The 255070-nt window shown below is 37.9% G+C and overlaps 2 protein-coding genes and 1 long non-coding RNA gene across 9 annotated transcripts; 1 reads left to right on the top strand and 2 right to left on the bottom strand.

The window, feature by feature from the left end:
* Window positions 1-20369: 20369 nt before the first annotated feature.
* On the bottom strand, window positions 20370-34745 carry RUMY1 (regulator of UNG2 and MKLN1 interacting yippee protein 1). The gene is made up of 4 exons (XM_034414393.3): window positions 33529-34745; window positions 28840-28917; window positions 27181-27305; window positions 20370-24764 (listed from the first exon to the last, which is right to left on the bottom strand). The coding sequence occupies exons 1-4, from the start codon at window positions 33714-33716 to the stop codon at window positions 24670-24672; spliced, it is 486 nt and encodes a 161-aa protein (XP_034270284.2). The 5' UTR covers window positions 33717-34745; the 3' UTR covers window positions 20370-24669.
* Window positions 34746-34891: 146 nt separating this feature from the next.
* SRGAP2 (SLIT-ROBO Rho GTPase activating protein 2) lies at window positions 34892-237865 on the top strand. 7 transcript variants are annotated; one of them, XM_087889395.1, is made up of 24 exons: window positions 34892-35175; window positions 37060-37640; window positions 109630-109822; window positions 128894-129056; window positions 158364-158426; window positions 171310-171525; window positions 174079-174207; window positions 178391-178612; window positions 179242-179343; window positions 179863-180060; window positions 195536-195620; window positions 197865-197892; window positions 202978-203005; window positions 206358-206418; window positions 209789-209866; window positions 211973-212107; window positions 218091-218196; window positions 221466-221690; window positions 227262-227341; window positions 228609-228789; window positions 229124-229270; window positions 232899-233232; window positions 233441-233507; window positions 237443-237865. In XM_087889395.1, exons 2-23 carry the CDS (start codon window positions 37574-37576, stop codon window positions 233504-233506), a joined length of 2907 nt encoding a protein of 968 aa, XP_087745521.1. In that variant the 5' UTR covers window positions 34892-35175; window positions 37060-37573; the 3' UTR covers window position 233507; window positions 237443-237865. The 7 variants fall into 7 exon arrangements, with proteins under 7 accessions (XP_087745521.1, XP_034270282.2, XP_034270280.2 ...); XM_034414391.3 differs by having other exon boundaries at window positions 178388-178612; window positions 237443-237577; XM_034414389.3 differs by lacking the exon at window positions 233441-233507 and having other exon boundaries at window positions 202981-203005.
* On the bottom strand, window positions 178277-178846 carry LOC148114568 (uncharacterized). The gene is made up of 2 exons (XR_015733039.1): window positions 178781-178846; window positions 178277-178684 (listed from the first exon to the last, which is right to left on the bottom strand). It is a non-coding gene; the product is annotated as an uncharacterized LOC148114568 (long non-coding RNA).
* Window positions 237866-255070: the final 17205 nt, after the last annotated feature.

Genomic DNA, 255070 nt, shown 5'->3' with positions numbered 1-255070 from the left:
TCTTCTCGAGTACCAATATTCCATAGCTTCAATATCCTTTTTATCCTGCTTCTTCGAAAGTGTTCTTTCACAGTGAACACTAAGTGAATCATTATGCTGATTGGTACTCTGCCCGGCTCTCTGCCCTTCTTCACCCAACAGCAGTACGGATCTGGTTCTATGATACACTACACCATTAAGAAGCTTTTTACTGTGCTGATACAATCATATCTACTTGCATGGTAAACAATTTGTTTTCCTTTTTTTCTTTACGTTAGCTACCAGCAAGTACGTATGTGTTTGTTTGTACTACTTACAAAGCAGTGGGTGATGCACCTGAGACAAAAATAAATTTAATGAAATCAACAGGACTGCTGAAAATGCATTCAGGCTGATCTATTTATTTGTCAGTCAGCTGCACAGTATCTGTTATAGCTCCAGGAAGGTCCCTAAATTGAATGATATCCAATCACTTATAATGCTTGCCTCTTAATTCACATTGGTCTGTTTTTAGTTAGAGGCCTAATTAAATCAGGACCTAAATTAGATGAAAGGGCTTGTATATCCTGGTTTGCTTTTAATAGTGGTATGTACATTCTTGAGTAAACTTTCTTCTTAGTTCGGATAGATATATCAGTGATCAGAGCATGACCATCAGATCTTGGCTTCAAAAATCCAGCTGGTGACAGCAAGGAAGTACAGTATAGAAAACCATAAATCTTTGCTGAAATTGGGTAGTTAGTGGAGTCCAGATTGTGTAGCTTTAAATCAGAAGACTGTATGAATTTGCATCATAGCAGGGATTTTTTAACCATCCAGGGGCCAAGTCAGGTGTGGTTTGAGAGAGATTAAACTTCCTGTAGTTTTTGATATCCTGATTATCTGTTATTGTGATCTGCTCTGTCCATGCCTATCCTTCTTCGCAAAGATCTTTGTATTGAGGGAAGGTTCTATTGTGATTATATTATAAAGAAGGGCATAATTTCTATATCTGTAGGTTGATTAGGGAAAAAAACATGAACTTTACAATCTGTGCATCACACCTGAATCTGAGCAATAAAATGATATGGGATGGAGGGATTGGATAAAGTGACTCCTAGTGCCTTGCTTTTTACTGATTGTCTGAATTCAGAAACTTTTACTATTGACAAAACCATTTCATCTTTCCATTTCTATTTTGCTACATTAATTGGGAATAACAATTTAGCAGGGCTAGATTTACAGTGTGTTATGGATTCCTACAATCATATGCCTAATGATCAGAGAACAAATCCATCTGTGTCTAATGGGATTTATTTCTGAATAGACATATATTTCAAATTTAAACAAAAAGGCAAATGTCTGATTGCTTTTTTTAGAAATGGTATTTATTTGAAAAATCACCATTCCAAATCCATAGCCACTGTTTTCAGAATCAATTTAGCACAAAGATTTTAAGATCTATAAAATCGGGATTGTGGTGAATGTGTTCTTTTGCTATATGAGAAAAATTCAATTCTCCCCTGCTTTTTTTAATTTCCAAGTTATAAAGTGGTAAGATGTAAGTCCTAAGAAACCCAACACCTTTTAAAAAAAACCCATACAAGTTGCTTTTGTTCAATGCACCATCACTCCTCATCTGGCTTGATCCTTAAATGGGTCCCCAGTTGCCTCTTCAGAATCTCAAACCTCAACCAAAAAATTGCTTGACAATCTCTTCTTTATATTTAAAAGGCTTATCTTGAGTGAACGAAAATTCATCACAGAAAGCAGGATTTATTTCTAGAGATTTCTTGTTTTATGAGATAGAGCTTATACAGCCTGGGAAACCATTCTCATGGACCTGTGTTGGCTATCAAATTCCCTTGATGGAACATCTCATTATCTGATACAGAAGAGGAAAGCAGCACTAGGGAGATTTGCAGTTACCTGCTAGGTGAGGCAAATATACAAACAAGCAACACTTAAGCCCTTCATCACCTTCAAAGCAACAAAGCCAGAAAACAAAGGATTCTGTTTATACCATCTGTGCTCTCGGGTATTCCGAGTTCAGTGGCTCTGTTTATAATTATGTTTGGGTAAGCGAAATATTAATTTCATTCTTCTGGTAAAATGCATTAAACTAATAGATGATATAACTAAATTCATGGATATAGCCAAACAGTGATGTATAGCACTAAACACAAAGAGATTGATTTGGCTTGGGCCAGTGGTGAAATGTAAAATTTGTTACTACCGGTTCTGTGGGAGTGGCTTGTGGGGGGGGGGTTAATGTGACTGGGTGGGCATGGCCAACTTTTTTTTTTTTTTAACTTTTAAAAGCATTTTTTCTACAACCATCAGCCAAAGAGGTTGCAGGAAAAAATGCTTTGAAAAGCCTCTGATGATCAGGCAACTCAGCTAGGATCGTCAAAGGCTTTTCAAAGCATTTTTTTCTACAACCTCTTCGGCCAAAGAGGTTGTAGAAAAAATGCTTTTAAAAGCCTCTGACGATCCCAGCTGAGCCACACGATCATCAGAGGCTTTTTTTTTTTTTACTTTTAAAAACATTTTTTCGGCTGAAGAGGTAGAAAAAATGCTTTGAAAAGTAAAAAAAACAACCTCTGATGATCGTGTGGCTCAGCTGGGCATGGAGGGGAGGGCAGGGATTTTTGCTACTGGTTCTCTGAACCACCCGCTGCCATCGCTACCGGATTGGGCAATCCGGTCCGAACTGGGAGCATTTCACCCCTGGCTTGGGCTCAGTGCATTAAGTGAACAAAACCACAGACCATGGTTAAACAAGCCATATCTTAGAAAAAGTGTGAATTAAGTCAATAGCTGAATCAAATATAATAATATTTTGAATATATATCAGATTTAAATCAGCCTCTACTTTAGTCAATTTTTATTTTTTTTTAAAAAAAATTAAATTTGTTCTAAAACTTTAATCATACAGGAAATAAAATACAGAAAATAATAAAATGGTAATAGAAAATAAATGAAGATGTAAAGCAATCAGTTCAGAAGCGGGTTTCAGCAGGTTCTGACCAGTTCTGGAGAACCCTTAGGGGAAATTTTGAGTAGTTCGGAGAACCAGTAGTAAAAATTCTGACTGGCCCCGTCCCCATCTATTCTCTCCCTCCCAAGTCCCAGCTGATCGAGACGAACTGGGGATTTTGCAGTATCCTTCCCCTGCCACGCCCACTAAGCCACACCCACCAAGCCATGCCCACCAAGCCACACCCAAAGAACCGGTAGTAAAAAAATTTGAAACCCACCACTGCATCAGTTTGTATGGTGACAATAATTCCAATCATTAAAAATACTGTTTTGTACAAGAGTCATACTTTCTCTGGTGTCATCTTACTTTTACTCTAATTTCTCTCATTTTTTTTTTCTTCTTCCATCTGTTTTTTCTAAGATTCAATCAATAATCTGTCTAACATAGAAAACACCTCATTGTCCTTCACTCTCCAGCTTTTATCATAAAAAACTGGGTTTTGTTGCTTGGAGTAGAACAAAAGCAGATCATACTCTACTTCTAAATGTGAAACTGACATTTAGTATGGTCTGTTCATTGATTGCCTCTTATCTGGATGAGAAGGTGCTGCCTCAAACACCTGGAGCTGAGAAGTCATTGTAAGATTATGACTCTCTAACATTTAAAAATCTTAGTCTAAATTTGTTATCTTCACCTCCCAGTTTTCCTTTTGTGTTTTGTCTTTTAGTTTCTAATCCTGCAAGCTAGCATGGTCTTGTTTATATTGATCATCCCTAAGCTCCTTTAGAAGTTGCCCTGTCAGCCGCAGGATAAAAAAAGCTTTGAATAAATAAGCAATAATCTGTTGATAATGAAGAAACATGATTCGATTTTTGCTGTTTATTGCTTGCTTGGCTTTTGAAAGCTTGGCACTGAAAGCAAAATGCCTTTTATTGTTGCAGATTGGATTCTTAGAAGTTGAGCTATTGATTTATTTAAATGAGCTATCCAACTTCAGTGCTTGCCTGAACACAACAGAATCAGTGCTCAAAGCATAGTACAGAATCCGTCTCTAAAATATAATCATTTAGTGGTTGCCTCTTTAGTGACGTTTCTCAGTTATGACTGTGATGAAAAACTAACTTTGCAAGTAGTCCTCATATTTATGACCTTCACAGGTCTGTAAAGCAAAGAAAAGCTGAAGCAAGATTGTAAATAAAGTTGTGGTTTCACTTAGCAACCTTTTCACTTAACAACCAAATTACCGGTCTCAATTGTAGTTACTGAACATGGAATACCTGTACACTACAAGTGCTTCCTTCCTTGACTCATATTTCTGTTGCTTTTCCTGCACTTCAGCCAAATATGGAGGTAGAAAGAGGCATGATTCTTACTGACTTCCAGGAATTTGTTTGTTACAGCAACAGGAGTATTAGAAATTAGTTTTCCATAATATATAAAATAACTTTAACTGAAACAGGAAATAGGGATAATAACACAGGAATAATTTTTGATATCAAACAAATTATACAAGGATTCTTTCTTTTTAATGTTAGGAACTGCCATCTCTTCCCACATTCAGACAAAAAGTTGGAAAGCTAGATATTTGCAGATAGTCTGTTCATGCTATCCATGCTCTTTTGTTGATGGCATGATTCGGTTAGTGAAGGCAATAAAAGAGTAATGCTGGGATGAATATCTGGAATTTGATAAAGCAATCCTTGCATGTGAGTGTCCTCTAAACATATAGGACTTCAACTCCCACAATTCCTAGGCAGCATGCTCATTCCTTTCTCCCCTCCCCCAATCTGCATTTCCAAGTATTAGATAATACTATGGAAAGGGACTGATGATGTTATCTATTTGGATAATGAAATGTCTGCAAACAAACAATCAACTCAGAGAACACCAAAAACTCCATAGTTTAACCCTGAGCTATAGGAATTCTCTTCTAGGAGATGATAATTAGGACTCATAAATGGTACTGCTATGAGATCATTCTGGATTGACCGACATGCAACAATTGTTTCCTTCCAAGATGGCTATAATGGGAGCATTGTTGATGTTTGACACCTGGGGCCTGCCTTACTGTTGGAGAGAGTGGAGCCGTTAAGCCAGGCTGCAGATGCTAGGGAGTTGTAGCAAGTATTACAAGAAAGAGAATGTACCATGTGACCTGTTCTATACCCCCTAAACTAGCTTGCTGCTTTGGGGTGAGTCTACTGTTGATGTTCCATCATGAGAAATCTAGTTGGTTGGTGAACTTCAAATGGAAGACAGCAGCTTGGTTGAAGAGAGGACACAAGAGAATTGCTGCTGCCAATGTAGCTAATCTCTTTGCTTGGATTTTATAATATGATTAATAGTTTGATAGATGTTCTTCAGAGGAGACTGTTTATTTATGATTTATTTATGTATTTATAACCTGTTTTAAAGGAATAAATAAATTGATGAATCTGCCAACTTTATTGTTGTGTAGCATTTGCCTCTGGCACTTGCAATTGTTTGTCTACTCCCCACATTACTACGTGAAAGGATTTCAGACCAAATGTATACTTACAGTATGTTACTGAATACCTGAGACTGAAGCATGAGTTGTTACTTGATATCTTCCAAACATTTGAGTAAAACAACTGATCTGTTAATATCTAAATAAAAATTGACTATCCTCCTCCTGACACCACTGCTTATTTTTGAAATAACAAGAATTGTTGAGATGCATGAGTTTTTTTAAAATTAATATTTAAAATATTCCTTTTTAAAAAAGGTATGGAAGATAAAGAATAAAGGGGTTACTATGGCAATCTTCAATACTGGGTTCTCGCTATATTCTGCAGTTCTGTGTGAAACTGAAATCTGATAATAGTTACTGAGGGACAAGAATAAGAAATTGGGTGGATCCAGCAGTTCTTAAAATTTTAATCTGCTGTAATTCTGAGCTCAAAAAACTTTCTTTTCTTTATAATTGCAAAAATAAGGGAAAGATTTGTATATGTTTTCTATGTTGTTTTTCAAATTCTTCCTCTTCTTCTTTATTGTTGTTTGTTTTTTAAATTGATCTTGGGTATTTTAATTCATTATTCATTCTGTTATATTGTGAATTGTCCAGAGTCATTCTGGAGTTGGGCAGTGCAGTTAGTCCTTGATTTATGATCACAATTGAGCCCAAAATTTCTCTTGCTCAGTGAGACATTTGTTAAATGAATTTTGCCCCATTTTACAACCATTTTGGCCCCAGTTGTTAAGTGAATCACTGCAGTTGTTAAGTTAGTAAAACATTTGTTAAAAGAATTTGGCTTCTGGGACATTGCAACCGTTGCAGGTATGAACCAGTTGACAAGAATCCAATTTTGATGACATGATGATGAGGATATTGCAATGGTCATAAGTGTAAAAAATGATCATAATTCCTTTTTCAGGGCTGTTGTAACTTCAAACAGTCACTAAACGAATGTTGAGGACTAAATCAAAGTAATTAAACTAAACTAAATTATATGTGTGAGGGCTATACTTGGCAAAATCCAGGAGCCAATAGGACAGGGTTCCTAGTGGCTAGGGAATAAGTTAGCATCATAATGAACCCACTCCAACCTAATTACTTGTAGTTTTACAACCATTCAGGCCAGGGGTGGGTTCTACTTACCTTTACTACCGGTTTACATTGTGCCCGCATGTGCAGATCACCTATGATGACGTCCGGGTCAGTGGGCGGAGCCTCCTGCTGGTTTTACTACCGGTTCTTGTGAACCGGTCCGAACCGGGGACAACCCACCACTGATTCAGGCCGATAATATGTTGCCACATAGTTGTAGAAAACTATGTTTTGCCACTGTTTTATATGTAAGGTTTGCATTTATTAATAATGCTTAGAAAATCATTATTTCTTGAAATAATTGACAAAAGACCTGTTCAAATCAAATTTGGCTGCCGATAGATTGTGCTGAATTTAGATCTCCTATAAAGAAAAAATAATAATAATCTTGTTATTAATTTAAAAAATCAACCTTCAAAGTATAACATTGCCCTCTGGTGGAAGAAGCTCATTCTACAGAATTAGCATTTATCTAATAAGCAAATTGCTTTGTATACTATTAAATTACCTTATTCCCACCTGAAACTTTCCAGTTGTTACTAATTCTACCAGAAGATCTGCTTTCTCATTTTTAGCAATAGCCATTTAGCCTAGCTATTCTGACTGATTATAAATAAAATATTCAAAAACCATAGTAGGCTGGTGATTTAAATTTACCCAATTAAAAAAAAAAAAGAAATTGTGCAGATTCTATATAATTTTTATCACAGTTCTCTATAGCCCTTTATCAAAATTTTTACATGAAATGGGAGGAGGAAGTACATATGAGATGCATTCTCAAAACATATTAAACCTTATTTAGTATTAGCCATGAGTAAGAAATTTACTTAAGAGTGCCACATTGTGCTCCCTTAGCAAGATGAATATGTGACTTTTTAAAAATGATTTTTAATTTCTTATTTATAATATTTAATGCAGTGTGAATATTGGAACAGAAATATAGTTAAATATGATTCACTTTCTGGCTAAAACAGCCTTCAATCAATGAACAGATATAGAAAATTCAATCAGCAATATTTACCTTGGGATAGCATTCAATCCCCCCCCCTCCGGATATTACTTTTTCAGCTAAACTGTAGTCTTTATGTATAGCAGCAGATGGTGTTATAATGTTGATTTCCAAATCAGGGTATAAGAAGGGAAGAAGATGAATAAAGTCTGAGACAAACAAATATGAAAGGGCGGATTTAACATTTAATATTCTTTATTTTTGAAATAAGGCTGATTCACTGTCAGGGTAGCCATTCATGCGTCATCATTATTGTCATCCACAACAATATCATACAAGAAAAAGGCAAAATTGGATGTATATTCACATTGAAATGTGCCTGTGTCAATTCACATATATTTTTATGTTGATATTTATGAGAGGTTAGATTATTATTCCTGATCATACAGTCAAACAGATGTTTAGACTGGTTTCTTATTATGATTAGTTGCACAAGCATCTAAACTAGGTGTTTATTAAGGTAATAAATGAGATGTTTAGACTGGATTTGGCATTTTTATCAACCTTTCAAATGATGTATGGAATAGAACCTGGAATAGGAAGATGTTTTTTGATGGTGTTAAAGGTATCATCGCAGGATGTAAAAACCGTTCCAAGTAAAGCTGCCTTTTGCAATTGACTGATTCTGATTTTGTCAATGCTGATAGTGTTCAAATTGTGTTTCAGATATTTTGGAGATTGCCCCCAACGTGCCTATTATATAGGTACTATGTTTGCTACTTTTGCCACAGTTGTTCTATGTCTACTGGTTGTTCTTTCTATTTTGTGATTTCTTTCCCCAGTTCTTTCTCTTCTCTTCTACTGCTTCCAAGTACTGCAACATCCATTATCTGAACATTTTTGTCTTTCTTACCCACAGTCGTTAAGTCTGGGATATTATGTGGTAAGTGCTTGTCTGTTTGAATTCTAAAGACCCAGAGTACTTTAGCTTCTTCATTTTTTAAAAAAAATTTGATTTATATGCTGCCCTTCTCCGGAGACTCAGGGTGGTTTACAATGCGTTAAGCAATAGCCTTCATCCTTTTGTATATTTATACAAAATCAGCTTATTGTCCCCACAAACTGGGTCCTCATTTCACCTACCTTAGAAAGGATGGAAGGCTGAGTCAACCTTGAGCCTTGGAGAGATTCGAACCAGCAGTAATTGCAGGCAGCTGTGTTAATAACAGGGTGCTTAGACCACTGTACTATCAAGGCTTTTTTCTATTACTTTGCCTATTTTGTGATATCACAAGTTCTTGCTTGCAAGAAAGTGATATAAATTGCAAATATTCCAGTGCACTATTGTTACTATTTTGTCATGCTATTGTTTCTGGCCAGTCCTTGCAATCTTCTTGCAGCAATTAACTAGGTGGTCCACTGTTTCTTCAGCTTCTTTGCAGAAATAGCATTTTCTATCTATTGCTGTCTTCTCAATTCTGATTTTATATGCATTTGTTTTTAATGCCTTGTGCAGCCATAATTAACCCCTCTGTCTCTTTCTTCAATTTTCCCACTTTTACCATTGACACGTGTTGTTGTTATTTGCTTTACTTGCTATTTTTTTTTAATGTAGTGGCCCTATAATACTTACTTACTTACTTACTTACTTACTTACTTACTTACTTACTTACTTACTTACTTACTTATTGGTTTGATTTATATGTCGCCCTTCTCTAGAGACTCAGGGTGGCTTACAATGTGTTCAGCAATAGCCTTCATACTTTTGTATATACCTGCTTAGTAGGGCTTTCGGCCCCCCCAAGCGGTGTTCTTTTTTATACAAAGTCAGCTTATTGCCCCCACAATCCGGGTCCTCATTTTATCTACCTCAGAAGGATCGGAGGCTGAGTCAACCTTGAGCCTGGTGAGATTTGCACTCACAGTAATTGCAGGCAGCTGGCAGCTAAGTGCTACTTAACAGCACTTTAGTCCTTTTGCCTTGCCATATCTTTTTTTTTCTTTCAATTTGATCTTTCTTGTAGCCCAGTTTGGTCTCTCCAGTATTCAGTGAGCTTCAGTGTATCTTCTTCACTATCCTTCAGGTATTTTTCCAATGCCCTATTTTTTCTTCTTTAACCGTCTGGTATCCTTGCAACATTTCATGTCCACTCCTTGGTAAATAGAATCTATCACATTGTGGCTGAAGGGCATAATTCATTGTCATTGATCATTATTATTCTGAGTTAATCTACACTTAGATTCACAGTATTAGAGTGGTGGAAACTTAATAATTCAAGTCCCAACCAAGGATGTAAGCATTATTAAGGTAGCATCTAACAATATAGGTAGTTCCAAGCAGGGTGTGCTTTTTTGTTGTTGTAAAACTAGGGTGTTCAGGTCTAACAATTTGAATACCTGTATTATTATTATTATTACTATTATTATTATCTCTTTTATTCATTAAACATGAAATTCAGTCAACTGAACATTTAAAAATGTATCACAAATATCATGGTCATTGACTGGCGCTGATGGTTGATACGGGTTGCTGCCAACATCCTAGGTATCAAGCAAGTATCTTCTTAAAATGTATAGTGTTCCAAGTAGTGCAGTTTTTTTGCATTTCTGCTGGTGTTATTGCAGGAAGCTGCAATTTCTTGATATATTTTGTAAAATTCTTGGACATGGTACCAAGTGCCCTGATGACAATGGTTATCACTGTTACATGTTTCATCCACAATCATGTTGTTGTTGTTGTTGTGATGATGATGATGATGATGATGATGATGATATTGTATTGGCTGCCCAACTCCAATGGACTCTGTGCAGTGAACAAAACTACAAAAATGTAGCTAAAAATAGAGTCCATTAATAGTGGCAGGATTGTGACCAGCAACCTATGTGCACATTCAGTTGGTTGTCAGGATGCTTACTCTTGATGGACAACTTCCAAACCCTACTAGTCATTTATATTTAAGTGAGACCTAACCTGCACCACCCATCAATAGAAGATTGCTTTTGAAACTTTCAGCCAGAGAGCTTCTTCAGCTAAAGAATGGTCCCCAGTAAAGGACATCTGATCATCCTATTCATTAAAAATTATAAAATATAGTATATAGATAAAGTTAAAACAATCATTCATGAAGTCAGGCAGATTAAACTAGGAAATAAACAAGCATGAGTTGAGAATATTAAATGAAGAGACAGCTTAATTTTGCCAGTTTTATGTACCTAGGATCTATTCTAGATCATTGGTTCTTTCATTTCCACCATTAATGACCAGAATTCTCTTGAAAGAATTCTCTTTGACCGGCTGTAACCATCAAGCCAGAAAGGTTGGTGTTTGAAAATGGTTTTACCAGACTTCAGAAACAAAGAAAACATGCAGTGTTGATTTGGTATAAAGAAAATCATGATAATGCAGCAGGAAAAGGAAAAGGAAAACAAAATGTCAAAGAATGTTTTGAACTTTTCCTAAGAAAACAGAATAAAATATCAAATCATGCACCTTGTACAAGTGATTATTGCATTCTTATATTTCTTTTAAGTGCTTTTATTCATGAATAAGCACATAATAAGAACTTGCTGAGTAAATATACAAGGATTGGATTGGAAAAGCTATTCCACATATAATAAACATGACAGGAAATTAGTTTATTAACTATGCACTTAACTGGACAATGCCACTGGTTGGTGCTTTCTAACAAGAGAAGGTGTTATAAGTCATGCAAATATAAATCTACCATTTTCACATTTGACATTTTCAAGTGCCTGAAAAATTGCGATGCATACTTAAAAATGAAATGTTGCTATGATTGATAATATTTAGACAGGTTGGTCACTGGAAAATGTTATTTATTGTTATTGGTTAATTAAGAATGCCTGGGATTTGATATGGTTGCTTGGCCTGCCTATGTGTGTTGTAATCTTGCAGACTCTGGGATTTAAAATCTTGTAGAAGGATCATGAAAGCCAGTGGCAGCAAACCTGCCCTTGGCTTTGGTATCTATTGCTTGATCAGCAGAAAAGACACAACAATATCAACAAAAGTGGGATTATAAAATAATTGCAATAACATAGCAGTAATAATAAGCCTCTCAGGCCTTGATTCGGGTGTGGAAAGGCATAAGCCTCGCACCGACCAGTACGCTCCCACAGAGAGAGGCTCCCCAGGGTGCCGTCGGTCAAACAATGCCGACTGGCAGCCCCCAGGGGGAGAGCCTTCTCTGTGGGGGCACCTACCCTCTGGAATGAGCTGCCCCCGGAGATACGGCAGATCCCAGATCTACGCACCTTTCGCCGTGCCCTAAAGACGTTTTTATTCCAACAAGCTGGGCTGACCTAAACTCTTTTAAATTGTTTTAATTTTTAAACTGTTTAATTATGGGTCTTAATACAGGAGTGCTTTTAATTGTGGGCCAAATTAATTTAATTGGATTTTAATACTGTTTTAAATTTTGTATTTCTTGTGTTTTACCTGGCTGTTGGCTGTTCACCGCCCCGAGTCCTTCGGGAGGAAGGCGGTATATAAATATAAACAATAAATAAATAAATAACAACAAATATACAAATAAAGAAAGACACATGGAAAAAGTATCTGAAATGTGATGAGCTTTAATAGAAAGATGCATGTTTGTTGGTATATTCATGATTGAAATTTTTTGGGGCAAAAATACAGTAGTTGCTGAAAAGAAGCTGACTGTTTTAGTAAGCATTATAGGAGGCAAGGGATAGTTTATTAAGAAGCTTAAGCATTGCACATAATTCCTCGTAATTCAGCTTTGCAAAACTAATAAAAACAATGCAGAAACATTTGAGGTTAAAACCATTATTGATTGCAGAGCAATTGTAAGTTTTATAAGCATAAACAAAAAGCAGAGGTGGGTTTCAGAAGGTTCTGACCAGTTCTGGAGAACTAGTAGCGGAAATTTTGAGTAGTTCAGAGAACCGGTAGTAAAAATTCTGACTGGCCCCACCCCCATCTATACTCTCCCTCCCAAGTCCCAGCTGATCAGGAGGAAATGGGGATTTTGCAGTATCCTTCCCCTGGATTTGGGAGGAAATGGGGATTTTACAGTATCCTTCCCCTGCCACGCCCACCAAACCATGCCACGCCCACCAAGCCACATCCACAGAACCAGTAGTAAAAAATTTTGAAACCCACCACTGACAAAAAGGGTGAGCATATCAATATATTTAAGTTGTCTGAAGATTACAAGTTTTGTGAAGAGTAAAAAGGCAGTGCCTTGAGAAACTAGCTAGTCTGTGAAATCTGAAAGAACACGCTAAAAATATTGTCAGCAAAGGCAGATTAAACATTTAAGAGAGCATTTGAAATTGCTATCTTGATGGGAATTGTGCTAATACTATGATGTTATGGATTCAGTCATGTCTGATTCTTAGCAATTGTATGGGCCAGGTCTTTCTTTCCGATCTTGCACAACTTATTTGAAGTATTTGATGTTGATGTTGGTGGCAACATCATAGTATTAGCACAATTCCCATAAAGATAACAATTTCGAATGCTCTCTTAAATGTTTAATCTGCCTTTGCTGACAATATTTTTAGTGCGTTCTTTCAGATTCCACTGACTATCCTTTATAGTCTTCACAAAACTGGCTGGCTGGTGTCAGCTTTACATTGTCCTGCCACCATGTTCTTTGGCAGCCTGGTTTCCTTTTACCACTAACTCTTTCAAACATAAATGCTTTCTCCAGTGAATTTTCCCGCATGACATGGCCAAAATAAGTGAGATGCAGTTTTGTGATTTTGCCTTCTCATACTAATACTACAGGTACAGGTAGTCCTCGACTTACAACAGTTCATTTAATGACCATTCAAAGTTACAAAACTTAACAAATGTTTTGCTTAGCAACAAAAATTTTGGGCTCAATTTTGACTGTAAGTCGAGGACTACCTGCATTAGAACTATAAGTTAAAATGAACTCTGCTATTGTTGTCACAGAGATTCAGACACTCCAGCTCAAAGGAAACACCTGCAAAAAATGCAATAAAATTAGTAATATTCAGAGAGCCTGTTGTCAGGAAAAAGCAAACTGTTTGCTAAAGATAAACTCTTTCTGTAAAAAGAGCACAATGGGACTTGCGTTAGTTGAATGCGATAATGTGATAATGTATTAAATAATATAACAACTACAGTGATTCACTTAACAACTGTGGCAAGGTCGTAAAATGGGACAAACTCACTTAACAACTGTCTCACTTGTCTTCACATAAAGTTTGGGCTCAGTTGTGGTCGTAAGTCAAAGACCACCTGTATTTCTGCCAAGCTGAGCTATCATGCTCCATCAATTGAACATGAAGGGAAGCTGAGGCACTGAACAAAACTGAATAACAAGTAATTAAATACTATGATGACACATTATAATCCATTCTTATCAGTAGATTTGACTTCTGATCCAATATAGAATTGGCACAATTATGTCACATATCCTGAAAGATAGTGGGATGCCTGATCTTTGCATCATGAATACTCCCAGCTGCAGTGAAAAATTATGCACAATTATCCCAGAAGACGGAGTTTACTTTGGGAAGTTAAATGCTTCCACCAATACTTGCACTGGAAAGTGTTTACTCTCATCAGTGAACATTAGTCATTACTGTCATTTTTCAGTTCACAAAAAGGAGATTCCACTTACAGCAGCTGTTTGAATTCAGCATCAGCTTTCTTCTTTTGAAGGCACAGTTATATTTAATTTTAAGGGACACACAGTCATGTAAATGCAGACAGATGGTCTAGTAGTTTATCTCTACAAGGTAAACAATCTGAAAAATCCACACGAGATGGAGATTTCTTTGATAATTGTTCAAAGAGGAACTAGGGGAATTAACACTGTTTCAAGTCTATAGAAAACTCAGGATGGCTGGAATTTCTTTTGCTGCAAACAGGAAATAAAACTCAGTTTATAGCATCTTATCAATGCCATGATGAGTTTAAACTTGATTTTTGTTGAATTATGTGGGGATGGAGAATTATCATATCATTTAGTTCTTGGCGGTCACTGAGCTTGTTTGCAGACATTTCATTACCCAACTAAGTAACATCAATAGGGGCATTGACACTGGGTAATGAATTATCTATAGAGAGGCAACCAAACTCAGAGACCACTAAGAATTTTATAGTTCAATTCTGAGCTACAGTATTCTTTTATACTGGCATCATCATATCATCCAAGCTGACAATTTGACTATTGTAGGAATTACCTGTGGGACATCTTAGAATAATAAAGATGTTAAGTCATACATTTGCTTAGTGTCTGATAACAGACCAAAACTGAACCAAAACCATTTTTTAATGCTAACCTGTCCAAAATATACCAAAAATAGCATCAATGCATGCATAGTAATAGCCTGTCTTGCTATAGCAAAGAATTGATGCAAACTTTGGAGGACCGCCTGTATTTATCTGTACATAATAGATACATATCCCAAGGGGTTAGAGGTGTTTCTAATGTTTTCAACAGCAGCTGTCCATATCATGAGAAAACTCTTTGCAAGAGATATTACCAAGCAATATGCAAACTACAATGGTCAACAGTTCGTAGCTGAACAGTTTCAGACACACCTGAAAAAGAACACAATTGGATTTATAACATCAGGATCACATTCCCCAAAGTTTCAAGAATGTTAGCAATGTCTGGGAAAAAAATCCCCTTGAATCAAAAACTTGCAAACTTTCTAATTGAACATCACAATGCAATACATACAACAATAAATCAAATGCCAGTGATGCCGTTTTTAGATCACACCTTAATTATTTATTTAAGACATTTGTAGGCCACCCCAATCTGTCACAGTTCTGGGCAGCTTACAAAATAAAACAGTAAGCAACAAATATATACATAGCCTAAAAAAGAAAAATGTAGAAAAACAAACACAAATTAATAGTCAAAATGTCTTGCAAGAAGTCTGTCACCACTCTAGCCCAAGGCTTGAGGGAAGAACCAGGTTTTAAAGGCTTATTTAAATAAGGTCAAGTTGAGAGCCTTCAAATCTCAGGGGGAATGTTGTTCCAGAAAGAAGCATTGCTTCCATTGCTGTTTAATTAAGGGGGCCTGGAGCGTAAAGGACAGGCAGAAACTATTGATAACCAGGCCTTTTGCTATGAATGGCTTTATAGGTGATAACCAGTACCTGGAAGCTTGTTGATAACCAGCACTGTTCAAAGAAGAAGTGTTACATGAGCATTCAGTAGAGTTGTGCGCCCATAATGATCTGTGCCACTGCAATCTCGACCAGCTGCAGCTTTTTCATGGTCTTCAAGAGCAGCCCCATGCACAAATGCATTGCAGTAGTCTAACCACAAGGTGACTAAAGCTTGAATGTCTTAATGGCCTCCCAGTCCAGTTATGGTTGCAATTGGCACAATGAATTTCCACAAAGACCTTTCTTGCTACAAGCTCTGATGCTTGAGTATGAACTGTAAGCCTAAGAACCCCCCAATTGTGCACCACTCCTGAAGGGGGAAGTGCAACCCCATTCAGCACTAAGGATGGAATTATTCTTGACTCAGGAGGATAAAACATCCACAGCCGTTCACTCTTATTAGACTGGGCCTGTTCCTCTCAAACACTCACACAGCCACTTAGACACTAGGTGACTAGGACAATATTTTGACAGCATCATGTGGGTGTTCTGTGGGTAAAGATGTATAGTTGACTATCATCACTGTATTGATGATTCTGCACCCCAAACTGACAGTTGGTCTCTATAGTTTTGCAGACTCTGTAGAGTTAATTCTTCTAGAAGTTTCAAAATGCAAGGAGCAGAAAAATCTACTCTGGACTCTAGGGATTTGTTTGATCAATAGAACAGAAACTATAGAAGGGACTACATATTTAGGGAAAAAATATTTTGGCTACTCTATCACAAATGCAAAAGAAAAGAGGTCTTTCTCCCTTTGTTGTACACGATTCAATAGTAGCTACTTTTACTTTGCCTTTTTATTGTGTCTAAATATGTTTGCATTTTAGGTAACATTACTTTTACATAGGAATCTAAATCTATCTAAATCTAAAACTCACCCCCCCTTGTTTTGGGGAAAACTTCAGCTCACAGTCCATAGATAATATTGTGTGAGACTGTGTGTTTGCTATCCCAAGCACATCTGAAATCTGAAAACATCCAGACTGGGAAATGTTGCTATAAAATATAATCAAAAGCTATTTAAGATTGTTTTTTAGAGTTATTTTTAAAATGCCTGCTGAATCTTCAAATCAACTCCCTTTGAATAGAAGCATCTGGAGTAATCATAAGAAAGGGGTATATTTTGTTCTTTAGACCTACGATAGATGTCAATGGCATTTCAGTCCAAAATATGTGTATATAACATTATTCTGGTGGCCAAGATCTGGCTCATTTTATTTTATTGATAGAGAAAATATTCCTTTTATCATGATTTCTATCCCAAAACTTGGATGTAAATCACAGATCTTCTGAGACTTCATAGTGCATCTAATTCAGATTAACAGATTAATCTGGAATGGACTTTATAGGTCATCTAGTCCAACCCCTGCTCAAGCAAGAGACCCTATACCATTTCTGACAAATGGCCGTCCAATCTTTTCTTGAAAGTCTCAAGTGATGAAGCTCCCACAACTTCTGAAGGCAAGCTGTTCCATTGGTTGATTGTTCTCACTGTCAGAAAGTTCCTCCTCATTTCTAGGTTGAGTCTTTCCTTGGTCAGTTTCCATCCATTATTCCTTCTCTGGCTTTCAGGTGCTTTGGAAAACAGCTTGACCTCCTCCTCTCTGTGGCAGCCCCTCAAATATTGGAACATTGCTATCATGTCTCCACTGGTCCTTCTCTTTACTAGACTAGCCATGCCCAGTTCCTGCAACCGTTCTTCATATGTTTTAGTCTCCAGTCCCCTAATCATCCTGGTTGCTCTCCTCTGCATTTTTTCTAGAGTCTCAACCTCTTTTTTATAGTGTGGTGACCAAAACTGGATGCAGTCTTCTAGGTGTGGTCTTACTAAGGCTTTATAGAGTGGTATTAGTACCTCACTTGATCTTGATCTCAAAAAGATATTGAATTTCAAGTTAGCAGGTCATTTTTATTTGACATGTGGCATTCTGTAACATAATTAACTGAAAATAAAAAAGATTTTTTTTAAAAAAATTTAGATTTGAGAAAATATGGGCGAAAGTTGAGAATGGGAAGTTGCAACTACTGTGATATCAGCCCGCCAGCTGATATTTTTCTTTAATATTTTATATAAAATTTGACCAATATGTAAAATAAACCATACAACTGATACTGTTTTAAGTTATGCTTGTTTATTGCTTTGGAGTGAAGTATTTGCTAGCATCTCCTGAGCTAGCTTTTCAGTTAAAATTGCTAATCTGAAGCCAAGACACTTCTTTGCTATGTGTTATTCCCGCTAACTAATGCGTTAAGAATTTTCTGTTAGAAAGTTGCTACGCTGAGAATTATTTTCCTTGATAAAGAACAAATGTTGCTCAGTTTTGAATAATATATTTTGATCATTTTTTGTTCAAATGACCACTACAAAGATTACTTTATTGGTAATTTATTTATTTGATTTCTATACTGCCCTACTCCCGAAGGTAATCTATTCTTGTAAAAGTCAATTTAGGCCAGAGGTGTCAAACTTGATTTCATTGAGGGCCGTATCAGGGTTGTTTGACCTCGGAGAGCCAAGGTGTGGATGGTCATGGTGGGTGTGGCCATAGTGAGCATGGCACAGGACTCGTGTCAGGGGCACCTGTGGTGGCCAAGTGCTAAAGCAGGACTTCCCTGAGTGACTCCTTCACTCTCATTATAATCTTCCTTCCTTCCTTCCTTCCTTCCTTCCTTCCTTCCTTCCTTCCTTCCTTCCTTCCTTCCTTTTCTTCTTTTTCCTTCCCTCTTTATTCTTTCTTCTTCCTTTCCTTCTTTTCTTTTCTTTCCTTGCTCTCTTTTTCTCTTTCCTTCTTTTTCTTTGTTTTCCTCTTTCCCTTTCTCCTTTCCTGTCCCTTCTTGCATGCTCAAATGCAAAAGGGAAAACATTTCTCCTTTTGTTTTGTTTTTAGCTTGTTTTGATAGTTTGTTTCTGCCAGTGAAAACGGAGCACGTTTTCACTGGCAGAGGCACTGCAGGCTGGTCCTTTGCTATTTCCAGGCCAGCCCCCCCGCCCCCCCGCAGGCCGGGTCTAAACACCCTGCGGACCTGATCCTGCCTGTGGGCCTTGAGTTTGACACCCCTGATCTAGGCCATTGCGAGCAAGTTGGAATAGTTGCTCACTTTAGGATTAGTGTTTGATAATCACAAACATTCATCTATAAGGCTCAATGATGCTACCGGTATGTGTCAGGACATTGTTGTGGAAATAAGGCAAATTATGTTATTACACTATTTCAACAATTTGTGCAATTATATTATGAGACATGTGACATTAATTTCCCCCATTACCACATGGGTGCTCATGTTGTCAACTAAACAAAATTGGGAATTTCTGTATTTAACTCTGGGACTGTAATTTTTCCTCTGATGAAAATACTGGTTTTATTGATATAACCTCACAGGCAAACATGTATTATACTGTAAAAGGACATCCCTCCCTAACCCAGTATAAAGTCACTTTTAGAAGCTGCAGGAATGAGCTCTGTTTTGTTGCAACAAAAGCTGCAATTTTTTTTGTTAGCTGAGATTTCTGATAACACTGACAGTACTGATTTATTATCTACTTCTTGGTTCCCAAGGATACCGTATATGCTCCAATCTACAATATGCTGTTGCTAATCTAAAGGTGAATGGTTCACAATATCAGTGCCCCCCCCCACCCCATTCTCCAGGCTTTTTTCCTTACATAATCTTTTATCAAGGCAGCTTCTTGATAATAAAGCCTACCTTCTTTCTGATATAGGATGTCTTGCTTTTAGAGTTTGACTAGCTTTTGAAATATTTTCTTTTCTACCTCTTTAGCAAATCAATGAGAATTGCCCTTTGCTTCTGATGTTCTCAGAATAAAGTCACAGGGGGGTTTTCTGGATCTCTAATACATTGAGTCAGAGAACCTAAATGTTATGCCTCTTTTTCTTTAAGCCCATCAGATCAATGTTAGGTGTATCTAAATCTCTGACTGCTGTTCTTAACCAGTATGAAACAACGCCAGAATTAACTTTACTAGAAAAATACCTATATACCAAATTTTACAAGCTTGAAATAACATAGCATCTTGGTTCATAGACAGAACCACATATGTGATCAATACTATAGGGTATAGCCGCCCTGAGTCTTCAGAGAGGGGCGGCATACAAATAGAATAAATAAATAATTTTTTTTTTTAAAAAAAAGATCCATGTTAGTATGTGTGGGGAGAGTTAAGTCATAAAATGGAAACTTCTCCTCTTGAATGCTCCTGCTGATGCATTTTGAGTCCTTCTATATGTCTATGTTGTGGCCCGGTGGCGGCCAGCGGAGTTGGCAGCAGAGTCGGACAATGAGGAGGTTGGGGAGGAACATGGGCCAGTTCTGGGGGCTGGGGAAAGCTTGGATGAGGGCTCTGCATCGGAGGCAGAGAGGGAGCTAGACAGCAGTGAGACAGAGGAATAGCTGGAGCCTGTCCCCAGTGTGTGCATGCGCAGAGCTGCCAGAAAACAAGAACAACTAAGAAAGCAGGGTCGATTGGGAGTAAAGCCACACCTTGGAGGTGATTGGCCCCTCCCATAGGAAACAAAAGAGGAGCGAACGGGGAGTGGGCATTTCTGCAGTTATTGTGGCTTTGCAAGCAGGAGCACCTGTTCCTATATAAAGTGATGTACAAAAGGAAATCAGAATTTTTCAGTTATTTCCCATGATATGTTACTCAGATATATGAAAAACTCTAAGTATTTTGAAGAATCAAGGTCATCAGAACACTACAACCCAAACCACATGAAACATGAGTCTGATGAACTCAAGAATTAAATAACTTGCTTTATTTTACATCTGTCCAAAAGGAACCAGGTTTTGGATGTACAGTCAATAGGAAGTTGAAATGCTTTTAGTAAAAATTTACATTTTCACAAAAAGGGTGGAGGTAGGGAAATAGTTGATAAAAGGCAGATAGACATGAAATCAAAGAACTGTGGCTGCTGCTTTTGTCAAACTCGGGAGCAGTTTGCCAAAAGTAGACAAAAAGGAATTTGAGTACACGCTCTATCCTTTTATTCTATCCTGCTTTAAAAACAAAATAAAAGAGTTAACAGAAGCTGTATACGTGAGTGAAATGTTACTCTCAAGAGTGATATTGATGTCCACATATTCATTGTTCCATGAAACCCATTTTGAAAAGTCTGCGCTGCTCAGAAAATACTGATTTGTTTGAAAGGAACAGTCCTCTTTTAAATTTGCACAGACTAATAACAGAAATGTCAGAATTTCTTTCTGTCTCTAATCTACCTTTTTTTGGTGCTTAACGCTTCATTCCGATAAATACAGCATATATCATTATATGGACAAATGCCAACTTAATTTATCCTGCTAAAACTAATTCTAGTTCTGGTTGTTGTAGTTTTTAATTGCATTACACCAAGTTTGCCTAATAGTTGGGAAAGAAAGAATTAATTAGAGGCAGTCTTTTGTTCTGGTGTCTTTGCAATGTGCTATTTGTCAGCGGCACTCTATCACAGCAATGACTGTGTTACAGTGGAGACCGACTCTCTGCATGTGTTTAGCATAGACTGCCTCTTAGATACTATGCAGTGATTTGTTCTAAAATAAGCATATATATTTAATCAGTCACCCACACACTTCCCCATATAGCTCCTTTTGGAAATAAGTGGAAAGAACGTATCATTGTCTTGTTGTGAGTTTTTGCTTCCTTTCTCTTCACTCCTTATTGCCAGCAACAACCAGTCTTAAATAATGCATTATGAAAAGAGAATGTACTGCTACAGTGCATTTTACATTGATATGAGTGACAACAGAGCTAGGGAGACGCTAAGCCACACAGTTTACTGGAGTGGAGATTTAATGTGGTTCTTTCAATGTCTGCCTTTTACAATACCACACGTATATTTCTTATACTTGGATATGTAATACTCATCTCATGTAATACTCATAGTGCACTGATGGTGAACCTTTTCGGCAGTGTGTGAGCACTCGTCTGGGTTGCAACCTGGAAGAGGAGCTGCCCAGGGGGCATGTGCGCGCCCAAAAATGAACTTCTGGTTTCCGGTGTGCGCATGTGTGCCAGCCAGCTAGTCTTCTGGGTTTCTGGTGCGCATGTGTGTGCAACGATCTGCTGGCCGGCCAGAATGATTACCCAGGAAAATGGAAGACCAGCTCTTCCAAATTCCAGCACTGCCGCACGCACGAAGGCCTGCTGATCATCGCGTGCGCATGCGTGCCAGAAACCCCGAAGAGGAATGGGTGACGCCAAGCATGCCAGGCGACATGGCTCTGCGTGCCACTTCGTGCACGTGTGCCATAGGTTCTCCATCACAGACCTAGTGTCTTAGTTCAATCAAAAAGGTTGCAAGGGGTTGCCTTCAACCCATTTTTCACAATAAGCATGTTACCATGTGTCTTGTGACCTCTTTGCTCCACACACACCACACATGCACGAATATGTACACATTTGCATTCAGCTTAAATATTTCATGTTTAAATTATCAAAAAAAAAGATGAAGAATAAATATTAACTTGTTATAAAATACCTTTACCCATTCCTGTTCCTACATTTTTACTCATTTGGTTTCTTCCATGTTCTATTTCATAACTACAGTACAAATTATGTTTCATTTATAGAGAGCTAGTTTAATCAATTATTTGCTGGAAAATGTAAGTAAAATTGTCTTTCAGTAGGAAGGCTTATATTATAGCCTGTTGCTACCCTTACATGAATTTACATTACACTGTACTACGATCATCAAATATTGGGAAACCTTGTACAGATTTTGGTAATTACTAAAAGGTCAAACAAGGCAAGCTGAATACCAAGGATACAACTGATGTAAATGCTTTTGCCTCTGGTTTAAATTGGACTGCATAGTTCTCTTTTTCTCCACAAAACAATTCTGATTGCGCTATCTAATTTCTTTATTGAGAATCAATCCCTAATGAATTTGATGAAGAAAAAAATAATTGTCTGATTTTTATTTCTAGACAATATCTAGCTAGTTCTACAAGGAGGTTACATATCTACAGTTCCAGAAAACCCTGGATAAAGCAGACTATCTGGATTTTTAAAGTTGGATTTTAGGTCTCGATATGGAACTAAACTAAAACTCCTTTGATTGCTTTGTGCATTACTTGTGGTGGAATTGAGATGGAGTGCGTGCAATCTCCTGCTCCTGCTAGATCTTTCATCTGCCTTCGGTACCATTGATGATATTGCCTCATCTTTGAATGATGGGAGTGGGGATTGATTCTCCCTTTTGCTCTAGTTAGTGATAGGGGTATTACAGGGCCAAAACATGACACGCAAAGGCGGCAATGTACTGTGGCGATACCCGCAGCCTGGAACGGGTCTAAAATGGACCATGCGGAGGCCAAAAATGTGACAAACGGAGGCCAAAAATGTCCAAAGAGTGGGAGCTGGTGGGTGGCCGGGGCTTCGGCAACATTTGCTGTATAAGATGCACAGATATTTCTAACAACATCTGTGGGGGGGGGGGGAGTACATCTTATAGTCCGAAAAATACGGTAATTCCATTTATGACTTTGTCTTTGAAATTTCATCTATCTTTTTTCACACTTTATTAGGAATTTTATTAGTTAATTTAAAAAAAAACATAAAATCTAAGGCTCTCCAGTTTCTGATACACATAGCACACAAAATACAGGATATTGCAACTGGTAAGTAGCTGTAGAGTGGCCAAGATTTCTATAGCTATCAAAGGTGAAGTATTTTTCAGGGTTTAGAATGATAGATTTCAAACAATGTATTTCAGTCCATTTTCTTCCTAAGTGCAATCAAACATAAATAACAATAAAAGCAAGCTGATATTCCTCTAGTATAATCTGGCCCCTTTGCGTTTGGATTATCCCATCCAAGTAAATAAAAGTTGATTTAAACTTATGTACTCATTTCCTAGAAATGATACTGGACCTATCTAAAATAATTGGTAACAAGACCACTGAAAGTCCCAAAGCAGCTTGTACATAATTATATAGTATTTTTCGTGCCAAAAGCACATTAGTTCTCTTTTAAAAAAAATCCAGATGATATTTCATTAATTTGGGAAGAATTGGCTGTTCTACTTGTAGCTATTTAGCTGCTGCTGTTTTTGATTTTAGAATACAAGAGAGACTCATGCTAGGTATAGTCTTGTGCCAACAATAAAGAAGCCAGGATAATATTTTACTGAAGCTGACCCTGCATTTATAACTTCCTTTCCAGCATCCTATTCCTGGTTTTCCTTCTTTCAAAGAACTATAAAAAATATCTGAGCTCAGCTAGAAATGAGTACTATTAATTTTAAATCACTTTATTTGATCACACACTTTTTTATATTCCCTATACACAAAAATAGTGGGTTCCAGTTCTTTTATTACTCTTTCCTTGTAACTTCTATTTCCATTAGAAGCAGGAAAATATGCCAGTTCCCAAACTAAATCTTCACATTTGTTGGTCTTGCGTGCACTAGCAATTAAAAATCACTACTAGATTTCCTTGAAAGCTAACCTTCTAGCAATGCTGAACACTCATACAATATATGCAGAAAAAGGTTTATATTTAAGAGCTCTCTCTTAGCCCTCTCTAATACAAACACCTGAAATTGGAAGGCTGCCAATAGGAGAATTTGTAATGCCTGCTCTCTGGGCAACAACATTAAATGTAGCCACTAAAGAGAGGTCTAGCCTAGTTTCTGGGCCAGAAAAATGATAACACTCACTTATCAAGCACTACAGGATTTATTTTCTTATATAGCTATTAGATCTATCGTAATGTAACAATAATTGATAGGGGTGTGGAACTTATTTGATTTTGTTTGTCATAATTTGGAAACAGGTAAAATCAAGTGACTCCAGAAGCCAAATATGCATATACATGGATTTTGTCTTTTTTAGAAAGTGAACAAGAACTGCATTTTCATCTTTACATATTAGTCTCATTATGTAGCAGGATGCTTACTAGATCAGATAGTTTTCTATGACAGGTATCAGCCTTTGAACGTTTTTTTCCTTCCTTTTGTACTGTCTTCCTGGGATCAATGCATTATACTTCTTGTGAATACAAGAAACACACCATGTGGTGCAGTGCAGTGCAGATAATATTTATCTGATATATTCCTCCTCAGAGGTGCTGGATACATCTTCATCAGTGCTTTCATGTAAATCTGGTAAGTTGCCCCAGAGCAAGAAATCTGTACCTAAAAGAAATGTAAATCAGGTATTTTATACATTTTGTGGTCATGATCTGAAGTTAACTTAATAAGGCACAATATTAAAGAAAACATATCCTGAGGATATTAATACATTGATGTACCTCTCAGTTGGTGGGATATGGGTAACAGTGTGTTAATTTGCAGTGTTGACTTGCAAAAGATAGACCTTAGTTGGCAGAGACCAGCATAAGCAAGTTTGACATAAAATTAACCTATGATAAAATATATCCAGACTACATTGTACCCTCATGTTATCAAGAAATGCTGCATAAGCATACAACTAACACTACTAATCTAGTCTATTCTTTTTTTGACTTATAATGACTAACTGCATTATGTAAAAGCCCTGACTGACCAAAGGCATGATGGACAGAACATACCAATATCTGTGAGCCCATATAGAAGATAGAGAATTGGAATATAAAAGGAATGGGATGACAAAGATTTAACAGTGAATTAACAGATTAAATGGAAATGAAGACAAATAATTCTGTTGTCTATTTGTGAAACCAAGGGAGAGGAAGGGTGGGATAGATGTTAGTGAAAGTAGTCTGATCTAATGGAGTTGATAAATGGGATTTATGTAGATTTATTTATGAATGAAAGAGCTAAATATAGGTCAGAAAATATGAACTGGTACATTGACGTTGATCTGTGTCTATGAAAGCAGCAGTCTTAATTTGATTATATAATAGTTGTGTGTTACCTTCCAGAGAATAGTAACAATGCAAGAATCAGGCTTGGAGGTGGGGAAAGTAATAGAATAGAATAGAATTCTTTATTGGCCAGGTGTGATTGGACAGACAAGGAATTTGTCTTGGTACATATGCTCTCAGTGTACATAAAAGAAAAGATACATTTGTCAATAATCATAAGGTACAACACTTAATGGTAGTCATAGGGAACAAATAAGCAATCAAATCATATTAGGAAACAGTCAATATAAATCTTAAGGATACCAGCAACAAGGTTACAGTCATACAGTCATAAGTGGGAGGAGATGGGTGTTAGGAACAATGAGAAGATTAATAGTAATGCAGACTTAGTAACTAGTTTGACAGTGTTGAGGGAATTACTTGTTTAGCAGAGTGATGGCATTTGGGAAAAAACTGTTCTTGTGTCTAGTTGTTCTGGTGTGCAGTGCTCTATAGTGTCGTTTTGAGGATAGGAGTTTAAACAGTTTATGTCCATGATGCAAGGGGTAATGTACAATTGTACATGTAAATGTAATATAATGTACAACATTTTGAATGAATATGATTTAAAGGAAAAGGCATTTTATTAAGTATGATATGAATGGAAGGATGAATGGGAATGACAGGAAAAAATAGAGAAAAAGAAATGCTATTATACTCCTATGCAAGAGGAATGTGAATCACAAACTAGATGGACATTAGACTGTTAAAAGACTCTGGAAAGTTAGCTGGTAGAATTCTGTCCTAAAGGACATGAGGGTGACAATTAGTAAAAGTTGGCAAGTTTTATACTTGGGAGTGTGCAAATCCTTCAGCAAGTCACTGTGAAACAAATAAGTGTGAGAAATTTATTCTCTGTCCATTGTTTTAGAGAAAGCTTATAATAATGTATAGGCTCAATATAGGGAATGTTTTGAATGAATATGAAAGTTGCTGAATGTGGTAAAAAGTGGAATATGATGGAAGTAAAGCATGTGTTATAAAAACATAGCAAGCAGCGGTCAAATGGATAATTGGATTCTAAGTGAAAGAAAGGCACATATGATGGATGGAAACATTATACAGAGTATAGCTCAGTGTGGTATACAGGCAGAATGTATATGCTATTGATTAATCTGGGAAAGAGAGATGATGGTGTTCTGAAGGAAAAAGACTGCAAATGTAACTATTGTACTACCATGCCTGCTTTATAAACTGTTCATCTCTGAGTGTAGTTGCTCATGAAGAGATTTGCTTAATAGCATGTAACCATAGCATATGGTTTTACAATGAGTTCATTGCACTACCATCTGGCATTTGCATTAAGTAACATCCAACACATATCACCTTAAATTTACATTAAATTTGTTGACCAATTAGCCCCAGTCTGATGATTTAAGAGATTGAAGAATTTAGTTTACATGCAGCATTTTCTTGGAAAAAGTATTTGCTAATAATCACACATTACCTAAGCAGAATACATGATTAAGATACTCTATTTCAACATTAAGAATATGTTCACTTCCTTAAGCAGCTGTTTTGGGGTCTGGTTGATGGACTATGGGATTACCAATGAAAAACAAAATAGATCCAATAAATCTGAAATTTGTTCTTCTTTCCTTGTCCATGCTTTATAACAGGCATTACACTATAATAAAAACACTGAGTTACAACACAACAGAAGCATAATAACAATTAATTTCATGTGCAGAGTAGAAGTTTCATACCAGATGAATCAAATCTGTCAATTCCAAAAACGGCTTTACTGTGAAACATCCAGAAGTGTCCATTGTTGCAAGAGAACAAGCAAGGTTTGCATGGAGCAATCACATGGTAGCCTACAACATTACCGCTAGAAGAGCAAATGAAGTATATGATATGCAAATTTTAAATCAAAGACTATGAAGAAAAAAACAAACTATACAAATGATAGATATGCAAATGTATCCTACTTACATATCAAATTAATAAAAATAAAATTCTTTCATCTACCAAAAATAATGTAGCAATGGACTAAATAGTGAGCCAAATGGAGTTTAGAAATAATCTGTACCTTTAACCTCCAAATATACTACTGTGTTAATAAAATACGTTAAATTAATTTCAATTCCAACAGAAAACAAAACATAACTTTAAAATGGAAGATTAATTTTTCTTCCCAAACTGAATAGATCTGGAAATTGTGAACTCTAATGCTTACTGATTCTGTGTCAAATTCACATCCAGTAGACAACACATATACACCTACACACACAGTACATATGCATACATACACATACACACAGACAAAGAAAAATAGTTATCTGCTTTCTGTTTTCTTAAATTAAAAGAAAAAATATGAATATATTATTGCAAAGTTCTATAATTTGTCAACTTTTTTTTATTTGAATTTGGAGTACTTTTTTGTGAAACAGCAAAATAATTAAAATAATGGCAATATAATTCAAACTGGAGCCAAGGAGGACCTGAGCAGTTGATTCACTTCTGGAATCCAAGCCCAGCATAACAGTTTATGCTGTTCAAATTTATTGGTGCTCCCACATATTTTCATAGCAGTTTCAGGCTAGTTTGGTTAAAATTGGACCCCCGTTTTCTAACCAAAGCTTTCTTTCTGCCTTGCAATAGCAGGGTCATCTGATGCAGCAGACCCCATCCCAGCTGGTGACATTTATCAACGCTTTATTCTATTTCACTTTAGCTACCAATTTATTGTGCATCGGACACAAATTTGACAAGCTCTGAGAGAAATAGCTAAAATAAGAGAGTGCTTGAAACAGCTGCAGAGACTTCTAATTTATACACATACAGAATTATTTATTTGTTTGGAAAATTTATATGGCTGCCCATTCTCTCACAGTGATTCTGAGTGGCTTACAAACAGCCAAAACCCAGTATAAAAAATAAAAAAATAACCCGCAGTCCCATTTTTTATGATCAAAACCATGTGAACCTTGATTTTCAGCTATTGAATTCATAACTGCTAACTGGCTGTTCTTTATGTGACAACAATGCAAAATATATAGAAATTCAAAATGTTCAATATTTCCTATATTTCCTATACTAAGAGAAATTTCATCTATCTTACATCTGCTGTTCCTTTTTTTTTTTTTAAAGGCCATTAAAAATGGAGAGCAATTTTGTAAGTGGAAATTCAGCTCATTAATGACCCACTTATATGGCTACAATTTATTTGGAAACCTTGAATGTCTTATTTTGGTATAGAAACCCAAAATAGGCATTAGATTACTGTATTTTTAATTCAATACTTACATGATTACCGGTATTTAGCAGTAATCACATCTCTTTCAACTCTTGTATAGAAATGAGCAATAGACATAGTTGTTAATAATATTTTTACATATTAAAAATACTGTAATATTACTCACCATTTCAAACAAGCAACATTCATCAGTTTACATTTGCACATTTCAGTGTAATAACAGTTTCCAATGAAGTCAACTGTACTGGTAGGGTTAGAAAGGAAAGATATTGGAAATGATTAAAATAAACTTTATCATTGCTTAACTATGAAATATATAATACAATTAAAATTCTAATAGAGTGCTATTCCTTGTTTATTTTTCATTTACGTACGTCTCTTTCCACAATCATAAACCTCTCTACTGTGAAAGAACTACAGTAAAACTACCTTAAATAGTAAATAAATTCAGCTTTCTAAAGTTTTAACAAGAAGTCCTTTTCTTGTATGGACTCTCCAAAAATGAAGAAACTATCCTGGGTTGTCAAAGGAACTTTGATTTATAGGTGCCTTTTTCATGCTAGAATTAAGACAATTCTGGTTTCTATAGTATAGCCTTCCCCAATTTGATGTGTTTCAGATGTACGGGTGTAACACTGCCTGTTATCTCAAATCAGGATGATCAGTGTAATGGCTTAGGAAATAGTATTGTAATTCGTGATATGAAACTGAACATTTCTATTATGATCCTAAGTTTGGAAAGAAAAACATTTTAATGAAAAATTAAGAATCAGCCTTTTTCTTCATACTGAAACCAATGCAGTGATTTTGTTTTGCTTTCTAAAACTACATAGTAACTACATAGATAATATGCAGGATCTCTGCAAATCATAAAGCACAAATAGTCTGATTTGTTTGGACTTGGTTTAATGTGTTGCATAAACCCAGCCACTCTGTTCTTCAAGACTGTAATCCCATTTACTAAATACAGAGTAAGTTCCATAGATAAAAATCCTACTATCATTAGGTGGGGTTATAAGGCTGTAATCCTATTAATCTTGATAGATAACAGCTACCAACAGCTTTAAGAATATTCAATTCCAAATAATATGCCTACAACTAAAACATTCTATTCTGAAATATTCCTAAATCTGAAACTTTTTTTTTTTGTAATGCAGTCTCATGGTGTAAAGATTGTAGCTTTTTTCAAGGGCACTTAGATATGTTTTATTGTAGTCAAAGATCAGCAGCAACATGGGTAGAGATGTTAGTCAGTTTCTTAGTATCTATTTCAGATATATTCATTTTAACTCCTTTTGTCTTGGTTTTGAATTTTCAGTTTAAAAAATGTACAAAATTTGAAAACACATATGTAACTAATTACATAGTTTTAAGGTATTTTGCCTTTCCCAATATATTCTAAAGAACATTTTATAGATACTTTGAGTAGAGAACTGCATTGCAAAGTTTAGATGTATAAAATTCAAAATATTTTGATGTGCCTATTACTCAAAATTGAAAAGCAGGCCCATTGGTGTCAAACTTCTGAAGCAACTTTACCTTCCATAGAGCTGTTAACTTGAACACCATTCTGAATTGTCAAGGGATGTTGTTACTGTTATTACAGTATAACATAACATTCCATTATATTTCTAGCTAGCAATATAGGATTAAAAAAAATTTAGTAGCTGCTTTGCCAACATTCAAGCAATGCAGCTAGGTTAATTTATTCAGAATTTTAACCAAGAGCCTCAAGTTTTCATTAATACAGGTGAGACTATTTGCTGGATTAACTGGCAATGCTGCTACAATAAATTTACAGCAACTCATTTTTAGACCTATCCATTAGGTCTAAATGGTGGGTATGGTAGGTGGGTATGTTTCTTCTGAATCATCCTATCGGGCCCAAACTGAGCAAAATAATTCCACTGATCTATTTTTTAGATTGTACCTCTAAAGATTTGTGATGTGCACTACGAATGGAAGGGAAAAAAATAGAAACTATTTGTTTGATAGTTATTAAGATAAAGTAGTGGCACATTTCCATTACTTATTCAGTTTTGATTGAGAAGAACATAATTAACAAAAGACCTTATTCATGCTTTAAAGAAAACCCTGAAATTATAGGCTGAAAATTAAATAATTTTCTGAAGTTTAGCTTTATGAGTCTTTCAAGAAACTATTTAGGCACACATGATATTAAGTTCCAAACAAACAATGTTTGGAACTTATTTCCATAATTATTGCAGACTAGAATATTGCCATTATTATTTAGAATATTTCTAATATTTTAAATAATAAATATACTTAGAATATTTCTAAGAAAATATATGAGGAGGCTTCATTGCTTACAGTATTTCCAGGCTATGTATTTTGATAGAATATACTGATTGAAGTTGTAACAGGTATTACAGTGCCGTATTGTGTCTGTTTCTATTATATTATATGCCGATATAATTTACAGTTCTTGCAGTGAAGCAGAGGGGATATAGGTGATAGTGCCAATGCAATCATGTGTTTTGCAATTTTCTGGTTTGAGAGCTAAATAAAACTTTTGTGGCATGTCAAAGGCTACACCCATAAAAGCCTGTGGAACCAAGATCCATTGGAATAAGGGTAAATGGGAAGTTTTCAGTTGTGAATTAATTCTTAGTTGAAAATTTAGCACCTGCCCACTTTGGGAGTTCTCTGAATCAGATATAATCCATTGGCAACACTTTCTGCAGCTCTGCTCTAGGCCTAGACAGGAATTGTAGCAAAAGGATATTGTAAAAAGGGGTTGCTTAAATCTCTATTCATTGATTGGATTCATAACATTATTGACTTGGGACTTCAGGGTCCCAAGTAGGGCTAACATAGGTAGAAACACAAAATCTTCATTGTCTTCTTCCATCCTCAGTGGCAATGAATCCTACATTTTTGGGGAAATGCTAGGAAGAAAAAAAAATCCTAACAACATTTCAATCCCCAATGTACATTTTCAATTCATTTTTTAAAATCATTTGGGGCTTTTGACATGATATAAAATAATCAGATGGCAGGTAGCATTTATCAGTTGTGTTTGTCATTTAAAAACTCCCAGTTTTTCCACTTATTAGCTCTATGTTTTACATTTAATAACTTAGCTGCATCAGAACATCAATAGCTGTGATGGTAAGCTATTAATACTGTACAGCAAAAGAAACAAAAAGCAGTAAAATATTTCCTGGAGCATTGTAACAAATTTTCCTTCTAATGTCTCAGCTTGAATATCCAGCTTTTCTAAATTTAATACCACATTCCTGTGGTAACAATAGCCACACTGTTAAATTGTTCAACAACAGTGCCAAAGTCTCATAACATGATTTCAACTAATGTTTACCAGGTACTTATAACTTATGCCATAAATTTAACCAAAGAAACAGTTGTATAATTCCACAAAGACTTGGCCTTTATAAAATGGCTATAATAGGGGTTCCTTTCATGTATGCTGTTCTGGATTATTTTCAGCTGTCTTTGCATCATTTTAGGAAGTTTAAAAGTTATTTTGTGCTGTGTTTGCATATTTGATCTTTTGAAATCCAAAAGCTGCTGAAGTGCTGATTGACTTTTGGGCCATGTATAAGCTAAACAGAAAGTACACAGGAAGGGTGGGGTGGGGGGGGAAGCCTGCTGTTCAATAGTGCAGCCTACAGATTGCATGGAAATGTAGTTTGGTAAGGCTGAGAACTCCCTGTTCCCCTCAACCATGTAGATCTCTTGTCATTAGTTAACATGAAAAGTACTGAATAATAACTACATTAAGTTGGATATGGTTATTAATCTAGAATCCCAATTCTCTCCACAGAATTGGATATTCTAAGCAATCTTGGAAATAATTTCATAGCAATTTTTATCTTTTTTAAAATCAGTGCAGTTGCAATTATACTCATGTATTTTGCAAAATTGTGCAGATATGTGGGGATTACATTAGCAAGTTTTGGTTTTGACCCCATTGGAGCAAATAATGTAATCACATTATAATAATTTAATAATTTAGTCATGTGGAAAACACTTTCTTCAATGAATAAATAAACATTATAGATAAAATATTGTATCTCAGTGAGGGTCTTCATTTCCACATACTTCAGCAGTTGTATTTTGATTCACAACCATTGAAGCTGTCAGAAACAGAGATTATCTCTTCCTGTGGTTTATGCAACCCTCCACTTGGTTCTTTTGGTTGTTACCACAATAGCTAGATCACATACTAAACACAAAGGGAAGTGAAAGTGACCGTTCCACCATACTGCTACAGCAGTGATGGTGCAATTCTAACATTAAAACTTATTTGCTTTCCTCATTTAAACTGTGAAACATTTTGAAAAGGTCTCATCAACTTGCAGTTTGCTAAAGAAAGCAATGGAAGCCGATTGCATTCTGCAGGAAATAGAGAAAGGAAAGATGTTAAAAGTACACAACAAAGTTCAGCGTTGCATGGCTCAAAGATTATATTTAACTGGCTGGATCACAAGTTGAACATGCCCATTACAGAAAATCTTACCTTTCTCCAATGCTGTTGGTTATTTTTTAAATAAATGAAACATTTTCATTTATAATACCTAAAGATTTTATAAAGTACCAGGCTTTATAGAAGACAAGGCTCAGCAGCAGAAATGAGGTTTAAACATATTCATGGCCTGTGTCATCCTCAACCTCACCCTTTAGGGCAGGGGTCTCCAACCTTGGCAACTTTAAAGCTGGCTGGGGAATTCTGGGAGTTGAAGTCCGCCAGGCTTAAAGTTGCCAAGAAGAAGAAGGTCTAATATTCCTCCAATCTCCCAGGTGTAGAAGCCATTCAAAGTAGGCAAGCGGCAGACAAAAGTGTTAACTCCAAATCCTATAAGCCTTAACTTACCTGGTGGGAGGCATGTCTGTGGAATAGAGATCGGTCTCTGTGTCAGCCAGAAGCACAGCTTTCATGCCCCGCGAACTAAGCACCTGTTGGCAGAACTTGCAGAACAGCACAGACACACATCGATCTGCAAAACTCCAACTGCCGGCAGACATGCTAAGGTCAGTCTGTATGGGTGGGGGCTCCAGCATGTCCCTTGGTCCCTTCCAGTAGGTCAAATCACTGGAAGTTTTCAAGAAGAGACTGGACTGCCATTTGTCAAAAATGGTATAGGGTCTACTAGGCAGGGGGTTGGACTAGCCTGACTAGGTGGCTCAGTGGCTGAGCTTATCGATTGTTTGTTGGTTCGAATCCCTACTACAGGTCTCCTGTGTGAGCAGGGGGGTAGGACTAGATGACCTCCAAGGTCCCTTCCAACTCTGTTACTGTTAAATAAGATGCTTGCTTTCTGGGTGGAAGTCAGTCCTTCTCTTCTCTTCTCTTCTCTTCTCTTCTCTTCCCTTTACTTACAGGGCTTTTAGCTGTATTCTGCTTTCTCGGGAAAGCTGCGACCACCGATTCCGTTTAAAGCGGTGTTTAAAGCGGATTCCGTTTAAAGCGGTGTTCACCCTTCCACACACACCCCTATACTGAATGAAGGAGCCAGCAAGAGACAGGTTCAATTCCCGCCATGAAATATATTGATCGCTCCGAATTAGTCCAACTCGCTAAACCTACTCTCCAGGGTTGGGGGTGAGGATAAAGCGGGAGGAGGGTGCAATGCTAGGTTGGCTGGTTTTGAGCTTCTGGACTGGAGGAAAGGCTGGATTGAACTGCAGGCAATGTAATGCCCTCAACAGAAGCCCATCGGGATTCCACGGGGCTTTTCTCTCCGAGCCCTCGATTATTTCTCTTTATTCATGATCCCCCGTTCGACACAATCCCCTATTATTCATCCGCCGTGTGTCTAACCTGCAAGTGCCTCTCGTAACTATTCCCAGCTTTTAGGGCTCTCGAAGTCTTCCTTTATTTCTCGGTTACTCACTGAATGAACCTGGAGATCCGAATCTCCCGGACTCCCGTCAGCACCTCCCAATTGGTGGACGCTTCCCCCGCTCCCCGAGCCGCTTAAAGCCCCAAACGTAGGTAGCCTTCCCTTTGGCTGTCAGTTTGAATCTACAGTTTCGCATCTCATTGGAAAATGCTTGACCCGCCTCCGGAGAGTGACGAGGGAAAAAAAAGAGATCGACCTCAACCATTGGAGGAGCTAGGACATGATCCCGCCTCTCTCCTAACGTACGGTGAATGAAGCTACGCCCCTTACCTTGGATTGGTTGGCTTAGAACTCCTATTTACATATCCCTTCCTCTTATGGATGCGAACCAACTTGGGCGGAGCTTCTGCCTCGCGAGCATCGTGAATGGTCTTCTTCAGCCTTTGGTGGGCGGTGCCGATACGGAAAAGTGGCGGGATCGAGGGTGTGGAGAAGAGAGGATAGGACGTGGCCATTGGCTCGTGTCGTTGGCAGTTTTCAGAGTTTTCGATTCCGATTGGTGTCGCGGAATCGAATGGGCGGAGTCGCAGGAGTGGGACTGCGGAGGGAACGGATCGCGGGAGTATCCCGAAGAACGCGAGGCGTGGAGGGCGGCTCGGTCTGTGCCAGAAGTGCAGGTAATGATCGCGTCTAGGATGTTGGAATTCGAAGCCGTCTTCCGACTTCAGTTTCACCCGATCCCATAATTTCCCTTCGAGGGGGATCCATCCTCCCGTCTTCCTTCCCGAACTTGATTATAATTGATTGTAATTAGTATAATTGTCGCCCTGTGCCAGCTGGAAGTCCACTTTGATATATAACCCTTTTTTTGGAAGAATGTGAGCATTCCCTGCCCGTAATATTCCAGACTCGCCCCCTCCCCTTCCCCGCTTGAGAAATCAACAGATTTTAATAGAATCGAGGTTCCATCCCATAATACTTCTCATTGCGACAAACCGGGAGCTGGATTGCCATATTCCCCTGCGAGAAGATTCCCCTACAAACTGCTCCCCTGTGACATTGCTATCTGTCAGGTTAGAGTCCGGATCTCGTAAAATTATTCCCCTAAAACTGCTTCAAAAAACCCCCTATTTCGAGTTCAACTTCCTGTATTCTAGCTAGTCTTTTGGGATAGTCGGCTAAAATAGCCCGTACGAGTAATGTTTCCAGACCAATAGAATTACAGCATTCTATAAAATCTCTTTTTCTAAAAGATTCCTTCTAACTATTTTCTCATTTATTAAGCAAACGTCTGTGGAATAGTTCTGCTCTACCCAACAGCTCCCTAGTTTTATTTGCCCAACAATATAGCTACTTTTCTCTCCCTCTCCAGTCTGGTATTTTCCTTTCTTATATCCTAATATACATTTAGTAACCAGCGAAAAATATGAGCTTTGTCTCAATATTCTGTTGATCCACTAGGCTAAATGTAGCCCACCAGCTATTTAGGATGGCCTGGTAAAACACAATGTCCCTTACCAGATCAGCTAGAAAAGATGCCTGATGGGATGTGATCAGCTTGGTGGGCTAACAGTTGTGGAAATCTATATGCTTGGGTGGAGATGGAAATGTGGGGAGGGGGGAATCTATATAAATAGACTGTCTTGTTTCATTGTATTTGACTTCTACACTCTCATGAGCAAAGATTTGGGCTTGAATCTGTCTGGAGGAGAGGACTGTAGTGGGAATGGGGTAATATATTTTTTGAGTTATTTCACAGCTGGTTGATGTGACAAAAGTATATAAAACTCTTTTGTACTTAGCCACACTTTCTCTTTGTTTGTTTTCCCTTACTCTGTTTGGCCTTACCATTTCCTGTCTCTGTTGGCCACATTGTTTGTCTTTTTGTAGTGGATCTTTTTTTTTTCTTTGTCTGTAACCCTTTCTTAACATTTATGGCCAACAGTAGCTTGTGATCCTAAAGCAAAAGTTGTGCCCTGACTTCCCCCTGCTGAGAGACTCACATCTGTCTTTGAGCTGCATTTCCTAAGTCCAAATAGGCTTTGATGTCTGCATCAAGTACAGTTTTTCTTTGCTCATATGGTCTGATGGAAGACAAATCTAACAGTAATAAAAATACTTAAATCTGATCTATTGGCTGGACTATGGCAACAGTTTTATTGTACCAAAGTGGATTAGCCATGCTTATACAATGGCTTTGGATGAATTTATGAGCTCTTGTGGCTCAAATAATATGAAGATTTGGCCCTGGCTTCCCTTTTTAGCTTTCCATATTTCTATGTCTATAGTTGTTTTCTCTCTTATTTACTTTAAATAAATTGCTTTCTTGGGTGGCTGATTTTTCTTTGTCTCCCCATTTCTTCATTTTGATGTGTTTCATGTGTCCTGATGATAATATAGCCTTTCAGAATCTGCCCTCGATATACTTATTTTGCATTTTTCTTTAATGTGACATGTTATAATTGCCATTTGATTAGAATTATATTTTCATCTTGAAATCACATTGGTAGCATTGAATGTGTGTAAGCATTTGCCAACGAAATACATATTTGAATTTACAGGCAGTTGAATAGAAGAAAGTGGTTCGGAGCTTTTTCCACTTCTACCATTGGGAATTTAATTTCATCATCTCTGACTCTGTCCTTTAAAAAAGAAAGAAAGAGAAGCAGCAACCGAGAGTCAGACTCACACACAACATGTTGTTGCGCAGAAGGACTTCCACTCCCTGGCTGTGCTATTAATGTTAGCAATCAGGAAAAGCCTTTGGGGGCTGCAGATTCTCTCTAGTCTGATGCTGCTGCCACCACCACCACTGCTGCTCAGGATTTTGGTGCAGGAAATCCAAACTGCTGCCTTCTCTGTCCGCTGAGCTCTTCACATCTGCATGTCTCTGCTGCTCGCAAACGCACCATCTCACGCCCTCTCTCCATGGACTGACTGCTGTGGAGGAAAGACAAGCCTGCCCAACTGATTATTTTGCTCCCCCCACACCCTTTTGGGAGGAACACAAATTATATTTATTTGTGATATTCTGGAGGATCTGTTCGGTGGATAACCTTTTTGTGGGGAGGAAACATGACGTCGCCAGCTAAATTAAAAAAGGATAAGGAGATCATAGCTGAATATGACACTCAAGTCAAAGGTAAGAATTAAAAAATGGATCTGATGTACATCTGTGTGTATATGTGTTTCAGCCTTGATTTGCTAGTGCATGCATTCATACATGTTTGGGTGTGGAAAGGCAAAGCATTTGCAGATCATCAGGAATTTGCAGGGGTTTCTCAGTAGTGTATGTTAGAAAGGCTGACAGTGATTGCTGCTTCGTGGGCTGGGTTCTTAGTGACTACTATATTTTCAAATATCTTTGATTTTATGAAGCCTTTATTTTGTCTTCCCATGTGCACATACAAAAGCACACCAATGCATGACAAAACATTTTTTTAAAAAATAAATAAATGTGGCATCCAATTTTATTTTGATAATAAATGGTACTTGTCCTCTGAGAAATGTCTATAATAGCTTAAGAAGCTTTGTGGTTTGGCAGTATTATGGATTCAGCTTGTAGGAGCTTTTTACAGCTGTATGCACCAAAGGCTTTCACTCTTCATAAATGCCTGCTGTGCATGCACACACCCTTGGCAGCTGGCTGCAATGCCCTTCAATTTAAACTGCATAGGGATAATGATAAACTGTTTCAGTAATTCTGTGCTCTTTTTGGCAAGATGGCTATTAAAGGTTGTGTTGCATTTGCTGCAACAACTTGATGGACAAGCTTCATGCAACAGTATCTAGGTGGCATTAAATAAGTGGGCTTGGCTTCACATCGCCACATGTCTAATGTGACACATTAAAGAGATGCTCCCCTAATCCTTTTGTGTCTGCAAGTTTTCAGCATTACTTCATACATGTGGACTATGAAACCTGCAACCATACAGCCTGACAAAAATGCTGCTTATTAGGAACTTTGAATGAGACTCTTTGTGTGTACGTAAGAGGATGCAATTGAGTGGCTTTGAGTTTCTCGGAAATAAACTTGGCTCTAATTGTAAACTAAATGTGTTTTATGTTTTGGTCTGTTGTCTTTTAAATAAATATTGATATTTGATATATTCAGAATTATATCACTTTCTTTCTCATGTTCTGATTTTTTGCGTTACACAGGAAAGGCAAGGTATTTTCCTTTCCTTTTTTTTGTGTGTGTGAAAAAGAAGTTATGAAGATTAGGTCATACATGGCATTTTAAAAACTGATTTTGGATTCCCAGTTTGGAGACAGTCAAAACATTTTTGTTGTCTCCTTCTCTTTCTTCTAATGTTAATATAATCCTTGGATTGGTGACCTAGCATGACAAGCTGGAATTCCAATGGCCATCAGGAGGCACTAATTCAGTAAAGCATGGTCTCCATCCAGGGAATTGCTGTTTGGGCTAGGCGTTTAGGTGGTCCTAAAATGCAGTTTCAAAATAAATGTATAAGCGACTTGGATTTCCTTTGTTCCAGGATACAGAAGGGAGGGTTCCCTCCTCCAGCTTTTGAAACAATGCAAAAGGCATTTGTTATGTTCCCAGAGACTGCTCAAATGTTATAGCCACCATTCTAAATGGAGGCATGATTGATTCAGCAGAGCCAGAAATGGAACTCTATGCTTTGTTGCAAAAATATCTAACATACTCATAAAGAACAAGCTAAATTTTGTACTTGGAGCCCAATCAATAAAATAGAAATAATATATTTGGATGTTTTAAAAACTTTTGCACTCTTATAGTAATCCCCCAAAAGATACTAGTGTGCATTTTATCCAGCTTGACTATGTCTGCTTCCATATCAGTTGTGTTCTTTGTGGTCATGATGCAAATTTCAGATATGTGCACCAGAGACAAGAGATTTTCCAGGTGTGTGGAAAACAAAGTAGGTGGTTTTGGAGGAACTGTTATTTGTTATTACTCCATGTTATTACTGCATGGAATTCATGATTGCCTATGATCATACAGTATGCAGAACTCAAGATTAGGTACAGTAAAACCTCTGGCGAATGGTAGGATGGTGGAGAATAGAAGTTGAAACCTGATATAATAATAATATGGTTATCTATCCTCTTTCTACAAGCTTATGAGATTCTGTTTGATATTAAAAGGAACATTTGATTAAAGTTTGGGGCAGTTTCCCAATACATTGAAACTATGATTTTCACAATCCTTATGGATAATTGTGAAAGCAGTTTTTTGAATTTATAATTTCAATACAATTGAAAGGTTGCTAGATTAATTTTTTAAAAAAATAATAATAATATAAATGGCTTTGATTAGTTATTGAGTTTTTAAATAAAATAGTGTTGTGACTTTTAATTGACCTCAAGGAGATAATAATTAGAGAATCCTGGAAAGTTTGTTTTCAACTTTGTTTGATTCTGGGAGTGTTGCCAAGTTTCACATTCTTGAATGACAGGTGCAGATATTTTGAATACTTAATTCTCCCCCCTGTCCTGTTCATTGGATATATGAAAGCGAAATGGTAGCACACTCTTAATTAGTTCCTGTAGCATATTTATTATTTATACATTTTTCTTCTCCTATTTCATTACTGTAAAGCTTCTTTGCATCAGAGTAGCAACATCAAAAGAAGCATCCAATGCAGAGCTAGCAGAATTTGCTATTGTGTTTCTACTTGTTTCACTGGTATCTTTTATTCTATTATATTCTTCATTGGTGCTTTTAGATATAGGTGGCATCCACTTGAATAATGTTAGATCACCTTAGTTCTTTCTTTCAACAAAGTGATTTCTACCATAACTATCTGATCTCATAGCCAGATATGGATGTGGGCATTTAACCTGCATATCAAGGTTGCAAAGAAGTTAATAATGCCAAATTGTATTAAGTGCTGATGTGTGGAACTATGTAGGATTGCTCTTCTAGAAACCTTGGCTCTTGAATTAAAAGATTGTTTCACCCACTTTTGGCTCTGACTTCATCTCACTCTTTGCATGGAATGAATTTATTAAGTCAATACTGGTAAAATAAATCAAAGGGTAAAAGAAATTAATTTTTAAAAAGGTGCTTTCCTTGGTATTGTTTCCTGATTGAAGTTGAGCACTGCTAAATATCAGTAATCTTAATTTTCCAATTTCAGTGTCCAAAGGTTACAATCTGCATGTAAAACTTAGAATTAACAGTGAGAACAAATAACCATTGGAACAAACCGCCTTCGGAAGTTGTGGGTGCCCCATCACTGGAGGATTTTAAGAAGAGACTGGAGAGCCATTTATCAGAAATAGTACAAGTCTCCTGCGAGAGCACGGGCCTGGACTAGATGCCGTCCAAGGTCCCTTCCAACTCTGTTACTGTAACTCAGCTAGATATTTTGTGTGGGCATTAGGGAAAAAAGAAAAGATTCTGTTTTTATTGGTCCCTTTATTGGCAGTACCCTGTTTCTGACAAAATGACACATCCCCTGATAATAAGCTCAATTGGGCTTTTGAGCACATGGCAATAAGGCCAAGTGCTTATTTCAGGGTTCAAAAAAAATATAAGACAGGGTCTTATTTTCGGGAAAACATGGTACTTAATTGAGAGTTGCTGTAGCTCAGGGGTGTCAAACTCAATTTCATTGAGGGCCACATCAGGTTGTGTTTGACTTTAGAGGGCCAGAGTGGGCATGGCCAACTTGACGTCACATGTATTGGGGGCGCCTATGATGGCCTGAGCACTCTGCCAGAGAAAATGAACTCCCAAGCTCTGTTTTTGGCTGCGACAGCCTCCTGCAACCCTCTGCCAGTTAAAACAGAGCTCGGGAGGGCCATCTGCAGCCCTCCTAAGCTCTGTTTTAGGTTGCAACAGTTTCCTGCAACTCTCTACCTGCAGCCCTCCCGAGGTCTGTTTTCGGTGGCAGAGGCACCATGGGCCAGATCTAAGCACCCCGCGGGCCAGATCCGGCCCCTGGGCCTTGAGTTTGACACCCCTGCTGTAGCTTAAGCTTTTGGGAAGTGAGTAGTTTCTGCTTGTAGTTACTTAGCTGGGAAGATGAGGCACCCTGCCTCTTTGAAAGCTCAACTACTGTCTTAAATCATTTAATTGTGATAGATCCTTGATTTTTAATTCTTCTGATTGGTGGCATAGACAGAACAGCTTTATCCCCTCCATCCAGTTTCTGTTTTTTCAGGAATAAGAGTATACATATATCCAACTTACAACAGTTAATTTAGTACCTGAAAAAAGTGACTTATGACCGTTTCCACACTTACAACCATTCATCCTCGTGGTCATGTGATAAAAAAAATCAGATGCTTGGTAACAGATTCATATTTATGGCAGTTACAGTGTCCCAAAGTCATGTGATCACCTTTTGTGACCTTCTGACAAGCAAAGTCAATGGAGAAGCCAAATTCACTTAATAACCATGTTATTAACTTAACAGTTGCAGTGATTCACTTTAACAACTGTGTCAAAAAATTTCGTAAAATGGGGCAAAATTCACTTAACAAACATCTTGCTTAGCAACATACATTTTGGGCTCAATTGTGGTTGTAAGTCAGGGACTACCTGTACTCATACAATTAGTTGCTTCAACCTTTCAGACCTAAGCACTTTTTTAAAACAACAACAACACTGAATTAGTAGAGAAAACTACTATTCTCTGTGATGTGTGAATATCTCAGAGAAGTGGTTAGGTGCCATATGTAACAGCTTAGCAATAAAGGTATCTGAAGTGACACTTAACTGTAAACTCCCTGAATGATCTCTCAACTTCTAATGTTTTCTTTTGAAAAAATGCTTCTCTTTACAAAAAATAGAAACAGTGTATGAATTAGAATAAACTAGTCAGTAGCTATGTACACCTTAATAGTTTAACTTACACTAATCAGGTGAAAAAAAAATCCCATAGGTTCTTCCCTGCTGGAAAGCTATAAGCTTCAGAAGTAAGAGTTATGAATATTTCCTCAGAGGATGTATGAGAACATTGAAAGATCCATCCATTTTCTCTGTATATGGTTATAATTATTTTTCTGATATGCAAGCTAGTAGGAACCCATCTATCACTAAAATGGGAAAGTAATTGCTTTGAAATCCTCTCTTCGTATCTGCACTCCTAGAAAGCATGTCTTCAGTTCAGTGATCTTGAATGATAGCAATTAAAATGCATGGCGGATTAAAAGGTGAAATATGTTGAAGAATTGAAATTCTCAAAATCCTCGGAGAGAGTATAAATGGGAGTGATAGTTGCTAATAGTTACTATTGGGCATTGTGGAAAGCCTAAGGAACCTTCATAAGTAGAGATTTCCATATGGAGTTTCCAATAACATAAGCTCTGCACTTTGACTGAAAGGGGTGCTCTGTTTCTTATATACCACTAAACTAATTTATGCCAAGCTGCATTCTTGCTATGAATGACTATGAAAGATGCTGCTTGGATGGGTTTAAACTGGCTCTGTCATTCAAAATTTAAATCTAGATACATTGGATTTAAAGATGACGGACCAACATATTAATCTCGGAGCTTTTCTTTTTTCTGCTTCCCATTTGGGTAAAATGTTATACTTAATTGTTTTTTTAAATAAATGCACCCTCATCACTAACTGAAATTTTATTATGCAGGGATTATTTAGAGTTACCTTTTCATTAGATAATGGTTTCTGATAAAGCTAGGAGAAGAAAGCATTTTCTGTTTGAAATGGTACATCTTGTCATTTGTATGAGACAGGGCAGACCAAATTAATACACAGGAGGTGGGAAGAAAGTGTGCATAATAAACCACCTCATCCATTCCAACTTGCTTACAAATTAAAACTTTGTTGGCGAGACTGGTATGGGTGTAGGCTGGGGCAGAAACAATTTCCTGCTCAACATATATTTTATTAATATCTACTTATATGGGCCATCCTGCCTGGGTATTGTTGAATTTGAAATCAAGCGTACCTGGTGAGCACTTGATTGCCTTTCTTGATGTAGTGATTGAGAATATAGTAACAGCTTTTATTTTTCTTCCCTATTCTATCAGCTGTAATGCTATCGTAGGGTAGTTTGTGAACAACTAAACATCAGAGGGGAATACTAAAGAAAGTTAGATCCAGTCTGCATTTTGCATTTATTTATTGATTATGTTGGGGTTTGAAGAGCCACTTTAGAGACAAAGAACTGAATCCTTTTTATTTTTTTTCCCCTTGGTAAACTGTAAACAGCTGTAAATGAGGGCCAGTTGCTGGGCTCCCAAAATTGAATCATGTGATCATGGGTGGGGGAACCAGCTATTGGAACTCTGAATCTGGGTTATAGGCATCTTTGGGGGAAGTTCAGTCTTAATTTTGAACAGTCGCTAAATGACTGGTCAAGTGAGGATTATCAGTACTATATTTAATATTTGGGTCTTTGACCATAAATAAGTACTTAGCAGTCCTGGTTGTCTTCATATTTTTCATTCCAGCTAAAAGAGATTTCCAAAGTATGGGTTTTTAGGAAACTATAGATAATATTAACAATGATGATGATAATGTGATGAATTTGTACCAGCTCTCTGATGAAACATACCTTACTTATTTTGGGATTTAGAAGAGCAATCAAGGGGAAATGGATGTAATTTGCATATGGGATGCATGCAAACACACATGTGCATGCTACAGTATGTCTGTTTAAAGTATGCTAAAGATGTATTTTGGCCTGTTGGCATCTATGAAGCATTCCTCTTTGCATTACTACAGCAGCTGCAACTGTTATAACGCCCATATGGCTGCTTTGAAACTTTCCATTGATGTCTCCTCATGAATGTGCATGTGTGGCTCCTTAGTTTCATTGGGAAGACAGCAAAGCAAAATTAAGTAGTTGTACATGCATGTGCATTCAGAAAGAGTCGGGGACAGCTTTTGTAGCAACCTTGCAGCTCTTCATTATTTATTTATTTATTTGATTTATATGCCGCCCTTCTCCGGAGACTCAGGGCAGCTCACAATTCTTTTAAGCTCTGTATATTTCATAATACAGCTGCTTTATTAATTTGAAGAGCGATCTTCATTCATACTGATATACTTTCCAAAACATCGCTTTTGGAAAAAGACTTTGAGAAAAAAATTAGAACTTTGTTACTATGTATGTTAACAGCAGCAGGACTATTGTATGCACAAAAATGGAAGGACACTTTGATTCCTACCATGGACAAATGGTTGCAGAAGCTGATGGAGTTAAATGGCAAAATTGACTATTTTGATTAAAGAAAAGAATATAAATGCTTTTGTTTTCACATGGAGACCACTTCTGAATTTTGTGCTTGAAGTGGAAAAGAATAAAACGTTGATTTTGGGTTTACCGATTAGACTGATAGATCTTTATAGAAATGGCTAGTTTATATTTTTATGAAAAAACAAAAAGTTGTGATTTGATGTTAATGCCTTATTTTACTGCAACAAAGAAAGTCAGAAGTCAATGGTTCTTTTTCTTTCTCTTAATCCTTCCTCACCTTTCTTCCCTTCCTCCCCATTGTTTTACTTTTTTTTTTGTATTTTGTATTTTATTTTATCTTTCAACTCAATAAAAATGTTAAACAAGAACAAAACATCTTTTATTGAATGCTTTGAATAGCACAAGTGTGCGTACATACATTGCTACAATAAAGTCCAAAACAGCACAGGTGCAAATGCTGTGTGTTTGCTTACTTATGGGAATAAAAGGCAGTTTATATACTTTTACATATAACAAGAATGAGAACCTTGGGGTATCAGAACTACAGAATTTATCTCTCAACATGCCAAGAACTATATCTTCTTTGAAGATGAGGTTTCCAGGTTTCTTTTTTGCTCAAGTTATAACTGAACAGAGCTGACCTTTTTATCAGATCTAATTTTTGTAATGATTTTTGTAAAAAGTTAGAAATATGGTTTAATTTCTAGCTTTTTATCTTACATTAGGAAAATCCCATTAATTTAAGGGAAACCTGGGGTGGGCTGCTGGGGGTTCGGAGCGGTTCGGGAGAACCTCTAGTTAAGATTCTGTGCAGTTCGGAGAACCCCCAAATTCCACTCCTGGCTGGAGCGCGCGGAGGCTCAGGGAGGACAAAAAACTACCGGAAGTTCAGGAAGATCGGAAACGGGCATCCAGAGGGCTTCCAGAGCCTGGGGAGGATGTTTTCACCCTCCCGGAGGCTCGAAAAAAGCTTCCAGAGCTCGGGGAAGACAAAAATGTCCCCCCAGTGGTGCATGAGGCCGACTAGGCCATGCCCACCATGGCCACGCCCACCCAGCAACCGGGCAGAGAACTCCTTCCTAAAATTTTTGAAGCCCACCACTGGGGAAACCATTTATAAAATCACTTCTGAAAAAGTACACACAAGGATATTACTAAGCACAATAACCATTAATCAAATTTGGAAGCGTTGAAACTTCAGGTAAAAGTAATTTCTTGTATGGATATAAAATACAATGATTGATTTATAAAGTTATGTTAAATATTGACTGTAGGCTTCCAGATGTTCAGTTTTAAAATACCTGAACTGTTATTGTGCTTAGTAATATCCTTGTGTGCACTTTTTCAGAAGAAGTGATTTTAGAAATGGTTTCCCTTAAATTAATGGGATTTTTCTAATATAAGATCATCTGACTCTTCCACAATCTTAAGTCTGTGTCATTCTATAAGATACATTTTGGCAACTTCTGCCTGCAAATGATTTTACATCTGAAAACTTTTAAAATTGAATCTCATTCCAAAAGCCTTGATTAAGTAAAATAACTTGTTCTGTCTCAAGTGCCTTGTGTTATTCTGCATCCCACTCTGCCCTTTTAATCTATCCTTCCATGCTTACTTACGTTAATAGCTGCAAACCATTCACTTCACAGTCACTTAACTCCTAAAACAATCTTAGGTGTAACCTGCAGGAATTAAACACCTACCATATTAGAAGGTGCAGTTGCCTTTAATAGCTTACTGAGGTCTGAAGTTGCAAAGCATCAGAAGGATGTTAGAGCAGCTGAAAAATATCTTTTTACCTAGCCATTCCTTTCATTCCGTTTCCATGTATCTACCATTACATTGTTCCTTATCATTCTAAGCAATTAGTATTTTTCTTTTAATGCAAAGGATCTTCCTTTTGCACTTTTCAGAGGCTCAGTGTAAAATGATATTGTGTTTAAAAGACTTCTGAAAACTCAGATATCATAATGTTCTACCACCTGTATGTTTCCATATGGTATGTCTAGATAAGAATACTTGAGTGGGATCCATTTCATCTTGGTAGAAATGGCTTTCAAAATGTTATTTCTTAAGCAGATGTCTTCCAGAAGAGAAAAATATGTGGATATCTTCAGGGACATATTAGAGGGATTCACCTCTGTGCTTGATAGTAACTTAGGCAATAAGCAACATAAGAAAAGAAAAAAAACTTTATATATATATATATATATAAAATTTATAATTTATAATATCAACTCCTATTTGAAAATATGTGCATATATGGACACAGTGCTTTTTGTGAGAAGGACATGCTTTTGTAAGTCAGTCATAAGGCGCATGAAAATGGCCTTGAGTGCCTCACATTTTGTTGAGGAATGTCTTTACAATGAAGCATCCATCTTGAAGTTAGCCCACTACTAAGACAAGCTTAGCCAAGAGATCTAGTATGAATCCCAGACTTCCATAGACTTTTTTTTATTTGTTTGTTTTTACATTGATTAGTTGATCAATGTAGAAAGCACAGAACCCTGAAATTGAAGATCTTATCTATGGACTTGACTGCTTTTGTACTTCTGTAGCAATGGGAAATATTGCTCAGTCATAAAGAATTGGCAACATACAAAACTTTTAAATGTTAACCAGGATGGATTTGATTTAAATTAACTTGATTTAAATCATAATTTTTAAAGAGCAACTGTCATCTCTGTCCCGCAGCGACTCTTCCTCTGACCCATTGTTGACTCACCAACAACCCCAATATTGCAGAATATACAGCTTCATGCTACATAACTAAGCTCCATTTCATGCTGAATAAACTAAATCATTAATGTATCTTAAATAGAAAACTATCTTCAGATAGATTTTTACTCCAAAAGCATTTTATTAAAATAAATTTAATGCAAATTTAAAAAATCCAATTTAAATAAAAAAAAATCTGATTTAAATTTTTAAAAATCCGATTTTTAATTTTTTTTTAAAAAGCATCGATTTTTATCCACACTGTTAACACTTTTTTTTTTTTTGCATTGGAAATACAAATGTTAGCATATTTTTCTATTAGGTGATTGTTTCTGTGCCTGACCTTCCCTTCCCAATTTATGAACCATTGATATCCTATCATTTCATCAGGATGCTAAGTCAGATTCCTTTAACAATAGTTTGTTGAATAAGTGACAGTGGCCATGTTCTCACATATCACTTGGCGATAAAATACAGCTTTGCTCATAATGCTTTGCCAGAACCAAGTAAACAGCATCTACATACGGGTGAAAAAGTGGTATTGAATTGATGCCCCAGCCCAGATGGCCCTGGGACTATCATACCATGGTCTCAGGGTCATACCAGGGGTGAAATGCTCCCGGTTCGGACCGGATCACCCTATCCGGTAGTGATGGAGGCGGGTGGTTCGGAGAACCGGTAGCAAAAATCCCTGCTGCCCCCCCCATGCCCAGCTGAGCCGCACGATCATCAGAGGCTTTTTTTCTTTTAAATGGCTCTGACGATCCCAGCTGAGTTGCCTGATCGTCAGAGGGTCTGACGATCAGGCAACTCAGCTGGGATCGTCAGAGCCTTTTGAAAGCATTTTTTTACCACCTCTTTGCCGAAGAGGTTGTAGAAAAAATGGTTTTAAAAGAAAAAAAATGGCCACGCCCACCCAGTCACATTACCCCCACCACCACCAAGCCACTCCCACAGAACCGGTAGTAACAAATTTTAGATTTCACCACTGGGTCATACCATGTGAAGACAATGGTCTAAAAAAAGATGCTTTCTCTCCCTCCTCCCTCCCTCTTTCTTTCTCATCTTTGACACTGGGAACCTTACATATAGAGCTTTAGAAACACTTGATGATAACATATGATCAAACTATTCAGCCGCTATCTGTTCCAAACACATAGGTACATGCCTTGTTCCAATTCTGTTCTGCATCCTGCAGTTTACAAGCTTCACTAGCAAATTATTTCTTTGTCTTTTTCTGTTCACCCAGCAGCACTCCCTGCTACAGTGTCTGCTGATTGCCAACATAGGTATCAAAGCATATGCTGATATACAGTAGGTCCCTTTGTGTCAGTAAAATAGCATTTATAAATTGAATATTAAGCTTCTAAAATAATTTTAATGGGTTATTTCAAATGTCCCCTGTGTATCTTGATAAGTAAGATAATTTTACGTTGTGGCAGGACTTTGTCTTAGTGAAAAAAATAGATATTTATAATGGCCTTGGAAATACTCTTACATGATTCTTTGTTGTATGTTCTACCTTCCAAAGAGTATGTCAAGTTCTTACTATTCTTTAGAAGAAGTTTAAGCAACCCAATTATCAATTGTGATTGAAAGAACACCGACTTTCCTGGGAGGAGAAGATATTTTATTTTACTGTAATTTTCACAATCTGAGAGAGTCTGAAAAGGGGAAATACAGATAAATTCCAGCCTCTTGATAGTTCATTCCTTTGGGCTATGTGTGTGAGCAAAGATATCAGTAAAGCATTCCATGCTATATTAGCTGCTGATTGGATTCATTCATCATTATTAAGACAAGTTGTGATTTACATAGCTTTGGCTTAGAACAGGTAGTCCTCGATTTACAACCACAATTGAGCCAAAATTTCTGTTGCTAAGTGAGACATTTGTTAAGCGAGTTTTGTCCCATTTTATGACCTTTCTTGCCATATTTGTTAAGTGAAATACGGCAGTTGTTAAGTTGGTAACGTGGTTGTTAAGTGAATCTGGCTTCCCCGTTGACTTTGCTTCTCAGAAGGTGGCAAAAGGTGATCACATGACTCCAGGACACTGTAACTTTCATAAATATGAATCAATTGCTGAGTATCTGAATATTGATCACATGACCTTGGAGATGCTGCAACGGTTGTAAGTATGGAAAACAGTCACAAGTCATTTTTTTCATTGTAATTTTGAACGCTCACTAAGCAAACTATGGTAAATTGAGGACTATCAGTATATTGTGTGAACCTAATCATTGTGATTTGTAAATTGTAGATTACATTTTAGCGCAGTATGATTGTAACCAGTATATAATAATGGAATTGCTTGGCAAGTGATATTGATTTAGATAAAGGTGTACAGCCTGAGGCTTGTTGGACGTTTCTGAACTCCAGCTCCAAGGAACTCCAGCCAACGTGGTAGTGCTGAGGAATTCTGAGACTGATAATCGAGCAGAATTTGGAGAGCCATCTGTTTCTCACCTCTAATAGAAATCAATTTGCTTTATATTTGGGTATAGCAGTGATGGCTAACCTTTTCCAGACCGAGTGCCCAAAGCACATGTGCGTGCCCGAAACCCCAAAATGCAGTGCACGCGCGGCTCCCACGCATGTGCCCTACTCCTGCGCATGCGTGTATGCCCCACGCAGGTGCTCGGCCCCTGTGCATGTGCATGCGCCCCGCCCTCTGAACATGCGCAGCAGAGACCCGAAGACTAGCTGTCCGGTGGGAGGTGCGCGTGCATGCGTGGCGGAGCTGAACTGGGACAACGGCTCTCATGCTATCAGAGAGGGATCTGTGTGCCACCTGTGGCACACGTGCCATAGGTTCGCCATCACGGGGGTATAGCCTTTACAGATAGTTTCATAATACATTAATAGATTGTTATATGAAATAACATTGTAATCCTATACTCTGATGACCAGAGTAAATTTTTCATTTGCTAGATAAGCTGCTTTATATAATAGAACTTCTTTGCTAATGTTTGTTTATGTTGCTTAGTTGCCTTGTGTTATGTAGTATTTCCTCCTTTTACTGTCCCAAACTGAAGCAGAGGAAGGAGTGAAAACAGCTATGGAGGCTTAGATCAGAGGCAGAGTTGTAGCAGACAAAACTGTTAAATGAAAATCTTTTAACTGCACAACATAAGGCCCCATAAATCTTTGGGTGGTTTTTATGCTGGAAAGTGGTGTTGTCTTTTCAATAGTTTCTGGGAAACCATAGCCACCATCACGTACATTAGTCAGTGTTGTTGCCTACAGGGCAGTTATGTGTAAAAAATGAAAGAGGGAGGGCCTGGAAAATCTAGTGGATTCCCATCTCCTAAAAATAGAGTGATTATTATTGTTCTGGGTGATGGAAATCAATCCTGTATAATTTTCTATGTGAGCCAAGGAAGGCACAGTTAAATTGTTTAAACACTGGTGGTTCCTTGACCGCATTTCCTTCTCATTTCCCCTTCCCATAGCGGCTTGCCTCCAGAAGTTGTGGGTGCTCCATTACTGGAGGTCTTTAAGAAAAGATTGTCCATAATAGTATAGGGTCTCCTGTTTGAGCAGAGGGTTGGATTTAGAAGATCTCCAAGGTCTCTTCCAACTTTGTTATTCTGCCTTCTGTAAATATTGATTAGGGTATGTTAAGACTTTTTGAGATTATGTGTCAGTATTGGTGTATTATGAAGTAGCATATTAAGTTGGTCTGAGCTGCATGTAAAATTGATTATCAAGTTGAAGAATGTTACTATTTTGATACAAGTTTTTATAAATTAATTTTAACTATAAACTAGGCATATGGCAGAGTATGGCAGGCATAATTGAATCGGATTTTTCAACTTGGTTGAAAAATATATCATTGTTTCTTATCACAAGATTTGGGAGAGTAGAAAAGGCTGGGGTTTTTTTGGGAGAAAGATTTTAATTCTACATTCCTGTTTGATGATTCAGTAACAAGTTAAGATAGCTGAATTAGACAACTAGAGGAGATTTCTAACTGTCTTGTTTAGTTATCGTGTAATTTGTTATAATTATTCAAGGTTTATAGTTAAAAATATTAACTATAATGGTTTAATTGACTAGAAATAGGCTGACAACCTTACAGTATTTATTGCAGATTTGGTTCTCTACTGTACATTTACAGTATGTGTTTCTTCCTCTTTCCCCTCCCCCTCCCCTTCAGTTAATGTGTTCAACAGATTTAAAAGTGGTATGTTGCTATGGGTGTTTATTCCTGTAACTTAGACATCTTATGTTTTTAGCAGAATCATTCTTCCCTTTCTTTCCCCTCCCAGGCATTCAGTAAATCCTTGTTCCTTTTGAACTTGAAATGGTTTTGAAATGCAGATACTTCCCTTTCATTTAAAGCAAATTGTTCATTGCCCCGTAATCATTACTTTTAAGCTGATAAAAAGGGGGTGGTTTCCCCAATCAGTCTTCCTGATAATTTGTCTTTTCTTTTTTTCTTATTTTTTGAAGGGAGTAGGCTTTTGTGCAATCAAGCTGCTATTATCTATCTTATGCCTCAGTAAGGCTGGTTTCAGAGGATTGCAAGAAGAAGCTGTAATACGGACAAAAGATTTTTTAAACCGGCATACTGTACATCTGGAGTAGGTGGGGCAGAGCTCTTCGGATGAAGGGAAGGACAATTAATGTGTTATAAAGGCCACAGGATATAGGAATTATGTTTGGATGGAAACTTAACTCTGCTGTGAATAAAAATTTGCACTTGCATTTCCCCATGGATCTGATTTATAAAGGGCACAAGTACTTGTTTTCATACCGTTTTTTCCTGCACTGTGGACTTGCCTTTGTTGAACTTCTTTTTGCTGGATAAAAACAAATCTGAAAATTTAATATTGCTAGAGCTTTTTATCTTTGTCTAAGATAGTATTGTGTATTTTGGATTTATATTGAACAGGAATGGGCTTCTACTGTAGATTTCCCAGTATGTAGAGTCTAACCTGTTGTAAAGAAGGAGGTATGAGTAGTGGTCATTTTGTGAAAGGGAGAGTAGAATTGACAAATAATGATTAATACATTTAATAGCTTTCTTGATTATATCTGCAAAACTGCTGTCTGTTATCCTTGTATGGTCATATGCGAAGAATGTACACAATGCCTCATCAGTCAATAAAGGGAACACATTTTGAAGTTCTCTTTATGCATATGCATCATAATACTTCATGGACACACTAAGACATTTTGTAAGTCATGGACTAAACGGAGTGAATTAGATTTAATCTGCAATTCACAATTATTTATTGGTATGGGAGGAAGGATCTAATCTGAATGATTCTTGCATATGAGAAAGATCTACTGTAACCTTCAACAAAGTACCTTCCAGGGTGCTGAGAATTCAATTTCCAAAATTCCCATGGGTTCAACAAATTTGCAGGCAGTTGATGGGCTGGGTATAGTCTATGAAATTGCTGTTGCCCGATGGTATATTCCTTACTATCTTAGTATATTGACACTTGGGCTGAAAACTGAGTAAGTGTGTTCTCACTAGGAAATTGGCCAGTATCAGCAACTCAAACAAAAGCATAAAAATTCGCTCAAAATATGAAAATCTTTATATACATAACAAGATTCTCCATCACCCAAAGTCAATATCTGGGCACACAAAGAAGTGTTGATTATCACAAGATGAGAAATCTGCATTCCCTCCCTACTGGACTCTGCTCCCTCCCCAAGTGAACCACATCCATGTACTTTCTAAAGCAAAGATCAAACTCTTCTATAAATATTTCTAACCTTTCCTTTCAATCTGTAGCCACCTTTGATTGCTAAACTGGCTGTTTCACTGTGGAATAAATTCCAACTCTGCTTCAAATAGTTGTCCTCTGCTCTTTGACCCAGTCTGGAACAACCAACATTTTCTTCTGATGCTAGCATACAATTGTCTTTTTTCTAGGTAGAAAAAAGAGATGGGCATATTTCCAAAGTATGAATACAGCCAACTATCATTCTTAATTTCTAGAAACACTACAGTAATCTTGGAGTGTAGCTTTGTAGTATGCCATTTCCCTTTTTAATTATTTTTAATTGAAATATTCCAAAGCAATTCCTCAATCAGACGTTGGAAAGAGCCTGCAGGTGGTGAGGGAGGCATCGGAAGGCACATTGATGCCTAGGGTGATGAAATTATAGGCATCACCTTTTTCAGTGTGGTTGTAACTTTGAACAGTCACTAAATGAACTGTTATAACTTAATGATTACATATATTTGAATTTGCTGTTTTTATATATTTTTTGTTTTATTGTTTTGTATCTCCCAGAGTTGCCTTTGATAACATAGGAAGCCAAATAAATTTAATAAATAAAAAATGGTTGTGCAAGCCTTCTTTAGCTATAAGATACAGAAATTCCAGAATTATGACAGCTGCAGCTCAAACCATCTGAAAAGCACTAGGTGATTTTTGACAGGGTAAAACGGATATCTTTAATTGAGAGATGACGAATTTGAAGTTCCCTGAGTAACTACATCCCTTAATAAGATATTTTGCTAGTCCAATATTTTGATTAAATATTTCCTTACTGCAGGGATTCCCAAACTTTGTGGTGCCATGATATATTTCTGTGACTCCTCCTTTTGCACCCTAAATAAAACTAGTTTCACTAGTTTCACTAGTTGTATTAGGCCATAAATGAATATAATATTTTTAATAATTAAAATTTTAATACATGTATCAAATAAAACAGTAACAGAGCATTTAAGCATTATGGATTTGTTTATTTATAAATTAGACCATGAAATCTATTCAGCATCTTGGTGGCTTTCTAAACTTTATAAAAGAAAACATTTTTATTGGTAATAATGATCAAATTTAAAACCATATTTTTAATGGGATGAATGAAGATACTTCATTTTGCATAATTCAGTGTTCTCAAACTGGGTTGCAAATCCTAGAGATTGTCTGCACATCTGGGTGAGAAGGGTTGTAAGTGCAGTGGCGATAGCCAAAATCTACACCCTTGATATGGAGTGCAAAATAAGCTTAGGAGATATTACAGTAAGCAATACTGTTCCTTCCTCCCCCTCTTCTCCCCTCCACATGCCCCTTCCCTCCCTTTCCGTTCCCTTTCCCTATTATCTTTGTTTTTACCACCACCACCAAATACAGGATAAAGTATGGTTTCAAATCCAGAAACAGGGATTCTCTATAACAGCAGTAGTAGATTTTATTTGTCAGAGTTGAGATTTTGGTCTTCAGAAAATGCCAGTATGGGGATTGGTCACAATACCAGTTTCCTGCAGGGTAGTTCATTAAATCGATTGCAACCAAAATTAGTGTCTTCTCCTGTCAGGGTGGTCACGGCAGTCAGGATGGGTACGAGCTGTTAGGACCGAGTCTGCAGAGGAAACGAAGCCCCGCCTCCCTGCTCCAGGCGTCAGTTTTTTCGACTCGGTATAGTAGGACAGGCTTGTCTCGCATTCTTTCCTCTGCAGGCCCGGCTTTAGTACTATCAATTCCAGCGTGAACGGCTTTCGGATTCCGCTGAGGACTGCTAGACAGTAGGGCTGCCGGCTGGCAGACCCTTCTGCGCGCACGAGCCTGCTCTGCCGCGCTACAGAAGTTTCGCTTTAGCTGCGACTCGGGCTTGGCCCTGCAGCTGGGAGGCGCGACGTCCATTCCGCGCCGCTTTCAACGCTCCCAATTATCTACGCTCCTAGCCAGCCGCCCCTTGCTATCAGAGACGCGACGACCATTCTGCTTCGCTTTCAGCGCTCCGATCATCGGTGCTCCTCACCAGCCGCCCCTTGTTCGGATCTCCGAATTTTGCTGCAGGGGACTTCACCGTGCAGCCCAATGAGTCTTAGTCGCTTTCCCTCATTTCAAGTCTTGCCGCGCTTTCTGGGGAGTTTCAAGATGGCGGACGCCAGTTTGAACGCGGTTTCCCGCTCTAAAAAGAGCAGAGGGAAACGAGCCCGTGAGCCCGATCCAGAGGAGGGTTGCTCCGGGAATCAGATAGCCAAGATAGGGCTAAGAGCCAGGATACCCCTAGACCATTAGGGATCCGCTCTTCATCGTCCTCCACGTACACGAGGGACGAAGAGCGACGTCATAAGGCTATGGAGAGAGCCTTTAATAGGGCTTCCTCTTCCTCCACTGTTCGAGGCAAGACTCTTCCCGCAGCGGTTGCTTCAAAAGAGATTCGCCCGGCTGGGCATTCCTCTCTCACTCCTGAGGCTCCCCCTCTCTCTCCTGACCTATCCACTCAAGATGACAATGTCTCACTTTCTGACGCTGCAGCGGTTTTCCAGGGAGACCAAGGGGTTTCTGTGGGGGTCTCAGATCCAAAGCAAGCCCCTCAAATTGTAGACTCCCTACCCCAGGGGCAGGTGGTTTCCCTGGCTCCAGCCATCGTTAACCAGGGACAGACTATTTCTCCTGATTTAGTTAATTTAATAGCTCAATCCATAAGACAAGGCATCGCCCAAGGCCTGCAAGAGAGAGCCTCATCTCGGGTCTCGGAATATCTGGACGACCAGGTTCTCTCCCTACATTCCGATCCCATCGAGGCGACCCATCTTCATCAGGATCGCGCAGTTTCTCCTTCCAGGGTCAGTCAAGGGTCCATTCCTGGTTGACCCATGGACTTATCGGAGGATGAGGATTTACAACCTGACCAGCCCTCTTCGTTGGTCTATTCCGGCCACAGATGTTTCGGTCTCTTTTATTTAAGGCTCAGACTATCACCCACTTGGACATTCCTGGGACAAAGCCTACGGATCGAATTACTTCATCTGATCTGAGTTCGGCCTTGTTTGAGGAGCCTTCGGTTATAACTGAGACTATTCCCGCGCCCAAGTTGTTCTCGGATGTTTTACAGAGACAATGGAAATTTCCGAGCTCGGGTCCTGTGCCCAACTCCTTGGATCGAAGGTTTTACCACTTAGCGACGGAATATTCCGATCTGTTACAGGTCCCTAAGGTGGACTCTCCAATAGTGGCTCTCTCTTCTCCGACCCCTTTGTCGGGTCCCTCAGAGGAATCGCTACGACCTGAGGATCGGAAAGCGGAGAGGTCTCTGATCAAAGCTCATCAGTCGTCGGCATGGTCTGCCCAGGCTTCCTCTGCGGCTTCTTTTTTTAATAGAGCCTCTATCCTCTGGCTGAAGCAGTTACAACAACGCATTCCTAGCTCGGATGTCCGGTCACACCAGGATATAAACAAGATTCTGGCGGCGGTGGAATTTTCGGCCGACGCCACCTTGAATGCTGCACGTTTTTCGGCCAAGGCCATTGGTTCCACAATTACTTCGCGGAGGCTACTCTGGTTGAAGAACTGGCAAGCTGACATCCGCCACAAGTGGCGCCTTGCCTCCTCTCCTTACGCAGGGGTCAATCTGTTCAGGGCCCCCCTGGAACCGCTTCTCATTGAAACCCGTGACCACCGCAAGGTTTTGCCAGCCCTTTCTCGTAGATCGGAATACCGCCAGGCGAGTTCCTTTCGTCCTTTGGCCTTTCGTCCCTCAGACTCAGCACCTTTCCACCAGCGCTACCACTGTTCCTTCCAGATCAGGGGAGCTCCTCTCCAGGATAACCAGGTCAGACAGGGTCTCCATTTTCCCTCCAGGAGAAACCAGTGTGGGAGGCGTAGCAGACCCTTTCGCAGACCTCATTAATTTTCCCCAGTCTTCTGGGATTGGAGGGCGTTTAGCTCTTTTTGCCTCCAAATGGGAGTCTACTGTTTCAGATAAGTGGGTCAAGAATGTTGTTAAATTCGGGCTTCCCCTTGAGTTCAGATCCACGTCCCCTCAGTTATTTTTGCGTTGCCCTGTTTCCCTTGATAGATCAAAGAGGGCCCGGGTGGAGGCTTCCATTAAACATTTTTTAGCCTCCAGGTCTATTCAACTGGTCCCGGCCTTGGAATTTGGGAAGGGATTCTATTCCCGTTTATTTCTCGTCCAAAAGTCCTCTGGGGATTGGCGCCCCATCCTCGACCTTAAATCCTTGAACCGGCACCTAACATATCGCTGGTTCAAGATGCAATCCCTTCAAACTATTTTGCTTTCCCTTCAAGTGGGAGATTTCATGTCATCTATTGACTTGACCGAGGCCTACCTTCATGTCCCTATCCTTCCGGAACACCGTAGATACCTTCGTTTTTGTTATAATGGGAAACATTATCAATACCGTGCCCTTCCCTTTGGTCTTTCCTCAGCGCCCAGGGTTTTCACCAAAATTATGGCAGCCCTCATGGCCTATGTCAGTAATCTCCCCATAAGGGTTCTATTTTATCTTGATGATATTTTGATTTTGTCCCGTTCCTCTGATCAGGCCCAACGAGATCTAGTTTTGACCCTTAGAATCTTGCAGGAACATGGCTTTTCCATTAATTGGAGGAAAAGCCACTTAACCCCTTCCACTAGACTACAACACCTGGGAGCTATTATAGATACTGTCACCTCGGAGGTTTTCCTCTCTCCGGACCGTATCTTGGGTTTAAGATCACTGGCAGCCTGGGTACAACGACAATGCTCAACTTCTCTCCTCACCTTGTCTTGTCTGCTCGGCAGTTTGGGATCGTCCCTTGGTCCAGACTGCACAGCAGGGACCTCCAGTGGTTCCTCCTGCCATTTCAGCAGTCCCGCCGGGGTTCATCGGCCTTAAGAATGATTATTTCTCCGCACGTGCTGCAGTCTCTGATTTGGTGGACCTCCAACAAGATTTCCAAGGACAGCTCCTACCGCGAGCCCCAACGATTAATCTTGACAACAGATGCCAGCTTGTCGGGTTGGGGCGCACATCTAGGGAGCCACCTAGCGCAAGGGCAATGGTCCTCCCAGGAGTCGGAGCTGAGCATCAGCGTCCTGGAGCTTCGGGCCATATTCCTCGCTCTTCAACGGTTCCAGCCCCTGGTACAAGGCAGGGACGTCCTCGTCCTAATGGACAATGTCTCGGCCAAAGCCCATGTCAACAGGCTGGGGGGGACACGGTCTCGGCCTCTCATGTGCGAGGCACACAAACTGGGCGCCTGGGTGGAAGCCAATCTAGCCTCCATCAAAGCGGCGCACATATCGGGGATCGAGAATCGGACAGCGGATGCCCTCAGCTGGTCCACGATCGATCCAGCGGAGTGGAGCCTCCATCCGGATCTCTTCCAAGAACTGGTGGTGCGCTTCGGCCTTCCGGCCATAGATCTATTCGCCTCTGGGTCCAACCACCAGACACCGCGGTTCTTCTCCAGGTTCCCGACTCCAGGAGCGGAGGCAGTAGACGCTCTACGCAGCAGCTGGCCGTCGGATCTTCTCTTATATGCATTTCCTCCGATACCTCTAATTCCTCTAGTCATCAAGAAGCTCCTACAGGAGCAGGCGGAGCTCATCCTGCTAGCTCCCTTTTGGAGCCGCCGCCCTTGGTTCGCGGACCTGCGGGCCCTCTTGGTACAGCCACCCTGGCAGATCCCGGAAGATCGGATTGTGCTCCTGCAGGGATCCCTGGCTCATCCGGACCCCCAATGGCTCCGCTTAACTGCGTGGAGGCTGAGCGGCTCATTTTGACGGACATTCCCCTTTCACCGGGTGTCATCGCCCTCATTCAGGCTTCCAGGAGGGACTCCACAACCAGAATTTATGAGGCGACCTGGTGGTCTTTCTCTACCTGGTGTTGGAAGCTTCACCTGTTGCCAGCCTCCGCTTCGTTGGAACATGTCTTGGAGTTTCTGCACGAGGGATTTGTGTCGGGCCTCTCGCCTAACACTCTGCGGCGCCAGGTGGCAGCTCTCTCTTCCGTCCTCTCCTGTGGTTCGAGGGATCCTATTTCTCGTCATCCCCTTGTTCGCCAGTTCTTACGGAGCGCCACTAATGTCCGCCCTCCTCCGGTTCATCGTTTTCCTACGTGGGACCTCCCTAGAGTCCTTTCGGCTCTTACAAAACCGCCCTTCGAGCCTTTGAGGGAGGTGTCCCTCCGGTTTCTTTCTCTGAAAGTAGCCTTTTTAGTGGCTGTCACTTCCGCTCGAAGGATCTCAGAGATGACCTCGCTGTCGGTTCGCAAAGAACTCTGCACCTTTTACCTGGACAGAGTTGTACTCAGATTGGACCCTTCCTTCGTCCCGAAGGTTAACTCTTTATTTCACAGATCCCAGGAGTTGGTTTTACCAAACTTCTGCCCCCGGCCACGACATCGTTTGGAACAGGACTGGCACACATTGGATGTGCGACGTGCTGTCAAGATCTATCTAGCTCATACGTCTTCGATCAGGCGAATGGATGCCTTCTTTGTGTCCTTCCTTCCTTCATCGTTGGGGGCCAAGAACTCTTCAGCGACCTTGGGCCGATGGCTTCGAGCCTGCATCTCAGCTGCTTACGTCTCTCTGTCTCTGCCGGTTCCTCGGGGCATCACAGCTCACTCCATGAGAAGCGCCTTGACTTCAGCTGCCTGGTCGACTAGAGCCCCTGTGGAGGAGATCTGCCGGGCGGCACGTGGGCCTCTCCTAACGCCTTCATCAGGCACTATCGCCTAGACACTTATGCCTCAGCGGATGCAGCGTTTGGCAGGAGGGTTCTCCAACAAGTCCATCAGGCATCCTAGGTCTGGGGCCGGCCGTGACCCTCCTGACAGGAGAACGAGCGTTGGTATCTACCTGATACGTTCCTTCTCTGGCTGGTGGGCACGGCAGTCAGCCCCTCCCTTTTGGGCCATCCCCAGTCTGACGGGAGCCTCGGGGGTGGGTGGGTGGGATTCACTTACCTCTATTTCTTCAATTTTTTTCCTCTAGACACGCCAGTCTGCCTTGAATTCCTCGTCCCAAAACTGATGCCTGGAGCAGGGAGGCGGGGCTTCGTTTCCTCTGCAGACTTGGTCCTAACAGCTCGCACCCATCCTGACTGTCGTGCCCACCAGCCAGAGAAGGAGCGTATCAGGTAGGTACCAACGCTCGTTTTGAACCTTAGAGACCAATATATGTTTGTGGATTGAAGTCTATTTTGTTAGATTTTTGTGCAATGATTCAAATTTACTCTCCCATGAGTACTTTAGTTGTTTCAGACAGAGGCCGTATTTGTACTCCTGCCTGCTCTATAGAGCTTTTAGGAAATCAAATCTGAAATATTGCATAGCCCTAGAATAGAGCATTATTTTAGAGGGGGGTATACAGGTAGTCTTCAACATATGACTGTAATGGTGCTTACGAGACAATTTTACGAAGACAATCTGTATGTATAGAAAGCTGTGCTAAGTATCTGAAATAAATTAGAATATGCATCGGCAGGAGTACAAATGAAACACTTCAATTGGAATAGCTAAATTACCTGCATTTTTTGCAAGCCTGCATAGCTGTTTCAAAAATTGTTAGTGGCTATCTTCACAGTGTTTTCTTTTGGCTCCATATCCTTGCAGAGATAGGTAGAAACAGTTTTAAAAGCAGGGATGCAAACCTTTCAAAATACTGAATGCTGTAGAAATTCAAAGAGAGATGCTTTGTTTGAGCATCTTTGAATTCCATTGCACAGCTTTAATACACACTTACGGTGGGGGAGGAGAATAATAAAAAGACATGTCAGAGGTCAGGTACAGACAATTATAGTTGCCTTGGGAATCTGTAATACAGATACTGAATGTTCTTAAAAAGGTATTTCTAAATGTTGAATTAATATAAACCCAATGAATCAGAATTAAGTAATGAATTAGATTTAAGAGAACAATGGATTTCATTCACAAATTAAAAACACAGAGAATAGAATGATATAATACAGAAATGTAGAATAATACAATAATAAAAACAAGAAATAAAGGATGGCACAAACTGGGAACAACCAAAGGAAACCTAGGTTAGCCAGGAGGGGTTTCAATCAATCTTACCAAAAGCCTAGACAAAGAGCCAGGGGTTGAAAGACGTCTGAAATATCACCAAGATGGACCCTTTGGATCTCAGGGGAGCCTCATTCCAAAAAGTAGGTGCTACTACAAAAAGGTGCACTTCTGGGTCCATTGTTTAATTGAAAGAACTCCAGAGTGCACCAACTCCTGCCAGATCAAAACAGTTAGGCAGATATTGTGGGAGATAGGCAGATCTCCCAGTAGGACTTTATAAATAATAATTATCTTGAATCATATCCATAAGACAAATGGCAACTAGTATGATTGATGAAGCAAGGATGTTACATGGGCATATCAAGGCATGCCCATCACCGCCCTTGCCACTGCATTCTAGACAGGTCCAAGCCCCCATGATGTAGTCAAGCCTGAATGATTAGGGCACAAGTGATTCCTGATTTAGGAAAGGATGAAACTGGGACACCAGATAGCGGTATCCAAAGGCTTCCTGACAATAGCTGCCACATCCTCATCTAGCAGTCCAGGAAGGTCCCCAGATTATGCATCATTTTAGAATGGGGCAGAACTACTCCATCTCAGGATAGGAATGAAACATCTCCATATTTGAGTGGCCCAAACACTCATAGCCATTCAATCTTGGTAAGACTGAGTCAGAGGCAGTTTCTCCCCAGACACTGGAACAGAACCTTGATAGTCTCATTTGGCTGGTTCATGATGAAAAGATAATGCTATTACCATATGGAGGGATTAGGATAATCTCACTAAATGGTTTCATGTAGATGTTAGCTCAAGTATAGATGCATCACCTCTGTCCTGGTCTTCCACAGTCATCTACAAGGTGACCAAGACTCGGTACTAAATTCTAGTCTGAAAACCAATCTAGGTAATCTGCTTCCTTTAGGTTCTCATCAGTTGCAGGCTAACCACTTTCTCAACAACCTTCCTGAAACTGGATGATAGTTATTGAGAACTGTTGGATCCAAGGATGAACTCTTGAGGAGGCAGCAAACGATTGCCTCTTTAAGAGTAGGGTTTTACCCTTCTGTCATGGAGGCCAATACCATAACATGGAGCTGACCATAACATGCAGATCTCCCTGGTCACTTTTATAACCCAAGACAGGCCCAGATCAAATAAACAGATAGCCAGAGTGATTGCACGGAGTACACAATCCACTTTCTCAGGACACCTCAAATTCATCCCCATCACACTAGCCACGTGCCTAGGCATCTAACCCTTGGCCTAATCTGCCTAATCAGATTCAAGTTGGAGTGGATCTGAGGAATTTTATCTGCCAGATAACCTGAATAATCTTCATTATAGTCCAGTATAGTAAAACAAACAATTCCTAAAATTTCTGGTGAAAATGAAAGATCTTTTAGCATGAATTAGATAGGGAGAAATTGGTGTCAAAGAGTCAAGAGCCAACTGTCAGTAACCCTGTCTTAAGTGATGGACCATGGTGTGCAGCTATGAAAGCTATGCCTTACAGTGCTTTAAAATACGTTTGTGTAGGTTTGTTTTGTTTCTAAAATAAATTGTAATCTACAGGCCCTATATATTCATTGGCTATCTCAAGTATGCATTTTCATTAATCACTTAAAGAACCTTTTGTGTCGTATTGAGGAAGTTCTGCAAAAAAGATTTCCTTTCATTGTACCAAGAATATTATTCTATTGTTTTCTTTTTCCCATTTCACTAAACTCTGAAGAAAGAATAAGCTTTGTTACCAGGTTTATCCGCAAATTGGACTTTCAAAAATTAATATAGTATTAGGTTTGAGTTAGCTGATATGTAAAAGATGAAGACAGTACAATATCGTATTAAACTACAGGGTTTTAATCTTGTTTTCTAATATGGAGAATTAATGGCATTCAAAACCAAAAGTTTTTGTTTGTTAAAAAAGCCCAAACAGCATTTCCACATGGATAAACGAAGGCTTGTCTGAACACAGCATGATCATAGCATGATTCAGTAAAGAAAATACTTTCAGAAGTTTACCAGTAGTCGTGGGATCATGCTCATGACAAGATTTAGTATTGTGGTCTATTTGTTGTCTTTGGATTTGAAATTGACTTCCTTTTATAAAATTGTCTGGTAGTCATCCTCCTCAGACTACATTAGACAGAGCCAAACGCATTTTAAAAATTCTTTTTTGATCTCTTGTACCTAGGTCCACAAAGGTGAGGTTTCATTAATAATAAACCTTTTCATTCTATATGTCAGCTGTATGTAAACATTTTTTAAAAAATAGTTCCTGCATAAGACAGTACTTTCATACCTGTATGAATAAAGTTGTAAAGAAGTTCCTATTAGAGGTTTATTTTAAGAAGGTAAAAGATTAAATGAATTTCAAAGAACACAAAACTTGCAGCATATTAATCTGAGTGAATTTCATTAATTTTATTTAAAAATTTGATTTATATGCCGCCCTTCTTTGGAGACTCAGGGCGGCTTACAATGCGCTAAGCAATAGCCTTCATCCTTTTGTATATTTATACAAAGTCAGCTTATTGCCCCCACAATCTGGGTGCACATTTTACCTACCTTAGAAAGAATGGAAGGCTGAGTCAACCTTGAGCCTGGCGAGATTCGAACCTGCAGTAATTGCAGGCAGCTGGTCTTAATAACAGTGTGCTTTAGACCACTGTACTACCAAGGCTCTTTCAGCATATTAATTTCATCTTCAATAATTTGGATGAGGAGATAGATGGGGAACTCATCAAACTTGCAGACGACACCAAGCTAGCAGGAATAGCCAAAAGTCCAGAAGATAGGCTTAAGATACAGAAGGATCTTGACAGACTTGAACATTGGGCGCTATCTAACAAAATGAAATTCAAAGGTGAAAAAAGTAAGATTCTACATTTAGGCAAGAAAAACAAAATGCATAGGTATAGTGTAGGTCAAGGGTGTCAAGCTGGCGGCCCGTGGGCTGGATGTGCCATGCACAGGCCACGTTCATCCCAGCTCCAGAAATGGGAAAAACATCACGAAACATCACGTGGCAGCAATGTGATGCCGCGAGTTTGACACCCGTGGTGTAGGTGGTACCTCACGCAATAGTGGTAACTGTGAGAAGGATCTTGGAGTCCTAGTGGACAATCACTTAAATATGAGCCAGCAGTGTGCTGCAGCTGTCCAAAAAGCCAAAACAGTTCCAGGCTGCATTAACAGAGGGATAGAATCAAGATAACACGAAGTGTTAATACTACTTTATGATGCCTTGGTAAGGCCACATTTGGAATACTGCATCTAGTTTTGGTCACCACGATGTAAAAAAGATGTTGAGACTCTAGAAAGAGTGCATAGAAGGGCAACAAAGATGATTAGGTGCCTGGAGATTAAAATATATAAAGAATGGTTGCTGGAACTGGGTATGTCTAGTCTGATGAAAAGAAGGACTAGCGGTGACATGATAGTAGTGTTCCAATATCTCAGGGGCTGCCACAAAGAAGAGGGAGTCAAGCTATTCTCCAAAGCACCTGAGGGTAGAACAAGAAGCAAACTAATTAGTGGAAACTAATCAAGGAGAGAAGCAAGTTAGAACTAAGGAGAAATTTCCTGACAGTTAGAACAATTAATCAGTGGAAAAACCTGCTTCCAGAAGTTGTGAATGCTCCAACACTGGAAGTTTATAAGAAGATATTGGATAACCACCTGTCTGAAGTGGTGGAAGGTTTCCTGCCTAAGCAGGGGTTGGACTAAAAGACCTCCAAGGTCCCTTCCAACTCTGTTATTCTATAAGAGTGGGCATTGTTCACTGAATGACTGTTAGATTTCATGAAATACTACAGAATTGGGAGATAGAAAAAGTTCATCCATTTTTGCATATCTTTCCAATGTAAAGTTATTTATTAAATACTTCTGCTTTAATAAATCATTTTTGCACTGTATGCATATTTTTAAAGTTTTAATGAGCTTTAAATTTTGTTTTATTTAAAAAAAGTTTGTTATACGAAGTTTAGTTGTCACTTATAATGCAGTTGAAGGTGAAACATGTAAAAAAATTAGATTTGAGTAGATATAAGGCAGAGACTCCTTTATGTTGAGCTTGACTTCAGGACACAAGTATGCCAGTAAAAGTACTTTTAAGAATGTATTTTTCTTACGGGGGAGTGTCATGAAAACAAATCTTATGGGGGAGTGTCATGAAAACAGTGCAACAAGGAAGAATGCATAGGTCAAGAGATAGATTTTAAGTTGATAGTAAAGTTGGAGGAGCAGAGATCAGGAAAGGGGTGTTATAAACAGCAAAAATAGATGGGGAAAGAGTGAAGTGATATTGTGAGGTAAGGGATTGAAGCTTATTGGTGTATCAGAATATGCAAATTATTTTGAACAGAAGTTTCTGATAGAATAGCAAAAGACTTATATACTGCTTCACAGTGCTTTACAACCCTCTCTAAGCGGTTTACAGAATCACCATATTGCCCTCAACAATTCTCATTTTACCGACCTTGGAAGGATGAGTCAACCTTGAGCTGGTGAGAATTGAACTGTCGACAGTTGGCAGAATTAGCCTGCAGTACTGCATTCTAACTGCTGCACCACCATGGATGAAATAACAAAGATTGAAAAAAAGGGCAGAGAAAGAAAATTATTGTGTTCAAACCAAGTTTTATTTGAGGAATCATTGAACAAACACTTCCATGAACTTACATTGATAAAAAAGGTTAGGGTTGCACCTGCTTCCCCACCCCCCTCCCCAGCTCTATTTCACATGGAAGTCAACAATTGAGTCTTGTATTGTGCTTAGATCTAAGCCCATGATGAATATAAATCCTAAATCTTCTATTCCAAATTCCTGGTTCAGATTTAAAGACAAGAGTCCCAGTGTAGACTTAATACTTACACTTTTGTTCTTAGTAGGCTTTGTTGTTCTGGCTTAAAGAGGTGCCAGGTGGGTAGGTGGGTGGGGACCAGAAACAAATACTTAGAACAAGTACATTAGCATATTTACTCATGAATAGTAATGTTATCCTAGAATTCTGGCTTCGTATTCTATGTGATATACCAAACTAAAAATAGAAACTGCCTTTCATTTTAAAAGCACTAGTAGGCCGCCACATAGTGTGGCATCAGTTGTGGGTGTTATTCAGATGCCTGCCCACCCCCTTGCAAAACCTGGACTAGGATGTTTACCCTGGGCTTCTCACAGAAGTGTGACACTTAATGCATCTTTTCATTCAGGGGGGCCGGGGGGGGGGAAGGTTTTGTGGAATTCTAACAGAACAAGAAATGTCATCAGAATCAAAGCACTCGAGGATTGCTATTGTGTCCTCTTTATTTAAGTGCTCTTCATTTGTTTGAGTGTGCTTGTTAAACGAAGCTTGATGGTTTGCTATAAATGTGGATGTCGACAAAGGTGAGATTGATGCCAGAAAAAAAAAACAGAAGAATGGGTTTCTTTAATAAGACTCAGTTTTAATTTGCTTGTGTTTTTCCTCCCTTCCCTTAGATATGTTTATATTGGGAAGTTGCTGAAAACGGAGGCAATTTGATTTTGTGCCCCTCCTGACAAATACAGATTTTTAAATGTGCAAGCACCAGCTTAACACAGCTAGCCCACGAAAAAGAACTTGTATAGTCTTTTCTCTCGCTAAAGCCACTGTGCATCTACAAAATATTAACTGCAACTCCTAGTTTTGTTCTAAAAGTGGAGAGGTATTGTATGTTGTAATTGTCTTTCCTCTTTCTTCCCCATGGCTTCTCACTCTCATAAGCATCCTGAAGATCATCTCCTGTCCTGCTTTGTTGGGAATATTGCCAAGTCCTATTTCTGGAAAATCCAGAAATCAAAGGCAGGCATTTCATTTTCTTTCACTGTAGGTATTACTCTACTTACCATGGCTTATTTATTAACCTAGGGATTTCTGCAAAAGCCTGTGCATCCTTCACAGTAAGTGATCTGAATTTTGAGATTATTATTTGCTTTAGTGCTCAAACCTGTACTCTAAGTTTGCCTTGGGTTCAGATGGAATGTTTCTATTGTTAATATACATGAAATTGAGCCTTAAATTGCACATGGACTACTGTACCCAAAACCTTCTTGCTATAAGTCATGCTACACACACACACACGCACACACACACACACACAATCTCGCTCCCTCATTCCTGTAATATGGATATGGAAATTCAAATATTTCATTTTGGAGGTTCATAGTTCATCTTCCCCACTCCCTCATGTGTAAACATAAACAGGCAGTGGAAAGTTTGATTAATACATTCCTCTTCAATCAATATGACTACCTCAGCCAACCAAGCTGCTTTGGGAGGACTGTTATTTGCATGGAAAGAATGTTGTAATGGAATATTGTGTCCATGTACTGTCCTGTTAAGTAATCCATTCTTCTTTTATACTACATTTTATGCTAAATACTACCGATAGAAAATCCCAAAGCACACATTCTAGTTCAGAGAAGTTCCCTGAGGATGGTCTCCAGCACAAGTCTGAAAGCTTGGACAACTAATCCTCTGGTCCCAGTAACCGACCCGGATTGGATCCTGCAACATTATCTTGGGACATGTATAATTGCCTCCATTTGTAACAAAATTATATTTGTGAGAAAGGGGGATTTCAAGTAGCATGCAAGTATTCTCTTGTCCCACTTTAGGGGTGAACTCTGACAGTATAGAACGGAAATTTTATTATGATGACAGCAAAATCATTAGACTTTGATTAGGCAGCCATAGGTAAGAATATCCAGCTCTATCTTACAACTAGAGGCGATTCTGCAGGTTGTTTCTTCTTGTGGGGAGGTGCAACATTTCCTTCTGAAGGTCACTTGGACCATATGTGATAAAGGTTCCAAAGACCCCCTAAACTTGGGATGGGATGAACTTTGGAGAAGAGAAAATGGGAAATGCTCTGTGAAGGAATGGATTTAAACCTTCTGCATTTGAATGAAGCATTTTTTAAAAAATTTTTTGATTTATATGCCGCCCTTCTCCGGAGACTCAGGGCGGCTTACAATGCGTTAAGCAATAGCCTTCATACTTTTGTATATTTTATACAAAGTCAGCTTATTGCCCCCACAAACTGGGTCCTCATTTTACCTACCTCATTTCTTCATATCAGTTGGGAACTTAGCCTAGGTATGCAGTTATCTCCTCTGCCTTCTTGTTGCAGGAAGAAATGCAAGACCATTTTTTCCCCAATACTATGCATTTCCATCATGGCCGGCCATTTTGAATTACTGTGTAGTTTTAAGTATTGTTGCTGTTGTGTTATGTTTTTAAGTCCACATGCAGAGATTGTCTCATTGATCTTATGTAAGCCACTCTGAGTGCCTTCTTGCCAGGAAAGGAGAGTAAATGCTTTAAATAAAGAAGAAAAATAAGTTGATTGTGGGCTGAGTAACCTAATCCTTCCTAATTATTTATGCTGTGATAATATAGGACCATTATAACATATACTTCTAAGTGATTTTTTTTTCCATTTGCTTTATTTTTAAATGCCTAACTGTGGGAATTTACTATTTTTTCCATTATGGTGAGGTCAAAAATATATCAAAAAATTAAATATATGTTATATATAGTGGTAGCCAGATATTCTTTTGTTTCATTTTATTTGCATCTTTAATATGTCACTGCAGTTATATCTCGCCTAGTGTAAAACTGATTTAGATGCAAGTTTTGTTGTACTTTGAGCCTGCCATGTTTAGATCTGTGAAACTTAAGTTGATGATGATGATGTTATCTAATCTCATTAATTTCATAAGCTATAATGTAGTTGTCCGTGAATTTGGATGCAGTTTACTGAATAAAACGGGATTTTTTTGGTGCTATGATATCACTTTTTTTAAAAGTGCCTTAGTTGGCAGAGCAGTGAAAGTATCAAGACCAGGAAATTTGGTCTGTTTCTGAATTTTTCAGACATGAGGTGGGAAAGGGGGATTTTTTTTTTTAAAAAAAAAGCTGCTGTAAGTCTCTTTAAAGCAGGGGTATCAAACTCGATTTCATTGAGGGCCGCATCAGGGTTGTGTTTGACCTTGGGAGGCCGGGTTGGGCGTAGCCAGGATGGGCGTGACCAACTTGATGTCACTTGTGTCGGGGGCACCTGTGATCATTCCCGAGTGCTCTGTCAGCGAAAACAGAATTCAAGCTCCATTTTCGGCTGCAACAGCCTCCTGCAACCCTCTGCCAATCAAAACAGAGCTCGCGAGGGCTGCCCGGGCCGCGGGCCAGTCCTTTGCTGTTTCCAGGGTGGCCCACAGGCCAGATCTGGCCCCTAAGCACCCCAAGCACCCCACAGGCCAGATCTGGCCCCTGGGCCTTGAGTTTGACATCCCTGTTTTAAAGGAATATAGTAATCTATTATGTGTTTCCTGCTTCAATATCCCTCTCACCTTTCCTATTACCTTCTCCTATTGGTATTTTATAATTATATCAGCTTGTTGTTGGTATGTAAATTGAGAACTTATGCACCGGAGACAAATTCCTTCTGTGTCCAATCACACTTGGCCAATAAATAATATTCTATATTCCATTCCATTCTATTCCAGCAGGAAATCATGGTGTCGATTTTCAGCGATTGGAGGAGGTTTGGAGACCACTTAAAATTCTGTGACTTTTGATAATTATTCCTGATTTAAGACTATGCATTTGGTAATCTTTATATGTAAGTGAAGCATTGTCTACCAAATCTGGGTGGTCTTCAAAAGGTAGCATTAGTTTTGTTTGTATCTATTGCAAATTTGTGGAATCGTTCTCCAAGTTTAATTTAATTTAATTCATTTAATTAATTAAATTTATATGCCGCCCCTCTCCGAAGACTCAGGGCAACTCACAATACATTTAAAAAATCATTATAAGAAGACATTGAAAAATTAAAAAAACATTAAAAACATTAAAAACTCATTCACACCATTCATGGCCGGATCTCGCCAGATCACAAGAGCGAGATCAACGGCCCCAGGCCAGCCGGAAAAGCCAGGTCTTCACCGCTTTTTGGAAGGCCAATACGGTAGAGATGGTCCGGACCTCAGGAGATAACTGGTTCCAGAGAGCTGGGGCAATTGCCAACTAACCAAAGTTGGCAATTTGGTTAGCTTTCTTTAGTGAAACTGAAGGACAACCTTGCCGGTCATGCAGGTTAAAATAGTCCTCAGATAGCAATATGCATAGTGAGAAAGCACAGTGTTTCAGATAGAGCTTAATTTTGTTGGCTCTGCAGTTCTATTATTAGATCACAATAATGGGAATCAAATGTGCAGCTACTGCATTGCACTCTGAAACCATCAGGGAGAGGATATGTTTTACTCAGGTCTACCTGTTATTTAGAATCTAGTTTATTTTATTATAACCTTGGATTATAAAGAAAGTTGTGAAGAGGCAGAACAACAGAATAATTGTTATTATAAAGTAGCAGTGAACACTTGCCTTTTAAAAATAAAGATATATTCATAGTTATTGTATATATTACAGCAAACTTATCCCTCAATACGGTGAATTGTATTCAGAGTCCACAATTAGGCAGTGCATCTGTTAAGATCTGCTTTCAGGTATTAAGATCCAGATCTCTCTAACAGGCATGATTTCACTAAAACAGTTGATGGGAAGGTTGATTTGATATCTGCTTCATGTTTATCCATAGCTTTGTTTTGTTTTTTTTTTGAAATCTTGGCAGGCAGACTAGATGGGTAGTAGTCCTGGGCAAGTTGAAGATTCCTAGATTTAAAATAGAAATGCAATGTGGAAGTCAAAGGGAAATTTAAATCCTCTTGATCTCTTCTTAGAATGGCCAGACTGATTCATCATCTGTTGGGGTCAAGTGTTTCCTATTGCTAAAATTGTTCTTAGCCTCCTTCAGAGCAGTGGGACTATGAAGGCAAATAACTGAATCAGACTGTTTTAAGTCACATAAACAGAAGTACAACATCTAGCAAGTAAACAAGTTCCACTGAAATTCTGCTATTACACAGATGCAGGATATAAAAAGTGAGAATAACATAATTTATTTTGCTTATTTTTATTTATCAAGTTTATTTGTCATCCAACTCACAGTTCAGGCAACTCTGAGCAGCTGATAATAAGCCTCCTGGAATCATGTTTCTCTCCTTTCTATGCAGTTGTGTCCAGTTCTCAGAGACTGCCTGGACAAGTTCCTGCAGTTTTCTTGGCAAGTTTTTTTTCAGAAGAGGTTTTTTATTGCTTTTTTCATAGGGGTTAGAGAAAGTACTGGCCCAAGATACCCAGGTGGCTTTGTGCCCTAGAGTGAGATTAGAATTCACAGTTTCTTGATTTCTAACCTGAAGTCTTAACCGTTACACCAAATTGGTTCTCAGAATCATGTTGTATTTTTCCTTTCATTTTCTATCGTAGGAATTTCACTAGTTTAATTTAATTTAGTTAATTATCTAGCCAGTGATACCTATTGGTCTGGTGACTTCAGCTTGGTCTAATATACGATTTTTTCTTCCCATCTAGGTTTCAACAGAATGTGAGTCTGGGAAATTTCAGTAACACAACTCAAAATCTCAATCCTGTAATTGTAGACCTAACTGAATTTTCAGATGATGACCAACTTGGCAACTCTTCTAGGTTTAACATGCTCTAGTTGCTTTGCTCATTAATTTTCCCATACAAATTAAGTTGCCATTATATTTAAATGAGCAAACTATGGTTTGTGTAAACAAGAAAATTTGAGTAGAATGAAGGAAAGTATATAAATACCTGAATAGTTGAATTATTTGCATTTGCAAATCATATCCCAGGAGGATTATATAATATATCAAAATGAATATTTGGAATTGAAATTCAAAATTAGCATGTTAAAATTGGAGAATGAGATATAAACTTGCTACATCCATTCTCTTTTCTGACTTCCAACCCTATTGTGCTGAGAATTCAATTCTGAAAGTTTAAAATATCTCTAAATGAGGGCTAAGTATAATGTTATGCTAGAAGTGGTGTTTAACCCCACCAAGGAACTGGGTGATTAAAAAAACTGGAGGCAGTACTGACTTAAAGTAAAAAAAGAGATATTTCTGTGTTTCCTGAATTGTGTTAAAATTACTCCATTCATTTTGTTAAAACTGTAACCATTCATTACCTTCTCCATAAATTGACCATGCTGCTATTATTATTGCCGCTGTCGTTACAAGCCAGTTTTTCTCTACTGGGCTCTTATTTCATGAACATGACTTTATTCCTTTGGTTTTAGAAATTTCCTGCCCATTGAGAATCCACATTATCAGCTTTGCTATTTCCTTTCCTTCTGATGAATACATTTACTGATGAACTTTTTGACCATGACTAATAATTATGTGATTCTAGTTTGAACAATCCAATGATGGAAACAAGTTGATTTTTCATGCTCCATTATGTTGTTTTTGACAGGCAGAATAGCACCATAGTCAATGCTATTTTTTGTTTCCTGAAACATGGCAGCGTGTACAGATAATCCTCAATTTATGACTACTGTTTGAAAGTACAGTGGCCTTGGGAAGAGTATTTTATGGCCTGTAAAGCACTTTCATCTGATGTAAAATGTGTCTCTTTGGTCACATGATTGTGATCTAGGTGTTTGGCAATCTGTTTGCACTTATGACCAATTACCAAGCACCCTACAGTCTTCTGATTGCCATTTGCTATCTTCCTTGTTAACCTCTACAGAAAATCAGTGAGGAAACTGGTAGGAAAGGTTGCAAAAGAGAGCAAAAGGGCTGCCTGTCTCCCAGCATGGAGAGGGAGCATGAAGCTGAGATCCCCCCTTTGAGAGTGAAAAAGCTGCCTGCCGAAGGGATGGAAACTTATTGGAAGGACTGCAAAAATGGAGGTCAGCTCCTAAAGATATGAGCTCTGTTTCTGCAGCCTTTCAAAGTAGTTTCCCTCTGCGTGCAGAAGGGAGCTGGACTCCTCCAGTGAGGTGGAGAAACAGAGCTCAGATCCTGAAGATTACAGCTCCATTCCTGTTTTGCTCCATTCAATTAATGACCCACATGGTCACTTAATGACTACAACTGGGAGATCTGGAATTGTGGTCATTGAGTGAAACAGTCATGGCATCTTGCTTAACAACCGCTTTGCTCAACAACTAAGATTCCAATCCCAATTGTGACTGTAAATCAAGGATACCTGTAGTTCTTCTTGCACTGAATCTTTTGTGTAAGACAAATTTTAAAAATGGCTAGATGTGAGAAAATATAACCGTCTGTACTGTATTTTCTTAGTTATTGATTAGACTAAATATATTAACTTTAGATCAATGAATGCAGACCAAATACTTTATGAACAGGATGTTTGAAGGCCATAAACATATTAATGGAGCAGAAGTCTCAGAAGATTAGTACTTTTTATTATTGTCATCCCAAAATAAAATTTACAAATGCAATCTAAATATTTACTTATCCTTTAGAACAATATCACACCTTTGTGCAGGGTGACTATAACCTCCTTTTAGGGTAGCTTATTTTAACTGTCTTTTTCTCTCTCTTAGAATCTGGGCAGGTTGGGATTTTTTTTCTGAATTCAGAAGAATTTGGTTTTTTGCTTATCATATAGAAATTGAAGCAGTTATGCACTTTTCTAGAATAACTGACGGAGAATGTTTGTCCTGCTAGCTCATTCCTTTGCATCTTTTCTTGGCCGGACAAATCATCATGAAATTTTGGAACAACTGTTTAAAACTTAGTTATAATGAAAGAATAGAAAAATTGTGGGTTAAAGAGCAGCGTGAAAAAATTGTGAAATTCAACATTTGTTTAAAAAATGATGTTGGAAATTCTAGGAAGGAGAGAACTGGGTAATAGAGACAAATCAAATGAGGTCATCACTTATGCAATGGTGATGAGGCGGCTATGAAGCACATTGCCTAATTATTTTAATAACTTTTTTCATTAGTCAACCAGCTGGAATGCTTCAGATAATATAAATGAGTTGGGTACAAATTATGTCTTGCTTTTGAAGATGGAATGATTTCTGATTTTGAGCCTGAAGCAGAAGACACCATTTCTGAACTAGCAATAGTACAGAGTAAATCCCACTGCTAGGATCCCACTGCTAAGATAAGAGTAAAATAAGAATAGAAGAGTTGTAGTAAATATTGGTTGTTTGAAATCCTTATCACTTTCAAATAATTTTTCTATCACATTGGATAAGATAAACTTGATAATACATTATCTGGAATTGCAGTCAAATCAAAACAAAGAAAAATACAACTTACTGTGTATAAGAAGGATTTTACAATACATGAAAAAGTTACTGTTTTTGTAGATTACAGTTTTGGAAGGAGTTTATAATCTACAGACAAAACTCTGGACATTGGGGGTCTAAAATCTCTCTCTCTCTAAAATACAGAAGGGTAATGTCTGTTTTGGAAATGTAAGTCCCTGATCATTTTGTATTTTTATTACAAATAGACTTGAAGCTGCATCCGGCTGAGTACCTTTTTTTCTCCATCTCCTGTCTCTTTTTCTCTCTTTCTGTGGTTACATGCTTCCATATAAATTACATTCCCAATAGCTGTTGGTGTTTATTTTTTGGCTTAATAGGCATTCTGCCTGAGAGATATACCATAGGGCTTTAGGTAACTCCATAGCCATTATTTTCTAAAGACTGCATGTCTGAAAATGCTGAAATTTCTAAAAATTGGTTAACAGTTCATCCTTAGGGATACACAATTCCTATATTTTGTCTGCTTTAAAGATTTTTCTGGCCACCTCACAGAAGCTATGTGGATCACTCCTCTCCACCTCTCTTTTTAATTTGAGACTGTCTAGAAACCAGTCTTTTTAAAGCCTTTAAAATATTTGTAAGCCTCTTGGGCCCCAATGTTTCTTCCAGATGGTAATAATCTGAGTCATGTTGTAATATACCATTTTTAAAATTATTTGTAAGCAGAATCATGCACTATTGTACTAAATGGAGGAGAGAAATAAGAATCATGCTTTCTCTTGTATTAAATGGAGGGAAATGAGTGGTTTCTTTTTGCAATGTTTAGGCTTATTTCTGTTTCATTTTCTTCTTCCTGTTCAATAAGGGCAAACTTGATCTATTTTTTACCCTTCATAGCAAATCCCTTTTACATTTCTGATTCCTTAATTATTCAAAGTGATTGGTTTAAAAATATTACATAGTGAACTATGAGGATACATACTTTACATTGAGGTCCTGGGATGTGATTGTATAGTTAAGATGGGAAAACAAGGACATTATATGTGAAACTCTTAAAAATTGTGGTCAGAGTTTTATTTCAATATTGTCTTGTGAAGAATCTTTTTAAAATCCTCTTGAAAGACGAGAAAAGGAGAAACCAGGAATTGCTATTGAAAAGGTTTTTTTTTTATATAATGAGAATACAGGGAGGGACTTGATTTAACATCTCATGTTGTCTTTTGTGAGAAACAAAGAGCAATTCTTGCTTTTTGGCTAACAGTCAGTTGTGATATATGATCTCATGAAAGTAAAGAACCACCAACTTGTTTTTGCCATTAATTCCTCCCTTGCATCCCACAAAAAAACAAAAAAAACTAAAAAAAAAAACTGGTGTTTTTATCTGGATATTATCTTTTCTCATTTGGGAGCCATATATTTTTATGTGCTTGATAGGCAAGTATTATTTGTGGTAGTTAGATGATTGTGGATACTTTGGTTTCATGTTGTTGCATAAAAGTCAAAGGATATGCCGTCTCCTAGGTGAACAAAGATTTTACAGGGAAAATTCTTGGAGAACTGCAAGCAGGTATCTCCCTTTGGGGACCCCAAAATTCCAGTTTTCACCATTTTGTTTATTTTTATGTTCCCATGGCATCCAAAGCAGCTCATGGTAAATACCAAGTATAGGTAGTACTTGACTTACAACCATTTGTTTAGTGACCGTTCTAAGTTACAATAGCACTGAAAAATGACTTATGACCATTTTTCACACTTACGACCATTACAGCATCTCGGTCACATGATTAGAATTTGGGTGCTTGGCAATTGGCATTTACTTATGACAGTTGCACTATCCTGAGGCCATGTGATCACCATTTGCAACCTTCACAGCTGGCTTCCGACAAGCAAAGCCAATGGCGGAAGCTGGATTTGCTTAATGACTGCATTATTCACTTAACTGCAATGATTCACTTAACAACTTTGGCAAAAAAGGTCATTAAATGGGGTAAAATTCACTTAACAACTGTCTTGCTTAGCAGTGGAAATTTTGGGCTCAGTTGTGGTCATAAGTCAAGGACTGCCTGTATCAGCATATAACTTTATAATGGGATTGTTCATGTTGAAAGTACCACCTGACATCATGCCCCTAATGCTGCTTTAACATGTTTCCATGTACTGGAATATGCTGGTCTTCCCAGCTGGTCACATCGTGTCAGCCCTCCCAGGTAAACCAGACAGGAAACACAACTAGATGAACTAATTCAAATTTATTGGAATTAAATAAATTATGTTCAATAGATGATTATAGACATTAATATAAATACAAAAATGGAAAATACTCCACCGTTATAGTAACTTCTAAGAGTCAGTCATTGGACTGAATCGATGTTTGTTAGTTTTGTATGTTATTTTATGTATTTATGTTGGTTTTGTTTTTTCTTTTTATTATTAATAAAAATTAAAAAAGAAAAAAGGAATTAAATAAATTATGTTTCTATATCTCTGAAGCAACTAAAGCGTCTGGTCTATACTGAGGAGGTTTTTTTGGCAAGGCTTTTTTTTTTTTTGCTGCTTCATATTTCATTCTCTATTACTTTAAAGTCTTATTGTTTTTTCAATGAGTTTCATGTATTAAGGGGAAATACATTATGCGCATTATACCTTTAACAAAGCAGCACCTCTCCATTTTTATTCAGTTTGAGATGCCTTGTAATCCAAAAGGTTATTCCTTTGTACTTCCTTTCTGGTTATGTATTATTTTATTCACCAAAATGTGTTTTTTTGTGTATGTGCCAGCCTGGAAACATCGAAGGACTGGCCCATGGTGCCTCTGTTGGCCAAAATGGGCTGGGGGTGGGGTGGGGCGTGAGGCCTCCATATGGCCCATTTTGGCTGGCAAAGTGCTGCAGGAGGCTGTTCAGACTGAAAACGGGGCAGAGGGGGCTGTGTGTTCCCCCCCCCCCGCACTCCATTTTGGCTAGCAGGGTGCTGCAGGAGGTGTCTGTAACATCTCCCCCCCCCCGTTCCCTCCAGCCCGCAGAGAACTACAATTCTGATCCACCCCTGGAAGAAATCTAGTTTGCCACCACTGCCCTACAGTCTTATGTGAGTCTTGTCCCTTGGTTCAGCCCCTCTCAGCTTGTTTTCTAAATATGTTAACTATAGTTGTCTTCATTGGTTGTACTGGCTAAAGGTGATTCATAATCACTCACTAGGCCAGGTTCCTGGGGGTGGTGATGAAATAAACAGATGAAGCACAATAGAATGCTTTTCTAAATATGATACCTGATCTTTGCTGTAGAAGGAGTTGGCTACCACCAAAAACTATTCTGTCTCCAAGAATTTCAGATTGCTCTTGTTATTCTCATTTTTTAAAAGTTCTCCCCATTCCCAATGCCATATGGCCAGCTTATTTTTATTTAACAAAAATGATTTGTAATGTATGACATAATGAAATTTATTTCATTTTTAAAAATTTTTTGGCAGCTCATAGTCCGTAAATGTGTCTTAAATGATTCCTGATTCATACCTGTGGAGATTACAGTACGAGAGCCTGTGGCATACACTTTATTTCTGTTTCTTAGAATCAGTTCCATCTTTAATTTTCTCAAAACAGTAATAAAATAGAAAGGAATTAAAATACAAAATGGAATTCAAAAGCTTTTAGAAAACCTGAAATGTGTCTGATGAAGATAAAGAGTTTTTGGTTTAGAATTCAAAAGTATTCCTTTAAGCGGATTGATTCATGGTCACTTTTTTGTTTTTGTCTTTTCCATTAAATTCTTGTTAGTGCTTGAATCTTCTACGTGTTAATTCAGTTATGTTTTGATTTGCCTACATTGAAACAAGTGAATGGTGTCTGTGTCTAATTTGTGAAGTGTACATTACTGTAGGAAGAAACAACTGTTCTATGAATTTTTCTGAGAATAATCAATGCAAAATTGGTAATAGGAAGCTGCAGATAACTCTGGCCTTTCGTAGGTATGGTAGAAAATCTGACTTCATTATGGACATCTTATTTTAAAATAATTGTAGATATGAAGTAGCTTTCAGTGCTAGTAAGGTCATATATTAAAGAAAGATGTGGCTCTCCTCTTGGTTAAAACTAATGAGATAATTATATATTTAAAAACAGTTAAACAGAGGAACTTTATTCACTGGAAAAAAATCACTGTGGATTCATTGCCAGGGCTAAGGAAAGGTTTGATGTATATAGTAAACTTGTCAAGGATGAAATATAAGACAAATACTTCATTTGAATTTCTATTAAAATCTATATTTTAATTTACTGGGAAATGAATAAGAGCATGATATACCAATAAAATAAAGTGCATAATCTGCCAATAAAAATAATTAAATATTTCCTAGAAATTTAAATGCAGTGTAATTTTCTATACAATACTATTTTACAATAAGACTTCTCAGTTCTTCAGATTTGCTTCCAAATATATACCGTGACAGTCTTTTGTAGATTCTGCATGACCCCAAGAAAAGAGTTAACTGCTTTAAAGGGTTGCAGGTAGGTGGTGTATTTACAGTTCTGTGCATTCTAAAATACCTTTATAGAATTGAATCTGAAGTATAACACAACCGTGCTCTACAGCTGTACTGCTTCAAAAGAAATCCACATAACTGTTTCCTGGAACGATGCCTGATGACACATTGATCAATGTTCAGAACTTTGGCTGGCTGTTTCAGGAACTTAGCTGAGAAAAAGCAAATCAGCAGAACTACTGTATGACTTTCATGTAAACTAGAAGCTATGGTAAAAAAATTATACAGTGCAATATGCGTACAAAAGTTAACATTAAAAAAAATGAATATATATTTTAAAAAGGACATATTAAAGAAATGCCCTTTGACAGAGGATGACAACAGGGGTAGAAGGGGAAAATAGGGACAACTGATTGTAGGAAAACTGATTGACAACTGAGTAGGAAAAAAAGTTAGCGTTTCCCTCCTTAAAATACACACTGCCAAAATTGGTTAAACAGAAAAGATTACAACTCCCTAGATGGACATGGACATGTAGGGTTTTTTTTCAACAAAAAGTAGTTCATCACAGATTTTTTTCAAGATGTTTTTCAACTTCTTAGTCTAGCTCTTCTTTTGAGAAGTAGGTTTGGTTTTCCAGTCAAATAGTAATTGTGTCTTGTTTTCATGATCAGTCAAGGTTGGCTAGCTGCTACTATTGACTGAGGCTGTCTCAGAATATAACAAATTATCAGATTGTGTATAAGAGACTGTGTAGTTACTAACCTGACTTGAACCATTTTTAAAGGTTCTAGGGCTGTACCCAAAACATTTGGGATTCATGTTGGCTCAATTTGTCCATATCCCTGGCTTAGAACTTGGCTGTTTAAGGGATTTCCTATCTAATTCTGATTCTGTTTTGTTCTTTTGCTCTGCAACAAAGCTCACACCCACGACTGTATATGCACAAATCTGATTTCCTCACAGAAAGGAAAATATTTTCTCATGTACTGTTTCCAAATTGTGTGATGTACTCTATTTAGAATAGCAGAGTTGGAAGGGACTTGGGGGGTCTTCTAACCCAACCCCCTGCTCAGGCAGGAAACCCTATACCATTTCAGACAAATGGTTGTCCAATCTTTTCTTAAAAACTTTCAGTGTTGGAAAATTCACAACTTCTGGTTTTGTACTGCATAACTAAATTTTATACTGTATAACTAAATTTATTTTACTATTTATTTTATATATACATAAATTTATTTTATTAAATAAGATCTTTTTACAAAGAGCTTTTTACTCAAATAAATTAATTTTTTTAATTAAAATGTTAAATGTGATATCAATTTAATAGCTTTTTAGCAGAAATTGGTGTCAAAATGCTACTAATAATAAGGCATGCCTGGATTGTGTTAACTATTAGTGACAGCACTAAGGTCCTCTCCTATTCCTAAAAATAAAGTGTGGTATATAATTATTGCAACAACTTTGATTATCTGGTATTGGTTTTGTCTTAAGCACAACATTGCAGCAGGAAGGCAAATAAATTGCTCCAACATCTAATAACACCTAATAACTGTATAGTTTGAGTAAGTTATAATTATTTCAATGATGGGTTTGTCCATAAGCTATGGACAAGAGGTGTGTCTGCCCACTCTTCCTGTTATGTTCCTGCTAAGCAGGAGTTTCCACATTCTAGAATTCTTTAATAGTTCTAATGAGAAAGTACTGAAAGCAGCAAATTTAGGTTGGCATATTTTATCATGTATTCTGTAAAGATTACCTTTCATTAAAATAAACATGAAGAAAACTATCAAGAGTCTGGAAACTCAATCTTACCCAGTTCCTTAAATGTTTCTTTCTTACATTAGCCTTGAGAAAGGGTAACAGGGATCTGTTAGCACTTTCAAAGTACCTGAAGGAATGTCATATTGAAAAGTCAAGGCCTATTCCAGGATGCAGAAAATGGAATTATGCTCTTAAATTATAGGAAAAAGCATTCCTGTTGAATGGAAGAACAATTTGATAGCGGAACTAGCTGCAACAAAATACAGGTAGTGCTTGACTTACAACAGTTTGTTTAGTGACCATTTCGAAGTTACAACGACACTGAAAAAAGTGACATGACCATTTTTTACACTTACGACCATTGCTGCATCCCGGTCTTATGATTAAAATTTAGATATGTGGGGACTGACTCATATTTATGACAATTGCAGTGTCCTGGGGTCTTGTGATCACTTTTTGCTTGTGATCATCTTTTGCGACTTTCTGACAAAGTCAATGACGAAGTCAGATTCAGTTAACTGTGTTACTAGCTTAACAAGTGCAGTGATTCACCTAACAATTGTGGCAAGAAAATGGTTATGGTTGTAAAATGGAGCAAAACTCATTTTAACAAATGTCTTTCTTAGCAATAGAAATTTGGGGCTCAATTGTGAACTTAAGTGAAGGCCTACCTGTAAGATAAGCAGAATTTACCTTTTATTTCTTACTTTTATAGCAAGATCTTTGACACCTTTTTTACTTTGCCTAACGAAGTATTATCACCTATGTATTTCATATTGTTAGTGTTTCAGCCCTCAATTTTGATTCCAGCTGTTTTCTAGTTCTTTCATTCTTATAATATATTTATGTATAAATTGGACAGAGAAACAATATATATTCTGGTCTCATTACCTATTCCATATTACTCTGTGATTCTAAACTCAACAATTTACAGTAGCTTCTTGTTCATTATAAAAAGTTCCTCAGAAGAAGAATAAATTATGGCACACCCAGCAGCCTTAATATAATATGTTACAATCTGGTATAATGAACAGAATTAAAGACCTTGCTTTAGTCAGCAAAAACAAATGTATTCCTTGTTAAATATCTTGTTCCTTTTATTGAGTATGTATTCTAATTGTATGCCCTCTAGGTCAAATCTTGCTTGGCACAACTATTTTTCTAAGTTTAACTTGCATATTTGACATCAATAATTCATGGTCTGTTCCACTATATGCACCAGGAAGTTTCCCAACACTGGCAGGGCAAGCTATTGTACGAAAGCAGGGAGCAAACCTACACTGGCTATCACTAATGAAATGTCTACAAGAAAACAACCAGCTCAGAGAGCACCAAGAAGTGCACAATTTTATTAAATCAAAGTAGATTCTGTGGATGCAGGAAACCTGAACAGACTCAGGGAGAAAAGAGTTAGTTGCCATGGCAACAAGAACAGAGTTTTGGTAGTGACTTGCGGTTATCTTTCCATAGATAACCATAACTACTTGTCTGAAAAGAACCCTATTATAGTTCCAGTTATCTGTTGGGAATATGATTGGATGTGTTGTGTTCAGGTTGAATAAACAATATCCAAATTGAGGGTAAAGCTATTGTACAATGAAAGCAAATGAAAGCTCTTTTAATTGCTGACATAACAAGTTGTGATAGGTTTGGCACATTGCCTTTCTGTTCCCTTTTCTTTGTATGGCAATCAATGTACTTATTTGATCTGATTGATTACAACCCTGGATGTCATGCTTTTCAGATACTTTTAAACTATTAGCATTTTATCTGGCTGCATGTACATTTTAAAAATCCTTTATGCTTACTTAATAATTACTTATTAAAAAAGAAAGGCTCTCAGGATGCTATGGAGTCACAAACTAAACGTAATAGCAATTGTTATATCTAATGGCTTAATGGCAAGATTTTTTCCCATTTACTAAAGAATGCTCGCAAGAGAGCCAGAAAAGTGAGTTGTCCAATATTTTCATTTGTGCAGTGTCATTATTTCTACTTTTCTGCTAGGTATCTTTCTTCTTCTTTGCTCAGCTGAGCTCATCAGAATAGCCCTGCAGAAGTGGGATCTGATGCATTCAGGGGTATGATACAGATTGTAGTAATTGATTTCTGCTAACCAGCTATTGTGATGGAACTGATTAGTTGCGTCTTTCTAACACAGATCAGATTAAAATGAGAGTTTTAAAAAGCCCTTTGTAAATATGAAGAGGAAAATTCCTAAAGGGTTCACCACCATTCTAACACTCAAAATGCAGAGTTGTAGTACTCTTGTTATGCCAGGCCATGTTTCCAGATCATGAATAAATGACTCTTAGTGTAGTTTTCAGTCAAGAGAAGTCTTTGCAATGACCTGTGCCTCTGATAGGCAGAATGCATTTGATATTTTGTGCCTTAGTGCTGAGCATAAAAAAAGAATTGAAACAAATGTGAGATGAAACTGTTCTATATATAATGCTTGACCATATGCTGGGTACAAACCTGACAGAAAAGTTTCTGTAATAACCCATGTTAAAGCCATCTTCTCATACTTTAGGACACTCAAATGTAGGTCTGTCATGGTTAGTTACAACAAGGAAAAGTTAATCATTAATTTAGCTTAAATAGTTGTTATTATTATGAGTTCAGGAAAGAAATGAAACCTATACAGGTCTGTATGGTGAACATTGACATTCCTTTATATTAAGCTATTTTACCTTAACTGAAAGCAGCTTTTTAAAAGCGTCACATTGTTCTTGAAATTGTTTTACTCAGATGCTAGAGAATGAGATTAACTGAGAGTCCCTAACTTGAATCTCTCCAAATCTACTGAGATACCAGTTTCCTCAATCCTAAGAAGTATATGATGGTCATTAAGTTGGGGAAAGCTGGACAGACATCTTGCACGTGCAAGCTGTACTTTATTGAATTATGGACCCTTGTCAGCTGTGCTAATAAAAAAAACTGTCAGTTAATTTATTCATACAACAGGATAAGTTAGTTCAGTTCAGTTTAGGGCTCTGCTTTATATAAAGAAGTCTCAGACTGAATGTCTGATATCTTACATTCAAATTACAAGTACCAGTTAGTGAGAGAGAGCTCTACTTGACATTCTGTAAAATTGCTGTCCATTTTAATAAATAATATTACTATTTATTGTTGATAAACAAGAAAGGAATGGAATATAGAAGCTATGTAAACTAAGGGAAAAAAGTGTGATATTTTGTGTTCCTAGATTTCTGTCTTGATTTAATATGCTAGACCCATGATGGCGAACCTATGGCACGCGTGCCACAGGTGGCACGCAGAGCCCTTTCTGCCGGCACACCAGCCGTCGCCCCAGCCCAGGTCCACCGCACATGCGCGCACCTCCCATCAGCCAGCTGGTCTTCCGTTCTCTGCCACGCATGCACAGAGGCAGAGCGTTCCCCGATCTCTGCAGGTTCTACCCTCTGCAGATGCCTTTGCAGGAAAGCAGGAGAAAGCTAACATGCGATGGGGGGAGAAACTGCAAAGATCTGAGGAGTACTGGAAGGCAGGAGGCACTCAATGGGGGAGGAACTTTGGAGATTGTGGAAGGCAGGAGAAAAGTAGGATTCGATGGGGGAGAAACGTTGGAGATCGTGGAAGGCAGGATTCGATGGAGGAGGAACTTTGGAGATCGTGGAAGGCAGGAGAAAAGTAGGATTTGATGGGGAGGAACTTTGGAGATCGTGGAAGGCAGGAGAAAAGTAGGATTCGATGCGGGAGGAACTTTGGAGATCTTGGAAGGCAGGAGAAAAGTAGGATTCGATGGGGGAAGAACTTTGGAGATCATGGAAGGCAGAAGAAAAGTAGGATTCGATGGGGGAGGAACTTTGGAGATCGTGGAAGGCAGAAGAAAAGTAGAATTCGATAGGGGAGGAACTTTGGAGATCGTGGAAGGCAGAAGAAAAGTAGGATTCGATGGGGGAGGAACTTTGGAGATCGTGGAAGGCAGGAGGCAGCTCTTTAGCGCAGCTAAAGCACAGCTCTTTAGTCAGATCTCTCCCCCCTACATGTGCGGCTCTTTTAAACAGGGAAAGAAGACAGGCAAGAGAATGAACACGTGTAGCAGGAAGCTCTGGTGTTGCCTGATCATCAGCCAAGCTCATCAGAATTTCGGCTGTAGAGCCATCCCAAACCCCACAGCCCACGAGCGAGGCGGAAGAGCGAGGCGGAAGAAGGGAAAAGCCCCTCTCTTTTCAGTTTCCCATCGGGCTGGCTCTGCCAAAGGCTGCCTCCCAATCTCGGAGCCAGTTCCCTCCTAAAGTTTCAAGGGCCACCACATGATTTCCATGAACTTGAGCTGAGCAGAATTGTGGGGCAGAGCGAATGTGGCGGCTCCTGTTTTTCCCAGCTGTCAAGTGCTCATTTAGAGAAGAGGAGTTGGGGAAACAGGCAAGGCGCTGCAGTGGCGGCAGGTGTCGGGGTAGGTGTCGGGGAAGCGCTGAGGGCAGCATATGCATCCTTGGGCTTTCCACTTAGGTGGCGATAGGTGCAGCCTGTCCCCTGTCCACCACCTGCTCGACCTGCAGCTCCCAGTGGGAAGGAGCCCAGGCAAGCCTCGTGTTTGAAGCTTCCTGGGGGGGGCAGTCTCGGCCTAGCCATCTTGGTAGCGCCATGCGCCAGGTGGGAAACAGCTGTCTCACCAGGGAACTGGGCTGGTACCTAGTTGTCCTCTGGTAAGAGATATGCCGGCCCACTTGGAAAAAGTGGGGGGGCGCATGCTCAGTGTGGGCGCATGTGTAGAGGGAGCGTGGGGGGTGGTGTGCACGCATGTGTAAATGGGAGCGTGCATTGCATTATGGGTTCCGGCACACGGGAGCGCAACAGCGCTCGCCAGCTCAGATTTTTGGCACGCAATGCCAAAAAGGTTCGCCATCCCTGTGCTAGACATTTAAAGCACAAATATTAAACATGAGATAAAAATGCTTCAAAACTAAAAATACAGTAAAAATGTGCAACACTAATATTGGATCTTTGGATAGAACCTCTCCTTCAGTAGTGGGTTTCAATTTCACTCGTGGGTGTACACTCGCTCGCTCACACAATACTTCTGCGCATGCACAGAGACGTGCGGGTGGGTGGGCGGAGCCTCCCACCGCCCACAACCGGTGTGCCTGATCTGGGGCAAACCGGTAGCAACCCACCACTGCTCTGCTTGTATCTACGGTTTCTTAGAAAATCCACTCAAGTAGGTTATTACTAGGCAGAGGTATTTTGGGGTTGAAAGGCAAAATATGTGGTCTTTAAGTGATTATTGAAAGCCAGAAAAAAAGCCATTCATTTATTCAAGCAGCATATAAGTGGGCTAATGTTTAGCTTGTTGGTCTTTTCCTAGAGTTTTAGTTATCTAAGATTTAAAAATCTCATGTATTGATTTCAGGAAAATTATTTTGCAAATTGGATTAACATTCCCTGCATTTCTAATATCTCATAAATTACCATGTGAAAATAATTGTTTCTGTATCTTACATTCCCTGGAAGCTTCCCTTTGTACTATTTCTACTGTAGGCTGGGTTTTCCATCAGCAGTGCATGTATCACGTACTTTCAGAGGTAGATCACAGTAGAGATGAAAGATATGATAGGAAAGGCTTATAAAAAGCATTTATTCAGCACATAGAATTTGACAGAATAAGACTAAAGAGTTAAGATACTTGTTTCTCAGCCATATTTACAGTTCAGAAGTAAAGTGAGAAGCATAAGAAAAAGCTGAAAATGAACAATTTATAAGGAATACATTTTACTCTTTGGAATTTAAAAAGGAATGCTAGTGAAAAGTTCTTTTAGCTACTTACTGGGTTGTGATGTGATTTTCAAATTTTACTTGCTTTATAGAGTGAATTGCCTCATTGTAAAATAATAGTTTTGTTTTTCTTTTCCACCCCTTTTCCATCCCTTCCCTTCTCTAACACAAGAACAGTTTTTAGCATTATGAAAGCACTTTTTGTAGGAATTGAAGGTATTGAATTTCTGGCTAGAATGCAAAATAGTTCAATATCCATTAATGCAGCGTGTTTATCATTTCTCAGGAGACTTAGGGCCCTGATTTGGCTGAAGATCCTTGAAATAGGGAGTTACATTTCCCTGGGATAAATGAGAATGATTTCTCTAAGGAATGACTTGAAAATGAGAGAAGAATGAAATTTATTCTGAAGACTTTTAGAACAGTTTTAACCACAATAAATCTGGTATGAATTAATAGAGTTTCTGGTAGTATCCTGGCCTTTGGGCATGATTGATTTTGTACTGAGGGAAAGGAGAGAAAGGTACTTCCTGCCCTCCCTTTTGTTTATTTAAATTTCCAAGAGATGATTGATTAGCCATGGGCAAAAACAAATGAATCATAACTAGGGGGTAAACGTCCTGATTTCTTGCATTTGCTTGAATCTTGGTGCAATCTCTGTGCTTTTCTCTTAGAGAAAAAATGCTACTTCCAATAAAACAATATTTAAATAAAATATTGACAGACATCCCCCAAAATCATATATCAAACTCTTACATAGCTTTTTCCAAATGCTGAATTACCATAATATATTAACAGCTATGACAGAAATGTTTGCAGGCTGTGTCTCTTTTAAAACACTAAATATTTTCTATATGATTCCATGTATTGCAGCAGGCAAAGTATGATGAAAAGGAGTAAAAAAATAAAATAAAATCTGACAGTTCACATGTTTGGAACTGCCTTAAGAATATTTTTCTTCAAGCCTGGACAACTCAGTAGGAAGAAATGGGACATATATGCATAGTTATCTCTGAACTGTGGCAGTGGTCTTAACAGAATGAATATTTTATTCTAACACTTTTAAAGAATAGGCAAGCCAGAGACAACACACGGAACATAAACGTTTATGCATTGGACTCCAAATTGATCTAGATTATTTTAATAACTAAATTGTCACTGATTAGCAGAGGTTCAGCTTTGAGTTTCTTGCTGAGGTTTGCAGGTAGCATGATAGCATAGCTTCCAAGTGTCTCCATCAGCATGAAAGCAGGATGGGCTCTTAATCTTCTGCCAAACTTGTATCTTGGGAGAATACTAGAATTTTCTCACTATGAATTTCTGAGTCTTTACATTGTTCACTGCAACTTTAAGAACAAATCTCTGCCCTTCTTTTGATTTTGGGAATATGGACACTGGTATCCCAACTTTATGTCTTTCTTCATTTGACTTAGGTGAATATCTTAGTGGAAGATCTTAGTGGAATATCTTCCACTCCTTGGAAGATATTTTATTTCGACATTTGAAAATGAAACAGGCAAAAGGCTCGATGCAAAAACGATATCTTGAGCCATGGGAAGATTTTTAAAGAGAGATTTGTGTCTTTACATTTTTAGATCTCAGATGAACAGACTGAATGCTTATATAGAGTTTGCAGCTATTCTAAATCAGTACATAAATATAGTGGGAACAAATACACTGAAAATTCTACCCTAGTAACTAGATGGATTTGTACTCTCCCTAACACATGGTGGCCTGATTTTTTTCCATCCCAGAACTGCACTTTGGATGGCATACTGGGAGGAGGCACTTCAAAAAATAGGTTAAGCCAAGGCAAAGAATTGAATGCATCCAGAAATAAAATCTAATTTAATCGAAGATTGCATTAACTTAAACACAATCCATATGATTATTCTTGATGAATTTAAGGTAACACTCTTCGTAGCATTGGATTTTAGTTTACATCCCTTTGTCCCATAAGATCCAGTTCTCATCCTGGATCTGGTTACTGATCTGGTGTTATTCTATTTTCTTGAATGACTTCTATCCTTCCTCTTAGTAGCTTCAGTTGATAGCCTGGTCATAATTGTCCATGTTCTAGTGACTTAATCTTGGCAATTCATTGGAGATGTGGCTGCCTTTTTTTATTGTTTAAAAATTGCAATTGACTTAGATTAGTATGGCAAGATTATAAATGGGTTGGCGTATAGTATTTTGACCACTTCATATGCTTTGTCAGCTCCCTATTCATTTCAACGTCAAATTAAAAGGATTGATTTTAACTCTTGAATAACCCCATCAAAAGAAGGAGAGCAGGTAACTAATTTTTAGAAGTGGAATTCCAAAGAATTTTTTAATGAAATGAGTTGCCTGTTATTGCTTCTATAGACTTTTTAATGTGTGACGAAGCCCTTTTTATTCAATACAGTGTTTTAAGTAAAGAATTACTTGAATCTCACATTTTAAATTTACCCGAATTACTATTTTCTCTTCCTTTGTATGTTTTAATGTTGTGTTTATATTATTGAGTCACTAGGACAACTAGGGCTGTCAGACTCTCTGCATAAAATAAGGAAGTGCACTCTTAGAATTTGGGAAAAAGAGAGGACTGAGACTTACATTGCAGCCACATTCATCTTGGAAACATTCCTTAAGACCAGTTAAATAATCAGGGAGGGACTCAAGTCTTCATCAACTATCCAGAGTTTGTGGATTTATGATTGTTAAAGTGATATTTAGACATCCATTGTTTTCATATTCACAAATTTTGACAGGATATGCAGCAGGATATGGCCAGTGTTCTATATTTATATTTTTATATGTACAGATAAATGTGTGTCATATCAATGTTGCATCATGTATATTTAAATATGTAAATGGGGAAACACAAGTGTCTTTGTGTCTGCAAATATTTTGGCATAGATCATATGGTACAGTACCTTCTCATTCCCTCCCTCCTCCTCCAGAGAAACCTGAATGCAATCTTAATCAGGCTCTGGTTGTTATCTGAGCACAGTGTGGCAAGATAACTAAAGAGAAGATCAGATATTCATTCCTTTTTGGGTTCATCAATGAAACATAGACAGTGGGAGCTGCCTCTGTGAGAATGTCTTTCAGCTTCTTACACCTGACATCAATCCCTCTGTAACCTTTTATTTATATTCCTTTTAAGAGACTGAAATCTAAGTGAAAGACACCAGATTGACATTCTTGAACACTGATGCCTTTTATCAAAGAGAATTAAAAAAAAGATAGAGCTTTGCTGACTTGAATGCGGCCTTTTTCAGCATTGTGTCCTTAACCGTATATTGAAGTGGAAGGGTGAAAGTTCATTCTCTCTTGTCACTTCATTCTTATGTTAAGAATTGTGTCAGCAAGGATGCAGTGAGAGCTGGATGCAATCTTATCCTAGAATGTTTTTCTACAGGAGGGATGCTTGATTCTGAACACCTGAAGTGGTCTGGAAATGGGGGAAAATGCATTGTGTAGCTCCAACTCTTTTTTTGAGTGTGTGTCTCTGTGTGTACTGTTTTGATTTATAAAAAGCACTCACTTTCTATAGCAAATCAGAAATAGTTTTATTTGTCAGGTGAAGTACTGGTTATAGAGTTATAGAGACGATCTTCGTGCTGAAGATTTTTAAAAGTATATTTTTTCATGTTTCCTGGGAATGCATAGATTGAAGATGAACTATTTTCTCTTAAAACATTTTCATTAATTAATCAAGAAATTGAGAACTAGTAGTCTAGGCTATTCACAGTGTGATATTAATGAGTCTTAAAATTAATGTTCAGGATGTACAATCAAGTCAAATGATAATGCAAAAATAACAAAACTATATTCAAATTCTTATTTTACTAGAGCCTCATGTATTTCAATATAATGTGGCTCTGGAAGCTGTTGTGAACAGACTGTTGGATCCTGAAGGTACACTTCAAATCAAATAAAACTAAAAATCAAATAAAACTAAACTAAAACTAAACTTTTACATTTTCTTAAAAAAGGAGAAATATATCAACTTCCCAAGTCAAAACAACCAGGAATTCAGCTTGAGGTGGGACCTCTGTCTAAGTGTATGTGCATGTGTATTGTTCTATCTTGAAAAGCTATCAGGATATTGACCTGCACTAACTGTGGTTAAATGTGGTTTTCTATTATTTTCTAGGAAACATTGTAAAGTGTTTTTAAACAAGAACAACAGAATAATTTTGGGGTATAGAACATGTAGCATGTGCTTTCCAATTTGAGTGAATCTGAAAGTTTTGGTATTCAAATGGACATTTGAAAGATTGCATTAACTGTAATTTAAATTTTGGCCCATCTATAGATGCCACTTATATATATTTTTTTTTTTAATTTGATTTATATGCCGCCCTTCTCCGAAGACTCAGGGCGGCTTACAGTGCGTTAAGCAATAGCCTTCATACTTTTGTATATTTATACAAAGTCAGCTTATTGCCCCCACAAACTGGGTCCTCATTTAACCTACCTTAGAAAGGATGGAAGGCTGAGTCAACCTTGAGCCTTGGAGAGATTCGAACCAGCAGTAAATTGCAGGCAGCTGTGTTAATAACAGGGTGCTTTAAACCACTGTAGTACCAAGGCTCTTACTTCAGAAATTTTGCATGGGAGTGCTGGATACATCTATCAAATTAATAAAAAACTGATTCACAATGGTTCCTATATTACTCTTACCATGTTTTCCCGAAAATACGACATGTCCTGAAAATAAGGCCAAGCCTGATTTTTGGGGTAGGTGTAAATATACGCCCTCTCCTGAAAATAAGCCCTAGTGAAGGAGTGGGCATGGGCATCACAGGAGGCAGCCCTTCCCTTCCCTGGTCACCTTATGGAAGCTCGGCACCTTAATTGCAGCCCACGGATCAGCTGAGCCAGCACGGGCTGGGAGCTGCCTCTCATTCTGTCTCTCTGTGGAGGCCTCCCAGTGCAATGCTCTGCCAGCTTCGGAGCACACCTCTGCCTTCCCTGCACAGGATTGCAAGGCTGAAGGCTTCAGAGGGAGCATTTTTGGGATGTGTGTCTGTGCAGAGCTCCCCAAGGATAAAGCAGGTAAGGCAGAGGTTTGCTCCGAAGCAGTGGCAGAGCATTCTACTGGGAGGCCTCCGCAGAGAGACAGAATGAGAGGCAGCTCCCGGCCCATGCTGGCTTAGCTGATGGAGGCTCCCTTGTGGGGTGCGATCGAACTTCCAACCCCAACGGACCCAGTGGGTACGAGCTACCCCAACCCAGAAAGGGGAAGGAGCTGATGGGGGGACTGTGGGAAGTTCTGGGAGTTGAAATCCACAAGTCTTTAAATGGCCAAGCGGCTGCCCATGCTGCTGCTGGCCTCTTCGCCCTCCTGGCAGCACTGCGCTCGGCAGCGATGTGGGATGGCTTCTGCCTGGCCAGCTTGACTCATCCCAGTTTGAAAACTTCCAAAATCATTCTGAGCGCGACCAGGCTGCCAGGACCCCTTCGGGAGCGGCTGCCTGTGTCGTCTCGCCTGCCACTGCCTTTGGACTGCTGAATGCCAGCCTGCATGCCTATTCCCCCGCCGCCCGTCTCTTTCCCTTCCATTGCTGCTTCTAGGATCGCTTCTTTCCCTCCCCCCCGTCTCTTTCCCTTCCATTGCTACTTCTGTGATTGCTTCTTTCCTTTCTCCCCCCCCCATCTCTTTCCCTTCTATTGCTGCTTCTGGGGAGCAGTCAGCATGACAGAGAGAGTGGGGCCAGCGGTAGCATTTTAAAAAAGTAAGATCTCCCTGAAAATAAGCCCAAGTGCTTATTTTGAAGCCCAAAAGAAATTAAGACCCTGTCTTATTTTCGGGTAAACACAGTACTTCATATATTCCATAGTGTTGGTCATCAATATTAAAGCCCTATATGGGCCAGACTATCTGTATGACTGCCTTTTACTAAAAACATCTATCTACCTGTCCTACCAGGTCAGATAGGATGGGCGCGCCCCAAATATAAACATACCTTTTCCATAGTAATCCCTGCCCTATCCAATAACTAGCCTGGCCTGAAGTTTGCCAGGACTCCATCCTTTTAGCCTTTTGTAAGGATCTAAAGACCTGCCTTTCCCCCCAAGCATTAGGAGATGATTAGATGATGGCACATTAACATGGATTGTTGCCAGGATTTTGTTGCTTTAATGTTCTATCTATCTATCTATCTATCTATCTATCTATCTATCTATCTATCTATCTATCTATCTATCTATCTATCTATCTATCTATCTATCTATCTATCTACCTACCTACCTACCTACCTACCTACCTACCTACCTACCTACCTACCTACCTACCTACCTACCTATCTATCTATCTATCTATCTATCTATCTATCTATCTATCTATCTATCTATCCAATTTATATGCCGCCCTTCTCCGTAGACTCAGGGTGGCTTACAATGCATTATAGCAATAGCCTGCATACTTTTTGGTATATACCTGCTTATTAGGGCTTTTGCCCCCCCCCCAAGCGGTGTTGTTCTATACAAAGTTGGCTTATTGCCCCCACAATCCGGGTCCTCAATTTACCTACCTCGAAAGGATGGAAGGCTGAGTCAACCTTTTTTATTTTTTTTTTAATTTGATTTATATGCTGCCCTTCTCCGGAGACTCAGGGCGGCTTACAATGCGTTAAGCAATAGCCTTCATACTTTTGTATATTTATACAAAGTCAGCTTATTGCCCCCCCACAAACTGGGTCCTCAACCTTGTGCCTGGTGAGATTCGAACTTGCACTAATTGCAGGCAGCTGGCAGCTAAGTGCTAGGACTTAACAGCACTTTAGTCCGCTGCACCACCGAGGCTCTTATAGGCTTTAAGTGGCTGTTTTACAGTTTAAAAAAATGATTTTATCTGACTTTTATTTTTTGATTGAGAGCCACCGAGAATTGGTTGAAAGATGGGCAGCTATATAAATGTTTTAAATCAATAAAATAAAATAATGTGAGGAGGAAAATATGAAGAGGATATTTTTGAACATTGCAGATTTGCAGATTGCCATATGAAGTGTCCCTGGCTGGTGCAATTTATTAGAAATTGAAATTCTATTAAATATGAAAAGTAGTTTATTACTTGGTCAGATGACTACATTGGACATAACTTAATACAAATGCAAACAAAGTAAGAATGTGAGTGTTTTTGTTACTGTGTATATAAATCTGATGTCTAATGATATTTCTTGACAGAAAGTTTTTTTCTGTTAGCTTTTCCTATTATCAAGATAGGAAAAGGGGACATAACTGGTTGAATACATTTCATCAGAATTATTTTATTGCTTCAATGAGCTCTTATTTCAATGAGCAGAGCAGCAAAAGGGTTCCTCCATTATATACTGTTCTCTCCTGTCCCTCAGTTTTCCATTATTTTCCCTAGGACTTAATGTTCTGTGATGAATTAACATGTCAAGCCCTAATTGAGCTCTTTGAGAGTTTTTGAAACACTGATTTTTTAAAAACTGATTTTATGATAGTTTTCTTAATACTTCTATAAATCTTAAGATTCAAATTACCTTCTTCATTCCTCAGAAATATTTCTCCCATTTTCCAACTTCAGTTTTGTTCCCATTCACCAGTGTGGATTATTAGTAGCAATGAAGAGCTTTCCATTTCAGTGTAAACTAGTTTGAATGACAGCTCTTATCTGACCTTGGGTAATTTTGAAAACTTAAGGATTCCCTGGTGTGATGAATATTGGATGAGAACGAATGTAGAATGAACCAAGGGGATGGGAAAATATCCAAAAGAAGGCTGTGGCAAACCTGTCCATAATGCTGCCAGGAAAACTACACTGATTCCTACAACAGCAAAATCTGATTAACATGGAAACCTAACGTCCCAAGGGTGCAACTGGACTTTCTCGGTTTTTTCTTTGAAAACATTTTGCTTTGCATCCAAGAAGCTAAGTGAAACATTTTCAAAGAAAAAAACCAAGGAAGTCTAGTAGCCTTTTAGAAAAAGCACCTTTGGGACAACCATGACCTGTATTATTGTGAATCTCCATAGACATTTGGAAATCCAACTGGTCTTCCCAAATATTATTTTTTTAAATTTTATTTGCCTCAATATATTTTTGTTTAGATTTGTTCTTAATGATGAGTTTAAATTCATTTTTAGACTAAAGCATAAATCTTAAACTGTCCAGATTGTGAAATCCAGAGTGTAAGTTATTTATAGTTTTATGAGACATACGTTTCTGTTTTACTTTAGATGCTAATTGCCAATGAAGCCTAGTATCTAAAATTGCTACTTCAGCTAACTATAAATATGGCTTGCTATTCATTCTGGAACATTTTGACCTGCTGCTGAGACACTTGAGAGAGAAAAGTTAGTAGCTCAGCCGTACCACAAATTATGTGTTATGAGCCATTACAGTGGCTGGAAGTAAGAACAATGTTTGCTGTTGCTCTTCTTCATTGTGAGGGGGGCCAAGACATGGAGTAAATTATTTTAATCTCAATTATAAACATTTACCTTGCTTAGTAGTTGGAATCAGAATAAAAACATCTCATAATTCCTCTCTTGTGGTAAGATAAATTGGTGTCAATGAATTCTTCTCTTTTTTCTCAAGTTTTTGTACTTAACATTGCTTTGAAGCATTGTGCTATAGTAAGCTAAGACTTCTCTTTTATTTGCTTCTTAATACCTGTGCTACATCTAGTAAATACATACCATGTATTACTGTTTATTTTCTTGATGTAGTTCAGGTATTAAAAAGGATTTTTAAGAAAAATTATACAAACATATTGTTTTATTGAATAAATAATTGTGCAGGCAACTTTTTAGATCCCAGCTATCATTATGTTTAAAATTATTGAAAAATTTCATATAATAATAACAGACTAAAAAGAAAAAGGAAAAAAAAACAAAACCCAGACATGCAAGAAAAAAACACCATAATCAAGAAACATATAGATGACTAGCTGAATACCCATGCTCCGCTTCGAAACTATGTGATCAGGCTTGATAAATTGACACTAACAGCTTGAAAATTAATGAGTAGTTATGATCGGCCTCTCCTTTCCCCTTCTCTCCCTCCGGCTCGCCCCACAGAGGCCTCTCCTCTCCTAATTCCCTTCTCTCCTTCAGGCTGGCCCCATTGATCCTCTTCTATCCCCTTCTCTCCCTCAGGCTTGCCCCAAAGAGGCCTCTCCTATCTTATCCCCTTCTCTCCCTCAGGCTTGCCCCACAGAGGCCTCTCCTCTCTTATTCCTCTTTTGTCCCTCAGACTGGCCCCATTGATCCACTCCTATCCCCTTCTCTCCTACCCTATCTCGTTCTCTCCCTCAGGCTTGCTCCACAGAAGCCTTTCCTATCCTATCCCCTTCTCTCCCTCAGGCTTGCCCCAAGAAGCCTCTCCTGTCCTAGCCCCTTCTCTCCCTCAGGCTTGCCCCACAGAAGCCTCTCCTATCCTATCCCGTTCTCTCCAGAATTATTTTCAGTTTGGGAGGGGGAGTAGAATGTCTAACTCCTTAGCATCAGAGCGTATTAATAATAATATAAGAAATACTAATGATCTGACAGTCATTTCAAAAAATCCTTTCTTGGCGAGCACCTAGAAGCCAAGAGGAACATGCGTGCCAAATTTCAAGTTTGTAGGCTTTACGGTTCTGGAGATTTCGTGATCACAGCGTGAGTGGTTTTCATTTTTATATATATAGATTTCCAACCTTCTTTTCAACAGATAATTACATTCTTATTGTCCCTCCGTCTTAAGTATATTAACAAGTGCCTTCACCCCATGATTTAGTCTTCATCTTCCTTAGTCTTCCAATCCAAAATTCATCTGTTTATTGGTATATTCATAAATACACATACTAAAATGTGTTACCATCCTAGCTTAAATTATATTTTGAGCTGAGGAAAAATGTATTTTTACTTACTTTTAATTACTCAGTTGAAAGGGCTTAGAATGCTATTGGGACATTAAACCCTGGATACACTTAGTGTATTTCTTTAGCACTGTTATGGCTAAAGCAGTCAGGTAAGGAATTTATAGATTCATGTAGCCACAGATTTGTACTCTCTGTGTCATAGTTCCTTTTGTCTTATTGTCCTTTTTCTTTCAGAGATAATTTTTCCACCATTGATTTTTCAACAATTAAAGTTTGATTTCTTTGATGATGGGTAATAAAGAACTTAAACACAACTGAACTTCAATTTAGACCGATCTCCTCCAACAAAAAAAATGGGTTCCACTAAGAAATTTGAAGGAACAAAATTGAGGCTTGAGATTGATGAAAACATGATCAAAGAATACCTTTCCATTTTAAATGAGTTTAAATTTCCAAGATTAAGCGAATTACATACGGAACTATCAGAAACTATCTGAATACTTATTCTAGTCAACCCCCTGCTCAAGGAGGAGACCCTATAGCACTTTAGACGAATGGCTGTACAGTCTCTTTTTAAAAGGTTCCAGTGATGAAGCACCCACTTCATTAGTTTGCTTCTCTCCTTGATTAGTTTCCATCCATTGCTTCTTGTCTTGCTTTCCGATACTTTACAAAATACGTTAACCCCTCTTTTTTGTGACTGCCTCTCAAATATTAGAACACTGCTATCATGTTGCCCCTAATTCTTCTTTTCATTAGATTAGACATGCCCAATTCCAGCAACCATTCTTCATATGTTTTAACAGCCAGCCCCCTAATCATTTTTGTTGCTCTTCTCTGCACTCTTCCCAGAATCTCAATATCATTTTTATATTTTGGTGACCAAAACTGGATGCAGGGAACTGGCCAGAAATTAGCATGGATTTGTCAACAGATCTTGTCAGATTAATATTTATCATTTGTTGATTGTATCTATGGAGATTGTCAGCCATTCAGGTCATGGTTGTCCCAAAGGTGGTTTTTTAAGAGGCAACTGGACTTTCTGGTTTTTCTTTGAAGATGTTTTGCTTCTCATCCAGGAAGTTTCTGACTGGATGGTGGGGAATGGAAGGATTTATACTCCTTGCAGACACTGGTCATTTGTATTCTTTTAGCGAGTTGTTAAGGTCACCTGGAGGTTTATCTGTGTTATCAGGGTCACCTGAGTGGTGCAAATGGGTGTGGAGCCTTCTTGGAACTGTTGAAAGGACTGTGTTGTAGACTGGAGGTAGATGATGTTGTTTCTCATTGATCGTGGGTCTGGCGGTCAGGTATGGGTTAATGCTCTCCAATGTTGCTGGATCGGGTCTGCTAGTTGAGAAGCTCTCCTCCTCCTTTGCTTCCCAGCTTTCAGACTCTATCCGATTTGGATCAAGACACGGAATTTGAGCTGCCCTTTGATCGCTATTCTAACGATCATTTCTTTCTCAAAAATTCCCTAATTCTTATTCTAATTTGGCTATAATTGGATTGCAATTATCCCTGCCTTACAGCTCCCCTTTGGGTTGAGCTTACCAGCGAGAAGGGCTTCGGCCCGAGCCCGCTGAGGACCGCCTGGCGGTGGGGTCGTAGGCTCCCCTTGGGGTTGAGCCTCACCTGGCAGCACGAAGGGTTCACGCCCGAATCTGCTGCAAGCAGCCGATTTTTTGCCCAGTGCCTCCCAGCCTGGCTAGTTGCAGGATTCCCCTTTGAATTATTCGATCCGGCGGTTTCGCGCTTTGGAGAGCGCCAGGGGAACTTTGGAGCCTTAATTGCTCCGTTCGGCTGCATCGTGCCTTGAAAGCGCAGGAGCACTTGGAGAATCCCAGCATTGCTAACCGCCGACAGAATCGCTGGCAGAAGCCGATGAGCGGCTCGCTTTACTTGCTCCTTTCGGAAGCTGCGTGGCAGGGCGGTTTTGCTGTTGGACAGTGACAATGGCAATCGGTGTCCCCTGGGCTTTGCCCAAACGCCGCAAGCAGGTCGGAGGAGCTGCGGAAGAACTTTTCACCGCCGCTAAGGTCGTTTGAGGGACTTCTCCTGATTGTAAATCCTCCCGGATCGGGTTTGGAGCCCTTAGTTGCAGGACCCATTATAGGCTTTCTCCCACCTAGTGGCCGGCCGCCATTTTGTCTCACTGTCTCCTCCGCCCGCCATTGTGTCGTCTTCCGCCATTTGATCACAGCCTCGTGCTGATTTGAGGCCTACATCCAAGATGGCTTCTGCTAAGCAGACCAGATCTAAAAGACATGGCATCTCAGACAGTGACCAACCAGGGACTCCTTCATCCATCCCAGCTAAGAAGTCTAAGAAATCCTTTGCTAAGTCCTCTGATTCTAGATCTAAAGTGGAGATGAGGCTTCATCAGGCCATAGAACGATCAATACAAAAGGCTATCAAAGAAGCCTCCATTAAGGAAGTAGGTCCTCCAGCCCCTACGCCAGTTCAGGCTTCCACTCCAGCTGGCCCTGACCCGGATCCTCCTGTCAGGACTCCTGCTTTATCCCCGGATGGGGATACTGCCACCTTGCATGAACAGAGACATGTCAATGAGACTCTTTTTGGGGTCCAAGGGGAGAACTCCCCTACGGTGCAGTCTCCTATTAATCCTAATCTTAAATCTGGGGAACCTTCATGGTTACTCCTCAAATTGATGAGAGGTATCAAGTGGGGTGGCATGAAAATCAGTTCTACTGTAGGTCCTCTATTTTTAATACTTTTTATTAGTGATTTGGATGAAGATTTTTATTTTATTTTAAATAATTTTTTTATTTCTTTATTTAATTATTTAGTTTATTGTTATTGTTTTATTTTCAGGCCTTACAAAATTGGATGTATAGTTACGGTAAATACCAAGAATTCAAAGCTATTTTCCTAGTTTGGAAAAATTGATCAAAAGTAGTACAGTGGTCAACAGAGTTCTTCTATTAGAAAGCAAAAGCAAATGTCCAAGTACTTGTGCAGCTGTTTGGTATCTGACTTTAAATAAGCAGTTGATTGTAAATTGCATACAAACTAACAGAAGGATGTGGCTGTGAAGAAGACAAATCCAGTTTTATTCTGCATCAATAGAAATAGAATTTCCAAATCATGGAACGTTATAATTCCATTTTGTCCTTGCTGGAACCACATACCTCAAGTTCGATACGTAATCCTGGATGATAAACTTTTGTTCAGAGAATCGCAGCGATCATTGGGGAGATTGAAGGAGCTGTGTATGTTTAATCTTGAGAAAACACATGGGGGGTATGGGAGCAGATAAAATTACTTTCTCTCTTCAAATATCTGAAAGGAATCATATAGGGCAGAGGCCTTCAAACTTGGCAGCTTTAAGACATGGACTTCAACTCCCAGAATTCTCCAGCCAGCATAGCATAGCTGGCTGGAGAATTCTGGGAGTTGAAATCCACAAGTCTTAAAGCTGCCAAGTTTGAAGACCTCTGATATTGGGGAAGACCATGACCTGCTTTTTAGAGTACAGGTCATGGGATAATGGATTTAAGGCAGGTTCTGATTGAATGTAGAAAGAAGTCATCTTGACTGGGGTTACCATAACCCAGAGAGTTTAATTGCAGAGACTGTTAATGTTTTGATTTGGATTCCTACATTGAACAGGGGACTGGACTCCGTGACCTAAATGGCTTTTTCCTGACTATTCTAAGAAAAATCTATCATGGATATTTTTCTTCTATCAATTCTTTCTTCGAACCAGCACATGCATCTTTGTGCTCCTGATAAATATATGAACCTAAATTTAATGAACTTTCTATTCATAAAGCATGTTTTTAAACTTCTCTCCCACTGGTATTTAATGAATGCAGCAATGGGGAAACAGTTGAACTATATTTCCATGCAAAATAGATGATCTACATGTAAAATTGTAAAAATATCCTGTGCCTTTTTGAGAATGATTAAACCAGATGTCCAGTTATTTGAACATAGTGAAACAGATTGAAGATATGAAATATGAAAGATATGAGGTAAAAGATATGAAAAATAAGAGAAGAAAAGCACAAGGACCCAATTTTTCTGCAAAAAGACAGAAGTGTATCTCATTTCCTCTTGGATTTGAGATTATTGTTAGCATCCACATAGTTGGGTAAAAGTACAACAGTGATCTTTTTTTAAGACAGAGAAGTAAGTGCAGCTGACTTATCATGGAGGTTTTGAATTTCAAGAGAGGAGTAAAAAGTTCAGTATAGTTGACTGTCTTAATATTTGTTAAATGGAGCATGTATATTCATAGACAATGGATTACTAAAATGCTACAGAATTTTCAATCATATAAGGCAGCTTCCAGAACTATCTACTTGAAATAGGCTCAGCAGGGATCTGAAGATTTTAAATTCACTACATGCTGAATTTATGTTAAGGACAGAGACATTCTTTGCACCCATCCTTCTTTTTAGTTTCTTTGAAAGTAGTGAAAATGTGATAAAACATAAAGTAATGGAATTAAAACATCTGTTTGAAAGAAGAATCAAGTGGAAATAGCCTCACTCAGAAAATTAATATATTAATACTACTCATTTAAAAATCAGAATTACAAACTGGATCTCAGTTTTTTCCTTAAACTGCATGCATTGCTTGTTATAAGGCAGGATTTTGCTAACCTAAGGATATTTTAAAATGCAATCTTGAAAGATAATATTATGTGATTGGTTTGTTTTTGATTAGGTTAAATCTGATGTTTGAATCCATCTATAGTTAGTTAATCTACGGTTTCTTGAACAAATGAAGGAGAACAAAAATCATAAGTATCTGGTTTGCACATCAAACTAAGCAAAAATAAGCAAGTAACATGATTGTTTAGTTAATATATATATAAAGCAGAGTTAGTTCTGTTTCTGTTTAAAAATCTTTCATATACTCATATAGTATTGAGTCTGGCGAGAAAATCAGATTGTGTGTGTGTATGTGTATGGGAGGGAGGGAGTTGCCTCTTGAAAAAGCACCTTTGGGAGAACCATGACTGGATGACTGAGAATCTCCATAGACATCTATATTTGATTTATTAAATGCAATAGATGTTCGTAGGCTAGATGTTCCCTATGACTGATTTGAGCCATGGAAATTCTTGATTCAGTCCACAAGAGGTTTGTTTGCAAAGCCCTGAGTTCTCCACATTTTTTCTTTCTTTCTTTCTTTCTTTCTTTCTTTCTTTCTTTCTTTCTTTCTTTCTTTCTTTCTTTCTTTCTTTCTTTCTTTCTTTCTTTCTTTCTCTCTTTCTCTCTCTCTCTCTCTCTCTCTCTCTCTCTTTCTCTCTCTCTCTCTCTCTTCAATTTATATGCCGCCCTTCTCCGAAGACCCAAGGCCGCTCACAATACACTCAAAAAATCAATATAAAAACACTTAAAAATTAAAAACATTAAAGACATTAAAACCCATTCACACCATTCATGGCCGGATCTCGTCAGATCACAAAGCGAGATCAACGGCCCCAGGCCTGCCGGAAAAGCCAGGTCTTCACCGCTTTTTGGAAGGCCAATAAGGTGGGGACGGTCCGGACCTCAGGAGGTAACTGGTTCCAGAGAGCTGGGGCAGCCACAGAGAAGGCCCTCCCCCGTGGGCCCACCAGCCGGCATTGTTTAGCTGACGGGACCCGGAGGAGACCAACTCTGTGGGATCTTACTGGTCACTGGGAGCTATGAGGTAGAAGGCGGTCTCAAAGATAACCTGGCCCTGAGCCATGTAGGGCTTTAAAGGTAATAACCAACATCTTGAATTGTGACCAGAGACCAATAGGGAGCCAATGCAGCTTGCGGAGAATTGGTGTAATGTGGGTGTACCTAGGTGCACCCACGACAGCTCTGGACCAACTGTAGTCTCTGAACACTTTTTAAGGGTAGCCCCATGTAGAGCATGTTGCAATAATCTAACCATGAGGTGACAAGGTCATGAGTGACTGTGAGGAGAGCCTCCTGATCCAAGTAGGGTTGCAATTGGTGCACCAGGCGAACCTGTGCAAAGGCCCCCCTAACCACAGCTGTCAGATGTTGCTCTAATCTTAGCTGTGAGTCTAGGAGGACACCCAAATTGCGAGCCCGTTCTGGGGGGGACAATTTCTCCCCCTCCAGAACCAAGGATGGACAATCGACATAGTCTTTAGGAGGCAATACCCACAGCCACTCGGTCTTGTTTGGGTTAAGTCTGAGCCTGTTGACTCCCATCCAGACTCTCACAGCCTCCAGGCACCGGCACATCACATTCACCGCATCACTGAATTGATGCGGGATAGAGATATACCCCAACCCACAGTGCATGGACTGGCACTGGGCCACAGCATGCCAGAAACAGGGCCGCACAAACAAGCAAAGCCTCATCTGCAGGATGCAGGCAGCACACGAAACCACGTTCCCTCCGGTACCCGGAAAAACCTCTCTCTATGGAATGGTCCCTGGGCCCCAAAATGTTGGGGGCCACTGTTCTACTGCATGGAGAAACCCAATAGGTAGAAGAGTTCTCCATTGCAAACTATCAGTATCTATTCATGGAGAATAACCCCAGTCCTCCTCTTTTGCAAGTTGTACTCTCCTATTGAAAGTTTTTCAATATTACCAGGAAAGGTTTATTATGTGTGTCATAGGCTAACTTGTTATTTATATTTCATGTTTAAACTTCATGCTTAAAATTAGGTCTTTTCATTATTTGTTCTCTGTAATTTATGGTAGGTGTTAAAATATCCTCATAAATGGATTCAGAATTCTTAAAAAATAGAGACACATTCCATTCCAATTTAATTTAAATTGCCTCTAATTTATGGGGTTCCAAGTTCCTTGAGTCTTCATACTGAACTTGCAAAGGCATTCCCCCCACCCCCCCTGTAAACTGTATTGTGATCCTCTTATTTACATAAATGACTGGATTACAAAAAGACATTATATACTCTTAGAAGTTACCTGAGTTTCAGGAAATTCCAATACCCCAGACATTTTTTACGTGCAACCAGAACAAAACTTTGCTGAAAAAGAGAATGTTATGAACAAGAGCAGTCTTCTATAGTTCATGCTTCTGTAGTAGGATATGTAGATTTTCAATGAACTCTTGAATGCCACTGCCAGGAACTCAGTCAGCTGTTCCCTTTTATGCAAACAGTAATACAGTGTTGATTATTGTAAAGTACTTGTCTTGACATAATAGATATCTGAAGAAGCAAAAGGGCTTATCTGCTTCATTTAGAAGTTTGCTCTTGTATATGCATGTCAGATTACTGTAGCTGCAAATGTTAGTTTACATAAACAAGACCTGTTCATAATTCAGAGGACACATTGTGGGGTGAGTAGGGCATGGGCTTTTGAAATAACATTCTTCTTAATACATGCTGCTTTGTAATATAGTATATTCTTCTGAAATATATTGTATTGAATGTATTGTATACTTTTTTTCAAAATGATTTCTCTTGCCTTCAAATATTTAATTTGAAAATCATTGAAATTAGAGAGAGAGAGAGAGAAGAAGGAGGGGGAGGGAGGGAGGGAGAGATGGGGGGGCTCATTGGTTGGGATATATATATATATATATATATAAAATTTGATTTATATGCCGCCCTTCTCCGGAGACTCAGGGCGGCTTACAATGCATTAAGCAATAGCCTTCATTCTTTTGTATATTTTATACAAAGTCAGCTTATTGCCCCCACAAACTGGGTCCTCATTTCACCTACCTTAGAAAGGATGGAAAGCTGAGTCAACCTTGAGCCTTGGAGAGATTCGAACCAGCAGAAATTGCAGGCAGCTGTGTTAATAACAGGGTGCACTAAACCACTGTACTATCAAGGCTCTATATATCATTGAACTGAAATTAGTAGTTCATGCTTTAACTTCAGATGTGTTATTCATTGGATTTTGATTTTCTTATAAACAACAAGAGCACCTAAGATAAGATAATTAAAGGGAGAAATAAAGGGCATGTTACAATTCGGTCAAATGTGAATTTTGAATCTGTTTACATTGGATTATTGTATTGACACATTAACATTTCATGGAGTTACAACTTTTTCTCATGTGATTTTGATAATGGAGAACGATGAAGTTGTATCTATAGTATGAGAAATTCTGAGCAGCTAAATCTTTCTTTTTTTTTTTTATTGAAAAAGTTTTCAAATACAGATTTTTCCCCCTTTTTCCCCCCTCTCCCTCCCCCTCCCTAACCCCCCCTCCCCACCCCACCCATCCCCCCCTGTGACTTCTTCATAACAAAAAAAACCTAATTCATAACAGATTACTTACTCCCTCCTCTAGATATTGACCTTTACTTACTAAAAATATTATTAATATTATAACATCCCCCTTTATCCATACATTTCAGAAAAGAGAAAGAGAAAAGAAAGGAAAAAAAGGAAAAAATAAATAAATAAAAAAAAAGGACATTATACTATAACATTATAAAATAACTTCTCCACTTTAAAACTATACAATAAGTCCTACTTTAACATTTAATCTTCTATGTATATTACTATAACATTTCAGAGCAGCCTTCCCCATCAAATCTAGTTTAACATTTATTCCACTCTATCCATTTCCTCCACTCCCCTAAATATATCACTTAAAAATCCCTTTTCTTAGACTAATCAATCTACTAACTAGCTTATTCACCCACTATCATGCAAAATTACCATACACATTTCTTAATATCTTTAATTCACTGCCCACACTACTTAAAAATATATGTCTATACTTTCCATTATATCTAAATAAAAAAAAAGAAAAGACAATAACTTTAAATTTATAATCCATATAGTATCTTCTTTAAGGTCTTTCCACTGGATTGGTAGAACCAACATCCATAATCGGGTAACATAGCTTGCTGGTGCAACAGTTTATTCAAGATCTTCAATCATATCTGCCCCCATCAGTAGTAAATATCTTCTTATATATATAAAAGTAAAAACAACCACCCGAGTGACATTATAATTATATTCCATATAGTAATAATTGTGGGTTTCATCAGGATTATAAATTCCCGTCATCGTAGTGGGTAACAACCCGATCTTCTGCATGCCCCAGCATAATTCTCTTGCCTTGTAATTCGAGATAATATAATATATTTATCAACACAAAAAAAAATTCCAAAATGATAATTCAAATCCATCAGTTTAAGGCTCATTTCACGTCCCCAAATTACGGCCATGCAGAGATCTGCCACAATCTTCAGGATGATATTAACCAATACATCGCCTCTTCTGTGTTTACACATAATCATTCATATTTTAAAGTCACTGGCTTCACTGTTGCCTGATTTAGAAATTTCTATTTTTATGCCACCTATTTCTTTTTTCCTTTACTTTTTGTGGGTTTGGTTTCCATCCTGGTTTCTTTTCTACAAATTGTGTATCATCTGGTCGGATTTTGTTCTGCTTTGTAGATTGGTCTTGTTGGTTTTGTATTTGTATCTCATATTTCTTTTTTATCCCTTGTATTTCCCCTAATTGGTTTTCATGCTTGTCCTTGCCTTGATAGGTCATCACATTAAGGTTAGATGCCACTTCTCTCAGATTTATAGATAGTCCAGCTAGGGTATCCAATGAAACCAAAGGCAATTCATCTGGTACAGTCTCTATATTTCGATATTTTACCTTTATTTCCGGCTCCTTCTGCTTATTGTGTATTATACCTGAAGATGTTAAGTTCATTTTCAACCTATTTTGATAAAATTCTTCCGCTCTTTCAACAGTGTTTAGCTGATATCTTTCTCCTTGATATCTAAATATAATACCAACTGGGGCGTCCCACCTGAATGAGATATTTCTCTCTTTTTAACTCATTCACCAAAAAACCAAATTTCTTCCTTTCCATCAATATCTTAGGTGGGAGTTCCTTATAAATCCAAATCTTTCTTCCATGCAGTTGCAACTTAGAATTGAAGGAATTTTGCACGATGTTATTCCTAATTTCTTTATCTATAAAATAAATCACCACATCTCTAGGCAATTGCCTTTGCTTGGCAATCCAAGAGTTGATTCGATAAACTCTGTCAATCCTACTAAACACTTCATCAGGTTGAACCTTTAGAATCCCAGCTAGAAATTCAGAAGATATTTTCCTTAAATCATCTCTATTATTTTCCTGCAAACCTCTTAATCTTATCGCATATTCTGTAAAATTATATTGTACCATTAAAATCTCTTTTTCAATCTTCTGTTGCAGATTTTCTGCATTACCATACTTTTGATCAGCATTCATTTTAGGTTTTTCTTCTAAGCTATTATCCTGAATGTTTATCAAGTCATTTTCAATTTTTTGGATTCTATTGTCCAATTTATCTTGAGTTCCTTCCATTTTAGACTCTAGTACATTAGTATTTGTGTCCAACCGCATCATAAATTCTGTAAAACCATTAGCCATTTTTGAGAATTTTTTCTCCAAAACATCAAACTTAGATTTCACCAATTCTTTAATTTCCTGCTTAAATTTTTCAAATTGCTGATTCACAATCTCCTCCCTTCTTTCAATCTCTTCTATAAAAAATTCTATTATATTAAAATCAGGTTTCTCAGACTGAAGAGTTAAAACTTGTTCCTTTAAGTTGCTGGTGGGGGAATCCCCCCCCTTCTTGTTTATCTGACTTTATGAGTCTCAGTGCCATGTTTCCGCCCAGGCAGACTTTGTTAAAAAAAAAAGCAAGAAAGACTTCTTTCCAATCAACAACAATATCAGGTCTCCAAGGGAGAGAAAAAGAGAAAAAAACACAGGAGCGAAGTTTTGTCTACAAATGTAGCCAGTGGTATTTATTCCGCTACATTGTAGTAATAAAAAACGGAAGGACTTTCCCTTTCAGCCTCTCCTCCAGCCGACGCCATTTTAAAAGGCTTTTTTTCCTCTTTCTTTTCCTCCTCTCTCTTAAGTAATTTCTTTTAAAAATTCAGTAAAATACTTGCGGTTCAGTATTACAGGTCCAGCTCACATTTTCTTTGAGTAGTCTGTTAAATTTACAGGCTCGCTTTTGACGCCTAGCTCTGCATCAGCAGAGGTCTCCCAAAGCCCGGAGCAGCGGCTGGGGATATGGGGCATCTCATCCGCTCCGTCCCAAAAGTAAAAAAAAAAAACTTTTGGGACTCCGCAGAGAGTTCTACCCACCCCTGCCGGCTCTATCTCCGTTTCCTCATGGAAACGGAGTTTTTTCGAGCCGCCATTCCGTTGTGAAGGCGGTTCTGACAGGCGATGGAAGCTGACGATCCCAAAGGAACGTCTGGCAGCGACAAGCAGCAAACCGGAAGTTCCTCAGCAGCTAAATCTTTCTGATCAGTTGTTAAAAGAAATGATTGATGGAGTGCATTTTCTTCCTGGATTGGCCTTTCTTTAAGGCTTGATCCCTGGCCCAAAGAGAGACAGCTTGCCCTTTCAAACCATCCTTCCAAGCAAAATTACAGTCCTGGTCTCAGAATATTGTGCGCAATGTGGATTTTCTTACTAAGAGGCCTAATGCAATTCCTAACCAGGTGTTTTATGTGAAAAGCAACAAGTTAAGAAATTCTGCTGTAGATGCTTTTTCAGTAATTATATCTCATCTAAATAAAATTTATAATTTGTGTGTTTGTGTATTTCTTGAATACAAGAAAGGAAAAAAAAGAGAAGGGTAAGTTTGTAAAGTAAAATACTTGGCAAACACACCTTTTCCTGAACGAAACAATTTCCATCAAGTTTTTTACATAGATGATCTGTATCTATAAAAAGGGCAGAAATATACTGAATGTTAAATGCTATGCTGCCTTACTTATACTACAGATAGTACTCAATTTACAACCATTCTTTTAGCAACTCTTCAAAATTACAATGGCACTGAAAAAGATTATTTACTATTGGTCCTTGCACTTACTATTGCTGTAGCTTCCCCATGGTCTTATGAACGAAATTCAGGCACTCGGCAACTGCATGTATTATAAGGTTGCAGTGTCCCCAGGGTCATGTGATCACCATTTGCGACCTTCCCAGCCAGCTTCTGACAAGCAAAGTCAATGGGAGAAACCAAATTTGTTTGATTCACATATTTACTGCAGTGATCCACTTAAGAACTGTGACAAAAAGGTTGTAAAACTGGGTGTGATTCATTTAACAACTGCCTTGCTTAGCAATGGAAATTCTGGTCCCAATTGTGGTCGTAAATCAAGGATTACTTGTATCAATTCAATTTTGAATAAACTCAGAAAGATTGCAGCAAACTTCCAGCAACATCAGCCATCATTCATTAGCATTTATGTGCTCCGGGATGTCAAGAGGAAAAGACATAATTCGGTAATTTGAAGAGAAGGGATTGGAGAATAAGATGTTCGTGGCATGGAACAGCATACCACAGCTAAAAGTAATTACATGTAAGATTTCATTGTAAAGTCGAAGAAAAATGCTGTGAATTTCAAGGTTCAGCACCACATTGTTAGTTAACTTAGTTTTTCTATGTACTGGGAATATGTGAGAGTAAATTATACTGCAAACATTGGGTGACCTTATTGAAATATTTTAAGGCCAGATTTTTTTTTTAAAAAAAAGCGTGTTAACCACCAGCATCATCTGCGCTCAAAATACCCTGCATGCAGTCAAAAATAATCTGCTTACAAATTTTGCTCAAAGGCATTCTTTCCATGAAAAATGAAACTGTCTTTCTTGTGACCTTTCCCAACTGGCCATGCAAATTTGTTGGACTTTTCAAAGGCGAACCATTCACAATTTGATGTGCTGTGCTTAATTGCAATGTCGCAGTTGGAGACACAGCGTGAATAGTCCCAAATTGGTATCTTCTGGGAAATGTATGGCATGATCAGTGCTTTGGTTTTGCCGTAGGAATAGTCTGCAAAGGAATTTAATAGTGTCTCTAGAGGAAATTTGAGCTAAGAGTGGAGAATTGGAGCATTATCCAACCCTGTGGCCTTTATCTAGATTGAGATTCAGTACATATTTGGAAAATGATTGCTAATGTATGCTTGACATGGCTGATTAATAGAATCTTTACCAGTAAAAATCATCTTTGTAAGTAGTTTGCATTGGAATCAGGTTATTTTGTTATTCATTGGCTACTGTGTCTAATGCACAATAGTAATTGGTGGTGGTGGTTTTTTTTTTTTTTTTTAAATCAGCTGACCTAATGAGTAACAGAAGGGGGATTTTTAATTAATATTTAAATAAAGGCCCATTGGTGTATGAAAATCAAGAGGAACTTTAACTTTCATTTTAAAATTTGTTTTTAATATCCTTTTCTTTTTTGCACTTATATTTTGCCCTTTTTCCAAGGGTTTGAGAACAGTGGCTATGATGAGGTTATCCCAGTTTATCTTCAGAATCTTATAATGTTAGAAATCTTGATCATTCTGTGTGTTTCAGAAACTGATTGAGTTTAAACCTATGTAACAACTTGTAGTTTATGTCTCTCACACCACAATGTATATTTAGTTGTTGTTTATTCTTTAGGAAGCTCAGAATGGTTCTTGTGGTTGCTATTTGACTTTAGAGACACTTAGCTTTAACAGATACAGGCAGCAAATATATTTAGATACCGTAGTTCTGTTTTAATGCTATTTTCATGAGTAATTTCCTTGTTTTGCAGAGATTCGAGCCCAGCTTATTGAACAACTGAAATGTCTTGATCAGCAATGTGAACTGAGAGTCCAACTGCTCCAAGATTTGCAGGATTTTTTTCGCAAGAAAGCTGAAATTGAAATGGATTACTCCAGGAACTTAGAGAAGCTGGCTGAACGATTTCTGGCAAAAACAAGGAGCACCAAAGACCAGCAATTCAAGTAAATCATTTCTTTTTGGAGGAAATGGGATCTGGGGAGTGAAGGGGAAGCCATAAAACTGGGAAGATGTCAGCTATCATCATGCAAATCATATTGCTTTATGAATGTCATAGTCAGGTTATTGTTGGTTTACATTTCATTTATAATGTAAATATAGAAGAGTTCTATTTCCCCTCAATTCCAATGTTAGCTACAGTGCAGGGGTGACATATATAACATCTCCGTGGTCATTCAGCATTTGTGCTCATCTCCTGATGACTTGTATAATGGAAAGATTAGAAGCTCTTGTGAAATCTAGTGCTTCTATGTGAAAGCTTTCTGTAACTGGTGCAATAAAATAAGGTTTGACCTAGAGATGCAGAAAGTTCTGATGCAGATTGTAGACACGACTCTCATCCTTATAGGGAAGACATTATTAAACAATGTGTTCTAAACTGTACAACAGCATTTTGTTGTTAAGCATGACTATTTCTAGTTATTGTAAATTTGAAATATTTTTGCTTTGGCACCCAAGAAGAATTTTAAACATACAACTACTGCCTTTTTCAACTATAATGTGCAAATGCATGGACGATGGGATGTACTTGGATTGTCTGTGCTGCAAAGGGGAAAATGGAAATAAGCTTCTCTGTAGGAAGATGGTATGACTGAGTCAGTTATTGTGAATATTCTGAAACTTAGAAGGAAAGTTGCTCTATATCAGTGTACAGGCTCAGTTTTGGGTAGCAGTAGTGATGTCAAAATTTCAAGTTAGATCAAACCAAGAAACTAGTGCCATGTAGGTCAGTTATGCTTTTATGGAAAAGCTGTAGTACAGAATTTTGTAAGTCTGAATGTGCTTCTCTCTCCTTTTCTTTATCTTCACTAGGGACTGCTTGCTATACATTTTTTGCTCTGGATTTAGTCACCTTGTTTTGATAGTACTCTCAATCCAGTCCCTCAAGGTTATTCCCTTGGCCCTCTACAAGTGAAGACTTCATTGTGTCATTGTGTTATTGTTGTTGTTCAGTCACTGAGTTGTATCCAACTCTTTGCAATCTCAAGGACCATAGCATGCCAGAATCCCTTGTCCTCCACTATCTCCATATGTTTGCCCAAATTCATGTTCATTGCATTGATGACACTATCTAACCCAGGGGTGTCAAACTCAAGGCCTGGGGGCTGAATCTAGCCCATGGGATACTTAGATCTGGCCAATGGGGCCACCCTGAAACAGCAATGGACCAGCGAAGGACCAGCTCCTACAACCCTCCTGCAGAGGGTTGCAGGAGGCTGTCGCAGATGAAAATGGAACTCAAGAGGACCGCCCGCAGTACTCCCAAGCTCCGTTTTCGCTGGCAGAGGGTTGCAGGAGGCCATCACAGCCAAAAAAGGAGCTCACTAGGACTGCAGGCGGCACTCCCAAGCTCCATTTTTGCTTCCAGAGGGTTGCAGGAGGCAGTCGCTGCCGAAAATGGAGCTCAGGAGCCGTTTTTGCTGGCAGAGTGCTCAGGACACCACAGGCGCCCTCGACACAAGCTGGCCACGCCCACCCTGGCCACACACACCCTGCCCCCCTCAAGATCAAACACCACCCTGATGCAGCCCTCAATGAAATCGAGTTTGACACCCCTGATCTAACCATTTCATCCTTTTCTGTCCCTTTCTCCCTTTGCATTCAATCTTTCCCAACATCAGGTTCTTTTCCAATGAGTCCTCTCTTCTCATTTGGGGGCCAGAATATTTGAGCTTCAGCTGACTTGGTTGTAGATACAAATAGATATTTAAATTTGCCTGAGGCTTATATTGAAACAACAATCTGAAGATAGCCATCTGTTCCCAAGAAATCGGTATTCCAAATATCTGAAGGGTATTAGATTCTCTTAAAACACTCTAGACATAATATATTATTGACTTAAGGACAAAAAGAAGCATATCTAGGATGTAATTCACATTGTGCCTCAATGATGGTTATTTCTGGAGCTATCTACTGTATACACGTTTTAAGCTATCTGCTTAAACATTTTTTAATCCTTTTGCATTTCGAATATTTCTGCATAAATGTGATCTAAAGTGTGATTTGTACTTCACACACTTAATGATAGTGGTGATGATTCCAGCTGTGGTGATTAAGGATGGACTACTATTTTTTACTCATTCATTTAATTGGGCTCCTAATCTAGTTTTTAGGACTTGTATGAAAGACAAATCACATTTTAGGTCATATTTATGCAGAAAAAATACTGAAAATTGAAAAGAACTCACAAACATTTAAGCATCATTCGATGTTTGAAAAGGGATGTCTTAAAGGAAATTGTCGCTGAATTACAGTTTAAGTTGTATATGCCAGCCTTTACCTTTTTATTTATTTTTCCTTTCATCAAACTTAATGTACAGTAAGTGATTTGTGTTCTTTAATTCTGATTATAATGTGGTATGTGATCATGGAATTAAAATGCAGGACCCAAAGTGAATTTAAGTACTGTTTGAAAAACATATTTGGATATTTAAATTACTCTTGGCTTGATGTTTATATTTACTTTTCAGACTTTTAGAATGATGAGATAACTTGTGCAAATGTTGAATCTTCTTCTCCTTTGAGGGTATCTACAGTATGTTAAAATTCCAAGTATGGTGTTTTATATAAAATATAAACAGTTTCCTATTTTATATAAGAAATTGTTTTGGAACAGAATTACTAGTTTCTATAGGAAAGAGAAACCAGCTTTATTGCTATAGGAGTTGCTTTCATAGAATGTAGGATTCTTACCAAAATTGTAGAAAATATATGTTCACCTCAAAATGTTTCCACCATCAGAATCCTGACACAGCTTTTCAAATATGAGGGGCTGATTACATCTGAAAATAACAGAAACAGATAGTTGGCAAGGAGAATTAAACTGTCGTTAGTAATTCTAAACTTTTCTGCTCTTAACATACCTTTAGCAAGACTTTTCCCCCAGGATCTGTTGCCAGTCTGTCAAATATATTAATACCAAATCTGCTACAGAATAAGGAAAAGTAAATTCACCTTCAAGTTGTTGATTGATTATGTTCCTGTAGTTTCCTTGGCTGTAATACAGCAATGATTTTTCTTTACCTGGAATGTTTCTTTTTTCTACTTCCCTGTCTGGCCTGCAGTACTGCTGTTCCCTGGAGTTGTCCTATCCAAGTATTGGCCAGATCTGACTTTATATACTGTATATAGGCTACCAAGAAAACAAAAGGTGTTTCTGTAGTTAGGATTTCATTTTTTAAAAAAAACATTTCTAGCAATAAGTGCAAGAATGAGCTTCCATTTCAGGATGCCATTAAATTTCATATAAATCCCTCTCATTACATTACATTATAAATATAATATAAATCCCTCTCATTACAGCCATAACTTTTATTTCTGCTTTCCTTCTGAAGGGCATGTTCAACTCAATATCTGGTATGGAAATGGCCCAAGTGACCTACCAGGTTTTTGATTGATGCTGCAGGGTGAATCACTGAAAAGAGTGAGGTTACCAGCTTTTAAAACAAAGTCTTAAGTTCCCATAGAAGACAGTATACGCAGCTCAGGGTTGGACTTCGGAGTCCTTGCTATTCTCTGAGCCTGGTTAATGGCTTGCAGATGTTTTATTATCCAACTAGGTAATATCATAAGTGATGTTACCTGGTTGGATAATGAAACATCTGCAAGCAAACAACGAAACTTAGAGAACACCAAGGATTCCACAGTCTCTTAAGTAATTATATGGTGAGTGGGTCATTAGTTCAATGGCTACATTTTCAAAAGAGGGCAAGAGCAAGCAAAGGAACTAGGGAAACAAATGCAGATGGTATTGTTCAGAGGCCTTTTTTTTTTTTGGCGGATTCCCAATAATTTCTGTTGTTATCACAGTCAACCCATCACTCCCTAATAGTCTTTCCTGTTGTTCTTTAAGAAGGTTCATCTTCCTCTTGGCAGCAAGTTTTGCCTGCTTTCAGAGACAGTGAATAGAGGAAGGATCTACTGCAGATCAGACAGTGCTGCAACTCTTATAGCAGAGAATAAAACTAGAGTGTTCGTGAAAAATAAACAGGAAATGGAAGGGATGTTTTCAATCTTTCCAACCTAATGCTAGAAAGAAATCATACAAAAGAGATTTAGGATTGCGTCTGTTGTCTACCTGCCTGCTTGTTCATCTATGTGTCTATCAATGGATTAACTGTTTGCCACACAGTTGGCCTTCTGAATACTTATGAGCTGCCTATTTTTTATTGTTCCACTTTTTAAAAGTGTAAACATACAAAATTATGCAGAATCGAGTGGCCTTTACATTGTATCAAATAAATAAAACTGGACAGAATGGAAGAAGATTTAATCTACTTTTCTTTTTTTTATTATTTTATAATATAAAATACAAAGATACAAAAGAAAATCGCAGCAAAAATAGGGGAGGGAAAAGGGAAGGGAAAAGGGGTGAGGAAAAAAAAAACACCATTGACTTCCAACTCCCCTTGGTGCAGCAGTAGAATAAGATAACATCATTCCTCAACTTTTTACTTTTACATAATAGTATAAACTAGCTATATCTATAACAATGGAACAAGATTTAATCTAGAGAGAAATTCTGCAAAAAGAAAGACTCTGTTTGAAAATCAGTCTGGGGCTTCAGAGAAAATATTCCAAACAAACCTTTACCCCAGTGTATCCCTATGGGAGATACTGTTAGTCAGAGGCTTAAAATTCTGTATTGCCAACTGTTTCATTCAAACTCTTCTTCATTTTGGTCCTGTGACCAAGATGAGAACATATGCACACTACCGTGTGTTTCTCAGTACACTTACACACAAACACACACAAAGCAGCATGATGGGAGAAGAGAAATGGGCATACAAAGACACAATATGTTGTTTCATTATACAAAAAACCGATACTAACGCTTCCTATACCCAATTCTGATAACGTGCTGGAAAGAATTCCAGAAAGTCTGCTGTGTACATGCTTTCCCTATCTTATTTTATGGCAGGTTTTTTTTGGAAAGCTCTCAATTCAATGGCAAATCTTGAGGTGGGAAAAGCAGAGTGAACAGGAGGTGGGTGATGGAAAAATATGTTCTCCCAGATGCTCTCATTATTACTTAACTTTGCTGCCAAATTTTGGCAAATAACAGGAAACAGAGACAAAGGAAATTGTCATTCTAGTAACAACTTTTAATTCAGACATATGTCGAACAGGGAGATTGGAGGTCCCTAAAACTAAGAAAGTAGCATTGGGGACTTGTTGCAAAACTGATTGTAACCAGGAAACAAAAACAGGCAGATAAAGGCTAAAGAAATATGTACTACCTTATATGATTGATATGTTTTGTAGGGACTAATTGGCTACTCCTATCTTATATAAGCATAACTTCAAATGTCAGTGATAGCAAAAGAATTATGGAGATAGAGATACAATTCTCAACAGCTTGGAATTTGGAATATATAGTCTTTTACTTGTAAATGGTTTTGCAGTTTACTAATATTTATTCTCATCCCTATTGTTTTCCATCCTCCCTTTGTGTTCAGAAACTCTCATTATGTCTTGAGTAATTGTTTAGGCTTTTTGTGCTGCAGCACAAAGATTTTTAGATTCTTTTAATTAAAATAATGAGCTTTCATTCTACAAACAAAATACTATGTCCCAGCATCCCTATTTTCACATATAAGCTCCATTAGTTTGTTCCTTCAGTTAAAAAAAAAAGAGAGAGAGAGAAACAAAAGTGATTGCTGAAAAATATACCGAACTGCTCCCAAAACCGGGGAGGGAGGGTAGGTAGAGAAAATGTTAGGGAGTGATGGCAGGCAGTAAAATTACAAATTTATGTCAGTAGAGTGGGTATTTTGTGACCATGTAAGCTACTCTCTCACTCATTTGTCAGAGTGCTTTATTATACTTTCAAAAAATCCACATGTGATCACTAGCCCCCAAGGATGAATATACAGCATCTCAGGAATCGGATGTGGCAAATCCACATTTTCAGGCATTGAATACAACTGTGACTTTTTTGCCTTCAAAGCTTCCTATACCCACCATCACTACCAAGGCCACTTTCTCAAAATGCTTAGATTTCTTTTCCCTCCTAGAAAAAGAGAAGGTATAGAAATTTGCCCCCTCAGATACAAACTTCTTATCAAGTGCTTTTCTTTGGTGTCTAAGACAACTTGCCACAGTCAACTCACTGCAGCCAACTTTCCGGGGGACAGCTTGCCACAGCTCGACAATTCACCACAGAACAAGAGTTACACTAATACAGAAGAAATGATGGAATAGAATCATTAAAGAAAGGATGAAAATGAGGGTTAAAATGAAATGTGAATGACAAAAATTAAAAAAAAATATTTTAAATAATAAAATTGAATTTTTGAATTGTCCTGTGCTGAGTTGGCCATGGCAAATTGGCCATGGGGAGTTGGCTACAGCAAGTTGACCATGGCAAATTGTCTCATTCTGTTTCTTTGTCTTCTTCCTCATTGAATGCTACTTCTCCAGTATCACAGACTCACAGAATTGGAAAGGACCAAGGTCTCCTAGTCCAATTCACCAATTTTCAACCTTGCTTGAAAGTCTCCAGTAATAGAAAACCCACAGTTCCACAGGGTTCCATTGCTCACTAGCTTTCACAGTCAGGTAAGTTCCTCCTTACTTCGTGTTTGGATTTCCCCTGTGTAAAGCTTTCATCCAGTTTGAAGAATCCAAGATATGACATATTTTACTTGACAAACCCAGGCCCCAACAAGATGATGGTAGTTGTCAAACCATAGATAGGTATTTGAGACATTCAGGAAATACAATAGGGATTTAACCATTCCTTCCACTTTTCCTCAGCAAGAGTAATGATTAGTGTGAAAAACAATGGGCAGGAAAATGCATCTTTTCTTACTTTTTTTTGGGTAAAAACACCTTCTTTACCCCTTATTGTTCCAAACTATTGCCCCAGTAAACATGGAATTGGAACATGCTCCTGAAGAGAATGAGCAGGGTGTGTGGAGGAGAAACATTTGAAAGATATCACCTCAGTGATACAATATATCTGAGATGACCAAGATAGAAGTAATGTGATTGTAACTTTTCTGATTAATAATTTAGGCAGGATGCCATTTTCTCCCACCCTCTTAGCTTATTTCCAGATGGAGAGGCAGTAAAAAAGTAAGAAAGCTGAAACAACATTATCTGTGTCTACTGTTTGTAACTGTTTCCCCATATTCACAGTAGTATGAGCAAATATATATATTTTAGAAGCTCATATTTGGCCAATATTGCACATATGAAATCTTGTTATTATAAGGGACCACATTCGTTCTCTCTTATATGATTAGAATGATCACACTGGGAAAATGGAACTTCGTTTTAAGTTAACTTACTTAAGCATCTTTGGTTATTCTAAATGACCTTTCATATGGATAACAAATCCATATTAAAAGCCAGAACTGAGACTATGTGCTAAGAAGTTGATCACCATCTGTTTTCAATTAGGTGAAAGCAAAATCTGGAAGTTAGCAGAAAACAACCACACAGCAGAATACCCAGGGAAAGAGACAATTAATTGTGAAAATCTTGATATCTTCCAGAACAATGTAGACCTCCCTTGCGTTAAAAAAAAAAAAAAAATCACAGATACAGTAGAACAAATTTCCAGCACCTTGGCTGAGAAGCCCTTTCTTAGTTAATTGCAATTTATGTCATCTTAAAGATTTTGTTTTCTGAAGTGCAAAATTATTTCCAGAATCACAAACTTGCCCTTTAAATTGTAAACTTTTCATTTGAAACATTTAGTTGTACTAATTGCTCAGTCTTTTTTATAAATGGCAATGTTAACAAAATTAGGTATTGTAATTGAACCAAAATTGTCACAATTGTTCTTGGATTATTTTAATTATTTGTTCTGTGAGGCTAAATATCTGACTGTTCATATAGACTTACTTTAAAAAATCTTAGCACTTGGCTGATTCAGTCAGGTGAATTTTGGCTTACTAGAGGCTATAAACTAAGGTGCTTTGGAATTATAATCCTGCTATAGAGATAAAAGCATATCATCTATTAAGGTTGATTAGCGTTTAGAAAGGCATATGAATTTTTGTTAATTCTATGCATCCAGTACAAGAAGTAGCAGATATATTTATTCATGATTTCTCTATTTTAATTTTCTTTTAATCTCAGTGTTCATTTGAAAAGTATCAAACCAGTTTATGTAAAACAAACCTTCCTTGCCCTCCATAATACAAAACTAAAAATGTATTCAGGGAAGAAGAGAAAACCATTCTTATTATTATCTCTGGGAATGGGAAGCAGTTCAGGGCCCAATTCAGCTGGTCTTTGAGCAGTGCCATTTCTGTGGCTTTTTCCCCCCAGCTCACCCTCTGCTGTAACTGCTGTTGGATGATGGTTAAAGGAGGGGGAAAAAGCCAAATGAAGATAGTCTTTCAACCAACTTGATAGTGGGCCCCGATTTCCATCTCGCCTTCTGCTGTGGCAGATTGACTGGCTGCTGTTAGATGATAGCATGGGATTTTGAGTTGGCACAAAGCAAATGTCAGGATCTTTCCTATGGCCAGAAAAGAAAAGCTTCTTCTTCATCGGCTTCATATCCCAAGAATTATAATGAGAATTTTACTACCTTTCCTCTTTTTCCCTCCCTTGCTACTAACAAAAAAAATTGCAGCATTTTCCACTGAAAAATGATTTAGATGTCTCTTGTAATTGAAAATTTTATGTATTTAAATACGTTACATGCCTTTTAACTAAGAATCTACCAGTTTACTCTATTTAAACCTATTTTATTTATTTATTTATTTATTTTATTAGTCATATTTCTATGCCGCCCACTCTCTGAGGACTCTGGGCGGCTTACATCAAAGACAGTTTACTAAATAGCATATTGCCCCAACAATCTGGGTCCTCATTTTACCCACCTCGGAAGGATGGAAGGCTGAGTCAACTTTGAGTTGGTGAGATTTGATCCGCTGATCCACTGAACTAGCAGTCAGCTGAAGTAGCTGCAGTACTGCACTCTAACCACTGCGCCACCTCGGCTCTTAAGGTTGTTAAGAGCCGACTTGTAATCTAATAGAGTTTGTTGTAATCTAATAGAGTTCCATGTATGATACCTGAAGTAATAGAAAATCACTGTAGTTATAATAGCTGTTGAAAGGGAAATGCCCAGAGAAATAAATTTTGTCAGCAGAAAAACTCAGGAAACCACCTAAACTTGGTGTGAAAATAATTTCACATATTAGGTGCCACAAAGGAACACACACTCCTTAGCATACGCCTTAGCATATTGTGGTATGGCGAGCAAGGCTTATTTCTTTCTTGGAAAGTAGGCTTCAGAAATGGCTTTGACATATCAGCTGGGAGTTGCTGCAAAATTCATAAAGTCTTTGATTTTCAGCAGAATTTGAAATTTCTCTGGAGAGGAGATAAAAAAGCCAGTTTGTAGCATGTGCTGTCCCTTCTGAGAATTGGTTTCTGTAGGTTGGAAATTTAAGTCCAACGGCTTTAATAACTATCTATTATTTTTATATATATATATATATATATATATATATATATATATATATATATATATATATATATATATATATATATATATATATATATATATATATATATATATATATATATATATATATATATATATATATATAAAATTAATATATTCTATACACCAATACACAAATACAATATACAATCCTGCCATGGTATAATGTGATTACATTGTCCATAAATATAAAGTCATTCCTTTATACATACATATTTGCCATCATATATATACATCATCATACATCTATTCTATCGCACCTTTTCTGGACCCAATCGTACCATAATTTCCAACTGTTATAAAATTCTGAATCTTTTTTACCATTGATCAATCTAGTTAGTCTATCTGATTCCGCACACTCATTAATTTTATATATTATTTTCAAATATATCGGTAAGTATTGATTTTTCCACTCCTGCGCATACACTAATCTTGCTGCAGTAATAATGTGAATCAACAAGAACCATATATCTGATTTAACATTCAAAGGTTTTGCCCCCAATAGGAAAATCTCAGGCCTTAATTCCAAATTAATCTGTGTAATTTCCAAAATCCATTGCCGTATTTTTTTCCAATATTTAACCGCCTGCGGGCAGGTCCACCATTGGTGAAAATAAGTTCCATTACTGTAACCGCACTTCCAATAGCAGGCAGATGTCCTGGGAAACATTTTAGCTAATCTCGCCGGGGGGAGATGCCACCGGTAGACCATTTTATATAGTTTTCTTTGTATGAAGAAGCCATAGTTAATTTCATATTTTTCAACCAAATCTGTTCCCATTGCTGGAAGACAAGGGGATATCCAAAATTTCGCCCCCATGCTATCATACAATCCTTCACTACATCCTGTCCTATCTGCAGAGACAATAAATATGCATAACATTTAGATAGTATCCCTTTTCCTCCTTCTAATAAGATCTTATCCAATTCTTGTCTTTTACGGTAGATTCCTTCACTATATAAATCTTTTTTATACCTGGAGTGCACTTGAGAATAAGACCACCAGTCTATCTTATATCCTTGAAGAGTTAATAACTATCTATTAGAATCCTCTTATTTGTGGCACTAGCAAATATTTCTAATTTTGACGTATTTGCAGCAGTCTTTTAATATGCTGGCATTGCTTTTTTTCTCATCACAAGATAAGGCTGTTATTCTTCAGAGAGCTATGCTTTCAATCTCAGCTGTTTATGTCACCTGCCATCTGTCGATCACCAGTGATTTGAAATACCAAGCTCTGCTAAATCACAGCTTGAAACAAAGTTTGAAAGTAATTGGGTAAACTAAACTATGTAAGATTTGGGTCAAATTGCTTGAGGAACTTAATTTTTTCCTTCTGCTGAGCTGCCATGGGAATAGCATCCTAGCATGTTATTCTTGGTCTCTTACAGGTCCGTTGTAACATGAACAGCCATGCATGTACAGTATTGCTTACTATGAAAGGAAATAATGTGATGGTATGTATGTAAGTATACCATCTGCTGCAAACATGCTCCTAATACAAAATAAAAACAATACCCTAGACTGATTATTTTTTTTCCTTGGTCATTATAGAAAGAATGCAAATAGAAAATAGCCCCTGGTGACCCCTTGACTCTAGAATGCCTTTTCAGAGAAAATTCTTCTTTTTTTTTTAAGGTTGCTTTGTTATTATGTCTATGTGTTTTTAATTGTTTTCTCTGAAGCTGTTTTAATTAGAGTAACTCTTCATTTAATTTACAATTTTATTATTACACCCATGATATCGCGGTTTCAGTTAAAGTTTTTAGAAATGAGTTTTAAGATCTGTGCAAAACTACCTTGAAAAAAACCCCTGTCTGCTTCTTAAATAAATTCCAGTTCCCTACTATTTCAGATAAAAGATTTGAATGAAAGACTTTCGGAAGCCCAATAGAATTTACTTTGTACAAATGATGATAGCATTTCAAATCTGTTTGAAATGGATACAACAGATGCAGTGGATACAAAGCAAAAGGCATATGCATTTCCATTGGAAGTCCATATCTGCTTTCTTACTGTTAAAGGACTTCTGTTTGGTAAGGGACAATGCTGAGCTGACTGTACTGCTATTGCTAATGTTATCATGCATCCCTCTCCGTAGCTCAATCTATGGAGGTTCCTTGCTAGAAAGCAAGTATAATACCGCACACATACCCAATTTTTGTAGAATAGCATTCCATAGAAAATTTTGCTTGCCCAAACACAGTTGGATTACCAGAGGTTGGTCAGAGCGGAACTCTTTTTAAAGGTAGCCCCATGAAAAGCATGTTGCATTAATCCATACAAGAGATTATCAGTGGCTGAGAAAAGGATCCTGATCAGGAAAGGACACAACTAGCACACAACATCTAGATGGATTTCCAGATTATCCACTGGCTCCATTTGGAGCAGTACAATTTTATCCAGGACCAACAATGGTAAACCCTTATATACAGAAGAGCCCAGCACCCACAGCCACTCTTATCACCAGGGTTCAGTTGAAGCCTGTTCCCCATCCAGATCCCCACAGCCACCAGGCACCACAAAAGAACATCAATAGCATTGCTCAGTTATACAATCGGATATCATTTGCATACTAATGGTTATATAGGATCTCATTGAGCGGTTTCATGTAGAAGTTAAAAAGAAGCAGAGAGCACCGAGCCCTGCGGCACCCCATAAAGGAAGGCACATGGACTGGATCTCTCGCTTTCTATCAGTATTAATCGGGACTGATCATAGAAGAAAGAGGTCACACCCTCAACTCCTAGAACCAACACAAAAGAATACCCTGGTTGATGTAATGAAGACTGTGGAGAGATCAAGAAGAGGCAAGCTGAATGTACTAACTCCCACTCCTGCCAGAGATCATCCAAAAATACAACCAATGCCACTACTGTCCCATTTCAGAAACCCCACTGGAAAAAAAGTCCAGATAAACTGTTTCATCCAGGACCTTCTTGACTTCCCTAAAAAGTTCAGTGTCAGATAATTTAGATATCCTTGCTAGAGCATGTAGCGACCTTTCACCAGTAATTTATAAGTATGTTCATTCTCTGTTCTGATAGTTACACTGGAATGTCTGTCTGTCTATTTATCTCTTAAACCAGTGATGGCTAACGTTTTCTGGAATGAGTGCCCAAAGAGTGTGTGTGTGTCCAAAACCCCAAAATGCATGTGCATGCGGCCCCTGCATGCACATCCCACCCCCGCAAATGTGGGCGTGCCCCCGCAGGTGCCCCATCCCTGCGCATGCGCAGGTACCCTATCCCCGCACATGCGCAGGTGCCCCATGCCTGCGCAGGTACCCCATCCTCGCACATGCGCAGGTGCCCCCTCCGCACTTGCCCTGCCCTCGCATGCGCCCCCCGCTTGCACAGCAGAGACCCAAAGACCAGCTGGGTGGCGGGAGGCGCATGCATGTGTGGCGGAGCTGAACTGGGGCAACGGCTCATGTGCCATCAGAGAGGGAGCCGCGTGCCAGAGGTGCCAGAGGTTCACCATCATGGTCTTAAACCATTTCTTACTTTATGCCTTGTATATAAAATACTTGCTGCCTAGTTCAGTTCATCCAAGAAACATATGTGATTAAATCTTACATAGCTCAAATGTATTATGCATTTTAGAACATTTTTAGTTAGGGATGAAGAATTTACTTTGAGCCAAGAACTAAATAAATTTAGGGCAAATGTTCCAGGGTCAGCATATGATGAGTGTGAGAGTAGGGAATATGCACAGCACCAAGTTGATGGAGCCTTTCTGGTATGGCTAGGCAGCTCTGTAATACTTGCCTGAAATCTTATATTCTCTCCCCTTTGGACATTGCTTCCAAAATTCATTGTTTACATTCAGAGACAGTTGAGAACTCCACCTAAACTCACTCAGGACTAATTAATCTCCATGGAGGAATTTCTGACTCCAAAAACTTTTTAATCACAAGGAATCTTGCTATAAAGTTTGTTTTTGTGTTTGTGTGTAGGTGTGAGTGATTCTTCATCTTTCTCTGCCTCCTGGCAATGACGCTGTGCTCACAGCTTTGGAATTAGGTTTTCAAAGCCAGGTGTCTGGTTGACAGGTTTATACAAAACAGAAGGCACCTAACATTTTAGATATTTCTAAGACTTTAGGCAAACAGGGTTCCCTTGTTGATTTAGCCCCGCATGTTCCATTCAAAAGGCAGGTATAGTATTTAGTCTAAAATGCACCTGTGCTGAAATTAAAACTGTCAAGAAACTACATTGGGATTTTATACATGGAAAAGATGTTTTCTTCTCTTTTTAATAAACTCACATGTACCATTGTACTGTCATCTATATTGTTGATCGTAAAAGGCAGAAGCTATCTACCTCTTCAGTATCTTTACTCTCAGTTCTAAAGCTGGCTGTTAAACTTCTTATTATCAGTTTGGCCTTCTTTATGTTTATATGTACTTTTTTTAAAACTGTACTCTTTGACTTTTATTACTAGAGTTTACAGATCCTTTCATTTTCAGCTGTTAGAGTAATATACAGCAAGTTATTGATGTTTCTTTCTCCAGTTTTAAAACTGCATTCAGCTTCCCTTAATATATATTCAGCGTTTACTATAGGTTTGAGTATATAAGTGGACATTATACAGCCTATAAAGACTCTTTTGCCATCCTGCAGTAAACCTGTTTTGCCGTGTTCTGTTCACACTCTGTCTTCCTGACCTGTATGTGTCACATTCGTCTTAATGACCTGTTTATTCTCTTTAATGTTCAGGGGTACAGTTCTTTAATCCTACAATTCTATAATGTTCCGATATGTTACGGAAGCACTTCCTTCTATTTTTCCATTTGACATATAGTTTTTGACTTTATGCTGTTCTTAGAATTTTTTTTTTTTTACTGTGTGGCCAGTTTGATTATATCTGTATTGCTGAAAAGAATTACTTGGTCACAAATGAACAAACAGATATTGCCTGCTATTCATAAACAAATGACTGCACATAGTCTTTGTAACAGGAAGGCTAGTGTTTGAAATCCATAGCCTGTAGGCAATTTGTAAGGTCCCCATAGTGCCCCTTAGTATTTGACTATTGTATTGCCCTAGGCTTACTAATCCTGTGCTATTACAGCAACTAAAATAGATCCTGCCTTTTGCTGCGTAGGAACCAATCAATCACTTGCCCTAAGAAGCAACATTGTATCTTTTTGTACCAGTGCAATGTCATTTGAAATTTTGTAGCATGATGTCTTAAGGATTGCAAAGCCCGTAGGGTCAACTAATCAAAACTGAATCTCAGCAGAAGTAATGGGACTACATCCCCCATCATTCTTTCTCCTGATTGCACTGACTTGAGATGAAGTATGGTATATTGACACATCTAGAGAGCCCCAGGTTAGGGTTAGCAGATGCTGTATGGAAGAATATAAATACAGTTCAGCAGACCTTTTACTATTTTTATACTTGCATGCAAGAGAGAGAGTTTGTTCCATGGCCAGCTCATTGTTACATTCCGTGGTGCTGCCTTTTGATCTTTGTCTCAGCTTCTCTGTGCAGTAGCAGCATACAAACACAAGACCACAGAATAAATGTATTTCTCCTTCATGAATGTGCTACTTCTTTTTGGTAATCAGAACTAATGGTTGCTTTGAATCAAACTGCCTTACTTCCTTTAAACAGTATATGAATTCCTGAAGCAATTCAGATTGCAAACTTCCTGTGGCATTTTTCATCAGTAAACTCTGCCAGATCAGCTGCTTTGAAAATGAGATTCTTGTATTTTGCTGTTTCGTTTAAATAAAATTAACCTGCACCTTACTGTAGATCCAATCTTGCTTTGTGTTATTTTGCTGTGGGAATAACTGTGGAAATCAAAGATCATTTGTATTTCTGATATTTCTAGGAGCATTGTGGTAGGAAACCTCTGTTATTTATTCACTGTACAGTGGCATTTATTTTTGGGAGTGCATTGCTTACCCTGAAGGAGGCAGCCTGGTGGATATGTGTTTGTGAATGTGTTTTACTTATTTAGGAGGTTGGGATTCAATTTGCACTCCAGTGGAAAAATATGTGAAATGAAATGTGATATAAAATATATCTAAGTAGTAAGGAATTGAATGTTGGTCATGAAAGTAGAATAATTGGCGCCTCAGAAAGTGTGTGTGTGTGTGTGTGTGTGTGTGTGTGTGTGTGTGAGAGAGAGAGAGAGAGAGAGAGAGAGAGAGAGAGAGAGAGAAGGGGAGGGAGGTGGGAGGGACTTGAAAACTGCTATTCTGTATAGCAGTATTATGCAGTTTTAGAAGATAGTAAAAGTCTTTCTTGATTTTTGAATCATATAGTATCAGAACAAGGAAATAAATGGGGATTAATTTTGGATTGGGCATGTTATATTACCGTATTTTTCAGAGTATAAGACGCACTTACCTTTTTTGTTTTTTAATAAAAAGGTTTTTTTTTTATTTTTTAGACAAAAATAACAAACATACAATGTATTTTCTTTGAACAGAGTATTTGGCCAGTTCACAAATTTAAACAGTGTTTAGTCATTTCAATTAAATTTACAATTTCTATATTTCCTTTTTGCCATATTTATTCCTCATCTATTTTTAAAAAAAACCAATATTACCCTTTATCCTCATCTCTAATCTTAATCAAATTCAATTTTTCTCTTCTATATTATACCCCTTCCCATTGTCATCTATTTTTATATCCATCCTCACATTGGTTAATTATGTAATATTACAATTGTTTAATACAAATTCAACATTTTTATATAAATCAATTAGTTATATAAGTATCTTTTTTTGTATATTAATCAATATGAACATGAATATTCCAATTATTTCCATACAATCCAATTTCTTATGAATCAATTAATTATATTTATCAATAATAATAAACCAAATAATTTTCCCCATATATTCCTCCAAACCACAACTTAACCATTTCTGCTTTCAACACAATATAAAATTAATAGTATCTCAATTATTACAATTCCCTAGTTAAATAGAGCTTTCCCCTTATGTTACTCATTTTCACATCTTAAACTCTCCCAATAACCCAAATAGTTTTGCCCATATAATCCTCTAAATCACAACTTAATCATTTCTACTTTCATCACAATATAAAATTAAAAATATTTCAATCGTTACAATTTCCTAATTAAATTTAAAAATGTTCTAGCTGTTATCCAAGCTACAACTTAATCCTTTTTACTTTCACCACCATATACCATTAAAGATATTTCAATTGTTAGTTTATACTTATTCATATTTCTAAAAAAAATAAAAACCTATCATTGTCTAGATTTCAAAAATACGAAGACAAATATTCCAATTATTATTCATTTCATTTTTACAATCATGATTTTCCATTTATTTCTTACTACTATTCATATTTTACTTCTAAATATGTATAACATCTTTCTCTTTCATTTCTTTTTCTCCCTTCCCATTTTTATTTTTGCCTTTTTCTTTCTCCCTTTTTTCTTTTGCGTTTTAAAATCTTGAACTCTCCTCTTTTGCCCTAAATTTCCCATTGTTTTCACCTACCATTTTTAGTGAGGAAAAAGAAGAAAAAGAAATCTCCCTCTGTCTAATTTTGCCTCGTTGCAGCAAACAGCCTGCTTTACTTTCAGTTTCATTTTCAGCATAGCTTGATTAGCACAGGAAAAAAAAAAATCTGGTCCAGCAATTTACCTCTTTGCAGCAAGCAGCAGAACCCTGCTGGGAAGCTGATCTAATCAACTTGTACCAATTAGCCTGTGCTGAAGCTGAAAGGAGCTGTTTTTTCTTGCTGTTTGCTTGCAAGGAGGTAACTCCTGTGAGACACAGGCCAAAGGGTGGGGGCCAGTGGGTGGGGGGGGGCTACATTCGGTGTATAAGATGCACCTAAATTTTCACCTCCTTTTAGGGGGGAAAAAGGTGTGTCTTATACTCTGAAAAATACAGTATATTTCATATAATATTGGTGAATACATTAGATTTGCTTATGATCTGGCCTGGAAATAGAACAGATGTAACCCTTTAATATACACTAATGTCTACTTGTTAGCCCTTTGAGGTAATCCAGATAAGAAATACCAAGATCGAGTTTGGTCTACGAGTTAAGGCATCAGGCTAGAAACCAGGAGACTTTAAGTTCTAGGCATGCCTTTACTAGGTGACTTTGGAACAGCCTGTTTCTTAACCGAGGGAGCCAGCAATGTCTGAAAGAGATTTTCCATGGTCGTGTGGCCAGCATGACTTTACACTGAGGTGCACAGAACAATGTCACCTCCCACTGAAGTGATACCTATTTATCTACTCAATTTTGCATGCTTTAAAACTGCTAGATGCTAGGTTGAAGAGAAGTGTTATAACAGTTAGGTTGGCAGTAACTAATTCTTGGTTTGCTTTCAGCTGAGAGAATAATCAGTTTGTTTCTTTATAGCTTAAGCTATGGTGTCCCAAACTGGAAGACCTTTTCTCTTGAACAAGGATCGTGTATACATTTATATATATAAAAAAGAAATTTTATGATAAAGTTGTGACAATATTTTGTCATAAATTTTCATTATCTTTTGCATGAAATGGCCTGCCTGATGCAGCAACTTTAGATTATTATTATCATTTTTGCCAAGTTTTTCTCCCACCTACCCCAACTCTTACAACTGTTAGCTAAAGATTATGTAGGCTTGGAATTATGAGAATTAAAGTCATCACAACAGAAGGACATCAGGTTGAGTGAGGCTATTCTAGACAGTATTGTATCTGAAATACTTTAGATGTTGCCACATAAATCTGTATAAATATTTTACCCCCATGGCCAAAAAGATAAAAAAAATAATCCATTGGCATAGGCCCTAAAAGCTCACAGGACAATTGTTTCTGCTGGTCAGAGATGGTTATGCTGGAAGCTCGCCTTTATTTAAAAGTTTCTTGTCAATATTGTTTTTTTGCTGTTGAGATAAATGATGATTGAGTATTTGTGTAATATCCTGTCATGGGATAATTCTCATGGTTGCTATGATGGGAATGGGGCATGGCTCTGTTCTGAGAAGAGTACAATACTACTTTCTGTTCCCTGAGTGTTCACTTTCTGGAAAACTGCAGTTCACAAGGTCATCAATTTGCCGGTCTTTAACTTCCTCCCTGCGTGTCATTCAATGTTTCTTCACTGAGTGATAAACCTTTTGATTTTCCATATTGACAAACCCAAACAAAACCCTGATGATATTTCTGTGTAAAGGTCATTATCCTGTAAGACCTGCCAGTATTTAATCATATTCTTTCTTACATTAAAGTTTTATTCTTTTATTTTCAAAAGCTCAGTGGCTAGCAGGTTTTTTTTTTTTTTTGTTATGACTTCACATAAACTAGGAAGGAGCTAATTTGATATGTTTGGGGTAAAAATAATGAATACCAAGGGAACTACAGATTTTTTTTTTTTATGGTTCTTGTAGATTGTTTGTCTATTCATGTCTTGATTACAGAATGATATTTTACCAACATTTTTCCTCCCTTCCCTGATAACTGCATCAATGTTTGTATTTGAAAACTTCAGTGTGTAAAATAATACACTGGGAGAAAAGTCATATTGTGGTTTTGTTTCTCCTGTAGGAAGGATCAAAATGTCCTTTCTCCGGTCAATTGCTGGAATCTCCTCTTAAATCAGGTGAAGAGAGAGAGCAGGGACCACACTACTTTGAGTGACATCTATCTGAACAATATAATCCCTCGGTTTGTTCAAGTCAGTGAAGACTCTGGACGACTTTTCAAAAAGGTAACGATTTTATTGTGATAATGCACTTCTTTATGGCTCCAGACATGGTTGTGAGAAATGTAGATGGGCACCTGGCCACTATTGTTTCTTGCCTAGTTGTGTTTAATGCATAACTTGGTTCAAAAGGCAGCTGCCTGGCTGCTGATCGGAGCATGCAGGTTGGAACATGTCACTCTCATGTCATGTTATTTTCATTTAGCTGCCAATTTGCTTCTGGCTCAATTTATTGTGTTGATTTGAAGAATGTTAAACTCATAGTGTGGCAGGGTTAGGTATTTAAAAAGTTCTATCTTTTAACATGGCGTCTGCTCTTCTTTTTCTCTATCTGTATAACCAGAGGAATGTCTTTGGAGGAATGTCTTTCTATTCTGGCATCAAGGTTGCGGAATAATTTCCTAAGGAAGGTCCATTGGCTCTTTCTATGCTTGCTATTCAGTAGCTGGTGGAAACATATTTTTTCAGAGAAGCATTAGAAGGATGTTTTCACTGTTCTGAACTAATTATTAGTAGTCTGAACTATTCATAATTGTTTAACGGAACAGCTACAATTTTGAGCGTGTTGTTGCTGATTTAGCAAGTTGCATTACTTGTTTTCTTTTAATGAGACCTTTCATTCCCTCTTTATTCTTTTATGCTTTAATTTCATTTTTTTACTTAATAAAAACAGATTAATGAAGAATTGAACATTTTTTATTTTTTTGTTTAAATTTCTATACCGCCCTTCTCCAATATAGGACTCAGGGCGGTGAACAGCCAAAATAAAACAAGACATACATACAAAACATACATAATCTAAAAACTGATTAAAACATACTCAGTTGTGTTCAGATCTAAAGTAACCCTGTTTATATATAAGCAAAACAGTTCATTTTTGCTATGATCAGCAGTAGCCTTAACAAATGTAGGGCCAGCAACAACATCTGACAGAGGGTGCTTTTCGAAGAATCTATTTAGGAGAATAAGATGCTATTTTAAAATATGATTCTATTAGACATTGAGGGAAGATTCAAAGGAGGCTGCAATCTAATATGTTTATTCTTGAGAATAGGTCTCTTGGCTTACAAGTAAATGTGCAGTAACTGATGGTTGAGTGTTTTTAAAATCTTCTTTACTAAAATTGTCAGTTTTTCTGGGCCCAGCTGGCCAATGTCAGAGTTCAGTAAAACCCAGAAGGATCACAGTACCTTAATTTGTTAATCTGTAGTAGTGCCTGCCCTCTGGAATGATGTCCCTCTTCCAGATCTGGAGGGTTCTTCTTTGGAAGAGTTGTAAAAGCCTGGCTCTTCATCTAGGCCTTGGGAGAGGGAGACCTCTCACTTCATCATGCTTGTTATTTTTTATCTTTTATTTCTTTCTGTTATATTTATTTTATTGTAATTTGTTTTGTATTTGTGAGCCTCCCAGAATCATTGAGAGTCAAGTGGCATACAAGTTTAATAAATTAAAGTAAAATGATCTGTTGTACTAAGATAGGGCTACTCTTTGGCTCAGGGCTCTGACACTGGCCTGTTGGAACTTTTTTATAAAGTGCATCATGATAGCAACTGCCTAATTTAGTGCCTCTCAACATAATTTAAAATTTTCTCAGAAAGAAAAATGAGTATAGCTCTGCTTTAAAAAAAGGAAAGAAAGAAAAGCATATGGTAGAGTGAATGGTAACCTAAAATGAAATTGCTATAAAAACATAAAAGTACAGTAACTTATCATGGGGATTTAAAATAGGTTTGCTACCTGCATTAAGTTTTAGAATAGCTACACTGTAATTTTAAATATAAATATAAATATTCCATTATTTATTTTCTACCCAAATAATAAATTTTCTTTCTCTCTTCCCCCTCCCTGCTCAAATATGCCTAGGAAGGAGCTGTTACTTGTCAGGAAACAAAAAGCGTGATTTTAGTATCTAAGTAACAACACTGCCAACTTGGTCAAATGCCAAGACAGCTTCATATATTAACTCGCTTTCGGCTTGTTGTGTGTCACTAGTCTATAGCTCTTTGTATCAGTCCCTGCTGGGGAATCTTTCTTCAAGTGACATGTGATATGTGAAATGGAAATACTATGTGACGGTACCCAGAACCTCTCCTGATTGTCTTCTTTGCTGGAAACCTCCTTTAGTGTTACGATCAATCTGAAAAGTGTGAACTAGCACAAGGCAACTGATAAAGGCCCAGTATCAAGGCTCATAAGTGGCAGATTTGTTAACAAGCAAGTAGCTAACCTGTTTAACTACTGAACAAATCATAAAATGAAGCAACACTAGAGACACTGGAGACCTAGGTGTTATGTAAGAAACCTGTCTGACTTTGACCTAGTCATTTTCTTTTAGCCCTAGACTGGAAAGTTGAAAAGCATCTATCTACTAACCTCACTGGTACAGCATAGCAGGATTATGATCCATAAACTTTAGTGAAGGAATATTTATCCTGCAGTGGATTGATTTGGACTGAAGATAGTAAAAACAAACATTACCTGTGTAAAAATAGTTATAAAATTAGAAGAAAGCTCTTTGAAGCAACTCTGTCTACCTACATCATACCTAGTTGATATACAATTCTTTTACAAGTGATCCAACAATTAAGAAGATTCTAATTTCATCACTTTATTTGCTTCTTTGCTAATGATTTCCATTTAAAACATATTACTAGTGTAATTTTATAAAATAAGAAATCTGTTGTTGCAGTGAAAATTATTGAAATTTCCCCTGGAGTTTGGGCTGCAAATTAACATTGGTTACTTGTGTAAGGATAAATTAGCACTTGCCAATTAAATAATAACTTCTTTCAACACTGTAACCATCTGTACTTTAATTTGAGGAATACAGACATGCAAGAACATATGGAAGCAGCCCTTTGCATACATGGGGGTTCTGTTCTAATGTAAAATCCAGAATAAAGAAACCGTGAATAATGAGTTATTGGTTCTTTAAAAATTGGGATGGGGAGGTTCATTCAGCTCAGTTGCAAGACTCTGTGTATAATGGGCAATAGGAATAGTCTTGAGGAACAAGACGAAGAACTGTAACCAAATAAATTATCTGATAAAAGACAAATGAGGCTGGTACAAAAACATAATTTGAGTAACTATCTCAGACATGACCCTACCTAGTTCTCATGATGATAAAAGTAGGGAAGGGGAAACCTTGGGGGCCAGGTTATTTGAAGGACTGTCTTTTTCCCAGTTACATCTACTCAACCCACCAAAGCAGGAGGTAGATATGCTAAAGATCCCCTCTCTTTAAGGAAGTCCATTTATCAGGACTAAGAGGAAGAAACTTCTCTGTGGTGGCTCCCTTCCTGTGGAACATCATTCCCACAGAGATAAGATTGGTCCCCACTTTGTGTTTTGGATAAAACAAGGCAACACTGCCAAGAAAACAGCATGAATACAATCACCAGAAACTGAGCTTGACTCTAGGGTGTCTTTAGATCTTTTATGCATGAAGTCCTGCTCTGCTGAATGAAATATGCAATTGATCATTAATTTGGAGAACCTTTTCTTTGTCAAGCTTTACAAGAAAACCTTAAGATATATTTTTATTCCTTAGCCTTCTCACATAGTGCTTAATTTGCTGTTGGATTTTAGTGGCTGATGCCATGTATCTTTTATGTATTTTAATTGTAGGTTTTTTGATTCATTGATAGTATTAGTTTCTGATGCTTGTTCATGATGTCATGTAGTTTTATAATAATACTGTCTTGTTTGGATAGTTTCCAATTGCATGAATTTTTGTATCTGATTTAGATGCAGATATGTTAAACAGAATGTAGGTAACTGAAATTGATTTGTTCATGAAGGATAGTCCTTTTCTATTAATCTTGTCCTTAGGGGAAGATATATGAAATCTCATGTTGCACAAATTAAAGTCACTTTTGCATGTGCATTTGCAATAACCTAGTCTATCTGTGCTGAATGAAAAAAATCCAAACTACTAGAAAATATTTGGGTAAAGCTTTGAATATTTATGAGCTGTGGTGGCGCAGTGGTTAGAATGCAGTATTGTGGGCTAATTTTGCTGACTGCTGGCTGTGTACATTTCAGCAGTTCAATTCTCACAGGCTCAAGGTTGACCTAGCCTTCCATCCTTTTGAGGTCAGTAAAATGAGGACCCAGGTTTTTGGAAGCAATGTGCTGACTCTGTAAACCACTTAGACAGGGCTGTAAAGCCCTACAAAGCAGTATATAAGTCTAAGTGCTATTGCTACTGCTGTACAGTAATTGGCCTTTCATCTTCTGTTTTCATCCATGTTTTATCCTAAATAAGCTTTAAAGCTATGTTGCCTAAGAGCATTATAAAGGTGTTTATAACATTGCTAAATAACTTCTCAGAGCTAGAAAGAGAATAACTGGTTTTTTTTTAGTTTCCTTGTAGTTCTTTTCTTATTTATTTATTTAGTACAATTTAGAGGTCATTCAACTTTATATCACTCTGAACTGCTTACATTTAAAAAGTAGGGACAATAAAAATAAAGAAACAATGTAAGCATCTAGAAGTAAACTTTATTGCCTCTGTGCTGTGCTTCGTTTACGAGAAAATTTATGAGAGTTTGCATCTGGAGGATAAATGCATGTATAATGTAGAGCTTGCATCTAATAAGCACAAACATTAATAAGTGAAAGATACTTAATGTACATTTATTCAAATCAGTGTTAATAAACAAAAAGCATGAATAAGTGTTTAAAACAGGTGCCTAGAAAAGCCTGAGAAAAGAAGTTTACAATTATGCCTGGTTTGCAAGTTTCAAAAGTTCATTTTGATTCAGATCACACCAAAATGTTTAGTGAATTGTTAATACTAGATGTGAAGCATGATCATGACAAACTGAGAAGCTCAAGAGATGAACTGCTACTGTGCCAGATGAAGCAACTTCCTTCCAAGGATAGTTCTAAGACATGCCTGTCCCTATAATCTGTCCTTCCGGCTATATGGGTCTGTGAGTGTGATAAAGTCTGTATGAGACACAATTTGTGCCTTAGCCCTTATCGCAGAGAAGGAAAGATGCATCCTGTCACAGTTATTGACAGTTACTGAACCCTGACATAGTTATGGATTCCATGAGGAAAGGGGGCTGCCTCTTGATTCTTTCAACAGTGCGTCAAAGAATAGTTTAAATTTTCTGTAAAACAAATGCAAAACAAATGGATAATTTAGCCTTTCATTGAGCAATTTGCAGGCCACAACAATTTCTCTCATCATTTACTGCAAGATCTTCCTTGTTTTAAAATGAAGATGTTACAAAGATATTTTGCCTGTCATCCTTTGTCACCAGTTTCCTTTTACATGATTAACGTCCAAACTTCCAGAAGCAATTTATATATTTAGGTCTTGTGAAGCTTTTCAGAAGTCTGTTTTCAGCCTCCACTGTTAAATTTGTTTGCTATTAGAAACAGCTTGCAAGATGGTATAATATAATCCGATTAAGGAATTATCTTTGTATAACATGATGAAGGGGTTCTTTTCAAGACTATGATATGAAGAAGGGCCTCATTTATTTGAGCTATGGATGGAAGGCCGCCAACCACTTCAAAAGTATCTCTAGTGATAAGGGAAGTCAGGTTGACTGCCAAAGTGAAAAATAGGGTGGTATGCAAAATGTATTGTCAATGCTTTTAATTTACTCAAAATGCAGTTTGCTGGTTAAGATTTTTCCATCATAGCAAGATTATTCAATGAATTGGAACACTAGTGTTTGCTACTGAACGTTGGACTAGTCTTGGAATATTATAAGGGAGAAAAGCAATGAGTAAAGAACAGAATAGAAGGTTTTATAGGGGTGAAATTCCATTTTTCAATTTTTTCCAGCAAAGAGATAGTTCCAAATACAGATAGTCCTCAACATATAACCCTAATCGAGCTTAGAATTATGGTAGTAAGTGATGCCAGTTGTTAAGTGGATCACAACACTTTCCCTAATTTTCTGATTTTTTGTGACAGTTGTTAAGCAAATGTTGCAGTCGTTAAACAAACAATTGTTAAGTGAATTCATTTTCCACAATGGGTGGAACCTGGAAGTAAACACCAATTTCCAGCAAAAAAAGTTATAAATCTCAGTCATGTGAACATAGGATGCTGCAAATGTCCATAAATGCGGGCCAGTTTCGAAGTGCCCAATGTCTGATCACGTGACCATGAGGACTTCAAATCTGAGTCAAAAGTAGCCCTGGGAGGTCCATCATAATACGGTCCCTAAATTACCAGTAGTAGGTTGAGGACTAACTGTATGGTATACTAACTGAATATAAACACATATATCTGGAACTGCGCCGCCTGTGGTCTGATCTAAGCATAGTACACAAAATTGTCTGCTACAACATCTTGCCTGTCAACGAATTCTTCAGCTTCAACCACAATAATACACGGGCAAACAATTGATACAAACTCAAGATAAACCTCTTCAAACTCGATTGCAGAAAATACGACTTCAGCGACAGAGTGGTCAATGCCTGGAATGCTCTACCTGACTCCGTTGTTACAGCCTCAAACACTCACAGCTTTAATCCCAAACTGTCTACCGTGGACCTCACCCCTTTCTTAAGAGGTCCACATAGGGGGTGTCCATAAGCGTACCAGCGTGCCTACCATCCCTGTCTTACTGTCCTCATTTATCTGTATTTACTTCCTTTGTTCATGTTTATGTTCATACCTATACTTGTTATCTTGTACATGTTAAATACATACATACATACATACATACATACATACATACAAAATAAATAAATAAATAAATAAACAAATAAACAAACAAACAAACAAATAAATAAATAAATAAATAAATAAATAAATAAATAAATAAATATTCTGCGGTCAGAATGTGTTCTGATAATTCTGTTTTGTATCAGTGTTCAAATTCTAATAAATGTAGGATCGACATTCTTTATGTGTAAACTTTGAACAGGGCTGCTTCTTTCAGTTTATGTGTGCATATGGGTGTATATGCATGCATACACACACACACACACACACACACACACACACACACACACACACACAAACAACCCCCCCCCCACCTGCTGTACAATAGGTGAAATTATAAGAATAATGAAAGAAGCTATGCCTGAAGTGTAGTGTGATTGAAATGAGATGAAAAGACCAATATTGTAAGAATGGTTAAATATTTAGCGGCATAAAGGACTTTAAGGAGTTATTACTTGGCTTCTGTCCCTTCTGGATCCCACAGATCTTAACACATCTCACTTGGAGAGAATCACTGTTCTAATAATGCATAGATTGTTTCCACTTAGGGAGAAGAATTTTATTCTTGTGTTGTGTATGAACTCCCTCTTTACTCATATTATATTCTGATTCCCTATCTATAAATCTTTGGGGGATACATTACTTTGATATTGTTTCCATTCTTTTTTTTCAAACACCTTTTCAAGCATCAGTAATGAAGTTTTTTTTTTCTTTTGTAAAAAGTGCTCTTTTTAAAACTCTGTAAAATTTGAAGGTAAGGCATTTAAACAGAGCCTAGTTTAGAAAAGAACAATAAATTCCTTCATTCCAACCTCACTTCTCATTCCAACTCTCCTCTCTTTTTTTTTAATGTGGGCCTGCAATAGCTCTACATCAGGGGTGTCAAATGCGATTTAATTGAGGGCTGCATCAGTGTTGTGTTTGACCTCGGGGGTCAGGTGGGTGTGGCCAGGGTTTGCACGGCCAACTTGATATCACTCATCTTGGGGGTGCCTGTGGTGGCCTGAGTGCTCTGCCAGCATGTGGCCGTCCCGAGCTCCGTTTTTGTTGGCAGAGGGTTGCAGGAGGCCATCACAGTCAAAAATGGAGCTTGGAAGGGCCGCACACAGCCTCCCGAGCTCCATTTTTGCTGACACAGCAGGCCAGTCCTTAATTGTTTCCAGGGCAGCCCCGCGGGCCAGATCTAAGTACCCCACCAGCCGGTTTTGACCCACGGGTCTTAAGTTTGACACCTCTGCTCTACATGGATACAAAATTGGATGTTGAGCCAGTTCTTCCTTTGTTTGTTTTTCTTTTTTTACACATTGACTTTTAAAGAAAGAATTACTATGCTTTTGGTTTTTTAAATGAATTTACCAGATTTTTAAGGCCACCTAATTGTCATACAGCTCAATGTGTAGTATGAGAAACACAAAATAAATAGACAATCCAGGAGATACAAAAAATCTTCTCCTGGAGGATTTTTAAGGTCTTGGTGAAGGACAGCAGTTTGTGTTTAAACTGGCAACAATTTGTTTTACAGAACCATTGAGGGCCCCTATCTTTTCTCTTTTTTCCTATTCTCTCTTCTTATTTTTGACCAGCTACAACATGCAATATAACATAGAAAAATTGAAAACTGACATCAGTTTAAATTCCCCACTTCTTGAGAATGTACGTTTTATTTTTGCTCAAAAACAACTAAAAAGATACATTAACATGTAACTACCATCTCAGCGATACTATATCTAGAAGGAAGCTGAGATAATCTTCTCAGCATGTCTGGCTTTACTTCTGTTTCTCCACTGGAGTCTTCTAGGTCACCAGAATCTTGCTTCCCATAACACTGTTTCCTCCATATGCTCAGCTAGTGGCTGGGTTCCAATTATGTTATAAAAGTTTGCTGCAATCTCTTCTTCTTCCTTCTGTTGCATGAATTTGTGAGACTGTGGCATTCTTGTCTATAATATAAGACTGAACTCCTTTATTATCAGGAAATTATATACAGTTCCAAAGCTCTAATTCAAAATATTGTTCTTGCCTCAGGCTTATCAACCAATACTACTTAGTACTTGCTCAAGACAAAACTCATTGGATCATCTTTTATTTTATTTACTGTCAGCATGATTAGATGCACAGCTGTGTAGTGCTTGGGTTCACAATTCAGTTATAGTTACATCCAATTACATTCTTAGATGAAATAATTTTTTTAGATCGGTTTCAGTCTAGCTTTAAGGCTGGTGAGAATGGAAGCTGCCTGGGCTCAAGGAAGAGAAGTGGAAAGTGCAGCTTTATTGATTCAGTTGGCCTTCCATTTCATAAATCACAGCATGCCTCTTGACAGATAATCTGAATTGTGATACAGGCTCATTTTTATGTAGAAATTCCCTAGAGATGCCGTGATGCTAGTGAACTATTACATTGTTGCTTGATAATTGTGTTATGGAATTTACAGTTACATATTTTCCTCATGCTACATAAAAATACAAGGTAAAACTATAAAGTCTTCCCATCTGTGAGTATATATAGATATACTGTATATACGAACACACTCCAGAGGAAATGGAGGAGAGTAAGTCTTCTAATACAGTCTGGATGAAAAGAAAAATGAAACTCCATCATGGAATGAATTTTCATTCATTCTGTTTTGATGCAATTTGCACTCAAACTAAAGGGTCGCTTTTGTAGTTTTAGGATTTTTCTGACGTTTTATAGTCACTGGAACAGCAAGTGGCTTTAGTGCTATAAAGCTATTTCCATTAGTTTGCGTTGTTCTACCGGTTGCAGCAGTATCTGGGCAGAAATAGTTTACACTTCAGTAACTTTGAGATTGAATTACTGCAGTGCATTGTTTGTGCAGTTATCCTTTCAAACAACCTGGAAATTTCAGCTGGCCCAAAATAGTTTGACAAGATTGTTCACAGAGACTGGTTATTTCAGTTCAGTAAATAAATAAGTTATAAAACTCAGTGTCTTTTAATCTGCATTTGTTACCAATTTATTTTTAAATTCAATTCAATTCAGCATTGGTTTTATAATACTCTAAGTAAGTTGAGACTGAGTTATGTTAATGTGCTTTTTCCTCCCAAAATTGCTATCTGGATCCTAAAATTATCCTCATAATCTTTTCTCAGATTTCAGGATGGCTCTCTGAGAAAGATGTGGAATTTCCTTCCCAGAAAAGCTGACATATTGTGGTTCTCTCTTGGTAGGAAGAAGATTGTCTATATAGGCCATTTAGTTTTGCAACCAAAAATATACCAACTCTAGGCTAAAATTGCATCTGTTTATTTTCTTTCCTTTACTGTACTTTAAAATCTTCTTGATATTATGTAACAGCAAAAGATTGAAAAATATATTATAATAATGTCATCAAAATATTATAATATAAACATGTACAGTAGTGGCCAAAATTGTGGGGGTGGGGAAAGTGTATTTTTGAGGTTTGATGGCTAATAATACCACTTTTTTGGGAGCAGTACCATAAAATTATATAGCAATGGAAAGATAATTTAATCAAGAATGGACGTTGCTTACCTGAACGTCCCTTCTGGGCGCGCTGCTGGAGAATCCAAGAGCGTGGGTACTTCCCTCAGTTAGGATGAAATACTGAGTGCCTGTTACTTTAAAGTTTGTTGACTTCGCCCTCGAGGCCTGGCTGAGGCTCAGTTCCTTTCAGAAGAAGGCCCAACGAAAGGTCCAATAGAGACAGTATATAGAGTAAATCGCCAGGGAGGGTTGGGTTCTCCAGCAGCGCGCCCAGAAGGGACGTTCAGGTAAGCAACGTCCATTCTCTGGCGCGCTGCTTGGAGAATCCAAGAGCGTGGGACATACCCAAGCAAGTGTCAATCAGGGCGGGAAACAGGTTGCTCCTCAATGGCCGGATCAGATATGGCAGACTGTAGAACATGCTGTCCAAAGGACGCCTCAGCCAAGGCAAAGGAGTCAACCTTGTAGTGTCGTATGAATGGTGTAAGGGATGTCCAGGTTGCTGCTCTGCATATGTCCAGGATAGACGATTGTGTAGCCCAGGCAGCAGTCGTGGAGGCGCTCCTCGTCGAGTGTGGAAGGATACGTCCCGGTGGTGATCTGCTCTGGAGCGCATACACCTTAGCGATACACGCCTTGAGCCAGCGTCCAATTGTGATGGAAGATACTTTATGTCCCAGGGATGCAGGTAGAAAGGAGACGAAGAGTGCTTCAGTCTTGCGGAAAGGCGCCGTTCACTTGATGTAATGGCGGAGCGCCCGCCGGACATCCAGAGTATGCCATTGAGCTTCAAGCCGATGACGGGGCGCAGGATAGAAGTCTGGGAGTATGACCTCCTGGGAGCGGTGGAAAATCGAATTTACTTTCGGAAAGAAGGACGGATCGAGGCGGAGAACGATTCGATTGGTATGGAAAATACAAAGGTCCGGGCGGATGGAAAGAGCTGCCAGCTCAGATACCCTCCGGGTGGAGGTGATGGCGATCAGGAATACCACCTTCAAGGTGAGAAAACGCAGGCCGGTGGAAGACAAAGGTTCGAAAGGTGCAGACATCAAAGCCCTGAGGACTAAGGGAAGGTCCCAAGTCGGGTATCGGTAGACAACCGGGGGACAGAGGTTAGTGGCCCCCCGGAGGAAGGTCCGAATCTTCGGGTCCTGAGTCAAGGGAAAGGGCGACGCCACCTGGAGTACCGTGTTGAGGGCAGCCGGAGGGTATTGGGCATGAGGCCCTTGTCAAAGCCATCCTGTAGAAAACTAAGAAGGGTGGAGATGGTGACAGATGCCGGGTCGGTGTCGTGCGTGGCACACCAGCGCCGAAAGGCCCGCCACGTGGTGTCGTAGATTCTATTTGTAGAGTCGCGGCGGGAAGCTTGCATGGTGGTGATTACCCACCCTGGCAGGTTGTCCCTCAAGAGGAGGGACCTCTCAAACGCCAGACGGTCAGCTGGAGCCACTGTGGCTCTGGGTGGCGAAAGATCCACTGGCAAAGAGAGATCCGGTCCTGTGGGATCCTCCAGGGACGGGATATGGACAAGTCCAGTAGGTCCGCGTACCACGACCATCGGGGCCAGTGCGGTGAGACCAGGAGAACCTCCGCGTCCTCCAAGAGGATCTTCTGCAGCACTCTGAGGATGAGTGGAATGGGGGGGGAAGGAGTACAACAGGCCCGAGGGCCACGGGCATCGGAGAGCGTCTGTCCCCTCCGCCGTCGGACAGGGGAACCTGGAGAAGAAGCGGGGAAGGTGGGTATTGTGGGGGCTTGCAAATAAGTCCACAAGAGGAGTGTCAAACCTGGCTGACAGCTCTTGGAAGAGGGAGGGGTGTAGCTGCCATTCTGCGTGGTTGATCTGGGAGCGGCTCAGCCAGTCCGCCTGGGTGTTGTCCGACCCTGAAATGTGCTGAGCCGTGATGGAGAGCACATGGTTCTCCGCCCAAGAGAGAAGTGCCATCGCTTCGTCCAGGAGCGGTTTGAATCGGGTGCTGCCCTCCCGATTGACATGTCCCTTGGCCGTGGTGTTGTCGGTCAAGACAAGAACGTGTTGCCCCTCCACGTCGGACGTAAAGCAACGGAGAGCCAGGTGAATCGCCTGTAGCTCTAGCCAGTTTATGTCGTTCCTGAGATCTGACTGCGACCAGCGGCCCTGAGTCACCTTGGTGGAGAGGTGGGCACCCCACCCCACGAGTCTCGCGTCGGTCGTTACAGTCACCCGGTATGGCTCTTAGAAGAAGGAGCCCTTCTTGACTGCAGGGGAGGTCCACCAACTGAGAGACCACCGTATCGAGCGAGGGAGGGACACCCTGGTCCTGGAGTTGCTGCCGAGGGATTTCTGCAGGGGAAGGAGGAACCACTGAAGGGGACGGGAGTGCAGGCGCGCCCAGGGAACAATATTTATAGAGGAAACGAGCTTGCCCAGGAGTTGAGACAACATCAACACGGGAACAGAGGGGGTGGATAAGACCTGTGAAATCATGGTTGCGATACTTAGGCAACGATCCTGCGATAGGAAGACATGCCCCGAGGCCGAATCGATGATGGCTCCGAGGTGCTGTAGATGTGTGGTGGGATGTAAGTGGCTCTTCTCTAGGTTCAGAGAAAACCCGTGACGTTGTAAAGAGTTGCGCACTATCTCCAAGTCCCGTAGAGCCCGGTTGCTGGAAGGGGACAGGATCAGGATGTCGTCTAAGTAGCAGAGTACTCTGATTGGAATTAGTCTGAGGGAGGCTGCGACCACTTTAAGGACTTTCGTGAACGTGCGAGGGGCAGACGAGAGGCCGAACGGCATTGCTCTGTATTGAAAGTCCTGGTTGGAATAAGAAAAAACAGAGGAAACGGCGATGGGATAGCCTGACCGGAATGTGGAGGTAGGCCTCCTTTAGGTCGATTGATGTCATCATGTCCGACCTTCTGATGCAGCCCAATATCGAGACCAGGGACTGAATTTTGAAGCGATGGTACGAGATCCACTTGTTCAGTTCTTTCAAGTCCAGGAGCGCCAGCCCTCGCCAGCCCCCCGAGGATTTTGGGACGAGGAAAAATGTGGAGTAGAAACCGGTTCCATGATGTTCTGTGGGAACCGGCTCTATAGCGTGAATGTCCAGCAGATGTTGAATCTCCTCGGACATCTGGCGCTGTTTCTTGGGTTTGGATGACACGGGGCAGGACAGAAACCAGTTGGGGGGAAGGGAGGAAAACTCCAGGGTGAGGCCCAGCCTGATTATTTGAAGAACCCACTTGTCCAACGTGGAAAGTTCCCACTGATGTAAGAAGTGGGCGAGACGGCTGCCGATGGGGTGGTCGGTACAGTCATTTACCCCGTTAGAAGGATCGGCATCCGGTACCGCGAAAAGGGCGCTTGGAGGGCTGCTGGCGCCTGCCACGGTCCCAAAAGGCATTCCGGTCTGAAAATTGGTCGGAAGAGAAAGAAGACGGTAGGTAGTGGAACCGCTGGTCCCGGGGTTGGTCCGAAAGGAGAACCGCTGTCCGTAGGGAGAATAGTGGCGGTCGGCTCTGCGATAGGAAGACGACATTACCTTCCTCTTGTCTTTATCCTCTACGGGGATAGGTTCCAGGGCCTCCCCGAAGAGAGCGGAACCTTTGTATGGGGCAGAGGCCAGGCGCCATTTCGCCTTAGCGTCCGCCCTCCAAGGGCGCAACCACAGGAGGCGACAGGATGTAACGGTAGAGACCAGGGCGCGAGAAGCAAAGCGAGACGCAGCCAGGGCAGCATCGGCGGAGTATTCCGTGGCGGCTACTAGTTTGTTCACATCCTGATGGAGTCGCCTGTCATCGGGAGGAAGACGCTCTTGAAGCTGGCGGAGCCAGATCAGTGATGTGTGGTTGAAAAATGAGGCCGATGTGGCCGCGCGAATCCCCCAAGCTACTGCTTGATGTGACTTGCGGAATACAAGTTTGGCCCTCTTATCTTCCGAGCGTAAACCATCAGCCGAATTGTTGGAAAGGATTGCGGAAGACGACAAGGCAGCCACCGGGGCGTCCACTGAAGGTAAGGTCAGTAGATCTTAGAGAGAGGGTGCCGAGCAAAAAAGTTTTTTATTCAAACCGGTGGGAGCTGCCAGAGACCCAGGCTGGGTCCAGGGCTACTAAACGAACTCAGAGAAAAGTTGCGGACAAGGAATGAATTCGTCATCCACCTTGGGTACTGCGAAGAGGGCCTCGTGTGGAGACGGGTCGCCCGAATGAGATGGTTCGGCTTGAGCGGTGGCCAACTGTGTGGTAACGATAGCCTTATGCAGTAAGGCCTTGAACAAGGAAGGCCGGAATAAGCCCGTGACAGCAGGCTTATTGGGCAGAGCATCCTCATCCTCAGAGAACTCCATATCTCTGTCCTCGTCATAGTCCATTTGCGAGTCCTCGCTGTGGTCTGACTCGTGGAGATAATAATTGCTGGGCTTAGCAGCTGCCCTGGGTAGAATGGTAGCCGACAGAGCAGGACAAGGTGGAGCTCTTTGAGCCTAGCACGGTTCTGGTAGTGTCACAGCAGGAAGGCCCGACGCCAGCCTCTGAGAGAGGGTCGCCGAGATCATTGTTTGTAAGTCGCAATAAAGGGGTTGTTGACCCTCCGGCAAGCGGAGCCCCGCCACCGTAGGGGTGACGGTGGCCTCCGGCACAGGACCAGTAGATGAAGGTGCCATGATCGGAATAGAAGGTTGTAGCAAGGTCAGAGGCACCTGCAGGATGGAGGGCGCTCTGGCTGGTTAGGCACTTGGATCCCAACGGAATCTCCCGGTGGCGGCACCAGGGAAGCGATCTGGGGTGCAGTGGACGTTGGAGAAGGTGCCGTATCCGTCAGTATGGCAGGATGCGCTAGCAGATGGTTTTTGCGCTGTGCCTGGCTGAAGCAACGTTTGAGGGCGTCGTGGCGCCGCTTTGCGTCCTTGGCCGCAGCAGAAGAAGGTTTGTGCCCTTTCGAGGACGAAGGCTGGGCCAACTTGGAGGAGCGTTTTGAGCGCTTCTTGGCTCCCTTGTGTGGGGAGCGTTCAGGAGGCTGCGGCGCGGGCGGACTCTGAGGTTGGTCAAGGTCCGAGGAGAAATCGGGTTTGGCCATTTTTTTGGGAGGGGGGATTACTCGCAGGCGTCCCCCGCGACACAGCCTCTATCAGGAAAGGCAGGCGAAAAAAATTGTCAGTCCAATGTGAACAAAATGGATCCAACCGGACAATCAAAATGGCGGCTGAGATAAAAGACCAGTGGTTGTTGGCCCTGAAGGGTATAGCGAGGTGACGATAGTCGTCAGAAAGCAACTGAGAGCACCAACGATCCGGGAAAAACAGTGGAGGCAGCAGACTGTGAGCTCCGATGCGAGCTGACCGTTCCAATATGGCACTAGCGCGGGAAAGGTCTCAGGCTATGGTGCGCAGCAGCAAACTAAAAGAAATCTTCGGAAAAGGGGGCGCAGCTGATAGCGAAGGCTCTAGTGCTGCCGCTAGTCAGCTGAAGGTCCTCAGCGTTGGAGAAGGAGTCTTTGATGGCTCTGTAACGCTGGGAAGACAGTCAGGGAGAAATCGCCACTGTCGTCAGACAGAAACTGGAAACCTCATCGAAAGGGAATTGGGCAGGAAATGGGCCGTTACTTCAAATTCCGAACTTCGGAAGGACTCACCAGCGGCTTGATCGGTGATGAGCTCTGTAGGTCGGCTGGGCGATCACTGAAATGCCCACGAGCACGCAAGGATGCTGATGACAAGGCAGAGCTCTCTGGCAGTCGGGTTTGAGGTGAGGAAGCGCTGACAAGCGGCCACGAAGCCCAACCGCCGAAAACACTTCCCGGTTGCGGCCGAACGGCCAAATCTTGTTCGGCGGCTAAGATCGCGCTCGCAGAGATGCCGATAGAGAGGCAGAGCTCTGCGGCTTAAACGATGCCGGGGGTCGGAGCACGCAGAGATGCTAAGTTGTGAACGCAGAGCTCTGCAGCCAGCAGAAGCAAGCGAGGGCGGGAAGCCTGGAGCTCCAGGCCCCGCACCGCTGCGACTAGGAGAGATATATCTCTGTCCAAACCAGTAAGTTAAGTGCCCATACAATGAGAAAAACAGCAAGGGAAGGGAGACTAGGAATTTAAACAAAAAGAAAGAAAATAAAATAGTTGTGGAGAGTATAGGCACGGAGCTAAGAAAAGGCACTGTATCTATCATCACTGAGTGAAAGGAACTGAGCCTCAGCCAGGCCTCGAGGGCGGAGTCAACAAACTTTAAAGTAACAGGCACTCAGTATTTCATCCTAACTGAGGGAAGTACCCACGCTCTTGGATTCTCCAAGCAGCGTGCCAGAGAATGTAATGCTTTTCAACCTTTGCGAGATAAAAGTGGCTTTTTTTCGTGGAATTCTAGATTTTAGGCCAAATTCCTGCAGTCTGTGCCAAAAAGTCCTTGCACTCAACTTCACATTGCATTGCACCATTTCATCTTGTATACTGTCACGTAGGCACAGTCTCTTAATTCTTCTATCATCACTTGCTGATGTGCACCTTTTCCTTTACCAGTGTGGTTTTGTAGTGACTGAGTCTCCTTATACTTCTTCAAAAACTTAGAAATTCCACCTTTGGTTAAGTTTTCACCAATTTTTCTTCTAATTCCTTTATAATTGTCATCTTGTTCACTTAATAATACTATTTTACATTGCTTTCTGGGCGACCAGGCAACTCTTTGCACCATTACTTTAATTTTATTACATTTTACAAGCTCCACTAAATGAAAGAACACAAAAAAACCCAACCAACTTGATAGCAATCACATAACACACTGACAAATGTCCTCCTCTCAGCTTCAATACATGACATCAATAACTGAAACCTACTGTGATCTGATTGGCTCATTGCCAAAACAAGATGACACCTGATTAGCTCTCTAAACACTTATGCTCATTGGCTACAATCAGATGAAGGAAAGCTATCTGATATCAACCTAAGCAAATTGTGCTTCCTTTTTCTGGTTATTTGGCTATAACATTTCATAGAATACAGATAATTGAACAAACTTTGTTGCATTACATTCTTAATTAATTCATCTTTCCATTGATATATAATTTTATGGTGTTATTATCCATCAGGCCTCAAAAATACACTTTTGCCAAAAGGTTTCCACAATTTTGGTCACTACTATATGAACTGATACATTTAAAAACCTGTTCATAAATATGTTTACATATTTTTTCTAAGCCTAACCTCTGGTTTAAAATTTGTTCATTTTAAAAAATGCCTCCATTCATGTACTTCAGTTGATATGTAGAAGTCCTTTCTCTCCTCCATTCATGTACTTCAGTTGATATGTAGAAGTCCTTTCTCGCTTGATTGCTAAAGTATAGCAGATTTGGTCATGAATAGTTATATAAAACTGTAAATCAGGAAGTTTAGGAGGCTTTTCCTAACAATCAATTAACCAAAGGTGGCTTAATTAAACAAAGTCACTCACTGTAAGGTAATTTTTTACAAAATAAAATTGAAAGTAAGAAAAATAGAATGCCAAGGAGGATATTTGTAGCTCAGGGTTGAACTGTGGGTTCATTGGTTCTCTCTGAGCTTGATGGTTTTCTTGCAGACATTTCATTACCCAAATGAAACATCTGCAAGAAAGCAACCAAGCTCAGAGAGCACCGAAGACCCCTGAAAATAGAACGTTTTGTCTGTTTGTGAAATTAAGAGAAAGGAGAAGACTAAAATAGAGCTGAATGAAGGTGGTCTAATTTTGGATTAATGATATATATGCAGAAACATGAAAGTGTGAGTTTTATTATGAATGAAAGAGCTAAAATGTGTGTTGAAAAGTAAATGGAATATAAAGAAAATTACTGCAGCAAGAGAAATATAGATTAATCTCATTAACATTAACATGAATGAAAAGTGGTTGTGGAAAATGTTTAGAATGAGAAAATAATAATTTTACAGAGTACCACAGAATTTGTGGAGTTCCAAGAATGCTTTGTGGAATGCTATGACAGGGGACATAGATGAGGAAAAAATAATAGTTTGAGAACAGTTGCTGCAAAATTATGAACAGCAGAAATATATTGTATATTTTATTTAGATGGGGAAAAACTTACGTACTTATTGAGAATCTGTACTGACCTTTTTGGAGCAATTTGCTTTTGCCTGGTTTAGTTTCAGATCAGCTAAAGCAGGAGTGTCAAACTCAATTTCATTGAGGGCCGCATCAGGATTGTGTTTGACCTTGGGGGGCCAGGATGGGCGTGGACAGGGTGGACATGGCCAGCTCTATGTCACACCTGTCAGGGGCGCCTGTGGTGGCCCGACCACGGGGTACTTAGATCTGGCCCATGGGGCCCCCCTGGAAACAGCAAAGGTGCTTCTGCCAGCAAAAACAGGCTCCTGAGCTCTGTTTTCGGCTGCCACAGCCTCCTGCAACCCTACGGCCCTCCGGAGGTCCATTTTCACTGGCAGAGGGTAGAGTGCAAGGGTATCTTGTAAGGAGAATTGGAATTGTGCAAGATAAATTACAGGATGTAATATCTGATGTTCTGCTGGCATTCCAGGCAGCTAGTAAAGTTTGCCACCTCTTGAAACCGTCTTCATGGTTCATTTCATTCATATGGATGATGAAACACTGGATGTTTCACAGCATTTAAGGCAATATTTGGAGCCAACTTTATGAGTCAAAGAACTAAACAGCAAGGCTATGATTATTTTATTGTGAATTAACCTTATATAGAGGTGAATTAAATTGTCATAGTCAATAATGTATTCATCTCACTGTTGTGCAACATTTAAATTAAAACCAATGAAAACCGTGGAGACAATACTTGTTTATTTATTATACCAGTGGCTTTCATTTTATTCTGTTATTTAAACTTTCACAAGCTTTGCCTTGGATCCTAAAATCTAATTCTAATTGTCTGTGAATTGCACAGATTATAACTGCAACTGGTAGCTCTGGAATATTGATCTTTTAAAAAATCAAATGAGTGAAAGTAATCAGAGCTTCAGCTAACGGGATACTTAATTGTCCTCATAATGACCAAATAACAGTGTGGAAAAATCCTTTTGATTTTTGAAATAGGGTAAAGGTTACTGAAGCTTTAAATTTGTTTTTCTACCATGCATTCTGACAATGCTTCAAAGGTATATTTTATTTAGGCTGTAAAATCTGGACAATATAATCTAATTTGCCTTCATTCCTTTAAATATTTTGAAGCTGCTGCTGTAATTTTCAATGGAATGTGGAACAGTCAAATAACCAGGGCCCAGGATTCCCTACCACCCCCCAAATAATGATTAAATTAAATGCAGGCTGGGTTGGGGGAACAAAGAGAGCCTTGACTAGCTTCTGAGAGTTAACGTTCCAGCCAGTTGTGGTAATGACCTACAGTTCTGTGCATGAATCATGTATAAACCAAAGCTTTGAGGCAGTGGAAGAAGACTGAGTGTGAGTATGTGCACAAGACACACACACACACACATGCATGTATGTATGCATGCATGTATGTATGTGCACATGTACTCGTGGCTTCTTTTAACCCTCTTGTTTTGTGCTGAAAAAAAGTTATTCAGTTAAATAAGATTTTGATTTTAGGTCAAGAATGTCAGTTTATTCTTCACAGTTTTTATGAATGCTATGTATATGAATGCTAGTCCACCACAAAAGAAAAGTGGATTTATTTTGTTTTTTAAAAGGTTTTAATTTTTTTAGTGTGGGACTCTTTGACTTTCCATTATTTTCATGTTGCTCTATTGGCAAATGGTATTTTATTTTATTTTTGACTGCTTCCTGTGAATCCAAGAACACATCTTTTATTTATAGAACTGGATTGTGTGACACTGTTTGGAAAACTTTGGATATTGTCTGTTTTTTACTATCTCTTCATATTCAATGAAATCTCCCTTCTGACCATTTTAGCTCGTGTTTTTGCCACCATGTGCGTTGACTCCTAATTCCATAATTCAGATCTCTAGTTTCCAAAATTGACTTTGTGACTATGACATTTTCTGTTTAATGCTCTGTATTCATTAATTTCAGTGTGACACAAGTTATCAGCTGATTTCCTTTTGTGCATGTCTTTCATCTTTTCCTTGAACTAGCATACTTCAGCATTTCAAAAGCATCTTGTCCACAGTTACTTAAACAGTTCCACTTTAGCATTTTTGCATGAGTGCATAATCTGTTAATGTGGAATAAAAGAGTGTAAAGTCAGCCACATTTTTAAAAATGAATAGCTTGGAAAGTAAATGACCATATAGTCATAAAACTGAACACCAATACTGAATATTTTGGTTAAAAAAATTAAAGCTCTGGGATGCTTTGAATGTCATTTCTTTTTAAAAATAGTTCCTATTCAGGAAATTACGTCTATGACATCTTTTGGGTGCCTTTCATAGTAGCGATGGTTAAAACAGTTCTAATTTCCTTGTTTTTGTTGAAAGAGGACTGAATATAGTTGCAGAATTCCTTAGTTACTGGGGCACTATAGCTTTTTTCTCTATTTTACTTTTTAACTCCAGCGTTCATAAAAGGTTTCCTTTGTCAATTTCTAGCCTTAATTTATTTACTTAGCAATTAATCTGGCCACCTATGGATGGTTATGTGGGAACTGAGGGCATATATTAAAATAGAGTGTGAAAATTCAAATCCTTTGAACATTCTGATGCTCTTGCTTATTTTTATCTTTGGTGAAGAGTTTAGAGCAGGGGTGTCAAACTCAAGGCCTGGGTACTTAGAGCTGGAAACAACGAAGGACTGGCCCGTGGTGCCTCTGCCAGTGAAAACGGGACTCGGGAGGGCTGCATGCAGTTGAGCTCCGTTTTCACTGACAGAGGGTTGCAGGAGGCTGTCACAGCCAAAAACGGAGCTCAGGAGCCCATTTTTGCTGGCAGAGCACTTGGGCCACCACAGGCGCCCCTGACATGAGTGATGTTGAGCTGGCTACGCCCATCTTGACGATGCCCGCTCTGGCCCCCCGAGGTCAAACACAACCCTCATGTAGCCCTCAATGAAATCGAGTGTGACACCCCTGGTTTAGAAAGTCAATTCAGCTAATCATAAGCTGTCAATAGTTTATAATTTATCAGGACACAGGTAACAGATCACATCAGATTACACATATTTTTTCAAAAATCTGTATAACTTGTTGGAATGAAGACTTAGAGCAAAATCATAATTAATAGACTCATTGAAAGAGGAAAGCATGACCTAATAGTGAATGACCTCCCAATCCATTCTGTTTTCAATATAACCCTGTTTTCCCCAAAATAAGACATCTCTGATAATAAGCCCAATCGGGCTTTTGAGCATATGGCAATAAGGCCAAGTGCTTATTTCAGGTTTCAAAAAAAAATAAGACAAGGTCTTATTTTCGGGGAAACACGGTAGTTTCTTTAGGCATATTCATTCTTCAGTCATTTACTAAATGATAGCCCAGTGTCCAGTAATAAGAAAATTTTACAGTGGTTGGATGAGTTATCAGTCTTGTATGACAGCAAAACAAAGTAAAATAAAATAAACTCTTTACTGTACATAAAAGAATTGACTATTGCATATTTCTTTGTGTGACTGAGACTAGCTTTTGTTAAATACAGATTAATAAAACAGCAGATTACTATTTTTGCTAAGATTATTCTTTTGAAACAAAAGTAGCCAAGTTCATAGATGTATTTTCTCCAGCCTCTTGTATAAACAGATGATCAAGTAGGTAACAATATTTACAGTTATATTATGTTTTCTTCCTCCACTGTTCCTCGGTATTATTAACCTGAGCTAAATTGTGTTGTAAGGACATTCTGCCTCCCTCCCCCCAATATGGTGCTTTGATTCTAAAGGATTATGCATTGTGTCCACATTTTCACTGGGTAGATATGATTCAGTCTGATCTCCTAGGCATGATCAGCCATTCAAAGAAATATATCTGTATTGTTCATTTTCCCTAACTAGGAGTGGTGTGTAATCATAGTTTTCAATCCATAGTAATATCAAATAAGGAAGCCTTCTCTAGTCGGCAGACAGAAAAGGCTGGCACTGAAGCTCGGTGAAGGACTTCAAACTATTTAAGAAACAAAAGAAAAGGAGAGGGTACGGAGAAGCAAGGTATGGAGAACATAAACAGAATGGATTTTGGATTTGTTTCCAACTACTTTGTAGTAGCTCTGGTCTGTATCTTTGTATCACGAGGAATGGGGCCTTAGGAATACAGCAGTCAGCGGCATTCTCAACCACTATTCGAGTGTGTCTCCCAAACTGTAGTGATGCATTGGAGGATTTTTTTCTTTCTCTACAACCCCCGTCAAACCTATACTATATACTAGTTGTATATAATTTTATTGAACATTTTGATTGTAATAGTAAAATGTAATACAAACTAAACTGAAAGAAAAAGAGAATAGAAAAAAGTGCAAGAAAAAAAGAGACAAAGCAAAAGTAGGAATATAATAAGGAAAGAAAAAAGCAATATATAAATATATAAAGAACTGATGTCCAATTTCACAAATGCAATGACTTTTCATACCCTCTAAGGTTACAATTATCTCTTCATTCTATATCCCACTTGTTATCTATTGGACAAATCCTTAAAGCATCGTTTTTTTCAGTCCTGGTGTCAGCAGAAAATCTGGAAAGGGTTGCAGAGGAAACCATATATCTTGTTTTAACATTCATAAAATAAACCAACTTTATATTTCTTCCTTTTACTTCTAATAAACTTTTATTCATTCAAATATTGTTGCAGGATTTGATTGCTCTTCATTTCTTCTTTGTCCCATCCCTCAGAATTCTTTGAGAGATTAGCAACCTCTTTAGTAAATCCAGTAAGAAAAATTATCTAGGTCACTGTCCTGGTTTATCATTCGTATTTCCCCTTTAAATGATAAAGCCTCAACCAATTTCTTTCATACATGTCTTGTGTAGTATGAAGAGGGAAGATGTTATATCCATAATAGGTACACAATTATCCATATACAATCTTTCCCAAGAATCTCAATATAATTTGTAAAACCTTTGAGCAGGTAAATTCCTTAAACCTCCCTGCCTTTAATCTCTCTTTCTCCCTCCTTTCTGCCAACCATGTTCATTTGGAGTTATCGGTTCCTGATGTGGTTACTTTAAATCCAGCCCCCCACCCAATATTTCCCTTTTTAAAAGAAAATCAAGGCTCTAGCTTATACATGAGTGCTGCAATGCATGTTCAGCTCAGAAAAACATCAACAAACATAACATTCCATTTACTGCCAAAGGGATTATTTTAAAAATCTGGCTCTGTCTATTTAATTATCAACATTCTGTGAGTCTTGAAAGCTGTATGATAATACTTGTAACTGACAAATATAAAAGATAAAGCATTCCTAGGTAGCTCACAGAACTGTCCCAATTCATTCCCAGAGATATTTAGACTCCTGAGTTGATTACTAGAAGGAAATATTTATATTCTTCAGGGAGACAAATATTAGGCTCTACTGTGGAGTAATATGTTTTCTCAATAACTTGCTAAGTAGGTCAGTAGAAAATGCTTCTCAGCTTCCAACTTGCAGTTCTAAAGTGTAAATTAAATACAGTATATTAGTCTAGAAATTGAATATTGTCTTAAAAACATGACACAGCCTTATCTACAGAAGTATGAAAAGTAGTGATCAGTAACCTGAAAAACAATTATATATTAAATGTTGGATCTGACTAAATTTCCCTTTCCAAATTATGCCTCAGAGGTTAGATATTTTTGCTAAGTGGTCATCAGTTTTTGACTTGAGAATTTAAGAATTCTCAGGTGGATGCCATCAGGATCCAGAGATTTGTTAACTTTGAATTTTCTGAAAATACCCTATAATGTGTTCTGTTGTTCCCTCCCTTTGCTTTAGTTGTTGCAAGTCAGAGGAGACTTAGGCAAAGAATTCATTATGCAATCTCCATATCCTCTTTGAGCATCCCTTTTTCCTTCTTTGTCATTTAATGATTAAATAGCTTTAATCTCTTGTTTATGGAAAACAGATCTCTCAGCAGTCATGCTAGCTGTAGCAACTTTTCATTGCAGTGAACTGAATATTCAGTTCTCCATAAACAAGAGCATATTTTATAGTCAATGAATTCCCAAAAATTAGCAGAATCGTAGAGTCAAGTATTTTTCTTTTTTCTGCTCTGTATCTCATGCTAGTCATTTTTGTTGAATGACCCAACTATTCCAGATTTGCAAAATGCATTTCATAAAGTTTAAATTTCTATTGCTTCTCTTTTCTGCTTAATTTCTTAAAACAAAAACACTGAAAATGTTTTAAACCTTTACTTATAGTGGTTGATCCAATCTCCTCTCTTTCCAGTTCTGAAATATCTTTTAAAAATTGTATGGTTGTATTTTTTCTTGTTTCGATGCAGTCATTATTTTCAGTCTCTTTTCTAACAATCCATACCATAGGAGTTGCTTTTTTTATATTTTTGGCCACAGTTGAGTTCATTGTTATTACCCTATTTAGCACTCTTCCTGGATTTCTTTTCTGGGTGGTGGGCATTAGCATTTTCTTATTTTGCTTTTGATTTTAATATCCTTCCCTGCCTTAATTTGCCCTTCATTATAATATTCTAAGGAAGAGTCCCACTTTTTTAAGGGGAAAGGAGTAAGAGTCCTTCACGGGGTCAATAATTGTCTCTTTGTCCTCATAATCAGGGATTCATCCGGGAAACATCTTTATAATATACCTAGTTTCCTTCTCTGGCATGCTTTAAGATGGCTATTTATATATTTTTAAGATGCAATATCCTGTAAATCAAAGATCTAGGTTCTGGCTTCTCAGTACTGTATAGTAACCTTGGATGACTTTTATACTCGGTGATTGTGGATTGTGCTTTGGTGTATGTAAAGCTTTGGTTTTCCACAGGTCTCTTTTATTTTAAACAACATAAAGTTTCATGCTCCTTTGTAAAGCACAATACAAATTTCCAAAGGGAACTAAGACTAAAGCAGTAAGTCACACTCAATTCAGCAGGTTGCTGAAATAAACAGGGATAACTCATGTTACATCCCTTCTCAGAACTGTTGTTAGAAGGAAAGGAAACATCTGCTTGCATTAATTGTTCTTTTATTGGTTTCATTGTCTTCCCAGTGTCATTCATTCAATGGTGGGGTTGCATCATTGTGCAAGTATTATAAACTATTCAGTAAATATAAAGAGATTTCTCTTGGTCTTTGATACTGCTACTTTTGTGCTTTAGAAAGTGAAAACATTGTTTCAGAATAGTAAAAAAATGTGCATTCGAAGCCTTGTGTGCTTGCTGATGTGTATCCATTTGGTGTACTGCATATATGTGTATATACTGTACATCTGCATCTTTTTCTATTAGGTGAACAAGCAATTAGGTTCAAATAAGTCAAAGATTGCTAAAAATCAGAGTATCAGAATTCATATGAAAAGAGAAGATATGTACCTAGAGTTTATTCATATTTTTTCTTCCACATAGAACAGATTATGGAAACATTAACTACAAGGGAAATATAATATATAATTCTAGTCTGTATATAAGATCTTGCTGTTGTAGATCTAATGATTCCAGATGCAATTGTTGTTATGGTTGTTGCATAGTTAACCAGATGTTTAGACTGGATTTGACATTGTTAGCAACCTAAAAAGTCCTTCCCAAGAACCTGAGATAGGCAGAGGTTGTTGGATGGTGTTGAAAAGTATTGTCCCAGGATGTAAGGTCCAAATAAAGATGCCTTTTGTGGTTGACTGATGATGATTTTGTGAAGGCCAGTAGTGTTCAAGTGCTACTCCAAATGTTTTGGGATGGCACCCAAGGCATCTTGCTACTATCTTTGCATTCTTTTGCTACAGTCGTTCTACATCTATTTGCAGGTCTTTGTATTTTTGTTATCCCCCCCCCCTAATTCTTTCTCTTCTATTCTGTTGTCCCCAGATAGTGCCACATTCATTGCCAGACTTTTCTATCTTTCTTATTGTTAAGTCTAGAGCAGGGGTGTCAAACTCAATTTCATTGAGGGCCGCATCAGGGTTGTGTTTGATCTAGGGGTGGATGAGCAGGATTGACATCACTTGTCAAGGCTCTGTTTTAGGCCACGATGGCCTCCTACAACCCTCTGCCAGCAAAAACAGAGCCTGGGAGAGCCACACACAGCCCTCCCAGGCTCCGTTTTTGCTGGCAGAGGCACCATGGGCCGGTCCTTCGCTGTTTCCAGGGTGGCCTCATGGGCCAGATCTGAGCACCCTGTGGGCCCGATGTAGCCCATGGGCCTTGAGTTTGACACCCCTGGTCTAGAGTATTATGTAGCAGGTGCTTGCCTTTGAATTCTAAAGTCCCAGAACAACTTTAGCTTTATTTTCTATTACTTTATCTATTTTGCGGCCCCATCATTCTTGCTTGCAGGCAAATGGCATTTCTTGTAGATCTTTCAATATACCATTGTTATTACTTTGTCATGCCACTGTTTGTAGTGTGATCTTGCAACAACTAACTGATCTTCTTGCAGCAGCTAACTAGGTGGTCCACTCTTTCTTCAGTTTATTTGCAGAGGCGGCATTTGTTGTCTGTTGCTGCCTTCTCAATGCTGGCTTTGTGTGCATTTGTTTTTAATGCTTGGCCTTGTGCAGCCAGAATTAGTCCCTCTGTCTGTTTCATCAGCTTCCCTCTTCTTAGCCACTGCTGGGTCTTGTAATCTGATTTGCCTGCTTCTTTTTAATGATAACTAGCCATGCAATACTTTGCCATGCCATGTGTCTTTTCTATTCTTAACTTTGTCTAAATATTATTATTATTAGACTTTATATGGTGCTTTATTGTGTTTTACTGCAGTATTCTGCACTGTCTGCATTGCAGTTACTCATATTCATGGTTTAGACTCTCTTGGGGTTAAAGCAGTTTGTACATTTTGTAAACAAAAATCTCCATGCTTAATGTGTAGGCTTCAGAAGTTGTCGTGTCCCTGGATTTAGCTTTTTATGTAGAACGAAAGTTCTGAATAGGTTTTAGTAATGTTGATTCTGAATGTATTGCTGCTGCTATAAAAAATTGGATAGATATATTTAGCAGTTCTGAGTGAAGATATTTTTTCACCAATTACCACAAATAAAGAATAGTTTATTGATACCTGATTAAGTTGAAAAATCATTCTTAAAGTAAATTTCAGGCAGGTTTATTTTATAGTCCATGTAAAAATTCCATGTAAAATCCATATTGGAGAGAATTTTCTTTGATTAGTTTATTATATTAATAATTCTTAGTAAAGCAAACATACGCATGAGTCATGATGCCTTGGATTTAACATGGCAGTTCAGAAATCCAGGCTCTCCTAACTATGGAATGTTGTATATTTGTACAACCCTAACTGTATTATGATTGTTTGCTGATAAAAATAGATGACAGTATTGTGAAGTGAAGACAATGACACATCTGAGTCTTGGAAGGCGTGCTGAGAGTTGACTGTGTATGAATATGAAGTACACTGGGTGGGGTTTCTTTTGTGTTGAATCTTGGCATTGAAACTGGTCTAAAGTAAGGCAAAGTAGCAGGTTTTCTAAACTGCACAGTGTACACTCAGCAAGGATTGTAAAAAAGCAAGACTTCTTCTCCAGGTTCTAATAGACATAATCAAAAGAGTTTAGAGTTAGAAATGTCTTTACCGGTATTAATTGAGCCACAGAAAAAAGTATAATTTATCACAAGGTGTTTTTATGTAAAGTAATATTTGTAAAACCCGGGGGAAATTTGTTTAAATTTGTTCCTTGTCAGTCCTATAACCTTAAATGGAATGTCTTTCTTCTTTAATACAGTTACTGCTAACAAGTGGAATAAGTCTGGGTAACAGTAGGGAATCTGGGACCCCAGGACTGCATGCTGACATTAACCTAAACCACCTTCCCTAATCTAAGTATCCTTTTAAAGTATAGATTTCAGATCCCAGTCCTAGCCATTCTTGTTTGAGCACTCTGCATCCATCCATACAGTTTAAAGCATGCCCAAATTTTTAACTGCTGGAATGATTTCATATTGTGAATTCTACCCACATTTAACTGAAGCCTTTTCCCCCCTCGGTATCTCCCACAGCAGGACTGCAGAACCAGACAGATTTTGGCTTAAATATAACCCCCTTTTATTGCAAAGTGAAGAGTTGATATACTCTGATTCTTAATTTGATGATTGATGGTTGAATGGATTCCCAACTGGTGACAGCACCTAAATTACCTATCTGATCTCAAACAGGTGGGAATATACTAGGACATTTCAGAAGAATAAATTAGATTGGGAAATAGAAAACCATTTTGGAAGTAGGCTATAGAATACTAATGCGTATTGAATATTTCCATGGAGTAATCAGAAGAACATTTATCTTATAAATTTTTTTTATTTTACTTAGCTGGGTTGATAAACTGACTTTATTGCAAAAGAGTGAAAACTTTGCATTTAGAATTAGCCATGCATTAAAAGACCAAATATGTATTTGATTCCTTCAAAGTTAGGTTTTTTTTTTTAATATAATGAATGCTTAGAGAGCAAACGTTTATCAAATTACAGACTCTGAACTGTTTGCTTACAGCAAAATAAGTGTCACCCCATCTGGGCAATCTCCTCTGGGCAAATCAAGTAATAAAACTGCTTGTTCTTTTAGCTCTAAGAAGTGAAGGAGGAGTCTAGAAGATACATGAATGTGTTCTAATATGCTTGTTCTTACTATGTGACTGATAGAAGCAAGACTAAATATGTTCCTAGCTTTGGGGCTCCCATTTATGCTGTAAAGCTATGACTTACAGGGACTGCCTTGTGCTAAAATATACCTAGAATTACAGAGGCACCACTGATATTTTGGGAGCACATAATGTTATTTCAGATTAGTTGATAGCTGTGAAGGTCACTGCATTCTCTAGATGCACATTACTTGGTTCCACAAGCTCCTTTCTTCCTGCCTGGTAAAATTCAATTACCATGGTTGAACATTCAAGAAACCGTAGAACTAGTTTTCTGTAAAATGATTGCTTTCCTTTGCCAAAATTGTACCAATATTTGGCTGGCTTTGGCCACAGCCCATTTCGCTTTATTAAAAATATTTCTTTCATTTGGGTATAATAGGACCTAAGCGACTGTGCCAATTTGAATAGCAGTTAATTGTGTCTGACATATTTGTGTGTGTTATAACATGCATGCATCCACCATACCATTTTTTCCAACTAACTTTTTGTTGTTCCTTTTGCATTGCAGAGTAAAGAAGTTGGACAGCAGCTCCAAGAAGACCTGATGAAAGTTCTGAATGAGCTCTACACGGTAAATCCCGTTTGCTTTTTTTTGTGTGTGGGGGGATACTCTTTTTAGAAAGTAGTGGCAAATTAAAAAGTTTACCTTCCTCTCTGTGCTGCAAAATTATTTTTGTTTTCTTCTATTGTTTCATTTTAATTCTCTGGTTTCATCCCTATTGCCTTTGCTGCTTTGTGGGATTACTTTCTACATTGAGTGAACATTGGTGAGTGTTTAGTTAAATCATTGGGCTCTTCGTTGGATGATAGTATCAGCTTTGAGGTCAGTTTTGGCTGCAAACGGACCAAACACAATGGGTTCTTTCATCCCAAATATAGGAATGCATGAAGCATAAGCTTTTGTCATGCAATACACTTTAATCTAAATTATTATTTGCATTAGATGCTTGTATAACATTTTTTTAAATTTGGATTTTCAGAAGATTGGTAGCAGTAGGTTTTGTTTTAGCAAACCACATGCTATATCCCAGCCTTGGTCCCCAGGGAAGAAAGTTAAGAGAGTCTGTTGAGACCCAGCCTTTTGTCAATTGAATACAAATGAATATTCAGAAATGCTCCAGCCTTAAAATGCTAGAACAAAGCCAGAAAAAGATGGCTTATTTTTACTGAGCATGACTACTACATCATAAATAAAGAGGAGGATTACAAATTACACAAGTGTTATGCTATTTTTAATTCTCAGAGTAACATTTTGAATCATATAATCTTTATGTTTCAAAGATGCTGTTTACTAATTGATAAGTAGCATTGAATGAAGCATTAAAGGAAATAGCAAGGGAAGTGATATGAAACATTAGTTTATTTATTTTGCTAATTAAAATAACGCATTGCTGCATAAAAACTTTCCACAACATTCCACTTGCTTTCCATTGCTGTCCTTTTGTGCCCTTCCTCTGAGATCTGAAATTTCAGATCTAATATGATGTTTGCATGCTCCACATATCAGTCACATTACCTACAAGTCCATTCGTTTGCTCATCATCTAGACCAAGGGTCTGCAACCTTAAGCACTCAAAGAGCCATTTGGACCAGTTTCTCACAGAAAAAAAAACACACTGGGAGCCACAAAACTTGGGTGGGCATGACCAACTTGATGTCACTCACTCCCACAAAGTCACATGAACCCCCCTCCCAGCCACACCTACTCAGCCATAAAACCATTCTCTTTCTATGTCTCTCTCCCCCTTTCCCTATCATCCCCTCTTTTTGTATCTCTTTGTGTCTCTCTCCCCCTCTCCCTATCTTCCCCTCTCTCTGTGTATCACTGTGTGTATGTGTGTCTCTCCCTCCCTCCCTCCCTCCCTCCCTCCCTCCCCTTCCCCCTCCCCCTCTCTTTCAGCCGCTGCTGGGCCAAGCCAGCAAGCTCTTCTTGGGGTGCTTCACTACTCCTTTTATTTCTTCTTTTTGGAAATCCGAGCTGGCTGAGGAACGATAGCCAGCCGCAGTGGAGGCTTCCCTTCGGGCGACCATCCTCCCCCCCACCTCCTTCTCCTCTCATGACCCCCTAGCTGGCTGTGGCTGAGCCTGGAGCGTGCACACACATGGGGAGACCCTCATGTGTCATGTGTGCCAAAGTGCAGGAAAGGCGTGTGTGGGGTGGGCGGCCGCTCGCTTAAGGAGGGTCTTAACAAGATGCAACAGGACACGGCTTCTCTCCTGCACTACGGCTCCAGCCATCGCCTTGCCCAGTCGTCCCCAACCCCTTGCTGCTCTTCGGCACTGAGGGCGTGAACTCCAGCCCGAAGCGGCAGGAAGCAAAGGCTGCCTTACATGCAAATATGGCACGAAGGCAGGTACAGGGCTGCTTCCCTCCTGCACTCTCCGGCGACCCTCCTCCTCTCGTGGCCCTCTGGCTGGCTGTGGCTGAGCTGGAAGTGTGCACATGTGTGGGGAGACCCTCCTCAAGCACGCGCCAAAACACAGGAAAGTACATTTGTGCATAAGGCAGCCTTCGCTTCCTGCCACTTCGGGCTGGAGTTTGCGCCCTCTGTGCTCGGACAAAGAACTGCCAGGGGTGGGGGACAACACAGCAAGGCGATGGCTGGAGTTGTAGTGCAGGATAGAAGCCACGTCCTGTTGTGTCCTGTTAAGATCCTCCTTAAGCAAGCGGCCGTCCACCCTTTGCAAGTCTTTCCTGCACTTCAGTGCTCACTTCAGGAGAATCTCCCCACTTGTGCGCACGCTCCCAGCTCAGCCACAGCTGGCCAGAGAGTCATGAGAGGAGAAGGGAGAAGAAGAGGAGGAGGAGGGTCGCCCGAAGGGAAGCCTTCACTGTGGCTGGCGATCGTTCCTCAGCGAGCCCAGATTTCCAAAATATCCAAAAAAGAACTAAAAGGGGCGAGCGGCGCGGCCAACCAGTGATAGGACAGGTAGCTGCAGCAGAGTGCCCAAAGAGCCATATGCGGCTCCAGAGCCGTGGGTTGCCGACACCTGATCTAGACTCACACATATTATTTTCTTTTAGCAATTGTTGTTGGTTAATTGAGCAAACCTCTCTTTTCTTGCTAGTTGTTTAAAATCACCCTCTAGTGAACTAATAAATAAGATAAGATTCTAATTTTTTTTTTCAGTTTACAGCTAGCTTTCCTCATGCTGATTGGAAATTGTGGTAGCTTATTTCCATCTTCTCTGGAGATGCTTGAGCTTGAGGAAATCAGTTCTTAGGTGTTCTACTTGTTTTCAGTTGTGAAGAGTTCCTTTTCTGTAATTGAGATGACACAAATACCAAGGAAGAATCTGATTGGCATAAAAGTAGGCATGTGCTTATAAAAATTCTGGCCATGTCTTCTTTCATGCTTAAAAGGGAAATATTTAATGTTTACTAAACCTGTTTCAGGTTTGTTAAACTTAGGAACTGAGAGCAAATTACTTCTATTTTGAAATTTGGGCCTTTTGAATGTTTTCTTTGAGGCTTTTCCCCAAACACCAGACGGTTTCTGGATTTCGTTTGGTCAGCTAGGGTGATTGCGTTGGCAAATACTTTTCTCCACACCCTGTTGCCACATGAAAAGATGTTTCATAGAAACTCTTGAGGCAAAAGCAATGAGACCCTGAAATGAAGTAGAACTAGTAATCATGATGGCCTAGATACAGGCTGATTTTGCAATTTTGTCTAATTTATATAAATCAGCAAATCACACAGGGTTAAAGGTTGTATCTTATTATAGGCAAATGTTGGAAACTGTCTTTTGGCAGCTACAATGCCTAAAAGTTTTATATGGTGTTTCTTATTATTAAACTGAATTCCAGCTGCAGATGTTCAGCATTTTGAACATACAACTGGTATGGAGACATTGCAGAAGTGCCCTAAAAATGAATTGAGGGTGTGCCTTGTTTGTGGCTTTTAACCTTGCTTTTTAGAAAAAAGGAGCCCTAATAAATCCACAATAAGATTCCTATAGGAAGGATTTTATACTGGTTTATAACAAATTCATTGAAGGAATGTAATTACTAGAGTCCAGTGTAGCATGACTGCAAGAAATTTAAGAATATTGATTTGTTTCTTCCCTTTATAAATCTACATAGATACACTACATAATTAGTTGCTACTAAGCATATCACCTAGCCATTTTGACTGCTTTTGATACTTTTACATGAGAGTGAGTAATGCTATTGAACTTCTGGGGAAAAGCTATGTCAATTATTGAAAATAATAGCAAACTGGGGCAGGGAATCACCAAATTTTCATGGTGTGTCCAGGGCAGAGATAACTTTACATAAAGGTGCCAGGCTAAATACATTTAGAAGGATGGGAGAAAGAAACCTTGAGTTAAACCTCTGAAATATAGAAGTCAATTATAGTTTTCAATGAGTGGCTGGAAATTTGTACTTTCAGAATTGCCAGTTTCTGTCAATGTAGCATTACACTATTAAAATGAACATCCTACCAAAACTATTATATTTATTTCAGGTCGCTCCAATAAAACTAGAGAATTTTTTTTTTTGAAACATTGAATAAGATAATATCTAAATTCATATGGCAGGGGAAGCGACCACGAATTAAACTTAAGCTACTTCAAGATACAAAAGATAGAGGAACAGCACTCCCGGATTGGGAACTCTATTATCAGGCAGCGGTGTTATCATGGGTAAAAGATTGGATGGAATTAAAAAATAGCAGGATATTAACAATCGAAGGCCATGAATTACAAGCGGGCTGGCACTCCTTTTTATGGGATGAAAGATATAAAACACATATTTATTTCAAAAGACACACAATTAGGAATACATTACTACTAATCTGGCTAAAAATTAAAAAACAACAGTAGCATTACAATAAAGTAGAATTAGTTCACGTAATCATATTTCCTGTCTGATTTACCTAAGAAGGCTAACATCAGTCTTACAAGGCTGTAAGTACAAACTTCACACTGCCACTTTTAACTGCTTGATCCATTAGGGCAGGTCCTTCCTAAGTTTCTTTCTCTGACTACTAAGCTACTGGGGGCTTATACCTCTCTTGCCTGATTGTTTCCTAGGCAGCATCTCTTTACCTCTTTCCACAAAGTCTTCCACACATTCCATTACAAATGACCTTTAAAAAGAAATTAGACTTGTACTGTGAAAGAATAATGAGCCTTGACCAAATAGAAAGCTTTACTTAGTTGTTGCCTTTTGGCAATAGGAAGATTAATTCTAAAACGAGTTGAAACAATGAAGAAGGTATGGTACAGATTTATTAACTTAGATAAGAATAGCTTTAATTAATTAATTCTCTTATTTATTGATTAGCTATATATACTCACCACCTTACGCAGCATAACTCTGGCCAAAAACATGCAGGTAGTCCTTGGTTAATAACCATTCATTCATAAATTTGAACTTACAATAGTGCCGAATGAGTGATACTTATGATAGATCCTAGTAGTTGTGGCTGTTGTAGCATCTCCACAGTCACAGGATCATCATTGGTGATCTTCTTTCTGACTTTCAACCAGCAAATGGGGAAGCCGGCGGGAGGTCACAAATGGTGACCACATGACATGGCACTCAGTGACGTTCAGAAATGCCAGAACTCCCATCTCTAAACAGTCAAATGATACTCTACCATACAACCACATTATTTAGCTATTGAAATTCCATTCCCAATTACCATCATTAGCTGAGAACTATTCCTACAAAAATAACAAAACTGTACAAAATTAACAAAATTGTATAAAAATAACAAAACTCAAAGAAATAAAACCATTTCACACAACTATGCTGCTATTACATTCCTACTGCAAATCTACATGTGCTGGGCTCAACTCTCTTGCTCGCGCTATGTCTGTGAGAAGGGGATGAGTGTTAACCACATTCTGGAAGGCAAATAGGATAGAGTAGTATGAAATTGAATAATCAAAGGTATTCGCCAGTTTGGTCAAAGAAAAAAATACTGGTTTTTCGGTTTATACAGTGTATAGTGATAGAAATAATTTATATGTTTGAAATCCATTTCAGGATTGTTTTTTACTTTTTAGCTTTGTACAAAATACTCATTTCACGTTCTCTGCCATCCTAGGTTAGCAAATGTAGCCCCACCCCAAAATCAGCTACTACTCTCATATGACTATTCATTTATCCTCTTTATTAATTCACTAGTCTTTTACATTTAACATTCCTCTGATAAAGTAGAGATTATCCTACAAAAGCTTAAAATAATTAATCAATTATGAAAATGTCACAATTGTTAGAATTGTTGTTAATATTATCCTGGTGATCAATTCAATTCAATCTTTATTGCAGAGCAGCACTCCTGGTGATCAATACTAGAAAAACGTATCAGTTACAAATTCAGGAGACAGATAACTCTGAGTGACCAAGGTCCTATATGCAGGAAGAATATTGATACATCCATCTACTTGATAGATTTGGAAACATTTGCAATATCCTTATTTATCTATCTAAATTTTAACAGCAAATTAAATATGATAACGATTGGATTAAAAACTACATGAATTTACTGTTCCAATAGTAAAATTAATTTATCTTGAGTTCCATCAGTTTCTTTCTTAAGTAATTTCTCTAGGTCAGCACAGTCTGTGGTTTTCTAGGTGTTGCTGGATTATACCTCACAGCATCAATTAGCAATGATTATGCTGATTTGTGTTGGGAATTAAGGTTTGATAAGATCTACATTGCTCACCCTTGTGTATGAGAGCAAGAAAAAAATGGAACAGGCAGAATGTATATCTCATTCTACCAATCGATCTCTAGTTTATTTACAAGGGATGAGCAAGGATTTCTGAGTACCACTTTTAATCTGCCAGAGAAGCAAAATGAGATTAACGCATCCATACAAACATGTCCTAAATTAGATCTGAGCAACTTTTCAAGGACAAAGACTGGTTTCTGGATTTTTAGGAGTTGAGGAAGACACATTGCACAGACAGCTTTTATTTTTTTAATTCTCTAATTAAGAAGCATATTAAAGTAAGTTGCATAAGCAGTTTTGGGTTTTTTTAGCCTTAGTTGGCAAGCAAACTAATTGCACTGCATTCTTCCATGAATTACTCCTTCCTTTGCAAACCTTGGTTGATTAGCAATTTTAAACAGCCAGGATTTTATTTTTATTTTTTTGCTGTATTGAAGACAGCATAAAACAAATCTAAGCCTGCATATTTTAAGGTCATGATGTGAATTTGATTTATGTGTGTCTTGCTCTATTTCTAAGTCTACCTATTTCCTAAATTAAGAGTTAAGGAAGAGGTTACAGAGTTCTTTGTCAATTTTTCCTCAGTCAGATTAGCAGCTGGTTTCTCTCCGCTGTAAATTCTTGGATTGTCATCCCTTCAAGTCCATTGGAGGCCATTTGTCTTGAGTAGATTTTCTCCCAGTCAGATTCCCAGTGTTCAGTTGATTTTTTTAATTGACAAAAGTTTTTGGGAAATATAAAGAATTATATCTCTTCTTTTCAGAGTTTTGCATTCACTCTCAATTATACATCAAAGACATTTATGTTTAAAGCAGAGAAAAGACTCAAATCTATTACTCTTATATATGGGAAGATTATACAAAGTCACTTTTAATTCTTTAGAAGTTTCTTTACACTCAGGAGTCCATTAAACTTTGTTAGGCGAGTTCTTGTTGATTAAGACTTTAGCTTTGATTTTTAAAAATGAGTTATAGACCTCCCCCCCCCTTCAATGGTATCCCACAATCCCTATAATGATGTTAGTTTTTTCTTGGTAGTTGAAGGCTGCATCTATTAAATCTTCTTCTCTTCTGGCTTAACTTCTTTCTGACATGAAAGATATAAGCTAATTCAGAAAATCCTTGGTAACATTCCGCTGTATTGATGCTTATGCATGCTACCTCAAGGTTGAAAATAACATCATTTAAATGTTGCATGTATTCTTCCCAGATACTGTTGAAATAATAATGTTGTTCAGATTTATTTCAGATACTTTTTCCCCAGTCTGGAAGACTTTTACCCATTAGTCAGATTATTAGAGCTCCGTTTCAGATGAAAAACATTCTTTAAAAATTGGGACAGTCCTTGAACTAATAAAGCTTGTTTTCTCTTTGAAGTTTTCCAAGAAAGGCATTTGCTAATAGTCCTTACTTTAGTCTGAAGTAGATAAGTATTTTGCCTTACTTAACTGTTCTAGTTGGACATTTTTTCTTATCATAAATTACCAATCAAATTTGGTTAAAATATCTTAGGTCTGCACAAATAATTACTTTTCCATTTGACTTAGGAAAAATCATTATAGCTATATTTACTGAATTCACAGTATGAAAGTTCAATAAAACTTAACTCTAGCATGTATTACATTTCTTTCTTCAGCTCTTTCCAGAATAGATGTTTCTGCTTTATTATGTTTGCATCTCTGGTAGCATTTTTGTGTTCTGCTAATATAGCAGCACCTGGGTTGATTATAAATACTTACTTGACTTGACTTGACTTATTCTAAGACTGGTTCTAAAGTCTGCTTTTTGTTGCAAAGATAAGATATGTGTCTCTTCATACTTTCTTTGCATCTGGTAAATAGCTATACATATATTTGTTTTGCCAGATCTTTGGATCCCTAATGAAGCAATCTACTTTCTTAAAATTTTATGAACTAGATGGCTTTTCCATTTCCAAGTCTATTTTGTGACTTATGGATTCCATTCTTTGATCATCATAAATGAGCTTTGCCACCTAGCTTAAGCTTGCAGTCTTGACTAGGTAACAGAAACAACACTTTTCCTTCCACCTCTTGAGAGTCTTATATGATATAAGTCTCATTGTGCAGGTGTTCATGAAATAATGCCACTGAGGTATTTTGCCTTTTTTTTTCTTTGTGTGAGAACACAGTCACAATCTTTGACCCTGAAAGTTCATTTGATCGAGGACTGCTCTTAGTTTTTCTCATGTAGCAAGTCAAAAGGACTGAATCCCCTAAATGCCTACGGCACTTAGCTATAGGCAAATAATATATAGGGAAATAGAGCCAATTTGGTGTAGTGGCGAAAGCACTAGGCTTGAAACCAGGAAACTTGTTTAGCCATCTTAAGTTACAGAAACACCTGAGTGATCTTGGGCCAGTCACTTTCTCTCAGCCCTAGAAAGGAGAGAGTGGAAAGTCACTTATGAAAAACTTGCCAAGAAAACTTGTCCAGGCAGTCTCTGAGAATCAGATATGACTGAACAGAAGGAAAAAAAAAATAGAAGGAAGCAATCCATTCCAAAATGTTGGTATCATTTTGTGCATCCTTCCTTAGCATGTTTTCAAGAGTCTCCTTCAGATAATCCTTCTGTCTGAATGTCATACTGAGAAGGTCTTACCTCCAATATCTCCAAATCTGTGTACAAATTCTTAGCAGTTATTTTCTTGAAATACCAACAAAGTGAGATTCCTCCATAAATCTGGTCTTACATCAGGCCCGAGCAACCTTTCAAGCACAAAGTCTGAAGTGGTACAGTATTGCAAAGTAGGCAGGGCTGTGTCATGGCCAGAGGGAAGTTTTTCTGGGTTTTCTTCTTTAAGGAGGCAGATGATCAAGTTCCTGTTTTGTAAATAGTATTAAGTATAGGATAATTATTTTTTTTAAAAGATGAGTTTTATTTTCTTTATTCAGTTGGGCTACTCAAAACAAACTCCTTTGCTCATTCCTATGTGTGTGCCTTTCATTGTAGGCCCCTGTAGGTAAGTGTGAGAGTTCTAATTAAAAGAGAGAGAGGGAGAAAGACAAGGCAGAATCTGGCAAAATAGATGCTCATCTAACATCTTAATATAATCCCTTCATGGGAATAGCATGTGGTATTCATAACAATACCTAGACTCCAGGACTGAATCCTTATGTAATTGCTTTGACCCTGGACCTTGATGTCAATCTTGGCAGAAAGATATGGATCGACCATGTTGACACATCTTTAAATATCTGAAACCATTAAAACTGGGACTTACATGGTTTTGATACCTTGTGCCAGATGTCTTTCACTAGAAGTAATGGGATTAGGGGTACATGGAAAGAATACCTCTCCCTCCTGTTTAAGGCAATTCCAAATGCCACCTTTAATTCTGCTCACTGATAATGATTCAGAATTACCGTATACATAAATTATGTTTCCTTTAATACTGAGTGGGTTAGCATTTTTAACTGTTACTTGTTCCTGTAACTAAGGAGTGTTGCTTTAATTGCTCCAGAAGGAGTAACAAAGTGAGAGCATATATTCCACCTAACAAAAATTACGGTCAAGTTCAAATTGAGGTGAAAGAAGACTCGTGGGGCTTAATGCTTGAAAACTGGAAGGATTTGAGGCCAGGGTTGGCTTGCAGCAGGATTTTAAAATTGGAACATACATCTCTTTTCTGTTTGAGCACACATTTACAAAGCAGTTATTATTGGTTATTAATATTTCATGAAGGTCTGTGATGTAATTGGAAGACTGCATACCATTTTTTTCAAATCAGTTTTTAAATTTTATTATGGTGAGCTACCTTGATCAGAATTTGTGGGAAAGAGAGGATAAACCTGATTTTCAGTAAATAAACCTCTATCATCCGTCCATCTGTTCAGTCATCATCTACCCTGTTTCCCCGAAAATAAGACCCTGTCTTAAATTTTTTTGAACCTGAAATAAGCGCTTGGCCTTATTGCCATGCGCTCAAAAGCCCGATTGGGCTTATCAGGGGATGTCTTATTTTGGGGGAAACTGTGTGTGTGTGTGTGTGTGTGTGTGTGTGTGTCTGTCTGTCTGTCTGTCTGTCTGTCTGTCTGTCTGTCTGTCAGAAGTTGTTTTTAAACCTATCTAAATGATGTGTTGATTAGCCTAAGGAGATAAATGGGAGATTCTTAAAATTTTTGGTATTTGATCCTTGCCCAGTTCAAAAGGTTACCAAGAGGGCCAAAATGCAAAGAAGGGCAGGAATCAAAATATGTGGTTCAACTATTAGAGCTCACTTATTTGTAACAAACTCCAGTGAGAAAGGCAAAAGTCAGTATTGATCCAAAACAATGGAGGGACTGTAGAGAAACAAAGAGAAAGGCTGTTTGTTAGCATAGTCAGCCTCTGCTGTCTATGTCGCCTTTTGTATTTCTGAGCAGGATTAGCACTGGCGGAGCATGGACTACCATGCAGTCAGTTAAAAAGTGGCCGGTCTCCTAGTAATTGCTTTTTAAAGTAAAGATATCAACTTCCTGGGGTAAACAAAGGAATACTATTTAATGACCCTTTTCTCCTCATCCTACATAGTCAAATTTCAGCTGGAAATAGAATTATTCTTGCACTTCTTTCTTAGCTGTTCCTCTCTCTTTCCTACTTTCATCTGGCCTTTTATAGCCTTGTGCTAATAGGGTGTGTCACTTCATACAGTAGAAGTTAAAATCATTGGAGTTCTGTTGTATGGACTACAATAGAGATTTGCACTATGCAAAATGACCAAAGTAGATGTCCTTAGCTACACCAATCCAGTAGGCAACCTCTCCAATCTGATTGGCCTGGTCGAATAGCAGGGCCTGTAATAGAACTTTTAGATAAAGGATCTTGAACCCAAGTAGAGTTTCCCACATGTTCAGAGACTCTGCTAAAGCTGAGTCCTTAACTTTGTGATTCAAACTAATATAAGAAAAACTCCTACCGGTAAGAATTTTGGACATAATGTATTGAAGAACAATAAGGAATACATAGCTGAAAGGACTGAAATTTACATTATATTATACTTTAAAAGAGAATTTTATAAAACGGTACAGGCTCCAGACAAATTATTTAGAATGTATAAAAAGTATTTTCAGTTTATATTGGAAATGAGGAAAATGTGAAGGATCAGTTTATCATGACTGGTGGACTTGCAAAAAAAAAAAGGGGGTTGTCAAATATACAGCATTAAAAATAAAGAATTTTAAAGATTCATATTCATTTGAAAGCAGAAATTTTCTTATTAGAACTAATGGATAAACAATTAGAAAAGCATTATGGAAAGCTGTTTTTATATAGGATAACTGCTGGAAGATTATTTCGTGCACAAAAATGGAAAGAATCTGAAATACCCACAATGGAGGAACAGCTGGTGAAGATGACGCAATTAGCAAAGATGCAAAGTTGACTTGTCTGACTAGAGAAAGGACAAAACCCACATTTATTAATGACTAGAAGCCTCATGGATTTTTTGCTAAAAAAAATGAAAAAATGAACTTGTGGTTTATGGGTTTGATGATTTTAAAAAGGTAGATTATAGAAAAAAGATTGTTATAACTTTAGAAAGAGAGGGTAAAAAATAAATGTATTTCTGTTTTCAGTATCAAAAGCTGCTTCTTTATAACTTTTATTTTCTTTCCTTCTCCATTTCTTTACACTTTTTCACTTATTACTTTTGTTTTTTCTTTCAAAGTTGGTATTGTTCTTATTCTTTTAAAATTTTCTTTAACAAAAATTATTTGTTAATAAGAAGAAAGCAAAGCTCCCAGCAAACCTTGACAAGCAGAGTTAGGGTGAAGTAGTGGAGGCCTTGGTTTAGCCACCAGAATCACGTGAGAGTTTTAAAATGTTCCATACCTTTGCTGATCCTTTTGAGTACTATAGGTGGTTCTTATGACCATTCTTTCAGCAACCATTCAAAGTTACAATGGTGCTGAATGAACATCGGTTACGAATGGTCCTTGAAAGTTCAGGCCATCCCATAACCCCCATGGTCACATGATCATGATCTGGTGCTTGGTAATCAACTTGCACTTAAGACCAGTTGCAGCACCCTGTGATCAAATTTGCTGGGATAAATCTTCCCCACCCGCATACTCCCTTAGCCCTTCTCTGCTCATACTGCACCAACTAATCGTGCCCCCTCCTGAGGCTCACCGTGCCTCCCTGCGCACCTTCCCTGATCCTTGCTGCACCTCTTTCACACCTTTCCTGACCCTCATCACACCTTCCTTGCTCCTTTATTCACCTCCTTGTATCCTCATTGCACCCTCACGAATGCTCCTTAACCCTTGCTGTGCCTCCCTCGCACTCTTGCACACTCTCCCTGTGTTGTGCCATGCCTCCTTTCCACCCTCCCTGAGCCTTCCCCCATCCTGCAGCAGCCATTTAATCTGCGTGCCAGCCTGCTCGTGAGTCACCTGGGACTTACAACTTCCTGCCAGCTTCCCCACTGCTTTAATTTTGGAAACTGGCAGGAAGTTGCCTTGCCTAAAAACAATGGGACCTGATTAAGGATGACAATTGGGACTGCAGGGATTGCTGTTGCTAAGCAGTGCAGTCACACTTTACGTCTGCATCACTTAGCAATGGAAATTCCAATCCCAGTTGCCATCATAAATTAGGGACTCCCTGTATAGTAGGCTTGTAGAATAGTTATAGGTATTTTTCTGTTTGAATTTTAAGTTTACATTGAAGGCATTGGTTGACTAATGTTTAGGTGTTTCCAAGTGGGAATTTAAAAAAAAACATCAGTAAGGTACTTCATAAGTGAGAATTGCCTTTGCAGGTAATGAAGACCTACCATATGTACAATGCTGACAGTATCAGTGCCCAAAGCAAGCTGAAAGAGGCAGAGAAGCAAGAGGAAAAACAGATTGGTAAGTCTGTGAAGCAGGAGGAAAAGCAAACTCCACGCTCCCCTGATTCAGCCTCCAGTGTCAAGTTTGAAGAAAAGCATGTCCGACGGAGCTCCGTCAAGAAGATTGAGAAAATGAAAGAGAAGGTGAGTGCACAACAGGGTTAACTGCTGGGTAATTGCAAAGCTCTCTTTACCAATAGCAGCTGCTGAGTGTTCACTGTGAATCTAATACACAATAGAATATCTATTAGGGCGTTAAGGGGGAAGAGCTATTTAATGGGGAAATAGCAGAAATACTGACCTAATGGCTCAGGGATTATTCTGAGATCTAGAAACTATATTTAGGTATGCGTATTCATGAGATGGAATGAGGAGGTACAGGAACCACAAATATTAGAAGGTCGTTTTGCCACTCATCCATTTATTCTTATCACTAGTCAACTATGTTCAAACTCAAACTCTGATTAGCTTGGTACATAAGGATACTACATATCAAGCTGTTAGCGGTTTGATATTTAAATGTTTTAACTTGCAGAGGTAATGTAATATAGTGCCATAGGCAGAGAAGCTGTATTTAAAAAGTTTTTTAAAAAGACTTAATATTTGCAATAGACTATCTTGGATACATTGGTTTAAGAAGTAATATTTTTAATTGGAAAAGTTCATTGTATTGAGATACAGAAATACAAGCACACTTTTCTTAGGATCACGCATGAAGCAAGTAAAGTAAATATGCGTAGCCAATGGATTTTTTCCCCCTCTCTTGTTCCTCAATACAGTATACAAATAATCCACAAGTTACAACCATTCATTCAGTGACTGACCATTCATTGGCTTTCAGAGTTAGAACGGTACTGAACAAAGGGACTTACAACTGACTTCCAAGTTCCAGCCATTGTAGCACCCCCACAGTTACATGAACAAAATTCAAGCACTTGAAAACCAGTTTGCACTTATGACCAATTCCAGTGTTCCGTGGTCACCTGATTGCCATTTGTGACCTTCCCTGCTGACTTACCAAGACCAGAGTCAATGGGGAAGCCTGAGGGAAGATCACAAGTTGTTTGATAAATTTCCTGCATCCCTGCCTTTCTTTGTTTGCATGCACTGTGGTCTCCTTCCCCTCTTCCCTTGCATGCACACATCACACCTTTCTTCCCCCTTTGCTCATTCGCCCACACTATACCTCCTTTCTCTCTGCACACCCACCAGCATCCTCCTTCCTCACCTGCTTTCACACACATACACACACACACCAACATCTTCCTTTCACAGTCCTCCCTCCTCTTGCAAGCAATGCCCCCATCAGCATTCACCTTCCCTGAGCTTCCCTACATTTTCAGCCACCAGCATTTCCTTCCCTGAGCCTCTCTATTCTCACATTGCATTCTGTGCCCTCCTTTCCCAGCCTTCCTTCACTTGTGCCACATTGCAGCACCCCCTTCTCCAACTTGCGTGCAACTTGTACAAGGCCTTCCAGTATCTTCCCCATCTCTGTGTGGCACTGTCACTCTCATTACCTGTAGCACCTGTTAATTCCTGCTTAATGACCCACACATCTTGGGATTATGAGAGCGTCTGGGACTGCCTGGATCATCATCACTAAATGATATGGTCACATGACATCACATGTTATGATGTCATCGCTTAACAATAGCAGTCCTGCTCCCAAAATGACTCGAGAACTACATGTAATTTGCCCTTTTAGGAAGATTTACTGGAGGTAAATCTTACAAAGGTTATTGCATCCACTGGCTATTTGCTATGCAGTGAATGTGAATGGGATTCCTGATTTCACAATCTCAGCTGTGGAATTTCCTTTTGCTTCAGATGCTATTGACAGCTACCATCATAAACCTTTGGTGACAGTTTAAGACCATTTCACCAAATACTTGGGTAGACAGATGCTGCTGTGCCTTCCCATCTGGTTTAGGATTATACAGCATCGTATTTAGGATTTCAATTGTTAATAAATAATTAGAGCCGTAACAACTTAATTCCAATTATTCTAATTTATTGTAAAATATTTTTTAATCATTGCCCACTTTCGATTTTTTTCAAATAATAAAATCAATCAATCAATATTGAATTGGCTTTAACTTTATGATGAAGGTTTAAATTATTAATATCCCATATACAATATTCACGTATTGATTGGGCTAGATCAGGAAGGGCTGTTTCCTATTCTTATGGGCAGAGGAATGTAAATATGTGTGCGGACCTAAGCTTCCAGCTGCTTAGTGCAGTTGGTATATTAAGTTCTAGTGATACATGATCAGTCCCTGTAATTTGGATGATTTGGGTATCAGACCTTTGTTCACACTTGGCTCTTTAGTACCTCCTGCTGATGTCAGTCCTCTGTATCCATATTAGAGCCAAATAAAATTCTGCAGGGATCTTCAGGATGCAAACATGCTTCTAGGATTGGATATATTAACTTTTATGTGTTCCTATGAGCCACTTTTTGGCCATCTATGGATTAGATTACCTTCCTGTCTCTTCATGATTGAACAGTTATTTGAGTCATTGTTATATGATGCATTTGTTTTGCCTAAAAGTGTTAAGATTTCTCAGTCTGGGTTAAAAAGAAAGTAAAATCATTCCTTGATTTTGCAGAATTGTTTTTCCTGCTTTCAAGGCAATTGGTTTCCTCATTTTAATCATTTTGTAATAAAAATCCATTTGTATATTTTTCAGCGCCAAGCAAAATACACAGAAAATAAACTGAAGGCTATTAAGGCAAGGAATGAATATCTGCTGGCTCTGGAAGCCACCAATGCATCTGTATTCAAGTATTATATCCATGACCTGTCAGACCTCATTGATGTAAGTGTACTTTGGTGGTGTATTTCCTGAATGTTTCTGCTTCAAGCCTCATTATGTTGTTCTCCTCAGTTAATTTTTTCAATGGCAGAAGTCCATATGGAGATTTTATCTTTTATCTGTGTTCCATCTGTGTTTCATTCAATTATCGAAGGACAACAGCATTTAAACACGGCACTAATTAAATAGCCAAACCAAATTCTGCAATTGTCAGGTACTTCTCTTATTTTAATATCATTTTTTGAGTTTGCATACTCAACCTTTATAGAAAGCTTTAGGAACAATCTTAACTTACATACATCAGTCGGACGTACTATAAAATACCCGTGTCTTTATCTCATAGTTTTTTATGAATACCTTATGTTTTCTTCTTATTTTGTGTATTGACTTACTGGTTGAATGATTTCCAGGAATTACAACAGAATGCTTAAAATGGTTTGCAATTCATCTTAAATGTCTGAAATAGTCAAACAATCTCATTTATCCAAATGATCTTGAAACCAACCCAATTTGTTGAGAGGAATGGTAAATTTTCTTAAGGTTATATAGGAATGCATGAAGTTTACACAAAGAATATATCAACATTTCTCCTCATTCGATGGATCTACAGCTGGTCTATCCTCTAGGATACACACGCTGGCATATTTAACATGCCTTACATGTTTTTCACCACAGCAGTCAACCCTATGAGATTGGGCTGAGAACAGAAAAAAATTCCTAAGTGTAACTGGTCTTTTCAGTCCAAATGCAAAACATTAAGGAAGATATGTGAAATAAATGTTCAAACAAGCAAATCATTGGCCTTTCAGTACACTGCCCATAGAAGGCTAGTAGTAGGGATAGACAAGTCTTCTAGTTTTGTCAGGCTAATATTTATTGAATTTAAATCTCGGTTGGGCTAAATCTATATTGATAAAATCCATATGAATATAAAAATCCAAATGTACTTCATATACAACTTTTTCTAATTTGCAATTTTTTATTAACTGCTTTATCCATTTTTGTATCAAGTATTTGAGCATCCCAGAATTTTGATCTGTGTTTTATTTTTGCATTGCTCCCTAAAAGTATAAATTAGAATAGTTTACTTTAAACCATCTATATCAGGGGTGTCAAACTCAAGTCCCGTGGGTCCCTGGGTCCAGCCTGTGGGGTGCTTAAATCTGGCCCACAGAACCAGCCTGAAAATAGCAAAGGACTGGCCCACAGTGCCTCTGCCAGCCAAAATGGGGCACAGGGGGGCCTCGTGCGCTCCCACCCTGTTTTGGGGCCTGAATGGCCTCCTGCAGCACTGTGCTGGCCAAAATGGGGCACAGGAGGGCCTCGCAACCCTCCCATGTCCTGTTTTGGCCAGCAAAATGCTGCAGGAGGTCATCCAGGCCAAAAATGAGGTGCGGGGATTCCTCACACAATCTCCCGTGCCCCGCTTTGGCTGACAGGGTAAGGACATATTTTTTGTACTGAATTTTGGAATGTTGGATGTTTTCTTGTCCTCTATCGTACCAGCTTTGTATTTCAAGTTTGTTTTGGTGGATGAATCTGTCAAGTTGAGAATTTAATTTGTTTGAATTCTTTTTTTTTTTTTTTTAATATTTGGAAAAAAGTTCCATCAAGTATTTATTTTATTTTTTTTTTAAAAAGTATTTATATAACTAAGAAAGAAAGATGAGACCAATACACTTGTAAATATAATTAAAGGAATATCGTAAAATGCAAAAAATAAGAAAGGAGTGCTGAGAAATGATCTGGAACCCCAGATAAATTAATTTTCTTCTTCTGATTTCCAGTGGGGATTATAAATTATAATTTCAAGTTCATATTCCATGAATGGAAATATAAAAATAGAGTCATCTATTCTGTTCCTACCTACTCCTACACAGATTACTTAATCTGGTTTTATAGAGAGGAATGCAACGGTGGGAAGCTGTTCTATGAAACAGAAACCTGCACTTGAGAAAGGCTCCAACTCCGATAGAGTAAACCATATATTAACATTAATTTTCTTTTTGAAATTTCTGATGACTTCCCTCATTGGCAAGATTCCCACGATTTCTCTTCCATGATCTGTGAAAAACACGGAATGTTAATTTGATTGCAAAGCTGAAACTGCTGAATATTTATGAATGAAAATAGCCTCGACATGTGCAGATTCTCAATCAACCATTTTTTTAAAACCCCTATTTAGGGGTTTTTTTTTTGCTTCTTGACTAAATTTATTGTTTATTGCCTACATTTATTGCCTGCTTCCAGTAAAGCCAACAATTGCTGCTTTACAAGCAGACTCAACACCTGCCCCAGACTTTTGGCGCTGTACCCAAGCGTGTGACAGTGAACAGGTTATGGGAAGACTCAGTTTAACAACATACATTTATGTTTCTCTCCTGTCTTTCTGATTCCTCTCTCTGGCTCATGTTCATTTCATTCATGGCATTTTTGTTCCACCATTTATGTTCAATACTTGTCTAGTACGGGCAGATGTAAGCTTGTGACTTCTATCAAACAAATAGATACTTATCCACTGAGAAGATTTCCTTCCTTCCTTCCTTCCTTCCTTCCTTCCTTCCTTCCTTCCTTCCTTCCTTCCTTCCTTCCTTCCTTCCTTCCCTCCCTCCCTCCCTCCCTCCCTCCCTCCCTCCCAGCTGAAACCATTGTCCCTCTTTTACTGACACATATTTTTTTCTCATCAAGTAAGGGCAGGAGTTTATTTTCATATAATTTGGATTGAAAAATAATATATTGTCAGTAACAATATAATAAATGTAGAAAATACTTCATATTTCTATTTTGGATGTTGTGGTAAGTATCTGTTTCTTTATCAGCAGCTACTTGATTACATATCTTACTTAACAGGGTTTTGCTCTTTCTTTTACATGCTCCTACATTGGCATCCGAGCATCCTATAATAGGCATCTTTCTCTGGAAGCAGGCAGAAGAGTATTTGTGTTTCATCCATAGTGGGAAAAGCATCTTTGACTTGCAGGACCGATTTCTTCAAGAGAGGCTTTGTAGTCTCCTCTTTTGAAGTACCTTAAAACCCTCTTTTGCAGAAGTATATTTATTATTTCATAGACCCAATCAACAAGTTCTTGATATAATTAGGCAGTATGCCAATCATATACTGAGTATGTATATTTTAGAAAAGCATATGTTTCCTAGTTTTTGAATGAAGACTTATCCTAGATACTTAAAGTGTGCAATTGCAAAACCATGTTTAATTTTATTTCCAAGCTACTTGTTTATCTTCTCCTCCAGAAACTAATTAGTGTTTTCCTTCAACTAGATGTCAGATGCACATTTTCTCTGCAAGTGTTTTTTTTTAAAAAAACAAGTTCTTAATATCTGGTGTTCTAGTCAGTATATGAATGCCAAAACAGAAACACAGTTCTTGCCTAACATTTAGCTCTTTGTCTTAAAGATGACTTGTCTACTGTGTGAAGTTTTTGTGAGGTTTTAGTTATAGGGTCTTAACTAGGGAGAGTAATTGATGCCAATCCAGTCAGTTTATGGTAAAAGAACAACACTGGAGGAAAGAGGTGAGAGACTTCTGGGAGCAGAAGATCAGAGAATAGTCCCAGTTCAGAAGATTGAATATAGATCTAAGAAGATAAGTTATTGTGGGTTGGATCAGTGGATAAATCAGTCTAAAGCAGGAGATTCTGTTGTCTCAGATTGAACTGTGTTTTATAATTCCACCACCTAAAACAAATTGCTGTATAAATCTATGTTTTCAATTTAAGCAATTGGTTGACCTAATCTGGCACAGTACAAATTGTTTCTGTGATGCATTTTTTTTTAAAAGGGAAAACACTTATTACACATGCTTTCATATCAGTTGTGGAAAGCTTTGCAAATTCAAACTGTGTAAATAAGATATTCAACTATGAGCTATACTACTTTGCACTGCCAGTATAACCCTTTTTTTCTTACCTTAAATGTGGCTTATTTAACTTTTCATTTGTGTAAAGTTGAATTTATATAAATCAGGTCTCATACAATCTGGGGAGCATCTATATTTATTAAATAAAGCTATGTTTTAGTGTACACACCACTGACTTTCAGAAAACAATAAATCTTTTGAGAAGAATATTTGTCTGTTTTATTTATCTGCCTATTATATCATTTATAAATTTTCCTTCAACATTTTGAGTTTTACTTTGGTTTTTACTTTCCTATTTTTATTCAGCAGTGCTGTGACCTAGGATATCATGCCAGCCTTGGTAGGGCACTTCGGACATTCCTATCAGCAGAACTGAATCTAGAACAATCAAAGCACGAAGGCCTGGATGCCATTGAGAATGCCGTTGAAAATCTAGATGCCAACAGTGACAAGCAACGTCTGATGGAAATGTGTAACAGTGTCTTCTGCCCACCCATGAAGTTTGAGTTTCAGCCCCACATGGGTGACATGGTTAGTTCCCCCCTTCCCTTCTCTGTGGATATATTTTCATTGCAATCTTCACTCCAGACATAATTAAAAAGTCTATATAGGAAACAGAAAAAAGGACTCTTAGAGCAATTTGAACAATCTTTTAGTACTGAATGCATGCTATAAGCCCAATTAACTAGCTGTGCTCACCGTGATGCAGTTTTGTTCCAGTTTTTAAACAAACACCTATTCCATATTCACTGGGGACATTTCTGTATATATACAGGTTGCCCTTGGTTAACAACAATTCTGTTCTGTTCCGTTCCATTCCATTCCATTCCGTTCTGTTCTATTCTAAAGCCTCTGTAAGGGAAGGGATTCCCTTTTCTTGAACCCACACTTATTTCCCCTCTGTCCTCTACCCTTTTGGTTTATTCCAATGTGTGAGCCTAACCATTGTATAAGGTAAACTGTGGTTTATGACTGTATTTGTGAACATCCAGGCAATTGTTTATTGAATTTTATTTAAAAAATAATTTGTTCTTTGGTTTGTTTCATAATCCTATGACCTAGTGCAGGTATCTCATCCATACCTGATTATGAGTTTTAACAGAAGTGAAGAACTAGAAGTAAGTCTCTGGAAAGTTTCAAAATTACCTATTCTTTTCTAGGTATTCCAGCTGTGTGCCCAGCAACCAGTGCAGAGTGAGTTGGTACAAAGATGTCAGCAGCTGCAGTCTAGGCTATCCACTCTGAAGATTGAAAATGAAGAGGTAAGAACCCAAACTCCACACCTCTGATAAGAATTTCCCTCTTTTCATTGATACATTTCTATATTCACATTTTTTCATGGCATTTAGCCCAAAGCCTGATAACATACATACATATAATACCCATTCTGGGTTGGACATCAGTATACCAACATCCACAGTGGTGTGCAGGGTAAGATCTCTATTAACCTGTTTCATTCAGTCTCTTCCTGTTTTCTGTGGGCTGACACCAGTGACTGGAAGCAGGAGATTGTCAGTGCTTCTCTGAGGGTAGGCATATGTCACCTGCCCTAAAGATGATGTATGGAAATCACTTTTTTAAAAAAAATTGCTCTAAATCTAGAAATCATGTCCTAGAAATAGGATGAGATCACTCTCATGGCATACAGGTTACATAATTAGATTTGTTTTTTCTCCACATCTCTACAAATGGTCTTTATATTGCGACAGTATCTAATATATGATTGGTTATGCTTCAGCCTCACTTTTTATATATTTTTTCTTCTTCACTTTCTATGTCAGGTTAAAAAAACAATGGAAGCCACACTACAGACTATTCAGGATATTGTCACTATTGAAGATTTTGATGTATCCGATTGCTTCCAGTACAGCAATTCTATGGAGTCTGTAAAATCAACAGTTTCTGAAACCTTCATGAGCAAGCCAAGCATTGCCAAGAGACGGGCCAATCAACAGGAGACTGAACAGTTCTACTTCACAGTAAGAGCCTTGAATTTTCATCTTCTTTCATGTGTTAAAACAATAATATTTTAAAGATAGAATTTATTCAGAGTTCAGTCCAATACATTTTGCTGGCGAGAAAAAAATCTAAAGCTGGTGTTACTGAACTTTCCAACTAATTTTGCTAAAATCAGTATATTCATAGATTATTTTGATACATATTTTAAAAACAGTAACAAGAGTTGGAAGGGACCTTGGAGGTCATCTAGTCCAACTCCCTGCTCACACAGGAGACCTGTACTAGGCACTCTTAAACCTTTACTGAAAACTGGTAAAATTCCATGCCTAATTTAAATAGTACAACAGAGCAAATGAAAGCAATCATCAGCAGACTTCTAGAAAAAGAATTGCATGTGCAGCCGAATATAATGGAAACTTTCCTTCTTAATTCTGTTCTTAAAGTTCTGATGATTGGATGTTCATGAAAGAAAATGTAAGTCTATTTATCATATTCCACTGGAATTGTCTGCATTCAAGGACAAGGTTTCCACAAGCCCAAAACTGAGGACCTGCAGGGGAGGCTTTGCTGGGCCCATCTTCTAAGACAATTTGGATTCAGGCAGCCAAATATTAACTAAATCCCTGAGAATGCTGATGTCTCAAGATTCAGAGAGAGGCAGAAGTGTTCTGTTGCTAGGAAGGGATCCTTGGAAATAATTGATTAATTAACAGCCAACTTTTAAGCAGCAGCTGGTGTTAACGTTGAAACTCTGGAGGTAACCTTAGGAAAACCTTCATTTGAGAACAGAGTGTGATTAGAATACTGTCAGTATCAATCTTGTCATTCTGCTTATTCATTCCGGATACACACAGCTTGTAATCCTTGATAAGTTTCATTTCTTGTATACATTTCATTCAGTCAGCAAGACAGAAACTGACACTTCCTCAGTTGTTGCCTCTGTGATGTGGCCTGTGGCCTGTTGTTTGGCCTTGCTTCTTCTCCCTTTTCTCCAAACAGCTAACTGGTGGAATGTGGCCCCATGTGAATTGGCACATATGTAAAGAAGCTTTGCTTCATTGCTTTTTTGCTGCATGTTTTAAAATGAATATTGCTAAGTTCCTCTTAAAGGGATCATGGGACTTTTCAAAAGTGTTGTATGCTCTGCCAATTACTTAAGTAGATAAAGTGGTTTATCCTGGATTTGGTTTAGTAATAGATTGATTGCAGAGTACATCGTTCTTTTAGATAAGAAATAAAAATGCTTCAGAGGCCTTATTAAATTAAAAGGTTTGAATGAAAGGTGACTGTAACCCCCTCCCAAAAAAGCTGGGTGAGGGGATTGATTCAATTAACAAGCAGTTGAGGTCTCCTGAGTGTCAGTGGTTATTTAATTGAGCTTCCGTGTTGTTGTTTTTAGGAAAAACTCAACCCTTTTCAAATGAACAAATATGAATTTTATCAGTGCATTTTTTTTCTTCACATTGTGTAAATAATCTTGCTCTCAGCCAATGGCAGTAGCATTAAGCTTCTGCCTCTAGGAAATAGATGGGTCATTAGTAATGTCACATTCATATATCCAGGATAAATAAACTTGATTGATCTTCCAAATGAAGAGCGTACAGATATCCTTAATATGAATTTCAGGCTTTAGTTAAAAGTATCATATGATTTGTGCAACCTGAAAATAGTTGTGACTGAGCATTAATGGTGGAAGAAAATAAATGCAAGGGAGCAAGAACACAAATGATTGCATTACTATGCATTTTAATATGATAATACTTTTGTGAGCAAGGTAAAAAAAACATTCTGCCTAGGTTTGCAGAGTTCCTAGGTGGGTTTTATGTTAGATCTGAAGAAGAAAGGTACTGCGTTATTATATAAGCCTGTTCTGTCAGCTCATCAGATTAGCTGATCTGGCCCATTATCATTTTTTCTATACTTTGGAGAATCTGTCAGAATTAGAGGGCTTAGAATGCTTTTAGTAAGCATTTCAAAAAGTCCTTTAAAGCTTGGAATCACCTTTATTGAATGACAGATCATGAACAAACAGGACTCCTTGGGGCAATAGATCTATTGGGATGATTCACCCCAGAGCCTAATGGATCCTGAGGTTTTCTAGAGGGCACTTTGGGTAGTACACAATTATTGTGGGGGCAACCAGTGATCTTTTTCTCACGGGCTACTTTCTACTCAAGAATATCAGCTGGATCATTGGTCCTCCAAGCAAATACAAGAAATGAAGTAAAATTGTAGCGAGATGGGTGGCAAACAAATTTAATTTTTTTATATTAATAAATAAAATACAATATTGAAAAACCATAAACAAACACATCCAAGCACTGATGCATGTTTGAGTTTCAGCTTACATGATAGCGATAAAATATCAACATATGTATAGTTCTCTGCTCTTTTGGATTCCTGCCTGATGATTTGAGGACAGATGTGGAAGACAAGACACCTACAGACAGCTGTGAAGCTTTTGCAGGTTTCTTTACAGATAAAGACACTAATACTTGCTCTGGATTAGATGTCATTTGATAGAACCATGCCAGGAGACAAGAGCAACATCTTCTGATATCACCTAATATTTTGAGCTCGTGGAATCTGAGGATAGTAATCAAATCCTGTATAGTATAAACTTTGCAAGAGGCGCGGTGGCTCAGCAGCTTAAAAATGCTGGATGTGTCAGCCAGAGGGCTCTCTGCATTCCAGCAGCTCAAGCCCTAGCACTGCGTGATAGAGTGAGCTCCCGTCACTTGCCTCAGCTTCTGCCAACCAAGCAGTTTGAAAGTATTCAGATGCAAGAAAATAAAAAGTTATTACTTTGATGGGAGTAATGGTGGAAGCATCCAACCAACTGATGCCAGACCAGTCCGAATCCGAAGCAAAAAACGGTGGAGAAAAATTCCAGATGACTCTGACACTCCCACAGAACACCATTAATTGTTTGCCCCTTGGATAGCACGTGAGCATGAATTGAATGAACTAGCAATCTTAGTCAACCGAACATCTACCCTGTAATAACATTATAGACTCCTAGCTTTCATGTACCAATGCTATAGGCTAAATAAATAATTATTAACTCAGGTCTGGACTCATGTTCAGCCTGGCACTTTTGAGTGGCTGAATTAATTACTGTCTGAGAGGTGGAATGCCACCATTCTTGAAAGAGATGCTGGTATGCCTTCTGTTTAGTTGTCTCTAGGGCTTCCACCTAATTGTCAGGTACTCCTTTTGGGGAAGATTAGTTGAGGAATTATATATAGAGGAACACAGAGAGACTAAAAATACCCGAGTCCTCTGAAACAGGATTGCTCATTCTGGTGAACTTGATCAGGTTCTGGACTGGGAAAACGTGTCTCTCCTGTTCCTGTTAGGTGAACCATCTGGGGTTAGAGGCAGATTTTATGGTGAGCCTACTTTTATCTGAGTTCTAGTCTGTAGTCACAGGGGAAATGTTCCACCATGGAGAATTACGGGGCTCAGTTCTCTTTCTGATGTTATTTAATATCTATATGAACTAAGTCTCTAAGAAAGGTAATCTGTTATTTTGGGATAAGGTATCATCAGTATGTTCATGATACTCAGCTGTATATCATAACCCCCAGCCAGACCATAGATGCTGTGGAGGTTTTGAATTGGTGTCAGGAGTTCACAGGGAACAAAGAAAGCTCAGACTAAATTCCTGCACTGTGGAGCTGCTGTTCATTCATATATATCTTCACCCCTTGGAACATTGTTTTTCGTTGACATTCTGGATAGGGTCACTCTGCAAAAACTGTATATGGAGTTGCCTTGAAGATTATGACTGGTGCAGAGTATGGTGGTTACCATACTATTTTGGGAGTATGGGAGCTGAGGTGGTTACCATATTACCATATTATTTTTGATAATGTATTGTGCATATTGTCTAGATTTAATAGATCAGGGCATTATAAGCAAGTTTAATAAATATACTGAAGTATAGCATATGCCATCTTGGAAATACATACCTTCTTAATTTGGTTTGCACTAATGTTTCTGGTAATGAGTCTATATTGTGGATTCCAAGTTTAAAATATAATCCAAAACAGATGTACTTACGACTTAACGTTTCTGAAGCCGGCAGGATTTATTTCTAGATGTATGAGATTGGGATCTGTTTTAAGATGCAGCTGCAGCAATTTTTTTCCAATGTGTGACTTGGATCTGTTCATGCAATCAGCATTATATCTTGAATATTGATTATGAGGCAGATAATTACAGTTATGGGTGTTGTTGGATTTTAAGAGACCTTTTAAAAACTGTACTGTATAATCTGAACTGTATAATGTAAAGATATATTAATAGCAGTAAACTTGCCAATTGAAGTAGCATAAAATATATATTTATAAATGAACCTGAAATGGCCAGGCAGTTCTTTGAAACTGCATAATGTAAACAACTTCTGCTTTTAAGTATAAGGGACAAAGAAGAATATTTCTTTCTTCATACTTTAATAACAACTATTCCAAATGGCACCAAAAACCCATATTGGAGGGAAAAAACATTATGTATGTATGTATGTATGTATGTATGTATGTATGTATGTATTTATTTATGCAATTTATGCAATTTATGCAATTTATATGCTGCCCTTCTCCCGAAGGACTCAGGGCGGTTTACAAGAAGGAAGAAAAAAAATTACATAAACAACAAATCAATTTAAAATTAATTTAAATTAATTTAAAAAAATTATTAAAAATTATTTAAAAAATCACCCCTACGGATTCAGCCCATTTGGTGAAAAAGCCACGTCTTCAATTCGCGGCGGAAGGAGAGGAGGTCAGGGGCTGTCCTGAGGCCGGTGGGCAGCCCATTCCAGAGGGCCGGCCCTCCCATAGAGAACGCTCTCCCCCTGGGGGCCGCCAGCCAACATTGTCTGGCTGACGGCACCCTGAGGAGGCTCGCTCTGTGAGAGCGCACCGGACGATGGGAGGATGGCAGGAGATGATCTTACAGATACCCTGGGCCTAAGCCATTCTCCTTATTGGAGAATCTCTTGAGAAAAAGAGAACTTTTTATTTATTTAATAGGCTTTTGAAGAAGAAAAATATTTTATTTTATGAGGACAAGCTAAAGTGACTTAAATTTGATAAACTAATTGGAGTTAGGATGGATTTTTTGTTGATTTGACATATCTAATTAAAAGGAAGTTCCTGTAGGACAGGGCTGTCAAACTCACGGCCCTTGGGCAGGATGTATCACACGCTGGCCACGCCCCCACCCTATTTAGCAAAGGGGGGGGAAGTCCCGATACATCACGTGACGACTTGAGTTTGACAGACCTGCTGTAGGAGAAGTAGAGGCGGATGGAGTCAAGAAAGGAATCATCCTGGAGCTGTTATATTCCCACAAGCAACTGAAGTCCAGCCCTTCTTGCACTCTGTTAACTCTTACCTGCTGCCAATTTAGTGCTGGCCATTAATTGACTAGACTTTTGTGGATAGACATGAGAAATAAATCAGTTTAACTGGAATTTAACCTGTGGTCCTGATTCTTCATGTTTGATATTCCCAATGCATTATTTTGTGCTTATAAAGTGGCTTTGAAAATTGTTTCTATATCAACCCCCCCCCCCCCGTGTGCCATCTATCTATCATCTATCTATATCATTTATCTATAATTTTGACTGATTCTTATAGTTTGCAAAATATTATTGAAAGTGAATTTGAAAGTATGTATGTTAAAAGGAAGTTTAAAAAGTTGCAGGAGAGTTAATTGATTTAAATTATAAAGATGAAAATTTTAAAGAAATGTTTAGAGTCTTAAAATGAATATAAAAGAGTTTTCCCTTTAAGGTTAAAGAATTTGAAAGCATATAATGATTTTTTGTTAATCATTTTGTTAAGATAACTTAGATTAGTCCGGCTTCAGGCCTGGGTACAGCACGGAGACGGCATTGGTCGCATTGGTGGATGATCTCTGGAGGGCTCGGGACAGGGGTTGTTCCTCTGTTCTGGTCCTGTTAGACCTCTCAGCGGCTTTTGATACCATCGACCATGGTATCATGCTGCGCTGGCTGGAGGGACTGGGGGTGGGAGGCACCGTGTTGCGGTGGTTCTCCTCCTATCTCTCTGACCGGTCGCAGTCTGTGTTGGCAGGGGGGCAGAGGTCGACCTCGAGGCGCCTTGCTTGCGGGGTGCCGCAAGGGTCGGTCCTCTCGCCGCTCCTGTTCAACATTTATGTGAAGCCGCTGGGTGAGATCATCCGTGGTTTTGGGGTGCGATGCCATCTGTACGCTGATGACACTCAGCTGTACATTTCCACCCCAGACCACCCCAATGATGCCCTCGAAGTGATGTCCCAGTGTCTGGAGGCCGTGCGGGTCTGGATGGGGAGGAACAGGCTTCGTCTCAACTTTTCCAAGACCGAGTGGCTGTGGATGCCGGCGTCCCGGTATAGCCAGCTGGTGCCATCGCTGGCTATTGGGGGCGAGTCACTGACCCCCACAGAGGGGGCTCGCAACTTGGGCGTCCTCCTGGACACACGGCTGTCTTTAGAAGAGCATATGACGGCCGTGGCCAGGGGGGCTTTTTATCAGGTTCGCCTGATACGCCAGTTGCGCCCCTTTCTGGATCGGGACTCCTTGTGCACAGTCACTCATGCCTTGGTTACGTCACGCCTGGACTACTGTAACGCTCTCTACATGGGGCTCCCCCTGAGGAGCACCCGGAGGCTCCAGCTGGTGCAGAATGCGGCCGCGCGGGTGATTATGGGAGCGACGTGGCGCTCCCACGTAACACCTCTCCTGCGCGAGCTGCATTGGCTCCCGGTGGTCTTCCGGGTGCGCTTTAAGGTGTTGGTTCTCATCTTTAAAGCGCTCCATGGCTTAGGGCCAGGGTATTTGCGAGACCGCCTGCTGCTACCGATAACCTCCCACCGGCCAATACGCTCTCACAGAGAGGGCCTCCTCGGGGTGCCGTCGGTCAGGCAATGTCAGCTGGCGGCCCCCAGGGGGCGAGCCTTCTCTGTGGGGGCACCCGCCCTGTGGAATGAGCTGCCTCCTGGAATACGATTGATCCCGGACCTCCGGACCTTCCGTAAAGCCCTGAAGACGTTTTTATTTCATCAAGCCGGCCTAGCCTAAATGGTTTTTAATTGGGATTTTAAATTTTATGGATTTGGGGTTTTAAATTTGGGTAGCCAATGATTTAATTCTTTTAATTATCTTAACTTTTGCATTTGTATGTTTTTTAATTTTGGCTGTTCACCGCCCTGAGTCCCTTCTGGGAGAAGGGCGGTATACAAATTAAATTAATAAATAAAATAAATTAATTAATTAATAAGTGTAAATAAAAATATCTATCACTTCCCACAAGAGAGGGAAAAAATGGATTTTTGAATGATATAAACTGTTTTAAACAGATACTATTTGGTCTTGTTTCTGTTGGAATATTGCTTCTGGTTCTTATACTTGAAATAGAAAAAAAGTGAAATTCAGAATTTAATTTGAAGTTTAATAATTGTGTAGTTATAGAATTGGTGTGTAATAATTATAGGTACTGTAAAAAATGAGGTCATAATTATATTATTGTTTTACCATGTTGGGAAGAGTCTGAAGTCAACCCCTTTTTTCCTCTCTCTTTCATTTTTCATCCTGCATAGTCCCTTTATTTAATCTGCATTTTCATTATATTTTATGCTATAAACCTTAATAAATGTTTTTTTTAAAAAAACAAACAAACAGTGGGCCCCAAACCTTTATTCAATATTCTTACAGAACAGTGGAGAAAATAAAATGAAATAAATGGAGAATCTTTTAAAGCATTTGAAATAACTAATACATTAATTAACACAATTAATTTATTTTGTTAGTCTTCATGAGAGCCAGAAGATTCATGGAACCATTTGTAACCATGATTGTAATCAGTGTCGTGCTGCTTTTTATCAGCATGCAATTATCTCTTCCTTTTTTTACTCACTGACAAGAGTGCAGCTTTGTGATACTCCCATTCCATTCTGGAAATATCTCTGCTGAAGCAGAATACCTGCTTTAGTGTTCATGTTGCTTTTTTTTTTTTTTAAAGAAAAGGAAGTGGCTTTCTTGATTCCAGAAATATATGTTATGTATACATGTTTGCAGACCAAAGTGAGAGGAATATGGGACATATGGCAGTATTTCCATTTAGTTTTAAAATCCCAGCAGGAAGACCTACATTGGTTTACACATTAACCTTTTATTTATTCTTCCTGACAGCTGCTTCCTACAAGTGAATACTAAAGTAGGGGAATGATATTCATAGCTCTGCAGCTATAGAGGAAGGCCACTGCAAGATTCCCATTGTATAGGACAGGGGTCTCCAACCTTGGCAACTTTAAGCTTGGCAGACTTCAACACCCAAAATTCCCCAGCCAGCAAAGTTGGATTACAGCTCTTAGATGGTCCCCCTACTTCAATTCCCAAGCAAGCTCAACAAAGTTAATTAAGAAGAAGTAGAGAAATACGAGAGTCATCTACTAACCAAGAATCCCATCCTGTATATATGCTAGACTCAAGGTTTAAGCCATGTCTCTCTTTTCCCTATCTTTTTGAGGCAATGGCCATTTGGCTACTTGTTTTTCAGCTTAAAGATTTTTGCTATTTGTCCCTAGTTTACAAAATGTTTTTTGGGGGTATGGGAATTTTGCCACAGTAGTCAATCCTTGTATCACCGTCTCCGTCTTCTCTTCTTTTGGACCTGAACATGCCTTCCCCTCAATCCAGTTGGGAAAGATTAAAAGGTATTGTGTCTGTCCTTCCATTGTTTCAGCTGACAAATCTCTCTCCACCTCTTATTTAGCTGGAGTTGGAAAATATTCCCTTCTTTTTCTGCTTCTTCAACCTCTTCCTCATTTTCAGTGGAGATTTCAGGAAGGGAGAGGATTTCCATTTTTTTTTTTAGTGGAAAACTCTCACAATTGTTTTTACCTTTTTATCAGCTGTTCTTCTATTCCAGAACATTCCCATCCCCAAACTCCCTAACATCAGAATCAATTTTACTGATAGATATTGAAGCTGGAACACTTCAGTAATATTCATGCTTGTCCTTCACGGAAATAAGTTTGTAAGTTCTGACATCTAATTTAGTAATCGGTAGACAATTATGGGAGTTGAGAAGTCCACACATCTTAAAGTTGCCAAGAATGGATCATGGAGCAAGTGGAGACAGACCTCTCTAAAAGATAACAACACTTGCAGAGGAAGATGATGGGCAGATAAAGTCTATCTGTAAGTTTTCATCAGCAGTCCTTTAGGTAGGTCAGTGCTGACTTTTGTGGGGATCTAAATGAGGTTGATTGTATAGTCACATAATTGATTGTAGGGCAGATCCATGCTATCTATCTTCATTGCAAATGTATCAACATAGATTATGTATATTGCAGGCAAGATAGGAAGCTTGGGGAATGATAGAGGTTGTAGATAGAGTCCTGTAGGTTGTGAGTTTGCAAGCTGGAGAAACAGAGGTTTATTCCCATCCCAGTGAATTTGTTGGGAGGTAACATTAGTTAATTCCCAGGATTCTTAAAAAAACTGCAATAGCACTGCTAAATAAAATTGTGTGACTGTTGATGATTGCTGATAGCAAGTATGCTGTGCTCAAAAATGAGTCCCAAGCATTAAAGCTAGACATTGATAATGTCAGCTGAAAGTGGGCAATCACCAGGTTGTATACCAAGAGCATATTTGCCTTCAGTAGAGGATTCTGTGACAGACTGGCACCAGATTGGCACTGCTATTAGGATCTGCAGTTTTATTTCTGAGCCCTTCTAGGTCAGTAGCATTACAGGAATGATTAAGTGACTGAATCACACATATAGGCTTAATTAATTCCTGAAGCTTAAGCCCCCAAACACTTAAAGGATAGGATAGGCATATAGATTAGATTTGCAGCAATTTGGGCACTTGCTTGCAAAACATCCCCTTCCTTAACAAGTGTGATATTTAGGGCTCAAATATTGGTTCCATTTTTCGTGGTAGAAAATATAGCTTTGCTAAACTGGTTCTGCTTCTGAAAATTCTAAAGTCAGGGTAGAAGGGAGGAAGATAAGAATGAAAGAGATTAGTGGAATCTTTCTGTCCCCTGTTTAATATAATTGTCAAATGTTAGTCCTAAAGAGGGTCATGAAATTGTTGTCCAAATCCAGTGCATTCTATCTCAGAAAGCAGACTGTTCATTCTCCAGCTGTTGTGGTCATCAGACCAATTATAAATCCTATACAAGGGCAATTGGTGAGAAAATCCTCAAGTCTTAGGGAGATATATATATATATATAATTCATAGTGAGTGAGGAAGTTAATAAATTTGTGTAGATTTCTATTATACTAGTCAGGAAGGGAAGGCATTGGAGGATTTCAAAAGTAGAAACTGAAACCTTTTAGCTAATGCTAATTAAATTATGTTCTACCCCTTCATTGTCTGGGTTAACTGGTCCATTTGCATGGCAACTTCATTCTTATACTGGAATAAGGACTGGTGATCTAAACCATAGTCTGAGTTTGTAAGAGATTCTGTAGCCATTTCTTAATCTTTCGAGTGGAGAACAGGCTGTCTTCTCTAGTCAGGGGCCAGGAAGGCAAAACGTATTGCAAGACAAGTAAGCATGGCAGTTAGCTTCCCTCCCTGCTCCACATTACATTACAAAGCAGACTTAAAATGTTAGGTAGGTAGATTTATTGCAGAATATTAGGAAGCCATATATTCAGGTAATTTGCTGTCTAACCAGACCCAGGAATTCTGCCCTTGTCAGACTCCCAGATAGACTAAACAGGAAAAAAACGATGAGTGAAGTCTACTTTATTGTAAGACTACAGTAATAGAATCTTGCAAGTCTGAAAGCATAATTCTCCCACCATCTTTTTATTACCGGAATAGTTTGGGTGAATCTAAATTTCTTTCTCTGCACATTATCTAGTAGTGGGCTCCTCCCCCTTTTATCTGATTGTTCCCTAGGCAGCATCTCCCCCCCCCAATCTTCCAAAGTCATTCTCACATTCCATTACAACACTTTGTATATTGCAAGTCCTAAGGCAATGATGGTTAACCTTTTCTAGACCGAGTGCCCAAATGCAAGAACCCCGAACTGCCAAAATGCAATGCTCATGTGCCCCCCCCCACATGCGCCTCACCTACCCACGTGCATGCGTGGCAGAGACCCGAAGACCAGCTGGCTGGCAGAAGGTGCGCGCGCATATGCGGCGGAGCTGAGCTGTGCCCACAGAGAGGGTGCTACGTGCCACCTCTGGCACATGTGCCATAGGTTTGCCATCACTGTCCTAAGGTGTGAATCTCAAAAGGTGCTTTTTTATTATTATTTTTTTTCAAAAGGCAACTGGATTTTTCTGGTTTTTCTTTGAAGACGTTTCACTTCCCATCCAAGAAACTTCTGTTCTAACTGGATGGTGGGGAATGAAAGGATTTATACTCCTTGCAGACAGTTGGTCATTTGCATTCTTTTAGCAAGTTATTAAGGCCACCTGGATGTTTATCTGTGTCATCAGTGTCACCTGAGTAGTGCAAATGGGTGTGGGAGCCTTCTTGGAACTGTTGAAAGGACTGTGTTGTAGACTGGAGATAGATGATGCTGTATCCCACCCCCTCTGTTGAGTCAGGGGCTGTTCAATTTTGACATAGATAGCCTCTTTGAGGTGTGAATCTTGCCAGTCTTCCTTTTTGCATCAATAGCCATTTGGTTACTCATTTCCAAGTCTTGTTTCTGCTTTCTGTCCCTTCTTTATAAAATGTCTGTTTTTGGCTAGAGACACAAAAATTCCTGCTGACCAGTTTCAGCCCCTTGTCTTGTCCTGTCCTTCAAAGTGAATATAATAGACCTTTTCATTTTAAAACATTGATCAGTTCCATTTTAAAGGGGCAGAAGTGTTGGGTTCTGAATATTTTTCAAAGTTGCATGACAGTGGCTACAGTCAGATGATCGTAGTGTCTTAGATTGGAAATCAGCAATTAAGTTTTTCTTTGTGGGTGAGGAAAGAATGAGAAAACACTATCTTTCTAGTGAGGTGTGAATCTTAATTTGTTGCTTTCCCAAAATGGAACACAGTGTAATTTATTTATTTTTTTCTCAGGCCACATTTACTTATAAACCAGCATCAGATTTATGCATTATTTGGAAGCAAAATGTTTGGAAAAATAGGAGTCCATTGTGGGCTTTTAAAAATATCTTCCTAAAATGACCTAATAGTTTAGGGTTCAGAATATCACTTTCAATTTAAATTGGCTCCAGGCAGGCAATTGTCCTGCCTTATTATCAGGTGGTTATTTATTTTAATGGAGTCTTGACTGACAGCAGGGAGTAAGCCACTGAACTGTGAACATATCAATGCTGAAAGGTGCTCCAATCACTGCTTTAACATACTGTTTCCTGAATCTCTTAGGGAAGTGCAGATTGCTTTAGTGTTCATTTATCCTTATCTTGAGAATTGTTTTAATTTGTATTACACAACATACAAATTTTGTTTATTTTATTCAAAATGTGTTTCGACTGCCTTTTAAAAACCTAATTGCTCTGATATTTGACAATTTGCTCTTTAAAGCAATGGGGTTAACCCTATTTATTTAAAGTTTGAAAAGCCATCACCTGTAATTCTGTAATTAATCAGTTCACTGAAATATAAAACATTTAAACTAATACTGAATAAGGAATACACACATCAAAATGTCAATATTGTAGATACTTAGATACCTCTGGTATTTAATGAACTCTATGTCAGCTAAGAAAATTAAGGAGTTTCCACTGAACGCTTTTCAAGAACACTTTACTTGAATAGGGCATAAACCTTTTATGTTCTTTTGAAATTCACATAACTTTTTCATACATATTGTAAGAAGAAAAGAACTGTAACCTTGAAGTTCAAGAAATATTTCAAATTTCAAATATTTAAAGTGAGTCATATGAAATTTGTTCTTATAACCAATCCAGTTTTATGGGGCCCTTTAGAGATGGTCTCAGATGGTCACCACAATATAGATTTGTATATTATAGTTAAGGTGTAGGCTTAAAACTAGGGACATCCAGATTTAAGTCCACTTTCAGTTTGCTCATGCTTTTTGAGTTATAGGTTTGTTGTTGTGAAGCTGCCTTGAACTCTTAGAAGAAAGTCAGTATATAAATGGGTGCATGCAAAGTATAATCCAAATACTGTAGATCTTCAAGATCTTATCAAGGATTAAAATGATTGAGAAAAACCCTAGAAACAAATCCCTGGAGCTTACTACTGTGCAAAATCTGTTGGGTGAGACAACTCTAGCCGCCACTTGATGCTTCTCTCGTGATCTGAGTTGGCATATCTGTTCATAAGGAATGACAAGCTGGATTCTCTGGTGACTTTGTCGTCATATAGCATAACATTTTGTTTGTAAATAATTATCTTATGTAATATAATATAGGTGTTAAGTTGTTAAGACTAAGAAAAATCATTTGAACAAACACTGAACAATTTTAATCCTGTCACTGTTTCTCAATTTAACAAGATTGTTGTTGAAAGGATAAAATAAAATAAAACCCTCATGTATATCTCTTCACCTCTGGAAAAAAAATGGGAATAAACTAAGTAAAATGGGTCCAGTTTAGTACTTGATAGAAGGTCACCTGAAATAACCAGAGTTGCAGGTGAGATTTGGGGGCTGGGAAGGGAGTGTTAAACTTTTTTTGTGGGGAAAGCAGTGGCAATCTATGTTGCTGCCAAGAAAATTTCATTGTCGTGTCCACATTATCATCAGAAGTCACATTTTATTCAAATGACAATTTACTTTAATTGTATTAAAAGAGGTGGAGTCGTGGGTTTAGGTATTTGTGTAAATTGTTCACATAGCAAAATTAGGAAGTTGTTATTTAATACTGACAAATATACTGTGTTAACTCTACATGTAGAGGTTGTGTCAGCTTCTTTTCACTAGGGGATTAATTGAAATTTCAGTTTGACCAGTGGGGTCTAAAAGTATGTATGTGTATATTAAATCAATTTATATGGTGGTAAATTTCACAAATTTGACTCTGGGAAGCTAACAACATGTTAAAAATAGTAAGGTAAAAGCATACAATGGTTGCCAAGGATAAACCTAAACAAAGCAATTGAGGAAAAATCTGTCAACAAGCTATCTAACCTCACATCTCCCAGGAATTGGAACATATCCAAATCTTCAGCGCTTTACAAATTCGGATGTGGTGTTAATGTATGCATATTTTATGTTCACACTCATTTTTTTAGTTTTCTCAATTATAGCAACATTTACAATTTAAAGTATTGGCTTTAGTTTTTAAAGCTCTACATATCTTAAAGACCTTATTCTCTACATATAACAAAACTGCCAAATATATTTGCCTTAGTTATGGTGCTGAATCCATATTTATCAGAAATTGATGGAAACTGTAGACAACATTTCTCTGTGATGGACCTCATTTCTGGAATTGCCTCCCCCAGACATCCTTTGATAAATTGTTAAAATGAAGATATTTCCCATATTAACTATTTCATTAACTGTTGAAGTAATATTGTCCATTACAGTAAAGGTGCCTGAGGTTATTATATTCATAATTGATTTCTCTTTTCTTGTAATTTGTTCTTTTATGTTTTTATTGTTATATATCTATTTGAGCAGCAGGTTTTGGCAATGTACAAATATAATAAGTAAATAAAATCACTTATGTTACTTGTTAACAATATCATCTCACAAATTACACAAAATGCAAAGAGAAGGCAGATCCAGCAGCAGCCTCAGGAGCTCACTACTTTCACCAAAATGACAAAAATCACACTGGAAGCTCTCTGCCTTTGGAGTATCAGGGCAACCACATATTTATAGGCAGCATATCTTTGATTATTGAATAGCAACTACAGTTTATGTTCTTCCAGAAACAATTGAGTGCTAATTGAATGCTGGGCTAGATAAATGTTCAATGATCTGAGAGGGTTTTTAGTCTCAAGTATCCATGTGATAAATGATATTACAAGGATTATATATAGTTTCTTTTAAAGCATTGTACATTTCATTTAGATTACATGGGACTCTTTTTTTTAAAAAAAGGAATTCAGTCAGCATACAAATATCTTTGCTTCATTATTAATGGGGTTACACCTGTATACTTTACCATTCTTAGTCTGACTATACTATTAATCCTATTTTAAAAGACAGAATGAGGCAGAGAAAAGAGTAGAATATGAAATCATTCAACAAAGGAGAGAAATTAAGGTTACTTGTGTTGATTGGTTCTTACATGAAGCAACACTGCCATCTCTGATCTGATCCATGAAGATTTGCTTACACTACTTTGCCATCAATGGATCTCTGATTGAAAAAAATTAGTTATATTGGTTTTAGTTATTTAACAGCAAACACGGTGGTTGATTTGTTCCAAATTATTTCTCACATAATAGTTTTCAAATGGCAGAATGTTGACTTTTTTTGAGTCTTTCTGATTCCTTGGTTTATTGCTCTCAAATATTTGAGAAATAAATTTTAATTCTTCAAAGATATTTTTCTTTCTTTCTTCTTTTAGAAATTGAAGGAATATCTGGAAGGGAGGAATCTCATCACCAAGCTCCAGGCCAAGCATGACCTCCTCCAGAAGACTTTGGGAGAAAGTAAGCATGAGAATTGCTTGTCACTGTGTCAGCCCAGCCTTTGTAATTACTAAATTAGGCAGCTGACTGAGCATAACAATCTTGGATTATCAATGCTAAGTGGACAAAGTCATGTTTTATGGATTTATTATTCCATCCCTGCAGTGCTGCTTAAATAATGGCAAAAGGGAAGTGCTTAATGAGCCAATAATGTGCAACATCTATTTGTTTAAGTGAAACCATTTTCTCTCCACTTCCCTCCCATTTCAGCATATCTGCAGAATCAAATTAGGTTAATTCTTGCAATTAATCTTTTTTTTTCTCATGGTGTGCAAATATTCTATCATTAGGGAAGCACTTTTGTTGTTGAACTAGGTTGCTTCCCATGTCTGTATGGATTTTTTAGTCAAACAGGAAAACTAGGTGTTTTCAAGTAGAATTAAGAAGTACTTTGGCATGCATATAGCCTATTGGCACTTTAATAAAATGAATGGATTACCAGTGGTTATTGCTGGAATTAATTGTCTGGTGCCAGTGACCAAATCAAAGATGCCATTTCATAATCTGAGAAGAGCAAGGATAGAGAATCTAAATAAGTTGGCAGAATAGCTTTCACATTTAATTTAACTCCAAGAATCAACTCCAAACAATAAAGTAGCTCCTCATATTGATCTGGTTCCACTTACAGTATTGAAGTCTTTGGAGAGAAAATGTAAATCACAAAAAAATTTCTAACCTGTAACGAACCAATGTTTTGCAGAACTTTCTTTGATTCTTATAAAATCTTTTCCTGAGCCATATGGCTGTGTTCCCCTGGCCAAGAACAGGCAGCTTTGAGTATATATTTTACATTTGGGTAATAATTATAGAAACTTGACATTTTTATTCCTTTAGACTGTGAAGTAGTCTAGGAGAAGTAATGCAAATGACTTGGAAAAGACTCTGTGACCTGAATACACAAATTATTGAATGAAATTATTTGTTATTTTTAACCAAAAACCTAACAAACCTTTGTTCTTCTTCTTCCCATTGGAAGTCAAATGAAGCAGTATACTTTTTTTTTTTTTTTTAGATTTTTCACTTAGGGAATTATTCAGCTATCATGTAAAGTAAAACAAGCCAGAAAGGTTATTTTCTTTGAGCATTTTCCCTTCCTTTGAGTACCACCATATAATACTCAAGCTGACCCTGTGACAAACCACATTCTTGAATCATTGCTGATTTCTGCATTCTGGCATACTGCTTCTCTTAACCTGCTTGCCCCTTTAACTGACTCCCTGCTGGGGAGCATCAGAAACACTGAAGGTATTTTTTACCTGATTTCATAAAATCAGAAAACCTCCTTTTTCTGGTACTTAGTGAAGCTTTTGTGAATTCACATTGCTCATAAAGATCCCACTCCGGAATCTAAGCTATTTTAAAAGAGATAAATGCAATTATCTGGGTGGGCAAGAATGTTAGAAGAATACATTGCTTTCTAATCCGAAGCAAAATGCTATAAATCAAAGTGGGTTTAGATGTTAATCTTAATAAATGTGGTCGGACCAGATCAAAATGTAATCTTAATCAATGTTGTCGGACCAGAAACCACTTGCTTGAAATTTTTGGCATTGTTTCTTTGTTAGCGATTGCTCGGCAGACTGCAAAATATGACTGGTTATCTAGCTTTGGGGCAAAACAGTATTGATTTGTTTTCTCTGTCCCATTCTATTTCCGACTTGTAAATTATTTCACTCTGGACATGTCAGGTTCCATTAATAGAAAATACCAGCAGTTTTTTTGGTACAGAATAATTACTTCCTCTTTTACCTGCATTTGTTAATTTAATACTAAAGCCTTTTGACGTTGTTAAAGCCATGTAGTTATATACATATTAATATTCTGTAATGGAAATGGGGCAGATGGTAAGAAACTGTAGTTTAGTATAATGTTATTATAAAATATGAACTGCTTTGAATAATTAAGTTTTTCTGCTAGGAGTGGGAAAGTGATTGTTTAAAATGTGTTATTTATTGTCCATGATTAACAATCAGCTGTCTTTGATTCATTTCATTTCTGATCTTGGGGAAAAACTATAGATGATATAAATCAATACCATTGCAATAGAGAAAGCTATCTTAGTTTTGTTATCTGTCAAATAACATGTGTCTTCTCTATTACTGTAAGTTGAGATCCTTTTAAATATTGCACATAATGTCCCAGGCATTGCAGTTTGGTTTTTCACCCGTTTAAAAACATAATTTGTTTTCATTTTTCTCATCACAGGTCAAAGGACTGACTGCTCTCTTGCGAGGTAGGTGTGGCAGCAAGCAGCTTCCTTGTTTGAGTAACTTCCAACAGGCAAAACAAGAGTTTCCTGCAAACCAAATGTTAACTAATTCATCTCCAAACAATCATTGCTTTGATGGCATCACAGGTTTTCAATGCTCTTTCATAAAATGTTCATGGAAATGTTGGTTTCGTTTAGAAATCTTTGGGGCAGTCCCCCAAAAAAACATAATGTTAGGAGATGAGGCCATTTGTAAACTAAAATATTCATCAGAAACAAAAGTATTGGCTGTGGTACACAGTGAAAAAATTTTGTCATGCAATTTATTCCCTTTGGTGTGCATTGGGGAATTTGGATCCAGTGGAATTTTGAAGGATTACAACTAGATCATTACAGAGATTTGCATAGTATTGATCATATCATTTGACTGTCAGTCTAAGGGCAGAAGGAGCTCTTACATTTGATAATGGCTTTACACTAGCAGTGGATACCTCTTTCCAATTGTCCACCTAGCCACAAAAGATTGTGACAGTTGTATAAGTATTTTGAGGCCATAATACCATTTGCTTCCTCACCTTTGCTCCAGAACTTTTTTGCTGGTAGAAAATGGGACATATAGGTAAAAGATGAAGTCCTTTTCAGATTGATCTAGACATGTAAGATATGTCTGTACATTTTCTTGTCAAAGATATAGAAGTGATATGCAGTAGCCTTTCTCAGAAGGAAACATGGGTACAGAATTCCAAATTAAATGAAAAGCAAATTTTAACTTGGAAGAGCCCCACATTAAGCCTGCCGTCATGTTCCAATTACCAAATGCATTTGAGAAAGAAAAAGAGATGCAGATTAATAACATTTTACTGTGCTGCATTTTTTTAACTGGTTGAGTTCTCATGCTAAGCCATGAACCTTATAAACCATAATGGTTGATTGGTTTGATTCTAGTTTAGCTCATTGTGAACCTAGTCCATAGTTTGATTATTTAGCCAATAATATATCATAGGTTCTCTAGATTTTCTCAGGCAGCACTGTGCTCTGCTAGATTCATCTCTACCCGGTAGGATAAAAAGCCCTGAAAAAAATATTGAAGTGCTTTTGATTGCCTAACAGAGGAGGGGAGAGATCAATCATACAGAGGTTTTCTTCCATTTTGCCCCACTGACCCCATCTGGTCTGACAGAGAATTGGATTAAATCAGTGAAGAGAATAAACGTTTTGTTATAACTGGGCCTGACATCAATCATTCTATCATAAATGTCACTGCAGATGTGGAAATAATAATTGAAAAAAATGACTTTTTATAGGTCTTCTGTGGAATGTTACAAATCTCCAAATTGCCATTGTTGTTGGCCTAGAAGCAAAGATGTATGTCCATATGGTACATGTTTGTATTTTTTTTAAAAAAAGGTTAGCTGTTCTGGAATAATTACTTTGATTTATATATCCCTGTGGAAAGAAAGATAAGATATAAATCAAGTAAATAAATAAAATAAAAAAATCAAGCTCAGCTGATAGTTCTTAATTGGGAACTGACACTTGCAGTAATGAAATACGATTCATTGTGGTACAGTATTAAATATAATGGTAGTATTGAGATCAACATTTGAAAATACCTTAAATTGCCTGTGAGAGGAACCTGCATCACCACCATTTTCATTTAATTATTATTAATAATAATTCAACTATTATTATGACTATATTGGAATTCCATTACTATTCCAATCATCATCATCATGATGATGATTTATGTACCACTCAACACCAGCAACTTATGACTTACAATTATCAAAACATCTAAAAACAAAGAAGAATAGCAAAACACAGATAAAAACAGCACAATACAGAAGAACAACAGAGAAAGCATCTGGATTCTTTCTTGATTCTTGATTATTTTTAAAAATACCACAAAATTAAAAGTATGTTTCTTAAGCACAGGAAAGGTTGCTTTTCTTTCAAATTCATCATCCATCTGTTTTGGCAAGGAGTTGAATTAAATAGGACTTTTCCCAGTAACCTTTATTTACAGCAATTCATTTGTCAGAACGGGAATAACTAAATTGGAAGCAAAAGCAGGGGGTAGTCTAGCAGAGCTGATTTCCAAAAAGATAAAATGGGGTGCTCCTTTTTGCTATTATTTATTTAATGATGCAGCCATTTGTATGCCACCCCCTCAGGATTCTAGGTGGATTACACTCATAAAGTAATAAAAATACACTGAAATAACACTGTAAACAACACATCAGCCAGTTTGACCTATCACCAGCTGCTTCCATTACTTTCAAATTGAGTTGAACATGCACAGCTGAAATCAGATTTTAGTTATACAATCAAGGAACAATGAGCAAGATGACAAATAAATGGCAGGCTGATGGTTCATGTCTAGCCAAATTAACTCAGTAGTATATTGCTACCATGCTCCATATTTGTCATTTCAAGTTCCCCAGTTCTAAGAGAAAGTTGTTAACATTTTTAAAGAATCTATTTATATTATCTGTTTGAGATGAAGTCTGTTGACTACTAATTCTTGCCAAGTGTTGCCTTCTACCAATGGTGCAAAGCTATAGGAAAATTGTTTTATTTAAAGGAGAGTTTGGAAAAACTTCTGGTTGAATCTGAATAGATGGCTTCTGCCAGCCAGCATAGACCATTCTAAGCTAGATGGATCAATATTCTGAATTGTGTTGGAAGAACAGGATCCTTCGTGTTCTCTGTGTTTGTTATTCTGACTGAGTTTCCACTTTCCACTAGACCAGGAGTGTCAAACTCTATTTCATTGAAGGCCGCATCAGGGTTGTTTTTGACCTCAGGGGGGAGGACTGGCCGTGGCTAGGGTGGGCATGGCCAGCTCGACACCACTCGTGTCTGGGGCTCCTGTGGTGGCCTGAGCGCTCTGCCAGAGAAAATGGGCTCCCCAGCTCCATTTTCAGCTGCAATGGCCTCCTGCAACTCTCTGCCAGTGAAAACGGAGCTCCATATTCCACGGGCCAATCCTTCGCTCTTTCCAGGGTGGCCCCTTAGGCCAGATCTAAGCACCCCACAGGCCGGATCTGGCCCCTGGGCCTTGAGTTTGACACCCCTGCACTAGACCATGATATTTAAAGCATAGTTTGTTTGGCAACCCAGGCTCACACAGGAAGTTAAGACCAAAGCAAATCAATCATATTCTGGCTAACCATAATAAATAAACTATCATTTATGTTATCTCACACGCTAATGACACTTTTTATTGAAGTCTCAAAGAGGAGACTAAGAAGAAGACAAGATTTAATCCTTACATTTTTGTCCATCTTCTTTATCAAAATTACTGTTTATCTGACAACATAAACAGCAGGAAAGCAGCTTCTGTTAACTGTTGCTTTCAGTTAATGGATAATACGGAAAAGTGAGCATAACTCCTGGGGTTCTAAGTAAACTTCATGAAAAACAACTGGGCATCAAATTATAGTTGCAAGCATCTATTTGTCCATTGTAGGTGCAAATAAGAATATAATAGTATATACATATAGGCAGTAATTAAGATCAATCTTTTTTTGTGTGTCATTTGCCACTGATTTGGGGCAATAACATCAGGTTAACTATTTATTGTTAGCCATTATGGATCTGTTGTCAGAATAACAAAATTGGATGTAACTATGTAAGATTTTAAAATGTGTGCATTGTATTTATATACTAAAGTTGATAGGACACCAGAGCAGGAAACAAACAGAAGAAGGAAATGGAAATGGAAAACTACCTTATTGTTTTAACAGACTAGTGCTCTGTATCAGTGGCCCCCAATCTTTTGGGCGGCAGGGACTGGTTCTGTGGAGAGAGATTTTTTTGTAGACCAGAGGGGGGTGGCTTCGTGTGCTGCCTGCATCCTGCAGATGGGGCTTGTTTGTGTGGCCCGGTTTCTGGCATGCCATGGACTGGTTCTGATCCACAGACCGAGGGTTGGGGACTCCTGTTCCATATTACGTAGAAATGTATACTTCAGCTAAGTAGTGACTTTGTCTGTGATGGAAAAATTACTACCTGAAATTATAATTGCTATATACAACAAATACTAGTATTAATTGCTATCTCATCCAAAAATTTGTATGGAGTGAGTGTGTCGTGTACTCCAATTTTTTTTTCCTTCAGAGTTATTTTAGAAGTCATAAGTCAGTCTAGAGACAACTCTGTTTTCCCATAGGAAAGATTTCAATCACATCAGTTCAAGGTGTAGTTCCACAGGTCCTCAGGAGAGCCATCCAAATGATTAAATTGAAGTGCCTTGGATCTGTAGATAAATTATAAAGACAAACTAAACTTCTGTGAGTCTTAAGGACTCCTGAGAAATATCATTAAGTTAGCCGCCACCATAGATACCCTGCATAAATCTTCTAGCTAACTTCTAATATCACTACATTTCTTGGTCATTGAAAACTGATCAGAGAAACCCATTAATCCTCTGCCTCAAGTGACATTCTCAGCAGATATGATGGTACTCCAGTATATTTAAAATGAGTGACAAGGTGTTCCACATGAGAACAGCTAAACAAATGTTTTAATGGCCATTCTACTCTTTCTGAGTCTCCTAGTAATATATAAGAAATCACAAACATATTTATGACATGGTTTGTGTTTGTATTTGATGTTATTTCAATCTTATTGAAGCCGTGTTTTAATAAAGTATCATTCAGTTTGAACTTATTCCAGAGAAAATAATTTGAATTTTCCTCACCCTTGTGGCTGTAAATTACCCAGCAGAGCACGCCTTTCTTAGCATGGTGCTGCCTTTAAATAATTTCTAAATGACATTACAGAAAGAAGGGGCTTTATAGTGATGCTCTCTAAGATTGGAAGTAAAAGGTTAAGTATAGCCTTCTGTTAGCAATAAGCCCTGCTGTGCCTGTTTGACCATTATAGTACTTTTATTTTAAATTAGATTTTAAAACTTGGAAGTAAATTAATGGAAATACTTCTTGTCTTTGATTCTTCTCTATTGCCACTTGCTGATGAGCTATTTATATTTCAAATAAATTGATACTTTGATTGTAAATGATTTATTTGAAACATGTTTTTGCTTTCTCTTCCTGTTCTCCCTCATCTGTTGATAATGGTTCATGTGAATTCTTGGATCAACAGCAGACGCAGTTCTACTATAAGAAAGCAGGTAAGAAATTTATTTAAATGACAATAAAATCACTCTATAGTTGTCGGCTGTTACTGAATGTTCTGTTGCTGTAAGTTGTTTCTGGACTCTGGTCTTTTTTGCAGCAGTATTTTGTGGGCTGTTTTAAAAGAAGCAGAGTCCAGAACATGGAAAGCAATTGTTAATTAGTAATTCTTCTTTGCTGGGTGAGATCACACATGAAATATTCTGTCTGGTTCTGGGCACTGTATCTCTGAAAGAATGATGACCAATTAGAGTAAGTTCAGCAGAACACAACCAAGATAGTGAAGGAAACCAAACCCAGAGTAGCTAAAGAACAAGGATCTTATAAGAAGGACAACTAAGGTGAAATATGAAAGCAGTCTTCAAATATTGAAGAGTTGTCACACAGAAGATGATTTATTTTCCATTGCCATGGAGGATAGGGTCCGAAACATTGAGTTAAAACTGGAAGACAGGTATTTCAGCATTTGCTGACTGTTTGAGCTATCAACAGTAGGCTGCCATATGTTATGACAAGTTGTCCTTACTAGAGTGCTTGAAGCAAAAACTCTTAATTGTTCCTACATTGCATAGCGGCCGAATTAAATAATCTCTATAGTACCTTCCAACTTTATTTTTCCTACCTAAGCAGGGGGTTGGACTAGAAGACTTCCAAGGTCCCATCCAACTCTGTTATTCTAAACTTTGCTGATTCTGTGATTTTATAGTAGAAGGTAAGAGGACCGTTGAAAATGTTTGAGAAAAACCAAGAAAATGGATAAGTGCAAAATTTAAAAGAGAGATATATAATCATCACCATATATTGCATAAATGCACAAGAGTTTAATTGGAGAGTAAGATGAAGAAAAAAACCAAAGCCAAATTTATTTTAACGTGATAGAATATATAGTACTATCAGAATATATCAAGAGTCTTTATATTTATTTTATTTATTTACTCATTTATTTAGAGCACTTATACCTTGTAGCTCAGTCAAAAATATCCAGTGAAGTTTGCAGATCAATAATCCCTTCTCTAATATTTATAAACAAAAAAAGCTGCTACATAGAAGGTAAAAGGGACATTTGTCTCTTCTTCTGATACTGCCTAATGACATTTGTGAGGACAAGGCATAACTTGATACTAGATTCCTGAGAAATCAACTAATGCTTACTCTATGTTAGAATTTACCTCACTTACAAATTATTAGCAACAATATTGAAACCTGTTTTGAGATAAGGTTTCATCAGAATCACCAATATCACTTGGTGGAGAATAGCTCAGAATCTGTATTTTATACTGTTTTCTCTGCCTCCTCCTGTTCTCCAAGCTTTATTGGTGAGCAGACATTTATGAATGAAGATCAGTTACCTTTTGGATGATCAGGGAACAATTTAGAGTGAATTGTCAATTTGAAGTAATATATCAACTGAATTGCATAGTACGTGAAAAGGACCATCCTGTGTTCAGTTGTTGCTGTGCATATAACATTGAATCTTAGAGGACCTGGAGGGAGGTGAATACTCAGACAAACTAAAGGCCCCTGCGAATTATCTGTTGATTCGTTTTGAGGCTAGAATTTGCTGAACTTCATTTGAGCCTATCATTTATCTATAGTGCTATAGCTGAATTTTTATTTTTTTGCATAGAACAAATAAATGTGTCTGTGAATGGACACATTGTTCCCTTATCTCTTCCTGCTTGGAATTTTTGAACTTGAAACTGTTGCCCTCTAATGGCTGGAATTTACCTGAGCAGTTTGTTCTTTTCCACTTTGGTTCACCTTTATAACTCACAACTTAACTGCTCCATTTCACTGTAATTGTGTGTTTCAGCACTACTGTCAGCACCTCTTGCATTATTTTCTGGTTTGTTAGGTAGGAGTGTGTGTGTGTGTGTGTGTGTGTGTGTGTAGGGAGGCGGGAGGGAGATGTACTGTGGCCATAAGATAAATTCCAGTGTCTTTTTGTCCCTATCTGATGACTAATGGCATACTAATTTTAACATACTATTGGAAAAGCTACTAGGCTGTAAAATTGCATTCAGAAGAGCTGGTTTACAATGCTTATTAGCACAAAATATCTCTTATTTGAAGGGTTAAAAGGAAGCTATTCTGGTTCTTTGTCCCTGTGTGTACATATACAGCTGCTTTGCTTCACGGATGGTCACAGCAGAAGTGTTATCTGTACATGCGCACATACACACACACATACACAAACCACTAAGGACAATATTCAAAGCATCATTGCTGATCCTTCCAGAGGAGGAACAGCTTTAATGCTGCATACTGTCATGCTTTGCAAAAGACCTCTCGGCATGCTTTATAGAGCCCTAGAAGCTATAACATATGTTCACGGTAAAGTGAGAAATTGGGTTTCTTTTTTTTTTTTCCTCTTGAAGAACTACTTTGATTTGAGGCTTCACTTGTAATTCGTTGTCATTAAATTATTAGCTTACAGTAAAACATATAGAAATCTTCATTTAATTTGCCCAGAAATTTATATTTTTCTATTCCCAAGTCAATTCTGTAATATAAGTAATGATAAGCCACTATTTGTCTTTTTTGCTAATGACTGTAGTAACAATTTATTTTAAAATAGCAAAATATCTATCAGTTTGAGAAAAACATAGGGGAGCTCTGTTCCAAAATGTGGATTCTATATTCTCTATCAGACTAAAGCAGACTAAAAATAATTGGAAAAGAAACCACTATTGAGACATATCTTTCCTGGGTTGATGACATCAGAGCTGTAAGACAATGATACATGGAAAGATCTTGGGATCCTGAGCAAAGAGATAACTATTAAAGGAGCTGACTATATCCTGAAATAGAAACAATATGTATTTAAATATCCTGATGGTTATTATCACAAAAAGTTTCTTAAGGAAAAAAATCTTAAAATTCTGCCTTAATTTCATTTAGTAGTATCTTGCTGGGTTTTTTTCCTATAAAAGTATTCTTCTTTTGGGCGTTAATAGTCAGTAAACATCACTAACCATATATAAACACTGTATCTATTCCCAGCTTCCCAGTATGTGTATTTATTGAATAATATCTTTTGCAATATGCTCACTGTTTAGCAATCTTACATTTGGAAATAGATGTCCCTTGGTAGACTATTTCAAAGTATATGAAGTTCAGAAATTCATAGTTTCCTTCCTTCCTTCCTTCCTTCCTTCCTTCCTTCCTTCCTTCCTTCCTTCCTTCCTTCCTCCCTCCCTCCCTCCCTCCCTCCCTTCCTTCCTTCCTTCCCTCCCTCTCTCCCTCCCTCCCTCCCTCCCTCCCTCCCTCCCTCCCTCCCTCTCTCTCTCATTTCTTTGTATTTATCTTTTTATGTTTTCATCACATTTTGTCCATTTTGTCATTCAGGATTCCAGCCATGCAATTCCTTTGGTGGTAGAGAGTTGTATACGTTTCATTAGCAGACATGGTAAGTGTGAAAAGGAAACAAAATCACAGGGTTTTACTTTATTGTTGAGGATTGTGACACAGTTTTAAGGTATTTATAAACAAATGTCGGAAAGATAGACAGTGTGCAGTGTTGTCACTTTTTTATTCATTACTTCCTCTGTTAAGTTTTAGGATTTTTTTGACTTAATGTCTCTGTCAAATGTAACTCAAAAATGCAGTTTGCAGTGGTTATGCCTGGGCCTTTCCCTTCTTTAGCCTTTGCTGGCTGATAAAATTGCTCATAATTAGACAGCATTTGACTGTTGAGCTAATTATCAGTGGATGGTTATTCTTGACTTTTTATATATATATCTTCACTTTTCTGCTATGCAGCATATTAATCAGTAAATGTTTGTTTTTATGATTTTGCTAGTCACCTACAGTGGAAGAACATAGTAAAAGTCAAACATTGGAGTCCTAGTGGACAACCATTTAAATATGAGCTAGCAGTGTGCAGGAGCTGCCAAAAAAGCCAACACAGTTCTAGGCAGCATTAACAGAGGGATAGAATCAAGATAACATGAAGTGTTAATACCACTTTATAATGCCTTGGTAAGGCCACACTTGGAATACCGCATCCAGTTTTGGTCGCCACAATATAAAAAAGATGTGGAGATTCTAGAAAGAGTACAGAGAAGACCAACAAAGATGATTAGGGGACTGGAGGCTAAAACATATAAAGAACGGTTGCTGGAATTGGGTATGTCAAGTTTAATGAAAATAAGGCTGGAGGTGACATGGTAGCATCTCATAATATCTCAGGTGTTGCCAACAAAGAAGAGGGAATCAAGCTATTCTCCAAAGCTGGACAAGAAGCAATAGATGGAAAATAATCAAGGAGAAAAGCAACCTAGAACTAAGGAGAAATTTCCTGGCAGTTAGAACAATTAATCAGTGGAACAACTTACTTCCAGAAGTTGCGAATGCTCCAACACAGGAAATTTTTAAGAGGAGATTGGACAATCATTTGTCTGAAACGGTATAAGGTTTCCTGCCTAAGCAGGGGGTTGGACTAGAAGACCTCCAGGGTTCCTTCCAAGTCTGTTATTCTGTTCTGTTCTATTCTGTTCAAAGAAACATGCTTTGTTATGTTGTGTTTTGCCAACATACTTCAATTTTGCATCAAAGATTTTTTCAATGTTCTTATATCAAAAGTAATTTGTAATAATCAAGAAGTAATGTTACTTTGAGAGAAATGCCTCTTTGTCACTTAATGACATATAAGAAACTCCTTTCAATTTTAAAGTTTCATCAGGCACTACCCACGCATATACTTGCTCCAATCAGAGTAGGAAGTATGCATTTATCTACATAATAAAGAACTGTTTGTTTAAATCTGTAGGCTGTCACAAGTTAAATGATGCATGGAACAAACACTAATTCACAGGAAATAAGGTATCCTTTCACATAATTGAAAAACAGTGGAGGAAAAGAGAAATATAATAAAGTCAGAGATAATCCAATGTTAAAATAAATGGCCTCAGATCAAAGCTGTACATTTTCTGTAGAGATTTTTGTTTTAATTTCCTTCTAAGCTAATGCAAGCATACCACTATATCCATAGAAGAAGTACAACTTCTATTATGAAAAACCTTTTATGGGAGACTTAGATTTTTCTGTGTCCAGAGTATTCATTCTATAAATAGAAGTTCTCTATTTTATATCAAAGGATTCTTTCATTTTAAAAAAAAAAATCAAAGATTTTAGATCTAAATCACGTATAATAGACCAAATAATATACCATGTATCTCAATCTCTAGAAATTGGATTGCATATATATATGCTGCTGCTTAAAAGAAGATTTGATTGATTTACTTTCAAATGTCTCCTGATTAATCTGAAATCAGGAGAAATCACGCCTGAAAGCCTCCACCAGGAATTGAGTACTAAATTCAAGCAATTTTTTAATTAGTATAATAATTTAATCATTCTATGCACTACAAATTGGGTCAATATCCCATATACAACTGAGTACCAACATTCAGTCTGTTTTCTATTTAAATATTGTTGATTTTAAACTCACCTTAATCCTGTTAGATCTCTAACAGGATTCAATCAATGGAAAAAAAGAAAAAGCAAGCAAGAAAAGCAACTGTTATAAAAAGCTATATAGAGGCTAGACTGTCACAGAAACCACAAGCCTTAGATGAATTGCACTCTAACCAAATAAACATTGGTACAGGCTTGGCCTTCACATAGAGAGGTCACCACAATCAGAGAATTATTTATCTTGTGTCTACATGTGATGTGCAAATCTTCATAATTAGTTATAAATAGCCATCTCTGACAGATTTAAAAACTGAGGCACGTGTACAGAGAGACAGGTGCTACATGTTGAGGACCCACATATATGCAGTACTGTGCAGTGAGACATGTACGGATCTGTACATTGGAGAAACAAAACAACCACTTTACAAATGTATGGCACAACATAGGAGAACAAACTCATCAGGATAGGATTCAGCAGTCCATCTGCATTTGAAAGACAAAGATCACTCTTTTGAAGACAGCAAAGTCCACATTCTGGACAGACAGGAGTTCTGGTTTGAAAGAGGGATCAAAGAGGCTATTTACATTACGATTGAACAGCTCTCTCTCAACAGAAGGCGAGGGATATGACCCTGCCTATCTCCTGTTTACCACAGAATCCTTTCAGCAGTTCCAAGAATGTTCCACACCCATTTGCACTATTCAGATGACCCTGAGGCACAGATAAAGCTCCAGGTGGCCTCAACGACTTTCAGAAAGAGTGCTAATGACTAGATGACTTCAAGGAATATAAATCTTTCCATCCTCCACCATTCAGTCAGAACTGAAGAAGTTTCTTGGACAAGAAGCGAAACATCTTCAAGGATAAACAAAGTCAAGTTGCCATTTGAAAAAGCATTTTTGTGACAACCATGACCTGGATGATGGAGAACCTTCATAGATGTTGAGGACCCACACTGTCTAAAACAGGCATAGGAATCATAAGATTCTAAGAATGTTTTTGGATTGGATTTATTACTCGCTATGGCTTAGATGATGTAAAAAAAAAGTCAATTGTTTCAAGTTTGGAAGTGATTGAAAAATTATTCAGTATATATGTATGTATTTATTGTGTGATTGTGATCACATACCAACATACATGTATATAAATATATACATATGTAGCATTTGTGTACAACAAATATATATTAATTCTCTAAATCTATTCTGGAAGACATTTTGTTTCAATTTATTTAAAGTACAAAATCATTGAATGCTATAATTAGTGACTGTGTCATAGTTTCCTCTATCAAAAAAAGATGGAAGGGTATCATTTGTATAGTTCTTTCAGTTTTCATGGATTCTTCCTATTTTCTTCCCAGGACTTCAGCATGAAGGAATATTCAGGGTATCTGGATCTCAGGTTGAAGTGAATGATATAAAAAATGCATTTGAGAGAGGTAAGAGCAGTTATGATTGCCTCTGCATTTGCTTTTGTACTTCAGGATTTAAGAGATGCTAAGACTGAAGTTGCAAAATAGGACAAGATCTTCTTTTCCATGGTTCTCATGCTGCTGTAATGAGTATATTCTCCATATCCTTGCCTTTCCCACTCCTCAATGCTCAGTAATCTTTGGCACCTAAATCCCTTAGGTTTCTGCTTCTTGTCACATCACTATATAAACATTTCAGACTGAAGGTGTATGGAATTTCTAAAGGGCCTTATAAATTATTTGAAATTGCTTTAAGTTATGACATTTTCATAAGTAAATGGGGTAGTGACAGCAGGAAGTTCATGAGGGGAAAGTTCAGTGGAAGTGATTGAAGGGAGAACTCTTCAAATCTGACATAGGTTTCCTCACATATTTTGTCCCACAAAACTCTCATATAAAATTCTCATATTGCATCCTACATTGAAAAGAATGCCATCCTACAATGAAAAGAAAACCATTCAGTGTATGGTTGTGCCTTTTTTAAAAACACTAGTTTCAGGAGGGGAGAATTATGAATGAAGCTGTTTGAAAAAATGGTTTAGGATTTTGAATATGCTGTGATTTTGGCTTCTGTTTGTATTGATTTACACCATGATCTGGTTCTTTTATAAATGTTGTTTACCTTTTAATCATTTGTATGCTGCCTGTTTTGTAAATTGGGTGATATATAAATCATTTAAATTAATTGCATTTGAGATTTTCGTTAATAAATATGGTCATGAAAAGATGGGATATTTTTGTCTGTGAGACCAAAGGTAAATGTATGCAAAGTATAAATACTGCATTTTACAGAACAAGGTACTGTAAAGATACGAAGGTACATGTTGAGAGGTGTAAGGTATCAACAAGGAGAGGTGTTGGTACCTTATACCTCTCAACATCCCCAGTCAACATAGCCAAGGATAAGGACTATTGAGTTCAGCAACAGCTGAAAGTGTACAGATTCCCAAGATTCTAAGAGACACATCAAATTGTTCTAGCATTATTATGTAAATATTATATTTAACTAAAAGAAAGGTAAATAGTTTACCTATAAAACAGAACATATATTTACCGACAATGCAGTCATGGAAGCAATTCCTCTTCTGTCTGATTTTTCAGTGAAGGATTGCTCTAAATTACAGATCACCTTTCTTTGATGCCAGTACAGTACAAAACACTAACTTTTCTACATCCATTTCTCATGGTCTTGTCAAAGCACATGCAGTACTAAAACAGTAAATGCTATTAACATTTCTTGTTCTATCTTGATGAGAATTAATGTTGAGGAAAATTCTCTAATTAATTATCCTGTGAAGTATTATGATAGAACCGAGTTGCAATGGTTTCGGTTACATTAAGAAAATTAATTATTTTCAATAGTGAGGTTTTAACAGCAATCCTTTCTTTCTGTAGCTCTCATGATAGCAATAGATGGATTCCAATATGTCAAAGAAGTATGTGCTCCTGCTTTTCAGGCATGATTGATTATTGACATTGTTCATTTGACATTTTTGCAAACATTCTGAAACCAGAACATCCCAAAATAGAACTTTCATATGTTTCATTTTAAACCTCTTTGCCCCAAATCAGCCTTTGCATTACAGTATGTATCCCCTTAGTTAGAGTGTGAATTGCCTGTGTTGCAGCTCCATAACATCTACTAGTTTGAACTATGTTGCTAAGAGTAGAGTAGAGTAGAGTAGAGTAGAGTAGAGTAGAGTAGAGTAGAGAAGAGAAAAGCTTTTTCGGTGAAGTCTGATTAGACACACAAGGAATTTTTCTACAGTGCAGAAGCTCTCAGTGTATATGCAAAACAACAGGGTAATAATCATAATAATGATACCAATAAAAGGGGGTAGTAGAGAAAATGAGAAGGATAATAATAGTGCTACAGTAGTGTTAGCCTTATGCTGGATGCCATTTTTAAGAATGGGAATTTATTAATTTATTTTTGAGCCAAATATCTGTTTTCATTTTCAAAACAAAATATTTAATTTTCCTTCCCCCCATATTTTGCAGTTTGTTTGTTTTTTAAGATGTGCAAATATCCTAATTACTCTATTGTTATTGTCTTTGTTTTGTGGTAACCAGGGGAGGATCCACTGGCTGGAGACCAAAATGACCATGATATGGATTCAATAGCGGGTGTCCTAAAGCTCTATTTTCGTGGACTAGAACATCCCCTTTTCCCCAAGGAAATCTTTCATGACCTGATTGCCTGTGTCAGTAAGTAGCACAAAAATGCACCTGCCAGTTAGCAATATTGCAAGGAAATAATTTATATGTGTGTCTTTGTGTATTAATACTGGCCTATAAATAGATGCAAACAAATGAAGATCTTTGAATATTTAAAGTAGAAATTATTTTCTTCCCTTGCTCATTTTCTCATGAAATAGTGATTATATCTAATCTCGACTCTGTGGTGTGTTGCCATCCTATTCATCTCTGCTGAGTATCTTTTCTTTAATCCTGTGTATTTTGGACTTAATGCTATCTTTTAGAAACCATACCACTGGCTTCTCAGAACATTCCTTAATCCTGACAGTATCTCACAGGAAACTAAGAGATCTGAAACATGTCAGTTTGCTTCTGAGATAGTAAATATACAAAATCGGAATAAAACATCATTGTTTGCGTCTCACTGGGTCATAAACTAATGGAGCAATTTGTATTTCTCTTAATCTTCATCTGAATCCCACCTCACATTGCTGTTAATCTGGGGCTTCTATTTTGATTAACTGATTAAAAGGGTGATTCTGTGTGCTGCCCCAGTAGACTCTAAGTGATAATTCTAGCTTGTAAGGCTAATGCTGATAGAATAAGATTAAGGATATAGATTTTAAAGATCTGTCTCTCTCTCTTTAAACAAAAGCTTTTTTTTTTTAATGTTGAAACGTTTGCCTATTTGGGGGTTTGATCCAGTCCTTCTTAGCTCCCTCATCTCACCATATTATTAGCTTATCCTTCCCAATGTTATTTCATTTGATAATGCTAAAGAAAAGTGACTGACTAGGTAAATTAGTAAACTAAAAATAATCCAATGCAGAACATTTTTACTTTAAAGGGAGTCCTTTAAGGAATTGTTTTGCCCTTTTTTTGCCTTTATCATTTGAAGGCAATGTAAGATCAATATGACTTCATCATTTACTTAATTATCTATTTGAGAAACAGAAAGACACTAACAGCTGTCTGTTGGTCAGCATCTACCTTAAAGATATTAGACAATCTTCACAGTATTTTTCTGCAGCATATAGGAAACAAATTAAGCTGGTAATTTACACCTCATCATTTCAAGGGTATTAATACTTTCCCTGGGACTGATAGGTTTACAGTGAACGTCTTGGTGCTGACTCACTTCTATAACAAACAGTGAATTCATTGTCAGAGCATAAGGACCATGCTGGAAAAAGCCTTTGAAGTAAGATATAGGAGAGCTCCTCTTAAAAAGATCTGCAGTTTCATTTTCACAACAAATGAGTCTACACAGTTCAACTTTGTTAGATGAAAAGAGCAGCTTGTTGCCAAATAATTCTGAACTTCCAGAGCCAAAGCTTTGTGCTGCCCACTTTTTTCCCATTATATTGCTGTAGACATAGCTCTTTGTCTCATCATTCAGGAATGCTAATCTGCCTGTGGAATATTAAGCTAAAGATTTCTTTTGAAACACCCACCTTAAGAAACTAAGTGTAATAGACTATCTGATGTAATTGCTACAATGGATAGTATTCAGTACTTCCACACTTGACCAGCTTCAGATATTCATGTCCTGTTCTGTTAAATCAGAATACAATGAAACGTTTCGTACATCTTCACATAGACAAAACATTCTAAAACTATAATTCTCAGTAGTTCCATTCTGAAATTTGGAGAGAAAAATGTCCAATTACCAAAAGCAAAATTATGAGGTTGCTCTCTGCCACTACCCTTTGCATTCCAGAATGCTTCCCCCTATCTCAGTATGCCTTTTTAAAAAATTAAAAAATAAAACAACCATACACGGATCAATAAAGCAATGAGGGAGATTATAATACATAAAAGCAGAAGCATAAAGCATAGATATGTGATTTGTCCCACATAGGGATAATATTAAGACTTTACATTTTTAACTGTAATTCTAATGAAGTTGTGGATTTGGATATTTTTCCATATCCATATTCATCTGTATAGATGAAGGTGATTTATTAAGAATATTTTCTTGATTTCACAAAAAAATTGGAGACCAATTGGGATTTCTTTAATATTTTTACTGCTATACTGATTTTATTCAATTCTTAAAAAATACAAGCATAGAAATATGCTCTTAAATTTTCAAATGTTTTGCTATAGATAACTTGCCAACCAATAAAAAATATTTCATTAATTTCTTGTGTTGCTTTATTTTGTATAGAAATTATTATTTAAAAGGTCATAAAAGCCATACTAGTATTAATTAGTAAAGACTGTTGTGTAATTATTTCAGATTCTCAAAACTTTATGTCAAAATGGAGACTAATCCAAAGATGTTAATATCTACCAATTTGATTATAGTCCTTTAAACTCAGTCTAGAAACAGACTGATAGTGTAGTGTAAGGTAGTGTAAGATGATGTGGTACCAACTATGACTAATTTTTATAGTTGGCTTTAAATGAATTGATGAAATTGACTAAAGAGAAAATAGCAACTGTCAGCCCTTCAAGGTAGTCCAGACCAGGAGTTCAAAGATATAGTACTACTTTTATTATAAGGTCATTGTATCAGAATCTTGCAAGTCTGAAAGTGATTCTCCTCTTTCTGCCTTTATTTTCAAGAGAAGTATAATCACTCACTGTTTAGTGGCTTCCTTTAGTGATCATTTGCAAATGCAGTATTTTTTTTTATCCTTTTCTGACCAACATGTACACTTAACATCCAAATGTGTGCCCCTGACAAGAGGGCATGCCAGAGGAAAACTAATGCTGATGTAGCTTTTATGAGAACTTTAGCTAAACAAAATGGCAACAGCCAGTGTTGTGGCAGCATCTCTCTTTCACACACACTCACTCACTCCGTCTCCTCCCCCCTCTCTCTCCCCTTTCCCCCTCTCCCTTCCCCCCTCTCTCTTGTATTTGCTTAGGAACCATTTTGTTTCTGATTTAACGAATGAATTGTACTCACTGAATAAGGAGAAGGTGTGGGGAGGGTTGAGCTTGAGAGACTTCCTCAAATTACATTCCTATTTTAGATTCAGATTTCTCTTTTGACTGTTTTCTGGATTGCAGCTCTTCCTGTTCCTCAAGATTATTCTCTTATCTCATTATAGTACCTTAAAAACAGCCAAGCAAATTTTCAAGAGAGCCTGTTAGGTTTGATGGAAGAATTGGGTGCAATATTGAAGAGAGTTCTCTGGTTTTAAATTATGTTGCATTCCATATTTTAAGCAATTTGAACATTCTAGTTGGTTAAAAGTGATTGCATTGCCTCATTAATAGCAAATTGAGACTGTTGAACCATTTTTATCTCTTATCTTCCCCGTCCCCTGTTCTGGTTGACATATTTCCATAGAAAGCAGTAGGCTGTAAATCCTAATCAGTTTCTCCCAAAAAACCTGCTTCTACAGCATATACCAGGGGTCCTCAAACTACGGTCCAGGGGCCGCATACAGCCCACCGAAGCCATTAATCTGGCTTGTGCAGGACCACGAGGCTGCCCCGCCCACATCCACCCGCCAGCCCCCATCCTTCGGCCGAGCACAGGTCTTACCTTTCCAAGCCCCAGGGGCTGGAACTGGAAGGTAAGGCTAATATTTTTGGCCTGCAGAGTGCTACTAGAGAGCCAAGGTGGTGCAGGCTACTTCAGCTGACTGCTAGCTCCAGTTCGGCAGTTCAGATCTCACCGGCTCAAGGTTGACTCAGCCTTCCATCCTTCCAAAGTCAGTAAAATGAGGACCCAGATTGTTGGGAGCAATATGCTGACTCTGAAACCACTTAGAGAGGGCTGTAAAAGCACTATGAAACAGTATATAAGTCTAAGTGCTGCTGCTATTGCTACTGGAGGTGAAAAATGGGGCGCACAGACGCCCCGGGAGGCCAAGAAACAGCCCATTTTAATCTGTTTTTGGCCTGAAGAGTGTTTCTAGAGGTGGGGGAGGTGAAATAAGGGGCGCATGGTTTTTGGCCTCCCCCACTTCCAGTAACACTCTGCAGGTGAAAAACACAGCGCATGGAGTCCTCCTGGGGCATCCGCACGCTCCGTTTTTCACCTCCCCCACCTCCAGAAAATAGAGAGAGACAGAGAGAGAGAGACAGAGAGAAAGGGAGAGTGGGAGGGAAAGAGAGACAAGAGAGAGAGAGAGACTTGTTGATTGCAAGCTCCTTGGGGCTGAGAAGAATTGCTGCAAAACTGAGTTTCCTGAAGTGGACCACTAGACTCCTAAACAACTGAAAAATGATCTAGTAAAAAGAAAAGTCAACCAAAAGAGCAACATGCAAACAAAAGCAAATAAAACACCCTCAGGAGCAAAACAAATTAAAGTTTAATGTGTGTCCATTGTTTAATGGACTGCTAAATTGGCCATGCCCACCTAGTCACATGACGTAGCCACGCCCACCCGGTCACATGACCACCTAACCACACCCGTCCAGCTGGTCCAGCCCCCAGCAGTTTGAGGGACCGTGAATTGGCCCCCTGTTTAAAAAGTTTGAGGACCCCTGGCATATACAGAGCTCCAAAACATTTTTGGAAGTAAAAGTTATGCTTGAGATGACCACATGAGGCATTGCAGCTTGTTCCCTAAATTAATAATAAACAAATGTAAACATTAATAAACATTCTGCTTGGGTGTGAAGCCTGGTGGAGGATGGCAGATGCCCATAAAGGAAGGAGTAAAGGAGGGGTTACATACAGATGATATCGCTCAACCATATTCTGCATTTTATATTTATTTTTCTATTTAAAAAATACTTATAGACTACCATTAAGGGTAAGAGCAGAAGCAAGGAACTCTCCAAAATAAATAACAGATACTGCAAAGTTAAATAGTAATGAAAATAATGGTGCTGAGTAGAACAAAAATATCCCCACTCCCCAAATACCATCAGAAATCATATAATGCATTGGACAGTCCAATAAAAATGCAAGAAAAGCCACCAAAAACAAATAGTTCTTTGATGTTTTTCAAAAAGCCTATGTCAGGAATTCCTGGCAATGCATTCTTGAGATTTAGGAGCCATTGCAGAAGTTCTTTGTGCCTACAATTCTAATTGCTTTCAGCAAGCAGACATGTAACAGGAATTTTCGGTTGATCTCCTTAAAGTACAGGCAGGCTCTTAGGAGGTAAGGATTACATCATATAACTTGGTTCCAAAGATTAGTTTTAAAATTTAAACCAGCACATTAAAGTAGGCTCAGTGCAATTGGTATTGTGTACATCCCCTTAATCAATCTCAACAATATCATTGGGGCAACTACATTCTGCCCTGCACCAGTTAAACTTGTTGAATTCCCTTTAAAGTCAGGATCCGGCCAGGCAGAGTTCAGCACCTGATGGATAAAGTCGCTCACATTCGTTGGATCCCATGCATATGAGATGCCCGGGGAGAGGTGTTGCCCTGGTATCTGGGAACAGTTTGATCCAATTGGCCCTGATGAAGTGGACAAGGCCCTTGATGCTGTCAGTGCTGTCAGTTAGATCCTTGTCCCTCCTGAATGGTGAAAGCTTCCAGGATGGTGACTAGCGGATGGATCCAGATAGTGATTAATGTATCACTAGAGAGGGGAACATTTCAGGAAGCTTTTAAGCAAGCCCTGATTCGCTCCCTCCTTAAAAAAAACCCACCATTGGATGGATCCCACCTGCCTTGACAATTTCGTCCAGTTTCCAAACTCCCATTCTTAGGGAGGGTCGTAGAAAAGGTGATGGCCTGGTAGCTGCAGAGGATGCTGGATGAAATGGATTATCTGGGGAAAGTCTCTTTTTTTTACCTTCATAATCACATTGCTAACATGCAAAAAAACAACAACTACCCGTATCCATAACACTTCTGCTATGCAGTGAATTCTCAGTGCCTCAGCATGTGATAAAATAAGATTTACACATGTTCAAACATAAAAATGTTTAAATATCAGATTATTCTTATAGCTGTGAAAATGTCAACCAGAATTTAGAGTAGTGAGCTAAAGTGTGACCAAGGTATTCTGTTTTAATCATATGGTCTGAACGATTGTCTATGTAGCTGTTCTCTTTTTCTTTAGCAATGGACAACCTGCAAGAGAGAGCTCTGCACATCCGAAAAGTCCTGCTGACATTGCCTAAAACCACATTGATTGTAATGAGATACCTCTTCACATTCCTCAGCCAGTAAGTGTTCAAGTAATTGACTACTGTAGCTATTATATTGGTATTCTGGAGGAAAAGATTAGAATCTTAAAGTTGAAAGACGCTTTGGGGGCTGTCTAATCTCACACCTACTTCTTGCATGAACTTTATAGCTAAAGCATCTCCAACAGAAAGTTGTTCTTTCCCAGCTTGAAGATCTTTATTGAGAAAGAATTCACTCAACTTCCTGCTGGTGGTTTTATTATCACTTTTTTTTCTTCTTCGCATTACGGATTTTTTATAAGTTTCAGCTAAAATCCTTTCTACCAGAAGAATTTAAGGTGGATTGAAATCCTCTTTTATAGGGCTGCAAGGTAATCTGAAAAGTTAACTATCATAAATATGGTCCCTTAGAATTGTTCTGTTGAATCCCAAAGATTCCTATTTAATTGGCCTCAGGAACGGAACAATATCAATATTAGAAAGCGAAATATACAGGAAAGTGTAATGCCCATTTCACTGTTATGATGTTTTAAACCATTCTCAGAAATTGCATCAGAATTTTGTATCCTGCTTAAATTACAAAGGTATATTTGCTCATTTGCTCAGCAAGTATTTTCCTCTAGTACTAGGAACAGGAGAAAATAATTTTTCAGACAGTACAAATATTTGTACAAACCCATGTTTGACTTGCTTTAAGATGTTACCCTTTTAATTCCTGAGATTTCACTAGCCAGATGCATGTGATTTCAGTTCTGCTTTTACAGCCAAGAGACTTATTTTAAGAGAAAAGGGCAGGCTGACATTCTAATGTATGTATCCATTAACTAGTTTTCTGCCAGATATATGGGGAATGTGTAATTCTGCTGTTTGTAGGCAGTATTTTGTATTTGGAATATTGCATGCTTGGTTTCATGTGTCTCACCTACACGGAGATACTTCTGTGCATTTATGCAGTCTTTTTATTAGTATTTAAATGAGGCACAATATTGGAATTTGTGCTTACAATATCATGAGCACCTTCCTCACTCTACTATAGATATTAAAATGATTCCTATAAAAGTTTTCGTAAAGGGTATTTCTGTACTCTTTCTCCAAATAGGCTATTCACATACTGTCACTGTCTTTCCTCTCGTTTGTGCTCTGGTACAAATTTTGAGGGTGTTGATGTTGACAGTACACATTATGGCATAGTTTAGAAGCATGTAATTCATGCTAAAAAGGACAGAGGGGAAAAAATCCCAAAAGATGTCTTTAATAAAGTTATTTATTCATTTTTAGGGCTGTCATTGGAGAATTTATATACTTCTAGACAGCTAATGCTAGGTGCTTTTACTGGAGTAATTTGTGTAAGTAAATAAATAAATCAGTGCCTAGATAAATGGCAGCATCTAGCTGATCTTGATTACAATAATTTTGAAGAAACAAACAAACAGGATTCCTTGAATGGGAGACCATTAGGAAATACCTGATTAGAAAGTACCAGATATCTTCAAAATAGGCAGAGACAAACCATTTCTTTTTTTGTTGCCAAGAAACAAAATGGATATATTTATAAAATCATCAGGAGGTGATCTCAACTCAAAGGATGTTTTATCTTTAAGCAAATAAATACTCCTAAGCAGACTGCTGGGAAAGATATTTTCTTAAACTACAAGACAGGTGGCTGTTGGTATATAATCCAGGGGTACAGCTAAGGGATTTCTCTTTTAGATATATCCTCTAATGTTTATATTGTTTATTAAATCTTAATGCTCCAGAAATGCAGCTTACCCACAAGATAAAAAAAGATAGAGTTAATGAGCCATGTAGCAAGCTCCTAGGCTTCCAATGCTGCACTAAAAATCTATATCTTTGTAACTTTATCAAAAGATATATATTTGGGGGGAGGGGCTACAACTGTTGGGGCAGTATATTCCCTAGGGATTGGGCCACCATGAAAAAGGCCCGAGTTCGAGTCCATCCCCACAATTTCAGAAGACAGAATCATTTTATTCTTCCAAAAGAACTATTTCATTCTGCCTTTCCAATATTCTGCAAATATTCTAATTAAAGAACATGGAGTGAAGTAGCTTGAATGTTATCCAATGTTACATATGCATGGGAGAAGCTGAAGGTCAAGTGCTAGATATTGAATTTTGTTAGCTAGCCAAGTTTATTCTATTCTTAAAGATAAATAAATAGCAATGTACTGGATTTCTGGCATGCTTCCTCTGTGAGTTTTGTAGGAAGAGGTACAGTTAAATATATGACAAATTATTCAAGTAAAATTACTTTTTACATTGAACACATTTTTCTCAGCTAAATCCTGATTTCAGGCTGTCAAACCCAGTTCTTATTGAAAGGTTATGAAATGCTTTCAAGTTAGATTCAAAGTGCTGCTTAAGTGTGGAGTAAGAGTGTATCTCCCTTTGTTCTTTGGAGTTTGAAAGGTGAAACATCAGCAACTGAACTGTGGTCTGGGCAGTTGAAAATATTATTTTATAAATGACAGTAGTGGAGTATGGAGGATGTAGGGGTAAGCTTTCCCAACCTTTAAAGCAAAGCTGTTCTTCTGAGCCTTTTTGTTTACCTTCAGAAATTTCCAGTATGTCAGACTGACTAATGCTTCAAATGCCTATGATTGACATTCCATGTTGAGCATTGACATGAAACTTTTAGTGTTCTGTTTGAAAAAGAATGATATTTTGGCTGTGAAGAATGGATATAAATTGGGGGGGAGGGAATCAAAGGGGTGTGTTAGAATCCTTACAGTGTTGTGCTGTGAACCATGCAGCATCATATTCAGTCACACTTTCATCTGCTTCTTGGCTCTTTATGAGGTGTGGCTAGTGCAGCTGTTCTCTAGGCAGGGGGCATGCAACAAATGCCAAAAAAAATGCTGGCAATAATGTGCAGCCTGCACTAAAATGAAGCTAGATGGTGAGTCTTCCATCCCTCATTACACACAGACACACGCATACACTTTTAACAAATGTTCTCTGTGTTAATTGAACATAAAATGAAAATTGTTCTCGCTATTAATTAAAGAAATCCATGTGCTATCCAGTAGAAAAATGTTCTGAACATCTTCTGCTACAGAAACATCATCCTTACAAAGAAAATTAAATTTGTTATAAGGTATCAAATGCAGAAAAGCTCTCTCTCTCTCATCTTCTGTATGTAGTCGATTTTAAGCGTAACTTTAGTTGAGTAGTCTCAAGACACCCTTGCTACTTTAGATCAGATTTCTATTATAGAAAATTACTCTAGATGTGGGAGTTTGGGATATTGTTCTCTATTGCCACTCTTTTCTCTTTTTTTCCCTACAGTTTATCTCAGTTCAGTGAAGAGAACATGATGGACCCCTATAATTTAGCCATCTGCTTTGGACCCACACTGATGTCAGTGCCTGAAGGCCATGATCAGGTCTCCTGCCAAGCTCATGTTAATGAGCTCATCAAAACTATAATCATACAACATGAGAATGTCTTCCCAGGACCAAGAGAGATGGAGGGACCTGTATACACCAGGGGTGGAAGCACTGAGGATTACTGGTACGGTAGGATGTAAAGGGAGAGAAGTGAAGGGAGCAGTGTGCTACTTCAAAGTGCTGGTTCCAGGATTTATCCTGTTTTTGTTATCTGTATTGTGTAAAGACAAAATGGTTGGAGAGACTTAAATGCAACCAGGTTTGCCACACTAAAAATATAGACCTCTTGGATTTGGCAGAAGGTATCTGGCATGATTACACATTATTATATTGTAGAAAAGTAATCCAGTCAGACTTGTTCATGAAACTGTCTAATGGTATTATGGTGATTACCATAGCCAGATTGTGGAAATATTGTACCGGCACACTGCCTGAATCCATCATTGACATCCATCACTTTTCTCAGCATGTCTTGCGCAGCTTTCCTTCAGAGGCAAAGTTGATAGCAGGTGAGCCAAAAAAGCTCAAATTGGTTTAATTTCAAGGCAACATTGACAAGGGAGACAACCTTATTTTCTCCCTAATACCACACACAAGAGGCCTGTTTGTGCCTTTGTTCTGAAGCCAACATTTGCAAACAATTCGACGGGAGTAACCTTTTTCACCAGGTGAATGCGGAGGGAGATACTGCAGTTATAAACAGGAAAGGAATTGTTTGCTCCACTCATTGAAAGGGAGGCTGTTAAAAATGATCCCCTCCCCCAACAGATTCTGTTGCACTTTTGGGCAATCAATTATGTTGGTTTCATTTTTCTTCTTCTGAAGTATCATCCCAAGGCTGCAAAAAAATTTATTTTCACATTTTCCAGAAAAGAAACCCATTCCACCAAGTTGGAGTCACTCTATTAGCTGCCAATCTTAATTTTCTTTATTTCTATTGCCTTTCCCTTTGTTTAAAGATTAATGTCTCTAAGTTGATTATAAAATGGTCTCAGAGCTATAAAAATGAGCTTCTGGTAATGTCTTTATTTGGTGCCTGTAGGATATCATGCATCCTCAGCAGGGGAACAAGGTCTGGAAAATGGGTTTCTACTGCTTCAGCTGTTCAAGTTTTAACAAATGTTCTAAATTATGATAAACAGTAAAGGAAACAGAAGCACCTACTGTGAACAATTGGCTCAAAAATTTCTTTTGGGTAAATAGATTATCTATAACCATGGACCCTTCTCATTGCACTGGAATAGAATTAAATCTTCCAAAGAGGTTTGCCAAGACATTCTAAATGTTGTGTAAATAAATTTGCTTAGTTGTAATGTTATTTCTGACTTGACATTTACCTGTATATACTATATTAAGAAAATAAAATACATTTTTGGAAAAAAAAATAATTGGAGGCCAATATAAAATATTTAATATTTTTGTGTGGTTTTTGCAAGCTGAGTGTCTCTAAATGGTAGTTTCAAAAGCAATTTAATTTCCATTATTCTCCATAGTTTATGTTCTGCTTAATTTACATTTCTAATACCTTGGATGTAATATGTTTGCTCCAGACCCCCCACCCCCCACCCCAAAAAAGGAACGGCTATGAGAGAAATAAGGCACTGAATCTTAATATCTCAGAACTGGATGAATCACAAGTCCAAATAATTGAGGGTTCTTCCCTGAATAACTCTTTTTCAACAGTAGATCAAGGAGTTCTTGCGAAGCAGTGTGCTTCTTGGGACCATGAAGTTAATGTTAAGCAAGACCCATCTTCTTGCAGTGAGACTTATTGGCTGCCAAATGCATGAGGGCTTATTTTAAGGAGCTAAAACAAACCTTTCATTTCTCCCCTGCTTGCTGATGAAACATGTATCCTCTAATTCCCAGGCCACCTATAATTATATTACTGCTGATGTATTTGTGGATTCTAAATTTCTTTGGTCTTCCCTAAACCTTGCAGTGATTAGCACTCACAGCAGGGTTACCATTTTTGAGCTCTTGCCTCTACAATACATGCTGAATCATTAAGTATCCAGCTGACACTACCAGGTTTGATACACTCTCAAAGCAAGAGAGATCTTCTAATTTTCTGTGTTTATTTTTTCCCCTATGGTAAGAAGATTAAGAAATAGTGTAGAATCTAAACTAAAAATTAGATCTAAATCTTGTATCCAGCTAAAGTGATATATTAACCACAATAAAAAACAAAAAAAAGTTCAATGCATCCCTGTTACTCTGCTCTAGGAATCATTTCAATCTTGTTTGTCTGATTTGAGGGTACTGTAATACATCACTGAATAAATCTCTGTGCCATGTACTGCTAAAAAGAAGAAGAAGAAAAGAAATAGTGTAGAATCTGAGGTTTGGTGTCTAATCCTTTCCACTGGCAAGGGAGAGTTCAGAAAGCAGCAAGGAGTATTTCTAGAGATGCCTTTAGATTAGTAGTTTGCTGAATTCATACTGTGTTAAATCAACCAATTTTAACTGAAGATTAAAAACAAAATTATATATGATCCCTAAGTGAAAAATACAAAGTTTGAGCAAATTCTTTATCAAAACTTTCTTAAGCTAAATGCACAAAAAGTAGTTAATGAAGATAGACAGCAAAACAACCAGTAATAGACAGTTCATAAGCAATATTTTAACTCTGAATATAAAAGGTATTTTCATACTGTAGTTTTGTCTTTTTCCTGCATTTTAAATTATATAGCATTAACTTCTTTCACTTTGAGAGTGGTACTAATATCACTTAGCCATTTTTCCCAGGTACCACATATATCCATAAACATGGCAACCTTATGCACTTAATCAATATTTATGGAACAAATTGTACTGAACATTTTGATTCTGAAAATCTTGTGAAAATGGTGGGTTTAGTCTCTGATGAAGTTGTAATGTCCATAATATCAGGATACAAGTGTGCAGTTACCCAACACAACTTTAAGATGAGAGGAAAGACTACTATGTTCCTAGAAGGAAACTTAATCATAAGAACACATTCTACATTCTACAACTCTTTCTTCAAAGATTAAGAAATTCAAGATATTTCTTCTGTGCAAAGTAATTGAATTTGGAAAATCATCAACTTTAGTAACTGGTCACCATCTGTGATGCCTCATAATTATAACACTGCTTGGATTTCATAGTCTTGCAGCAGGAGTCTGGTAATAGCTAAACAAATTCGCTTTAAAGGGAAAAAACCCCATATTTTTCCACTTGTAATTTCTGTTTGTTATTCTTCCCTATCAGCATATAAATAAATGGTCATGTAAGAAAGAAAATATATATTTTACAGAAAGGAAGCATGTCTCAGTAAAATCTCAACTTGAAGTGTATTTTTTTTCTGCATGTCATTACATTTTAATTATATACTTTATTTAAAATTAATTAAGAAATTTCAGTCACTAGTTTTATATATTATATTCTGCCTTGGAAAATATAGAAACCTAATTTAATACATAATCTAACATAATTGAAGGTGCAGAATTTGAGGGATGCTAAAATGTTGTGCGTTTCTATGCAGTAATTGCAATTACATTTTATTAAATGTGTGTACAAATGCTAATAAATACACTTTTATTAAAATAGCTAACAAAAATGCCTAACAGTACAATAGGAAGAATGTTACTATAAGTTGCTAACTGAAAAAAATCAATTTATATTGATGGTATGAGCTCTTTTGATTTTTCTTTTACTCTCAAGGTACATGATTGGTGAAGTCACCCAGAATACACTATGGATACCAATATTTTTTATTCCTTCAGCAAAGGGGCAAAATGGATGCCTGAAATACTGCAAAATCTTAAGCCACTCTTTTCTTATTATTGTTGTAACACTTAAAGGCCACTCCAATCAATCAACTCTAAGCAGCCTTGCCCTTTAAACCTCTTAAAAACAGAGAAAATCAGCTTGATTTTAGAAAGATTAAAGGAGATATTGGTGCATAAGATTCGGGGAGCTTTAAGATATTATATCCATTTAGCTTTTTTAAAAAAAGGAAGGAAGGAAGGAATTGGTCCAGGCAATTATGTGGTTTTTAATGTATGTATTGGACTTATTCTAGACCACACAAAGTCTTGGAATTGAGTGACCTTAACAACTTTTATTTTGACATTTGTATAAAGGATAAAAATGTATTTTGATACTAAATCATGAACTTATATCTATTTATTGAGATTTTTTGAAAATATCAGTTGTTGTCACATTCTTCATTCTGTTTATCCTTGTAAAATATAAAGCTGATCTGTTCCACAGTAGGAATACACAGAACATCCCCATATCTTTTCCTCTGCAGATAACAGCCACTCACCATAGCATGCTTCTGCCCCTATTTCTCACTAGAACAACAGAAATGCGCTCCTTCACAAAGAGAAGGAAGTTGAAATGAAATGTGGGAGGAATGCCTAAGTCTCCCCATCTTCATAATTGCCTGAACAAGAAAGGCCCATATGCCTGCATGTGAGTCAATCACGAGAAATACAGGACTTTGCACTGTGGAAAAAGGCTGGTCTTTGTTATCTATGATCGATTAACAACAAGCTTGCTTCCCCCCTTAGTACTAAGACAGGGCAAAGCAGTCCCTTTCTTTAGGTACTGGAAAAGATTGAGTACATCTGCCTTTGTCTGCTCAATTGGATGACCCTGATAATATATAATCCACCACCGTATGGAAAAAGACCACCTTTGGTTCTGATTTGATTTTCTACCTCAGAGTCTTGAATCAGACTAATGGCATCTGTTAAACTTTTAATATCCTTGCAACCTCTCTCTTTTTCAAATTTGTGCTAAGCATCCTCTATATTCACATGTGATTTTAGGAATTTAGTTTTTATTTTTAAAAATAGCCTGCTGAAAATTAGAAGATGAAAGCTATTCTGAGAGGGATGGGCAGTTAAGAAATACAAAATATAAACACACACACACACATTTCTGCATTTGACTTTCTCTCTCTACTACTTTCCATTAACTACAGAGGCCTTTTTTCATGTCTGAGGAAAAGACTCCTTCAACAGGAGGGGATGGGAAAGCACTTCCTGAAAAGCTGGGATCTCATAGGATTATCAGAACCTTAAGTTAACAAGTATTTTTTTTCTGAGTTAAAGCAATACTGAATTGAAGATTCTTGCCTCCAACATTTCATATTTGAAACATGTTCATTAGATCAGCAAAACGTTAGAGAAGTTAAAATTTACCAACAGAGCTCATGTGCCATTTAAATTTAAAATTATCAGGCATCATTGACAGAGAAAAACCTTTTCCGCCAGCCATAAAGAATAGATCATACTGAGAAACTTGGATCAATGGTTTGGCTCAGTCTAAGGCAGATTCACATGATCATTATTGCTACTATAGATAATATTTTTCACCATCTACCTCACTTATTTCAGGATATCAGAAAAGCTACGTTCTGGTTGTCTGAAGCACTTCATCTCTATCCTCCGGTGTCATGAAGGAGCTTCTTTTCCCATTCAGAAATAAAATCAAAGAGAAAAATGATCAGTCACCCGATTATGAGCATATTTAGTCTGAAGAACATGATAATACGCAACTTTATTCCAACATTGCTTTTCAGATCTGAATTAAGCAAAGATAAGATACTGGTGGTGATACCTGAAGGTGATACCTGAAGTACCACATACCATTTTAATGATGTGGTTATGATAAAAGATTGCAGCTATAAGTCTAACCTTCTGTGCACTTCTTTCTTCTACAGTGAAAGCCCTCATGGAGAGACTGCCTCCACAGAAGATGCCACTCAGGATATAACTATTGAACACCATACAAGTGATGATGGTAAGCTCCTATCTGATAGATTCTTCCACAGTCCCAGTTTTTCTCATATTTGGAATGAAATATTGAAATATCATTTTATTTATTTATTTATTTATTTATTTATTTATTTATTTATTTATTTATTTATTTATTTATTTATTTATTTATTTATTTATTGGTTCGATTTATTTATTTATTGGTTTGATTTATATGCCGCCCTTCTCTGGAGACTCAGGGCGGCTTACAATGCGTTAAGCAATAGCCTTCATACTTTTGTATATACCTGCTTAGTAGGGCTTTCACCCCCCGCCCCCGCCCCCCAAGCGGTGTTCTTTTTTATACAAAGTCAGCTTATTGCCCCCACAATCCGGGTCCTCATTCTTCTTCTTGGAAGAACATAGTGGGTTGTGGGTATTGCACAAAAGTTGAAAAGTATCATTATGAATTCTGAAAAATAAGCTGTAAGAGAAATTGATTCCATTACATTTCTTTTGCAATAATGCTTTCACTGCTATTGGGTAATTAGCAAATATTTTTAGATTCACACATTTTATCTGATGGCAACAAACGTTTAACAGACTGGACATTGGTATTAAATTTATAAGTGTTTTAGTTAAAGATGTGTAGAACATTCTGTGCACAAAGTATTTTGTGCATTGAACAACTGTTTTGGGATGGTTTGCACTTGAATCAAAACAGACAGTTTGGATGTGATGGGACAAAATGAAGAGTATTTTGTTCTAGGTACAGCCAGCGAACAGAAATTGTTCAGGAGGGTAAAAAGAGGAAAAGCCAAGGATATTGGCAGGCGCACAGGAAGAGGAAAAAAAGGGAAACCCTGCGAGACTTTAGGGGCAGATGGGCCATTGTTACCCTGAGAGTCTGTTCCATACTTCTTAGATCATTGTAGAAAGGAGTAGAAGCATAAACCAGCAGACTGGTGGAAGCATGTTTGAGAAAATAGAAGGAAGGTGGCTTGTGGGAAGGGACATACAGGAAGGGCTGAAAAAAGCTGAGAGAAGGAATGACATGTATTACCTTTGCTGTACTTGCCCTCAAAAACTGATGTCTCTCTGTTAGCTGCCAATATTAATTATATTTACATTAAGTTTTCTTTTGTTTAAGGTTGATGGTACCTAGCTGATTATAAAATGGGTTATAAAATTGTGCTTCTTTTAATGTCTTTATATGGAGCACATATGACATTGTGCATAAACCTGCTCGTGTACATGTGCACACACACAAATATATACTGTATACAAATGCAAATTTTCTCATTTTGTTCTAGAATGTGAACCCATTGAAGCAATAGCCAAATTTGACTACTCGGGCAGAACCGCACGCGAGCTGTCCTTCAAAAAGGGGGCTTCCCTCCTGCTTTATCACCGGGCTTCTGACGACTGGTGGGAAGGCCGTCACAACGGCATTGATGGTTTAATCCCTCATCAGTACATTGTTGTCCAGGACACGTATGTTATTTCTTACTGTCGTGTGTTTGGAAAAGCAGGAATCAGTTTAACATTATTTCTGAAGATGATTCATTGAAATGTTTTTCTTTCATTCATGTAGACTGTTGTGAAACATTGCTTCTATGTTTTACAGTATGTTTCTGAATTTATCAATAAAATGTTCCTCGATAGTTTTGCAACCTGCTTTTTAGCTATTCCAAGGAAAGATTCCTTTAAGCAAGGGAGTAAAAGAATTGTGTTGATAAAATGTCTGTGGCACCTATGTTTTATACCCTAATAGTGCAGCTTGAGGATATAACATAGAGTCGTTGTATGTTCTTTCTTTCTTTCCTAGTGAGGATGGGATGTCTGAAAGATCAAGCCCAAAATCTGAAGTAGAAATAAATTCCGAGCCACCTGAAGAAAAAGTGACAGCCAGAGCTGGTTCAAATTGTCCAAGCGGCAGCCACGTGGCTGACATTTATCTTGCAAATATCAATAAGTAAGCCATATCAGCAGTACTATTTCTTGTGAAGTGAAAATAATTAGGTGCTCTTATGATCGCCAAATCTATAATGTTGCTGAGACTTATTAATTTTTCAAGTACTTAGGGTATACTTTCTAGCACTGGAAAATTTACCATGCCACTTGCTTAATTCTGTGTTCTCACTATCTCCCATCAGTGTCAAACAAAGAGGATTCACCTTATTTATCTTTTATTTATTTGATTGATTGATAAGGGCTCCCATAGGGTGGTTCACATAATTATATGATATAGCAGTTCCTATCTAATATTGCTTTTTATTTAAATACCAAAATATAAAAATCAGGTTTTGGTTAGATAAAGTGTCTGTTTCTTACTATGTGCAACACAATATTGATATGCAAAAGTTGCATATTCAACCTGTTCTGTGAGTGAAATATACTCTATCCATTCGAAATGCCTGAGTTTGAATGTGAAACAGGTGTTTGAAAAGCAAAGATTTTGAAAGCATTCCAGAAATGTATTGAATGGAAAAAGTGGTTTGAACTAAAAATGGAACTGTTTTGAATTTAAAATACTTCAATAACAGTGAAAGCTGTTCCTTTTACATTCAGAGGAGCTGTTTCACTCTCAAAATGGAAATTTCCAAAGTCTGAACAATTGAAAATTTAAATACTTGCACACCCTTTTGATATAATTCATTCTCATCTTGTAAATATGCATCTTAAATATTGAAGAATTCCTGAACTGCCTGGATATATTGGGCTGATGGATCATCTTATTCAAATCTTGAACGAATCCCAGTTTATCTTTTGAACGTTTGTTATTTCAGCATTTGTTTTCAAGGTATTTTATTGAGATGAATACTTCAGATTGTCACAAACGCTGAAATCTGCTGTTGAAATCCACATTTTGTTTACAAACGTTAGTTATAGTTATAATGCGACCCATTTATAACTCATCATTAAAAAGAAATCAGAACAGATTGTATAATTACTTTTTTCCACCTCCTTAGTTCAAAGGGAGGAAGCTTAGAGACCCTAAATCACACACCAACCTCAATGGTGAAACATTTTAAGAATCCAGGGACTTCTGGTTGACATTGCGGCAAGAACAGCTTGGAAAATAGCGGGCTCCGCCGAGCCCTGCAAAATCCAGCCGGTAACCATTGTTGATAGACCTATGGGGCCAAAGCTGCCTTGTAGGGGCAGTGAAGAAAGGAGAGGTGCTTCATGGACCACAAGGAACTCACAATTTCCTCGTTAGGTCTGAAGCAAACTCTCCTGAACAGCAGCAGGGACAATGGACATTTTTGGCAGTCACAAGCTGGGACAACCAGGATCATAAGATTTGTGCTGGAGTGGTCTGTGGACAGAGCATTGAAACTGGGTGAGAGTTAAGTACAAGAATTTTAAAAGATAATCTCCGTTAAGGAAGCAGCGATTAGATACACGGGGAAGATTAAAGACTGAAAATTAAGAGGTGAAAGAAATGCTGAAGGAAGCAGAAAGCCTGGAAAAAAGCTTAAACAATTTAAAAGGTGATTTTTGGGAGAAACAGTCAACTGCTTGTTTGTATTTTTAAACCCCCTGGACTTATTGGATAATCAGCTGTTTTTGTCATACTGTTTAATGTTGGACTTAAGAGAAGGAGAGCCATCTACTGGAAGAAGAGGAGCACTACAGCATCAGTACTCTTAGTGTGAATGAGGTCCAATACACATAAAGTCTAATACACAAAATAGAAGAAAGTAAATAACACCTGGAATGCGGCCTGACCTTGAATCTTTTCTAGAAGACGATTTGGATATTTTGAAAATACCTAATGAGTTTCTTTTTCCTCTTGAAGATTTCTAAGATGAACTAAATTGCAAATTTAGCTTACACATTGTAAGCCGCCCTGAGTCTCCGGAGAAGGGCAGCATATAAATCAAATAAAAAATAAAATAAAAAAATAACTAAACTTTATTGAAACTGGCTATTGGATTATGGATTTGAAAGATTGGAAGAACCTAGTGGATTAATTTGGATTTGGATTATTAAGGCTATTTGACAGAACATTCTATGAAGCAAAACAAGAAAGGTGATGGAAGAAAAGATAAAAGAAGAAAAGTTAAATAAGACTTTAAAATTTGGACAATTGGGAAGATATGTAATTGGAAAAGAACAAAGCTGTAAACTACTAAAGAATTTTAAAGATTATAAACTTTGGAGATTTGGAGGTATAACTATGGGATTGATTGAATTTTATTAAATTGGAATTTTTAAATATTGAGACGTTGGAACCAAAGAGGTATACTGAATAATCTGTTTTAAATTATTACAAAATGGATCTACAGGGGATAATGGAGGCAAATGAAGAAATAATTTTGATGCTCAAAAATATGCATGAACTATGAAGAACAATAAGGAGACAAAGGGATTGTCTAAAGATAAAGTAATGAGTGTAGAAGCCACTCAACAATTGAGGGGGCGGGAGAGATGAACATGTTATTCAGGAAATAGATGAGAAATTAGAAGAACAGTGGAAGGAAAAAAATCAAAATGAGATGCAAGAAGAGAAAGATAATGAAGAGAAAGGATTAATAAGTAGGAATCAATCAGATAATTCCTTAAAAGCTTATAATAGAACGGGGGGGGGGAGAAAAATCTCTTATTGATGGGTGTTCAAATAATACAGCAGAGAGAGACAAAGGGCACCTGAAGGGAATGTTCAGTAGGTATAAAGAAAGAGAGAGAAATAAAAGGGTGATTAAAAAGTCAATAAATGATGGAATCCAAAAAGGTTAAGAGATGATGGATAATGATAAAATATATCAATAAAAAGAAAAAATAGAAAATATAAATAGGGAAAATAGTAGCATACATATTAAGAGATAATAGAATCTATTATAATTAAAAAATAAACTAAGCTTAGTAGGTGGAAGTTTAGGATTAGGTAATTAATTGTATTATTAATATTAATAGTATGCTAAAGTATATTGTGAACTTAAACTTTTAAGGATTAGAAATTGTGGAGAAATTGAGATATATTCCCTGGATTGATTAAATTTTGTTAATATTTGGCCTTATTAGTAGTCCTAGACATTTGGGATATTGAAATTTTGATGGAATAATGAGTAATTTTCATAGTAACTTAGTAGGGGATAACAAATACATGGCGCAAAGAAATGTTATTTATGTTTAAATGAATTAATGGAAAAAATGATTAAGAATTATAAAGAGAGAATGGCACTGTTGAAGTTGGAAGATCAGGATTATGCATACTTATTTGTATTATTACTGTTAGTATTGTTTAAAAAAGATTTGACCCAGTCAATACACTGTCTACAAAGTATGTATGGTGTGTATTATATTAAAAAATAAGAAATTTATAATAAAAAAACATTTTAAGAATCCATGACTTCCATATATTACTGCCAATAGCCGGTGCCAGTGGCCCCAGCTACTTTAGTTAATATTCTTTTCTAATTAATACACACTGGCTGGATGTTACAACTAGTGTTAACAACTAGAGTAAAGTGGTAGTTTCTGCAGAATGCTTATTGAGCAACTTTCTTTCCTTTCTGAAATTGCCTTTGTTCAGAAGTTATTTCTATCCATGTTATTTGAAAAATATGTTTTTTGTGTTGCTTTTATAATGACAGACAAAGAAAGAAGCCTGAGTCAGGGAGTATACGAAGAGCATTCCGTCAGAGTGACAGCCATGGATTACCCAGCTCACTGGGGGAACCCACATCATCTGGAGCTATAGCTAGTCCTCGTCCTTCCTCACAACCCATTATGAGCCAAAGCCTCCCAAAGGATGTACCAGTCCCAGATGCATGCTCCATCAGTGGCCATGGAAGCCTCAATTCTCTCAGTCGGCATGCTTCTCTGAAGAACAGAATAGATAGCCCCCATATCCGGAAGAACGTGACGGCAGGAAGGTCAAAGAGCTTTAATAACCACCGACCCATGGATCCTGAAGTCATTGCACAGGTAATGAAATTCTAGGCCAGGGTGATCTTCAAAGAGTACCAAATTGATTCTTTCATCTCCTGAAATCATTTTAAAATCTCTTTGGTGAGTTTGATGTTGATATTCATTACATTCATAGAATACTCAAAATATTTTCCAGATATTCTCTGAATATTTTGATGTGGGCAATAAGTATTATTTGATGTCAATAATGTATATTTTGCTTCAGTATTTGCTTCAGATCAGGAAACGTCCCCTTAGAGGTGATCAAAACAAGTCAAGTTTTGAATTATGAGGTAACCTTTGATTTTGAATTTCAAATTCAAATCTGAATATTTTACAGTTTTAAAAAAAATGAAAGTCTGTTTTTCACTTCTAAAACATCAGCTCAGTTTGTGATTGCTGCATGTTTAATCAGTGCCAAAAGCATGAAACAATTACTACATTTTGTCTGTGTAGGATCAATATTCACAGATTCAAGGAGGCTGGAAAAGACCCATATCGTGAACTGAAAAGCATCTCCATTAAATACAGACATACATATTTTATTGAGAACTTGTAACTTCCTAAACTTTGGGAGAAGCTTATTCTGTTTCTGGAGGCAAACCCAAATGCTAAAATATATTCACTATTATATGTAATATAACAGAATACAACAGAAAAAGTTTTCATGGTCAAGACTGTTGAGGGAACAGGCCAGATTTGCACGTTCCCTTTAATTAAAATAGCACCAGTAAATAGAAAATCTGTTCTTTCTCCTTACATCGCTCAAATATTTAACATCATGGAACTGTAGTTACCTATAAACAAATTCAGTAAATCTTACATTTACATAGTGTATGTTTTTAATTGAATTTTATCCTATATAATCAAAGATCATCTCTTATCACTTATATAAACTACTTTAATAAAATTAAATGTGAATAGATCTGAAAATTTTTACATCCTTCCTCTAGTTTTCTGCAGCTAATAAAGTAAGGTCCTAATGAGACCAACAGTAAAGGAATAAACTCCATAGTAGCATCATAATTATTCTCACCAGTATAGTTGCTCTTATTTTGTAGAATAACTATTTGAATTGAAATTTGATTTATTTCTTCAATCTATGGCTTTATGATCACTGTTGTTATTCATAAAGCTTTACTATGTCATTTTACTTCTCATAAATCATCTGGGAAAATATTTGCAAGAACCTTATGGAATATGAGTCACTTCTTAATGATACGCCTTCTTAAGATTCCAGCATCTTTTCTACCAACAGCGTTTGAATCTCTGAGCACAAAATGTTAGAAAAGTAGGGCTTTCTTTGTCACTGTTTTCAAACTGTAGTCCAATTCTACGTGTTCTTGACAGGTTAGATGTTGAAAGTCACGAGAGAAGACTGTCTAGAAGAACAGCCAGCTGCCTTGTTTTTTAGGACTTTTCTAATTCTTTTTTTGTTTGTTTCTCAGTGTCTGTGATAAGAAGCTATCCTTTGAACAAAGCGGCTGTCTTTGTTTCTGTTGGCAGAAATATGGGCTGGTATTCTCTGCATGTGTGTATACACAGCTGTGACCGGATATGGATGCTGAGACATTTAAACCAAGCCCACACAGGAAAATACCTTGTCTCTTAGCTGGAACTTTCTCCCAAGCTGGATGGTGAAGCCAGATTTAAAACGTGCACAAACATGGGGCTCTCCTTCTCTTCACTATTGATGTATTGCTTTCATAAAAGGTCGACAGTCCAGCATTCTGGTTAAAGTAGTCCAGCAAGAGATACAAGCCAATATAAATATGCTTTAAAATCTTAAATTCATTCAGGAGGGCCTCGTATCCAATTTTGTTTGATTAGTTTTTTTCAGCAGTTCTGCCCACATTTTAAAGTCATTAGAAATGAGCAATATTAAAGCAGATGGAATTTTTTTAAAAAAACTTCCAGTATCCATAAACAACAGTGCAGCTAAGTTTACCAATATTGTACTACACATAGAGAGTAGGCTTTCACTATTGCTTCTTCTTCAGTTATGCTTGGATTTTTGGCCAGTTTTTCCTTTTCCAATATGTGATAGGTTTGTAAAAAAACGTGAGAATATTGCAATGCAAAGCAATGCATTGCAAAACTGAAATTATATTGGATTTGAGGGGGAAAATCATAATGTCACATTCTAAAAGGCAGCACACAGAAAAGAAGGTTTTAAGATAGTAGCAGTGCTTCTATTTAATTGGCTAAGCCATAGCCTTTAATTCCCTCTGTACCTATTTCATGTCATTGCTTTTCCTGCCTAATTTTGCAGTCTTTGAGCAAGTTTCTGAAGGACATTTATGTAATTTCTTTGCAGCAGTGTAAAAGTGGCTTACCATTACAGTACCTTCTTTCAGGATGTTTTCCCAACTTCCCATATAGCCAACAACCATGGGTTTTCTTTGAAGTCTCTTATCCAAGTACTAACCAGTTCTGACCTTGCTTAATGTTTTTTGAGATAAGCTAGATGTGGCTGCTCAAGTAGCGTCTCATGCCATTCTCGAGGGATAGAATCTAAATATAAGAAGGTCTTGTTATTCTTATCCAGTTACATTGAAATGTTGAAAATTAGCAAATGATACAAGCAGATGACAAGTGGGATATAACCTTATACTAATCATGTATTCTTCTATTACTTATTTCAAAAACATGTAATTACAGGCTTAAATTAATATTAACATCATTTCCGATTCTATGATGTTGTCCAACAAATAGATAGATATTATGGCTGGGTTTTTACCAACCTGGGCAAGAGTCAACTTCTATATTTCCTGTTCTGTAGTCTAATTGGTAATATCTGTTATGGTTCTCTTCTTCACAAATGTGTTTTATCCTTGCCATATACTTGGATATTATTGCCTTGATATCTCTTTACACAGTTTTTAATGGCTTATATCTTTTTCTTTCAATTAAAATCTGCTTTTATCCTCTTTCCTCTTTCTGCCAAAATGTAATTCATTATTTCCATAAGGGAATCTGATCAATAAAACTAAAAAAGGTTACATTAAATTATAGCTGCCCCTTCATATCCTCCCAGGTCTGATTTCAAACTCTGTAAGATATTCATCTTTCATCTGACATCACTATCTCTCAGAGATCTGTATTTTGCTTTAAAATCTTTTCAGACTGCAGTCAGAGGCATTGGGTTACTGTCTTTGCTTCCTCCTCTTTCTCCTCCTGGACTGATTTACCTCCCCTAGTGCCTTTTAAAATATCTATGAGGAAACTTAAATGTTGTAGCCAAACTGTGAGTCATGGAAATGTTAAATCATTTCAGCTGTCCTAAAATCTATTATGTCAGTCAAGCCCACATCCATAGCTGAAATGCTAAGTAAATTTGTAGACTTAAAACTGAAACAAGAGAAGAGATTGGCCTGACACATTTCCCTACTTGTCTCTTGCATTATTTCTTGCATTAACCACATAAAGAGACAAGTGTCATATGAGCAACATTTTTCATACATCTCCAGAGCTTATGGATGTTTAAAATACCATAAAATATGTAGCATCAATGAGGAGATGCTGAGATACGCCATGCTCCAGATGCAAAGTGGAATACCACTCATTAACCATGAAGCTAGCATGCAGCTAAGCATGTTTCCATTCTTTTCAGGAATCTCAGCACTCTCAAGGTTCAGCTTGGTATACCAAAGGAATGGATAAAAAATACTCAAAATGTGGGTAATTTCTCCTTTTTCATAGATTGAGGAAACAGATTTGAGGAAAATATAGATCAGTATGCCCTTCTGACTTCTGTTATAATCTGTTCAAGATTTTTTGCTGCTGTAATTTTACTAATCAAAAGCTTTTTTTAAAAAAAAAGCTTCCATTTAAAAATCATCATCATTTAGAAACAGGGTAAAACCATGGAATTCACTCTTTTTCTGAACTTTAGTTTCAAGGATTAAAAAATGAGACTGAGAATGTTGATGAAGTTCAGAGAAAATAGCTACAGCTCACTTATATAAATTATATGAAAATGTCCATAGCCAACTAAGCTGTCTACCATCTAAAACCCTAAGAACAGGTTTTTAGATATTAGTTTTCTAGTTTTAAGGCAAAGATGATACTAGTCTTGCCAAGGAGATTAATTTTGGCTTCAAGTCCTTCCATGCCTTTGCGTCTACCACTGTCCATTTTGCTTCATATTTCCTATTCACTATAGACAATTGGTCAACCCAACTTCTAGTTGTCACATCCAACTTTTTTTTTTTTTTTTTTTTTGCAGGATATTGAAGCTACTATGAATTCTGCTCTGAATGAGTTGCGGGAGCTGGAAAGGCAAAGCAGTGTGAAACACACACCAGATGTTGTTCTTGATACGCTGGAGCCACTGAAAATGTCCCCTATAGTTGCACCCACCTCTGAGCCTTCCAGCCCTTTGCATACTCAAATCCTCAAGGACCCAGAACCAGCCTTTCAGCGGAGTGCCAGCACAGCAAGTGACATTCCCTGTGCCTTCAGGCCAGCAAAATCTGTCAAAATGGCTGTCCAGGTCAAACCTCCAGCCACTAGGCCAAAGCCAGCAGTTTTCCCCAAAACAAACTCCTCAAGCGCTGCAGTTGCCTCAGCTTCTCAACAGTCTACTGACAAGTCTTGTACTGTGTAAAACTGAAAAGCCTACTGTGAATACAGCATTTTTGTTTCAGCTTAGGGAACTCTGTTAAGGAGACCTTACAATTTCTATTTAATTAGTATTGAACTTCTACTAAAGATTAGTTCATGAGTTACTGGTGCCAGGAATGTTCCCACCAAGAAAGATCCAGCTAATTAAGCCTCGCATTACACCACCATTGGCATTTACTAGGGTGTCAAAAGTCTGTGTAACCTGAGACAGAAAGCCTGAGGTCCTTGTGAAATCAATGACGGAAAGGCACAATTAATTAGCTTATTACTGGTAACTAATCAATGCCTTGTTCAAGTGTCTGGTTGCTGGGAGACATTTCAATGACCGCATGACTTGGAAATTGGTAGAAAGGATTTTCTTGCTTCAACCACTACAGGGAAAACAATAAGGTGTTTGTTATTGACGGATACTTTTGTTGCCACTGGCTAAATGGGTTTTGCGCATGACTATAGTCCTCAGTAGTGCTACAGGATGTATTAATTTTTCATTCTCTTTGGTCTCTTTTCAGGCATACCCATTCTCAAACACTAGGTTCGGTGTTTTCAATCCTAGGTTGAAAATCCTTATGAAATGTGCCTGGAAAGCCTAGCCCTGGGCTAATAAGGCATGTTTATATACAGACATATATGTTCATTTAAAATTAAACTAATCTTATGGGAGAAAGAAAAAGTCTGAGATCTCGCACACATAAAACACTTCCTATTTACTGTATATATTTCCATGGTGCTTCCAGAACATAAGGAAACCCAAATATTTCAGAATGAGATTTCAATTAAATAGCCTTTTTTCATGGGGACCCAGCAGACAAACTGAAGAAATGTTAAAAACTTAAACAAGCTATTACAGTTCATTTTGTTTTTCTCATTCTCCCTCACACTCCTTATCTTTCTTTGATTCAGTCTGCTATGTGTTTGAGATATAATTGGCAGCCTAAATTTAAGAAAATCAACAGTTTTGAGACAGGGGTATGTCCAGTATGCACCATATTTCTGGGATAGATTACCCTTTCCTCAAGTATTTCACTGATGATCCAATGAATCAGCTTAATATGATATTTTCTATGATGGCTCCAAATTCCAATTCCAACAAATGACACAGACTTTTGTTTTCATTTATTGGAAAATAAATTCCTATTCAAGATAGGATCATCTTAAAAACAAAGGAAAGGTTTTGAATTAAAATGGATTTTATTCCACTTCTCCAATTGTCAATTGATACTGAGATAAAGAACTGAAATGTGTTTGTTTAATGCTCTAGGTTTCAAATTCCAGCCTGTTTTTCTTAATATTATAGTTAGTTTTTTAAAATAATTATGTGAACAAATTGACAGTATTTTTTTCAGATTATGGCTATTTAAACCCATCTTTTCTTTTGATTTTCTTACTCCCCCACTCCCCAAATGCTGGGATATTTAATCGCCTCTAAAAGGCCTCACAATCTCAGAGATAAAATCAAACCACGAAGATTTGGGGAATCATTTTCTCCCTGTTTGTGTGTCCACATTTCCTCTACATCTTACGTTTTTAGACTTGAGTACTGCAGTCTGATAATTAACTCTCAGGATTAGTCAGAACTCCTTCCTATTATGTTTCACTCAGGCAAAACTACTGGATATTTTAGAGTACTTTTTTTTAAAGGTTACACTACTGCTGCCAATTTTTAAGACAGAGGGGGAGGTTTTTTTTGCCTGTGATGGCCAGAGGGACGATCAGCATTATGTCTCTTCTGGAGCACTTAATACTAATAAACCCCCAATGCCTACTGAAAGTCTCCCTTTCATTAAGAGCACACGAAAAGCCTTAGCACATGGTGTGAGCAGGCATGTCTCATTTTGCAAGGTGATGGGCAACCTTGCTAATCAAAATAACTCAAGTAAATAACACTTCATTTTTACTAGGTTTATACCATGCTTTGTACCCTTGGAAAGCTTCCAGGTACCCAACTGGGTTGTGTGTGTATGTGTGTGTGCATTAAGAGTGTTTTTTATGCAGGTAGTAGTTGGCAATTTTTGTCTATTTAACTGTCCTTTTGGTATGTGTTTACTCTCTCTCAACACTGGCAGAATTCTCAATTTACATGCAATTAAGTGTCCCTCAACTGGAATCTTAAGTGTACACAGAGATTTATATTGCATATATAAATACTTAAATCACCTATCTTAAAATATATAGGTGGCATGGGAACAGCTTCTGCTCCACATTCAAAAGTAAAGTGCTTTCTCCAGATAGATGATGATCAGAGTATTGCAGAAAGAGAGATAATTAAGTTGGGCCACATTGACATGACAAACCTTCATTGACTATGTTAATTAACAGTCATTGATTTCTATCATTCTACTTTGGTGAAATTCTTAAGATACTTAGAAGTTCCCATTTCTACTTACACATAGAAGAAAGTACTGATGTCATTCAGAGGATGTAAGAGAAGACTTCTTAAAAGTAATTGGCACAATTCTAACTCTGGTGCTAATGGCCAGAAAGTATTAGGGTGGCACATTAATGTCTCTCTTGTCAGTATCCATCAATATATATAGGTGGCAACTTATATCTGGAAGGTCTTTTACCAGCAGGAAGAGATGAAGTACAGAACTTTCAGCCAAGAACTTTGATTGTTCTTGGCTGCTACTATGAACAAAGTCATGCCATAAGCAATGTAATCTAAATTAAGCAGTGATACAGAAACTTTTATGACTAGACGTATTAATAACCCTTTTTGGCTACTGTAATAAATCTCTGTGTAACATGCAACAAATCATTCTCAATATAAGATGTCCACAAATGCATCGCATTTCTCATATTTTGTAGCCAAATTCAGTTAAAATTAGAAAACAAGTCCCATCAAACATAAGAGCATTTCCTGCAAAGTAAGCATAGGGTTATCCAGTTTTTGCAACCCAAGTTGCCCGTAAAATGTTTTATGGAACTGGAATCTTACCCGTAGGTTTGCGCTATTTTTAGTTAAAATCTTCCTGAATTTTAAAGCCAAATGTTGATAACTGGAACCATGCTTTTTAAGAAATGTCTTGTATGAAAATATCACCTGATAAACATATGAAAGTAATCTAAGTAGACATTTGAAAGAAAGGCAGCTAGCTGTTAGTTTTCTGAGCAGAATTTTGAACACTAAAATAATACTCTTTTTTCCACTCATGCTGTGGAAAACTCTGGAAAATGCTGGTACTGTGAGCGTGAAACATAGTTTTTCTTACAATTCTTCATTTGAATATTGTTCTATTGAGGTAATAGAATTCCCCCTGACATGTAGAGTAGAGCAGACAAAGCAAGAACTTTTCCAGTTTTGACTCTTCAAGAATAGGCAACTTATAATGAGCCCCTAGAACAGGGGTGTCAAACTCAAGGCCTGGGGGCCAGATCCGGCCTGTGGGGTGCTTAGATCTGGCCCACAGGGTCACCCTGGAAACAGGGCCACAGGCGATCCTCCCGAGCTCCGTTTTCACTGGCAGAGGATTGCAGGAGACCATCGCAGCCCAAAATGGAGCTCAGGAGCCCGTTTTCGCTGGCAGAGCGCTTGGGCCACCACAGGCGCCCCCGACACAAGTGACATCGAGCTGGCCATGCCTACTCTGGCCAGCATGGCCCCCCGAGGTCAAACAACCCTGATTAAATTGAGTTTGACATCCCTGCCCTAAAATAACTTGACTAGCTGAAAGAATGGTTTTTCCTACAGGATCATGACTGCATATCAGATTCAGAGCTGCATAAACTTTTGCTTGCCTACTTGAAATTCTTCTAACTTGAGAGTTTTTATTTCACAACTGATCTTAATCCTTCCTTGTGCTAGCTAGCCATGATTATCTTCTCTAGACTAATCAGAATTTAGTGGAAGCCCACTCCTCAATTACCATCACCCTTCCTGTTTTTTTCTCTGCTATCTGTGAAGAAGGGAGTTGAGGAAGGATTATTGCATACCCTTTAATATTCAATTTTATTCTCCTTTTGGATTATACCAGAAAGATAAAACTCTACTTTTAAATTTCTTTTGCTTTGGTGGGTGTCCCCAGTTTTCTGAGTAGTTTCAAAAGAAAGGCTTGATTGCTGAAGCCTGACAATAACTTAAAAAACAGAGTAAATTCTGAGGCCACCAGTTTCCAAGTTCTGATTTGTTCTTGATTCCAGAAAGCATCTGAGCATGATAGATATAAGCAAACTCCTCAATAGCCAATTTGCTTATTTTCTAGATAGACCACAGCCCCAAAGGATTGAAAACTTTTCAAGGCTAAAATTGATTTCCATTGAACCTTTTCTAGAAAGCAATGTACAGTTTAAGATGGCTTTCACTAACTACTGAAGTTTAATAAAGATTTTTAAGAAGCAGGAAGAAAAGCTAGTTGTCTTGTTTATGAGCCTTCAGTCAGATTTGCAACTTATAAAATATCAAGAGGTGGCCTTAGGCTGTAATTTCTCAAAGAGACAATGCATTTGGGGAGTTATTTTCCCAGTGTTAGCATGAACATGGTGCTGAATAACCTCCCACAACTAAGTGAATACTAATACATTTTATTCACAGCAAGCATTCTATATTGCTTACAGCTTTGCAGTTCTCAGAAATGTTTCCAACCTCAGCCAATCTGAAATCATGCTCAGACTGCACAAGGCATGGAGAAATAGCCTACTTTTGCTCTGCTGTGTAGCACACAAATAACTATGCATGAGCAGTAGCTGCTTTTAAAAATGTTAACAACTCTTCCAATTCACTTGCTTAAACAGAAAGGAAAAATATTTAATCGATGTTTCCATCTGAGGTGATCATGCAAGCATGGAGTGGAAAAATATTTAAACTTTTGAGATAGTTTTTTAAAACAATTTAACACTGCAAGAACAGATTGTATATTTAAATATATATCTATATCTATATATGTATCTTTTGGTACATTTTTGCTTCTAAACAAGTGAAGTGAAAATTATCTTCATTACTGTAGCAGCATTCTAATAATTTTTTTAAAGGACTTTTGCTGCTTAATCACTCTGTCTCTGAAAGTAGGAGGGAGTAATCTGCCCACAGAGAGCTTCATGGATTGGGCTCTGTGAGTGCCAAAATGTTAGAGCAATATATTTAAAATACAAACAGGTAATGGAAAAGACAGACTGAAATCCATGTAGCCAAAACCCAGCAAATGCTGAAGCAAATGTATTTGAAAAAGGGCAGCACTGTCTTTATTCTACTGTATGTAACACAGTTCAGTTGCACAGTGAAGCAATTTTCAGTTCTTGTGTTAAAATCTAATCCTGTGAAGTCAGGTTTGAGTCCACACAATGCTTTTTTAATTAATTGCAGCTGTAATGGGTTTGGAATGAAATATTTTTTTATTTTAAAAGCAATTTTCAATTGTTCTTTATCTTCTACACCAATCTCTACATGCGGTGTATATATTTTCCTGTCAAATCAAAAAGCAAAGCAAGAAACCTGTACTTTGTATATACTATTATGTACAATATTGGAGGTACATCTCTTCTTTCTTTTGGTACAGTATTAGAAGAGTAAACGTGTTGGAACTGTTAAATCCTTCCTGAAGTAAAACAAATCTTTGTCGTCATTAGCAATAGTTTTGGAGAAATAAATGTTTGGGTATGGTGGAAGTGGTGGCCTACAGATAAAATTGTGTGATGTCTAATTTCTGCAAAAGATACAGAGAGTAAGCTGTGTGTTGGTGAGAATTGCCACTATATTCTAAGTAGGTCCCTGCAAACTGTGCCAAATCTGCCATTTTTTTTTTTATCATGGAAATAAAATATTGTAAGCACAGAAGATTTCTGTTTTGAAATCCGTATTACTGGAAATATGAGCAATTTGTAAAACTTTCTGTGTGGAAAGTGTATTTTTTAAAGACACAACAAAATGGAAAGGCAAAGAAGGAAGAAGAAACAAATATTTTAATATGCAAACACTTTGATACATTCAACTGCGTTAAAGTCTCTAGATGAGTTTATTCACAGCTATTTCAAAAATAGTATTCAACTAGTACAAACCCATCAATTCCACACTGATAGGAAAGTAGAATGTAATAGCCTACTTTTTCCCCTTCACATGCCAGTCTTCTGAGTTCTGAATTACATACAGAAGGATTGCTGAAATAGGCAATATTCTTCCTGCAATCTAAATTGGAAAGGACATTATTTCTCAGTGGTTTTAATTCTGAGGGGAAAATAAATATAGAACAACTTGGTGGCTTTTTCCGCATTGCAGAGGAAGGCAGGGTCCACTATATTATTACACTTTCCTTCTTGTATTCATACATTGTTCCATAAGCTGTTGAAGACAAATATCTGCTTTGCATACTGCCTGACATAAAGCCACACTGCACTTCACAAATTTTGGTAATTGTTCCCTCTTGTACATTTTCAATCAAATAAAAACCAATTCAAACTAATTGCTAAAACCAAGATCGTGAGAGGGTCAAAATCAGAATGTTATGCATGATGAAGCCATCATATAGACTCCCTGGTACCAGGAGATCCCAATGTTTGATGAAAAAATATATATTTTAAAAGCTTTCTGGAAAGCCATAAGGCTTGAGTCTAGTCTCACCTCAGGAGGGACGATGTCCCAAAGGGCGGATACTGCTGCAGAAAAGGCTCATCTTGGTCCCCTCAGATGGTATTCTTTAGCAGACAAGCTCCGCAACATGCATGATGAGATGGGTAGATGTAACATGGGAGAGATGGCTCTCTCAGATAACCAAGCCACATGCCATGTAGGACTTTAAAGCCACTTTAAATTGGACCATGAAGTACATTGGTAACCAATGTAGCTCACAAAACAGACATGTAACATGTCCTAGACTAGAGGCACAGATAACTGCTTGTGCTGTTGTATTTTGCCCCAGCTGGAGCTCCTGGATACTCTTGAAGGGCCACCCTATGTAGACCATATTTGAGTATATGCAGGAGATGCTCAAAGAGTAACTGAGCAGAGCCTCACCATCCAGAAATGGGGACATCTAGTGCATAACACGAAGTTGTACAAAGGCCCTCCTGGTCATGTTTGCCACCAGCTCATTGGCCAAGACTCATGAATCCAGGAGGACCCCCAAGTCTGCCCCCTAGTCTATAGGTGGAAGTGATACCCTATCCAATGCCAAAGAGGGTAAGGCCCAGATTCAGGAAGCCATAAAACCAAGTCATTCACTCTTTCCTGAGTTCATAGAGGCCTGTTGTTCCCCATTTAGACAGTTCTTTACAGTCTCCAGGCAGCAGGGCAGGACATCAACAGCATCACTTAAGTTGCCAGAGTGGAGTTGAGTATCATCAATATTGATGATTCCTCACCCTGTGGCTACAGATAATCTCCCCTAGCAGTTCCCTGAAAATGTTAAATAGGAGCACCAAATCCTGTGGCAACACAGATATTCCACAATACTATAGTAGTAGAATAAAAGGTAAGCCTAGGCATGGAAAATGATACCTGAAAATGCTGGTTCTAAGTTCCTTGTAATAGCTGTCCTTTGGGGATGCTAACTCCCAGTCAATTGTCCTAATTTTCCTACTTATTCCTCCAAGACAAAGAAAAGCTGAAAATGCAAGAGCATAACTTCTATGTAATGATTGGCCATAGTGGTCAAACTAGAGCTACTGCTTTGCCAGTGGAGAATATTAACTGTTAAAACAGGTGACATAATACAAATTCCATGTAACACAAATTTCACCACCTGCTTGATTTCCCCTTAGGGTAAATATATGACTCCAACTCACTGCTGGTATTTTTATAACAGTGTTTCTCAACCTCAACAACTTTAAAATGCATGGATGTCAACTCCCAGAATTTCCTAGTCAGCATGTGTTATATGTATTTATTTATTTTTCACTTTTAAAATAACTAAAAAAGGAACAAATACACTGTCGAAGAAAAAAACACACATGGAAAGTGCTATGTGCAAAAAAATAAAAAGCATACAACGAAGGAAAAAACAGCATCACATAAAAAATAGTCAAAAGTTTATAGTTATGCAAATATCATTTAAGTACTTATGGCATATATAACTCTTAGAAATATGTTTTTAATCTACTGTATTTTGTATAAATGAGTCCTATATTTCATAATTACTATCCGTACAAAGTCTATCTCAGTATGTGTTACATGTAAAAATTAAGAAATATTTTAAAATTTAAAAGAAATAGCCCATCTTATGAGATGTCACACAAAGAGATAGCAATCTGGCACCATTTCAGCATTTTTAATTATTAAAGACAAATATTTCTGGAGATCAGTAGACACTTTAAATATTTTGGAGGGGGAGATTAAAGTCCTGGGGTAATGATGTGATAGTGTCTGCTTTTCTATTGACCAATATAACTGTAATAGATTCCCTCCCACAGCATATATTTTTCCCATGGTTATGGAGAGACATTATGGAGAGACCACTTTTGATATGCATAATTTATCTGCAATTGGTACAGCAAACTCTTTTTCAATTAACACCTTGCTAGCCGCATCTTCTAATGCCTAAAGGGATAAGAGGCTCTTTGTGCCCGCACAATTGGTAGAAAATGGATTATCACCTCTGATCATCCTGCAAATCATAATAAAAATGACTAAGATCTCCCTTACCACCTTAATAAACAATTGATTCAGATTCTTTGCTGACTGTGACCATCTGGATGTTTAGAGCTAGGTCATTCTCTTCCCTGCTCTCCAAAGCTAAAGTGGGTTGTAGCATCTGGTTAACTTTCTCCAGACTCAGAAGTTAAATTACTTCAGTTAAGTATTTCATGGGAGGTTACCAGGAAATATTAAAGCTGTAGACTATTTTGAACTGTATCCGAGAAGAAAGCAGAGATAAACTATTTTTTTTTACAGTTACCAAGAGAATAACCCCGACATATCCTTGAAGTCAAGCTTGACTTGAATTGAAAGAGGCCTTATTTTTCACCTTGCTCCCCAATAAAAGAGCTATATATCGGAACAGCCATATATTCCAAAGGGCAGGTGCCATGGCAGAAAAGGTTCTCCTCTTGGGCCCTGATTGGTTCCCATCTTTGATTCCCATCTTTGATTGATGGGAACCAGCAACATGCCCCTCCTGCTAGACCTGATTGGACAGGTATTAATGATGGCACATTTACAACTCAGTATAATGTTACTACTGTTATAGTTATTACCAATAGTTCTCATTTAGCAACCATAATTGGGATTGGCAACTTGGTACTTAAGCAAAGCAGTCACTAAGTGAAACCACTACTGTGCTTATGACCTTACTTCAGACCTGCGAAGATCGTAAATGAGAAGATTGGTCACAGAGTTACTTTTTCATCACAATTGTAACTGAAAATGGTTGCTAAATGAGTCAGTCCCTAAACAAGGACTAGCTGTATTATTGAACTTCAATACAATTTTTGTAAGTAAACTGATTTATATATCGCCTTGTGGACTGATTGCCTGAATGGGTTAATTTGTATAAGCCTTAAATATTCTTTACACTAACCTAGCATTTATTTATCCCTATATACACTAACCAAGAAAGGAATCCTACCAAACTTAATATTTCTTCTAAATAGATACATATAGGATTGCTTGATTGCTGGTAGTAGTGTCATCTTCCTATGGTATTTTCAACTAAACAATATGTGTTTTTGTGATGCTGAAGAAAGGAAACAACTCAATATATTTATAATCCTCTTGTTCAGTCTTATTAATTTTCCACCAGAAATAATAAATTTCCTCTTCCTTTTCCTCCCCTTTCATTTTTTGGACTATTTATAAGAAAGCCATTCTGCAGTGGGAACTTCAGCACGAATAAAACTACTCAATCTATCAGATGAAAGAGATTTTCCACATCAGTTGTGTATAGAACAACTAAATATCTATTACGAAGTATGGAGAAGTGACATGATAGATATATATGATGATAATGCAATGCATTCAGATCAAGTAAAGAAGAAGTTCAGAAAACCTCTTCAGCAGACACATGTTCTCTAGGAAAGAGGCAGCTGTTTTAATGAGTCACAGATACATGCTGTGTTCACATTCCCACTTGTTCCAGCGCATGGTTTCAAATCATTGCATAGCTCTAATAAATAAAAAGCATGTCAAAATATAATCCTCTCTGCATTCAAACCACCTCCATAAAAGGCCCTGTTGAGAATATAAAATTCTTAATTATACATTTTCATGCTATTTCCATCTAAGTGGGAGTAAATATTTGGCTATGAAAGTTGCATTTATTTCCTCCAAAGCCTTGAATGTGGGATTAAATCAAAAGGCAAGTTAAAATCAGTGAGGACTGGAGGATTTCAACAGTTTGTTGCTTATTTATATGATTTATTATCTTCCTCAATCCAGAAGGACTCTGGAGTGGATGAATGAATTTTCAACAAGCCTCCCACTTTATATTGTCCTTAATTATATCTGGGGATATTAAATCATCCCCAGGAACTTTCCCTGATTTCAGCACCTCTGTCAATTATCTACTTCCCATGCTGTTACAGAAGACATTTTAGGAAGACCATCTGAGCTATATGGGTCTCATTTTTGTGGAAAAAAATCTTTTGTGGAAAAAATACTGGAATGTCAATCAGCCCACACACTGAGAAGTTATGTGAATATATAGCATAGCCTTGTTCCTTTTAGTCCAATCCAAGTGATTGCTTGATACTTAGATTGAACAATAGCGGAAGCAATCTCTAAATATAAAACAGCATACAGTATTTTCTTAGGTATTTCATAATACCCATTACTCCAAGACGTGAGCCTGTATATAGAAATGATCGTCTGCTTCTGGAAAGAGAGTTTTTAAAATAATAACAGTGGATCAAATAAGCCAGTCCCTTTTATGCTGACGACATGCTGTTCACATAGTGAAGACAGAAGGAAAGAGTGGGCAACATAATTAGATCCTAGGTTTACATAAAACGCTAGGCTGTTTTGCTAAGCCATGATTGAATTAAATCATGCTTTAAATAACCCACAATGATTTGGTTCACAAATAGTAATGCTAGCTTTTACCATTATTGATTCAGGCACCAACTATGCTAAGTAAAATGAGTAAAAAATAAAACCCCACACATCGCAACTCAGTTGCAATGTGTAAATGTGTGATTTGTGCTGTGCAGCTCTGGAACTTGACTCATATGTATGATTTTCAGAACACTTCTTCCTACTCCCTCAGTATCTTATTTCAGGTGGAAACTATAACAACAGGCAAATATGCATATGTGTGTGTGAGAGGGAGAGAGAGAGAGAGAGAGAGAAAGAGATCTTCAGTTGATTGGTTGCAGAATGTAATAACTGTGGTATATAATGGAAGTGAAACATTTTTTAGAACAGCATGCTTAGCATATCGTTCACCTTGGAGCAGGGAGTAAGAAAAGCTTGTATCATATCCTTGCCTCAATTAATTTATTAATAGATATATAAGGAGATCTTGTGCTGATAATAGAGGTCTATTAATTGGGGATGTTAATATATGTACAATAGGCAGATGATGCATGAAATGTTAAATAGATTGTATAATGCAACAAGGCATATGAAATTGAAATGTAAGGTACTGAAAACCAAGATAGTTGGTCTTCAGTACCTTACATTTGTTGACCAGGAAAATGGAGTAAATGAGAGTTATACATAAACATGAAAACTTGAGTATCAGAATTGTGTATACTTTGGTAACATGTTTTACAAAAATGTAAAAAAAGATTGGAGAAATTTTAAGGTGTGCAAATGCTGATAGAAAGGTAGTTAGTAGATGAAGTTTGTTGTGACGAATGAATGTTTACCAGAATAAATTAAATTGGTTGTAATATTTCAGGCCATCTGTTGTGGGCAAATGACAACTGGATATGCCAGGAGAAGCAAAAAGATGAATGCAATATGAATGGGCTACTTAAATGTACAGGCTAACACAGGAAAATTCCATGATCAGGAATGAATGGATGCTGAACAGACAGATATGCAGAAGTGAGAAACCAGCATGGAAGAAATATGCTGAAGCTTTTGGTCATATAGAAAGAATAAGGATTGAATTAAAAATATGAAATAATAAATGAATCAAGTCAAAGGTTGAGAAAGCCATAGACAGGTTGAATTGACAAGATCCTTAAAAAAAATAGATGAAAGTTGGAATAAAATACCAACTTTTGGTATAAAGCAGCATATATTGTTATGGAAATGTAGTTGATTTGCAAAAAGATAACGTTTGGTATAAATTAGATTTAGCTATGTTTCCCTCCCTTTTCTAGTGCCTTTTAATATTTTTTGTCTGTTATTTATTCCCTTTTTGGACTTTGCATAACAATGCTTTCCCTAGATAAATATCAGGTATGTAGGCATGCCTGACACTTTTATAACAAGAATGTCTAAATAAATCTGGTAGCCAGGGTTCTTCTTCTAAAACCCCAAAAGATATAAATTCTTCCCCCAATCAGCCTTAATCTTAACTAAAGGCTAAATGAACTGCTGCTTTTAGTGTCTTCCATATTTTCTCAGCTCTCATCCATCTTTGATTACCCACACCTGTCCAGCTGCTAAGAGGAAATGGCTGAGAATGGCTGCCTTGATTCCACAAAGGTTCAAGTTAATGCTGGGCTGAAGGGAGCTTGCAGCTAGCTTTAGAGGCCAGCATTCCTCCAAATCACCTCAGCTGGAAAGAGGCATGTAAAGGAAATGTTTCCTAATTCAGCTGGAGTTTTCTTCCCTTCCCCCCAACGTTTTTTCCCCTTTACCTCTTATTTTGTTTTTGACTGGGGAAAACCACATCATATTTTTATAATTAAGGCTCTAAAAATCTCCTTGTGTGTATGTTCCAGGGAGTTAATTATTTACAGTAAGTTTCCATTTAGGGAAAAGGGAAGACTTTTGATGTTTAATCAAACTATTCTTTTACAGGCTTGAAATTCAGCTGGTTGCAACAAGTTCTTTTCCGTCTCTGGTTTCACAGGGACTGAGGATGCCATGATTTGTTCTGACAATGTTGGCAGGACAGAGTAAACATGTGCTATCAGCCGGATTTACGTAGTAAACCAGACTGTTATACTAGTCTGGCATAAGGATCTCACATAAGCCACGATAATGTCATGTACCTCAGGACATCATCACTCAAATTTACATCACTAGTGATGTCCTGAGGGACATGAAGTCCCTTGCCCTTCCCAGCTGACAATGTAGCTACAGATGATTTTGTTTTCCATAAAAGGGGCTCAAAGTTAATTGGAAGTTTCTTCATACATAGGAGATTCTTGAAGTGAAGCCATGTGTAACATTTTTAACAACATGGCTACAGTCAAAGCTGCCTTTCCAACGCAGCTAAAACATATTTTTCTTCTGCGTCTAAACTAGTACAGTGCTGGTTTTCCTCTCCCATCCTCCACATTATCTCCAAAACACACCCTCCCCAAAGCAGAGAGCTCCCCCCCCCTAATTTAGAGAATGATTTAACTGATACTCATCTGAAAATAAAACAGCAGCTAAGAAAAGGTTGGGTAGTTTTTTTGAAACACAGGAAGGCATGACTTCCTGATTGCTGGTGTGCTTCTCTTTCATTTGTGAACGCAGTCACTCCCCACAGTGTGAAAATATTTTGACTCATTTATAATACTGATAGCTTGTCTTCCTCTGAGGAGCTCAAAGCACAACCCAATTGAGATAAATCAACCTCAGAATCCAAACAGTGCACTGAAATCTTTCATTATCCATGCAGGCTATTTTCTTGCCTGAGCTGAAGTCTATATGTGTTTTTCAATCTCAGCAGTTTTAAAGTTTTGAACCTCAACTCCCAGAATTCCACAGCCAGCCATCTCAGTTCTGAGAGTTAAAGTCCACACATCTTTAAGTAGCTGAGATTGAGAGACATTTGCTTTAGTTGAAGCTCACCTTCCTTGCTAAAGCTAATACTTAAACTATTGTGTTCCTTTATTCCATCACAATTGTGTGTCTGTCTACAACGCTCCCCCAATCTCCTATGACATAGTGTGATTGCCTGAAATAGGTTTCACCAAGCTACATCAATGGAATAAGGATATAGAAAATATTGCTTTAAGTAGCCAGCCTCCAATTTATTTATTACATGGGTGGGTTCCTCTTTTCTCAAATCATTCCTTTCTTCTTCTTATAATAATCTCAGAAAAGAATTTGTTGATGAAGTATACTGCAATATTTTGTATAGATCTTAATTTCTTTTATCACCAATATAATAAATATACTTCCTTTTGCACATATAAATGTGGGAGAACCAGTTTTAAAACTACACCTGGATGATTCCTAGAAAAAAATGGACCCATACTATTACTTGCTACTTGTTCTTCTCCATTCCTCCCTATTGCTACTTCTTGTTGATTCTGTTGGGGGGGGACCCTTTCCCATCTTTACAAGTTTCTGACCAATAAAATCTATTTAATATTCTGAATGTGATACCATCTCTACCCATATGTCCAGAGTCAGACCATGATTTTTTTATGGGTCGATTCCAATGTAACCTTGCAGTATTTTTATTTTTTCAATTTATCATTTATTTATTCAATTATTTGTTCAATTTTTCAATGTATTCCTTTATATATGGATGAAGCTTAAAAATCAGCAACCCTAATTTTTCTTAGAAGCTGAGTGTTGTTTCTCCATTTCCCTTCTTTTCTACTGCTAATCAATGTTTTAACATTTTGTCTTTCTTTTGTAAGAGTCTTATTTCCATTTAGAGAGTGCCTATCTCTGTGGATTCACCCCTGGCTTTGTTGGTGTTTTACAAGGCTTTCTCCTTTCCAGGCCATCCCACTTTTTTCTTATTGAATCAGCTCCACTCTCACTTTTGCCTTTGATTGGGCTCTTGTGGTTACTCCCATTGTGTTAGCCTATTCTTTGAATCTTTTTAACAGAGTCCAACCCTCAGCAATCACTAGGTCACATGCTAAATTAGGAATTACCTCTACCACCATGTTCATTTTCCTATGCCTCTACTCTGGCCTTTAACCAATGGGATCATCTCAGTTTGCCCAAATACACTTGTGTAAGGAGTTCTTTCCATAGATATTGCCTTTTTTAAAAAAACTAAATGAGGATGTACTTAATGTCCATCTAATGCCAGTGTCTATTAGGCCTCTAACAGTCATCCCATTAACCTTTGCTGGGATCATAATTGTTTTCCCCAGAGGTGCTTGCACAACTGTAGATGTTCCCTTTCTTTCCTGACCTTTACAATCTTTTAATTGTCTACTTTTCCCACTGTTATAACAACTATTGGTCTCTCCAAGTTCCCAATGCCTTCCTTTCATTTTGGCAGGAGCCAAAGGCTTCTTTACACCTTTTTAACAAACCTTTCCAGCTCTTTATGGTTCCTACTTTCTGGAACAGGCTTTCTTATTTTCCTTCTAGGTCTTCCTTCCAAATAGCCTCATAGTTGCCTGATAGTTCTCAGCCAGGTCTACTGTCCTTTGACCCATTTCTGGGTGATATTCTTGCAGTCAATATCTTATTTTGGTAAGATATATAGAAACTTTTAAAAAATTACTTCCTGTAGCACTTTTTCTTTGCTCCTTTCATCTGGCCTCAAACATTTCATACTTAGGGCTTCCAATTTTGCCCACAATTCATAAATTTCTTCAAGTTTTTCATATGTGTAGCGCCTAAATCTCTGTTTATAAGTCATAATACATCATACCTGTATATGATTCTCTTTAACATAGTAATAATCCATTACTTCCCTAGCTGGAAGACTAAAATAAGCCATAAGAGGTATTCATCTGGTCACCCATTCACTCTCAGCCTATTTACAAGAAGTAGCAACTCTTTTAAACATAGTAAAATAGCTTCTGTGTCTTCTTTCTCTGTTAACCTGGCTATTTTTATATCTGAGGCTACCTCCCCTTTTTAAATGCTCTGAAAACTCTAGAGGTGAATGTCCCTCTCCTGGTGACTGGACCCCTTTAAGTCTTTCAGCCTCCTAACTCTTCTTTCCTTGCCTCTCTTTCACTTTTTTTCCCAATCCAGGCTATCTTCCCTGTTTGTTTGGTGTAGGTTCTAGTGAGAGATCTGGTTAGTCCTACGAGATGTTGTGAGGATGTTGGCTACTGCCTGCAAAGTGTGAGTTCCTGCAATTTAACTGAAACTGTCAATTAAAACAATCAGAAGATCAGCTTGCTTCCAGAGTGAGTTCCTGCATTGGAAGTTTTTAAGAAGAGATTGGATAGCTATTTGTATGAATGATATGGGGTCTCCTGCTTGAGCAGGTGGTTAGACTAGAAGATTTCCAAGGCCCCTTCCAATTCTGTTATTCCATTATTCCCTTCCTTTTTTCAGCTAAGAGTTTCTGTTCATACAGAGAATGTAATGAATTCCTCAGGCCTAAGCCAATCTCATATTATATTGGATCTTCCACTTTCTTTTGCATATCCCACTGCTAACATCATTTTGTCATGGGTTCTTTTGAACTACACCAAATTTGGTGGGCCAACAACACCACAGGTACCTGGATATCACACATACTCACATGCTATTATTCACTATTCACTCTTTCCCACTTTTCCCACTGCTACTCCTACTTCTGCTACTCCTTATGAGTATTGCTAGAGAAAAATATCCCTTTCTGGCTGCTTTATTTCCACACCAACCCACACCTTTTTTCTCCCACAGAAACTCTCAGCTGTCTCATAGCAAAGCTTTTATAGCTAACCTTGCGGTGCTGATGCTGGGGAGAGAATATAAAGAGAAGGGAAGAAAACAGCACAGGTGCTGGTAATTTTCTGAGCAGCCTGCTCTCTCAGAAATACTATTTCCAACTTCCAACCCAGAAGAATACCACGATTGACCAATGCTGCTGAGAGCTCAAAAAGGACTGGGAGATGTAGATTCCCCCACTAAAGTCCCCATGAAGCTCATCCATCAAAGGGAGCAATGTTATTTTCATCTCTGGCTTAAGCTTGAATTCCATATGCAAGAATTTGCTTTCTCTAAGGCAATTTATAAATGAAATTCTCCCACAGCTGCCCCTCCTTCCAGTAAAGAAAAAACACAGCAGGATGAGTTTTAACTTGATGCCCATCAAATTACAATTCCCTGAGCTCCCCCAATATTCAGTGGATCCAAATCTTCCTCCTACCATTTCTGAATCTTAGAAGACAGCTTGAGCTTTATAGAACACTGAAGAGATTTACAGTAACTGGGTCTGCTGTTCCGTATCATAAGCCTTTGCTCTCAGGCATGGCTTCTTTATATAGTGCAAAATGTGCATGCAAATGTTGCCCGCTTACTTTCTAAGAAGAGTGGGAAGAAATCTATGTGAAATTGGAGAACTGT

Source organism: Pantherophis guttatus, chromosome 3 (assembly GCF_059756535.1).
Source record: "Pantherophis guttatus breed Tessera chromosome 3, ASM5975653v1, whole genome shotgun sequence".
NCBI lineage: Eukaryota > Metazoa > Chordata > Lepidosauria > Squamata > Colubridae > Pantherophis > Pantherophis guttatus.
The sequence above is the reverse complement of the archived record's forward strand: the minus strand, read 5'-3'. Positions and strand labels throughout refer to the sequence as shown.

Coding starts and splice junctions, on each gene's coding strand:
- RUMY1 (XM_034414393.3), bottom strand. CDS start 33,716: ATGCTGGAGCCCCCACCCATACAGACTGACCTTAGCATGTCTGCCGGC. Junction 28,918..33,528: donor ACAGACATGCCTCCCACCAG/GTAAGTTAAGGC, acceptor TAACCCTACCAG/TACAGTTGACTTCATTGGAA. Junction 27,306..28,839: donor AATGTTGCTTGTTTGAAATG/GTGAGTAATATT, acceptor TTGCTCTTCTAG/CGGTAATGTTGTAGGCTACC.
- SRGAP2 (XM_034414386.3), top strand. CDS start 37,574: ATGACGTCGCCAGCTAAATTAAAAAAGGATAAGGAGATCATAGCTGAA. Junction 195,621..197,864: donor CCAGAAGACTTTGGGAGAAA/GTAAGCATGAGA, acceptor TTCTCATCACAG/GTCAAAGGACTGACTGCTCT. Junction 206,419..209,788: donor ACGTTTCATTAGCAGACATG/GTAAGTGTGAAA, acceptor TTTTCTTCCCAG/GACTTCAGCATGAAGGAATA.